Here is a 288,358-nt window from a genome sequence, read left to right as displayed (position 1 = left end):
CCAATCAGAAGTATGTTTGCATAGAGGCAGGTGGTTCATTTACTGTCGGATCATGTTTGGAAAAGTTGGCAGGGTACGTCCTTTAGTGTTACCTGGGGAAATGTGCCATTTGTGCCTTTGCTTTTTATATTGTTATTTTGTCTCCCTGTATTTTAACATTTAACGCTAAGGCACACGAGCTGCACATTTGAGTTTTAAATTCCTCTGATGCAATTTCCCATCACTTCGAGCCTTCAGCTTGTGACAGGACCGACATTAATTATGAAATGACACATTCAGCCAAGTCCGTGTTTCCTCTCCCACAGTAATGTGAAGTAGCAATATCAAATGTCTTAATTAGAGGTGTTTGGCAGAAAGCAGCAGGCTGACCTCACTTCTAAAGAAACACCTGACGCACAGAAAAACAGACTGAATGACAGCAACTGTGAAAGAACAGGAAAGGGGGAGAGTGAGGGAACAGAGAGAGAGAAAGTTCACCGTGGTTTGATAAAGGCAGCAGTCAACTTTTACAGCCCCATCACACTGCATTTGGAGTATTTGATGTCAAAGGTTCAGGACTGGGCCACGTGGTCGGCAACCCGAGAGAGATCGCAGCAGCGGTGTGCGGTGGAGGACTGTGATTACGGGAATAATTCAGTTGGAACCAGAAATTATCTCAGCTCAAGCCAGTGCCGGATCAGTGACAAGATTGTGTGTGCGTTCATGCTCCTTCACATATCATTTAGTGTGAAACAATAGAAATCTGGGTAATTCGTGTCAGTGAAAGTGGAGGAATGTAACTTTACAGCTACAACAACAACAACAAAAAAGATACTGCAGAGGTTAACATAACAGAACTAAAGCAACAATACCTTAAAGGCTGCTTCATACTGGGATTGTAGACTTGATGTGATTTAAATTGAGTATGCCTGCTGTAGCTAGAAACGGGATTGATTATCGGTTAGTGTAATCCGAAACAGGAAATTTGTAGTCTGGAAAATTAAATCAATGATCCAAAAGCTCTACAGACTGAAGGGGAACTGATTTCATATTAAATGTAGCCATTATTATATAAAAAAAGATATTGATTATAGCAGCTTTAACCAAAAATTAAGCAAAAATTAGGCACAATAAATGTTGTGTCTGTTTTAATTACAGCACTCTATTTGGTAAGTGGGCCAAACCACACGCTTTGAAAAATAGCGACAGTTTGCATTCAATAACAGATATTGTACAGAGGCCATCGTGAAAAGGGTTAAATTCTAAATTACAAACCTGTTATTTCTGATCTTACATAACTATTTACCAAAGGTTTTAAGAACCTTTTGAATGAACATGTACATTGTCTAAATAGCACACTCAGAACCCAAAAAAGAACACATAAACTAAAGATAATAGCATGAAGAAAATGTCACTTTGCAAAAAAAACAAAAAAAAGTCAGAAAGGCTGAGTAACATAATATCACCTCAGACTTTTTGCTCTCGGAGAGGAAGAAACCTCAAAAACCGCCCAACCTCAAAGAGCTGGTCATCTTACCATTAAATAACCTTAATATAACATCAATTTAGTAGATGTTTGCATGGAGGGTTTCAGTTCCATGAGAACGGACGTTTTCAGTTTGAGCAGCCGCAGCAGGAATCTCACTATTAAAAGTATTGAGTTAGTTTTTCTCAAGGGAAAATCTGCAGCCAACAGCGCAGAACCGAGCTTTGAGTCAGTATCAGCAGGAAGCACAAGAACTGAACTGATGTGTAACTGTTCCAACAACAAGGAACACATAAACAGTGTTAGACAGTATCGGCACTATGACATGTACAAATTCTCCTGAAAGAGAGAGTTTGTGAAATACACCTTTATGCTCATTTAAAACACTGATACTGTGCTTATATTTGTATTACTAAAGCTGCAGACAGTAGCTGGCTAGTGTAGCCCAGCATAAAAACTAGAAACATTACACTTCGATTTTTTTTTTAACAAATTGGACAAAAGAGATAGTTTCATTTTTTTCTTTTTCAAAGAACTTCACAGAAAGTCCTTTTTTTTTACGTTTCACTGCGCTTTATATTCTTTTTCCTCTTGTGTCTGTATCTTTATTCAGTAAATTCATAAGGCTGCAGAATATAGAATACAGAGAATATCTTCCTTAAGTTGAAATGTTTTCAACTCAAACATACCATTACATGCTCTGGTAAGGAAATGTGTTACCTTGAGAAAGCTAAGATAGCCGCATCTCCTCTTTTCCAGTCGTTACGCTAAGCAGAAGCTAGCACGCTGCTTGCTGTAGCTGCATAATTAACATTTAGACATAAAAGGCCAGTGTTGTACTTTCAGAGTCATCAAATACTGTGTCAGTGCAGCAACTATACTCCAAGTGGCTACAGTGCACATTTGGCAGTAGTTTACATAAATCCAATATGTACATACAAACTACCATGTAGGTATGAAGTGAAATAATCCTGCAAATTCACTCCAGCAGAGTAGAAAAGTGCTACAATAGCAGCAAATGCTGTCCATGGTGTCCACAAGGGAGCGCTCCCAACTAGAGTACTTCCCCCAAATGTGATTTGTGAAAATGTGTAGGTCTCTGAAAAATTTAGCTTGTTTTTGCCCTGCATTTGTAGGTTTTTGTATCTTCATCGTGTTATTGATGTATGATTTATCCATTAGAGTGATGCATCTCTGATACATTTTAATAAAGTTACTGGCATGCATGCAGCATTAACTTTTCATTGTGTGCTACGGTTATTACTGAAGTAAACAGCATCTGTCTGTCTTCTCACTGCTCTCCACTCCTCTGTGGTTCAGAAAGGCACACAGTAGCAGCCACTGTTCATGTGTTATTTTTCTTATTTATATTCTTATTGATACGAACAATCATTAAACAAAGCCAAAAAAAAGTGCCTTATTAAAGTGGTAACAGTCATTTCTGTCCACAAAAAGAAAAGAGAAGAAGTGAGCTACACTGAATGCAATGATATAGTTTGCACAGTGAAGTAGTGCTGATCGTGTAAAGATTTAAATAGAGAATAAGCGCATTTCCAAAGATGTGAAACTATTCCTATAAATTTTCCTTTTGGGGGATTTTGGAGATGCTTTGTGGTCTGCATTGTTAGCCTGTCAGAGATAAGCGAGACTGTGACTGATGTGTTTCCAAGTGCTGAATGAACAATATGTTTTAACTGTGTAACATGTGAAGCGCTATCATTTGCTTTTCTCCCATCACTCCACTGGTTTTCTTTGCATTCCTGCTATCTATCCTCCGAGCTCTGCTGCCTCCTTCTCTCTTTCACTCATCAGCTCTCCGAGACAGGAAGCAATTCACTAACCCCTCTCATCACCACTCCAGTTGTTCCTGTCTCCAGCACTTTGGCAAGCCGTTTTGATAAATACCATGACAATTCATATACAGCGAGTCCGCCATACCATATTAGCCTCAATATGATGGAGTGTGTGAATATGGAGCACAAATCTCGGGCCCCTGACTGGGTACGGTGCAGTATCCTCTTAAACCCCTTCAAAAAGCAAGCATTCCCTCATGGATTCATGAAAAGAGCCCATTTATAGATGTGAAAAAAAGGCCTGTTTCAACAGACTTTAAGTGCAGCAGCCAAGGAAAACAATGTGCCTGGCCAGAAAAACTGAAGTCTGTAATGCAGCGACTTAATTCCATTCTCTCGCATGAAAAGAGAATAAAAAGTTCAGAGCTGGCTGGAGAACTCGCTGTGTCCGAATTGTGTGCGACTGACAGAGGCACTGACATACAAAGTATCACGCTGCACGAAAATCAAGTTGAAGCTAAATCACACCACAGGCTGCCTCAGCAGGGCCAGAGTACGTCACAGTGATATGACAAGTGATTTATGGACAGCGGGGCCAAAACGCTGAAAACAGGATAAGAGAAAACGTGAGCAGAGAGCCATAAGCAAAGTGGGAAAAAAGGAAAGTATACAAAGATAGAGTAATAAAGTGAGGGGGGGAAGGAAGATGGAGAGCACTTGGTGCCAGTCGTCAGTCCATTTGGTCCATTAATGTGGAGTAACGGCCTCACTGACTGAGGGATGATGGGAAAATGGCCCCTTACCGTTGGGCAGTCCTTGAGGTAATGTATAGTAGTGAGGACAGAGCGCAGCACTCCTTCTTCCTCAACTCATCACAGGCATAAACATCAGGGGGTCTTTCTGTAAAGAGAGGGCACTTTCACAATCTGGAGCCAAAGCAAACACAAGTGGAAGAACTGTATTGTTTTGCTCATTTGCTCGGCATCGTCTAGATTGCTGCTGCTTCAGGCTGTTTTCCCAGTAAGGAAATGTGACTGCACTAACAGAGGTTCAATGAGGCTGTTACTTCCACCTCTGTTTATGAAGCTGATGCAGATCTTTATTGCACGTTACAACAACAACCTAAGATATTCCAGTCAGCTGTTTAACCACTTCACTATAAATGCCAATCAAAGACTCCCTTTAATTCTTTGCTAAGTGACGGTATAAGAGTTGAAATAAAGGATGTGCCAATAAAAACAATGTTTACACTTGATCATTTATTATTACTCTTACTTTGTCTGTTAGCAACATTACTCAAAAATGGAATAACGGATTTGGATGAAATTTTCAGAGAAGGTCAGAAATGACACAAGGACCAACTGGTTAGATTTTGGCAGTGATGCGGCTTATAGTCTGGATCCACAGATTTGTTAAAGATTTCTGTATCATTGCGAGATAGCTGCACGGCATCACTGTAACTATGACAACAAGTGAACACTACATCAGCTGCCTGCTGACGATCACATGATTGTGATCCTACTACAAATCGACCACTGCGGACTTATCAGGACTGATCTGTCGGAAATGATACAAGGAACAATTGATTAAATTGTGGGGTGTTTCTGAGTCCCATCAATTCCCGCCGCCTGCTACATATTTAGGTCACATGATTCCGTATCCATAGTTAACACCTGTGCTCAGCAGAAGGTAATTTTGTTTGTGGGTACATCTATATTAAATGGCCACATTCTATGTTGCCGTGATTTCTGATCATCAGTAACTAATAAACAAATGCTGCATTTCTGAAAAACAATGCTGCATTTCTGACAATGCCATATGGGGGAATGAACAGCCTTGGCGGAATACTGTGCTCCCTGAGTGCTTTTCAAGTTTAACATGCTGATTCCATTTTCTAAGATAATATGCATTGCAATTATTATAGATTAACTGCAATCCCTGTTTGTGCCACCTTTTACTGTGTAATATTATAAAGAATGTCGACAAGCAGAGAGCATTATGGGGGTTTATCTTGTAAAGGGGCACAATGACAAAGTCTTTTGGGATGCTTAATGACCTTCGACCAGCACCAACATGTTAAACCAATCAATCTATGTCATATGTCTGTGGCTTAAAATAGCAATATCAGCACAGGAAAAATGTCTAGCCTGCTTAGTTTTCAATACAAATTAATTAATTGTTGATAATGCTGAATATATAATTAAGATTATATTAAAGTGTTCAAATCCTGCATTGAAAGCAGATGGGAACAAAGAACACGTTTAGGCAATTTTTCCCCATTGTATCTTAAAGGTGCTATGTCTTTACCAACACTTGGTCTCCGAAAATTAATTTCAGACATTCCTGAATTTCTAAAACCTCTACAAAGACTTTCTAGCAGCTGAACAATCAGCCATACCAACATGTCAGTGTCCTGCTCAGCACATCATCTTGATCAAATGCAACGCAAACTCCACCTACAGAAAGTATGGCATCTCATCCCCAAGACAGGAATTTCATAAAATTTCCAAATTCGGATAAGATAGGATTTTTTAGTCTTCAGTTTTCCATAATTCTACCAGGAAAACAGAAACAAATCTAAAAGTATATCTACATATCTAAACAATGAAAACTCCTCCCTGTCACTTTCTGGAGACACAATAACATAAGATCAAGTAGTTACATTATATAGAAGCAGCTAAGATTTGATTTAATTGGCTTGAATGTAATTGGGTTTTTTTTTAATTCCTTTGAAACCATGATTTATAACTCTATATACACAAAGGTTTTATTATTGTGTTATTTTCTGTTGTATATAATATGCATCCTCTTGCCTAAATGTCTTTTTTATTATATTTGGATTAATTTAAGAGTGTAGTGAGTTGTTGTGGCTGTCAATCAAATTATTAATCTGACTGGGATGAAGGAATCAAAAGTGTTAAAAGAAACTGGACTTTGTTTTGGTTGTTAAAGATGTTTCCAAAAAGAATTCCAGCTGCCCTTTACTTAAGCACTCAGGATTACCAGGACCTGGATGACAGAATCTACACAGACATTTGGATAAAGTGCAAAACGCCTTCTTTCAGCCCAAACTGGGACAGCATTGGTGCAAATGAGGAAAAATTCTTCTTCTCGGAAACATCAACAAATGTGTAATAATTAGTTGTATATTTAAAATACGAAGACAAAGTTATTGTTGTACAGAAAAACATGTTAAACTATTTGCTTGCATGCTTTGTCAGCTTCAGCATTCTGTCGTCTCACATTCTGAAAAAACAGCATAGTTTGGAGGTGGTTTACAGGGTGATGCCAAGTACGAGTGTGAAATCGACTGGTGCTGCGAAGCAGTCCTACTGGCCAAGAAAGATCTGCAATCATGGCTGGCTTTTAAAATGCAGCTGGTCCAGAAGCCTAAGATGTGAATAATAGGTGCAATTTGAGATCTTTGTCAATTTTTCAAATAACTGACAAACACGTCGTGGAAGATTGTTCTCAGACGGGGGCCTCTGAGGAGGAATTGCCAAACAACTCGCTAAGAGAAAATTGCAGTCCTGACAACACTCGAGGAGCGTGATCATCATTTACTAATGAACGCTCTTCTCCTGGGAGATGTTCAGTCTCATCCGTCACACAGTCACAGACTGTCGCTTGGTTTAGACAGAGTTTGTAAAGGTTTGGGCCTCAGCTATGAAGGCTCTCAATAACATGTTTTCTTATGATTAGTGAGGTTTGAGTCATTCCCTCAAACTCCTCAGTGCAAATCTGCCGTTGGATAGCACACCATGTCATCTTTTAAAAAGTGAGCGTTGGTGTGTCCGCAAGTTTTCACGCCTTTTTGCGCCTGTCTGTCTTTGGTTTTTGAGTTCAGCACCAACCTCCAGATCTGGTTTCTCACTCTCCTTTTGAGCAAAGGGATTTCCCCAACTCTTTATTCCTAACCATAATGAAACCAAATTTCCTCTTTAAAGTCAATCCATCTTCTTGCCTCCAGTGCAGTACATCAACTGTGGGTTGGACAGTAAAAATGAGAACTTAGCTTTGTTAAAGGAAGAAAAAAAAAACAACCCACAAAAGTATTTTCCTAATTGGGCCGCTCGAGGAAAAGCGTGTCAGGGCTGAAATCCATCACGCTGATTGCTGGCCTTGTCTGCGTGGAGCCACATGGGGGTGGTGCTGTGTGGGGTTTGTTGGGGTTCTTGTGGTTTTGGATTCTGCACATGCTAGTTGGATCTCAGGAGGGAAGCCCTCGCGCAGCCGAGAGCAGCTCATTACCTCGGTTAGTCATCAGCCCCATTGTCTGCAGCGGGGATGATAAATGAGTAGGTCCTCATGTGTGGCTCTGACAGCCCCGTGGCACAGGGTCAAGCTGACATCTATCGTGGGGCGAAGGCAGCAAGGAGGCCGAGAAAGAAGCAACCACACTTCAGAGAACCTGTGAGGGCTTTCTGGGAATTGAAACACACCCCTGCTGGCCGAACTGGAGGCCTTTTCTGGCAGCAGTTGTGTGAACAGTTCACATCCATTTGGGAGCTGGCCACTTAGCCACTGGTAGTCTTTGTATCATCAATTTTGTGTTTTCAGAATGCCTGAGCTGGACTATCTGAAGATCTTTACTCATCACATCATCACTACAAACGTCTCTTAACAGGGCCAGATTATATAATTTCTGAAAGTGGTGGCTCATCTGGCAAAATTTCTTGTTTACTACCAGACTTATTGTCTGACCGCTTGATTTTAGCAATGTCATTCGAGATCTCCGCAATATACTATTCTTTCAGAGTATTAAAGGCCAAAAGTAGTAACAGACGTTTTCCTTTAAAGGAAGGCAAAGTTCAATTAGAATGTTGTGTACCTTTAAACTACCATCCATCCTTTTCCCAGGCTAAGAAAGTTCCCACAGACAGAAACAATCTTAACACTGACACTCTAACAGCCCTATTGCAATGCAAGATAAATACAAACACTTGCAAACAGGCAGCTCCAGACAGCAAAAAGAGATGCCATGAGCACAATCAGGAGCGCCCATCTGTCAACAAATTCATTTTATTGACATTTGCAAATCCTAAGGATTTTCTATGGATTTTAGTGAGCAAATGAAGGAGCTGACATGTATAGCCTCAGTGCTACTAGTTATGCAGGTAGCAGGCAAACTGTCGCTCAGTTTTAGAGCACTGTCAAGGGTAAATAGTTGAGCCAGTCCTTCTATTTCTACAGTTTTTTAGATGTTTGAAGTCCCTCTTTTGCCTGTTAATTAGATCTCTAAAACCTCATCTCTGATTCTGAAAAATAATGACACAGAGAACCCCACTGTGCAAGTTGACAGGATTGGTAAAATTAGGTTTGCACATACAAGATTTTCACTGGAGAGGGTCTTTTTTTCATACAGCATCTGTACATGGATAATAGCAGTGGTCATCTGAATTCCTCTGGAAGTGAAAGCTTCAGTGTAGCGATTAGAAAATATAAAATAGGAGATTTTTTTTCAGATTCCTCAAATATACCTGTGTGCTCAGACAGGATGTTCATTCATCCTTAACTGCAAATGTACAAACTTTGTTGTAAGCTATACTGTAAAAAATCCTGCAAAAAAGCAAAAAAACAAGGGTGGCAAAAGAAATGTTAAGAAATCAAATCAATCAAAAATTGTAACACTGTGAAAATAGCATCTTAAAAATATGTTAACTTTTAGCTGATTTAATACTTTAAAACACTAATATACACAAAATCTGTAGATAATGTACAGATTTTTAATGTGGACATTATGAAGAGTTTTGAACTTTGTCTTTATCTTTGTTAAATAACACTACTTTTATGAGACTTTGCAATGTATTATCTGTAATTTAGCAAAACGATGGAAATGTGTAAAATAATAATAGATTGTTCAAAGTTTTTTTTTTGTTTTTTTTTTTGTTTTGTCTTTTTAACAATATTCCTAGCAGCAGATGCCCTGAGTTCGATTGCACGCAGCTTATAGCCTCTGACTGAAATCAGGCGTTCTCCAAAACTCCAGTTCTTTACATTTTTCTGTTGTCTTTATAGAGCAGACTAATAAACCCCCAGGATGCATGCAAATGTCTTAGTTAAGCTGAAACACATTCAGGTTGTGTAAATTCTGGCTGTGTTTACACCCGATTGTGTTTTTCCATTAACTTCCTATGTAATCGTGCCCCTTCTAACGTTTAATTTGATCCGTCAGAACGCACCTTTTATTGGTACATACACTGGTATGTATGTAGAGCGCAACAGTCAAATCTATTTTCACAGTCACCATCACCAGACACACACACTCGCTCTACATCTGTCCATCAAACACACACATGACGGCGATGACTCCTCTGTCAGCGAACTGCCCAGCTGCTGCAGTAATGAATAAACGCCGTCTAATTCTCCTCATATGTCACTTGTTATTTTTTCACCATAAAGTCTAGCAAATTGCAGCGATTTGCAGTCATAAATTTATCATGTGCAAGTTTCCCCCCCTCCACCGGCTCCTGCAGACATTCCTCTTTGGGCTGGCACGGCTGCACAAACTTGCAACACTAATGCATGAGACAACCGGATATCTCCCAGAGAGAGCCAGAGGGGAGAGTGTGTGTGTGTTCGTGTGTGTGTGTGTGTGTGGACCTGTCATTCTTGTTTGAGTGATGTTGATGTGAGCTGAAGAGGCATGACTGTGGCTCTCTATGAGGGAGGTATGGCACAGAATCCAGACTGGACTGTGGCATGGTGAGTGTTTGTATGTGTGTGTGTGTGTGTGTGTGTGTGTGTGTGTGTGTGTGTGTGTGTGTGTGTGTGTACGGCTTGGCAGACGTGCGATGATGGGATGTCATGCCCCTCAGACTCTCACACACTCAAACACAAACATCCATATCCAGCATCAGCGAGCATGAATGGTCATTCAGCTGCAGCCAGCAGTATGAAAACAAGTCAAAGGGAGGAAAAGGAGGAGGATGAAGGATGGGGTCCCGGGCCAAAAGAAACATGGTGGCCTCGTCTGTCCTCATCCCCTGTCCTGATGAGCACCCCAGGCAAATATTCGGTGAATGAGAGCATATTTCGGGGGGCTACACTTCAATTTCACCCTGCAAAGGAGAAGAAGGAGGAGGTGGCGGTGGAGAGGTGACTCACCCATGATGTCATACAAATGAAAAATGGTAAATGAGTCTCAATGTGTAACTGAGGATGTGAATTTTGGCCTGCTTGTTGGCCTGGTAGTTCTATTACTGTGCAATTATTGCTTACTGCGTTACTGAAAATACATCCAGAGAGCCTTATCAGAGTGCAGCTACGGGAACATGAAAACCATTACAGAGATATATGAATGGATAATGGCTAACAGAGTACGCTTATTCACAGTGTTTCTGAGAGGTAGATAAGAAGATAGATGTCCCAAATATGAAGGCAGCTGGTTAGCTTAGCTTAGCATAAGGCTGAAATGAAATGGAAACAGTCGACCCAGCTCTGTCTAAAGCTTCATCCACATCAGTATGTTTTCATTTTAAAATTTTGACGTTTGCATTTTTAAAATGACAACATCCAGACAAGCATTTTAGCACTGTGTCATGAACAATCATATGCATATGAACACACCTGAAAACTCATTTTACACAGATGTCCATGTATGGCTGGCACTTGGCTGCTGCTACACACATGAAGCAAGGTTGCTGAGATGCAAAAAATACTACAGTAGCATAATGGTAATGGTGAAAAGTAAAACTACACAGCATTTGCTAGCATAGGCAATGAGGTCAGCAACACCTGAAATTCCTTGTTCATGTTGAATTAACTACTGGTGGTCAAGGTTGATGTCTTGGTTTTCTTCTGGTAAATGTTCACATGAGAGGAGGGACAAATCAGGGAGTGAACATATCCAAAATGAGCATGGTTATGTAACAGGTGGCTCCAAAAGTGTCATTTTGGGCTTGTCCAGACTAAAATGCAATCCTGGCATTTTCGAGCTAAAATGAGATCAGCAGCTTTTCCAAAAGTCTCCAATTTAGGTGTCCTAAAACTAAAATAGATGCTCGATGTGAATGTAGTCAAACTTGTGCCCTTTAAACTGAAATATTTTAGGTAGCATAAGGAAGGAAGTCATTGCACCAAGCTAAGAAGTAGTCCAGTGTGTCTCCCAAAAAAACTACAATTTGTCATTTGTAGAAAAAAAAAATTGTACAAACTAAGCATAATATAATACATTAATTAGTAAACTTTAAGGTTGCTGGTGGGTGGATTTTGTTGCATTTGGCTAGCTGTCACTTGCTTTTAGTGTTTATGCTAAGCTAAAGCTAAGCTAACCATTGCAGATACCAGCTATGCTGGTCCAGCTTTATCTCCTGAGGGTTCTGTGTTTACAGATTACATGCTGTTGTGCTAACAATATTCACATTAGCCACCAAAGCTAGCTGACGGTACCCGCAGATACCTTGACTTAACTAATATTGGTATGTAGCGTTGCTTGCTAGCTAAACAACCTTAGGATATTGCATTTAGACAGAGCTAGCGTTTGAATGCTGGAGAGACATCTGAGGTTTCCTCTGACAAAACAGAGCCAACTGCTGATTTGTTACAGTTTTGCCTCACTGAACTTCGTTTGTGGGGTTGTGCAGCTTTTTCTAATAAATAATGGAGCAGTCCATGTATCTATGCCTACCACAGAATTAAATACAGAACTTAAAACATAAAAATCCTGTGTCTACAATAAACTTATCAGATTAATACATTTTGTTTACATTATAGATATGTATGAATAGTAACTTACACAATGTACAAACGTGAAATAAATTGATGTAAAGCACGACATTAACAGTTTATTTGGTGTAGATCTCTTTCGCCACACAATCTAAACCAGGGGTCACCAACCTTTTTGAACCTGAGAGCAACTTCAAGGGTACTGAGTAGTACGAAGGGCACCTTGTTTGATACAAACTTCCTCAATAGCAAACTTGTGCCATCATCTTTAAACAATAATAACAATGAAAATAATATTTAAAAAGACTGTCTGATCACATTTATGTTAATTATTCCTTAAAATAATTATTAACAATGATTTCCACAACAATGAAGGTAGGAAACACACACATATATATGGAAATCTGTTCCAATATTTAAAAGTCAGAGGTATCCCATCTCTGAAACTTTGGTAAATATCTTTCTTGGCAGTTTTGTATGAATCAGCATATTTGCAGCATTTTGTTCAAAATCACACCAGTTACATTTCTGTGCAAATTATCACTTCTAACATTTCAAATCATCAAATCATGCTTCATTTGTGCAAACTACCACCTTTGTAACATTTTTGAACAACTCATGAACTCTGTCCCATGTTTGTACAAATTATCAGTTATGTAAGAAAAAAAATCAACTTTCACATTTTGAAATGAATCCTATCACATTAGTACTAATCACCAGCATTTTTCACCAACATTGCAACATTTTTAACAGATCATAACAACAAATCATTACATGTTTCCAACTAATTATTTTTCACATTTTTGTGTAATGGCACGGTGTTTTGAATGACAACATGTTACCTCTTTCTTTGTCTGTAAATGTGTGTTAGTGGGAAGCCTGGCATTGCAGAGCTTATCATGTCTTACCTTTACCTTGCAGCTCACAGTTCAGATGGTTCAGTTTCCCAGTGATGTCCGTTAAAAATGCAAGGGCAAGAATCCACTCAGTGTCCTCAAGCAGCAAGGTGTCTTCCCCTTTGGATTGCATCTACTCTTTGATTTCGGCCAACAGTGACAAAAAACGCTGCAAAACTGTTCCCCTGCTGATCCATGAGGTTTCTGTGTGTAGTAACAGGTCACCATGTTCAGCTGTAAGCTCCTCCAGCAGCACCTTCAATGTCCTGGTTGTTTGGCTCTGGAGCCATTTATGATCTTCACGACACGAGTCATTACATGATCAAATCCGGCCACTTTTGTACATACATATGTCCTGCTGGTGAATGATGCAGTGGTAATGTAGGAATGTTGGGAAGTCTGGATCACCTCTGCATCGTACAATGAAGCCTGCATGGCGACCCGTCATGGAGGAGCCCCATCCGTCTTCACTAAAACAAGCTTTTCTAATGGTACATTTTTCTCCACGAAGAAACTTTTCGTCGCTTAGTAGATGTCAAAGCTGCCTTTAAGTCTCGGGCTACTCCTGTCCATAGTGCGCATCCAGTCTATGTGCTACCAGGTGGCTAGTTAGCATGGAAGCTTTGTAGCGGCTAAAGTAGCATCTCTCCACATTGTGCCGCTTTGCGGACGCAATAGTCGCCCCGCAAATGAGACACATACGTTTGTCTTTCACTGTCGTGAAAAAGAACTCTTCCTCCCTGTCATCGTGAAAACAGTGTTTTCTCTTTCACTTCTCTGTCATGTTTTGGAGGTAAAAACCACGTCTAGCTTCCCACAGTGTCTGCGTCCGGTGTTCCAGTTTACCTGGTGATCAGGTTAACTGGTGATAGTTTCCGTCTCCAGATGTTTCGTCCGCAGATTCGTCACGATCAGACCTGGATTTACGTGAAATAAAGATACCAGATAAAGAAGACCTCACCGAAAAACGTCGGCATCACTACTTAATAAAGTCTATATCCATGTAAATATCATCTACAGACAGTAAAAAGAAACGTGCGGGCCGAAATAAAAAACACGTATTTTTCAAGTACGGTGAGAGGATTCGAAACCACGTAATCCAGCGATAAAATTACGAGACCACCGTTTTACTCATTGTGCTACCGATCAACTCTGCAAGCATTCTGCTTCATCCATATAGATTACTGACATCCTGTCAGGTGTTTAACACCTGGTGATTGTTCAGGAAACACGTTCATGTCAACTGAGGATAATCACAACTTAACACAGACTGCCTGGTTAAGAACGAGTCAGAAAACTATTTATTGTCTCACCAAGAAAACCCACAACACGAAAGCACGTCCACTGCTGTGTTGTGTGTTAGTTTGTGTGTTCAGTGGAACAGATCCAGAGCAGAACTTCAGGTTTAACTCGGGTTTGTTCTCAGAAACACTCAGACCCTCAGCAGCCTCCCATCAGAACAACACGCAGCAGAACATCAGCTGGATCTGATAAAATACATCAGAACAACACGCAGCACAACATCAGCTTGATTTGCTAAAATGCATCGGAACAAACTGAGCCCACGTTGTTTAAACTAGTCAATCAGAAAACAATAAAAACTCGTTCAGTCATCCACGTCCTAACCGTCATTTCAGAGCACTTTAACCACTGACTATATAAAAAATTTTATTTTATTTTATTTTATTTTTTTTAACGAAGTAAAGGGATTCTATCTGGTCAAAACAAACAATGGTTTATTCGTTCTACACAGTGAGCCATGAGCACCTATTGCATGTATTGAAGTAGACTACAGTCACATTTGAATGTTACAGCTACAGATATTCCTGTTGGACTCTGAAGATATTGTGCTGCCATATTTGTATATTTAGCCAACTTGTACAGTTAGGTAAAGTTGGCAAGATATTCACAGATTCGGACTTCCGGCATCAACAACTCATGAGATATACGTTGTAAAAACATAAACAATGCCTCTTTCCCATCGTTGTAAGCTAGACAATGTGCTACAAGGCCAGTTTTATCAAAAGTCGCTGTCTTTCAAGCTGCAGAAATAACATTGATGTCTATGAGCAGCTGGCTGTGCAACGAGTGAACAGGGACCGTCTGCAAATAGCAAAACCGCTGCAACAGCGAAGAGAGACACTACACAAATATTCAATAACTTAACTTTTATACACTGTAGTGTCACCAAATTTACTGCAGCCATCAATTGTCTCCTGCTGGTCATACTACAACTCTTGGTTTGATACTAAATACAGAATCTGAATTTTAAGGAATTTTCATTGTTTAATTATTATTTTATTAGTCATGAAATTCAATAACTTCACTCTTATATACTGTAGTGTCACCAAAATCATTGGAGCCATCAACTGTCTCCTGCTGGTCATACTACAACTCTTGGTTTGACATTAAATAAAAAATCTGAATTTTAAGGAATTTTTATTTTTTTATTAGTCATAAAATTCAATAACTTCACTTTTATACATTGTAGTGTCACCAAAATCACTGGAGCCATCAATTGGCTTCTGCTGGTCATACTACAACTCTTGGTTTGATATTAAGTACAACATTTGAATTTTTAATAATTTTTATTCGTAATACAATAACTTCACTCTTATGTACTGTAGTGTCATCAAATTCACTGGAGCCATCAATTGACTCCTGCTGGTCATACTACAACTCTTGGTTTGATATAAAAACATCTTTTCACAATTTTAATGAATTTTATTATTATTTTATTATTATTTTATTAGTAATACAATTCAATAACTTCACTCTTATGTACTGTAGTGTCATCAAATTCACTGGAGCCATCAGTTGGCTCCTGATTGTCATACTGCAATGCTTGGTTTGATATTAAAGAAAAAATCAGAATTTTCAGGAATTTTTTTCTTATTATTTTATTAGTAATAAAATTCAATAACTTCAAAAGTTAAGTTATTGAATATTTGTGTAGTGTCTCTCTTCGCTGTTGCAGCGGTTTTGCTATTTGCAGACGGTCCCTGTTCACTCGTTGCACAGCCAGCTGCTCATAGACATCAATGTTATTTCTGCAGCTTGAAAGACAGCGACTTTTGATAAAACTGGCCTTGTAGCACATTGTCTAGCTTACAACGATGGGAAAGAGGCATTGTTTATGTTTTTACAACGTATATCTCATGAGTTGTTGATGCCGGAAGTCCGAATCTGTGAATATCTTGCCAACTTTACCTAACTGTACAAGTTGGCTAAATATACAAATATGGCAGCACAATATCTTCAGAGTCCAACAGGAATATCTGTAGCTGTAACATTCAAATGTGACTGTAGTCTACTTCAATACATGCAATAGGTGCTCATGGCTCACTGTGTAGAACGAATAAACCATTGTTTGTTTTGACCAGATAGAATCCCTTTACTTCGTTAAAAAAATATATAAATAAATAAAATAAAATAAAATAATTTTTTTTTTATATAGTCAGTGGTTAAAGTGCTCTGAAATGACGGTTAGGACGTGGATGACTGAACGAGTTTTTATTGTTTTCTGAGTGACTAGTTTAAACAACGTGGTCTCAGTTTGTTCCGATGCATTTTAGCAAATAAAGCTGAAGTTGTGCTGCGTGTTGTTCTGATGGGAGGCTGCTGAGGGTCTGAGTGTTTCTGAGAACAAACCCGAGTTAAACTTGAAGTTCTGCTCTGGATCTGTTCCACTGAACTCAGACTAACACACAACACAGTAGCAGACGTGCTTTCGTGTTGTGGGTTTTCTTGGTGAGAAAATAAATAGTTTTCTGACTCGTTCTTAACCAGGCAGTCTGTGTTAAGTTGTGATTATCCTCAGTTGACATGAACGTGTTTCCTGAACAATCACCAGGTGTTAAACACCTGACAGGATGTCAGTAATCTATATGGATGAAGCAGAATGCTTGCAGAGCTGATTGGTAGCACAACGAGTAAAACGGTGGTCTCGTAATTTTATCGCTGGATTACGTGGTTTCGAATCCTCTCACCGTACTTGAAAAATACGTGTTTTTTATTTCGGCCCGCACGTTTCTTTTTACTGTCTGTAGATGATATTTACATGGATATAGACTTTATTAAGTAGTGATGCCGACGTTTTTCGGTGAGGTCTTCTTTATCTGGTATCTTTATTTCACGTAAATCCAGGTCTGATCGTGACGAATCTGCGGACAAAACATCTGGAGACGGAAGCGATCACCAGCTAACCTGATCACCAGTTAAACTGGAACACCGGACGCTTCAGCAGTGACGTGGTGGTTTGACATGCGCAGTGAACTTTGACTCGGACAAGGTCAAAGTTCATTTACACCGAAGATTTTAGTTTTTTTTTAAAATTATAATAAATATTGTAATTTAAAATCTGCATTAATGTAAGTATTTTTGATTTAAAAAGAACAGCAACTATATTTTTTATAAGGAATTTCATGGTGACTAGCGTTATTTTTAGAACACGTGTCGGGCAAGTCACATGGTCTCTGCAGGCAACCAGGCGCTGCGGGCACCATGTTGGCTACCCCTGATCTAAACTGTACACTTTTTTTAACTGTACATTTTTAAATACACAGCCAATCATGTCATGTGTTAATGCATTCCCCCAGGCAGATCTGGTGCCTTCACTGGCTACTGGCTCTATATTTTACTTTCACTGTGCAGGTACTGGAGTGGTCTCAGTCTTTAAATGCAACTCCCAGCAAGAAGGCCAATAAAGCTATTATTGGTAATGTCAAATTATTCCTCTGCGTAGCAAAAAATCCACCTATAAAAAAAGGAAAACCGAATATTGGTGCTTTATTCCACAGTTTTTATTCAGAAAACCAGTTTAAAAATACTTCCAGTGGAACATAAAGCCTCAAGCCATTTAATATTAATGCTTGAACACCTAATAATGATGGTTTTTCTATGTTCCCTCTCTCGTTCTACACTCCCTACTTTGTTTAGCAGCTTTCCTGGTAACCAGGCTGACGTGTGTGGGACCCTGAGCCCGGACACAGTCCTTTGATCTCTGGCAGCAAATCCACAATAATGAGGTGACTTTATGATCATTGAGAATTTACGCTCATTGGATATAACAGTTTTCAATTCAGTAAATTATGAGCCGTGTCCTTCTAAATGTCCGCTCTGACATTTTCTCTGCTTCTCCTGTGGCAGGCAAGCTGTTAAGTGAGGGGTCTTACAGAGTTTGCTGCGGGTGTGACAAATACTCACAAGGGCTTAAATTACCTTTGAAGTGGCGGCTAATCATTGTGCTTAAGCAGTTCTGGCTCAGTGGCAAGGAGTCACTATGGAGCTGGCTCCTTTTTGGCTGAAAACCAAGTTTCATGGTAGAAAATGTCAAAATATTGATGGCAAATTGTCCTCAGAAGATATAAATAAAGGCCTCTCTCATTTCTGCCAGTGGTCAGCAGTGAATAGAAAGAGGAATACAATGTTAACTTTGTATTCAATGTGAGACGGCATACAACATGACCTCAAAGGCAGCGGATAGAAAAAGATTAGAGTCCGCGATAACATGGATGGAGACTGAACTCATTCAGCTAACTGAACTTTGATGCCGGAGAGTAGTTTTGTCTCTTTGGATTCTAGCACTTGAAGAAACCAACAGGCGGCAAAAATGGAATATTAGTTGTACATTTACATTTGGTGATTTTAACAAAACCTACTGAGGCAATGATTGAGCAGCATGACTGAAACAGCCGATGCTGACTGGCACGGCCAATTTCCAAAATACAGATTTGTGAAAAGTTATGGAAAAAAACTTGAACTCCATGGTAAAATTAAGCAATTAACATCCAAGCATGCTCTGTCACATGTAGAAGAATGCTGAGCCGGCCTAGCTGTCTCAAGACGGTGAGAGGGAAAGATCTAAGTGACTTTGAGAAAGGGTTCATTGATGGGGCACAGATGGCAGGAGCTTCAGTCAAACAAACTGCTCAAGTGGCTACCGTTTCAATAGGAACACCGATCACTTGCAAAACTACAGCAAACAATTATTTCAATGTTGATTAATTGTTTTTGGTCTACAAAGTGTCAGAAAATGGGGAAATATGTGTTTCTCAAAGCCCTGGATTATGTCCCCACATTTCTTGTATTGTCCAAAGAAATTTAAAGAAACCAAAGAATATTAAAATTTGAGAAGCTATAATCAGAGAATTTAGACTCTTTTTCTTAAATTTCTTCAAATCAATTAATTATCAAAATGGTTGGCAATTAATTCAATTTTAGTTAGTAATGTAAAAAAAAAATCGCTATTGGTCTACACTTTAAAGAGCATTCTCGACAAGTGGGCCCATATGCAGGTGGTGTACAACAAGAGAAGTGTACAGGTCTATATTAATGACTATTATTTCGCTGCTATGGTTTGGGTTTATTTGCTCCCTTGGAGGAAAGGATCATTGCAAATGAATACAAAGGTGTCAGATTGAACCTATTTCCCTGCATCCTGATGGGAGTGGTCTCTTCTAGAATGACAACATCTCCATCCATAGGGCACAAGGGGTCACTGGATGCTTTGATGAAAATGACATGAATCATACGCTGTGGTCTTTAGTCACCAGATCTCAACCCAGTTGAACACCTATGGGAGATTTTGTCCCGACATATTAGACAGCGCTCTCCACCACCATCATCAAAACACCAAATGAGGGAATATCTCTTGGAAGAATGTTCCAGAAACTTGAAAAAAAAAAAAAAAAACATTGTCAAGGAGAAATGACGCTGCTCTGTTGGTACATGGTGTCCAACACCTTCCTAGGACACTTTATGTTGTTTGCTCCTTAAATTTTTAACTTTATACATGTAGGAAAAGTTCTCACTGCAGAACAGATAAAGAATTCTAAGTCCTCACATCTAAAAAACTAAATGTGTATTGTGCCATAGCCATGCAAGTTGAACCATAAGAGTGTTTTCTGCTCTGCCAACAGGATTGATTCATTTTAGACAACTAAAACTACCAGGTAAAGGTTAAGAAAAGATTGTGGTCATTTAAAAAAAAAAAAGATGCCAAAGTTCAGCTGTTGGTAATAGATTGGATGTGTTCTGTGCTCTCCAGTATCAGAGTCATGCCCTTTGTGCCCCCATTCATCTTTCCTGACCTCCTGCTTCAGAAGTTTTGTGGCACTATGACAACATCAAGCTACCTTCAGGGCCTCAATTCTCAAGGGGCCGATTGGTAATCCAGCCGTGGCTACTTTCGCCTTTGCTGCTTAAAGAGAAGATTCTTTATTTCCATGATCACAAGATGGTGCTTGTCAGAAAAACTTTGGTCATTTTAAGTGTTTGATAAAAATGATTAAAGCTTCAAGTTCTTTCTTGGTCAGGACGAAAATAGTGAATCTTGGTGTAAAACCAATCTTCCTCAGCTTCCTCAATGTCACACGGATTTACTTAAAAACTGTGCATAACACCATCAAAAGAAAACTCACAAGAGCAATATTAGTTTAGTCTCGCCCCATTACGCCCAATTAGACAACCCCATGCTGAGTGATAACAGCTTTTGATTACTCCCTGGGAGGAGACTGATGTTATCTGGTTATTTTGTTGAAGCAGCACGACCTTTAAACACACATAGTGAAGGGGATCAGAGTCCTTTATCTCTGATGTAGGACACAGCGGTGTCAAAGAGTGCCTTGTGATCCCTCTCTGGACCAGTAGGAGGTATTTTAATGGCTGTCTGACTCATGGTGGCAATGGCCTGCTGCCGTGTCTCCCACAGGGAAACCATTGTGCTGCAGCAGAAAGCTGGAGTTCTTTTTTTGCTGGTGGCTGTTTAAATGAAACCATCAAGCAACACCCATGGCGATGTTTCACCTTGAGGCAGGATTCCCCGTCCAACTGTCAGTCAGTTTCTGTCCTAACACATGTCTGTCATCTTGATGAGCAGTCAGCTAGCCTGAGACTAACCTTCTTCAATACAGCCTCCAGTTTGCAGTGCTATTAAGGGGAAGTTTGTGATTCTAATCCAATTCACTATTTGTCAAATTCAGCACTCCACCTCTAAGTGTTTCTGCACGGAGTTCAACTTTGACAAGTGAATGTACACCTTTGGCAGAAAAGCTGCGGTGTATAATGAACAACAGTCAGTCCAACACAGTTTGACCAGCATGCGCTGAAACACTGTCCAAGCAATTTATTCTCCATAATGAAGTGTTCTCAAATATTCTTAGGCTTTCGAGCTGTTCAGACATTTTTTCCCATTCCACGCACGTGAAGCAGGTTAAGTTATGCCAGAATTCCCTGTTCTGCTTCAACAAGCAAGTCTACACTGGTGACCTTTAAAGAAAGTCCAGAATGAGGAAGCTTTTGTAGCAGGTTCAGTCTGATATAGATCAGTTTTCTAACTTTGTGGTACTCAAAATCCTATACAATGTTTCTCATTTGTACACCAGTAGTGACAGAGCTGCCATGCAAGGTGCTTGCCTGCCATCAGGAGCAACTTAAAGTTGATCACCTGAGCCACAACCATCACAGTGTGTCTAATACATAGACCTGACCTACTGTGCATGTATGGAATGGAATCCTCCATGTGAGCTATCAAGTAGTATAACAACAACTCTGTATCTGTGGTTTTTATAGTTGTCTATGTGCAAAGGACCTATTTCTGAAGCTGAGTCTGTTTTGGAGAACAATCTGACTCCACCTCATTATTAGTCTGTCATGGAGAAAAAAAAATCACAAAGGCTTGTTTATATTTCTTTAAACCACTCACAATTATCTTGGGCAGTGCTCAGCCCAGGATGTAGCAATGGTGCTTCCACGAAACAGCGACAGGTCGAACGATTTTGTTGAAACATTTGCACATAGGAAAATGAGCAATGATTAATTCACCAACAGAAACAAGCAGGGCTGCCTTGTCATATTTAGCACATATGTAGGCTGACGTTGAGTCTCTTGTGTTTGTTCTGTTGTGTGGCTGTCTTGCAAAATGCTGCATCTCATGGAGACTTTAAGAGATGCAGCCTTGCACCATTCATTTCACCAACCATTTATCTAGCCTCCTCTGTTTGGCAAGGGAGAAACGATCTGCAGACAGTTATAAGACAAAAGTCAATCATACAAATAATCAAGCTTACAAGTTTCCTGACACTACACAAAATCAACATCAGATATTAGTATTATCATTCTTATTATCTAATGACAAAGTCAGATGGGCCTAATTTTTTAAAGGAATCTTGTTTTATATTCTGTCCTTACTCATTTTCTATCTTCTCAATCCCAGTGTGCATTGTTAGTGTTCCACTTTTCAGATTTGAAACTTCACATTGCCTTCACATTGACTCTCAGTGATGGAGCAAAAATGATGCTGCGTATATCTGTAGCTGTAAATGTATTTTCAGTAAGAAGTTATTACTGTTTGCTGCCAGTCAATACTCCAGCGTTCACCTAATGGGCTGCAGCCTCTCGTTGGCTGTGCGCTCTGAGGCGTCACCATCTGTCATCCAGCAGCAGCGCCTCATGCATGCGTCCTACCCGGGTCTCCTCCCATTGCAGAAACAGCTGTGGACCGTGAACCGTGGAGTGTGGGTCTGACACGGATTACCTGGATACCGGCTCGAAGCCTGGGTGGGCAACACGCAGGGAGAAATAGAAAGCGAACGTTTCTTTCATTCGTTTTACTCTCCACGTTTCTTTTGATTGGAATCATCCTCCACATCAGCAGCCATGGTGTACCGGCTTTTTCACATCCTGCATTTACTGGTGATTCTGGGGTCCGGCTGGGGTCATCTCGTGTCTGAGGGTCTCGACGGAGCCGTGCGTCACGGTGCCGATGTGCCACCGGCTGTGGAGGAGCGCGTCTTTACGCAGGAAGGCGCCAACCGGGACATGGTCTCCATCAACATGTTCAAAGTGTACGAGAAGTACAGTAAAGAACCGCAGAGCCAGAGGGAAGGAAACACCGTGAGAAGCTTTAAAGCTGTCCCGAGTGAGTGAGCGAGCCTTTATTTCCTCCACTGACCAAGTTACAGAACCAGCGCGTCTAAGTCCAAGTAGTTTGGTAGTCTTGTTTCTCACTGTTGCAGCGTTGCATCAAGATCCCTGATTAATGGTAATATTGTTCAATTAATAATAAGAGGATAGAGTCTAAATTAAAAAAAAAACACATAGCATATAAAAATAGTTTTTTTAAACTTTGAATGTAATTTTGGGAAGCATGCGGCTGTGTTGCTCAAATTAGAATTACTTTACTGATATCCCTGTAGTAATTCCTCTAATATTTCGTGATCAATACAGGGTGGCCATATATATATATATATATATATATATATATATATATATATATATATATATATATATATATATATATATATATATATATATATATATATATATAATAGAGACAGAGAGGCGATTTCTAAAGTAATAAAGTGCGCACAGTTAATTTGTATTTTAAACATTTCACATTTGTTCTTAAATTAAACTTAATAAAATAGTTAGTTGAATAGTTGAATGAAAGAAATGCAATATGAAGTTTTTGCTCTTATGTCTATCTCTTACTGCAAGACTCATATCAACTTTCTCTTTGAAATTTTTGTTGCACATTTCATGCATAGATCAACCCAAAAACAGAGTTAGTGCAGAAAGTACTCATTAAATCAGGTGCCTAAAATAATGCCTTGGTAAAAGAGCTGATTCTAATTATCTCATCATCTTAAACATCCTGAGTGCAGGTGTTTAGTCAATCACACTGCTGCTCCTTCTTCCCTTTAGGCTAAATGTCCTCACCTCTGTGCTCCGTCAGTGTTGTGATTTACGGAACTGAGGGACTTTAACTCTCCAACACAGTTAGTTACCCGGTAGCTGTAACAGCTTAGGTGTTAGACAAGAGCCTATTATCACACCCAGACACCGGCTGCACTGCAAAAAAGCCTCAGAGGAGCTTTCCCTCCTATAAGCATTTCCATATGCCTGCGACAGACCTACTGGACCGACCCAATGTTTGTCTTTCAGGCTGTGGTGGAAGTGCGGGAGACAAGGTTGAACTTCAAGAGTATAGCAATCTAAGATGAGGTTTTTGGTCATGCAAGAGGCAAGCACTTAACCGTGCCACGCTTAATATTTTCCATGCCGCTTATGTCAGTCAAATGTGTTGAGAAACATTTTGCAGATGATATATTGGATGCTGTTATTCATTTCAGTCACACGTGCAGGAGTGAGATGATAAAGGAGGAAAAATGCAGAGAGGGGGAAAGGGGAAAAGGTTCAAGGCAGCAACGTGATCTCTTCACTCCTCTTTATTGTTCATTTCAGAGAGCGGTGCTCCCTCAGGGCGTCAGCATCTGTTTAACAAAATATCTGTATGGTTGAACTAGAAAGCACACCGCTGTGTATGAATCCTTTTTTAACGCTGTTAAACAAATTAGAAAAAAGCACTGAAGACAGGATGAAAAATGTTGTTTCCATAAGTTTGAGCTTGACAAAACTTTCCTTGCCAACTCTTTCATCTGTCTCCTGATTCCTTTTCAAATCTTCTAGGAGTCTCACATGGCAAAGAAGTGTTCCAGTTCAACCTGTCCTCCATCCAAAACTCCGAGCTCATCCTCTTCGCCTCTTTTCATTTTCTCCACAAGCGGCCCCGCCACCAACAGAGGCCGTGGCGTTTCCGAAGGCCTCGCCACCCGTCCACGGGCCTCCAGCAGCCCTATCCTCCCTCCTCACAGCTCCTCTTCTATGGATCATCCTCAAATTCGGCTTTTGCAGTGCCGCTGGGAAACATAACTCTGGCTCCTTTCAAGAAAGGCTCTTGGCAAACAAGGGATGTAACTGCGGTGGTGAAACATGCCAGGGATGTCAAAGAGCTTGTGGTCACGGTGGAGTTTGATATGGGGTTTGGGGCAGCTCGGATCCAGCCGAGGAGTCCTCACGGCCAAGAGCGCCTCTCCCTAGCCAACCTGCCGTATATTTTGGTTTATGCCGATGATGAAGCGATTGATGAACCCAACAGCGTGGCCATGTCACTTCAGAGATATGGCCCTTTTCCAATTGGGGAGGACACATCTGCCTCTGCCTCGGCCTCGGCCTCAGCGTCAAGGATCCGGAGGGAGCTTCATCTCCAGATCCAAACCAACGACATCCCAGAGGTCCAGTTTAACACCTTGAAGAACCACGAGCTGTGGCAGAACACATATTTCCCAGCTAAAGCCAAAGCAGCAGTCAAACCGGGAAGGAAGCAGGGCCAGGTGAGCAACGAGGGCCTGACTAAGCCCCAAGTCCTGAGCTTTGATGAGAGAACAATGAAGAAGGCCAGGAGGAGACAGTGGAGTGAGCCCAGGGTTTGCTCTCGCCGCTATCTCAGGGTGGACTTCGCTGACATCGGCTGGAGTGAGTGGGTGTTGGCACCAAAGTCTTTCGATGCCTACTACTGCGCTGGGACCTGCGGTTTCCCCATTCCTAAAGTAAGCCACAGAAACTTTTCCTTTTTATTGCCAGATTCAGTCACTAAAAGGCAGTTTTACAATCATCTTTTGAGGGGGGAAGGTTTCTTGTGCCCTCTTGTAATCAGAGTTTAAAACAAGTACGTACGAACTTCATTTTTTGACATCTGAGCAAGGTATTCGTGTGATGCAAAAAACACGGTGCGTCTAGAACTCTCACAGTGAAAACAGACTTTTAAGGTAACCAAGCGACATCCTGTGTCCATCCAGCAGTTACATCTTCAAAATGAAAAGTGTTTGCATATCCTTGTATTTTTTCAAATGTAATCTCTCATTCAGTAAAATGTACCAGGACAAAGACGAGCTTCATAGGATAGTCCTTTGTTTTGCAAATGTAATTAAAATTCACAACACACTGATCTAAAAACCTTGAAAAGCAGAGACAGCAGGGATTTACCTTTTAAGAGCTAAACAGTTGTTGTTCATTTAATCTTGTAATAGTTTCCTTTTGTCCGCCCGTTGTTTCCTCAGGTATCGCGTCCCTCCAATCATGCCACAATCCAGAGCATCGTCAGAGCCGTGGGAATCGTCCCCGGAGTCCCTGAACCGTGCTGCGTTCCAGACAAAATGAGCCCCCTCAGTGTTCTTTTCCTCGACCCAAACAGGAACATGGTGCTGAAGGTTTACCCCGGCATGTCTGTGGATACATGCGCCTGCCGGTAGGACTGGGGCCAACCAGACCACTGGAAACTGTGATCAATAAAGATGAGAGACAGTGAGGAAGACGTAAATGTAGACTCAGCATGTAGCAGGAAGAACCAGGTCAGATGGAGGAACACTTGTGAAATACACATTGAGGAAAACTGAGAAAAGCTGAAGAACTTTTTACTGAATTCTTGGACTTGTTTGGACTCTGTCGTGATGGGACTTTGCCTTAAGTTTTTCCTAGTTTTCTAATAATTTTATAAATGTCTATCGTTACTCTGTCCACTTTCATTTAGTTTCTCCACTCCATAAAGAAACATTTAAGGAAGTGCTAATAGAGAAACTTGTGTTTATAATTCTCTATGTTGATTTGCTGGACAGCGACAGGGTTAGTCCAGAGCTCCTGCAGGTAGTTTTTTTTAATCAATCCTTAACAAGCCTTTGTGGTCCTTTTTTGGTCTTGTTTTCCTTTCAGAAAGTGATTTTTGCCTGTTTTGATTTGGAAAAGGACTTGATTTCCTGGTCTCAGCTTGGACTCAACTGGATCTGGTTCTGGAATCTGCTCAGACTCCTCACATATGGCCTGTGTGAGGATCCCATACTGACCTTTTAGGCTCAAGTTTGATGATTTCAGTTGTAGATGATCTGGGTTTCAGTAGCCTCTGAAATCTCTGTAAAGTGTCTGCTGCTTGTCTTAAAGTTTGATTTTAAGGACTGGACTTTGATCAAAGTGATAACCTGCACACTGAAAGAGAATTTCAGACCCAGAGGCTGCATATTAAACATGTTTACTTATTGCCAAGTTAACCAACAATTGCCATGTAAATACTGTAGTTACTAATGCAAACTAAGCGGTACTTACTCCTAAGTAATGTGGCACTCTGAGTGACACATTGAACTGTTAATTATGCATGAGAAGTCATATCTTCCTTAAGCTATATTTCAACAATAATTTGTTCATATCTTGTATATAATGATTATATTTTGTTGTTCGGTGAGTGTTGAAGCATCAATAGAGTTGTGTAGCGCCTCGCTGCTACATCACAGGGTAAAAACAGTGCGCTGCTGCCATCTGCTGTGCATTTCGTCAATCTTGAAGGGACTTTTTTTAAAATAATTTTGCTGTACCTCTGTGGCTCTTCACTAATTTCTTTTAAAACATATTATTACAATATTGTTGTATATGCAATACTGTTTATCCGTAATAACATGTACAGTTTGAAAAATGTACAGTAATGACAGTAGATTTCCATAATAACTAAAAACCAATATCTGTGTATTCGCTTTTAATAAGGATTTGGCTAAAATGTAATTAAATAGTAATATGATGTGTTCTTTAACAGATCGTACAAATAATGTAAGTTTGGTATGGAAATAAACTGAATTGTACATACAGTCAAGATATTGGCTGACTTAGGTTTTATAAAAAAAATTATATATATATAAGTATGTGTAATGTTGAGAAGTTTCTTGGCATAAATTACTGTATTACAGACACATACATTAAAATATATTACACTAGATTGCTTAAATTTTATTTAAAGTTAATATCTTGGTTTACTGATGTAACAAAAATAATCTTGCATTTTTCAAATTAAATAGCTGATTTTGGACCATGATAGTGTTTTGTTTTTGAACAAAGTTTCTCAAATTCAAGTCTGGTTAACCTTTAGTGTAATCTGTTTAGATTATAATTTTTTGCATTTTTTTTTGTTCTTTATATTTAGATGCTAGTGTAATGTAAAACTTAAAGCTGCACTAGTCAAAACTTTTATATCAACAGTGGATCAAGTGATCATTTGTTATGTGAAATGAGTCACTTATACTGACATACCTACACAGAATTATCAGAAACCATTGCAGTTCTATTAATGTCCATGGAGCATTTTAGCAACTTTTTCTAATTATTTTGCTATTATGGCCCACAGCTTTAATGTTTTGATCCGCTCTTGTACTCTCATCAAGCTTGTTGCCATTCGCAGCTGCTTTTATATGAAAAAAAACTATAAGAAACCCAATTCTCACTCTTTTTCCTGCATCAAACAGCTGAGAAACAAAAAATAGCGACTATTCAGTGAATATAGTGGGGAAAAAAGCTGCTAAATAGTTGCTGTATAAAAAGGAAAATGTTTGCCAACGTGTCAATATCATCATACCAACATCAACGTTATGAGGTGATTATATGTGAATATTATGTGTATAATTTGTTTCGCTTTTCTTAAGTAGCCTCAAATAACTCTGGTGCTTTAATGAGCTAACAATATACTAGCTAATGGGAGACATTAAATGTTTTAAGGTTTCTAAATATTATTTCCAAGTGTTTTGGACTCTGATTAAAAAAAAAAAAAAAAGACTAAATCTGGAAGGCTTGGATATCTCTTTATTTCTTGACTTGAAAACTAAAAACTTGGGACAAAATATTGGCACAGTGCTCATATTGCTAATCAGATGCGTAGATGGCCAAAACCTAATGTAGCTTAATAAGTTTTGCCACATATTTCTCAGAACCGTAATCAGATCAGAACCACAGTTTCATAGCAGGCCTTAGCCCTTCCTTCTGTGTTTGTTTCCCTCCTTCATGCCTACATTACTTGCTGTATCCACGCCAGCGTATTTTGTCATTGCCTTTCATTACTGATGGACTCCATAGAGAGGAATGTTTAAAAGCATGAAAAGGCCACAATGACAGCATTTTTATGAAACCCAGCGTGAACCAAGCACTGAGTGACTGCATAAGTGAAAGACAGAAATTCCCAGATAGGGAATATTCAGGTCAACGACCCCAGATACACTGGAACACATGGTCAAGTCCTGTTATCCAAACGTCCATCTTGGAGCATCACATCTTCGTTCCGCCTTCCAGTGGTGTGAAATAATCTGCTCTCAGATTTTCAAGAGTCAAATCTATACCAGTTCTTTAACATTTGTCTATGAGTTTTTCTTACAAACACTCTACACCCGGTTGTTCCTGAAGTGCACAAGAAATTTTCACTTCACTTTGAAGCTACATTAAGTTACAACTGACTGTATTTAGCTGCATGGTGAGATTAAACTAGCATGCTGATGTATAGGTAGGCAGGATTGTTTGCATCTTTCTACTACAGATTCAAAATGCAGAATATCTAAATTTTTAGTGTCAGTCATAGTGCTAACCACTCACATCCACATCATAGCAGAAACACATTTGTTGTTCATTTTCACAGCATTTACTTCTCTGAGAACCCTGGTGCCACTGTATGAAACAACATCTGCTACGATGCCAATGTTACTAGAGATCTCAGATTTCAGAGGACATCTCCGACTAACCTTGTAGCTTCAGCTGCATTTTTAGATTTCACTAAGCCAACGTCTTTTTTGCCTGATTTCGATATGAGGCCACAGTTTCACCCTCAAGCTGGGAAAAGGCATTTTATGGAAATGTCTGCTTGTCAGTAACCTCAGTTTCCAGCGCCTCCCTCATTACCGCCGTCAAGTGTTTACAGTGTCTTCATTAGCAGCCAGCCCTCTAATGATAACAAAGCTTTAAAGAAGGCATAAACGGCAGTGATAAGCATGGCTGAGCTACTATTTTGGTTGACACAAGTCCCCCTGTTTACTCTGGGAGCATGAGAGCGGACATCAGGACTGTGATCCCGGCATTGGGGATCTTCATTTTCAAACTGTGCCACCGCAAAAGTCTGCTTTCAAACAGGGAAGAAGGTAAAGTTTTTGCGAGCTAGTGGGTTCGATAGAAATCTTTAACAAAATGCAGATCTCCAGAACCTTTCTGTTCCGGGTGTGTTTGAGTTTGGTGGTTTCGACCGGCTCCTGCACCTGTAAGCCTCTCACTAACGACATCCAAGGCGAGGACCTGGAGGAATTCTACTCTCAGCTGACAGAGGACATTCTGGAGGAGGAAGATGCAGACTCGAGGATGGAGAACCTCCTGGGAACCATGAAGGAGGGTTTTCTGAGGCAACTCAACCTGTCAGATGTTCCTCAGGAGCACAGCAAGATCTTCCCCCCTCAGTTCATGATGGAGTTGTACAACAAGTACGCCTCGGACAGCTTGGCAGTACCTCAGTCTGATGTCATACGAAGCTTCTCTGTCCAAGGTACAGAAACAGGGTTTAACTAAGGGAAATACATTATGAAATAATCTGTGTTGCTGATGGAGGGGAGACATTCTCAGATAATGAAGATAACGATCTCAGCGGGCAAATTTTCCTTGATGATCCCTTCAGTCATTTGGAACCTAATACATGCCAAATAGAAAGTTCAGTGTATCTCATCTAAATTGTCATCTAAGTTGTCCATATTTGATGTAATAGAGGTTTTGCTTCATGCTAACTGTAGAGAAATGGCTGGAAAGTCAGCACTAGCAGTATTACTAGCAGTAAAACTCTGACCTGACAAACGTCCAAGTGGGATCAAGTCATGGTCAGTCAGTAAATAACAGCCAACCGCCCTTTTGCTTAAAAAATCAGCATCGGCATGTTCTTGTCACCCTTACTTAATCAAAATGTTCAATTAAGGTTGTTGGGAATCTACCATTTTATAAACCTCTAAACCAGCCAAAGGTTTCCCAACTTATACCGTTTCCAAACTCTTAAAAAAAGAAGCCTCCTGACAACCCCTCATTTTGGATCAAAGGCCTGAAGATATAAAATTGTCATGTCTTTTTGTGTAGTAGAATTACGCTCCTGTGGGTTCCTTTCCTGTTAATCACTTTACAGATGCTGGCCACTCTGATCCTGGCTCTTCTTTCATTGACAATGCAGTAATTTATTGTCGCATGATAGCCTAATTGCTACTTACAAATGATGAAAGAGAAAAGAAACCCCTAGTTGGTTGGCTGCCTGTGTGGCCTTTGGAACTCTGGTGATGTTTTGAATTATTCTTAGTATCTGCCCACACAGATACTGAACAGATCTGAGAACCATGAACCACATCCCCTGGGTAAGAGTAATGTCTGGGGCATTATCATAGCAGAAACTTTGATTAAATATAAACCTTTTGGCCCAATACATACACAGCATATGTCGGACTGTGGAAACCTTTGCTAGTGTTTCAGATAAGTAATCCAACCGTTTCTCATCTCTCCCACAGATATCCCTCTCTCTGTGACTGATGGCACAAAGACCAAACACAGGCTGCAGTTCAACGTCAGCATCCCCAGCCATGAAAAGATCACCACTGCTGAGCTACAGCTCCTCTTCTTCCCGGATGCCGGGTCGAAGGTCACCCCCCACAGTTTCAAGGCCATCGTCAAAGTCTATGAAGCTGATTACAACAATTTCACATCACAACTACTCGTCGGCAAAGTGGTGAAAGGCTCGCAGAGCACATGGGAGACATTCGATGTGACCACAGCGATCCAGAGGTGGATCAGGTCGGGACGTGCAGCTACAGTTTTTGATATAGTGGTGGATAAGAAGCACTGCGGGGCTCCTGATAGTGGAGAGGAAGGAACCAGCTGTTTAAATATGAGCGTGTCTGTTGGAGATAATACCTCGGCCGCTTTAATAGTCTTCTCAGATGACCTTGGTAGCAGGAGGAGGGAGATGAAGAAAGAACTAAGAGAGATGATCCTTCATGAAGAGGAAACCATCCTACACTCGGGCGCCGACTGGAGCAGAGGAAATCAACTTCCAAACGAGATCCCGGAGGCTCAGCACCCACGGAGAAAGAAAAGAAAAGCAGAGAGGGAATACTGCCGGAAAACCTCGCTCAAGGTCAACTTTAGAGACATCGGCTGGGACAGCTGGATCGTGGCGCCTCCAGAATATGACGCCTTTGAATGTCGAGGAATGTGTTACCACCCGCTGACGGATGAATCAACCCCGTCGAAGCACGCCCTCATCCAGACACTGATGAACATCAAGGACCCCAGAAAGGCCAACATGGCATGTTGTGTCCCCATCAAACTGGACCCCATCACAGTCATGTATCAGGAGAATGGACGACTCACCATCAGATACCTGTATGAGGAGATGAAGGTGGCAGAATGTGGCTGCAGGTAGTCAGAGAGGGCTGGTCTGTCCTGCTGCTAGCAGAGGTGAACATGAGTCTAAGAAGAGGTGTTGCAATATACCAGCATTGACAATGACCATGGTATTTAATGAAATGTTGACATAATGCTAATATACCAAATGATAATGTAAATAATCAAGCGTCAATTATTATCTGGTTTGCAATCCAACACAGGAACAACATACAGTACGGATGTAGTTACAGACTCTCTCCACCTCCCAACGTTCCTATTTTCAGTGTAATTAATTTGCCAAACAGGAGACAAAACACAATAAACGAAGAGGAACTTGGTGATTTTTTTGTTTGTTTGTGTGTTTGTATTTTATTTTTTTACAGATATTGCAATAGTATTGTTTTTGTGAGTTCTTTTCTGGCCACATTATTTATGATGGTAAAATCTGATTTTCATTTAGTTCAGTCTGACGTTCACAAGTGACGGGTTGCGACCTCCACTGGCCCAAGAAGACACATGGAAATCCATATACAACCATACCTCCATCTCCATTATTTCACATTTATAAGCCACAATCAAACGATTTCCTAAGGCTCATTCTGTGTTCTGAGTGTTTTTTCATTTTTTCCAAATAATTCTAAACTATATTTAAATAAGAAAAGTTTTTCAAGGTTTTTCAGTGTGTTACTTAACAATATGCCTAAGAACACATAGCATCAAATGCTGTTTCCAAATTGGGCAGGCTTAGCGTGGATGTAGCTAATATGCTAACAAAGAAACTAAAGAGCTTGCTGGCATTCACATGGTAAAGTAATCTCATCCACGAAGGTATTCATTATCAGAATTAAAGTTTCATAAATAATAGATGAAAACTGACAGTGGGAATTACTTTATGTTCTGCTTTCAGGGAGTGTGATTGCTTGAATGGTTAAAGTGGTCACTTCATTGGCCACAAAGAACAGAGTAGAATAGAAGATTTGTGATTGCACATAGACTGAACATTAATGAGTCTGAAACTGAAGCCAATGTGGTAGTGTATTTAACCTGCATTCTTACTAACAGCCAGCAGGGGGCGACTCCTCTCGTTCCAAAAATAAGTCTGATTGTATAGAAGTCTCTGAGAAAATGCCCATACGTCTCACTTCATCTCTTAAATCAATAAACATTTTCCTATTGAGCTTATGGTCTCAATCACCAGTTTCAAGTCTCCTTCAATACAGCATGTGTTTATTAAATTATGATCCCATTTAGAATAAAATGGACAGTAAAGCTGTAGGGTGTGGCTACCTTCTGATCTGACAATTAGCTACCGTATCAGTGTGCATGACGTCTTGGAGTTCTCAGTCAGATTCACCCTAGATGACCATGGCCAAACTTTATTCATATATATCATTATCAAGTTATATGATAATAATTTTGGGTTGCACTTTTCATCGGATGGTTAGAGAACCAAATTAACATACATGTGGCGTTGTTGAAGTGTTTTGTTTTTTTGAAGTAAACGAAAGGAAACGGACACATTTTATATTTAATTCTTGTTATTTGTATATAAAAAGCTTTCCATTTAAGTGTCTGGGATTAATGTGTTCAACTATAAGACGAGTAAAATTGCATTTCTATTTTGAAGTAATGTAAAAAAAAAATAGAACACATGCATGTACAAAATAATGTTAAATATATATATATATGATTTTTAAGTACATAAATGGTTTTCGTTTTTTAGTTTAATTAGTAAACTTATTTACTATTACAACAAGTACAAAGACATTTTATTTTTGCAAAAGGTTTAAGAGGATTCATAATGCTAATGTAAATCTGTATACCGCTATTGGAAGTGTATTTTGTTTATATTGACATATATCTAGAAATACTCTGTAAATTACTGCCATACAAACTTGAACTGCTTAGACATGCACACCACATTCTGCCATAAAATAAGTTGTCTCTATATAAGCTATACAGAACGGCAGTAGCAAACACCTACAGACATAAGTCTGTATCTGTATTCATGTTCCTTCTGACAAAAATAATCCAGACAATGATGGAAAATAAAAATTAAAAAAAATCTGTTTAATAAAATGTGTTTTCCTCTGTGCACAGGTTTCTACTGTCCTGTATGTCTCGTGATGTCTACATTTTCTTCCAACCCTGAAATAAATAAAGTTCTTGCAGAAAATCATGTTACAAAATTAAATTTAAAGTCGAATCACTCATCATACATTTACTGCATTTGGTAACTTTTTAGGATATTAAGACACAAGATACAGATATTCAGACAATCCGGCACAGAAAAGGTGGTAACCAGATAGGTGAGTGAGGAGACAGGAAAGATCAGGTGATCCTAAAAGTGGGAAAACAGGGCGGGAGGGAATTCCAGGTGAAATGGAAAAGACACAATACATAACAGAAAGAATGACTGAATAAAACAGAGACAGCTGGATGATTCTGTATTTATATGCGTGATTAAAATTCACATTCTCCTTTCTTACAATCCTGTATGTTTTTTGTGCAGACTCTAATGGACACACCTTCTCATTCAATGCTTTCTATTTATTTGTGTTATTTTCTACATTGTGGATGAATAATAAAGATGAACACTTTTTTGTTTACAACATAATTCCATATGTATTATTTTACAGTTTTGATGTCTACAGTATTAATCTACAATGTAGAAAATAATAAAATAAAAACCATTGAATGAGAAGGTGAGTCCAGACTTTTGACTGTTAAGAGTATATTTCTTTCATAACTGTAGTAATGTTCAAAATGGCAGAATAACAGGCAGTGAGGGATAGATGGAATGCTCACACCTCAGAATAAATGTTTTTCTTTTCACTTTACAATACCTGAACCTGGATTTTACTTTTTTTGACATTAGGAAGAGCTGGTGACACCAGCTTTATACAGTCTGTGGTAAAGAAAGGTTACATTGTTCTAAAGCAGATTAGATTCTGAAAAAGTCAAATATTTTAATATTTGATTTTGTGTAATGTTGAAATGCTTGTGTCTGTCTTAGTCATGTTTAAACATGAGGAGATGAACGATTGTACTTTAGGTAAGACTGTGATGTGATATGTATACAAATATTACTTTATGATTTTTAATAAATAGCGTGCACATCCATGATTCACACACACAGTTTTCACTTAATTAGTTTGACAGCTCTGTAAATATTCTGATGCAACAGCTTTTCACATTGTATAATTCATTTTTTGTTTTAGTTGAGTTATAGAAAATAAATTTCTGTGTAATGTGTGCATGTGTGTGTGGTTTTTTTTTTTTTAAATTCCACACAGTTGAATGATGAAACGGGAAATCAAATTATACATTTAAAATGTCACGTTGGTTAAATCACTCAGAGGCCAATATCACATGAAGGTAAGACATTTTTAAAAAATAATATAATTAAATGATTCCAGTTAAGCAAAGCTCGTTCACACACACTCAGTTTTCCATCGTAGAGTGATGCACACTGTCAGCTATGTAAATATTTGAAGTCAGTGACACAGCCTTATCTGAGCTGAACCCTCGGTGTCAAGAACAGTGAAGGGACAAGTTTGTGGAAGCACATCCTGCATGGTAGCACTAAATTGCTCCTCTCAAAATAGCACCAATATCCAGGCCAGGAATCGCATTTTAATGCCCGCTGAGAACCGACAAACCATTACTGCCACAGGTAGCAGTTTGTGACAATCGCTATTTTAAATGCCTGTTGCAAATGTCTTTTCATTTATTTTGAAATGCTGATGAGAACAGCTTTGGGAGGCAAAAGTGAAATGTATTCATTCATTAACACGCTGTCTACGATGTTGAATTCTCAGCTCCAGCTATCATAATTACTGTGTGGCTGCTCTTCGACTCTCCCAACTGGCATGTTTAAAAAATATTTGTGCAACTTAAATTCTACACTCAGAATGTAGTGACAATTTAAGCATGTTACCACTTCAAGGATTTTATAAGTTGTTAATAATTCTGTTGTTAAATTTCCTCGAATTTGAAGCACAAGGGGGACAAATATGACAGAGCTCATTGTTTCTAAGGGCTTGATTAGCACCCTGGGAATTGTCAGAGAGAGGATTGTATTATGTAAGAGGCAAGGCGGTATTAAAAGTTAAGGCGCTAAGATTAGCTGAACACCGTCTAGCATTTGAAAAGAAGGTGACGTCTGACTTCATTAGCTCTGAGCTGCAAAATGGTCTGGATCAGGGTTTTACTGCACTAAAGTCTGTTTTTATGTCAAGTTCAAGATCGACATACAGATCTCTCCTATCCACCCAAATACAGAGTTTGAATTAAAAGGAAAAGATGTACACTTGTCAACTTGTATTATTCACAGAGACAGTTTATCTGTTAGTTTTGCACTAAGTCATCTTTTCTTTTTACTCAAAGATTTAAAAAAAGAAACAAGCAGCTATGCAACAAATTCAGAATTCAGTGGCCATTGGAATTTTCCACCCAACCTTTTGTTCCTATATATTACTATATATTTATGGTGTCCATGTGCTTTTTTTTTTTTTTTTTTTTTTACCCAATTCTGATCCTGCATGTGTTTTAGAAGGCTTTGCCACGTGTCCATAAACTGTGTAATCATGTCACCAGTGGAGCGACCCAGACATGACCTCTAAAGCCACCAACAGCACCAAAATACACCAGCATAAGCTTTCATAACACACATAGGGGAGAGAGTGAGAGAGAGGGAGGAGTATGACAGTTTCACACCAGTCCATCCACTCCAACACCAAGTTTTGAATGAAAAAATGAGATGGTATATTATAAGAAATGATAAATTTTAACTCATGCAAGCCCACATAAAACTGCACTGGAATGGTAACACTGAACAGTGGCAATTACAGTAAGTCATTATGACACATACAAAGCAACCTTCTATGTAAAATGAAAGTACTAGAGCCCAAACAGTCGTTGTGCAAAATGAAAGAAACTGTACCTCCCATTTACCAATTTCTATTCTGTCTGCTATTGTGCGCTGGCTGAAGCATCACAGATAATGCGATTAAAGGTTTATTGGGGACAAAAGCCTCTTATGTTGATGTTGCTGTCCAAAAAACCTATGACAATGACATGTTCCCTCCCACGAAGAACATCATCTCTGGACACAGACAAAAGAATGAACACAGACCAGTGAAACAGAAGACAGAGCGGCTTGGTTCCTATCAGTCCTGATGAAGACACTAATGATGGCGCAACACACACCATCACTACTTTTGATGCTTCTCCTGTGTACTCTATCTGCTAACGCATCATTTCAGCCAGCTCTGGTATTAGAAATGGCCAAGATTCTTCTGGAAAATTACTGCTTCCCTGAGAACCTGGTTGGGATGCAGGAGGCCATTCAACAAGCCATCCACAGTGGAGAAATTCTGCAGATTTCAGACAAAAAGACCCTAGCAGCTGTGCTCACAGTGGGGGTCCAAGGAGCACTGAATGATCCGCGGTTGACTGTCTCATATGAGCCAAATTTTGTCCCAGTGATGCCACCAGTTCTGCCATCTCTCCCAAAAGATCAGCTGATCCGGCTGGTGAGAAACTCTGTCAAGATGGATGTCCTAGAAAACAATGTTGGCTATCTGCGGATGGATCGGATCATTGGGGAGGAGACAGCAGCTAAGCTTGGCTCTCTGCTGCGGGACAACATCTGGGACAAACTTGCTCGCACATCCTCACTAATCTTTGATCTGAGGTACAGCACAGCTGGAGAACTGTCTGGAGTTCCGTTTATAATCTCCTTTTTTGCAGACCCTGAGCCACTCATTCATATTGACACTGTGTACGACAGGCCCTTGAATAAAACCAGAGAGCTGTGGACTATGCCATCGATAATAGGAGAAAGGTATGGAAAGAAGAAGGATGTGATTATTTTGACCAGCAAGCGCACCATGGGAGCTGCTGAGGCCGTTGCATATACACTAAAAAATCTAAAGAGGGCAATCACAGTAGGAGAAAGGTCTGCTGGTGGATCAGTGAAAGTCCAAAAGATTAGGATTGCTAAATCGGAGTTCTATATAACAGTTCCTGTGGCAAGATCGGTCAGTCCAATCACAGGCCAAAGCTGGGAGGTCAGTGGTGTTTCCCCGACGATCAATACTGTTGCCAAGGAAGCTATCGCGAAGGCCAGATCGCTTCTGGCTATCAGGAGTGCCATTCCCAAGGTTGTGCAAAGTATCTCCGACATAACTGAGAGGTTGTACGCTTTCACTGACAGAGTTCCAGCTCTTATTCAATGTCTGCAATCTACAGATTTATTCTCTGTTGTATCTGAAGAGGATCTAGCAGTCAGACTCAACCATGACCTCCAGATTGTGTCTGAAGATCCAAGACTGATCATCAGATTCATGCAAGACAATGCCGCCATCGCAGAGGAGGACCCTGAGCTTTATGAAGTTCCAGATGATCCCAGATTATTACAGGACTACATTGATCAAATGTTCAAAGTGGAAATTCTCCCTGATAACACTGGTTATCTTCGCTTTGACAAGTTTGTTAAATCATCTGCAGCTAAACTAGAAGAGCTCATGGCTAAAAAGGTATGGGAACCCCTCAAAGATACTGATAATCTAATTATTGATCTACGCCATAACACTGGTGGATCCTCTACATCTCTAGCCCTGATATTATCTTACCTGCAGGACACTTCTCAGAAGCACAACTTTTTCACAATATATGACCGAATTCAGAACACAACAACAGAACATGACTCTCTGCCCAAAATTACAGGCCCGACGTACGGCTCCAAGCGTGAAGTTTATGTGTTAACCAGCTACTACACGGCAAGCGTCGGTGAAGAGTTTGCTTACCTGATGCAGTCCTTACATCGAGGCACAGTCATCGGGGAAATTACATCTGGCACCCTGATGCACTCAAAGACCTTTCAAATACAAGGGACAGATATTGCCATCACTGTTCCTTTCATAAACTTTATAGACAACAATGGGGAATTCTGGCTGGGAGGTGGTGTGGTCCCTGAGGCCATCGTGCTGGCGGAGGAAGCTGTGGACCATGTTCATGAGATTGCACAGTTTCACAGAGGACTCCGGTCCCTCATAGAAGGTGCTGGGGAATTGTTAGAAAAGCACTATGCAGTCCATGAAGTGGCACTACAGGCTAGCAAGGTGCTGTTAACTAAATGGGCTGATGGACTATACCGGTCAGTGGTTGACTTTGAATCTTTGGCATCTCAATTGACAGCAGATCTCCAAGAGACTTCAGGTGATCACCGCCTCCATGTCTTCCATTGCGACGTTGAGCCTGAGTCACTTCATGAGATCCCAAAGATCCCTACAGCAGAAGAAGTTGGATATATGATCGATGCTCTGTTTAAAATTGAGCTTTTGCCAGGTAACGTTGGCTATTTAAGGTTTGACATGATGGTGGACATAGAAGTGGTCAGAGCCATCGGGCCTCAACTCCTAAAACTGGTGTGGAGCAAGATAGTAAACACTGATGCCCTCATTATTGACATGAGGTACAACAGTGGTGGTTATTCAACAGCAATTCCCCTCTTGTGCACATATTTCTTTGATGCTAAACCTTTGATACATCTTTATACTGTTTTCGATCGCACAACAGACACCATGACAGAAGTCATGACGTTCCCTAATGTCAGGGGTCAAAGATATGGATCCTCCAAGGACCTCTTCATCCTCACCAGCCATATGACTGGGTCAGCAGCCGAAGTGTTCACGCGTGCTATGAAGGACCTAAATCGGTCCACAGTTGTCGGAGAGCCAACAATCGGAGGGTCTTTATCAAGTGGAACCTATCAGATCAGGGACAGCGTCCTGTACGCTTCCATCCCTAACCAGGTTGTTCTGAGCGCCATCACTGGAAAAATGTGGAGCTTTTCAGGGGTTGAGCCTCATGTTATTGCTCAGGCAAATGATGCTCTCTCTGTAGCGCAAAGAATCATAGCAGCAAGGCTGTTGAAGAAAGAGCAAGGTAACTAATGTTGTATTCTAATTTCCACCAAAAATGGTTTATTCGTCTTGTGTTTAGCACATCAGTGTCCAAGTTTGTGGCATGTGTGGCCTTGTAGTCAGCTTTTGTCAGCTAATTTAAAGGCAGTGTTTCCCACTAGTTTCAGCCATCACTTTCCTTCTGTGTTGCCATCATCACATCCAGAATTGACTACTGGAAGTCTATTCTTTATGGTACACCATCCAAATTTCGAAATTACCTCCCGTTCAAGCAGAACTGCTGTTTGCCCATTCACCCACTCCCATGACCACATCACCCCAACCCTCCAGAAGCTTCTCTGGCTTACTGTCCCACAGTAAATTCATTTCAGTCCCTCTCATCACTCACAAAGTTCTCCTATAATCAGGCTTGCTCCTTCATCACCGACTTGCTACGTCATCACACTCCTTCCCACAGCCTCCACTGCTCTAATGCCAAACTCCTGTCCACGCTACTCAGAACCATGCACAGGACTTGTGGTGAACATTCTCTTTTTGTTGCCTCCTATTGATGAAACTGGAGACTGCACTGATTTGTCAGTGTTCGAATTACTGCTCAAAAATATTCATAACTGAATTTAATCTTTCATTTATGGCATGTGTTATCATTTAGTTTTGTTGCTTTCCATGATATTTTTTGATTCATGCAAAGCAAGTTTGAGTACCCTGAATGCACAGTGTTTTTTTTGTGTGTGTGTGTGTGTGTGTGTGTGTGTGTGTGTGTGTGTGTGTGTGTGTGTGTGTGTGTGTGTGTGTGTGTGTGTGTGTGTGTTTTAAGTATTATTATGGTGAATATTAATAATAGTTTGCATTACAAAACTGTCATCACATCATCATTTTTCTGTTTTTGGCTTAGCTGTTTAGTGTTTCATGGAAGAAATTGACACTTAAACTGTTGTGATGATACCTTTTTAAAGGAAGACTATAGAGTAAAGATGGTTTAAATACATACGTCATTCAAGAAGGGAACATATTAGCTGTGGATACTGATCTTAAATCTGCTTCTCTGCCCTGGCATCACTATTATTATTGATGACTCTTTTACATTACAATAGCCCCATTTCCTTATGTGCAACAATTATTGTGAATAAAACAACTACTGATTTAAATTAATGCACCAAAAAGACTTTAAACTATCTAACCCTTTCATCTGCACATCTTAGTGACAATAAATTAAGTTTTTTTCTATTGTGTTTCTATTTTCCGCTTGAATTTCCTTTGATCGCATGTAAATGGAATGTTTTAGATGGTTAATATCCTATTGGTCCAGTTATGTGCCATTCCTGATATTGTTTGAGTCACTGTTTGCTTGTTTGCTTTGTCCTTTTGCTCAGTCTTCTGTAATGTTTAAGCTTTTCTGTTTGTTAACCATAGAATTTACCAGCAGAGGGAGCAAGCACCAAACAAACCTAAAGCTGCCCTCCCTGTTCGCTTCACAACTGAGCACAACTACTGCTATCAACCATGTACCATTCTTGAAAAAATAAAGAATTTATTGGTTCTGATTTTTTGAGAGTATTATTACTCTTTTACCATTAAAAATCACTTACTGTGGCACATACAGGCTTCTTTTGATGGAAGATAAATTCTTTAAATTTTCTTTTCTGTTTTCATCTTCAAAACTAGTAGGAAATTGACTTAACACACCAGTGTCTGCCATTTACACACTGGCACAGAGTGAATATTTTCGCCACCTTTAATCCCTTTCCTGATATTTATCAGTTACAAAACTGTCTTATTTGACACAGGTAGCTTTAAATAGTTGTTCAGAATTCCTTGTGTAAATTTAGGACCAGTATCTTTGGCAACATCTTCTTGTTACTACACCCACTTGGCTTGGTTGTTGTTGCCTTACAGAAGCACTTAGGATAATACGATTAGAGGTTTTTTGTGGACTAAATCCTCTTAAGTGTGTGCTAACAGAAACCTTGCAGTCAAAACAGTGCCATTTGACAAAGAACCTCTTTGGAGAAGGAGGTTCAACTCAACAGCTTCTACTTCTCACTACTCACTTTTTTCTGACTAAACTGGCAAACATGGCAAAGTCTCACTTGCTGGTGACATCTCTGCTAGTTTTTGGAAATGTTTTCTTTATTCATGCCGAATTTTCCCCCAGCCTCATCGTGGATATGGCAAAAATTGTCATGGACAATTACTGCTCACCAGAGAAGCTGGCAGGGATGAAGGAGGCAATTGCAGCTGCAAGCAGCAACACAGAGGTTCTCAACATCCCAGACGCCGAATCCTTGGCTAATGTCCTCAGTTTTGGAGTCCAGGGCACAATCAGTGATTCACGCCTGAAAGTCTCCTACGAACCAAACTATGTTCCTGTGGTTCCCCCGAAGATGCCTCCCCTGCCCCCTGAGCAGCTCATCGCCGTCCTCCAGACCTCCATCAAGCTCGACATCCTGGAAGGCAACATTGGCTACCTGAGGATTGACCACATCCTTGGGGAGGAGGTCGCAGAGAAGGTTGGCCCTTTGCTTTTAGATCTTGTCTGGAACAAAATTCTGCCTACTTCAGCTCTGATCTTTGACTTGCGCTACACTGGCAGCGGGGAGATCTCAGGAATCCCCTACATTGTGTCTTACTTCACCGACGCTGAGTCTCCAATTCATATTGACAGCATTTATGATCGTCCCTCAAACACCACCACGAAGCTGTTTTCTATGCAGTCACTGCTGGGACAGAGATACGGCATCACCAAACCACTTGTTATCCTCACCAGCAAAAACACCAAGGGCATTGCAGAAGATGTTGCCTACTGCCTCCAGAACTTGAAAAGAGCCACCATAGTGGGTGAGAAGACCGCCGGGGGTTCAGTGAAACTCGATGAATTCAAAGTGGGTGACACTGACTTCTATGTTACTGTGCCAACTGCGAAGTCCATCAATCCCATCACTGGCTCTACCTGGGAGGTCACAGGGGTGACTCCAGATGTGGACGTCAATGCAGAGGATGCTCTCGCTACCGCTATCAAGATTGTCAACCTGCGTGCCCAAGTTCCAGTCATCATTGAGGAATCAGCGACCCTGATTGCTGACAACTACGCCTTTGAAAATATCGGGGCAATTGTTGCAACAAAATTGAAGGAGAATCTGGCAAATGGCGAGTACAGCATGGTTGTCTCCAAGGACAGTCTGGAGGCAAAGCTATCCAGCGACCTTAGCACCCTTTCTGGGGACAAGAGCCTCAAGACTACCAGCAACACACCAGCCCTACCCCCAGTGGTAAGATCCTTGGGCATAAGAATAGATATTTTTTGGGTTTTGAAAGTAAAAACAGCTTTTTTTCATAAGTTTAAATAACACAGATATTCTAACATTCTTGCTAAGGAAAATGATCTGATGTTTAAAAGTTTTGTTAACACATTGGAGCTGAACAGCTAATGTGTCAGAATGTTTTTTGCACTTTTATATTTTGAGTAACAGATATGGACCTGGCAGTTACACAAATGTTGAGTTGGTGTTTGTTATTTTCGGCAGGATTATTCTCCAGAGATGTACATTGAGCTAATCAAAGTGTCCTTCCACACTGACATATTGGAAAACAACGTCGGCTACCTGCGTTTTGACATGTTCGGAGACTTTGAGGAGGTCAAGGCCATTGCTCAGATTATTGTTGAACACGTGTGGAACAAAGTTGTCAACACTGATGCTATGATTGTCGACCTCAGGTGGGTAATCCTCTTCACAGTGCAAACTGAAGCTTCTATTCAAAACACTTTGTGTCCATTTTGGTGGACAAATCATCCACCAAAGCTGCTAAAGCTAATCAGTCCATGACTAAATATAGAGGACTTAGTCTGCAAAAAGATAGCATTGATTTTAAATATTTCTTAATTTATGTATTGTAAATTGATACATTATTTTAAAAGATAAATTAAGAAAATATCTTATCCTAATCAACCTAACTTTAATGAAGGCCAAATATGGATGACTTTAATCAGTACTGCATGAATCAAAAGTTAACAAACGCTTATTCACTATCATCAAGTATCATCATCATAGTCACCTCTATGATCATCTTTGCAGGAACAACCTTGGTGGCCCAACAACAGCCATTGCAGGCTTCTGCTCCTACTTCTTCGATGCCGACAAGCAGATTGTGTTGGACAAACTATATGACAGATCATCTGGCACCACCACAGAGCTCCTAAGTCTGCCTGAGCTCACTGGTAATATCAATAAATCAGTTGTGTGCAGTAGATTTCTATTAAGATGTTAGCAGCCACCTGGTGAAAATAGTGACGGACCAAAAACAGAGCTAAAAGGAGACGTTCACTGGGTGAACAGAAGCATGACTCAAAATGAAATTGCTCCAAATCTGTGTTTGTTGACAGTGTGTTTCCAAAGTCCTCATGTGACCAAAAATATGCTACTTACAGGTTTGAAAAGAAACAAACAGAGGCATTTCTGTCTTTAAAGAAGCTGTCTGGATGTAAAGTGATTCTTTTTGTGTCGCTATTCAAGGCGCCTTTATTTAGAAACTAAGGTTTATTCCCCATACTTTCAGTTTCTCTTGTTTAGGAATTATACCTCAGCTGTGCTCTCAACTCTTCCCTTACATAATCCAGTGTTGTAGGCATAGCTGTACCTTCATCCATAACTGCATGTCTGTTTTCTGGTCTTCTGCACAAACTCAACCCGTTATCCACAAATCACTACTTTGTTTCATCTGTCTGACATTTTCAACCTTCTTTTTCCCCATCTTCAGGCACAAGGTACGGCTCCAAAAAAAGCCTCATCATTCTGACCAGCAAAGCTACTGCCGGTGCTGCAGAGGAGTTTGTTTATATCATGAAGAAGCTCGGCCGCGCTATGATTGTTGGAGAGACCACCGCCGGGGGATCCCACCCACCCAAGACCTTCTCTGTTGGTGAGACCAACATCTTCCTCAGCATCCCCACCGTCCACTCTGATACTACCGCCGGACCAGCCTGGGAGGGAGCTGGGATCGCTCCTCACATTCCCGTCCCAGCCGATGCTGCCCTCGAGACCGCCAAGGGCATCTTCAACAAGCACTTTGCTGACCAGAAGTAATCCTGAACAAAGTCATGGGGGGGATTCCACAGTCAGTTTTGCTTTGACAGCCAAATGGTTTTCAGATTTTAAATGTAGGCTTGTTTGAGAAGTGAAGACTGTAGGATAAGTACAAAGTGTAATCTGCTATTCATTCTCTCAATACCTAAGCCTTCTTAGTCTGTTGTAATGTAGAGCAAAGGTCCAACAGGATTTTCTGTAGTTTATATTTCTGTCAAATGTTAATCTGACTGTTGAAGGTTTTTAAGAATGAATAACACTGAAACGTCAATGTGATCATTTTGAGAAGTACGATTGTGTCAAAGACAAGCTGCAACATCATGCAACTTACAAAAATTATATTTTTGAGAAGTCACACGCAAAAGAGTAGAAAAAAGCAAACACTTACAAATATGCTTTTGAGCAAAATTTACTCTTCATTTGTTATGTTGGGTATTCGGAATTGGGACCTCTATAAAGTGATCAATTTTTACATGAAATGTGATCTCCTCTTTGAGGATGGAAAATGCTGTATGTCTATTTCGCAGTAAACTTCATACCATTTGGACCTACTTGGGTTGTATCAATTCCAGTGGTGAGATACAATTAAAAAAAACTAAAATACACAAGTAAATGTTTGTTGGTGTCATGTTTTACAGCAACACAGATGGTATCACAAAACATAAATCTGATTTTACCATGACAAAGGTCCTTGTACACTACCGTTCAAAAGTTTGGGGTCACCCAGGCGATTTCATGTTTTCCATGAAAACTCACACTTTTATTCATTCAACATAATTGGACAAGAGTTTTCTAATCATCAATGAGCCTTTCAACACCATTAGCTAACACAATGTAGCATTAGAACACAGGAGTGATGGTTGCTGGAAATGTTCCTCTGTACCTCTATGTAGATATTCCATTAAAAATCAGCCGTTTCCAGCTAGAATAGTCATTTACCACATTAACAATGTCTAGACTGTATTTCTGATTAATTTAATGTTATCTTCATTGAAAAAAGCTGCTATTCTTTCAAAAATAAGGACATTTCTAAGTGACCCAAACTGTGAACAGTAGTGTATGTACGTATTGTGAAAGTGCAGGTAGTTTTTATAGAGCAAAATATACCCTCAAAAAACATTTACATAACCTGTCACTATTGTCCAACAACTTGAAAATGAGAGGAGCATTTTTCTAGATGTGCAGATAAATCAGAGCATTAGTTCCCTGACAAAGGGATAAAAAAATGGACTTCTACATCTGCACAACAAACATCAGCTTGAAGGGATGCTGTGCAGCTTTTCAAATCTTGCTTTTTTTGTCAGTGACAGTGCAATTGTGAAGATTGTACTGTGTTTAGGGGCAATTATGTGAAGGAGTACAGGAGCATGTTGGTCTTGGACGTCTGACAGTCGTAGTGGTTTCAGTGGGTTAGGTTCTGAGTTACAGCACATGGTTCATCAGAGCAGAAAACAGACCGAATAACTTTGTTCACTTTCAGGGACTTGCTACTTAATGTTTAGCACAAACTACTTTGAACGAGGGAAAAATAAACAAATGCATACGAAACCCAATTTTACTGTTATACATGCTTACTGGATGCTAAAGAAAACATTTCAGTATCATCAATTTGGCTTTAAAGTTAGAAATTATTTGGATTTGTGCCTCTCTGTCAATCAGGTAGACTGCATATGAGTGAATAAGTGGATAGAAGGGTACAATTGCATGTGAAGCCGAGATTCTGGGAAGCACTGGACTTTCAGTAGTCAAAAGATCAAAAAGGATCAGTTAAGCCGCGGATAAGTCAGTACGTCAACATGTGTCGAGCCCGGGGCCAAAGGGTTAATGGGAGTAGTGGGTGGTGGGGTTCAATCCTTCTTTACAGGATTATTCATGGGAAGATGTGAGGCTGCTGCTACTTTTCAGGAATCTGTTTGTCTGCCTGCTCAGTGTACAAGTGACAGTATGGCAGATTAGAGGCTCTGGAAACTTAAGGAGGTGGAGATAATGAACTGGGGATTCTGTTTTTCTGGCAGTCATTGCAAAACACTCCAGTGAAAAAAGCAATGAATACAAACAACTTACAGTCATTAAAAAAAAATAAATCTATCCCATTAAAATTATTGATATTTTTTTTTTAACATATTCACACAAGCAAATATTTGCTCATCTTTGAAATGGTGCCTACAGGTGATAAATGACACATAAAATGACCATTTTGTGTAAAATGTAAGTACATTTATCACACCATCAAATCTGTCAAATCAGACTGCCAAAAATCAGAACCTCTTTTGGAAATGATGAGTGTAACCCGTCTTATTAAAAACTCTGATATCAGGGGTCTGCTGTTGTCTTTGTTATTGAAGTGTGAAGATCTATAAGGCCTTCAGATAAAGATTGTGAAACCACTGAAAAGAAAACAACTTGGAGTCAGTTCCAAACAAATACCAAAGTGTAACAAAACAAACAAACAAAAAAAACAAAACAAAGATTAAGTCTTGTTTTGGAGACATGTTTTGATGAATGACTGTGGTAACCTAAGTTAAAGTTAATAGGAATAGTAAGCAGTGGCATTATAGACAATGTTTGATTATCAGAAATGTAAAATGAGTCTGATATGACTGCAGATAAATGAACAGTGAGGCTAATATAAACACTGTAAAACAAAAAAAACCCTCAATGTTTTCAGTATGTTCCTGTTTTATTTTACATTTTTTTCTGCTTTCTTGAAATATACAAAATCATTAATAAAATTACATAAATAAGCAGCAACACTTTACATTTCTAATGTAAAATAACATTTAAAACCTGTAACTATGAATAACCCTAGCATTTCGGTTTAAACAAATAGAAAAGTAAATTGATTTACATAAAATAACATTTTGAAAATATATTTTAAAATACATTTGAAAAATAAATAATTCAACAAATATTTCCTTTTCAGGTAATAATTTAATCTATAGATATTATAGTTGAAACTCATTAATGAAATTCATTTCCAAGCTGTAACGCTGGATTACTTGCTGCAAACCTCTTCTGTGTAGGAAGGCAGTTAGCAGAAAGTAAGCAGAAATAGCAGACTGAGCCACATGGAGTCAAAGTGCTGTAAAGACAGATCACTGCTGAATGTCAATACACTGACTTTTTACTATTGAAAAAATAAATAGTAGCAACAATGGAATTGGATTTCATGAAAAAGAGATCAAGGATATGCCTTTTGCTAGCTCTTGGACCACTTTATTACTCGGGCAAGGAAAGCGGCGGAGTTAGGTGACGATCAGCGTACGTTTGTCCATCTGTCTGTCTGTCTGTTAGCAACATTACTCAACAACGGACAAACATATTTGGATGAAATTTTCAGGGAAGGTCAGAAATGACACAAGGACCAAGTGATTAGATTTTGTTAAAGATTTCCGTATCATTGCGAGATAGGGGCACCGTAACTATGACAACAAGTAAACACTACATCAGCTGCCTTCTGACGATCACATGATTGCGATCCAAATTGACTTAGACCTATCTGGACTTATCTGTCAGAAATTATACAAGGAACAACTGATTAAACTGTGGGGGTGTTTCCGAGTCCCATCAATTCCAGCCACCTGCTAGATATTTAGGTCACGTGATTCAGTATCCGTACATAACATACACATGCATAACACATGCCTGTGCTCAGCGTAAGGTAATTTTTTATTAAAGATTTCATCCGTCGGAAATCATACAACGACTGAGCAGCCTTGGCGGAGTACTGCGCTCTCTGTGTGCTTTTCGTGTTTCATAATGTAATATTGATTTTCTCTTTTCAACTTTTCAAGCACAACAACAAAATGTAATACTGTGACTCTTAAAAACATTTTAAGTTCCCTTCAATTCTGTGTGTCCTACAATGTCAGTGAAATAAAATATCTATCGTGCCATGTGAAAGATGCTCATAGTCTTATCATCATCTTTACAGTTGTAGTTTTTTTTTCTTGTTTTTTCTTTCTATGTATCATTTTATGTGGCTGCTGTAATGTGTAAATTTCACCATGTAAGGGATCAATAAAGTTAATCTTGTCTTAACTGTCACATTTCACCAAGAATATTACCAAAGTATGTACAAAATCGATATAGTCATCAATCACATTTGGTTGATTTTCCAGTCAAAATGGATTTAACCTTAGTCTGTAAAAACAAAGAAAAAGTTAAAATTCTGTAATTTTGTTGTTATAGACTTAACTTTGTTCGTTATGCCCTTCCTAGGCACAGCACTGTACAAAATCACGTCTAAAACATTAAATCATAGCGTCAGTCCATGAAATAATACCTTCATGGTTGTTTTAAGTAATCTGACAGCCAAGCTTGTTCTAAAACATATTTTTATCCAATTTTCCCATCCCAACTGTGTGTGGAGAACAACATTTTCTGAGTTTGCCTTTCAGCATATTGACCACACTCATTACAGTCAGAGGCGAGAATTACAGAGGATGTTGCTGCTCCCAGTGAAAGAAAACAAGTTGTACTGGTGTCAACGTGCTGCAACAGACAAATAAACACCAGCTCCAAGCTGGGTGCAGTGACTGAGTTCATCCAGCTCCTGAGATCATCTCACCAGTGCCGCTGATTCCCTGTAAAACGCTCCAGTCTGCCACGTGAGGGAGGCGCAAAATGGGATGTTGACCCATTTTCGTCTTCTTCTTCCTCTTCTCTCCTCCTCAGGATGAAATATGAGACCTGGCCCATTTCAGTAGAGTCTGTCCCCCGGGCTCCCAGTTCCTCCAGCGCCAAACTCTGCTGCTCTGCACTTCTCTGCTCCATTCCGCTTTTTTTCACCACTAAACCAGCTCAGACATTTTAATAGGGAACTTTTTATTTGACTTTTCTGTCAGGAACCAGCCATCCCATCATTTTTATCCTCCCTCCGGCTGACCCGGCATTGGATTGTTTTTTTTTTTTTTGTTTGTTTGTTTGTTTTTTGCAGTTTCTAAAACTTTTATTTTTTGCTGCCAACTACATGTGGATTCTGAAATTACCTGAACCAAAGTGACTCCTCTGGGTGAAAACCTAAATCACCGGGATGCGGCTGATCTTAAACTGAGCTCAGTCAAAGAAGCATCCTCTCTTTTCTCTTTGTTGCATCTCTGCCTCTACGTTTTTTTTTGACTCTGGGATGTAAAAAACCCACTTCTCTTTATCCACTAAGGAATTACGTTGTGTTTTTCCACCGAGGAGAAATTATGGCGAGATTTTTGTTGAACAAGAGTCTTGTTCTGGTTTTGTTTGGATTATTTTTGCTCTCTCCTCCATCCGCAAGAGCCGAGCCGGAGCTTCAGGACGAAGAGGAGGAGGAGAGTTCCTGTCAGGGCGCTTTTGATCTCTATTTTGTGCTTGATAAGTAAGTGGAAGCAGTTTGACACCATTTTATTTCATTCAACGCAACAGCAGCATCATTTAGTGGCTATGCTAAAGCAGTTTATGCAGCTAAAGAAGTTAGCTAAACTCTAAAATGAAGCTAACGTCTGTATTTATTTTTTGTCACGGTTTTATAAATCTTTCTTTCATGCTCAACACGTGTACAAAGCAGCAGCTTTATGTGTGAGAGACGAGGTTACTAATAAAAAAAAGTTCAACTTGTTGCGTTTTTTTATTTAAAAAGTTGTAAAAGGTGAAGCTAACGGAGTTTAGCCGGTTAGCATTTCTGCAAATGCGCGTGAACGTGCGCGCGCCATGACACCGTGAAGTAGGCTGCTGAGTTTGCTGAATCAGCAGAAAGTTGCAGCGGCGATCTGATGCATCAACGGTGATTCAAACCGCACTGTCATCATTTGTAAAAGAAAGAAAACTTCAAACTCCCAGCAGGCAGTTAGAGAGGCTTCTTCTCTTTTTATTCCCTCCCAGGCTAAAGGCTAAAGGGACTTTTTTTCCCTCTCTGCTCACCGTTCACTCTTTCATTCCCACTTTGTACGCCCACATAGGAAAAATGTTGTGGTCGTGTGACATCTTAGCGCTGGACTTCAGCAGCTGGGGAGAAAATAAAATGTCAGAGAAAAACAGGAGAGGCTTCGGGAGGGCCTGCTCTTTTCCTGCTCATACGACTAAACATCTTATTAGCATTCATACATTTAGATCTAATTACTGTAAGCAAGCAAAGCATCATCATCTCAGGCCACAAGATAAAAAATGTTTGTAGGTTTTTTGGTGTGTGAGCAGTAGAACACTTTGTTACTCTCCTGTTGTGGCTGCTTTTTTCTGGAGATTATGTTACCTGGTTTTAAAGTGAATTGCTGCCTCAGCTCTCACAGAGATGGAGCAATGTCAGAAATGAGGAGGGGAAACAGGAAGGGACAGGAAGCAACAACATTTATGGAAAATGTGGTCTTAATTTGGAGAAGAAAATGTAGCACGCAGCATGTTTTTAGATTTGTGAGAGACAGTGTAGGTTTAATTTGAACAAAGGGGAGGCACAAAAAAAACCCCCAAAATTCAGATACTGTGTGACCATTCAAAATATTAGAGCTGCAAGTAACAATTATTTTCATTGTTGATTATTCTGTATATCATTTTCTTGATTGATTGATTGATTGATTGATTGACAATGAAAAATGCCAGATGGCTTACTCAAATGTCTTGCGGTGTCCAAAATTGTTCAGTTAAGTGCCATTAAGGAGGAAAGAAGCCAGAATACATTAACATTTAGAAAACTAGAATCGATTATCAAAATAGTTGGCGATTAATGTAGCAGTTTACAGCTAATTGATTACTGATTTATAGTTGATAGTTGCTCCTATAGATAGACTTTTGCAATATTATTACCATTTGGTCAACACACATATACACTAGGCAGAATTTACTCTTCTGCCCTCTTTTGTGTCTTTTTTATGAGTAGGTTAGTGCACATTTTACCTATTTATGTTAATGATAAATTAATTTTAGTCAATTTATAATTACAAATATTGATGATAAGCTATCCCTGCATCCCCCCACCCCTGAAATTTACACCTATTGTGAGAGAGATGATACGTTTTCATGCAACATAGTGCATTTCACACTGATGGCCCCCACAGAATGTACTGCCTATGATCTGACAGTGTAGGTGTCTTAATGTACCCACTGAACTTCACAGAACCTTTGATAGCTTTTCCTGGTGTTTCATTCTCAAGAAAAAATAAAACACAAAACATGCGACTGCTCCCCAGATGTGGAGGTCTGCATTTGGCTTGTGCCGTGAGGTAAACACTGACACATGCTTCAAATAAGGAAACATCTCCTTTTTTTTGACCAGTGCCAGATTCTATTGTTAGTACTATTGCGTGCTTTGATGCCTACTCTGGGGGCGACTCACCAGACTTCATTTGTAGACTTCAAACAGGAGGAAGCTCGTTAGAGACCTGTCCTAGCCCTCCTACAGCCGTCTCTCATCCCCATCCCTCAGGCCTGAGCTGGTTTTATGGGACAAAGCCTGAATTCTGTACCCTGGTTTGTCCACATGGAAGATGTAAAGAGCGTTTTGAGGGGATGCAGGCCACTATAGTGCTTACAGACCTTCTTTGAATACACAAAGAAGTACTGCAAAGATTTCTGCATCCTAAAATCTGAAACAACATGAGTCCAGAATTGTGTGCAACCTTGAATAGTTTATTTATTTTAATTTATTGCACTAAAGAATTTTGAACCTTTTGTCAGTTTTTAAAGACCAAACCTAAAGCTTCAAGCCATGCTAGCAGCTCTGTGAGACTTCACTGAAGCACAGGAGTGCCTTGACTTAAATGTCACAGTAACAGTGCAAACATAACAGTATAATCCCCACCATGATTTCTCCCCATGTGTTAGCTTTCTAGTTTTCTAATTAGCACTGAACACAATATACAGCTGTCCTTAGTTTTGCTGAGATACAGTATTTCAGTCTGGATTACAGTGGTGGACAGAACAACCTACTGACAGACACTGAAAACACTGGCTTTGAACCCTCAGAGACATAAGTGAACTGCAGTGAATACAGACAGGTCTGGCAGACAATTTTTAGAACCATGGTTTAAGGGTTGATTGGATTAGGATGGGTCTGCTGGATAGAAAATGAGTGTTGTTGGTGGATAAAAGGGTCACATATTAGTAATGAAGGAAGATACTGCCTTGCTGGGTCATAAAGTTGACTCCAAAAGCATTTATTGCAGACTTGGGAAGATGATGTCATGTCATGGCTCAAACATGCAGGACTGTGCTTGTTCAGACATAAGGGTGACTGCAGTCTGAAGGGCAGAAAGGGTGGCGAATGGCTGTAATGTGGAATTTGGGACCGAGTCTGGAAAATGTGGGCCTTGGTGAGACACATTGTCTTCTAATTCTGTGTGCCCTGCAGAGCTTTATACAATATCCTAAAGAAAAGTAGGGTTGTTACAAGACCCAAAGGGATGAAGGGCAGCAGCACAACATCCTGTCACAGGCCTTAAAGGTAGAAATCAAATAAATGCAACAGCAGCACACAGGTTACCCACAGCAACTTTAGCACACAGGCAGTAATATCTAATAGGATGCAGATGCTGGAGTAAATTGAATACACACACATACTATACATATATGATGCCCAGGTATAGTAAGAGCAAAAACGGGCATAAAATGACTCCATGTATAACACAGAGGGTCTCCAAATGAAACATAATGAATACAGTGGGCTGATTGAAAAAACACGAACAACTCCCTTGGCTAATAAAAGTTTAAAAAAATGATGTTTTAATTCAATAAAATCTGTGAACATACGTCCTGTAGACACACCCCGCCACCCGCAGTTAATAGTGTGACATCATATCCCTTTGTTGTGGTGTATGGTATATGGTTCGCAAGTAGACATACCACCGCAATTAACTGATCTCTGCGCTACTGTAACCTAAATAAAGTCACACAGAAAAAAGACTAAGAGTCTACAGACGTGCTAGCAGCTCTGTGAGGCTGCACGTAGACACACTGGTGCCTAAAATGCTAACATCTGCATGCCACTATGCTCCCAGTGACAGCTAATATTTTATGTTAGCTTGTATGTTTACTGTACCAACCCTCTTAGTTCAGTGTATTAGAATGCTAGCATAAAGCAGCACTAAACACAAGTAATGGGGAAATTAAAAACATGTCCTGGCGATTTCATTAGAGGAAAAGTCAGGGCATCTTCAAAGCAAATCATGCAAGTGTTTGAGATAAACCTTTTAAAAGTCATTAGGCTTGGAACTATGGATGACTGTATAAAGTTTAACAGCAGTCGATGCAATACTTGTCACATTTGGTTTGGACCAAAGCGGTGGACTGACAAAGACACCAGCATTAGGAAAGCAGCACTGCCAGCTTGGCTACAAACATACATACAATAAAACATTTACCATCCAGTGGCTGATGGTCTCCTTCCCAGAACTTCAACAAGATGACTACATAATTTGAGGGCTTTGCCATAATATGCTTGTAATATATTTTAGAATTTGCTAGTTTGTCAATTTAACTGTCAGATCATGAAACCATAAGCCTTTAAGTTCTGCATCATTTGCTGTGTACCTTTAGGTCCTGTGTGTGCATATTAGGCTGTATATTTGCTGATTCAGAGCGGGCGGGCCACAGCTTGCTGTTTTATATGGAATACATTGCCAGAGGAATGGTTTTGGGTGTGTTCATATGGCAGACAAAGAATTTCACCTATAGGCCAAATGCTAATATTCACCCCTTAATGAAATCTGCATTTCATTATCTTTGTTTTTGTTGATTTGGCATGGAGCATATGGCATGGTTGCACATGGTCATTCCACAATCTTGCTATGACGTAAGTTATGGGCAAGTAAAACACTTACCATTGTAGTAGTACTATATAACACAAATGTCACTGGAAGATCAGAAAGTTTTCAAACAGAGGTACAGTATGCTGTCTCACAATCTTGTTTCTTGCCTTTCCAATCTGTCTTTGCTTTCAGCCTTTCTTTTCCACAGCTTCTTTCCATTTATCTCTCTTTCCGTCCCATTACCTCTTCATTATGTCTTCTTGCTAATCTGACACGGTATTAGTGTGTTTTTATTGTTTAAAATTGTGGAAATACATTATTCATACTTCCAACAGTTAACTGATGCTATTAATAATCAGCATTTATCTCTAATCGATTTGATCCAAACCTCAGCCATCTCTGTCTTGTCGTTGTTTTTGCAAACTGTTGTTGTTGATGTAGTCACGAGTTAGCGCTCCGGCTGGGCGTTAGGTCATGCTGCCTGAAACCAGGCAAGTCAGCGGAAAACCCAAACTGCAGCTGGAGTCTGTAAATTCTTCTGATATGTCTGAATACGTTCTAGCTGTGGAATGACACCCGCTCTGTGTTTCGTCCTCTGGTCTCGCACAGCACGGTGCTTTGGTGTTTACAGCAGGAAGAAATGTCTTGTGAAATGATAGCATGCTGTCAGTCTTTGAAGAACTGAGGGACAAAAACAAAAGCTTATCAAAGTAGACAAATGTCATTCTAACGCGAATGCATACCTGCTGAGATTTGATGCACGACTCTGCCTCAGTTCCAGAAAAAGTGCAAAGTACATTTTATCTGGTCAGGTAAAGACTGAAAAAAGACAAATATGTGTTTTTGGACATACATCTGAGATGCTTCTCCACCAGCTAGTTATCTAATAGTTTTTTCCAAACAATTCCTCTCGGTTTTGGAATAGACGTACAGCATTAGCTCAGCAATCACGCAGTAAAGACTTTGACTTCTGCAATGGCTGTAAAAGTAGGTTAGCGGTTTTAAACAAACAAATCCTTGTGCCCACTCAGTTAAATTGGAGCACCATCATTGGCTGCAGGCTGGGGTGGTGTGGCTAGGCCCAGCTGGAATGGAAGACTCCACAGTGGAGTTGGGATTTTTTTTTTTTTTTAAACTTTTCCTTCTTCGACACTTTGAACCGTGAGAACGACGCTGAGCCACTAAGCCTTGAGACTGATGGAGCTTTTTCCCACATGAGGTCAGCTTGTTGCCCTCAGGGAGAAAAGTGCCTGTTGGGTAGTTAACGGGGGACATAGCTGGGAAATTAAAAAAGAAATATAGTTACTCACAAGGTAGTTTAGAAAGGTTTAGTATTAAACATGTTTCAGCTCTTATGTCCTCACAGGACTGCAGACATAGCTGACAATTTTCTGACATCCAAAACTTATTTTAAACATTAACTGGTTCTTCCTTTGGAGACACCTTCAAGTAATTTTAATTAATATGTTGGGTCACTTTAAGGTAGAGGAACAACCAGTAAACACAACAATGACAGATTATGACCTTAAACCGATATCAGCTGTAGCCAGAAGTTGCCTATTTACACCCAGCCTTCACAGCAGCATTCCTCTGGAGTTGTGTTTCCAGCTGATGTATGTGATTCCAATAGTCAATCAACTGTTTCAGCCTGTTTATGTTTCTACCAGCTCCAGAGCTGCTGGATGTTTTATTAGTTCAGCTAGTCACTAAATATTTTTCTGTCGTTTGGTGCTGGAAATGTTCTGTATAGTGGGCTTATCGCTTTTTTCCACTGAAAACAGCTGCCTGCTGCCGCTGGAAACGAGGCTGATGAGAGCAATTAGACTGAACCAGAACATTAAAGTTGCAGACTGTAAAACGTGCTAAAAGATGGTGAAACCCTCAACAGAGCTGATGCAAACTGCAGAGCTGGGTGCTAAGTATATGGGGGTTTCTGACTACAAACAACATCTTTCAGTTGCTTTTAAACATCTGACCCATTTCAGTAAAAAAAAAATATTGATTACAGCAGCTTCAAAGTGGTATTTTTCCTACAATGTGCTTTGAAAGCTACAGTGCTAACCGAATTAATGTTTAAAGGGTCGCAGTGGTGGGTTTGTTTTATCCCACTCATAGCAAACCACTTTCTTACATCGCAGCTAACCATTGTGCTAGCCTCACAGCTGTGTTTTAGAAGTGTGGACACGTATTCTCAGCTCTTCCTGGCATTGATCCCTTAGTTTCCATAGACTAAAACTTTTCAGTCATAGTTCAACAGCTAAGCTATTCTGTAAGAAATAGCAAATGTTAGCAGTCTTACATGTAACACAACATATTACCTGCAGAATATTAACATTGTGATTATGAACATGTTGACATGCTGGTATTTTGTTCAGAGTGCAACTTTACGTCAGTACCAATTCAACCATAATTCAATCACTCAAATACATACGCACCACCACCTACGTATTTATTATACTACTTTTCTAGTCCATGGGAGTCCACTTGGAAAACTGCACTGCGTACATATATAGGAGGTCTTTTCTAAGTTTTCTGCAAATACATACAACCCCAACCTTACAACACAATCTTTTAAAATGGATTCAGCTTCATTGATTTATGTACTTTGGGTCAACATCTGTTGTTTTAAATGTGCTTCTTTGTTTTCTTTTATTCTTCATGCTGCTGTTGCTATTTCTTTACACAGTTTTTTCTTGTTCTGTCTCTGCCACACTCTTTTCTGACTCCCTGTCTGTCAAACCGCTTTCCCTCCTCCAGCTGAACTTTTTACTTAAACACACTAAACACACTCCCACGCACACACACACACACACATTGTATGATTCATTTTTTGCAGATCCAGCCAATTCAATCTCACCCAGTCAGCAGAAAAGGACATTGTTGAAGATATTTTTATCCTTCAGGTCTTCTTGGACCCATGGGGGACATCCAGAGAATCCCTGTCTCCTCTTCACTCGGTCCATTTAGCTTCGCTGAACAGTAATGATGCATAATACCTCCCTCTATGCCCACGGCTATTTGGAAACAGACAGTTGATCCCTCAAATGTTACATGTATATGATGCAGCAACAACGGAGAGAATTAAGCACTCCAAGTCTATATAATTTAAGATACCCAGGTTTAAAAGTAATTGTAACCTCAGACTGTAGAAAACACCAAAATGGTATCTGTGATATCACACATATCCAAAGGTACATTTAAGAACATGAAAAAATAAAATACTAGACTTACTGGGTATAACCAAAGTAAATCAAGCAAGCAGCAACATCAGCGTTGAGTGGCTTGCAATCAAGCATCCTTAAAATATATCCACATAGGTCTTTTATTGTCTTAATAAAGAATATTTTTGCCACTTAAACACATTAGAATACTCCATTTACGCCATTAACTGGGAAACGTAATGTAGACTCCGATGGAAATTTAAGGATTTCACCAAGAGGTCTCACTTGAGGTTGGACAAAGTTTCTACACGGCCCATTTTTCAACTTCCTCGTTTATATTCTATGTTTCTATGGATAGTTATTAGAAAAAAGAGAACTACAGTACAACTCCTACAACCGGAATGTGGCCTTTATTGGATCATACAACCTAAACACTGTGACATGTCAGAGACATTTTTGGCTGAGAAAATCGTATTAAATTTCACAATGCTTTATTAATATCATACATGACTGATCATAAAAGATGTTATGATCTTGCGTAGGAACAGCTATTTTGGCAGGCAGCCCTTTCAGTGGAAGCTTTTCAGACTTGGAACATGACACATATATTACTCAGTAACATTAGTTTTTCCTTTGTATTTCATTATGAATTTGTTTTGAACAAACCCAGAACTGGCAATATGACTAATCTCTGCATATTTTGCTTGTCCTCATCCTGATTTATGTATAGTATATTCATCAGCATGCTGTAATTCTAAATTATGTGTTATGTAATTCATTGCTTTGTCTCCACTATATTTTTCTGTTAATTTTAGATGGAAAGAGTAGACTCTTATTGTCTATAATTCGTCTATTCTTGGAGTGAATCATTGGCTTGGTTATGTTTCTTTTTTCTCCGCTTGCTCTTATTTTAAAAGAACTATAAGTTGTCAATTTTAATGGGCTAATTCAAAATCTAGCAGTTGAACACTACCCATTTGGCAACAATTAACAGTAAAGCTGATCAAGGTCTATGGTCTTTGTACGAATAAGGATACATTAACCAGAGAGTGATTTAATCAGTTGTTTACTTGTTGCTGTGGTTGTCTGGTGGCCATATTTCTGAAACAGACTCAAGCGGGTCAGAGAGAAACTTGGCCCTACAGTTGAAGTTTTCATCGCATGTTTCCTCTGGTATACACGTTCACCACTGAGCCAACAGATTTTTCACATTATCTCACTCCCACAGTTAAATTTACCGTGATCTCTCTGATAAGGCTCTTCATCTTTCCTTTTCTTTTGTTTCTTTTTTTTCTCAGCTCTCAAAAGGCATAAGAGCAGACACATGGTTTTCATCCTGTTCCAATCGAGAAAACACTGTTGCTGGGCTTTGACGATTTGCTATGACATAACTCCACGCTGCTGTTGGACTTGATCACTTTGTCGGCAAATTGTGACGCCCCTCACCTCTCAAAACCTTTATTTTCTAAGTCCAAACCCCAAACCGCTGAACTCCAGGGCTCAACTCAGGTCATTAAAATTAGATCAAGGGATTGTGGGGGGAATAAGGCACCGCATAAAATGGTTTCATCAAGACTCATAGAATAAAATGGCCCACTTCCTCTCCCAACACTGTTTGGACAGGTGAGTGAAACTGCAAGCTAGGCCTCGATCCCACGACTACAGCCACCTCAGACAATCAAACTGTTCCAAGGCAAACAAGAGCCACTGTGGTTCAGAAATAAAGATAAGCAGCTGAAAACCAAAGGTGGGAGTCCTCAGATTCACCCTCATGTTTAAATAAATACTCAAAAATGACCCGCACGCCTCGACATGACTATTAGCTGCAGACTACACCAGATTTTACATTCTTTTTTCCCTCCTCTGTTGCTATAATGGAACAATCTACACAAGAATCTGGCTGCTGCTGTTCCTTTAGGTCAGAGGCTGTGTGTGTGTGTGTGTGTGTGTGTGTGTGTGTGTGTGTGTGTGTGTGTGTGTGTGTGTGTGTCCAATCCTTTTGTGAGTATTTCTGTTAGCGCTGCACATTTTGTTGAACTGAACTCTCTCTTCCTCTACCTCAAGCTTTTTTTTTTTTTTTTTTGATTTTGGGAGAATTTTGTTTAACTTGTAAGGTCTTGTCCTCTTTCTTTGCTCAGTCAGCCTCACAAATGTACGCCTTGATGTGGGGGAACAGGTCATGTCATCAGAACAGTAACAGCACAAAGAAAATGCTTAGACTGGATTTTTAGTAAACCAGTATTTATAACTGTTCACATTAAATGAGTGAAATCACTGAAACTTACATAATATGTATATGTTATGGTGAATGATTTTATTATATTTTGAGTACATGTTTCCAGCATGGGTGGCCCATGGGAACCCAAACCTGATCCTTTGGCAGTGTTAGTGCAGTGGTCTCCTCATTTCTGCAAGATTTTGTCTTCCTTTTTATAGTGGCTCGCCTTTTTCTCAGTAATCAATCTGTTTTCTGTGGATTTTTTGTTGATGAAGTTTGGCTATGAGCTATGTCACAGCTGTTAGTGTTACTATGAAAAATGAAGTCTGTGCACAAGGGGCAAAAACTGCAGTTTTTCAAATGGTCACTTGAGGCTGGTTTCAAAAGTGAGTCAATCCTCTCAGATCCCTATGTTAAAATATCCAACTACATCATGTTTACAACGTGGTACAAATATGGTTTCAGCCTCCATAGTGAATTTTCCCAGACAGACAACTGTTTGCACAGTGAACTTTCATATAACTCACCTGTTTAAATTGTATTCAGGCTTAAAGTTATATACAGTTCAGGGCTCGAGTGACAGCTGGCTGCTGTCATAGGACCGTCCGTGGCTCACTTCAGCTCCACTCTCGCTTCACCTGTTTGCTCATTTTTGGATTAGCTATGCAAACTCAGACACCAAGGTTTGAGCTTCAAAACCGCTGTTCAGGACACCTGTCTGTGACGTCACTGAAGGTTCCTCCATCTTTCTGTACAGTCAGTGGTTATTGAAGCTACTGTTACTCATGCTGATTCTAAGTGAAATGGCCATACTGTAGCTGGACAGCTTGGTAAAACATTTGGAAGTGAGATATCTCAGCATATGCAAAAATAATCAGTGATGAACAACTGTATTAACTTCCTGAATATGTTATATGGGCAGGAAAAAGCTGCCCTACTGCCTCTTAAAAGTAGAACATTGGGGTGTACAAGGATCCAAAACAGCATCTACCAGACAGAGCATTTAGCACAGATCCAGAGTCGGGTTTGGCAGGATAAAGAGCCTTGAATTACTGAGGCATGATGGGGAAACTCCCCTGGTATTCCCTGGCTGTGTGTTTCCCCAAGCCAGGCCAAAAAAATTACTCCTCCAGTTCCAAGCTATGACACAAAAACACCAGGGGGTATAACATCTGTGACACTCAATTGCAGACAAATATCATTAGTCACAATTTATTTCCATTTCAACTTCTGGCCCTGTGACTGGAGCTGTTTTCCAAAGAAACTTGAGAAAGCCTTTGTTTGTTCCTGTGTACTTAAGTATCCACCTAATAGATACACATTGCATGGAAAACAAAGATAAATATTTTCTCATCAGTTCAAAGCAGGAAAAGCCCCCATGCACGAACAGTTCTTTCTGTTTGTTGTGTCTGCAAGTGATTCTCCGACAGATTTTTGGACCTTTAGTGTGCTGGGAACTAATAACAAAAGGTAGAGTGGGATAACAGAGTCAGTGTTTAGTCTAGTTCCCGTTTTCTCTCATCCCACTGACACACCTACCATTTAAAGACATGACATGCCTCTGTGTTTGGCTGATTATTGAATTTGTTCTATTTTGGATTACTCAGCAGACTGCATGTTAAAAAAGTTGAAATCCAGCTAATCCCTGTAGACACAAATTCATGTTGACCTTCTGCCCCATACAGAAAAAAGAGCAACACACCAATTCTGGCGACTTCCAGCTCGTCTAATGCCGTTACATCAGTTAGTCAGCACCTAGAATAACACTGAGTCAGCCTTGTGCTTTATTCTAAGTAAGCTTCATCCTCTAAACAAGCCTCCGGGTTTACCACAGTCAATTAGCTCATTTCCTGAGTGTCATCTCTGCAGTTTGTTCATTAGCTAATGGATGACCTGTTGACTGGTCTTGTTATGGCTGCAGCCCTCGCCCTTAATGCTCACACTTAATAAAATTGCCACAAATACGCACACACAGACACACAGTCTGGCCAGAGGAAATGAAGGTAGCTGCATAGGTAGTTATTTTACAAAAGTCCAGTTTTATGGAGGTTTCCCAGGGGAGAGCAGGGCCTATTTCCTCAGCCTTCAGGGCCTTGTTCAGGATATGGGAGGGTGCTAAATTATCCTCCAGACTCTGCTTTTATCTCACCAGTACACTTACCAGCCCCTAATGTTCAGAGCAGGCTAATTGTTTTAAGTGACTCCCCAAGTAGTGTTTGTGTTACATTAACAGGAAATCCATATTCTTAAAAAAGATGAAGTTTAATATTCTTTCAATCAAGGTTTAGTAACAGATACATGATGTAGTAAGTAATTTTTCAACTGTAGAAAAAAATGGATGCTAGCTATCAATAGCAACTGAGGACTAAAAGTAATATGTTTTGTATTGAACAAAAAACAATGTTTTTGTTGCAAATAAATATGACAGACAGTAAAGTTTATGTAACAAGTGAAACAGTCATGTTTTGCCTAGTGCACATACAGCTTGTTCTTTGTGTTGTGGAGCTAATGATTCGACCCCCTGTCGTTTTTGGCTTGCAAAGCTGTATTTTTCCTGTTGTGAATGCTCTACCATATGGAGGTTTGCGTGTGCCTGATGGATGGCTTAAACCTCGGTATTTTGTTTGAGTTCTTCCTGAACAAATCATTTGTAACTCAAAGGCACATAGAAATTATATTTTATGACTTTTACTCTCATTTATGCTGTATATTGTCCAACCATGCTTGGTAATTACAGCCATGAATTAAGACTACCTGTGCTGCTTTTATAGCAGTGTCATAAAAAAGCTTCCTCCTATTAAAAATGTACATTCTTAATGGCTGTTTTGCAGCATTATCTATAGTGTTTTCAAAGTTAGATGATTTTCTTGATGGTTTTTTTTGGTTCTTTCTCTTTCTGTCTCTTAGATCTGGCAGTGTGAAGGATCACTGGGATGAAATCTACTACTTTGTGGAGAATTTAGCCGAGAAATTCAAAAGGTAAGAGACACGTCATAACCATGTATATAAACAGTAAGTAAAAAAGAGGAGTTGCAAAGGTGAACTGTGACATCTGAACATTTGGAAACTAGATTGTAAGTCTCCAAGCGGCCTTGTCGCCTCGTATTCAACTTCCTGGAGCCACGACATATAGATCACTAAAGAGAAACGCACACTTTACGCAGCAGTTAGCCTGGTAAAGTAAAATATAATCTGTCGGAGCAGCTACAACCGGCCATATGCTAAGTCATTCAGTATCCCTGCTGATGATTCAGTCCTTGCAGTAGCTGGACTGATGTCTGTGGGGTTACCATCACTGACTACAGGCTGGAAGGTCTTTTGTACGTGACCAGCCTGGTTTTATAGCTTCTCTGAAGTGTACGATTCCAGATAGCTTTTTCTCCAAATGTCACTTGATACATTTTTATAATAAGGTTGGGCAATAAAAAGCTCTATTGAGTTCCTGTTTTTAATTCTGCTCATACTTAATAAAAGTAGGAGTGCACTCTGATCACATAACCTGTCACGACCATTGAATTTTAGTTGACAATTAATCGTCACAAAAATAACTACAAAAGCACTAATAGAGCGCAGTACTCCACCAAGGCTGCTCAGTTGACATATCATTTCTGATTTTACTACCTTTTTGTGGCAAATCCAACAAATCTCATCCTCCAAGTTGTTGCATCTTCTTTTCTATTTTGCTTAAAATACAAATGTGCTCACTGCAGTACTGTGGTGTTTGACTTTACAACTAAAACCATGACGTTAATATCAGTAGACAGTCAGAGATTAGAAGTTAAGTCCCATGAAATAAACAAATAAAAATAGCAGCAGAAATGGTGCAAATGATATAAAACACCAAGGAAATTGTGGTCAGAATTTGGCATTTCTTTTATTAAGCTGTTTATATAGAGAAATGGAAACAATTCTCATGATTATGAAAAATAATCATGAATAAATAATCGTGGTCAGCTCAAATAGTTGCAATCAGATGATTATGTCATAACTGTGACAGGACTACCGACTGCTTTTATTTATCAACGTTGTATGATGTCAGATCGGTGATAGTCACCCAGTGTGGCATCTTGCAACTGTCCGCTATCAGAAAAGCTAATTAAGATGCTGTAGATATAACAGAGATATCTGAAACATCTCATTGCCAAAATCTGACCCACATTTTAATGCAGTGCAGCACCAGAAATGTATGTGTGGAATAAAATATGATTTCAACGACTGGTCACACTTGTCCTTCAGCTGGTGGGTGGATTTGTTTTGTCCGTACCGCCTGAAGGCCACAACAACACCTAGAGCTTTGGGGCCCAGCCATAGCAAAGCTGCATCAAAGTGCTACATAGCCATGAGAACGTTTTAAACAGCACAAATCAACCATAGCTTATGGTCTCTCACAAACACGTTTCACTTCAAATAGTAAAGAATGTGTGTATTTCCTCTCTAAATAGAATTCAACAATAAATGAAAATAACAAATGTTTCCACATCTGAGGAATCATTGACGCAGTCCCAACATCAGCGCTTATGTCGCTGTTACGCACAGGGGGTTTAAATCCGGCATACTTTGTCACTCGGTGTTGGGCTGTGCTCGAATCAGCAAATCAGTCGTTCACAGACTGCTGGAGTGACCTCATAAGAAATGAAGCTGTTTTTCTCCAATGAGATATCCGCTGTCTAAATGAAAGGAGTTGTGCTAAAAAGTAAAACGTGATGAAAACAAGGTGCTGTTTGTGTTTTATTACTGTAACTAAGCATTAAGTAAAATGTTTATGAATAATCTCAGATGATGCTGAAATGCTTGTATTACTACATGTTGTGCACAGTGGGGACCCACAAGCCAACAGCCACATGTTGAATTACATCTGACAGTAAATATTAGTCCTTGGCTTTTAACATCATTTATTGGTTACTCTGTGAAATGGGCTGCTAAATATTGCGCATGAGGATGTTTCATTTTCTTTTTACTTGTTCCAGTCCCATGCTGAGGATGTCCTTCATAACGTTCTCCTCCAGATCATCCACCATCATGAAACTGACAGAAAACAGGTGAATTAAGTTGTGTCTTATAGAATGTGTCAAGTAGTGTAATTATTTAACACAACCCTTTAATGTAATTTAGTAACAGCAATTGACCAACATAAGCTGACTTTGTGTTTTATACTGTATAAATGTTTTATTCTAGCATGTACATACACAACAGAAACAATGAGCTGCAAAGTGAACTTAAACCACTGGACCAGAGTGAAAGCAGATGCTCTTTGAACTGACATGAAGCTGAAACTGGGACCATGTCACAATATAACTGTTGTTGGAGAATAACTATCATTGTGTAACAGAGCTATGTTTCCTCTGTTAACCACTTCGGTGCAAACCAGAGGTACCTGTCAGTGGTGGAGAAAGTATTCAGATTTGTTTTACGTATAAAAATTTATGTGAATGTACTCCAACCAGACTGCTTTTGTCCGTAACAAACCAAAAATGTTGGGAGTCACATGTCTGTCGCATATTTTTTTGTAAAATCTGTAATGTGGTAAGTAACTGAACTTCGAAAATAAATGTAGCGGAATACAAAGTACCACATTTGTCTATGAAATGTAACAGAGTAGAAGCAGAATACAATGGAGGTTCTCATCAAAACAACTCTTTACCTTTATCCTGTGTGCAGAGTGAACATCAGAAAAGGTCTGAACGCTCTGAAAAGAGAGATCCCAGGTGGAGACACGTTTATGCACCTTGGATTGCAGAGTGTAAGCCTTTATTTTATTGCGTTATAGTTTTTTAAAATGGCAGATTAATCTATTAAGTCACTCGAAGTTCATTTTATTTCCTGTTTGAATCTAAACTTTACTATTTCCTGACCTCTTGACAATAAACATGTCTTTTTATTTAAAGGCTAATGAACAGATACGCAAGGAGAACTTTGGTAAGCGCCTAATAAATCATTCATTGAGAAAAAAAAAATGTCAGGCTAAGTTGTATGTTGAAGTTAGAGCACAGCCATATCTGTTTTCCAGGCACAGCCAGCGTGATCATTGCACTGACAGATGGAGAGCTGCAGGAGCATCAGCTAGTCAATGCACAGCAACAGGTAACAAATCCACACTGAGGCTGATTTCCCAAATGGCTTCTGTTCAAGCTCAAGTAACATCTGGAGGCAGGAATGCTCTCTTTGTTTGATTGCCAGTTTTCTGGAACTCACTCAGCTTTTTGCTCGTCTTCGAACAGGCAGAGGAAGCCAGATCTCTTGGAGCTATTGTGTACTGTGTTGGTGTCAAAGACTTCAATGAGACACAGGTAAAACTGTGCAGCATATGGCACTTTTTAATGTACATCCCCCAAATGTTAGATATCTGGTTTGATATCGGAACATCATTTTAACGATCTGTGAAACCATTTATCATACGTTAGATGTACTGTACCACATGTGCTCAGTATTTCAGAGATGAGGCTACATCAGAAATGCTGTTACCACTGTGTATTAAGGGACCTGTGTACAATTTGTAAACCAACCCAAGTGATTTTAAACCCTGAGCTGCCTCTCAGGCCAAACCTGTGGCCGACACGAGATTGGAGCAGGAAGACGTCTGTAACTTGAGTAATACTTGGAAATTAGCAACAGCATGTGGTGATTCCTGTGTTTAAAGTGACGAATGTTCTGTAAGCGGACATTTGACTGATTGTAAATAGATCCATTAGCTGATTGTGGATAATATGCGGTAATTGCTGAGAACTGGATTCCCTCATGTACAGCTCTTACCCTCTGTAAAGTTGTTACCATCTAAATGTCTGAAAATGCGTCACGGCAGCACATTTGAGGTCAAATTTACTCTTGTTAAAAAATCTCAAATGTCATCTGTGAAGAGTTCCAGTTATTGAGTCTTCAACACAAGATGAAACCATGGCTGCTTGGTCACTTTTGATTATTCTGAGCATTAATTGTCATGCTCTTCTGTCCTCCCTGCACACCTCTGTCTGTACCTCTCTCCCACTACAGCTGGCCACCATTGCAGACACCATTGAGCACGTGTTTCCTGTGTTGGGAGGCTTCCATGCCCTCCGGGGTGTCATTGATTCGGTAAATAAACTCCTCTCTTTGCAGAGAAACAAACCTGTACAAACAGGAGGTTCAGTCGTCCACATTTACATTTTCGACCTAAATTTGTTCTACATCAGCACAATTACAATTTCCTTATTTTCATTTCTTTAAAGCCAAGAACTGATATTATAAAACACTTAAAAGCACAAAATCACAGAATAGTCACTCAGTAAATGTAAAAAGAATACAATTATCATGTTACTTTCATTTTTGTTGCAGTTAGTCCAATGCTAGAGTTCAGAAGGAGCTCAGACTACTCAAAGTTTCAACTGAGTCTCTGCTCACTATTTTTGCCATGCAGCAGGCAGAACTGTAACTCTTTATGTGTACTTGGCTTCATGAAGCTGTATATTCAGAGTACAGTGCAGGCAGGGCAGCTCGCTTCAACTCATGTCCCCAAAAAAACAGTTTGCTAAAGACTCGATCTCCATGGTTAGTTGATAAATCTGTTGAGCTTTCTGTTATCACACAGCACATACGGGTGGATTTATTGGTCTAAATTCATTGTGTTTTATGTTTTAAACAGTGGATTCTTTATACCAAAGACCGGTAAATAAAAGCAGGCTTCTTATTTCTGTGATAGTAGATTTGACTGATTTTTCCAGCAGAAATGACTTTCATTTGCAGATTTTAGGAGTTGTCTCTAGGTGATTTATTTTCAAACGATATCTTTTCTAAATTCTGTACATACCTAGCGTCGCTCCCAATGCGGAAAAATTCTGTGCTTTACATTCCTGCAGTGCCTACTTACTTTCACTAAGCTATGATTTGAGAGTTCATGAGGAAAGTTTAGCCAGCAGTCAACTTCTATGAATAACTGATGAGCTTTTAAGGGCCAGACACACATGAAGGATTACATTATTCAGTTTTACAGACACACAGAAAGTTAGATGTTTTCGCTCTTGTCTCTTTTTACGCTAATAAAGATTGATGAACCAGGCTGTGACAAACGGCCCAGTATTAATATTGTATATCAACACTACAGAAAAATCACTGCTGCCTTCTCTATTCCAGATCATCAAGAAATCCTGCATTGAAATTTTGGCAGCCGAGCCCTCCAGTGTGTGTGCAGGAGGTGGGGAACTACAAACACACAGTCACTATCACACACTCACACACATTAAACTGGGTGTCTCATGAGTCGTCGGCACAGATGCCAGCACCTCATCACTCCCCAGACTGTGTTAATTTCATTAGTGGGTGTCAGGTGTCCTCGTCTCTGAATTATGACAATCCCAGACTGAGTAACGATATATGGGCATCCAGGTCATTTGCAGGAAATCTACCGGGACAGGGGACCGCAGTGGGAATAGTACTACAGGCCCTCATTAAAAAGATTGACCATGTGAGAGTGGCATTGGTGGGATTGGCTGCAGCTGAAATGTTAAGGAGACGGTATCCTTTAGTGTCCTGCCAAGAGAAAGATTATGACAGTTAAAGCAACACACAACAGATAAAAGTTGCGGTTGATTAAAAGTTTCTGGCACAAGTAGAAGGACTGTGACTGTTTTTCACATCTGCTTTTCCCTTTTATGAAGCAGTGAATTACTTTCACCCTTTAAGAGGGAAATTATTTCACTGGACACCAAATAGTTTTCATTGGCCTTTATTTTATTGGATTCGTTTGTTATTGTATTTTTGTGCCATTTCTGCAGTTAATACACTACGTTTTCACACTGAGGTGTGATCCGTTAGGAGACTAATCATCTTAGTGATGTTATTGTTTTCACATAGACAAATATACAGAATTATTTGAGTCATTCAGAGTTCAAGGACAGCCCATGGAACCACCCGTTGTGAGATGCAACTGTGCCATATTAAACAGGAAAAAGATCTTCATGTACAATAAATTAATAGAGTATCAGATGTGATTTTTCTTGGCAATGACTGTCAGTGTGTCAAAAATGTAAAAATGTCAATGTGTCTTGTATAACCAGAGTCTTTTCAAGTGGTTGTGAGAGGGAATGGATTTCTCCATGCAAGAAACATCAACCAGGTGCTTTGCAGCTTCAAAGTCAATGACACCGTTACAGTCAGTAAGTGGACCTACACTTTGGTTGTCCTTCCCTTTTAATGTACACCAATCAAGTTTGTAACAGAGTTTTTAGTTGTCTGTATTGCAATGGATATTACTGCAATGTTTTTGCAATGAGAAAGTGGGTCCTGACATAAAGAAAACACATCATACATCAAACTTTGTGACAGAGAAGTGGTCAAATTTAAAGATACAACTAAATGTGAGCTTTTTGCATCAGCCCTAAAAACATCTGTATAATATTAGTCTACTGAGGTCTATATTGATAAAACTTTGTTCTACACTTCAGTACCTGCCGATATAGTGTCTATAGTTTACAGTGTGTGCCCAAATTAGTTCAAGCTGATGAATGTGTATTTAACTAAATGTTTCATTTGCTTCCTAGATGTAAAGCCAGCAGATGTACACAACACATTTCTACTGTGTCCAGCTCCTGTCATTGATGAAGTTGGGAAGTAAGTGCCTTTTTTTATGACTTCATGATTTCCTTTATGCTCAAAGATCATCTTTCAAATGCCTTTTAAGGGAAAGTGCTCATATTTCACACAAAGTGGCATCCACGTGCACCTGAGGTCACGTTCTTTGCCTCAAACACAAAGAAACGCATGGGTTCACGTGTGTATGTGCACAGGCTATAAGAAGCCTGTCATACATTAGCTCTTTTTTACGATCCCTATCCGAGGCCACATTCCTCTTTTCTAGATCCCAGTATAGCCTAGCAAAATATAAGAGGCTCTGTGGTCGTGCCAACACATGCAATGGTAAATCCTTCATGCATTTGTCCTACTTCTGTCTTACATTAGAACAAGAAGGGAGAACAACAGTCGTGACTAACACAGAAATTTGTAAGTCAAGACTAAGAACTCACAAATTTAATGGAACTCCCCTGACAACCTGCCAAGTCAGTCAATGACAAATGACAAAGAAGAAAATGTTAATGTTATTTACCCTGACAACAGCAAGCTTTTTTCTGTGAAAGACTCAAAATACACACTGAATGGTGCCTGTAGACAAAGTCAGCAACCAGCTAGCAGTTCACAGCTAATTATTTCCCTCATTAGTCCATGGAAACCAAAACTGGGTGAAAGAGAGTAATTATTGCTGTTGTTTGTCCAGACACATGATTTCAAATGGAAGCTGATGTTAATCTGCTTGGACTATACAGAAAGTAGACTGCATTTTGGCAACAAATGTATAACTTTGTTGGATGATGACATATCAATGATGTGTAACAAGTTTGCAGATGCCAGCACCTTAACATGCTTTCAAAGTATTGCCATCTAGCTTGAGATGGGATTTTAATCATGTGTGTGTCAAGGTTGGTGGATGATTCACATGTATAAAAATGTTAGGGCCACAGTCTCCAGGTAGACCAGTTGATTGGTCGGTTGATATGCTATCATCTGACCATATTCTCCTAGATCAGACGGCTGTTCAAAACTAACTGACATCATGTCAGAGTCATTGGTATGGCTGAGTTTTGCCATCTTGCCTGCAGTATAGTCTTCGCTAGTTCTTGTGCTGTGATCATGAGTTGAGTTCTGCTTTTGAAAATCATATGAATTAGGGCAGGTGCATGCTGATTGGCTCCAAGGCATTTCAGTATAAAGTCACCAGGTTTAAATGATTTCATATGGTGCAAATACTGCTTTTTATGTTTATTTGTAATTCATGTAGGCTAAAAAGGCTTGTAGGTAGATAGCACTGTGGCTGATTTAATTCAGAGATAATGAGTAGATTTCTTTTTTCTTCTGCAGCCAATCAATTGTTTGGACGATCTGTCATAACTCCAGCCATAGTTAATGGCCAGGTAGTGTCAGCCATTTTAAAGCTTGAGATAGGGCTCAGCTGTCCGCCAACCTGCCGTTTTCTTTCACCAACTTCGTCGAGAGTTGTAGTTTCCTGCTGTTCTTAGTTTTATGTGTTTTATTAACTTTAAACACTCACATTAGTGTTGTTTTAGAATTTCATATCTATATTGAAATATATGGGAAAAGATCTTATGAGTGCAATGTATTTGTTTGAAGGATCACTGTTAGTAAGATATGTATTAAAAATAGACTGTTTGTGTCGGTGTTTACGAGGACAGTGATGAGCTTTGAAAGCTATGACCACTGAGGTTAGTGTACTTGAACTTTCACCACACCACGGTCGCACAGATTTTCAGTGTAACCCTCGCAGTGGCCAGAATTGCTCCTCATCAGCTGGCTGCATTTTCTTTTTAGAGCCTGACCATGTTCCAACATCAACAATCCACAAACCTCTCTAACCTAACTCTTTATGGGAAGAAAAGTACACCGGGCCACAGAATATGAGGTTAAGCTGATGGTGGTAAAGACTTTAAACATACACAGAGACAAAAAAGAGAGGAGAGGAGGAGGCCTGTCAGCCCACGTTAGTCTCTCTTCACATGCTTTATTGACCTTTTAGGGGTTATTGTACTCCTCTAATTTTAATACAAATTCCTCAATTTTGTTCTCCCATAGCAGTTATAAATCACATTTGTCGCTAATATTTGCTCTGGCAGTCGTGTGGAAAGAGAGAATTTGATTTTAACTGCAGCGGGGAAAGATTTAAACAACCTGGACTGATGGGTTGGACTCTAAATCGATAGCTTGGCAGAAGGATTGTAAAATCAAAAGTACATGGTGTTCCTGTGCTTCCGTTAAACACCACACTAACTGAGTTCATTTCTAGCTTTTTATGTTTTTCTGCTCTTACCGTAGTCCTTGTGAACTTTCCCTCCCTTTATGATTAACCACTTTACCTCCTGACTCTCCAATCCCCTAATTATTGTTTCTCCATTCTCTCCACCTCTGTCTTTACTCTTGGTGCCACAGTGGCTTCTTTTTACCGCTGTGCCGTTTGTTTTCCTACCCACCACCTCTTCTGCCGGCCCGTCTGTTCACCTCTCTCTCTATATCTGTTTTTTATTTGTCTCTGTTACTCATGAACTCCTTCTTTCATCCCCTGTCAGTCTTACACTCTTTCAGCAACCTCCTTGTCCAGTTTTGGCTGATCAAAGCCGTGTGGCAGCTACCCTGGTCTTTCAAGTGTGTGGCCGTGTGTGTTTGTATGCAGCCTGATTCTCGGCAGGGTGGAAAAACCACTAGGAGAGGCTTTAAAGTATACTGAAAGACAGACTAATGAAGTGAGTTTTTGAGTCATTAGAATGATGAAACTGATTTACTTTTAGTAGCACATATGACGGTTTTGTAATGACTTCACTCAAAATCCTATTTTTTAACATTGCCATGCTGCATTTTGGTCTATTTTCTGGCCATTCACCATTGTTAGAGATCGTGTGTGTGTGTGTGTGTGTGTGTGTGTGTGTGTGTGTGTGTGTGTGTGTGTGTGTGTGTGTGTGTGCGTGTGTGTGTGTTTGCACTGTCAGGCCTGTCTGTTTCATTTCCTTGCTTAGCAGCTGTCTGCCGCTGTGCTCGACAACTAACATTTCCTCCCCACTACTTTGTTTCTCATCCACATCCTCAAATTCACACTGGTCAGTTTTCTCTGGCTCGTCCTTCTCTTCGTGGAATTTTCTTCCTCCTTTTCTGCTCTTCCTCATCTTTTATTCATTGTAAAAATAAGATTAGTCAAGGCCATGGGCATTTTACACCCGAACAAGATTAGTGAGTTTTGTGAGGAGCAAGTTAAACAGGGTGTTTTACATTTTTTCAGTATCATATTTGTCACTCTTCTTTCGGACTATACAAACCACTGGAGCAAGCTTATTGTCCATTATTTGGATTTTGAAGCAGACTTGGCATTATGTTCCTTCTTTACAATGAACATAGTCACTTCGTACACATTTAACAAACAGGCATTGTTTATTTTTCAGTGTCTGCTGCCATAAATACTCACTAGAGGAAGGAGGACACTAAAAACAGTCCTCAACAAATGCATTATTGACTTTTGTTTGAGTAACATTTCCTAAAAAGTTGAGTGCCCATTGGTTTAAGGAAATTACTAAAAACAGAAATAATTAAATCTTCAGTAGTGACACATGTCCTTGAGTGTAACAGATAGTAAAAGAAGAAGTATTGAGAGATGATCTGCCATTTAGAAAAATATCTTGTTCCTTCCCAAACTATTCTAAAGCAATATTTAGGTCAGCTGTGGTGCTTGGAAAAGTTTTACTGGTATTAAGGAATCTAAAACAGTTAGTTTTTTTCAGTGCTGTTGCTACTATTCACAGTCTGCCATTGAGATCAGCTAGGAATGCATGATTGATGCTATTAATACCATAGTGTCTGCTTTTGTCTAAACCTAGGCCCTAACCTAAATCTGGAGGGGGTGCTTTAAAATTCGTCATGCCCAGATGTCTGCTGTCAGCATAGTATGAATGTTATTGATCATGAACTTCACCCACTAACCCAGCTCTCCTCTTTCTACCCTCTTCTTCTAAACCCAGACAGGCCAGTGAGTCAAAGCAAAGACAGGTTTATCGGTCAAACCGTCTGCTTTCCATCTGCCAGACCTCATTCACATCCAAGCATGCCTTTCATCCACCTTTTTAAGAACTGAACAACAGCAGACTCCCATGAGGTCACTGGAGGTCACATGAGATTCTTAGAATTGTTTTTCATTGCTCAGAGGGGGACTTTTGCAGATACAAAAACCTTAGAAAGCTAGGAGATTCAAGGACAACACACAAATAAAGTTTGAACAGAGTAGTAACATAAGCTTGTTGATGAGCGTCAGGATGTTTACTTTTAGTGTAACTTATATTCCATAAAAAATTATTTTGTAGCTCCAAGAAGAGATCAAACGACAAGTTGCACAGATTGTTGTCATTCCTCTGAGTGGAATTAGAATGATGTCTTTCCCTGGAAAAATACACAACCTGCCCAAAACCATAAAAAATGGCAAGTTTTGTTTTGTTTCCATTTCCATTTGTTCAAATTCTTTGTCTCTGCAGTGCTGGGTCACACAGCAACACCTACAGATTGTTTTTTTCCTGTTTTTACTCACTGTGGAAAACTTTGGTATTTGGTTCATTTGGGTTTAGATTGCTCAGTTACAAGTGAAATGGGGCTTGTAAACAAAAGTCACACAACTCACCCAGGAGCTCATTTATTGGATGTAGTTTTCAGTAACATGTCCTCCTGCCAGGTTAGAGAGTTTGGCAGAGAGTCAGAAGTAGTCTGACTCCAGTTTTTGAAGGCTAAGAAGAAATAGCTGAGAGATGTGAGCATCACACTGGATGTCACTCATAATCTCTTGTGTTTTGTGGTTGTTTTGTGTTGGTTTAAATTACATTCTCACTTCTAGCAAACCATGTCACAGTTTGCAGGCGGTTTGGTGGCATTATTTGGTGTGAACTCAAGTTCAAATGACATCACTCTGGTCATACAAACTGAGCTGAAGAAGGAAAATGCTTCAGACTAAATCAACTGATTCAAATGCACGCAGTGTGAACCCAAACACTGAGATATTCACTTGTCCTGTCCTCTTTGTGTGTGTCTTTTGTTTTGTTTCAGGGTGATTTATCTCCAAGTGAGCATGAATGACGGTTTGTCCTTCATCAGCAGCAATGTTCACATCACCACCACAGAGTGTGTAAGTGGAAGTTTCATATGTAGGACTTGTGATTAACAAATGTAGTCTACGCCTTTTAAAAGCAAAAACCACACCTGATTGAAATCTGGCCCATATCACTTTTGAAGCACTGCTGCTGTGCAGTGGTACACCGCTCCCATTGCTCCTGCCACTTTTAAGGTACTCTCTGGAGGTGCACATGTGTTATTTTTAGTGACCCTAAACTTGCACACAGAGCAAATATCGAATTCTGTCAAACAGACCCAACCTTCATGTTGAGGATCATCATTAGTAAATTTTGATCTGCAGCTGCTACACAGAGACCAAACAGTAGGCTTCAGTGGAAAGACCTGCAGTTTCCAAGAGTGAAGAAAGGTCATCAGGTCATCAGCACAATCAAGAGGATGCTCGCTGGTTTCTTCAACATTTACAAGGTTGCACACTGTGAATTTGTTCCCTGAGATTGGACTGTGTTGTCCTCATGTAATGTCTTGAGGCATCTAAGGGAGAACATTCGGTGCAAATGATCCAAACTGTGGTATACGCCATCAGTACAGCATTCACCCACCTGTGTTTTTTGGCCACACCAACACAGTACTTACCAAATTTGGCTCTTTCTGACTTCTTCCTTATGAATAAATGTAATTCAAGCTGAGGGGTTGTTGTTTGGACACCATAGAGGAGATCAAGTGTACATCGCTGAGTTCTGCTCAAGGTTTTTTCCTGTTAAAAGGGAGTTTTTTTCTTGCCACTGTCGCCTTAGGGCTGCTCTGGGGGTTCTGGCATATGGGTTCTGTAAAGCGTCTTGAGACAATATGACATGTAATTGGCGCTATATATATAAAATTGAATCGAATCGAATCGCAGATGGTTGATGCTTGATGAACTTATAGAGCAGGGCTTCCAGAGAGCGTTTAAAATGTGGCAGGAGCACTGGGAGCGGTGAATTGCTGAACAAGGTCACTACTTGAAGGAGATAGAGGGCAAACTTTTGCTTTTTATAGGAACAGTCTGATTTTTTTTAACACACCATGTATAGATACTTCTTATAAGTGTATCTTAAATCAAAGCTTTGTTTTTAAAATGTTTCTCTTAAAGATGCAACAAACCCTAAAGCAAAAATACTGTAGAAACAATAAAAAAGAAAGGTTGTACTTTTGGAGCGGATTGTAAATTTATCTTTAAATGGTTGTCTTTCTGTCAAATAAATGATTTTTTTCATCTGTCAGAGTCAGAAATTTACTCTTAGGATATTGTATATTTTGTATTTTGTATAGTCAAAGAATTTCCCTTTCTTCTTGTTTTGTATGTGTTTTCCAATGCTTCTTCATCTCTGCAACCTCCTTTATTCCGCCTAGAAGTCTGTTGTTTTGTTCTCTGCAGAGAGTTCCTTACTCCTTTATCTTTCTCATCTTCCCTGTCTCAATTTTGTTATTTTCCCTGTTTTTGGGGAGCCAAACCACAGGGGTTGGTAGAAGCGGTCCACCTAATAAAAGACCTTCTGAACCCCCTGGAATAGGGGGAGATGGAAGGTTACAGAAGCAGGTTCATGACCGTGGAGCTCCTTCTTCAATCTCAACATTTTGTAGAAGTGAAAGAGAAGCATACTGTAACAGTCATGACTGGTGGCGCCGCTATTTACACTATTAATCTTTTGTAGGTGTGTGAATGTGTCGAACTGTCAGTGGGAAGCAGGGCGGAGCTCCACTCCCTATAAACCAAGATGCAATTCAAGATAATTTAAAGCAATCTAACAAAATAAAAGATGTATGTTGAAACATATGGAGCAGAGCCACGGCACATTTCCACCTAACCAGAAAGAAATGCGCTCTTTGAAGCTGATCTCTCTCAGTCCGTGTGACGACATATTCACGGAGATATTGTGAATTCAGACTACTGTGTTGTGGGTCATGATATACAGACCTCAGTTAGACATGCGATTGCAATTAGCTGCTTCTCGCCACTAAACTAAACCATATAGACTGAAGTCACACCAGGCTTATGAAGGCATGACAAGTCACCAACTGGAAATGAGAAGCCTGCAAGTTATAGTCTGTGAATCAAGATTGAAAGCAAACCCAGTAACCCCTTGCGACCCCTCCCCAAGTTCTATCAAAGTACCACACTGAGGGGTTTCAGCCTTTGTAGTTAGCCCACAAAATATGGCCAGATTGCATGAGAAAACACTTCACATGTGTAAAAGCAGCAAAATACAGATGTGGTCACTATTGAAATTTTCAGCATTCTCTGCTAAACAATCGCCTCATCAAATTTCCAGACTTGTCAGCTGATTAAGCTGTTGTTAAAGGAATAATAACTTTTTCTGAGAAATAGTTATTTGGTTCCAGTGATGTCCTCTCTGCAGAGCGCCCCAGTGCTGAGTCCAAATTAATCCCCCACATCTTTTCCGCAAGATAGATAGGGGAAAGTCTTCACCACATGTGATCCTCATCTGTGGTCTGTAATGGGAACCATGTTTGGCTCACAGACGAATGCCTCACTTAAGGAGAGCAATGTTAACAGACGGATTCATTCAGGGATCGCACAACTTACATTAACCACTGTCATCAAGAAAAAAAAAACAGGAATATCGAAGTGACAGAGCTGACAAAGAATCAGTCTGAAGGCTTCAATCTTGCTTCAGATGTATCATCCCACTACAGTATGATTGTACGGTTGTCACCGTTACCCCTGTTATTATTGCTGCACATACTGCACTACTTCTTATTGTCACCACTACTCCTTTAATATGACCTACATCTACTGCTGCCGGTACCACTCCTACAGTTGCTCTTATACAAAACATGGTTGCAATTTGCATCAAAAATACTAAAAATGCCAAAAGTGTAAGTAGTAATTCTGAATAATTTGTTTTATATTACTGAAATAATTATTGATTTAATATTGTGTGCTTCACTTCAATGTAGCAACTGGTAAAGGTGATGCTAAATATATTTTTTTGTAACATTGCTAACTTCTCTATGCTTTGTACGTTAAATCCCTATCCAGCTAGGTAAATGTGGATGAATGAAGGGCCATTAGTCTTTCCTGGTTTGGTTCTAGTAGCGTACTAATATCACTTATGTCTCCTCTCCAGTTCGATGGTACCATCCTCCTGATCACCCTGCTGGTGTTATTCCTCCTGCTGGCCCTTCTCTTCATGTGGTGGTTCTGGCCTCTCTGCTGCACCGTGGTAAGAAACACCAACAACGCTCAGGAAGTGGACAATTTTAAAAAAACAACTCTTAACTTACAATTAAGCACCTTCAGAGAGGTTTTGCCTAAACTCCAAAATACCCATAAGCGCCTCGGGGGTCCTTATGCAATGAATAAACCCATAAAAACCTCTGAGATGTGAAGCACAGATGTGATTAATGTGGTTTTGAAATTCATGCCATGTCTTTTATTTGTCCAAAGGTGATCAAAGAGCCACCTCCCCCACCTCCTCCTGAGCCTGTGAGTCAAACACACACACAAATACACACACCTACCACGTAATACCAACAAAAATGTAGTATAGTTGACTGATTTGAGTCGGTGTACTTAAGCAGAAATTGACTAGAAGTTCAAAAATCCAATCAACAAGCAACAAGCAAGCATACTCTATAATATGAAAGAATTAGCATGGAAACGCATACATACATTTCTGTATTTTAATTAAAATCATGCAAACGTTAAAGGTGTATAGGCTAGTTAATGGATCTCTCCATCTTCTACATAAATCTCAGCTTGGTAGATTTATATACTTGTTTTGACAAAACAGTGTGTTTTTAAAAAGTATCTAACAGAGTGAAGAAGTCAGCTTTTGTGTAAATATCTGTGCTTTAGGAGTCAGATGATGAAGACGGCCTGCCCAAGAAGAAGTGGCCCACTGTGGATGCCTCATATTACGGAGGACGAGGAATCGGAGGGATCAAAAGGATGGAGGTGACTAGATGATATGTGTACAGTCTTTACAGAACATTATAATTAAAATCCACTGATGACAAGCTACATTCACTGCTTCTGTACCATCTGCTGTCAATAGGTGCGTTGGGGAGGGAAGGGCTCGACTGAAGAGGGGGCAAAGCTGGAGAAGCCCAAGAACGCTGTGGTGAAAATGCCTGAGCAGGAGTACGAACCCTTCGAGCCCAAACCTAAGAAACCTCAGAACAAGAAGCCGCCTCAGAGCCGGAAGTGGTACACGCCCATCCGGGTAAACACAGCTTCAGTTTCACACAGGATCAGCAGACAATGGGGCACTGTAGGGTTAAAAATACTTAAAGCCGCTGTTATTCTTTATAGATGCCCAAAATGTTTGCAATTAGTTTAGGAATGCCGTCCTGCCGCCTTTGCCGTCCTGACATAAAATATCAGCTTTTTAGGAGCTCAAAAAATCTGCCTTGTTTACAGTTTGACCACTCTGCGTTTTAGAGTTCTTGCCCACCAATTTTTAAATAAGTGAGGGTAGCAGAAATCTCCCAGCCCACAGAGAAGCCTGAAACACTTGAGATGAAGTTGAAACATGAAAAGCACCACAAGTGGAGTAAGTTTTCACAAGACAGCGGGGAGAAATAAAGCTCACTATGGCCGTGTTTATGTATAATTAGTTGCATAAGCACAAATTTCACCAGCTATCAATGGGCACACATAACCAAAGTAATTCAACACAATACTGCAGACAGTGAGACGTTATTGCTGGCAGCACATTTTGTGCGTAAATCTTACATTACAGTGCAGCTCTGTGTGCTGGCACGGGCCTTTTATACAGTAGCTGTACTGTTATCAACACACACTGTTACCTTGAGACTTTAAAGGCTGTATTTTGGATACGAAGCCAAAGAGGTACAGCAGTGATTCATTACACTGTTCACACAAAACAGTCAGTGTAAGAAAAAGATGCTGTAAGTACACTGACTTGTCAATCTGTGTGTGTTGGTCTGTGGTTGGTCTCAGTGGAGCTCTGTATTTCTACACCTGACAATCTGTAAATTTTACTTCGGATTAGGATATAAAACTCCAGCTATGTAGCATCATACCTCACTCTGGAGACTTTTTTGGGGCCAGAAAACCCAGAAAACACAAGATTTCAACATGTAAGGATGGAGAATATCCCTCTTAATCCATTGAATCCATTAGCTTTTAGCTCAGAAAGTTTGTCCTGCAGGTCTGTCAAAAGTTAAATACAGTTCTTATTAAGATGCACCGGATTACTGTTTCAGCTGGGCTCATCAGTCCCTTCCTGTGAATTAGAAGTAAATCCTTATTCAGATGCTAATTTTTTTCGGTTAAAGTTAAATTGCTCATGTTTTAAGTTACATAAGCAATACAACCAGTCATGTTCATGACTAATCAGTGACTAAACAGCTTCAACCAAAGAGGAAGGAACTAATCAGCAGAATCAGCTGCTGTAGTGTTTGTTTGGGATTAAAACCTGCAGACTCTTGGCTTGATTGAGGACCACAGACCAAATGTTCGCTGATACAGAAAAATCACTATTAGCAGGTTTTTATGAAGTTATGCATTGCGGTGGGGAGGGGTTTGGTGTCCAGATGTGTCCAGCTGTTCAACCTCTCCCTGTCCTCCGTCCTCTCAGGGTAAACTGGATGCTATCTGGGCTCTGTTTCGCCGCGGATACGACCAGGTCTCCCTGATGAGACCCCAGCCCGGTGATCATGTAAGTATCTCAGCAGTGTTTCATTTCATCAGAAGCTTTCACCCACACCCACTCTCTCTAGTTCAACCCTCCTGCAGGGTTTTATACTTGTGGTGACCCACAGCTGCATCATTCTCTTCTCATTTTTCCCTCCATCCTCAATCTTATGTCATGTATTTTCTTATTCTTTTCAGATGTGTTTTCTGAGTTCACTGGGTAATTCGGATCAGAAGTAAACTGATTTTTAAAGTGGCCAACAATAAGTCATATAATGTGTTCATTGAGGTTTTTACCTACAAAGCAGTTTGTGACTTAGCATTGAATCCAGGTTTGATAGAGTTGTAAATTTGGTAGTGTTTGTCCCTGTTTGGTACTGTTGCTTTGCCTGTGAGGCATTTCAACTCTTGCTGACAAATCTCAGTTGGAATGGTAGCTGTGGTTGGTAGATTTAATCACCTCTAGTTAGCTACACAACTAAGCTGACAGCGCAGCCCGATGAGTTGGATGAAAATGCTGTGTCCTGCTGACTTTTTAATGTTTCAGACTAACTTGTTTTAACATCAATAAAACATAAAAAGGCCGTAAATATGCACTTTACTGGCTAGACATGGGACATACTAAAAATTCTGATGCTAAATCGGGTGAAAAAACATTATTATAGTATTGCATTGTAGAGCCAGTTAGTCTTAGTTTTATGTACAGTATGCGTTTATACACCTTAAAGTCCCTCTCTGTATATTAGAGTTTAATATAGAAGTTCTCTCCATGAGAAGAATCAAATCCCTTTATAACTTAAATGTCTTAGATGTAGGCTACACTTCTTCCTCGAAAATGCACACAGTCTCTGATATACTCTCCACCCTCGAGCACACCAGCTCACCTATGACTGCTCAAACACTGAAAAACTGTAAAGTTGTACACAATTAGAAACTGTATTATAGTTCACTGACTTTGGATTCACTCATTGCTGGGTTAGTGCACGACTGTAGGTACAGTAGTGGAATAGCTAGACATGGATTAGTTTGTTTTTTTGGTTGTGGAAAGACTAAAAAAAGACTCCACCCTCCAAACTTGTCCCTCTGACTACAGACCCATATACACCAATTCACTGGAGCGAAATCCAAAATGTTCTAATTAGAGTCGCTAAGCTGGAACATTTAGTCAGTTCTCCACAGAAGCTTTAACAAAATGTGTAATGATATGTATGAATTAATGCTGGCGTTCCTACGTTGTGCGATAATGCACTCTGGGGATAGAAAAGCCAACGTTATGTTCCAAAGCGGTGCAGTTTTAAGAGTGTCCTGGTGCGTCTCCAGCCTGAAAATGCTTCAGTCATCTGTACCGATTACTCATCCCGCCCTCCCTCCTTCCATCTGTCTGTCCGTCTCATTCACTCCTGGTGTTCCTGCGCTGGCTAACACCTCCGTTGGCCCATTCCTTCTTGTTGAGCTAGCCGCACTCTCACACCTGCTTCACATTAGACGCCATAAATCGGATAAAAAGCAGAACCACAGCTCACATCCTCGTAGCTCAACGGGTGTGTTTTCTGATGTGTTCGTGCATGTAAGATGGTAAAAATTCTCTCTTCTTCACAGATTAGCCACATGGTTTGGTTTTAATGTTCAGTCTTTGTATCAAAAAGCCCCAGATAGCAGTTTTGGTTGGATGTAGACAGAAGATGGGAGTTCACTGAGTCCACAAAGCTCTCCAGGGATGTTTTAAATCCCTCAGACACGTTCAGCAAAGACAGTTTTAGCATTCAAATGTGTTCTATATAATTTCTAACTGCACCAGTCTTAATGGGCACTTTGGAATTCAGCAGTACTTTATAAATGAGGAGTATAAGCTCTAAACTCTCCATGAGCTGTTTGCTTTTTAGCCATGCTAGCAGTGCATTTAGCACTAATTTGCAAATGTCGCAGTGGCTTATGGGCACATGAAAATAAGATAGTGAACATCGTGAACAAGTAGCAATATAATAATCACATGATTCCTCTTCTTTAACACCAACTTCATCATCTGCTCTTTTCATGTTCTCATTTTTCCCTATTTTCCTGCTCTCCGTCAATCTATTCTCCACCTTTTCTTTTATCATCAGTTATTTACTCCCTTTACTTGTTCTTCCTCCTCTCTACAGCCGACTTTCCCGCTGATCAGGCCCCATCCAAAGCACCAGTTAAAATCCTGCCTTATTAGCAGAAAATTTCCAATGATCCTTTTTAACGGGAATTCCACAGTTTAGAGTGTTTTTTTGGCACCCCAAACAGGTACAGAGAGAGAATTTGCAGCCGCTTTTCTTTGAGACAAATGAGATTAAAAAATAGTCACCACTGGTTTACGATTACATCTTCACCAAAGCAAACCGGCGGTCAGATGAAAGAGATTTGGGATTGGATTTCCTTCGTCAACAAGTTTCTTCTACCCAGAAAGGCTTTTAGGGAAGCGTGAGCTCCACATGACGCAATGCTTATTTTCTTGAAGAAATCTTGTCTCTCTTCCCACTCAAATGATGTCGTCTCCTCAAGTCATTTGTGGTTTGTAACAAAGCAGCAGAAGCATCTCACAGTCCAGCAGGCCGTCTCATTTAGTGTAACGATTTCAAGAAGAGTGGAAAACAGGATGAGGCACCTCAATCTTTAAGTGTTACCTGAAAAGCTATGTGTTGTTAAAATCCTGCCAGAAGTTTGCAGAGGTTTCCACAGTCCCACCCTGAACAGACCTTTTAGAGCAAAGCCTCACGCTCCAAACATGGCAGACTTTCAAATTCATAAGAAAACTCTCCAAATGACTTCAGCATGGATTCTTGATGCCTTTTTTTATGCTGATTGCTACAGCTCGATGTCACCCGTGAGACCAACCCTGGTTGCAGTCCTGTGCAGTGCACACATATGTTTTTTGAAACTCCAAAAATGCATCAATTCTTAGACTGCTTTAAGGTTTTACATGATGATTTGGTAATAAATTACTGTTTTTATTAGCTAATGCAACACTGATGCAGCACATATCTAAGCCATTAAATGTCTCACTTTTCTGTTAAAACCCCTCCCTATGGGTGAGCTCAGCACAAGGAATAATGTACGACCACACAAGAAATGATGCGTTTTACGTTGGTGGTTTTGCGTGGATACTAGTCATGTGAGTTGAACTGAACATGAGGCTCTTGAGTTTGACTTTAACATCAGTAGCATCATTCTAACTTCAGTCATAGTCCTGCCTCAACACAAACACACACACACACTTTTCCATTCCCCCAGCAATGCACCCACTAACCTCTCTTCTCTGCACAGCACCGTGGGGCAGAGCAGCGATTCATGTGTGATGTTGCAGAGTTAAGATCACAGGATCTACATTTGAGAAAGGAGTTAGCCATTATACCATTGTGTGTCACTAAACCACATCCATTACACTGACGTGAGAGTGAAAAGCATGATGTAGAGCTACCCACAGTCTCTCTCTCTCTCTCTCTCCCATTCACATAAACACAAGCCTCTCCAGGGAGGCAGTTAGCTGGCTAGAGGACATGAGGTAATACCTATGGCAGACGACTGGCAGGCCTGTCTCCACCAACCGACTGACCATGTCTCTCACACACACACACACACACACACACACACACACACACACATTTAGCCCAGGCCTAGACAATTTTATGACCTTGGTAAGACTGTCGACAGTGGAGGAGGTCAGTCAGAAAGAACAAGCAAGTGTGGCTTTTCTTAAATCCAGGAAAATGTTCAGAGGTTCAAACCGCAGCTGGGTGCTAACAGAACAATGTACATGAAGCGAAGCTGGGATAAAAAACACAAAACGCATGCACAGAAAATTCTCCATCTACGCATCAAAATAGTTTCAAACCCATTTTGAGGTTTACACCCACTGAAAGGCGCTGTGCATTTAGTTTTAACCCAATGAACTAACAGCATCACCGGGGGTTATTTGCTTACATACTGGAAGCAGAAGTTTGATGTTTAGGGAAATGTTTGCTCCATCACTGAGGGTTTAATGAACAGATAGATACCACTCTCATGTCTGTACATTAAGTATGAAATCACCATCAGCAGATAACCTAACTTACTGCAAAGACTAAGCTATTACATTACATTTTGCTGTTTTTGTAGAATTTAAAGAAATGCAATGGAAAAGACTTTTTAGACTTTTCTCAGATCATAGCAGGAAACCACAGCTGTGCACTACTGTTCAAAAGTTTGGGGTCACTTAGAAATGTCCTTATTTTTGAAAGAAAAGCATTTTTTAAAATGAAGACAACATTAAATTAATCAAAAATACAGTCTAGACATTGTTAATGTGGTAAATGACTATTCTAGCTGGAAACGGCTGATTTCTAATGGAATAACTCCATAGAGGTACAGAGGAACATTTCCAGCAACCATCACTCCTGTGTTCTAATGCTACATTGTGTTAGCTAATGGTGTTGAAAGGCTAATTGATGATTAGAAAACCCTTGTGCAGTTATGTTAACACATGAATAAAAGTGTGAGTTTTCATGGAAAACCTGAAACTGCTGGGGTGACCCCAAACTTTTGAACAGTAGTGTACCTTTTTTCAGGCACCTCGTACTGTGCATGCTGGCTAACTGACACGGTTTAATTAGACTCTTAATGGAACAACATCAGGATTATGAATTCTATTGTTGCTCGTCATCAGTGACATTATAAATAGAGAAACTCTCCATCCATACAATCCTGAAAATAAATGAAAAAATAAATAAAATCATCATGCGTAGTAGAAGTATAATCTGGTTTTTGAACCTTTTGGAGCTAAGTCACCACACTTTTTCAGCAATATCCATCAGATTTGACTAGTGATTCTATGCAGGCTGGTCTTGGTAGCCAAGATGGTTGCTGAGTGGTGAGACTTGCCTGTAAGAACCTGGCTTTCCTGCAATAAAGAGTCAAAATGTCTGCTGTGATAAAAGTCATTTGGGGAGCTCCAGAGGTGCTGGTCATCTCAGTAGCTTTGTTCTGTTTCCATTTTCTGTGCTATGTTGCATTTGCCAGCTTTGTATTTAGCACAGATGACTGACAGTGGAGTGGATCGTATTTAAACTCTAAACATAATTGTGAGTTAGCATATTTCCCATAATGTCACATTTTTTTCCCTTGAAGATTATGTATTGCATAATCGTTACTGTTAACTAAAAATCACTTTAAAAAGAATCATTTGACCACAAAAGGATAAAAACATCTGTAGTTTAAGATTCATTTCCTTTGACGTCATTTTATACGTAAATAAGAATGAGAAGCTGTTCTGTGGAACTACATGAGCATTTTTTTTAACGATTCCTCTGAACTAGTTAAACTCATCAGCTGCAATGTCTGACAGGGAAGAAAATGAGGAAGAAAAAATAATTATTTATTTGTTTCTCACAAAATCCTGATTCAGATGAAGCCATGGTGCAACACCATTTCCAAGAATGTACGTATATTCCCCTCTTAGCAAGAAAACAGCTTTAAAGAATTTAAAGATCATCAGTGTTTTTGGACTGATGTCTAGGAATGCCAGACTGGATAAGTGGCGACAGACCAGAATCTGTTGGTTTCTGCTGGATTCTCTGGAGTGTTTTTATTGATTTTCTGCCAAAGGTTTCCTCCGTGTGATATATGTGTGTTACAGATGGAGGCATTTCTCAATCTACATCTGGTCATTGTGATGTATTTACTCATTTACTCACCTAATTTCTCATCCCACCAGGCTGCAATTCAACACATTGTTACAGAGGAGTCTGCGGTCGATGCAGAGATGTTGGGCTAAATGAAAGAGGACAGGAGTGGTTGGCTGGAGTTAAAGGGCAAAAATTTATAGTGGGATGTTGTCTCAGTTCAATGTGGATTATTATTATCTTATTCACTGTTTCCTCTTCTTCTATGGCTGTTTTGCTCCCTTTTACTCACTCTAAGTCAGTTCTGTGGTGCTTAAACTCAATGAATGTTTCACTATATGAACATTTTAGAGCCAAATCTAATTTTGTCTTAAGTGCTCAAGGTCTTCATTCCACACAGCTTTATGATTGACATCATTTCCCGTTTTCCACGATGTAAAACCGTGGCCCTGTGGCTCAAATCACTGATACTGCTTATTAGCAGATTAACATTACTTCACTCCGCTCTGTCTGCCAACCACAGGCAGCTATGGAGTGGGCAGAGTTTCCATGGTAACAGCGACCTCTGCAAACTTACTGAATCCTGCGGTTACTGTAATATTTTACGAGTAGAAATGCGATTTCTGACAGAATTAATTAGTTAGTTTTACAGTCTGATAAGTCAACCTTAGGCTGTCGAAATGTTGCACCTCAACGACGGCCTTTTACCACCTCACACACACTCAGACACACACTCAGACACACATACACCTCTAACCCCAATCTTTGTTCTCCATATGGTCCCATGGTGAACACAGGAACTTTGGTAAGGGAATCACAGTTCTAGGGACAGAACATCGGCCTAACTGGGATAATTTGGAGTGGGGGCGTACAAGTAGGGATTTAAATGTAATCTGGAACACCAGCTGGCTGTACACACACACACACACACACACACACACACACACATACAATCATACAGAGAGCAGCTGCTGTACCAGGACCTGTGCTCAAATTCCTTCTTAGCCCAGATGTACTTTACATTAGACACCTGTGTGTGGACCCACATTTTTAGCAGACATGTCAATGCTTTTTCAAAATCAATTATATATTAGCAGATATGTATATTGCAAATGTAGATTGCCTACATACCATCCATGCTGCTTTCTCAACATGTATGCTTCAATGTTAACACTGAAACATGACCACTGTTTACTAAGATTGAGACAGCACTATGCAACCAAGTTTATTACCTTCAAGTCAGTTAATGGAGACAAACCTAATTAGCATTTTTCTTTCCTTTTTGTTTGCAACTTTTCTAAAATGAAAATTGTCCGTAGGTGTGAATGTGAGTGTGATTGTCTCTATATGTAGCCCTGTGATAGACTGGTGACCTGTCCAGGGCGTACTCTGCGACCCTAAAGAGGATTAAGCGTGTATAGAAGCGTGCAAGAATTTTAATCTTACGTGTTTCTTTCTTTGTCTTTAGGGTCGATGCATCAACTTCACAAGAGTGAAAGATGAGTCGGCAGCAGCCAAGGCCGCCCCTCGCACTCCGATCCACACTCCTTCACCACCACCTCCACCACCAGACTACCGCCCCGTGACTCGCTCCCCGCCCTCGTCCCCCACCTCCACCAGCCCTCCTGCCAGAGCACCCCCGTCAGGTCAGATGCTCCCAGGACCGCCACCGTCCCGCACGCCCCCGGGGCTCCCCTGTCCACCGCCATCGCGTCCTCCACCCAGCCTTCGGCCCTGAATCACACAGACAAACCCCTCCCACCCTCCCGACGCAGCCCGCTTTGATATCACATTGATATTACCGCCCTGTTGACCAGTTCTTTCAGTTTGAAGGCTGTGGTCGTCGCTGCCAAAGGTACTCCTGCTATAAGCCAAAGATCAGCAGTATGTTGAACCCCAGTCCTTCTGTCTTTTTGTAAGGGATCGAATGTCAAGTAATACTGTAAGCTGGCAGCTTAAATCATTTTATACGTGCTACCACCTGGGATGCTAAATTCTGGAGGAAGAAAATGATTGAATGGCGGGGAAGCTGAATTTTACTGACCTCACTGCTCTGTGAGTCTTTGTGCCAAAATAAAGAGTGAGCTCCTTGTAAAAAATCTGAGAATGTTATTTTCTACAGGCTGGAGTGTTTTCAGTGTTTGCTGATGAGCAACAAAAATGATTTAGACTAGCAGTTTGACTTGACATTCTGTCTCATACAGACTAAATGGGGTGATTTGGGGAAATATTTTACTTAGCGTTTGTGAGATAGGGAGGATTGTTGCTGGACAGCAAAGCATGTAGGAACAGAAGAATACTGCAATGGATGAAATTTCTTTGTTGTCTTTATCAACTACTGAGTTAGGCCATTGTTATTGAGGAATGAGGTGAAAAGAATTTTGTATGTGAAAATCAGTAACTGACTTAAACTTTCAAAAGAACGGATTGGCTTAATTCTCCATTGCTGTGTGACGGATCAAAAGTTTTGTGAACTTTCTTTCAAAGCAGATTGAATTAGTCGTCTTCTTCATGGTGTTAAGAAACAGATTAAAGACATTTGATTATGTTTTTTAAAAGCTTTTTCACCATTTTGTGATGTTTCTTTTATTCAACGACATGCTAAACCAACAAATCCCAACCCTTTAATACAGACTGATACAGTTACATGATGTGTGGTCCAGTTTTTGTATCATTCAGTGACAGGGAAGTGTACAGATGTTCTATGGAAGGTATGTTTTTACAGTATGTTTGAGATGTGTTTTAAATGCCATGTTGGTTGATATCTTTGAGGCTTTGGATTTTATCCTTAACCGCCTTTTCATGTAGTTGAATTTAGATTACAGCTATATATATTTTTTGTTTTGGTATCTGCGCACATAGACTGCTGGGCAACTACAGTATGTATTTTGTTAGCATTTCGACATTCAAACTCATGAAATCGAGCATCCAGAAATCAGGTTCAGGTCTCTCCTCACATTTTTTATACACAATCCTGATACTGTAGTTTGATACCATTATGTGTACTTTATGTCTTCAGTCATATCATCACCGGTCACATTGCAACTGCAGGGCAGTTCAAAGAGCATCTAATTTATTTTACTCCCCGAGAGAAACAGAGGAGAGTACTTGAATATCGACAAGGTGTCCAACCACAGACACTGTGTGCAGAATTTAGAAACACAACCGCTAACCAGTCAAAAGTCATAAAAGGCTTACCAGCATTTCTCACCACCTCAGCTACACAGAAAAACATTTTGTAGAAACTAAAAAGGATTCAGCTGCATTTTATGTTGTTTTGTTAGAGAAAAACTTTGCATGTTAGCAGCGACTGCATGCTGAGTAGAGGACATCACCTGCCAAAAAAATGGACATGAAAGAACAGAACTCCTAGATTTTGACTTCAGGGTGTAGAAAAGAGGCTGAAACTGCTGGTATTCCTCCTGTATCCAGTGCCTTCTGGAACTTTTTTCTTCTTTGATGTATTTTTTTTTTTTTTAATTTCATTTAAATGTACGTCCTTCAGTTATGTCCTGTACCGTTGTGTTACTACATGCATTCGTAATTGGCCACTGAAAAACTCCAGTTAGCTCACTGTAGTTGACACTAATAATGCCAAGGTCATCAGATCATTGGGATGCTTTAGTGTCATTTCCATCAACAAAATGAGACAGCCACCTACTTTGCTAGAAATCTCTGTCATGAGAGAGCATTATGTGAGTTTAGTTGGTAAAGGATCGCTGTGACAGAGACCTCTATGAGGCCTGCTGACTTCAGGCCTGCAACAAGTGTAGATTTAGGAAGGACTAAAATAATACAGTGATCCAGCACCTTAATTAAACATCTGATAGCAAATTTTGTGGCTTTTTACACCTTTTTGTATAAAACAGTGAGAACCAACTGCTTCAAAATGTCCACGATCACAATAAATGGATAATGAAAGTTTCAAACCCATTTTTTCATTTGATTCATGTTGAAGATGCAAACTGAGCAAAGAACTGCAAAGCGTCCATTTGCTCCTCTGTCCTGGGCTGTAACATCGTATCAGTGCTCTTTTGTTTATGCAAATTTTACCACAATGTCAGCATCACTGATTGAAGTTGGAACACGTTGCAGTCATTACTAGAAAGTTTCAAAATTGGGGTTACACGCAGTGCCTGCTTTTTTTTTGTTTTGTTTCGGGGGTTTTTTATGTGGCATCACCAAGAATGTGATTTTTGCCTTAGAAAAGTCAACTGTTTACAGATTCCCAAACCCAGCAGCACCACTATGTTGTGTTTCACCGACAGCTGGTGCAGTATCAAACTGAAGATTTTTTTACATCTTGCTAACTGGGTACAGTGTCACATTCTGCTAGCTGAGGTCAGCCGTATAATACTCAAGAAACGCAGCAAACATCAGTGCTTGACAGGGAACTTCTTCGGTGATGTGATTCACAACATAGATGAGACAAGACACATTATGTTAATCAAGTGTTTTTTACATGTATAAACAGCAGTACTGAAGCAAATATGAAAGACGTATATGATTTCCTATTGTTGGTTGACATGACTTTTTTAACAGTATCAATAAAGGTTGACTCCTAAGCTTCTACTAGACAGTCTCCTTGTGATTTTTGCTTGAACTTGTGTGTGAATGTCCTCCCTTGTGCCATTAATACTTGTCCTGCTACACCAAGTACACACGTGTTTGGGCTACCATCGTGACAAGAACCTATTTAGCTTAATTCATATTAACTTGACACTATACCTGCAACCCAGTCTCCTGACTGCCAAAAGAAGGCCTTTTTCACTGAAGGTATTTTAATAGTAGGAAAAATGCAGGTCTACTAAATACCAATAATGATGCTGCCTTTTATTTAGGTTCCATTAACCCTGACAATGAGTCAGCCGTAACTAGTGCTTGACACGAGATTTGTTTTGAGGTCTCAAAATCAGCCACATTTTTACTCAATCTTGTCTCACACAAAGACAACTTAATTTCCAAAAAGTCAAGAGCACAACTGCAGGAACAACTCTATAAATTTATTTGTTTACATTATAATTAGGATTTTATCTAAAACTTCATGTTTCAAACACAACTGATGAGTTGATTCTGTTCTAATTTGAACTGTTTGTCACAATTACTCTCCTGTCTTGTTAACATCTGGTGTTGATCTCAGTTTAAAAGTCTTAACAACAACAATAGCCGTAACTAACGTGATGAGTCACACCGATACCAATCAAACTGTCTCTGCAAGCTAAGCAGAATAAAAATATGAAGAAAAACGTTGTGTTGTTGCCTGAGTGTAATAAATGACATCTGAGTTTAGAGAACAAGAAAACTAAAAGTGAAAGCAGTACGGTGTTGATGTGGAATTCCCAGTGCGACGGTTTCTGCTCAAAGCGTCCATAAACAACGTTTAGGTCCAACATGTAGCTCAAACAGCAATCTGTGATGTGAAACAGTTTACTGTGACAAACCTGACTTTACAGATTCCATCAGCTCTGCAGAGTCATTTACCGACTTTCATCTTATTTAATTTTACAGCCAACAGGTTCATTGTCACTATGTTTAGTACTCTGCCAAGGAACACGGTGGGGTTATGTCACGATCAGCATACATTTGTCCTTCTGTCTGTCTGTCTGACTGTTAGCAACATTACTCAAAAACGGACTAATGGATTTGGATGAAATTTTCAGGGAAGGTCAGAAATGACACAAGGACCAACTGATTAGATTTTGGCAGTGATGCTGCTTATAGTCTGGATCGACGGATTTGTTAAATATTTCTGTATCTCACAAGATAGCGGCACTACACTATGTCAGCTGCCTGCTGACGATCACATGATTGCAGTCCTAACACAAATCAACCGACGAGGACTTACTAGGATTTACCCTTCGGACATCATACAAGGAACAATTGATTAAATTGGGGTGTTTCCAAGTCCCATCAATTCCCGCTGCCCGCTATATATTTAGGTCACGAGATTCAGTTTCCATGCATAACGTGCACATGCATAACACATGCCTGTCCTTACCACAAGGTAATTTTGTTTGTGGGTATATCTATATTAAATGGCCACATTCTATGTTGCCGTGATTTCTGCCACCAATTTTTTTTTTCAAGATTTAAGCCATTGGAGGGGAGCCCGTATAGCTCAACGGGTTAAGCGGGCGACCCATATACAAGGGCTGGTCCCCGACGCAGCGGCCCGGGTTCGATTCCCGCTCGTGGCCCATTGCTGCATGTCTTCCCCCCACTCTTCTCCTCTATTTCCTGTCTGTCTCTCACTGCGCCTATCAAAAAAAGGCCAAAAAATAATTAAAAAAAAAAAAAAAAAGATGTAAGCCATTGGAAATCATACGACTGAGCAGCCTTGGCGAAGCACTGCAGTCTCTGTGTGCTTTTCTTGTTTGCATTGTCATCCTAGCAAAAAGGTTGCCATATTACCTGCATAGCACTGAATGCCAGGGAGACAAAGTTAGCGATTAGTTCTGAATAAAGTAAAGCTGTAAAAACTGATTATTTCCCTCAGGAGGAGATGAAGACCAAAATTGGAGCGAAAAGAGAGCAAATACTGTATTTACAGACATCAAATTCAGAGAAACATAACATTTAATGAATGCTAATGTTGCTCTCTGCCTGGTTGATGCGTACATAAGCCACAGTTTGGTATCATGGTTGTCATTTGCTCTGTAGGGTAGAAATGTATCAGTTGTGCTGCCCAGATTGGCCACAAAATGCTGGTTTAACTGCTGTACATCTGATTAGCTGTACATGAAGTAACCCACAATATTCTAAGATGTATAACTAAGTAAAATAGCAGAACTCCTAAGCATTAAATGCTACCCATGGGCACAAATGTCCTGCTGTTGATGACTTCCATTCGTTTCCTCTCAGCTATGAAACAGAGTTGACTCGCTTTAAAGGATTTCCCTTCATCCTGCTGAGGCTTCTTGTTCACTGATGGAGGTTACGGTGATTTCCAGTGAATTTCCCCAAATACTTTATTCTGTTGCCACTCTGGCTTAACCCCCTGGTTACCTCCTGGTCACAGCCTGTAAACCTCCACCTCCCAGTGAACTCCATCAGTGTCAGAGCTGAGTTCAGGTGTAGCAGAGCCTCCTGGCAGCGCTGTCAGTCAGCCTGGTGTCACATTCATAACCTGGTGTGTATGAAAACACACACTGTGCTCGGGCAGTATTCAGCATCTGTTTCCCTGGTTGGTAATGAATTTAATACAGCCAGAGTAGCCCTCACGAGCAGTTCCAGCTGGATAATTACTGTGGAGTCTGCGTTTTTCCCCTCTGCATGCAGAGGAGAGAAGGATGTGGGATGTTGAAAGGGGTGGGCTGAATCAGAAAAATGGAGAAAAGAATGGAGAAAATGAGGCAGTCAGTTCCTCAAACAGACATGAGAGAGAGAGCTGAAAGAGGCAGAAAGCAAGAATAACAGCAGCTGGGACTCTCCGTCCATCACCTCCACCGTCGCTACATGCCTCCAGCTACAGCTTCTCTTTGACTCAGTGCAGATTGGATTTTTAGATTATTTCAGGTACAGATTGTATTCTTTACAAAATATCAATGCACAAGAACCCATCAGTGTAAATGCACCAACACTGTGACGTTAAAGGGAGAGTTTGGTTTCTGTGAAGTGGGGTTGTATGTATCAACAGTCGGAGTCGGTGTGTTACCACAGTAGATGGTGGTCGGCATCTCCCCAGTTTGGAGAAGCAGACAAAACGACCAGCAGTGAAGTATCCGAGGTCAGGAGCAAAACGTGCCTTAGCCACCTAAAGAAATCAATATCAGTGGAAAACTAGAACAGGTTTACTTTGCCATTAAGGACAGGAAACTGAGCTTTCTTTAACACTACCAAGAGTTGTCGGTTTGTGCTGCTTTGGTGTTTAACACCTTAGTTCAGATCCAAACTTCTGCGTTCAAGCTTTCACTCAAAAACTCCCATGAGAGAAGTTTGTGTCTGAACAGCAAACAAAAAGTCAAAGGAGAGCTTCAGAGCGACCCCAAAGATGGTGAAGGTGAAAATCTGATCAGTGAGAAAGAAGCTGTAAAAAAGAGCATATTGTGAAAAAAGGACAAATAATTTGTTTTCAGGATGAGATAAGATGAAACAAGATGAGACAAGATGAGAAAAGATGAGACTGACCTAGATGAGATGACATAAAATCAGATGAGATGAAACAAGATCAGATGAGATAAGATGAGATGAGACGAGATGAGACAATATGAGAAGACCAAGATGAGATGAGACAAGATAAAATGAGATAAGATGAGATGATATAAAATCAGACAAGATAAAAAAATGAGATGAGACAAGATAAGACAAGACAAGATGAAATGATATACAATCAGATGAGATGAGATAAAATAAGATGAGAAGAGGAGATGATATAAAATCAGATGAGATGAGATAAAATTATACAAGATGAGATACAATAAGATGAGATGCGATGAGATAAAATCAGATGAGATAAGATGAGATGAGATGATATAAAATCAGAAGAGATAAAATCAGATGAGACAAGATGAGATAATATACAATCAGATAAGACGAGATAAAATTATGCAAGATGAGATACGATAAAATGAGATGCGATGAGATAAAATCAGATAAAATGAGAGGAGATGTGATCAAATCAGATGACATGGGCCTTTATTAATCCCACAGTCGGGAGATTTGCATTGTTACAGCAGCAAAGGGGGGTTGTGCAAACATTTAAGGAATGTCAATACAAATATAAAAAAAAATTAACGAAAATGTACATGAGTACTAGTTCTAGAAATACCACTATTGCACATAACAGCGGTATCGCACAGATTATTTCATGAACAGAAATACTGAGAGAAGTAATAATATTGCACAGATTATTATCTATATTGCACAAGGTATCAATTTGACTTTGATGGAACTTTTTTCTTGTTTCAGTTTTAGTCAAAGCTAATTCTGTATTTTTGAACAGCGTATAAAACAATTGAATTTTTTCAGTTCTGCATCGATAAGGGCCTCCTGATGGCAAAGTAGAATGATATGAATATTGCAAATATAGCGTACAATTAAAGAGACATGGATTCTTAGGTAGGCCGGCTTTTAGTTGGCCAAATTGTTGCAATGTTGCAGTTGGCACATCCACATTTAAATAACCGTCTCTTTATCTGCCCATCAGAAACTCCTTCCAGTGTGACACCACAGTGATCTAACATCATGAGGGGATGGGTGTCCATTACAACGTGTTTCCATGGCTACCAATTGTTGCCAAAAGACAGAGGAATTAGGTGCAACAAGGTACATTTAAAAAAGCACAGAGGTCACTAAAAGATCAAGCTCACCAAACTGTTTGCTCTGACTGTAATCTTACAACAACAGCACAACAAACCTTCCTGTCTTACATCCATGTCAGTGCACTCACTAAACTCTGTGGCCTCGACGAAAAAAAAAAACCTCAACTGTATTTTTTCCCACAGTCTGTTCAAACTGACAGCCAACTTGAATCTCAGGCTGTGATTTTTTTTTTTTTTGAGTTTCCTGCATCCTAATTTATTTGAACAAACAAAAGCCTCGCTGCACAGGGTTATTAACTGGTCCTGCAGCCACACCACAACAATCATCTTTTAAGCTGTTTCTAGTCTGGTCTGCAGATATCCAGACAATATTTGTGGGGAAGTAAATTCCCCAACAACCACCATGGAGCAGACAAGGCTGAAGGCAGATTGGTGCAAAGCCTCCGCTAAACATATTATTATATAAAGTCTACAACAACATACAGATTTATACATACTGTTCTAATAAGAGATGGACCACTTTCTGCTATATGGTTAGGACTGTTTCCTGAAGACCCTGAAGGCAACACCATAGTAGATGACATGTTTACAGCTGTTTGGTTTTCTCTCTATGTATAACTTTCTCTCTTTCTTTTTCTCTTTCTTTCTCTCTCTCCCTCCAGGCAGAAGAAAACCGAGGCCCATAGGAATGTGCTGATGGCTGAGTGTTTCATCTTGGTCTCACATTACCGCCCAGACTGAACCTGACTGACCCAACACACACACACACACACACACACACACACACACACACACACACACACACACACACACACACACACACACACACACACACACACACACACACACACACACACACACACACACACACACACACACACACACACACACACACACACACACACACACAGATGTTGGTATTTGTCACCGTGCCTGTATTTTGATGCCCCCGGTATCCATGGCAACTGGTGCGAGTGCAAACAGCGGACTGGAAAGATAGAAAGCTGTCCTGTAAGCACGCTGGTGGTTTTTTAATACCCTCTGTTTCTGATCCTACATATACTGCCTTCTTACTGTACATTCAGCTGGTAAACAGTCGTCTGACAAAAACGTCTTTTTTCTGACTGAACCGCAAAAATACCAACAGCTCTGTGGTGCTTTAAGTGCTTCATGCTTTGGGTGGTTTTCATACTTTTGAAATATTTCTTGCAAAATGTTGATTGGATATACGACCACGTCCACGATGTGGAATCTTCTCCCTCCTGTCTTTTAGTGTCAGCTGTCGCCACTTATTTTACCAACCACTTGTCTTATTCTAGTATGAGAAAATTTCCAGAACTGTCCAAGTCATAAAAGTGCTCCTGCTTGCATTCTAACCTTTCTCCAGTTGTCTAAGTTGGTTTAATATAAATGTGAATCCAATCTTTCCCCACCTTGAAATCAGTTTTCAAAGTAGTTGTTCAAAGTGATGAGCCCACAGATAATCATTCACCAACTTTTTCGCCTTTACAGCTGTATGAAGCTCTTTTAGCATCTTTCAGCCAGTTGTTTTGGTTTTATGACTCACAACTTTATAGTTTCTTTCGCTCTCATCTCCCATCATTACGAGCTGCGATAAAGCCACAGTATGCTACCTGATGAGAAGGCTCTTCAACAAAACAAAATTAGTGGATTAGCGAGGCACGCTAAGTCTAAAGTCAGAGTTTCCTCTCATTTAACCTGCCATATCACCATGGTAACTGAAGCTGAAAAGCTTACCTGTTCCTGAGGATGTTCTTGTCAGGGCTTAGGATTTAAAGCTTTTCTCTTTCAGTTATTTTCTTGGTGATAGTCTGTAAACGATATAGATTCTCCACTATAATATATCTAGAAAGCTGTTTAGCCGCACATTAGTTAGCCTACTGAATGAAGCCATACAGTTACAGTAGCACAAACTGTAGGTGTTGCATTGCCTTACCTACATGCATTCAGTTGGTGATGCAGAAATGTTTTTTTTTATTCTTGTCTGTTTTACACTACTGGCACTGCTGGTAATAGAACACAGATTAGAAAACTGATGAGTCCAGAGAATCTTCAATCAGTAACACTAATTTCTAAAAAAGCTAAAGTTATTTCCGCGCATCCTTCATTATCTGTTGGACATAAATGCACCTCTTGAGTACCATACTTGGGTGATGAGACGTGTAGGAACTGACAACGTTACTGTAGATGTTCTGTCCTTTAAAGAACAGCTTTGTAAACTGCATGGTGTTGTGGTGAAATGCTGCTGTAGCTCACAGACTCAGTAGATTAAGTGGTAAATGTCAGAAAGATGGAGAAATACAAAATTGATGGCATTTAGAAAACGCAAATATTACAAACTGATGAAATACGCCTGTCGCCGATTGGCCGATGTTCGTGTTTTTGGTCAAAGAGGAGTCCAGATTGCAAAATCTTGTGTTGAAAATAAGCCTCTCTGCAGATAGGCTGAATAAATTCCACCTGGCTGTCAACACTGAACCAAAACATTTGCTGCTCTTCAGTAAATTTCCAACACTGACGATGTTGTGGATTTTGGAAAACCCCGAGTGTCACCGAGGCCAGTCCAATCTTCCACCGAGGCCTGCTGCTGACTCACAGCGCTGCAGACAGTGTGTGTGTGTGTGTGTGTGTGTGTGTGTGTTGGACTGATTTACCATTTTACAGTTCCCAGCAGTTTTTCATTAGCTTCATTTTGAAATTTAACTCGAGTTTTAGTTTTCGTTTTGTTTTTATTATTAGAACGGCTTCGTGAATCAACCGGTTTCAGCTCTATTATGGTGGGCTGGTAAAAATAATACGGGAGCAACTTGGGTGGAAGGAAGCAAAGAGGTTAGAGAAGTGGATTAGTCATTCAATTACTGCTGGTTTGAGGCCAGATACGGGTATCTTATCCTTGGAGACGAGTGTTTTTGAGTGATTCCTGACATAAATAGCCACGATAAATGAAAACATACTAATGAAGCTGAAATTTAGAAGACTAATTTGTTCCAATTCATACACAAGTTAAAGCAGCTTATTCGTTTGAGTGATTTTTAATGACGAGTGCTTCTGTTTGCTTTGCAGCCTCAGAGGCAATCTGTTGTAGCTGATGCTGGAGGTGGGTTATAGTGTGTCCACACAGTTAGGAACGGCACCAGTATCTTCTGTGCTAATTATCCAACTGCTGCCTGTAACTACCACCAGCCTGGAAGGATCCATTTCAAGTATTATATTAAAATTATACAGCTACTGAATAGGGGAAAATATTCAGAATATAACCAAACCAGCATGTGCATTAAATAATAACAAAAATACCATCAGTTAGGAAGTTTGATTGAAGCAAGGATATGGTTATGCTTTCAAAGCAACAGAAATACCGGCAAAAAAACAGGCTAAGCTCACTTAGAATCTGCAGTGATGTTGTGTGAGAAAACACTTGTGAATGTGGTTCTTTCCATTTGCCAGACAGGAAGTGACAGCAGGTAAATATTCATCTTTGGTGAAAATAATCGTGATCCACATTTTTAACTTTTAGTGGATGCTAAAAAATTGGCTAAGGTGGCCCAAGAACACTGCAAAATAAGATGTTTTAACAGTTTCACAGTGCAGTACATACTGATTACTATGTTCAGAAGTAGTATACAGTAGGTAAGGGGTGTCAAACTCATTTTAGTTCTGCGGCCACATTCAGCCCAATGTGATCTCAAGTGGGACAGACCAGTGAAATCATTACATAACAGTCTATAAATAGTAAGTCCAATTTTTTCCCCTTTGTTTTAGTGCAAAAAAGTTCATTCTGAAAATGCTCACATTTAATGAACTACCTTTTTAATTGAAAACTGAAACTGAAAACTGAAATTTCTTCAGAAAAATAAGTGAAATTCCAACAGTATTATGCCTCAGTTTATCATTTACACATTACAGATCACAGAGTGTCTACAAAAGCACAAAACATTTAGTCACAGGTATCTGGAATTGAACTGTACAGTTATTTAACTCTATGGAGAAAACAACTTATCATGCTCTAGAAATAATTTAAAATTTACAGTTTTATAAATTTACAATTTGCAATTAATGTCTTCTGTGTAATTTTTACACTTTGCAAAGTCATCCTGCAGGCCGGTTTAGGCCCACTTGCCATATGTTTGACACCCCTGCAGTAGGAGGTTTGGAATCCAACCCTTGTCTTTGGATGTATCACTGTATTATTACTATAAACACTACCGTTCAAAAGTTTGGGGTCCCTTAGAAATGTCCTTATTTTTGAAAGAAAAGCATTTTTTTCAATGAAGATAACATTAAATGAATCAGAAATACAGTCTAGACATTGTTAATGTGGTAAATGACTATTCTAGCTGGAGATGGCTGATTTTTAATGGAATATCTACATAGAGGTACAGAGGAACATTTCCAGCAACCATCACTCCTGTGTTCTAATGCTACATTGTGTTAGCTAATGGTGCTGAAAGGCTAATTGATGATTAGAAAACCCTTGTGCAGTTATGTTAGCACATGGATAGAAGTGTGAGTTTTCATGGAAAACATGAAATTTTCTGGGTGGCACCAAACTTTTGAACAGTAGTGAATATATTGTTTCAATTTACCTCAAGGCATTTTTAAATAATTTGTTTGTTTGCTTCCTTTTTCACACCCAGTCTCCATGCAAAGACACTTCAGGTGTTATTCAACAAATACTAGTAAAAACAGAGACAATTACCGACATGCTGTCTGCAATGCCCCATTAAACTTGATGTCCTGTAATTCCATCATGTCATCACACAAAGATGCCCAAACATTGTCAGTACCAGGCAGAACTGTTTTTGTTGGTTTTGTGGTTTCATTGTCGAAAACAAAACAAACACATTCTTATTGGCATCTACAACAAGCTGATCTGAGACGTACAGGTTTACTCCAAACTTGCTGATGGAGATGACAATGTCTTGTTGAAACTGTATGCAATATGTAAGGTCAGTTTAAGGAACACTGAGTGGAAGAAGTTTAATGCTTGCTCCTTTGACCGGTATGATTTTTATTTTGCCACTGTCCTCAGACACACAGTACCTCTGCTTTCAGTGTATCATACACCTGATTATTGTCCATAGATCTGTTGCTGCTTGCCCTAAAGCTGGTATCAGAGATGGGGGTGGAGACCAGGGTAGAAAAGAACTGGGAAATACCTGGCATTGTTGGCAGGTTGACTTGGCAGTTTCATGTTTCTCACTCTGCACGTGGGATTCCACTACTGTGATTCTCATCTCGCTGAGTTTGAACACTTCCTGCACAAAATACAATAGGATTCATATACACTGTCTGATAATATGTCTGTGTAGATGCTCAGTCGTTCAGGGTATGATGCTTAAATAGATGTTCTTCTACTTAACATAGCTCCTCTGACGGACACGAAAGACACGGTGGCACTGTTGATATGGTGTCGCTCGGTGGGTGTCAGTGGAGCGGCGAATTGGTAGAAACAGGTTAGAAAAAAGATGTGGAGCGGCCTCAGTGCCAGCTCTGCTCTGCTGAGAGGTGAAAGGAATTATAGTTCTGTGATGCAAACGTGGCACCAGGAGCTGCCTCCCCCTCCACTCAGCACACATCCCCCTCCTCACCCTCCACGCTTCCTCCCTCTTCCTGCCAAGCCAGCGCGACCACTCAGGGCCCCAGGGGCAACTTGTGTGGCACAGTCAGACTCCCCTCCTCCCCCATCGCCACCACAGCCTCACCCTCTGTAACACCAGTCTTATGTATTCTGCTCCTTCCTGACTGTACATGTGCTTATTGACACATGTCCAGTCTCTAACCCTAACTTCACAGCAACATAACAGCTCTGTGAAGATCTACGTGAATATCATATAGGCTCCTAACATTGTTGTACCATTTGTCCTTTGTTGCTGTGGTACCAACTTATTAGTAACTAGACTCCCCTGTGTTTGACTGTCTCCAGTGAGCTTGACTGTACCTTGAAACTTTTATTACCATGCAGCCCCCTGACTGGGAAGTAGGAAGGACAAGAAAGATAAACAGAGATCACAGCTTGTTCCTCCCACACACACAAATGGAGCTGGTTCTCAGGGATTAAGAGAAATAAGGGTGGCCTGGTTTAAAGGCAGACAGCAGGGTTAGTACATGGAGATAAAACTAAGGCGCAATGCAGACCAACAACAGTCATGTTTTATCAAAAGCTGCTTGTTAAAGGCCTTGCATGGTTGGTGGTAGTTCAGTAGCACAGTTGTGAAAGCACCAACTCCACACTTTCAAAATACTAAAGTACAGCAGTAGTATCAGCAAAAATACAGCCAGACGTTCAGAGACACATTATTCTATTTAACACTTTTAAATTGCTACTGATGTAACAATGTGTTACCAACCATTTACAATTGTAGCTGCTTGAGGTGCTAATTTCAGCAGTTTTATTTATCCAGCCCAGGCGTTTGGCATCTCCTAAAGGTCATTAGCATATGTTGTTGAATTCTGTACATTTCCATATTTAAATTCATCATGCCTCACACATTGTCTTTATTGTGCCTTCATTCTATCTTTATTTTTAGCCTTATTGTACTTTTGCAATTCTTGCCCTGCCTCTTCCATGCATCATCTGTATCTAGCTGCTGGAACATGCAAGTTTCCCTGATGAGGGATCAGTAAAGTTTATGTTATGTTGTTTTATGTTAATGCTATGCTACACTATGTTCTGTTTATGCTTGCTACGCTTTGGTACGTTATGTTTATGATATGCTATGTTATGTTACATTATGTTAAGTTTATGCTATGTTTATGCTTTGCTATGTTATGTTATGTTTATGCTATGCTATGCTTTGTTATGCTATGTTTATGCTATGCTACATTATCTTATGCTTATGCTATGCTATGTTATGTTGTGTTACATTATGTGAAGTTTATGTTATGTTTATGCTATGCCATGCCATGCTATGCTATGTTTATGCTATGCTACACTATGTTCTGTTTATGCTTGCTACGCTTTGGTATGTTATGTTTATGATATGCTATGCTATGTTTATGCTATGCTACACTCTGTTATGTTATGTTTATGATATGCTATGTTATGTTACATTATGTTAAGTTTATGCTATGTTTATGCTTTGCTATGTTATGTTTATGCTATGCTACGCTTTGGTATGTTATGTTTATGATATGCTATGTTATGTTATGTTTATGCTATGCTTTGTTATGCTATGTTTATGCTATGCTGTGCTATGTTAGGTTTATGCTATGCTACATTATCTTATGCTATGCTATGTTATGTTGTGTTACATTATGTGAAGTTTATGTTATGTTTATGCTATGCTATGCCATGCCATGCTATGTTTATGCTATGCTACACTGTTATGTTTATGCTATGCTATATTGTGTTGTGTTACATTATGTAAAGTTTATGTTACGTTATGTTTATGCTATGTTATGTTATCTTATGCATCAATATAAACATTTTTTACAGAACATAATGAAGAAAACAATGCTTTAGGTCATTTGGAAAGGGTGTCATCATGTAGTTTGTCAAACAGCACTCCACTGTTGACAATACTCATCACTGTCAGCAGCACATATAGCAGAGCACAAAGGAAATGGAATTTGCAATTGCCAGTATTTCTGGCACCCCGATTTTGGATTCCAAATATTACATTTGTAGTGTGTTTTGTTGCTGTTTTCCTTTAATCTCCCTAGGGAAGGCTAAAATATGTAAATCTGGGTTGGCAAAACAGTTTAAAGGCCCTCCACTGTTTCCCACTGTAAATATGACTACTCTCCCTTCAGGAAACAGGGAAATAAATAAATAAATGCACAACCTTAACCTATCGGGCTTCTCCAATTGTAATAGTCACATCCCAAAGAGATCAACAGTCTCCAGAGTTTTTACATCATTGGAAGGAACTGCAGACGCCTCAAAGTAAAAAGACACACGAGACTCGACCAGAGACTAGGAGGACCTGATGTGACCAAACTCTGGGACTACATACAAATCTCACAGTTACATGCTGTTTACCTCAGCCAACTGAGCAGCCAGGACACCCACAGTCTGCACTTTTTCAGGCCGGACCGGGTTCTCGTGCCATAAATGCGCTCATGTGCAAAGTCACTTTTCCAAATTTTCTAGGTATATTTGCAGGCCTGGTTTGCATTAATGCCCACATCCTATTATCGAGCCTTTTTATTTGTCATAGAAAGTAAATGGGGGAGAACTCTCTGCCTCATGAAATTTCATCTGGCATTTAACTGCTGTAATCCAATGTGGACGTAATGAAGAGATTCAGATTTCAACCATGTTTAAACAACTGTATTTTGGTTGCACCCATCTATTGTGTAGTGGAGAAGAAATGTATTTATTTAGGAGCTGCTGAAACGGTGGTTATACACTCTGTGACTCCAGCAAAGTTATTCATTTGAAGACTTTTTACTGACAAAGCAATGCTAAAAGAGAACCATGCATTGTTTCAAATAGTTTCATTGGAACCAGTCTGAAATTTATACTGAGAAAAAGGAACCAGAGATTGAAGACAAAGTTTAGGTGTGGCATGACTGCATGGAAAATACATCCACACAAACGCAGGCCAAAGGAAACAAAAGCACATTAAAGGCACTAGACATTGACCACAACTTGCATAACATGATTTATCCCAGAGTTTGGAGCTGGAAATGACATCACACCCGAGTTGACAAGTTGACTGCGTTCCAGTCTAAGTCAGAAAACCAGCATAGACCCCCTGAGGAGAACCTATGTTCTCAGGTTAGCAATAAGAGTTGATAATAATGCACTGTGCAGTATTTTAAACACGCAAACATGGTAGTTGCATGTATACAGATTTGGATGGTGCTAATAAACAGCATATTTTTACAGCTTTCACTGATGTTGATGCACCGAACAGTCGTATTTGGATTTTGAGGTTGGATTGGTAAGGTTCTTTTGACTTTCTGAGGTGTTGCGGTTGAAATTTCTGACTAGGAACTCAGAACTTGTGACAGTTCAAACTGAACGCACCTCGACTCCTTGTCCCATTGTGAAAAACGCAGGCAATAAGGGAAGAAAGAATGATCTGCTGTATTGATTTTGACATACACTACCGGTCAAAAGACGTTGGGGTTATATCACACAGAGTGACCTCATTCTCTGCTAAGGATGCCATTACTCTGCTGTATCTTTACATGGCACACAGTTGGTTGCTGGTACATTTATGTTTAAAATCTTTCATATTGCACCTTTAACTAACCACCAATAGCTTACACTGTTAGAGTCATGCTAAGCCAATGGAGTACCCTTTTAAAGCCCACATCCTGTGAAAATAACTTTGATTTACAATTAAGTAAACACAAAGCAAGCATTTACAATATTTAAGTAGACTAGTCCTTTTTGTGGAGGCTGGAGCCAGATAATCAAGTTGTTTAATCTAACAGAGGTAGTTCTGTTAGGTGAAGTGTTGCATAAGAAATAAATAGATAGTTCTGTTCTGTCACTGTGGTTTCCATTTTGTCCTTTAGTGGTCCTTCAGTGAAACACAACTGAATCTGTGTAAAACTTCAGACGATTTTTATCAGGTTTAAGGACTAAGAATAAAACACGTCCCTTCCAGAGTGAGGGCCGGATCAGCCTTCCAGTGCAACGCTCCGTGACTGAGAAACACAAGCACAAATGGTCTCATAAAGCTGCAGTGATAGTCAGATGTCATCACCAACCACAGACTGAAAAAAACACAGCTGTGCAACATGATAGGACATAATCTAGTGACATAAATTGTCATTTTTCCACTATCCTGCCATGTCACGCGGTTTGGCTGCAGTGATATGTAGGCCAGCAGTAATTATGCTATATTGGGGTGTGTGTGCATGTGTTTCCATCAAGAATGCAACTGCCCTTCTTCTGTCACAACCAAGTCATTTATATGGTTTGTCCTGAAGAAAATCACTGCAGTGATGCTGACTGGTTCTCTGACAGGAGGCCAGGAAGACTCTCCTGACATTTTATCCATCATTACACCGCAGTAATAAACTTTATTTATATGGCACAATTACTAAGTCCCTCAAATTGGTAATAAGAGAGCACGGCACAGAATAAAACTAATTTGAGGAAAAAGTAAACGCATAAATCAACATTTGCTTGCTATCTTAGTCATGGCTTGTTTATGTATGTGGACTGGTGTGCCTGGAGATTCTTTAAGCTGCTCATTTTAATTTTATGGCTCAGATGACTTAATTTTTGTTCATTTTGTGTAACAACACATAAAAAGACAGTTTAGCACACAACGTTTGGGTGAAACCTGCAAATTTAGATGCTTATTTCAGGACGATGCAACAAATAAAGGTCGCCAACATCCTAAACAAGAACCTCCATATGGATTTGCATTCACAAGCCACACTACTGTCAGAAAATCAAACCCTGCAGACAAAAACTGACATATAATTTAACTTTGGTGAAAAAAAAAAAAAGATTGCTGTTTGGCAGAAGCCTGTTGCCACTTGCAGCTTCCCCTCATTGCAAAAAATGCTCTATAATGAAATTCTTTTCATGGTTGCATCTGAATCACCATTCAGTTATAATGTAACATTTTCAAAAAGAAAACCAGACATGATTTTTAATGTGACGGATTGCTCTTCTTCAGCATGTTCCTGCCCTCCGCCTGATGTTTCTAGACCACATCGAAATAAGCGGCTTCCTGTAAATTATGTAAAGGGACTCAAAGCTGCTGGTTGGCTAAATGCTAAATAGCCATGTTGAGCCGAATCCAGTCTGAGGTTTTACTGCTACTGTCTTAATTAGTCTGGAACAGCTGTGGTGGCTGAATCTTTAGATAGATGCTGCTGCATGATGAAGGGGGAAATTTACAACTTTTACACCAAAATTTAGCTCGTTGCAGACACACGAGTGGTTTTATCACAGACGTAAAACAGCAAGTGAACATAAAATACACTACCATTCACAAGTTTGGGGTCACTTAGAAATGTCCTTATTTTTGAAAGAAAAGCAGTTTTTTTTCAATGAAGATAACATTATATTAATCAGAAATACAGTCTAGACATTGTTAATGTGGTAAATGACTATTCTAGCTGGAAATGGCTGATTTTTAATGGAATATCTACATAGAGGTACAGAGGAACATTTCTAGCAACCATCACTCCTGTGTTCTAATGCTACATTGTGTTAGCTAATGGTGTTGAAAGGATAATTGATGATTAAAAAAAAAACCTTTGTGCAATGATGTTAGCAAATGAATAAAAGTGTGAGTTTTCAGGGAAAACATGAAAATGTCTGTTTGGCCCCAAACTTTTGAACGGTAGTGTCAATAACTTGATGCCACTAAGTATTTTCCAATCGACCGTTAAAGACGTTCAGAACAGGTTCAAAAGTGACAGTATTTTTTCACTGACGATTTGAAGACGTTGATTGAACATTCACATTTTGACCATATTTCACCAGAATTTGTAAATAATAGTCTATCATAATTCTGTCATCTACCCAACAACAACAACAGATCTAGATAGGTGGAGCAACAAGATAAACAATGGTGCAAGCAGGGAATGCATTTGCAACATTTTTATCCCATAGCGATGCTGTGAGTGCATAATGTGTACAGACTATTCAATGAGCGGATACTGCAACACTGTCCCTCTATTATTGTTAAAGGGGCTAAGCCAATACTTTAAGCCACTGAGAGCCTCCAACCGGGAACCATAAAAACGGAATTGACGCGCTTAATAACCAAACTAACGAATGACAGTCCAACTTGTTTTAAATTGCCTTGAACACAGTGTCTTTATTGGTTTCCCAAAAACTCCAAAGTGCACAAATTCCCATTCACAAGTTGCCGTTCGGCATGCAGCATTCCGCGTTCAGCGGTCATAAACTGATTTGTCCCCTTCCGGCTGGAAAACCCAACCTAGCCACAAAGGTTCCTACCTTATAGAGGTAAAATAGACACAATTAATTACAAGTGAAACCCACTGACACCAATATAATTCACAGAGCATATTTCAAATCTGCTCCTACACACCAGCCCCTAATTGTCATGGCAGGCAGACAAGACAATTCAATATAAGGAAAACAACCATAGGAGCAGGATATAAAACCCAATTAACACATTTAATGTCCCAGTTTAAACTTCTTGAACCAAACAAAGTTTAGTCACTGGTCTCTCAAGAACACTGCTTTTAGTTTGCAGTTTAACAGAACGCACTAAACCTTTTGCATCAGGAAAGATCTCCAACACTTTGCCAAGAGGCCAGGAACCCCGGGGAGCTGAGGAATCCATGATAACAACAATATCCCCGACAGTTAAACTGTTTTCTTTGGTTCCACTTCTGTCTTTCTTGCAACAGTGGCAGGTATTCACGAATCCATCGCTTCCAAAACAAGTCTGAAATGTACTGAATTTTCTCCAACGATGCTTCACAGACATGTCAGAAGATCTGAAGAGTCCAGGTGGTAAGGCTGGTTTTCCCTTCAAAAGGAGGAAGTGGTTTGGAGTAAGAGGTTCCAGGTGATTTAGGTCGTCAGACAACTTAGTGATTGGACGATCATTGAGAATGGCTTCTACCTCACACATAACAGTCTGGAGTCCATCATCATCTAGTCTCTGCTGGTGCAAAACTGAGCTCAGCACAGGTTTTACTGTGCGTATCATACGCTCCCAGGCTCCACCATGATGAGATCCTGCTGGTGTATTGAATCTCCACTCGACTACATCTGAAATCACAGCACCTTGAATGCGCTCATGATTCAATTCAGCAAGAGCCTTTCTCAGTTCTCTTTCAAAACACTGTTCGTATAGCATATGGACCATTTCCACAGCTATTCACCACTTCCCACGGTTCCAATAACCTGGGAGCATTGGTTCCTATCAATAGGTCGACACTGGCATCTATAGAAGGAATGTGAACCTTTGACAAATAAGGCCACCTTTCCAAATCAGCAGCAGTGGGAATGTCTGGAGAAACTGGCATCTCCTTCTGTGTGAAGACTTCAGGAAAGGGATAAAAGCACTTTCCTTCAAGACTTGAAACCTCGATTCCAAACAAGGAATAAGTGGAAACAACCCTTTCCTGTCCCATTGTTTTCAAACAAAAATGGGTTCTTTTGTCAACAATGTTCAATTGCCGCATAAGATGCTCCTGTTCCTCCAGTGCGTGTCGTTCCTTTAAAACAGCCATTTGGGCCAAAAGTGCAACTCTTTCCGCTGCTACTTTTATTTTTACTGAGGAAGCAGTACTTGATCTGTTACTTGTGTAACTTTTGTTTGAATATTTACTCACGTTAGAGACACTGTCATTGGGTTCAATATTATCATGTTCACCACCAACACCATTATTATTTCCAGTTTCAGACACACCTTTTTCATTAGATTTTACCCACTCTCCAACACTGTAAACAAATTAATCGTTAAACATCATTTTAGCCTTCATCCATGTTTCATGTCTTTCTTTTTCTTCTGGTAACAACCCCATTAAAGAATCATGCATACACTTTATTTCACCACATAGTTCAGAAAACTCATTCAGAGATTTTCGTACCTCACCAGTTTTACCACTTTGCATTAAATCTTTTATCGTTTTTCTTAAAGCGGTTGCTTTGTTTAGCTTAGTTTTTCTACCACATCGCAGTCGGTCTATCTTGTCCGCAAGTCCTTTAACAGTGAGTTTAACCACCTGTTTGCCAGTCAGTGTATCACTACAGCCGGCCTCAGAGTCCAGGTTACCGGCTACAGCTGACACACTGACGTCACCCAACGTTAAATCCTCCATTTAACTCCGACAGTTCACTTAATACAGTCAAAATGTTTATCCACTTCAGCAACCAATGCATTGGGATTACACCATAACGTGTACACACTATTTTTAGATGGCCATCATTATAAATGGTAGTGCTACACATACCTATTTCAGAAGACTGATCATTCCGTGAAGCTCCTCCGCGTCCTCACCGGCGTCTCTCCTCTTCTCCCGCAGCTGCGTCCAGGAACGCAGGTAAACAGGTGATGCTCCGCTCAGGTGTCTCCTCCAAGCCTCCGCCACCGCCGTGCCTCCCTTGTCCTCCCGTCCTCACCAGCAAAACGCGACAACAAAGTCCTAGCAGCCGTTGTTGAACTTTTCAAATCAGTTTTTGACTTGTGTTAAAGGGGCTAAGTCAATGCTTTAAGCCACTGAGAGCCTCCAACCGGGAACCATAAAAACGGAATTGACGCGCTTAATAACCGAACTAACGAATGAAAGTCCAACTCGTTTTAACTTTCCTTGAACACAGTGTCTTTATTGGTTTCCCAAAAACTCCAAAGTGCACAAATTCCCATTCACAAGTCGCCGTTCGGCGTACAGCATTCCGCGTTCGGCGTTTAGCGGTCAAAAACTGATTTGTCCCCTTCCGGCTGGAAAACCCTACCTAGCCACAAAGGTTCCTACCTCATATAGGTAAAATAGACAATCAATTAATTACAAGTGAAACCCACTGACACCAATATAATTTACAGAGCATATTTCAAATCTGCTCCTACAATTATTATCAATGAAATAGTTACATCTAAAACAGCCAAGGCCGCTCAGTCGTTGTATAATTTCCAACGGATAAGTCCTGAGGTCCGCGGGATCTAGAATCGTAATCATGAGATTGTCAGCAGGCAGCTGACATAGTGTTCACTTGTTGTCATAGTTACAGTGACACCGTGCCACTATCTCGCAATGATACAGAAATTTTTAACTAATCCATGGATCCAGACTATAAGCTGCGTCACTGCCAAATTTGAATCACTTGGTCCTTGTGTCATTTCTGACTTTCCCTGAAAATTTCATCCAAATCCATTATTTCAGTTTTGAGCAATCTTGCACACAGACAGACAGACAGACACCGATCGTCGCCGATCGTCACATTACTCTGCCGCGTTCCTTGGCAGAGTAATGAAAGCAGTGAGTAAATGTAGCAAAGATATGCACTACAAACATGAAAACAGGCCAGTTTTCTATTTATATTATTTATGCATGGCTCATAAGGTGTTTTACATTTTTTTGAAAATCAAACTGCATCTATACAGGAGCTTTAACTTTGGGGTCTTGATCATCCTATCAGCAAATATTGTGCCAGTAGCAGCTGACGGTTGCTGTAACTTTCTTTTGTAAAGAGTCTACTGTAGTCTGGAGATGTTAATTTACTTCTATTGCACAAACTTTCAATCTCATCTTGTTTTATTGGAACGTTACACCGTATGTGTGCTGCAGTTTTAGACATCTCTTTTTCAACCTTCAAACAATGTAGGTGAAACAAATGATCGAAATGATTCAACTCATTTGTGTTTTGTAATATGCTGATGTCATATTTTATCTGGTTGAAAAGAGGATGAAAAGAAGTTTAAGGTCATACGTCGCCCATTTTTTTTAAACCAGAAATTAAAATCCCAGTTGGTGCTGAGTGGAAACACAGATGTTTTTTCATTTCCCAGCATTCTTCTGAGTTGCTTAAAGACATTAACATTATGATTCACTCAGTAATATCCGTCACATAAGATTATCTATGTAATGTTTGCCAACACGGTTTAGGCAATTCTATATCTATCCATCCATTATCTATACATCGGTTAATCCTCATTAGGGTCAGTGGGGGCTGAAGTCTATCCCAGTTGACTTAGGGTGAAGTCAGGGGACACCTTGGACAGATCACCAGTCTATCACAGGGCTACACATAGAGACAAACAATCACACTCACATTCACACCTACTGACAATTTAGAAACAACAAATAACCTCAACATATTTCTGGACTGTGGGAGGAAGCTGGAGTACTGTGAGAAAACCCACGCATGCACAGGGAGAACATTTCTTTCTTATGAATTCATCTTTTCATTTGTCAGGAAATGTGTATTATGTCTCCTTATAAATGCCTCAGTCTAAGTTCTTCAATTAATACACCAATTTATTTGCATTATGGATGACAGTTTGTTTTGATTTTCCAGGCAGTCTGACTCACACTTGCAAGCTTCCAGTCTAAGGTCTGCTGCTCTGAACTCCAGGTGACCATAGCCTCACTTCTTCCCTTCAGTTTGGGAAATCTGCCTTTGATAAGGTTAATATCAGCATCTAATACCCTATGGGCCTTGGGGAGATTCACCTAAGCTACAGTCTGGTACAGTAAAAGCTCTGAGACAGTCTGCTGATTAGAAAGGAGCCTTCTGATTGGCTGCAGGGCAATGAGGAGATGGTTACTTTGCTTCTGGGGGATGAGTCAGTGTGTCTTGTACCGTAAACCTGAATGTGGGAGGAGTGTGTGTGTGCTTACCTGGCACACTCGGCCAGCTTTGTGGGGTGGGAAGGTGGGTCAGGACTAACGTAACTCTCAGCTGGTGTCTTGGCTCAGAACACAGGTTGCAGTTAATGGGGTTTCTGACTATCAATGTGCAGCTGTCCATGTGTGTGTTTTGTCTTTCTGAAACGTGAACATCCAGCACTAGATCCATCTGCTGCTGTCCCACTTCAACCAGGAACATGATGTATGTCACTGCAGACTCTCCTGTCACAGCTCATTGGCCTCTTTACAATGAAATGTGCACTAGACGCCCTAGCTATGTTTAAAGACTGTGCTCCAGACAGGGTTGTATCAGCTAGTAAATTTCATTAATGTTAGCTGTGAGTAAAGTACACTTTTAGTTCATAGTTTGCACAAACCTTCCCTGAAAAAATTTTCAGGGAAGGTCAGAAATGACACAAGGACCAAGTGATTAGATTTTGGCAGTGATGCGGTTTATAGTCTGAATCCACAGATTTGTTAAAGATTTCTGTATCATTGCAAGATAGGCACAACGTCACTGTAACTATGACAACAAGTGAACACTACGACAGCTGCCTGCTGACGATCACATGATTGTGATCCTACTACAAATTGACTGCTGCAGACTTATTCGGACTTATCTGTTGGAAATGATTCAAGGAACAATTGATTAAATTGTGGGGGGTTTTCCGAGACCCATAAATTCCAGCCACCTGCTACATATTTAGGTCACACGATTCGGTATCCGTACATAACGTACACATGCAGAACACACGCTTGTGCTCAGTGCAAGGTCATTTTGTTTGTGGGTACATCTATATTAAATAGCCACATTCTATAGTGCCGTGATTTCTGCCATGAAGTTTTTCAAGATTTCAGCCGTCGGAAATGATACAACTGAGCAGCTCTGGCAGAGTGCTGTGGTCTCTGAGCGCTTTTCTTGTCTTTCTTAGATTTAGACCTAGACAATTGCCTGCCTGTTTGGTGCATCCAAATCTTTTTTTATTCATAACCCGTTAAACTGTCATCTTCGAAACCTTTTCTAACCTCAGTATCACTCACTATTCTGAAACCAATACTAAAACATGTCCCAAATTTGTTCTTTGATACTGAACACTGTCAGCCTATCAGGCTGGCTTGAACTATGACTCCAACCGTTAACATGTCATGCATGGATGTAGGTTTAGTTTGAACACTTATAGAAGGAAAAACACAAAATTCAGTCACCAGGTAAAAATCATAAATATATAATGGAATATAAAGTATTAACACTGTCAGACATTCTGTGTTGCTTACAAATATTCACTCTCATGTACGTCCACTTTCCTCCTTTAATATTTTCCCTGCCGAGTCAATACACTCGTGTCCATGATTTACTCTTCTGTCCTCTTTTGTGTTTTCTGTTTGGTGAAGTTGTTTGCGGTCAAGAGTTTACATCTGCACACAAGCCATGCCAGTCAAACTCCCAAAATGTTGGTTTGGAGACATTTTGAGAAAAAAATGTCTTCTATCAGAGCTCCGTCTCCTTCCCCCCTCTGGCTCCTCCGTGGTTATCATCCCGGCTGCATGCATTCGGCGCCAGAGGAGAGGAGGAACCCCCGCTGATTGAGATCACAACATTGTATGTGTGTGTGTCTGTGTGGGTGTGGGTGTGTGTGGTGAGGATAATTACATTTGCCACAAAAGATTCCTTGGTTGTAGGGTCTCATAATTCATATTCTGGGAGCAAAAAAAAGATCCAGTGCTGTAGAAAAAAAAATCCTCCTCTGTCGGAGGCATTGCTGGATCTATGAGTGGAGAAGGGTATCGTGTTTTTTTCAAAATAAAAGTCCTCTGCTTCTTTCATGTTTTTAATAGTGGGGTCAGACCCATCTCCAGAATTTACACATCCTACTATTCAGGAACAAAGTGTCTGTTTGTGGACATTTTGCATCTCTTTGAGGTTGTTTTGAGCCTCTGAGCTTGGTTGGCTTCTTTTTGTGTTTCTCTTTGAGAATGTTTTGTGTTGCATGTGTCTGTTTTTGTTTGTATGTTTTTGTTTCTTGTGGTCAATTTGCGTTGTTTAGTCTCTTTTCACATTTGCATCTCTTTGTGGACATTTTCTGTTGTTAGGTTGATTTTTTGTATATTTTTGTGGATGTTTTGTGTTGTTGTCTCATCTTTCTGCAGTTGTGTCTCTGTAGCTGTTCGATTTACTCTTAAACAAGAAATCTTTGTCATTCAAACACAGGCTCTGGATTAGGGCCGTCAGACACATTGGGACCCTGGTCTTGCGCCAGACAGACCTGTCAGTAATCCTCCAAGCTTCCCGCCATGCTAAGCCTTGGAAACCTGCCTTGTCTTCTAACACCTTCCATTGGCTCTGCTCCCACTGGGCACTGTGACGTGATCTGTCAGACCATCGGGTGACCAGGTTCACAGTAGTAGTTTACGGGTATTAGGTGACTAGCACACATACCATAGTATTAGACGAGGTTTAGGTGTGAGCCAGGTGAGCGTTAGGTAAGTGGATGAGGCTCTAGTGAGAGCAGGAATCCAGGGATTAGATTTAAAGCCACCATAGCTAACCCTACAAGCACACGTCTGCACACACACACACACACACACACACCCACACACACACACACACACACACACATACAGGCCAGCCAGCTCTGTGCTGAGAGGATTTAACTTCTTCATCTATTCTGGTTAAAGTCCTCTGTTATTCTGGACAAAAGTCTGCTTTGCATAACAATCCCCTGTATTTATCCCACAGAGAGCACACACACTCCTGTCATAAACATCCTGATGACTCATGAATGACCTCCAGTTCCTGTAAGTCAGAGCAGTAGATTATTGTAGGTTCACCAGCATCAAGTCCACATCACACTGAAAGGGATCAGTGTTTAGAAATAATGGTGGGCTTTGTTGAAAGGCAAGCCAGCATGACACTGATCCAGGAACTGCAGAGGGGAGAATTAATAGGAAAACAAATTTGTGTTCGCAGTCAAAGCACCAGAGATATACTGGAAACAGTTCTGAACTGTTTACTGCAGCTATAAAACAAATCACATTTGGAAATTCCCCCAAATTAAGTTCTTATGCCAGTCGCAAGGTAATCAAGCCAATCAGAGCAGGAAAAACAAAAATTAAAACTAGATTTTAAGTCAAAATATTTTCTTTAAAGAAAAATTGTGATGAGGGGAAAACAGCAAATATCTAAAGCGATGTAAGCTGCACAATAGTCTGTGAAGGAGGGAAAAATGAGTCAGGAAATGAGCAGAAATTAGAGCCATGCTTTGAACTCAAACACGGCAAATAGCAGTGAGAGTGTTTCATAAGGTCATCTAGGGACCGAGAGTCTACCAGTGGAAACACACCAGAGGCCCTAAAAGTGTGGTGTTGGCTTAAAAGGCTGCTTAAGAGTGTTATTGTTGTCTGTCAATTAACAAAAATTTGCTTAATGTCTTTTTTCTTCTGACGTTCTTGTGAAAGAAAGACTTTGGTAAAGTATGGTTCACCTGACATATATAATAGTAGGGAAAGTGCAGGTGATGTTAACACGCTAAACCAGGATCATAAAAATATGTAGAACAGATTGTAATATAATACTCTCCATGTTGTCATCGATTTAAAAAACAACGGCTTGCCTAAACTTGTACAGCCCTTCGAAATGTATAAAAATTAAACATTTTCTTTCCAGTCCTGTTAAAGCTAACGTTTAACAGCACATTAGCTTACAAATGTTAATGTTAAAACAGACCTTACTGCGTGTTACAGTGAAAATGTTAATTACACACTTTCAAAAGGCTAAAAATAATATAAACCATGAACATAAACCCATTAGCTGGTTAGCAGATGAGTGTGAGATCTACAAATGGACTGTTCTCAAACAGTCCATGGAAACAAAGAAAGGAAGACCCCAGATAGATGCTACATTTCGGACATATCTGGTACATAATTATTTTGGCTCCCTCAACCAGTAAAACAAAAAACAATTGCATTAGCTAGCAGCTAATGTTAGCACCGAACCAGTTATGCTGGCGAGACGACCTCAATGGTAGAATTGAGCCCATGTTAAATATATTAGCTTAACCTTGTTTAAGTCTAATACTGAACTGTGTTCTCCCATAATATTAATTTCAAAGGGAAATGCTTTTGTAGACACAACTAACTAAAAGAGACAAGCCACAGTCGATCAATATAGGATGCAACTTCTGTACACTACTGCTGTCTGCAAATAGAACTCATTATATTCTTTTACAACATCTTAAATGGAAAATATCTTAGACCGAAATTCTACCTCGTCAAAATATAATAACAGATATCTCGAATTTGAGATTTGAACAGTCAAAATGTTGCAGGTATACTATACAAAGATACATTATGTTAGGGTTTATTTTTTAAAAGGCACTGCTAGCTTAACACTGAAATTGATATCATATGTAAAGTTTTTACACATACACACACCAAAAAGACAGAGATTTGGCTCTGCTTCACAGTATATTCCTATTTCCTTTTAAGGTAACAATTAATTGCACTAAAAACTGCTAACTCAAGGTTGTTTAAGGGTGGAAACCATAATAATCCTCCCTATGAGACACCTGCGTCCTCCCTATGAGATTCCATCAGTGGCTGCATCACATCACAGCTAACAAGGAGTAAGACTGACGGGTAGAGAACGGGAAGAGGTTTCTAGGAGGGTTCTTTTTACAGGGTGCGGTTCTTGGGGATTGGATGAATTATGTGCCAAGAGATATGGACATATCTGTGCACGAACTAATGGGAAAACTAAGCGTAAACCACGGTTTATCCCCACCTTTAGCCAATCACATTTCATCACACTGTAAAAAATGTTCTGTTCATATAAGACTTTATCCTTTTCTGGGAGGCTGTTCCAAACAGAAAAGGTCCTTGTACAAGATTCTTTTGAAGCACTGATATTAGAAAAAAAAAAACAGCTTAATTGGAGAGAAGTAGTTTGTCATCTATCTCAAAAAAACACGCAATCTCACGATTACTTCCGCTAAACACTGCTCAAATGCTTTGCTGGACTGATAACACAACAAATTTTTATTGTTTAATTATATAGTGGATGAACTTTACAGCTGAGAATTTAAACAGCACAACAAAATGGCCGATTCACAGTATAGTGGAGCATAGAGACGGTGAATAGATGTTCCCATCAGGGCCCTGCTGACCATTGCGCTTCAAAGTTAGCTTTTGCTCTGTAAGCTAATGGTCAGTAGGAAATGGAAGCCACAGAAGTTGTAATTACAGCCTATAAGTTGGGAATTTCCATTTCTAAAGGGAACATAGTGCTTATGTCTGCTGGGGGCGGTATGGTGGAGATTTGCTGGTGAGTCCAACTTTCTCTGGACATTTTTTATTTTACTTCCATTTTTGATTGACCACCTCCTGTGGGGAAGATTTCCCATCGTACGGACAGAAGTTAACTAATTTGTGGGTGCAGCTTTAATAAGTGATTCATTTTGACAAGCAGGGTTTGTTTGAGGAGATTTTTGTACAAAATAAGATTCACTAGCTCATAACAGAGTTCTAATGTTGTCATGTGACTAATGAGTCAGTAATCAGCGCCAAAACCAAGTAATTAAATATAATATACGACGAACAAGAAATTAAAGAGCCTGTATGTCAAATTCAACTCAACATTTCAGTCATGACTTTGGAAAGGATCAGTGTAAAACTTTATGACGTCCACTTCAGTGGTTTTGCTGCACGCAGAAAAAAATATGAGACACTCGCATAACGATGTGGGAGTTGCATAAAACACACGACTGACATCCAAAGTCAAATTAAAATCATAAGTCTGTGTGACAACGTTATGACCCCTCAGACATCAGTCCGTGTCCAACCTCTCAGGAACCCTGTACTGTGGCGTCAGGGTCATCCTGGGTCTGTTGGTGGGGAACAGCTTAGAATAAGGCTGACTGGGCGAGTGACCGCAAACACAGCGCTCCCTGTGAAATTCCACCGTCAATAGGGGCTTTTTCCAGGCCCTGTGCACCACAACCCCACCGAGATCCTTGGTTGGCTGGACTTACAGAGAAACAGTCCAGAGCTGTACTGCTTGAAAAGTCCTGTCTCCATGTAGCTGCTGCAAAAGACGGAATAATGATGGACACAATCTTTACATAACAGTAATAAAAAGCTTCCATCGACTGTTTGCTATGACAGATTATTCACTGAAGCTGAGCACAGCTGATGAGGTTTCTGCTCTTAACACTTAGTCACTGCAGCTTCCTGCCTCCCAGACATGAAGTGACGCATTTTACAGTTTTGGTGAGTTTGTAATAAACAGAAGGAAATTATCATTAGCGCTGCTGCTTGCAATAGTTAAAGAGCAAGAGAGAAGAGTGCCACCTACAGAAACTCAATCTTCATAAAGAGGAATTTCTAGAAACACTGTTCCATTACCTTCCCACCCCATGCTGTTTGATTAACAGGAGGCTGCTGGGAAATGCAGTGCAGAAACAGAATATAGTTAGTGTAAATGTTGCTGGATTGTGTGTAAGAGTACCTTATACTCGCTTCCTGACATTTATGTCCAAACTGTCATCTTTAAATGCAACACTTCGTTTGATGCTGGTTAAAGAGGATCTTGGTTCATCTTGAAGTAAAGCTGTGTAGCAAACATTCAAACTTATGAAAAAATATTTCTTACACTCCATATTTCTGTCCCTGAAGATCTCTAACTGGCCAATGCTGCTTTCAAGGAACATACATGCTGTAAATCATCAGATTCTTGTCTAAAACAAACACGGCTGTGTCTTTTTAGTGCGCTCTTGTTTCTACCTTTGACCAGGACACACAGTTCACTGAACTATTTACACAAGAGCACAGCGCCATCTTGTGGTTCTGATAAATCTGGACTCGTATGTATTGAAACACCTAATTTCTAGTGGAAAACTGAAACACTGCTTTTGTTTTTTAAAAAATAGGTTGATTGTATCCAACAGTTTAAAAGCATGTAAATGAATTTACAAAGTGTGAAATAATCTGTGTCTTTCATTATCAAAACATGTCCAGCCAATGTGTTTAGAAACAGGGTGCTTGTACTGCTTTGCCCATTTTGAGAAAGGAAAATTAATAAACTAAAATATTGTAGAAAACAAAAAATGCCCCTTTTTGAACAAGAAAAGCACTCAGAGAGCACAGTGCTCTGCCAAGGCTGCTCAGTCACTTCCGACGGATGAAGTCTTTAATAAAAAATTACCTTACAGCGAGCACAGGTGTGTGTTATGCATATATACATTATGTACAGATACCAAATCACGTGACCTAAATATGTAGTGGGCAGCGGGAATTGATGGGACTCAGAAACACCCCCACAATTTAATCAATTATTCCTTGTATCATTTCTGACGGATACGTCCCAATAAATCTGCAGCAGTGGATATGTAGTAGGATCACAATCATGTGATCGTCAGCAGGCAGCTGATGTAGCGTTCACTTGTCATACAGGGATGTTGTTCCTCTATCTCGAAATGATACAGAAATCTTCAACAAATCAATGGATCCAGACTATAAGCCGCATCACTGCCAAAAATTAATGAGGTGATCCTTGTTTTATTTCTGACCTTCCCTTAAACTTTCATCCAAATCTGTTCATCCGTTTTTGAATAATGTTGTGCACAGACAGACTCACTGAAGGGCAAACGTATGCTGATCGTCACATAACTCCACCACATTCCTTGGCGGAGTAAAAAGCACCTTTTGTGCTGAAGTGTGAAGGGCACTGGTTTTAGTAGTTGCTACAGCACTATACAACGGGGTTTCTTTTGTTTTTCTATGATCTTAAAGCTCTGTAGTCCTTTTCACATTGTAACATCCTGAGCCCTCTTTAGGTTTAACATGATACATGAATGGTGCCTGCTAAATCTTACCTCTTAAAGCACTGAAAAGAAAAAGAGGACAAACTCAGGACGGACACGGGGATGTGTAGTCAGATGAATGAGGACAAACACCCACTCGTGGCTCACCTCAGCCAGGATGCTGTAACAGGAGCTGCCATCGATAAAGTTGTCAGCAAAGCGTTTCCCACCCCGATGCTCAATGACCTTCACAGCTGATACGAGAACAGCTGAATGCTAAACGGACGCAGCGAAATGAAAGTGTGCCAGCATTTATAATGTTTAGATATTTATTCTGTAAAAGACGATGAGGCCCAATGGTCAAGGCGACAGCTGGGAATACATTTCAAAGTGACAGACATGAACATTTAAAACCACTGACAGAGGCAGCTGATTATCTGACACAGGAATCAGATCATAGCAGGCTTGTACCTGGAGTTTGACATTACTTTAACAATACTTATGGCTGGTGCTTTATGAAATCTGCAGAATCAGACACAAAAATGATATGAGGTCTATGTCTATTGTATTGCACATACAGAGAAAAATGCTCATTCAAGTTTGCATACGATGATTATCAAATATCCCTTTAAGAACCACAGGTAAAGGGAAAGCAGAAAACAAAACGTTCTGGATATAACAAATAGGAAACTGTAATGAGCATCAAGGCTGAAACTGGTTAAAAAAGATAAAACAGAATGAAAACGTTCTTGATGTGGTGAGCTGTGGCTCAGTTCAGTTTTATTCCCCCACTGATGGACAATCGTGTGACAGGAAGGAGCGGCGAATGAAAGCGAAGCCCACCAAGACCCTGAATAATCCCAAGAAACCCAAATCTGTCAGCGCCATGTTAGTGACTGACACACAGAAGCAGAGAGTTTATTTGCTTCTCTAGACAGATTTAAGGTTTTCGAATTTTGAAAAACTTCAAGGTTTCAGAAAAAAGACTATACAAAATTTACACATCAAATATTAAACTATATTCATGTTACTTGTAATTTTAAATACAGTTTCAAAATGTGAATGTAAATTGATTCTATTTATTCAGCTGGATTCAACAAAACCATTTTGCAGTGGTTAAATGTCACAGTTAGGTATTCAGTGGCTTTTAAAGTGAAAACAATTATGGCCTTTTTCCATACATATAGGACAAACGAAGAGGATCAATGACACCTTTGATCCGTTTTTGACAGTCCTGTATTGTTTTATGTGCTAACAGCGAGTCAGACGTATGATAAAATGATTGAAAATGCAAATGTAAAACAGATAAATGTGGATGTTCACAGCACTCGGACACAAATCTGTCACATCACAGACTGAGCTGCAGTGTGGCCTGATGGGAACTTCAGCCCAGAGCTGCCAGCATAAATTCATGGCTTTGTGCTACATTGTACAGGGAAAAAGGCAGTACTCCACTGCTCAGTGTGAAACTGAAAAACACTTTGAATCATAAGCAAGACGTCTTGAGAAAAGACTTTTTGACACCCTAACATAAACTTGCATCTTTTTTTCTTTTTCATTCTAAGTCAACGTACAAGAGAGCAACCACATAAAAGATGTCATGACCTAAATTTGGTTTGTTTGCCAGGAAGGAAAATGTGATGACTGTTACTTTTCCAACATGGTGTCAACTTTTTGCTTTCATGTCAAACCCGTGAACTTTTGATTAAGGGCCATTAAAGAAGCACACCAGCAATTTAGTATTTAAATTCTGAAAGTTGTGGGGCAAATAGATTGAAAAATGGTCAAAATTAAAGCAGCAAATCCTGTGATATCCACACTGTAAACCCTTGTAAGATGTCAAGTTCCAAAAAAACCACCTACATTTCCCACAATGCAACTGGATAGGATGGTAGATTAACTCCCATATATTTAAAACTCCACACCTACAGTTTGCAATGGGAGCTTTTTGCTGTAAATGTCTAATCTCCAAGCCCTTTTTGAAGAGACGACTGTCACATCATTAAGGTTAATTTCTCTTAAGCAGTACCTTCAATTTTTTATCTGAGGAACTTTCTTCAAAGATCTGTGTCCCCACCATGGTATAGAGACCAGCTCAGATTAGGCAAATTATTCCAATTTTGTGTGGAAAACACAACTATACAACAAACTGATCACATCCAGTTGATTAAGCAGCAGTAATGTTGCTAGTTCCCGCAGTGAAAACACAACTATTGTTAAATTTGACACACTGTCCCATAGCAAGTAAATTGACTGCAAAGTGTAAAACACTGTACTTGCAGGTCATGTCATTAACTCATAATATTCCCCTTGAGGCTCACTACTACTGCTGGTTCACCTGAAAAACCCACACACAAATCTACAGCTTTTTGCAGCCTTTAGCTTTTCACTCACCGCTCCATAACAAAGCATCTGTATGCTGGTGAAGAAAATGGACAAATATGTTTCCTCAAAGTAACCAGACCACATCAAGAAGAAAATGCAATTACATTCATCGAGTGGTGAAAAGGACAACTACCTGTAAAGCAACTGAAGTGATTATATAAGGGCTGTGCTGCTCCCTCCTGGTGGTGGTGGTGGGGGGGTCAATAAGCTGGAACGCAGCTGTTAAGACAATACTTGTTGCATGGGAGTTTCTCTTTCCCTTCACAAACAGCAATAATGACTTAATCTATGATTTGTACACCAGTATTATCTTTGTGAGCTACATCAAATTTCAATTTATTATGGGTCGAACATATGTTGGTTTTGCCCTCACACACCCATCATATGTTTTGTCTGCAAGACATGAAATCTTAAAAAAAGGCAGCAGTTATAGCTTAGATTGATCTAAGAGTTCCTGAATTAAAAAAATACAGAAGGCTTAGCCTAGCGGTAAAACTTACGTTTTTCCGGACATTAACCCTTTTTTTGTTTTGTAGAAGGCACACAAACTACCACAAAAGTATAGTAATAATATTTAAATGTGCAAAAAAGCTCAGTTTACAATATTTCCTCAATTAAAGAAGGAAGGAAAATGAGAAGGAAAATGTTCAGCGTCACGCTCTTAGCCTTCCTTTCTTGTTCCTGTGGAGGAGAAAAAGATGGCAGAGCACAGTTCACAGGTGTCGTAGTAGAAATGTGCTTTAGAATCAACACCTCTGCATTTCCTCCGTTGGCACGTAGTGCAGACAAAAAGGCAGAGGCAGAGTTTAGTCATAATGTGCACATTTCATATGTGGCTTTAAAGGCTGTGAGATCTGCTTCAATTCAAGATGGCTCAAAGCAGGTGAAGATCTCCAGACTTAGTGTGACAACTGGAACAACTCGGCAGAGGAACAACTTGAACATAGTACGTGAAAGAAAGCAGCATTTGAGTCACTCTCTTCTGATTTTTTTCTTTTTTTTTTCTTTTTTTTGCCTAAAAGTAGTTTTGTACCTCCACAGTTTAATTTTCATTCAGTAACAGTGTCTGTTGTCAAAAAGAATAAGTTATCCAGCACTGGAGGCACATCTGGTCCTTCAGCATCTTCTACCCTCTGCATAACTCCTCCATGGTTCCTCTTTGTCCTGTTATTCAGAAGCAGGGGAGGAGGCAGTGGTGGTCGGTGACAGCTTGGGGGCTCGGAGGGCCTGCGGGTTGACGATGACCTGGATCACAAAGTCCTTCTGGATCTTAGTGTCTTGTAGCCGCGTCTTGTCTGTGAGCAGCTTCCCGGAGAAGAACCAGCGTTGGTGGGTGGCATCGATGTCTTCCTGGGCCTGCAGCTGCTTCTTCAGCTGCCCGATGGTGTCGGCCATGCTGACGCTGAGACGCAGGTCCTTTCCTGTGGACAGTCGAACCTACAGAGGAACAGGGAGTGGAAGAGTCAACCAAGAGCTGCCTGGAGTGGTGTAGTGTAGTCAAAGTTTATCTTGGTTGCTTAAAATCAAACCCAATAGCCAACCAACTGATTGGTGACAGAGGAAAAATGTGGATGTTATCAGTAGATTAAATAAATTGGTCACAATGCACTCTACCTGTTGGCCTTTTTGGCCTAAATGAGTTACAAAAAAAACAAAAAGCTTTTTCTTCATTCATTTGAACACAATACAGCTCCTCTGATGACTTCATTAACATGGTGTTGATTAGTTTGGAGCTGACTCAGACCTTCAGGAAATGTTAAATAGCGTATAATTAGCAGTTTCCATTGGGTTGTGTGAGATCAAAGTTTTGGAAAAAACAGGTCTTAAAAGGTTAGATTACTTCCACCACCAAATATAATGCATTCATCCTGGAAGGTTGATATTGCACTTTTCTCTCTATGAAAGTAATACTGGTGATTTTCTAACAAATGAGAACATATCTACCAACTTATTGGCTACAGACCTGGTGGACACTGACTCAAAATAGAGGCTGGTTACTCTGCCAGGGAACACGACGGAGTTATGTGACAATCTTAGTTGGTTTGTCTGTCTGTGTGCAACATTACTCAAAAACGGACTCCGGATTTGGATGAAATTTTCAGGGAAGGTCAGAAATGACACAAGGACCACCTCATTAAATTTTGGCAGTGATGCGGCTTATAGTCTGGATTCACGGATTTGTTAAATAATTCTGTATCATTGCGAGATAGCTGCACGGCATCACTGTAACTATGACAACAAGTGAACGCTACGTCTGCTGACAATCACATGACTGTGATCCTACTACAAATCGACTGCTGCAGACTTATCAGGTCTTATTTGTTGGAAATGATAAAAGGAACAATTGATTAAATCATGGGGGTGTTTCTGAGTCCCATCAATTCCCACCACTCGCTGCATATTTAGATCACGCGATTCGGTATCTGTACATAACGTACACACGCTTGTGCTCAGCGCAAGGTCATTTTGTTTGTGGGTACATCTATATTAAATGGCCACAATCTATGGTGCCATGATTTCTGCCCTGAATTTTTTCGACTGAGCAGCCTTGGTGGAGTACTGTGCTCTCTGAGTGCCTTTCTTGTTTTTATATGGTACAGTTGGGTTATAAGTTGCTTATCTGCCAGTGTATCATCCATCCATCCATTATCTATACACCGCTTAATCCTCACTAGGGTCATGGGGGGGCTGGAGTCTATCCCAGCTGACTCAGGTGAAGGCAGGGGACACCCTAGACAGGTCGCCAGTCTGTCGCAGGGCCACATACAAAGACAAACAAGCACTCACACATTCACACCTACGGGCAATTTAGAATAATCAATTAACCTCAGCATATTTTTGGACTGTGGGAGGAAGCCGGAGTACCCGGAGAAAACCCACACATGCACAGGGAGAACATGCAAACTCCATGCAGAAAGATCCCGGGAAAGCCGGGACGCGAACCAGGGACCTTCTTGCTGCAAGGCGAAAGCCAGTGTATCATCTTCCTCAAAATCTATTTCCACTTTTAATGCTGTGTGCTGACTCATAACGACAGGAAGTCAGCATTTGCTGTCGCATTTCAGTCCAAAGTTACATTTCTATTTGCCGCTTCAAACTACTGAAAGACCAAATGGAAAAAGGAGAGGAATTTGCACAGATTGGTCAGTGCATTGTATTGGTTTCAGCTGTGCATTTATGTCTTAGTTACAAATGTTATACAGTCACACTTGTAATTTAGCATGCATGTGTTTATACAGAGATGAAACCCTTCATATAGGTGAAGCGACTCAGTGCAGGTTTTAGGAGTTGTACTCATCAAGGTACCTTGAGCTGGAATTCCTTCTTGGGTGCTACTGGGGGTTCAGGGCTGTCGCTGGGGTCCTCGTCACTACGCTCTGAGATGAGGTTGATGGGTGGCGCCAGGCAGTAGACAGGCAGCTGGTAGCGGTTTCCGAGTTCATCATAACACTCTGTCAGAGTACCTGGGGAGGGATGTCAAAGAAAACGGGACAGGCTGTCACTCAAAACTACTGATACAGAAACATGTTAACCACCTGGGTTGTTCTGGGTATGAACAGCTTGGATAAACCAGTTCTTTCTGAGATTTGTGTATTTCACTGAATTATGAGTATGAAGATGTCCTTTCTATTAATTCAGAAATGGTTAAGAACTGTGTGTTTTGCGGACCGTGTTTCTGTCCTCACCATGTGGCAGTGTGATGCTGGCTCCATCCACTATAGCCTGGGCTAACTCATGGTCGTTACACTCCAGGGCCACGGCAGCGGCTTTCAGGGCATCCCAGATCTCCTTCCTGCCCTCAAAGGCTGGCGCTGTGTCCCAGAATTCATCTCTCTTGCTCCGTAGCTGACCCTCCGTCATTGGATAGTCGCTCTTCCACTTGGGCCGATCTTTTTTAAGAGGCTCGTTACGTCCTGCAATTGATAATAGGTAGACGAGCTAATTTGACTCAGATGTTTTCTACACTGATTGTTATTGACAAAGCCTAAATTTAATGCTTAGTTCAGAACTTAGAAGTTTAAAGACAGAAGCTTCACACTAATAATTCAGAAGTTACTTTACAAACATAAACAGACATGCTGCTATTGCATACAGCATTGGTGACACAATCCTGAAAACACTTAATAACCAGGTTTAGGGTAAAATTAGGGTCAATTTTTAACAGAGAGAATTTTGTGCTGCCACGTTTTAACCAGCACCAAAGGAAACTCACCAGCACAGAATGATAAAAAATGAAAATTTAAGTAAATTTTAAGAATTAAAAAAATCCATTCTTTTAAAAAAGTGTTGTTTTTAAATGAGGTTTCATTTACTTAAGCTCACCATCTGTTTATGATCTATTTATAATTAATTGGCCCCAAAACACTCATCTGGAGCCAGAACAAATCCAGATACTTTATGTATTTCTGTATCTATACAACCTGAAGATACCCTGTACAGTTTCCTTGTTAAAAGGGGAAAAAAAATGCATCTTTACCGTTAGCGTCTCCCAGCAAACGATTGTACACATCCTTAATGTCTAACAGACATGCTGAAGGCACCGGCTCACTTAAAAACAGTGCTCTGTACCACTATAGGATGTCACACAGGGATCCTATGCCAACACTAACCTAGTTTTTTGCAGTTTCTCTGTAATCTAGCAGTGCAATTTCTATCTTCAAACAGAAAGACAGAGGAGCTCTGGAACGCACAGGCAACAGTTTTAAAGCACTTTAGTGACACCACTTTTTGTTGGACCTCATAACAATGTGAGAATGTGCACCACAGAATGCAGAAAATAAGCAGACTGATAAAGAGCAGAATCAAATTCTGCACTTTTATCTGTCAACAGTAATAAGCAGAGCTGGCAGCAAATAGAAACGCTAGCTGTCACCAGAGACAGAGAACATCCCACCCAACATGTCATCCAAATCTAAAATTAGGAGGTCATTCAGAGTTTGCAATATGCATGAAGCATGTGTAGCCTATATCTGTCTATGTAACCTTACCTGTGTTTCCCACCATTCAATATTAACACAACGCACACCTAGACCAGGAGAGCACTTGCTGAAGTGAAGAGAATACACAAGGGTCACACAAACACACAACGCCAGCATCAGACAGCTGACAATCCTGCCAGCTAGGATTTCCTACCAATGAGTCTCTTCATGATTTACTGCACCAGCTCGCTGTCATATCTGGTAGAGTTCCTCTAATATAACAGGCTGCTATTTTGTCAAGTGCAGAAAGAATTAGTGTGTTAAAGAGGTGCCAAATGTCAGCTGGTTCAGGTTGTTTTCAAAAGCCTTTTAAAATTAAGCATTAAACCTACATAAGTCTATATTTACAATTGTTGGTGGGCAGAGATGCCAGAAAGCAAAGTGTAGAGTGATGGAAAATGAAGAAGAGTATAAAGGGAGACAGCACACACCCAAGAGGTTGCCTTTCTTTCAAACTAATTATTTATAGTGCAGGCGGCTCAGGAGGAGTAATTTGGAGGACATGGGCTGGTGTAGGATTAGCATTTGGAGCAGAGTGAATCCCAAGACAGGAGAAGGGGCTTCCTCAACACCACTCAGTTAAAGTACTAATGGACATGTGTCTATAAAAGACACAAATAGGATTTGTGGCTGTCCATATAGTGCAACACAAGACACACATCCAAATGTAGATACATTTATAATACAGAGTGGTGATGTATAAAAGCTAGCACAACAAAATATACTTCTTCTCAAACAACAAGCCCAAGGACCTACCATTTGTAGACTGGATGAGCATTTACCAGTCAATCACTTGTGGTTCAACCTCTTAGAATAAACACATTATTAATACAACTACCACTCAATATGCTCTCTCTGAAAGGTTTCTGACAGATCAAGCTGCTTCCACTTTGTGGCAAAATCATTTTGGCCAAACAGTTAGTGGAAATATTATCAAAAATGCAATGTGAAACATGTACTATTCTTGATAGCGCCACAATATTTCATTATAAATGAAACATTGTGGTGCTACAGAGATGTGCTGGAATGCAAAACACATTGCCCAGATATTAGAGAATATTCTTGTTTGGGACAGACTGCAGAAAAACTAAAAAAAAAAAAAAAATCCCATGACCATTTGTGATATTTGTTGCAATGGGGAAAAAAAGTGAAATATCATGATTGATGCTAACAATCATGACTCGTATCACAATATCTGTTAAAAAATTATCTTTGTCTATATGATTTTTGTTGCATATTGTTCACCCCTAGTAAAAGAGAGCAGAGAAAGTTGACTGAAATGCTGACAGGTGGATTTTGTTACCATCACAAGTGAGGTAAGCCGATTCTCCATGTTTTCAGTCTTTATGGCAAGCTAAGCCAACTGGTTTGAGTAGTGTTTACTTTTAAACTACACTTTTTTCAATAAATGGAATATTTCCCAAAGTAGTAAATTACAAATCTGTCTCATATTTTGTCATTTTTTTTCCTCATTTTTGTCATTTGTTGTCTCATTTTTTAAATATTTTGTCTTTTGGTGGACTTTTTTGTCTTTTTTTGTCTGACTTTGTCGTTTTGATCATAAAGTAAAATACTATGTTGTTCAGTTCCAGATACCTGTGATTAAAATTTGGAGTTGTGGTTATGTATAGGTTATTATGCTTTGATTTTACTGGTCTGGCCCACTTGAGATCAAATTGGGCTGAATGTGGCCCCTGAACTAAAATGAGTTTGACACCCCTGCAGTAGAGTATCATCATCTTCTATTTTAGATATTCTGTGATTCCCCTATTTTCCTTCCTGAGAGTGGCTGACTGAGGACTAAGACTGGTTAACCGACACATTAAGTTCCCATGAAATCTACAGAGGATATTTTATGACAAGTTTCATCACTGTGCAGTAACCATGAGCAGATGTGAGACAGCTAAAGACTTTTGAATTTGATAAAAATCTGAGTTGCAACAATTATTTAATTGGTTTTTAACTAGTATTGAATCAATCACCAACTATTTTGATAATTGATCCATCAGTTTAAGCAACCTTTTAAGTAAACAAAAAAAAAAAAAGGAAACATCCTTTGATTCCAGCTACGTATATGTGAATATTTTTTTTTTTTTTTTGCTCCTGTTCGACAGCAAACTGACCATGTTTGGGCTATGGGTAAAACAACACATTGGAGGATATCATTTTCAGTTTTGTGAAACAATGATCAACATTTCTCACCATTTTCTGACATTTTAAAAGACCAAACAGTGCATCAATTAATTGAGAAATAATTGACAGATTAATCAAGAGTGAAAATAAGCTTCAGCACTAATCATAACAGACCAACAGCATTAGTGGGATCTTTTTCCATCTTGTTTGAATCTTTATTGACTTGTTTTGTGTGTGTGCGCTGTCACTACAGTTTTATTATTGCCTCTTTCGATCTGAATTCCTCGCAAAAAGCTTTAAAAAAGTGAACTAAACTGTGTACAAAAGAAAATACCGACTGGAACCGCATGCTAAAAATGTAAAGGTTATAGGAAAGTACTGCAGAAACTGCCCCATGGTTAGACGGCTCGAGTGGCAGAAATAAAATTCATGGAAATACATGTGGTTTTGCGTGTGCATGTGTGAAAAGCAGGGTGTAACAAAAGGAAGTGATTCAAAGACTGACCTTGTTTAACCAAAACTGAGACATAAAGCAAAGCATTGCAGACACATGAAGCAATATCAGGGTGTTTTCATCCTGCTGGGCTCATAAAAACAGGTGCCACGTGATGAGGCTACAGTGAAGTGTGTTGTATTTATGAATGTTAATGAAATGTGCCATAAACAATGTGCGAGGATACAAAGCTTCTCTGAGCTGGATGCGGGCGCACAAACAAAAACAACACATCCAGCAGCTACAGGTGGCTGGTAAAAGATTACCTGATTCTTGGAACTTAAACATAATGTTGCTTTGGCCTTGTAAAAGACATTTAACAGCCTCCCACATTCTCCCGACATGAGGCAAATAATGAATGTGGGGTGTTATTCTGTGTTTCTCTTTGCAAGCACACATCAGTGAATGTTCACTGAAGCAGATCAACAGTGGTTAGATGGGAAGCGTTCTCTTTAACCCAACACACACCGGATCAATATCCGACTGCTTCTTCAGAACACACACTCTCCCACACGTGCTGTTATCACTGTAGTCGATTATCTTATCGACACAATGGTGCCTTCAGCTTTCTGCAGCTGAAGATAAAGTCAGCCTCCGAACCTTGAAAAACTCCTCCGTAGCATCCATGAAGCTACTTTTGACAATATTCTCAGCAGAATAGGAGCAACTGTAATTTTCTCTGCCACTGTTCACCCCTCACTCTACCTTAGAACTGGGAGAGCTTTTCTTAAGACCTGAAACTACTTGAACAATTTTTTTTAACTGTGCTTTGAGATTATGCACATTTATAAATCCAAAAGAAAAGCACTCAGAGAGCACCGTACTCGGCCAAGGCTGTTCATTCCCTCATATGGCAAATGCAGCAATTTTTTATTTTATTTTTTTTTTTTTTTTAGAAATGCAGCATTTGTTTATTAGTTATTGATGATCAATTCCGGATAAGTCTGCAGCGGTCGATTTGTAGTAGGATCACAATCATGTGTTCGTCAGCAGACATCTGACGTCGTGTTCACTTGTTGTCATAGTTACAGTGATGCTGTGCCGCTATCTTGCAATGATACAGAAATCTTTAACACATCTGTGGATCCAGACTAAAAGCTGCATCACTGCCAGAACCTAAGCACTTGGTCCTTGTGTCATTTCTGACCTTCTCTGAAATTTTCATCCAAATCTGTTAGTCCGTTTTTGAGTCAGGTTGCGCACAGATGGAATAACAGACAGACAAACATACGCCGACTGTCAGATAACTCCGCGTTCCTTGGCGGAGTAAAAATATTGATAAATAAGAAGTCAACTGGTGGTATTTTCTGAACAATATGTAGTTGCATATCAAATTAATACAAAATAAAACGTATAGAATACTTTTGAATACTGGTATGTGGTAGATAACCTGATCCAAATAGAACAGAGCTCTATTGGGCCAAAAAATGTCTGTAGTTTGGATACTAGGCCTAAATGTAGCTATTCTTAGGCACACTAAAGTGAATATGTATTAATGTAGATATGCTAATACTGGATTATTGAGAGGGATATGAATCTTTGCAGCCCTGTGTCCTAAAATTACATTCCTATATGACTTAACTGCACTCTCAAATACCTTCAGAGGAAAACATATTTTCTCTCGGAATATGTCTGCTTGTGATATACGAGAAATGTTGCTGCTTTTCAGCAAAACAGTCCTATGTTAGATGTGGTGAGACTTGTCACCCTGGAACCCAGAAAAAGCAGGAGATGCTTCAAACGTGTTGCGAAAGAGTTGTACTTTAGCCCAAACCATGGTATTTTCTGTACATATTTTTGGTGCCTAAACCTGACCAAGCGAGTGAGAACAAAACTTATTTCTAAGAATAATCATCCCACACTGGACATGAAGCTCTGTCTACTGGGTCAAAGTCCTGTAGTGGATTTTCTGGCTCTCTCACACTGGAAGCTACACCACAGTCTGACCTTTTGGGAGGGGAAAATACACTTTTTTTTCAAAGCATAAATGAGGATGCCGTTTAGTTGTATAGAAACATTTTTGTAAGGCTGTTTTTTTTTTTAGATACACTGGATAACTGTCTAAATTTTAACCCAGTGCCAGAGCTGATTTTTAATACCAACCACCACCACTTCCACAATACAATCTCTTTATTGTGACGAAAGGTACCTGCTTTAAATAAGTACGCTTTTTAAAATAAACTAGACATGTTGTCCGACCTTGTTCTGTCCGAGAGTATTACAGCCTTGAGCTTACAAGTGAGTCTTTTGTGTTCCTCAGACTATGTGATGCAAAAGCTACATGAACAATGCAACATAAATCACCGAGGTATCTCATCCAAAGAAAATAAGGACAAAATCTTCAATGTGTAGCAAGAGCTGGAACCAATTAACCTAAATTGTGAAAAATTGCAGTTGACCTCCTCTTCTCACATGTCTCTCACATGTCTGTCTGTCTGTATGAGGGTGTGTCGAGCTGCATATATTCAGTCCCGTTGGAGAAGCCAGCCAGTGACGCAGCAGGACATGATACGACTTGTTTTTGATCGAAGCTCGGTCTAGTAGGGAGTGTCTGTTGATACCAATCAGGGCGGGACATTACCATGAGCCACCGCCAAAAACTCTGGGAATCTTGGCTGTGACGGCTTCAACTTTTTAAATAGCCATTTCAGCACAAAACAAAGAAAGACTAACTACTTTCAAGGTCGTATTGCCCCCTAAAAATCAATATTAGATGTTAATTTATGGATGCAGCTATACAGTCAGAAGTCCAGAAAGTCTATTTTAATTTCTCCTTTTACCGATGAACAAAGCTGGAATGAATATTAAAAATCTCCTGTTGTTCTGATGTAAACTGGAGACAATTCGTGCTGGAAAGAAGACTGTCTGGAAAACTTTCCGTCAGCAACAAACAACAGGGACAGAACCTGCATCCAAATGAATAACAGGCATTTACATTCCTAAACAGCCACTATAAAGTGAACATCGAGCTCTAACTGTAATTACACTGCATTTACACTTACAACTAAGAATATGTCTACAGCAATCAACAGAAAGCTGAGAAAATCTCAAATGAAATCGCTGCCTTTTCACCATTTCACTTTGGACTAAAACAACCATCTACTAGAGTAACTTATTGTATTTGCTGAACTGACAAACTTTAGCCACCTCAGCAGGAGGCCGATGGTCTTTTCCTGTCCTACTCGAGTCTGTAAAGCCTCTAATCATCCAATAAAAAGTAAGCATTTTCACATGTCATCATAAAAGGTCATGTTAAATATCCTTGTCATTGTTGTTTGAGGTCGAAACTATGCAGAAATTCACAGTGTCTGCCAATTCTGTTGCACGGCGCCTGCGTGTTCAGTTTAGTCTAGTTGCAAATATAACATCTACACTTGTTAAGTGCTGAAGCAACGATCCAGATTCCATCTGTCACGATGGAAGACAAGTGCAAAAGAAGAAAACGTGGCAGTTCACCAGTATTTATCTTCAGAAGAATGTTATCTTCCAGGAAGGTGCATAACTAATAGACATGAACTCAATCCCCTGGTGCGAAAAAAAAAAAAATCAGCATATCACCAACTTCTGAGAATCAGTGTCACCTCTGTTACTTTGTTAGCAGCTACCACAACGTCCTGCTTCATCTCTAACTGCACAGAAATATGGTGATCACAAAACTATCACATTAGCAATTTTAAGAGAGCAATTCATCCTTTAAGTTTGCTGTTGTGAGAATAGGAAGGAGGCTTATACTGACAGGTGAGAAAATTGTGAGCCTTGTTACAGATGCAGTGTCACAGGGCAGCTACACCCCATTGTAAAGATGAACTTCCTGTAAGTAATGACTGGAGAGATGTGGTTTCATGCTCTGCAGATGGAGCAAACGCATGTAAGGTGACACACAAGTGCAATCCGGACAGCACACTGGTGAACTTCAAACTAAGAATGTGTCTCCAGCAGTCTGAGGCAACCTACATCCTATCCAAAATGCCACAGTGCAATATGGCATCAATCCTTCCTCTTTATTTGCAGTTGTGCAATGTATTATACAAAACACTTCAGCTTTTTTAACTGCCCATTACGATCACTTTCTAATCAACCCACATGAGCTTTGTATACACATCCATACAAGCTTTGAAATGTGCAGTTCTAAGTGGGAAATCATGTGAATGGAAATGGCTTCCTGGTCACAGAGAAAGACCACCCAGAGTGATAGCACTATGTTCCTCTGTATAGCAGCAATCAGCTCCACAGCAGAAAACAATGGTCAGCAACGGAACCCAATCACAAGTCGTGACTTGAGATGTATTTAGAGTAACAATCGGAGGAAGGAGTGAAAAATGCCTGGATACAGTGACTCTCTGGCAACCTATACATTTCTCTGCTTACTTAATATGCATACAAAGAAGCAGAACTGGAACAGTTAAAGCACTGATCTGGATACCTGAAAATCAAAACCAGAATGAGATCTTAAATTCTTGAGATTTAATGAAGCACCCTACATACACACACACACCACTAACATATTGTAGTCTTACCTCCTCGTCCACCGTTCCTGGATGAGCCTCGGCTCTGTGTGTCCTCCCAGCCTTCCCAGTATCTCCCCACACATCCCCCCATGGTTAGCGGGCTGCGGATTGTTTCCCCGGGTCTCACTAGCTGAACAGGGGGCCCATAACGGACGAGGCAGATGAACTAGGTCCGATGAGGAGGACGGGTCGTAGGTACAAAAACGATGAAAGCCTGATTTGTCATCCGTAACTGCAAAGAGCGGTTGGAATGAAGACGTTAAAGATCGCCGAGCTGGTCTGAACGTTGGAGGTGTCTTAATGTGCGTCTTCTCCTTTTATGAATAAATGTGTTTGACTAGACCCCACAAGATCCACAGTTCGTGACCCGCACAAGCGTTACAAGTTTGTTTGCCTAACCAGCAACATCTGCCAAACAAGTATTTCGAATTGTTAAGACAAATCAGCAGTTATCGAACTTGCCTGTTCAGTTGGGTTAGTTCTAAATGTTTGAGTCCAAACAACGCGCACCTCTCGCTAACAGGCTAACAGGGCCAACCAGCTAGCTACAACAACATCAGTAAACACAAACTTCCGCGCACTCGGGATAATTTCCCTGCAGGTTGAGTCTCTTTTAAACGCGGGAGGTATTCACAGCTTTCTCCCAGCACTCGGTGCCAAGCGGTGCTTCAGTTCTTTGATGGTGTCTCCAGATTTTTTTCTCTTTAAACCCCCAAAACGTTACTTCCCTCTCTGCTGGCAAAAGGTGACTAGCGGCGGGGAGCTAACGCCGCCGAACTTTTTTACGCCTGCGCGTAGGCACGCAGGCAGGTGTTGATTTCCCTGACGTCAGGACGAAACGCTATTATGAATGGAAGAGTCTGCAAATACATTCGATATCGACAACAGTTTCATATAGCTGTTATGCACAGCTACTTTTTTTACTCAGTATATCCTTTGTAATGATACTGGTTATCATAAATATTGGAAATTTTAACGGTTCAAAAGCATACAGTGCCTCAGTGAAATCGGAGGTAGCATAAATAACGAATAGCAGAGAGCATTAACTTTTTGCTAGTTGTGCCCTACGTAGTATTTTGGAATTCAAACGGTACGTGAAGGCAGCACCAAAAGATAAACGTTGAAGGTTTATTTTAACAATTTAGCAAACGTTTACATTTCAAAAAACATGCACACAAATTAATTGGCTTCGACTTACAACTGCACTGTTGGTTAACGGTCCTATTTTATAAAATCTGATGTAAAATTCGAGACTTTTGCGTTTCACCGTAAACTTTTCGCGCATGCGTGGTGTTGGTGGCGTTAGAGGGGGCACGATGGCTGCGGACAGTACCTTGCTGCTGTCTCTGGTGGAGGAATTTGTCTCCGGACTACAGGACAGCAAGGCCAAGGATGCAGCAAAAGGTAAATTAGTCTTAGTCATGTTTTGCTTGACACATTCTCAGAATAGTTCGGTTGAGGGAAACGCCGCTGAGGCTGCAGAGCTGCGCTTCAAGGATGCGCAACATGATGGTTAACTAGCTAACTTAGCGCCACAACATCCTGTGTGCTGCTACAACCTCACAATGCAAACTACGTATGTTCTGACAGTCGTCTGCTCAATTTATCACCTCGACAGCACACCCTGAATATAAACCTACCGCTGTATTGTACTGTCACTCGATTAGAGGTCTGAATTTAATGCTAGTGTTTATGGTTGCACCGCGTGCTGCTTGCTAGCTGCTGTGTTTGTGTCCGTTTGAAAGTATCCTGTCAATGAACTCTGCAACCTTACCTTTGAACTTGTAAATACGACTAGTTCATATGTAGTTAACTCCAAGAGATTACTTGGTTTTCTGTGTGTGTACGTTTTTTGTTTGATGTTTTAGCAGTTTTTGTTTCCAGTTTGCTAAACTTGGCTTTTTGCTCAGGTGTCAAAGATGGACAGTTTACAGTGCTGCAGCTGGTGGAAGCACTTGGGTAAGCTAACATCACTCTGTCTAACAATCACAACAGTAGCACAAGCAAAACAGAAACGTCAACTTCATATGATTTCACCTACTTCTAATGCTGACTTTAATGCAGGTAAGACTCATAAGGTGGCGAGTTAGATGTTGAGAGAAGCAGGTTTTACTCAAAAGTGATGAGATAATCCCATAACCATATCACCAATTGCACCAAGTTATTTCAGAGTAAAATGAATATAAAATGTGAGAAACGGTGCTCAAGAAAAATTAGAGCCTTTCCACTTTGTTTCTGTGCTCAACCCATATTCCACATGAATATCGCGGTAACTGCAGGCTAATCCAGTGGCTCTTGAAATGTGTGCCCCTCCCCACAGCCCGGCAAGCCGAATATTCGGATATTCGTCATTAATTGGGCCCGAATATCCGGAGCCCAGAAGTTGCTATTCGGACCAGCCCTAGAAAGTATGAGGTCTTTCTCATGAAAGCGTTATCATACTACTTTTGAAATATCTCCATTACAGTTTGGACTTCAGTCACAGGTTCCTTTTAAACTCAGCCTGATTTGTTCTTACATTAATATTTAATAATAATTGATTCTTTCATTTTCTCTGTAGACTCAGTCTGACCAGCTCTCAAGCTCCCACTCGAGCCCGAGGAGTCCAGCTTCTCTCTGAAGTTCTCAAGGAGTGCTATGGAGAGCTCACGGAGAGAGAAGGTACTCCTCTTCTCCCACATTTTGTTAAGATTATGTCTATCTCACTGTTTTGTTTTGTTTTTTTAATTTCAATTTCTCAACACCATAAACAATAGTAACATTGTATGCGAGTACAATTGTCAGAAAGAGAGTCAAATCAAAAATGTATCAGAATAACTGCAGTTTGATTGCTGTGTATATATGTATGTAAACAGCGATTTTATTCTGTTTTCTTTCTCTACAGTGGAAGTTCTTATTGCCTTCTATGAAAACCGTCTTAAGGACCATTATGTCATCACACCGCCTGTGTTACAGGGACTCAGAGCGCTGGTGAGTCTGTCTGTAATAGATTTTCACTGACAACTTCTCGAACATCCTGCAGGAAGTTAAGCTCTCAAGTTTGTGTCCACTTGACATGTTTGCAAAGCAATTTGAGAAGTTCCAGATGTGGTAGCATTGACCAATATTGTATGTGTCTGTGTGTGTTTTTTCAGACTAGATGTACAACGTTACCTCCCGGCTCAGCTGTGTCCATGCTGAGGTCTTTGTTCCAGGATGTTCATGTACAGGTGAAACTCATTTTTTGACAAAGATATTGCAGCAAGCAGATTTTATGTAAAGTTTATCAAGGACTTTGAATCTATGCTCACAAAAATATCCGCAATTTCTTAATTTTAACAACTGATCAACAGAAATATACAGTAAACGAATTAGCCTTCAAGTCAACTGATTGTTGCTGCTTTTGTGAAACCTTTGCATTTTCATGTTAATCTGACTAATTTCATGAATAAAAATGGATAATATGCTTAAGTAAATGAAACTCCAATTAACAAGCCTAGTTTAAAAAATGTATTTTTATTATTTTTTTTAAATTTTCCATTCTTATTATTTTGGTGCTTGTGAGTTTCCGTTGCTGGCTAAAATCTCTTAGGTGTGCAAAATTTCCTCTATGCAGAAAAGTCCTTGATAACAGCAGTGTGTGTTTGACAGAGTGAATGCAGTAAACTGTCTCTTCAGTCATAATACACGGAAACCCACACCCTTGAAATATTTGACCACACTTGTTGTGTGATGATGATTGTCATGTTTCCTAATGTGTTCTGCAAAGCACTTCTTCTTTTAATAAATATGTTTTGTTGGTAAAATTGACTCAGACAGATTGTAAAGTTCCTGAGCAATTTTACGTTGAGAGCTCATTTGATGTGTTTATTTTCCTCCAGTCTCTGATGCTTGCAGAAAGAGCCTGTGTCTACAGCATGCTCATCAACCTCATGGAGACCAGAGAGGCTGGTAAGAGAAAACTGACTGGTTTGGATCTGATTCACAGGAGATCAGTTAATAGAGTTGGGTTGCTCTGGTAGAAGAATCAAAAAGATGTTGAACATACTGGTGATTCAAAACAGTACAGAGGGAGTTTTGTCTGAAATCTCAACAGTTGGCAGAGTCATCGGTGTCGTCATTTCTCATCTGAGGGTGGTAAAACTTTGAATGGAAAATGTTGTTACGCCCTCTTCTGCTTTGTTTGGCAGGTCACTAATGGAGCATGTTTTGCATAGACATACTGTATAGGATGCAGATACAGGTTAGACAGTGAAGTGGTTGTGTGTAGTTATGAAGAAAATGCAAGCAAATGGGATGACATGATAGTGTGACAGAATGTCTGACTCCCCGTTTTATACTTACATATAAATAAAAGTAATAATAATATTCTTCCCTGTATCTGTGGAAATCATGAATTTATAAAGATATATGATAACAAGAAAAGTAATCAGACCTCAGTACTCCGCCAATGCTGCTCAGTCGTATCATTTCCAGAGGATGAAATCTTGAAAAAATTTCTGACAGAAATCACAGCACTATAGAATGTGGCCAGTTAATATAGATGTACCCACAAACAAAATGACCATGCACTGAGCACAGGTGTGTGTTATGCATGTGTACGTTATGTACGGATACCGAATCATGTGACCTAAATATGTAGCGGGCGGCGGGAATTAATGGGACTCGGAAACACCCCCACAATTTAATCAATTGTTTCTTGTGTCATTTTCGACAGATAAGTCCGCAATGGTGGATTTGTAGTAGGATCACAATCATGTGATCGTCAGCAGGCAGCTGACGTAGCGTTCACTTGTTGTCATCGTTACAGTTTTTTTCTTGAAGCTGGCTACTTGTGTTTTATTATTTATTTATTTATATTTCATTTGGGGAACTGAATCCTTTGTGATTTTTGGATTGGTATTAAATTCAGTACTCTCAAACATTGTTGTAATGTAAACCCTACATGAGGGCTTCTCAAAGTCTGTACCAAATAACAAATCGGTCCAGTCATTTTCTATTCAAAAAACAAAAAAATCTGCTGATCCATAAATTGCTGACGTTGAAACCTTTAGCTGGAAATTATTCACAGTGATCCCATCCCCAGATGATTGTGTTTTTGTGTGACTCATTTCCCTATCATTGACATCGTTGTCATGGAGACATTAACTGTTATACAGATCTGTGTGTTGTTGCTGTCGAGTTGCATGTTAATGTTACACCAGAGAATTTGCTGTTGGCTTCTAAATCGCAGATACAGAGCATGTCTTGTTTTTCTCCAGTTTCTACAACTTGTGTTAATGTGAGAATATGTCAGTCAGGAATAAATCGACTGTCTGAGCTGTATCTGCCTCGGACTTATTGTGGTCCAATCACAAGAGATGTGACCTTTGTAGTATAATCATGCATCAGAGTTAAGGAGTCACGTTGATGCAAATGACTGCAGGCAAATAATTCTGTTTCCCTCATTTTGCCTGTTACTTAATAGAGTTTTGCTATCACTAATCGTTCCAGATTTTGACCTTTCGTAAAAAAGAGATGCAGACCTTTGAGTAATAAGTTTGAGATTCTGCTTCCTCCTTCCTTTTGGGGAAGAGCTGTAACTGATTTTGGTTGTGTAACTCCTCTAACATGGTGGAATTTCCCATTTAGGAATTCGTCAGTTCAACCATTATTTAGGGAGCCTATGTTTATCTCAGATGTCTTGTAAAACTTATTTCAAATGGTGTCCTCCTGCTTTACTTTCCCACAGAACTGAAAGGTTTGGGGGCTGACTTTGTGTTTGGTTTTGTCCAATCCATGGACGGGGAGAGAGATCCTCGCAACCTCCTGTTAGCCTTCCAGATTGCCAAAAGCATCATCCACAGAGGATACGATCTAGGTGAGAACACATACAGTGCGATCTTGCTTTTGTTCTCTCTGTATCTCTGTCCCTTTTTCCAGCCCGTTTACTGTGTGAATAGTTATGTAACTATTTTGCCTCCTGTTCATTTCCTGTCTGCTGCCTCAGGTAAATTCACAGAGGAGCTGTTCGAAGTGACGTCCTGCTATTTCCCCATCGACTTCACCCCTGTAAGTCCCTGTTTGCTCAGCTGGTTTGGACTGAGAACTGACGAAAGCAGGAGAGCGTAGCAGACAGACATGTCATCACCGACTTCCTGTGACCTCAGACAAACAATAATACAGTACTTACCTCCCTGCTTGCTCACGCACACTTCACATCTCTAAGCCAGAGAGGATCACAGCTCTCTCTGAAGAAAACAGCACATTGGCACAAAACTGCTCGTGTCGTGTAAACATTCTCTTATTAGATTATAGTAGAACAAGATGTGCAGTTTAGAATGAGAGAAAGCACATTTCACCATGTGTTTGGATAGATGTTCTAATCCAGCAGAAGCCATCCATCTCAGCAGAAAAGGGAACCTTCAAAAAGTGCACCATCACTATTAGTGTAGTTAGCATGGTCTCAGCTGACGCATTAGACAGTATTTACAGAATTAAATGTATTTTCACTTTGGAACCTTTGAAGACCAAAAAAATCCCATATCATCTCCGCAGTGCATAGCTCAAAACAGTCCAAAGGCAGATAAATTGAAAAGTCTATTATTCAGGGTTTTTCCTGCTTCAGAATGAACCTTTGTGGGATGACTACACACACGCTATGTACAGTAAAGACAGTGCACCAATGGTACATTACTACGTGTAGACTTTTCTGTTACTTCTGACGGTTTGATTGACAAAAATGTTTATTATGCTTGAGTAAACAAAAATCCCACTTGACAAAATTGAAATTTTGATGTATTAAATCTCAGTTCTTATCATTTTGGCACCAACAATTATCATTTGTGGGGTGCCAAAAATTTGTCTGCAGGAACAATCTAGTTATTTGCAGTTGTTGGAGCCTGTGAGTTTTTTGTTTTCTTTTTTGCATTTTAGCCTAAAAAATAAATGATTATGGCTGTTTTTAATTGATGTGTTTCAGTTATTTTATAAAATGCAAATGCCACCAGGCTGTAGAGTCATACTGATTGTATCACAGTGACTCACTGACATTTCTGCTTTTGTGTGTTGTGTTTACATCCAGCACGCAAGCTTATTTATGTAGCACTTTATCATACATGGAGCTATTTATGGAGTCTGATGAGCGTCAGCATCGGGCGCCTTAACCCGGCGTTCGGTTCATCCCACAGCACCAGTTCTGCTTACTAAAAGTGGCCCACTAGACAGCTCGTATTCCACACCCGGCTTCTTACCCATCTAAAATTGGAGAATAGGTCGAGATCGTTTTGGCTCCAAGACCTCTAATCATTCGCTTTACCAGATAAACTGCGTGACTCTGAGCGCCAGGGTCAAATAAATAAATAAATAAATATTCAAATAGCTTTACAGGCAATTGTAGAAAAAATAAATAAAATGAAACGAATAAATTAAAATACTCAAACAGTACAGACAAGTTGGACAAAAATGCACATCCAATTTTAGAATAATTTAAGCTCACTGACTAAAACAACTGAAAAAAAGACAAGATATGAAAAATAAAAGCATGTAAGACAACATATACAATTAAAGAAATTTAATGAAAGTGCAGACAAGTTTAACTAAAAACTGGAAAAAAGAACAGTCTTTAGCTTACTCAAAAAAATGGTTATATTTGAGGCAAATCTCATTTCTCAGAGCAGTTTGTTTAAACAGTGAGCAGCGTAGTGACTAAACACCATTTCGCCTCGTCTGATCTGAACTCGGGGCTCCACTAACTAAATAGTCACTGACTTAATATGTTGTGTTAGTGCCGCTGTATATAAAGAGAAAATCACTGCAGTGCCAGTAAATTAACTGACATTTCCAACAACTGTTAACATAGATTAGATCTATATTTTAGCCACAGACTGGTTGTATTACATTACAATCATTTAGCAGATATGACTTGCAGAAAGCGCATTCAGCCTTTATTGACACCTTTCATAACTGCTGGGCCTCTTGGTCATCTACTCATTATATCTGTGACTATATGTTGGCATCTTTGTGTTTTAATAGCTTATCTGTCTCCTCTTACTTTGCCCATAACCCACCCCAGCCTCCCAACGACCCCCACGGCATCACCAAAGAAGAGCTAATTCAGGAGCTGAGGGGCGTCCTCACTGGGACTCCAAAATTTGCCGAGGTAGGACAAAATCTATTTATATTTTAGTTTTTGGAGCGATTGTGCGACCTGTGATGACAATCAGTGTTTAAAAAAGATTTCAGCTCTGATTTTTACTGCACTCTTACAGTTCCTGTTACCTCTCATCATCGAGAAGCTGGACTCAGACGTTCCGAGCGCAAAGCTGGACTCGCTGCAGACTCTGGTGAGAAACTAGAGATGTCCTCTGGTAATAACAGCAGCTTGCAGGGTTTGAGATGTAAACACTTGACTGAAAATTTCCCAGCTTGTATTCGCAGCTGCAAGACGTCCGTGTGGTGAACAAGATACAGATGATGATTCCCTTCAACAACAAAGTCACTCATTTATAACCTCAGAGAAGCCTCATACTGCATGTAACTTGTGAAAGTGAAGCTGTGTGTTTCTGGAAAAGTCATTTTCACAGCTGACCACGTTTCATATTTTTCAGACTGCTTGTGTGTCGCAGTATGAACACAAGGACTTGGCCGAATTCCTCGAGGGACTCTGGGCGTCACTGCGCCGAGAGGTTTGTTTGAGACAAATTTATGTGCAAACAGTGAGACTACATATGTGTGTATTTGGTGACTTAGTTAAGAAACATTCAAAAAATGTCTGTATTTTCTTGTATGGAGATGGAATTGAACTTATTTAATTGCTTTTTTCCCCACTACACCCTGAAAAAGAGGCTTTAAGCATATCAGCTGTCTTCATTTGGAAATGTTGGCTAGGACTATGCAGTGTCTGCTTTATCAGTTTGCATTAAACTCCAAATTATGACTCAAGACATCCAAGAAGGTGACTTTTGACCTTCCCACTATAGTAATAATATATGATTCATTAGTTTTTTTGTGACAACCTGCTCATACAGTGAAATTATATGTGAAAAAGTCAACACACAAAAGCATCATTTTTTCCCCTTCTTTACTACTCTTTAACTATCCAGACTAGAGTGAACAAACAGCTTGTCTAATCTCCACTTAGTGAAGTTAAAGGTTGCTCTTGTTTCATTGCAGGTGTTTCAAACATCCAGTGAGAACGTTGAGTCTGCAGGCCTCGCTGCTCTCACCGCACTCACTTCCTGCCTGTCTCGCTCAGTCCTCAACTCTGACTCAGAAGACTCTCTCAGCTCCTTCCTGGATCTCATTCTCAAAGGTGAAGTGCAGCTTTAGTGTGCATGCATGACCTAACCCCCCCCCCCCAAAAGTAGTGTAAATAAAAACCTGGAAATATGAACGGTTGTGAAAAGTACTGATTCTGTCAAAGCTGTAAATGAGTCAGAGAGAAGCTAAATGTTAGTAAAAAGGACTACGGGGCTGTTTACTCCAGTATAACTCTGCTTAAGTAGCTGGGCAGGAAACCCGTTTTTCTATTTTTATACCACAGTGCCTGTTCCTTTCTTTCATTTTAGCTTTTTTAACTTTAGATGTTTACTGTCACATCAGATGACGGGTTGTTTCTTTACGTTAGAGTAAGTAACTATTAGAAACCTTTATGCACAGTCTGTAATTCTTGAAATATTCTTGACTCTAAGTATAAACTACTGCTGAATGTACAGTGTCAATATTTTAGATGCTCAAGCTTATCACTAGCTGTGTTTACATTTGTCTTATTATTCCTCTAATATTAAGAATAAGAGCCCGGTCAGAATAAAAATGCCTCATGTAACCACCTCAATCGGAACACACTGGCTAAATCAGAAGGAATTTTTAATCACATTAAAAGGGCTTATGTAAACCTTTGGATGATCAGTTCACTAGGAAAATATTAGCTCATAATAACCATGTAACACTTAATCCTATGGTTTGTTTCTAGTCAGATTAAATATATTCTTTCTGCATGTTTGCCCTTCGTTCCACTCTTAAACTCTGTGAGAATAATTCTCCACTCCAGCAGCCTTTGTGTCAGACTTCTGTCCACCGGCTCCTGGTCTTTGGTGGTTAAAAGATTGCAGGAGACGTCTGTGCTGTTGAGGTTGCTGCTTAGAATGATTAGAAAATTAGATTTTCTCGCAATAAAGTCAGAAAAATACTTCTTCTGTTATATTTCCATTAGACTAGATACTTCACAGCAGGCAGAACCCCTTGGCAGAAAGCCCTCTGTACTTATGATGATGTGTTATTTATTTACTGAAACTGTAATGTTGTTCCAGACTGCAAGCATCACCTGTGTGAGCCGGACTTAAAGCTTGTATGGCCCAGTGCCAAGCTGCTCCAAGCCACCTGCTGCGCCTCCAACAGGGCGAGTCACATCGTAACAGCAGCCGTCATGCCGTCTCTCATTGACCAGTACAACAGCAGAACGCAGGTAAGAACGACAACCGATATCCTCATGTTTACTGAGTTTCATATGAGTACATTTTTCTTTTCAATTCTTTCTTTTCAAAGGATAACAAAATACACTTCAAGAACATTCAAACCTAGCTTTTCACAAGCATTCGGCATGTACAGCACAACTTGAATCTCGTTTCTTCTCTTTATCCTTTTTGTTTCTTTTTTTATGATGTAATTTCAAACAAGTCATAAAAAAACTATTTTACAAAGTCAACAAGGGGATGTACATTAACTAAAGAGTTTAGAAACAGAGTGCTTGTATTGCTTTATCCATCATGAGAAAGGAAAATTAATAAACTAGTGGATAATAGAAAACCAAAAATGTCCCTTTTTGAACAAGAAAAGCGCTCAGAGAGAGCAGTGCTCCGTCAACGTTGCTCAGTCTTTGTATCATTACTGACAGATGAAATCTTAAATAAAAACATGACCTTGCGCTGAGCACACGCATGTGTTTTGAATGTATACGTTATGTACGGATACTGAATTGCATGTGACCTAAATATGTAGCTAGTGGTGGGAATTGATGAGACTTGGAAACACCCCCACAATTTAATCAATCGTTCCTTGTTTCATTTCCGACGGATAAGTCCCGATATGTCTGCAGTGGTGGATTTGTAGTAGGATCGCAATCATGCGATCGTCAGCTGGCAGCTGACGTAGCATTCACTTGTTGTCATAGTTACAGTGACGCTGTGCCGCTGTGTTGCAAATTTCACAAATTTGTTCATTTGTGAATGGACTGAGAGAGTCATTTTTTTTCCATTATGTCAATTTCGTTACAATTTCTGTCTATTCCTTTTTGTGAGGTAATCAGGTGCCTGGTTATGCATTTTTTACCAGCAGATATCAGGACACCAAATTGATATTGATCTGTTTCCTGATTGAAAATCAGCATTTGCTAAGATGAGGGTTTTAAATTGGAAAACTATTTTAATAATGAATATTTCTTCCATTGTTCTGTGTATCTCTGTCCAGATTTTTTTTTATAGCTGGACATTCCCAAAACACATACCAGTGGTTGACATCCTGACGCCCACACAGTCTCCAACATTTAGGGTTCATATGAACAAATTTAACGGTATTTCATGCTGATGAGAAAAGAGGTTGTAATTATACAGACCAAAGGATTTAAAAGTGGGCAGTCTCCCTTCCCATAGAGGCTCTAAACTGTTTCAGGAGAGCCTCACTGAATGGAAGTTAAAAACTGTAACATTAGTTATCAAAAATAGAGCACATAGAAGTCAAATTATGTTGTTTAGTTAAAGTGATAGTTCAGAGATACTGTCGTTATGGGGAATTGCCTGTTATTCCCACTTTCCCAGAGTCTGAGACTAATCTCAGTCTGAGGAGCTTTTCTCAAGTATTTTGTGTAGTCTGAAGCTATGGAAAATAAGCAACATGAGGCTTTCTTGGCTGAGTTTTTGAGTGTCTGTGAGATCAGATAATGATCCCACAGGCATCCAGGAATTAAGCAGAACTAAGTGAGTAAACGATAAACGGGTGTGAAGTGTTGCCTTTTTTTTTAAGTTTTGTATGACTTGAGAACCACATCCTTAAGCTTTGGAAATTCCTGATCTAGACCGCTGGTATTTTTTAGGTTAAATCTTGTTTCATAAAATAGAAAGGGTTTTCATGTGGTGTTGATGCCATTAAATTTATAAAAATAATTTTCTCTCTCTGCCAGTGTTCCCAGAGACGGACATTGCTGGAGGTGGTGCAGCGATTCATCCAGTCAGTGAAAAGCAGTCAGTCTTCAGACAGTGGTGAGTTTACTGCTGTCCTGCTTCAGACTGATGCTGATTGAGCTCCTCTGATCACAGCTGCACCTCGTTCCACTTTAACACCAATAAGTGACCAAAAAATTATTCAGATTATGCGCTGATTTATTTTACCCTACATTTGTTTCATATTTAAATCTGCATGTCTCCATTTGATGTAATTATTTTTACAATATAGGTCATTGATGTGTATGAACCTAGTTAAGTTAAAGCATCCCTTTACTATGACGAAGAAATATGAATCTAAAAGGCACTAAAATGTGCAAAAGCTAATGAGTTTTGCTGATGTACAGTCAAGTGTGTTTCTTTTTATACTGTGATAGTCCTAAAGGGTCTTCAGAAAGGGGTTTCTACTCTCTTTAAATACTCTAACAGTGTTTAGGTGCTGCATGTATGTGATCAGTGAGACAAAAGACAGAATTAGTTTCCCTTAAAAAAAAACAGCTTTTTTACAACAAGCTGTAGATTTGAACTCTTCTGTTTCGATTCTTCTCTTTAGATGAGAGTGTGCTGTCAGCCTTCAGAGAGGCTCTGTGCAGCGTTATGTTTTCAGCTCTGTCTGAGAGTGACTCCAGTCTGCAGATCACTGCCACCTCTGCCCTCACCTCACTGGCACAGCTAACAGGTGAGTTGCATGTACAACTTGTAGCTGAAGCCCTCAGAGGCCGGCTAGTGTTACCTCACTCAACTGAGAACTGGGGCTGGACCCGAATATCCAAATATTCGTTTGTTGTGGTCGTATCTGAATACGACCAAATATTTGGATATTCGTCATTAATTGGGCCCGAATATCTGCAGCCCAGAAATTGCTATTTGGACCAACCCTACCGAGGACACAACGGGACTGAGAATTTTACTGTTATGTCACAGCTGAAGATTGATTTGTTTTTTTTCAGTGTTAATGTTCGCGTTTTTTTTCCTTGACTTATTCAGTACGATATTTTGATTCATAATGCCTATATTTTTTATGTTTTTACTGTGCTATCTCCTGCTGCATTGTTGGCTTTACTCTTTGGTATTTCTCTCTGTGTTTTTCTGTTGTAAAACACTTTGTAGCCCAGGTTTTAAAAAGCAGGGTCAAAATTTGTTTTCCAAATAGTAAAAATGTCTCCTCTGTGTCTGTCTCTTAGGTCTGCTGTTAGACTCTGATATTGAATTAGCTATAGATCACCTGACAAGACTGTTGCTGATTGAGGAGGACGGCAGAGTCAGGTCAGCTCACAGTGGACAGACTTTCATCAGTTTTGTTTTTCATCTATTTGACTCCAGTTTCATTTTATTATTTTTTTTTAAGTTCCACTTAATTGTGTCTCCATGTCTTTGTCCTGTTTCTGCCTCCAGTGCTGCAGTGGTGGAGTGTGCTGGAGCCTTAGCAGAGCTACACCCTGCAGCTTTCATCGCTAAACTGATCCCAAGACTAAAGCATGAGATGTTTTGTGGTAATTATGGAGTTAAAAATGGCACATAAGCAAATGCAGAAACATGCGCAAACACTGTATATATGTTAATAATTGTATCACAGTGAATTTTAGTGGATGTATTTAGATTTTTTTGGACACATATCAACAGAAAACATACAAATATGAAATACAACACACACTGCATTTTTCTGAGTTTATAATTTGCATGAATATACCTGACAAACCTTGTCGTCTTTTCTGTTCAGAGCCCATGGCTCAAGACCTCACAGAACCCTCTAAGCAGCATTCCCATCATGCAATGCGTCAGCGGTGTTTGTCTGCTCTGGCCGCAGTGTCTAAACAATCCAGTGTTGTCCAGGACAGCACACCTGTCCTCCTGGAGGTCCTCAGTTCAGCACACACAGGTAATCTGTTGAGTTTCTGGCTTCAGATATTGACTCATCTATTCCTACCTGAATGGTGAAAGCCACCGGGGCTTAAACTGTCCGAAGATAAACAGCAATTTATATTTATGGATGGCACAACATTTGACTCAAAATTCATCTCAGACCATAAAGATGTGTTCTTTGAACTTTCAAAACTAAGTTTCATTGAAGAAGATATGAACTCTCCATTTATGGGTAGAATGATTTGCAACTTTATAAGCTGAAGCATTCATTTGTGTAAAAACGCTGATGGTCAAGCAGAACAGTGATACGGTAACTTTACCCCTCAAATGCTGCATTGTAAGTGTCAGTATTGCTAGCTGACACTTGAGGTCTGTCATCTGCACTGCAGTTGTTGCAAATAAATGCATCAGTCCCAGGAATGATCTCACTTGCACAGATTCTCCAAACAAAGAGACCAAAATCTCTTCAGATGAATAACGTGGTAATTTCCTGTTCACTGCAGGTAGCGTCAGTTTTTCGGTGGATGAGGTGGTGTTGGCGTGTCACAGCCTTCAGAGGATAGCAGAGCAGGTTGAGGACGAGGAGGAGACAGGACGTTGCTTCCATGATGTCATCATTCCTCGCCTGCTGTCTCTGGCGCTGCAGGCAGCACTGCAGGGTGAGCAGCTGACAAATTCAAATGATCATATTCTCCTCTTTTACCCTTCAGCATAAACATGTGCTAATAATAACTCATCCTCTACTTTGACTTCTTCTACTATAACCTCTGATAATTTGCTTCTTTAATTCACACTTTTACTGCAGTCAAACATTTTCTGTCATTACTTGTGTATATTAATTGGTGGCCTTAAGTGGTGTTAGATCTAAAAGCCAAGTCTTTTAAGAGATCAAATATGTCTTATTCTCTCTTTCAAAAAGTTATATCACATTTTTTAATAGAGATTTAAGTTATTGACATTACATTCTTCTCTCTATCCATATTTGTAAAATGTGTAGTGAAATGGTGGATTATTTATGCTGCAATTCCAACATTTTGCACTTTCTGTTCATGTCTTGCAGGTGAAGGGTCTCCTGGTGTTCGTAGTCCTCTGGTGGAGGAGGCGGTTCTGTCTGCTATGGTTCCTGTCATCAGTACTTCTTGCTCCAGGCTGCAGCCCACGTCAGTACAAACATGTTCTTTAAACTTTATTGTGAGCACTTATTAACACATTAGCATACCTTCATAGTAAAACTTTCCTTTTCTCTGAATCAGTCTTAACTCATCCAAATGTAGAAACAAACTAAGCAGTGTCGCACTTTGGCAATCCAAAATACTACTTGTGAGACTGTAGAAGTAGCTTTGACCTGCTTTACATTCCTGTTTATTTTTTCACAGCTGCAGATCTAAATGTGTTATATACTGTTTCCGATCTGTTTTGCACCTTTTGTGTTCCTTTTACATCTCTGATTTGTTTGCTTGATATAATCTGAGAGACTTTTCATGTGGTTTCCTTTTGGGCTGTTTCGTGTCGTCAGGATGGCAGCGCAGACGGCATCGAGGGCTGTGTCTCTCTTCCTGGATGGTGATGTTTCCTTTTTGCCTGACAACTCCTTCCCTTCACACATTCAGCTGCTCAAGGTGTGTTGTTGTATGTGGGCACATGTCGACGTTGCTCGATGTCATAAAATAGTTTTTTGTCACATACTGCGTGTTATCTTTAAATCTTCATAACAACTAATCGATAAATGGTCTGTGGCTCTATATCATGACAATCCAACAATATGCAGACCTACACTATTGTTCAAAAGTTTGGGGTCACCCAGACAATGTCATGTTTTCCATGAAAACTCACACTTTTATTCATGTGTTAATATAATTACAGAAGGGTTTTCTAATCATCAATCAGCCTTTCAACACCATTAGCTAACACAATGTAGCATTAGAACACAGGAGTGGTGGTTGCTGGAAATGTTCCTCTGTACCTCTATGGAGATATTCCATTAAAAATCAGCTGTTTCCTGCTAGAATAGTCATTTACCACATTAACAATGTTGAGGCTGTATTTTTGATTCATTTAATGTTATCTTCACTGACAAAAAAAAGCTTTTCTTTCAAAAATAAGGACATTTCTAAGTGACCCCAAACTTGTGAACAGTAGTGTATATATTATGTACATACTGCATATGTTTCAGGGATTGATTATAAATATGCTCTATGGATTTATACAACTTTATTATGTCACGTTACTTAAAAAATGTGATTCATGAGACATGTACCATTTTCCCAGAAGCAGCAGGGAGACTCCTGGAGCCAGTCTCAGATGGTTTGTCTCCTCATGGGTTGTGTTTGTTCGTTACCTCGCAGTGTGAGTCTCAACTTCAACACCTAATTCAGATTTTTTCTAAAAATCTTGTCTAACCTTCTGAAGCTGTGTTCTGAACGCGTCTTGTGTCGTCCAGGTGGAGGTTCCTCAGATCGACCAGCTGTTGTCAGCGCTGGAGGAGATGAGCTGCACCTGCAGCCATCAGCTGTCATACACGTCTGCTGCAAAGTGCTTCGCTGGTCTGGTCAACAAGAGGCCACCAGGTCAGTTAGTGCTGTTACACTCCTGTCAGAAGGCAATTTTTGTTTCCAACTCAAGAGATGAATCTTGTTCATTAATTGTGATGTTTTTGTTTCATCTTCAGGTGATTCTCTTGACAGCCTGATACAGAGGACAATGAAGAGAGTCTGCAGTGAGTTGGACTCAACGTCCTCCTCTGTGCGCATTCAGGCCTTCACACTTATGATCTGGGTAAATAACTCAGTGTCAGCATCTTTACCTCTGATTCTAAATTGTACCGTAATTTCCGGACTGTTGAGCGCACCTGAATATAAACCGCACCCACTAAATTTAAAAAGAAAAAAAGTTTTGTACATATATAAGCCACACCTGACTATAAGTCGCAGGTGTCCAGGCGTTGTAACATGAGATATTTACACAGAAAGATTTTTTTAAACTTTTAATTAAATAAATGCTTTTTTCCGAACAGTGCCTGTAACACGGCAGTAAAACGCACGAGTCAGTTCTTCATGCTGTCGACTCCAATGTCTCACCATCGATCCATTGATGCCAGGCTAACATGCAGCAGCTCTATTTCCTTCTTTGACAGGCAGATCGATTGCATTTAACTTAGAAGCTGCATCTTATGCATTTCTTTGTGTGTTTTCCATGGTGAGGGTGTGTGCATGAAGCGCAAAATGACTGATTTGAAGAATTTAGTGTGAGTGCGTTTGATTTAATTTGAACAGTTTCATTGGTCCACTGTGACCTGTTTGGTAATTTTATTGGTCTGATGTGACGAGGCTAAATGTATTAAAGGCATGAAGCTTGCCCATAAAAATCTATACATTAGCCACATCGTTGTATAAGCCACAGGGTTCAAAGCGTGAGAAAAAAGTAGCGGCTTATAGTCCGGAAAGTACGGTACTTTCTCCAAATCTGCAAACTTTCTTTGCAAATGATAATACTAGTTTTAGTCAGGGAATTAAATAGCCGAATATTATGCTCTATCCCTTTCCTGTTTTTTTTATATTGCTGCATATTTGTGCTTGTAAAATGTCTACAAACCTATTAAGCCGAAGTCCACACCTCTCCCACAGAAAACACTGCCCCTTCCTTGCCTGAAATGCCCGGTTTGAAGTCGAGACTTTTCTCACATTACTTACTTACATCACCGTGTAACATCTGCCTTACATCTGATTAGCAGCTTGTTTGACCACATCCTCAGACAAAGACTGAGCAACTTCCTCACAGTCTAACATTATTTTCCCACTAGAGCTGCTTCTACCAGAGCTCTGCCTAAACTCAGATCTGGGTTTATGGTACATAAGCACTGTCGCCTCATTTTCAATGGACCAGCTGACCAATCAGAGCAGACAGGGCTTTTTAGGAGAGGGGCCTTAAAGAGACAGGAGCTAAAACACGGCATTTCAGACATGAGGGTGAGAAGAGGTGCAATGTACAGTATGAGAATAGTAATGTACTTTTAATTATTGCATGTAGACATATTCTAGTAGACCCCAAATATCATCTTATGAACCTGTACATGTTAAAACTATGAGCTCTTTAAGACATTTTGTACATTATTCTCATCAAGGGTAACATTTTACTTTCTTATTTATTCACCATGATCTGTAAGTCAGTAACTGCAAGAATTGTTAGCTTTACATATTAGCTTAAGAAACAAATGCACTAAAGTTTCTCTTGCGTCCAGGTGGCCAAGGCTCTGCTTCTGAGATATCACCCTCTGTTCAAAACACTGACTGACAAGGTAAAACCAGTAAACACCACTTACTGTTTCAGACTGTCGTGTACCAATGTAAAGTGGAAATAACTTGTGTATGTTGTCTTCTTTGCAGCTCTTCTCTCTGCTTGATGATACTGATTTGGGTCCGATGGCAGCAGACAGCTTCTCTCTGCTGATGAGCGACTTTACTGATGTCCTGAACCGTAGTTGCCACGCTGACGTGCGCATCATGTACCGCCAGCGCTTCTTCAGCGAGAATTCAGCCAAGTTGGTTCAGGGCTTCAACGCTGCAACACAAGGTAGCAGGCGACAGCATTAAGATGAATCTAATTCAGGATTTACATGAGATTTGAAAGACACTGTAACTATCCAGAAAAGAGCAATTCTCAAGGACTAAGGCTAAGGAGAGACTTAGCTTATGATTTTATGATTTTATGCTTCATCTGTTTGTCTTCTGTAACAGTTTGTATTGCATTTTATGTCAATACTTGTATTGCCTTTGTCTCCACCAGAGAAGAAGTCCAACTATTTGAAGGCTCTGTCCAATATCGTTAACAAGCTGCCCAAGCAGGTTCAAGTCACTGAACTACCAGCGGTGAGTCAAACTTCACTTTTACCAAATGTTTTACATTGATAAGTGTTTATTACTCAGCCCAGGAATGGCAGAGTTATGTGATGATCGGCGTACTTTTGTCTGTCTGTCTGTCTGTCTGTCTGTGCGCAACATTACTGAAAAACGGAATAACGGATTTGGATGAAATTTTCAGGGAAGGTCAGAAATGACACAAGGACCAAGTGGTTAGATTTCGGCAATGATGCGACTTGTAATCTGAATCCACAGATTTGTTAAAGATTTCTATATCACTCTGAGATAGCGTCATGCATCACTGTAACTATGACTACAAGTGAACACTACATCAGCTGCCTGCTGACGATCACATGATCGCGATCCTACTACAAATTCACCACTGTGGACTTATCAGGACTTATCCGTCAGAAATGATAAAACAACCGAGCAGCCTTGACGGAGTACTGTCAGCTTCGTTAAACAGTCGGCGGTAAAATTCAATTTTTCCTCCGTGCACAGCTGCTCTCTCTGCTGCTGGAAGCCTTGACTTGTCCTGATCAGGGCGTCCAGCTGTCCACTCTGTCCTGTCTGGAGCCTGTCCTCATCAACCCACCACCAGCTCTCATTCAGCAGCTGGAGGCTTTAGTCAACAGGCTGCTGGCCCTCCTCTGCAGTCCAGCCATGGTGAGTGAGAGAACATTACCTACACATCCAGTAAAACTACTTTCTGTTCTGTGCTGAGGCAGCCTCAGTCACAGAGTTAAGATTAGATCACAGTGGACAATGTTCTTACTGATATTTAGGCTGTTATACAGCATGATGTCCACTCTGAAAATACAGGCAAAATATAACCTGTATAAGCCAATAAAGGAATTTATTATTTTCACGGTTGGAGTCTATCTTAATTAGTTGGAGCTTCTTATTATCAAGTATGAGCATGAATGCTAACTAAAGGTCCTGACAGTATATTGTGCTTTTTTTTCTTCTGCAGAACGTACGGATTGTGTCATTGCGGTGCATCCATGCTCTTTCCAGCTTCCCTGTACATGAGGTAAAACTCTAAATGATTTGGATGTTTGAGAAGTTTGTCAAGTTGGTACATAATCTCAAAGTCTCTTCTTGAACCCTCAATCAAAATTAGGATTTGAGGATTTTTTCACAGAACATAAACTTTAGACAAGGGTTTGGCCCGCGGGACAAAATCGGACGACTTTGCAAAGTGTAAAAAATACAGAGACGACATTAACTGCAATATAAGTAACTGCTATTTTAAATTTGTCCACTGTACTGCCACAACGTTGTATTTTTTTATGTATACATTTTATGCATTTACAAGGCAGGAGGTCAACTTAGTGTTCTTCCTTAATAGTTCCCACTTTAGTTGGTATCATGTGGTGTGTCTGGATTACTACACAGATGTGGAAATAAATGTAAATGTAAAGAAATTTCTAGATCTTGACAGGTTGTTTTGATCATAAAGTAAAATACTATATTGTTCATTTCCAGACACCCGTGACTAAATGTTGGGCTTTTCTAGATACACTGTGATCTGGAAGTTGTAATGCACATATGATGGACCACCTCAATAGATTTTAGCGGTGATGTGGCTTATAGTCTGGATCCAAGGATTTGTTAAAGACTTCTGTATCATTGTGAGATAACGTCACTGTAACTATGACAACAAGTGAACACTACGTCAGCTGCCACCCACTACATATTTAGGTCGCGTGATTTGGTATCCGTACATAACGTGCACATGCATAACACACACCTGTGCTCACACCAGATCTTCTTTTATAAAGATTTCATCTGTCAGAAATGATACGACGACTGAGCAGCCTTGGTGGAGTACTGTGCTTTCTGAGTGTTTTTCTTGTTCATAATGTTTTGTAAAAAGACAGTCCATTAAATGTGAGCATTTTCAGAATGTACTTGTAGTTTTTGCACTATAACAAAGGGAAAACTTTGGAGTTGTCATTTATTGGATATTCTGCTGTGATTTTACTGGTCCAGCCCACTTGAGATCTAAAAAGTGTGACCCCGGGAACTAAAATGAATTTGACAGCCTTGCTTTAGACAGTTCCTTGCTGTATTTCAAATCGAACTTTCCATCCAATATGTTACCTTCTGAAGCAGTTCTAACACTGATTTCTGACACCATACATGTTTAAGTCTGCCCAAACATTTTACATGCCACAATTAGAGTTTAATTAGTTTGTGTATTTTAAGTTGATGAAATAAAAATCAGCACATTCAATTTTGAGGAAAGGCTGTTTGCTACAGGGGTTTTATTTATCTCTTTTGACTTCAGAACCAAATACCTGGTTTGTCAATGAGTGCTTATGCTTTTGTAAATCTTTTTAACTGTAATATTACACTCAGGTTAGCTGTGAACATATCACTGTAACAGAGATTAACATTTTTCTTCTATTGCTGTGTTTCAGGTCCTACCTTTTCGGGCTCGAGTTCTGCGAGCGTTGGCGAAGCCTCTCGATGACAAGAAGAGGCTGGTGAGGAGCGAAGCTGTCCAGGCAAGAGGAGAGTGGTAAGAATCGGCACCTACTGTTAAAGATGGAGTAAATGTTTAGCTTTTTGCTATGTAACCTACTGACTACAGATAAGTGGCAAAATAAAGGAGAAACCTGAACTTATGGCCCATGCAGACGGACCATTTCCTCCCAGTCGCCCGCACCCCCCTTGACATGCCTCTGCGGCCCCCCAGGGGGACACGCCCCACTATTTGAGAAACACTGCTCTAGTTAATTCTCTCTCATCTACCTCACAGGTTCCTCCTCGGAAGTCCTGGTGGAAGATGATTTTGTACCTCAAATGTAACCAAAATCAAGTGCAAGACCAGAAACCAAGTATTAAAGCTGTGCAACTCACTCAGCAGCTCCCCTCCTCAAGATTAACTCTCCAGTACCCTCCACCTCCGAACCTTCCAGCTTCCCTCAACCCTTCTACTCCTCCATCCTTTCTACCAGGACGACTACCTTCTCATCTTTTTTCACGTTACACTGATATGTTTTTGTTTTGACTGTCTGTATTTTCATGAATGCACAAGGGAGAGGATATGAAGTGGAGCGTATTTAGTCTAAGTTAAAGAATGAAATTAATCGTTTGTTATTGTACAGTAAGCCTCATGTTTGCCGTCCTTCTCTCTACATATCAGAGCAAATGTGTCATGAAACTGAATTGTTGTTAAATGTTAATCACTGAACTTGCAAAACTTGAAAAATATGATTTTCAAGTGCATTTAAAATCACAAGTGAGGTTACAGTGAAAAGAGCCACATTAGTCACAGTAATAACACCAAGGAGTGATTGGAATCAGGGACATGAGGGACACTAACATTGAATAATTCAGCTGATCTTCTTTCAACTAACAAAATAATTAAATAACACACCAAGATTTTTCTTTCTTCCTACATTCAAATATGTCCTGAAATAGTGATATTAAGAACATCAGCACCACAATAAGATACTGTCAGATGAAGACATGCTGCTCCTGTATGAAGAGAGAAGTTAGACTGCAAGCTATCCGTGGAAAAGTGAACATTTTGCGATCTCGGGCTGCTGGAAAAGATCCGATGTGTAGCAGAATGAGAGCAGCAGTGAACCCAGCAGAGCCTTTTATCTCCTCATCTGATGAATGTGTAACTGAGCTGTGTCGTCTCAACAGCAGCTGCTTGGTTTGAGTCGTGTCTCTTGGGAGATTGTGGATGTGCCAACAGTCCTCGCATAAAGAGCACTTCTGTACGTATCCACCGACATGAGTGAAATTTTAGGATACGTTTTACATAATTAAATATCTGTTTCAGTAAATGTACTTTAAGATTGTAAGTTATGTGAACAGTCTGTCAAACATCCGCCTTGTATTTGAACAAATATTGACGCTGTGTCATTGTTAATGTTTAGTCATTTCAGAAAGGTTGGCTGACTTTGGACCTCACATCAACTTATGCCAAGGAAATAAGACAATATATAATATGTCTAACTTAAGATGTCATTAAAAGTTCTCTTTGTAATTTATCCACAGAGCTCCTGATGCATTTTTTAAGACAAGAAAAACACTCGGAGAGCGCAGTACTCTGCCAAGGCTGGTCAGCTGTATCATTTCTGACAGCTGCAATCACAGCACTATGGAATGTGGCCATTTAATATCGATGTACCTACAAACAAAATGACCTTGCACTGAGCACAGCAGTGTGTTATGCATGTGTACGTTATGTACAGATACTGAACTGCCTCAGAAGGTAACTTATCTATTTGAAATTCAGCAAGGAGCCGTCTAAAGCAGGGGTGTCAAACTCATTTTAGTTAAGGGGCCACATGTAGTCTTTTTGGATCTCAAAAACGACGCAGTACTCCGCCAAGGCTGCTCAGTTGTATCATTTCCAATGGATCTAATCTTTAATAAATGATGATCTTGCGGTGAGCACAGGCTGTGTTATATATGTGTATGTTATGTACAGATAACAAATTGCATGACCTAAATATGTTGTGGGTGGTGGGAATTGATGGTACTCGGAAAAAACCCCACAATTTAATGAATTGTTCCTTGTGTCATTTCTGACGGATAAGTCCCGGTAAGTCTGCAACAGCTGATTTGTAGTAGGATCACAATCGTGATCGTCAGCAGGCAGCTGATGTAGTGTTCAATGTCAATGTTCACTTGTCTTAGTTACATTGACGCTGTGCTGCTATCTCGCAATGATAAAGAAATCTTTAATAAATCCGTGGATCCAGATTATAAGCCGCATCACTGCTAAAATCTAATCAGTTGGTCCTTGTGTCATTTCTGACCTTCCTTGAAAATTTCATCCAAATCCGTTACTGTTTTTGAGTAATGGTGTGCACAGATGGACAGATGTTGATCATAACATAACTCCGCCGCTTCTTGGCAGAGTAAAAATGGAAACACGTTAAATAAGAAATTGCAAAAAAATGTTTTATTTCAAAAAGAAAATTCAAACCAGAGCACAGCTCCTGTTGATTACAAATGATGTCATAGGTGGATGTCATGTTTCTATGGCAACTACACATCCAACTCGTCCATAATGAAGTCACTGATATGAACACGTTGCAGTAAAAAATCTTAAAGGGAGTTAAAAAAAATAGGAATTATATTTCACAGTGCCTTATTGACTCATTTAAAGAGGCTCAATTTCAAGGCTGAAGATCCACACAAGGCACACAACTTCTTCACCAGCATCCAAAAATGAAATGTCAAAGATGAGAAACTGGGTGTTATGCAGTTTGTTTGTTTTTTAAAAAGGTGGAGTCTGTGATTCTATTGTTAATATTATTAATACACTTTGTCAGATTCAGTGAGTATCTCATCCAGATAGCTGTCTGTTCAGTGTAGGTAAAAATCTGGTGTTAGTACACAACTCTGGCTCTGTAAATAGAAAACAAACTAAGGGTCTCAAACCGATTCACACAACATTGTTCCACTACTGACTCCACTAGTTCACTCCACCTTTAAACTGTTAAGCAAGCAAAAGATTCAAGTCAGAAACTGAAGAAAAGTGAATCAAACTCTTGGTTTTTCGCTCTTTGGCACCAGAACAAAAGCTCAGACCAGTTTTTCCAATCAATCTCATCATCACATGCTTTCAAAACACAGTTTAACTGTAGGTGTAAACATCAAAACAACATGTTTGAGAATTATTTAAATAATCACAGGACACCTATCAAACAAATCCAAAAATAATATTGAGAATATGTTTTCATCTCATGATTTTAAGACACATAAACAGTTATTATAGACAAACTATACAATGAAAGCTTAAAGACCTTTTGAATAAACAGGCAAGATCTGTCACTGAGTCCGTGATCAGTACAGTAGTTATTGGTGCTGTGTTCTGCACTTTTATCATCAGTGAATCATGAGCACATTCATGCTGGCACATTACAACAGTGTAAACACAGGAGAGCTTCTCTGAAAAGACCGCCAGTCTTTCTTTTATGTCTCTCACCAAGAAGTCACATTTAAAGGGAAATCTGCTGAACTGTTTCACAACATGAATTAAGAACAGAGTGCTGCTCTGATAGTGGAAACGAAGGTTAACGGGATAAATCTGTTTCCAAATGGAAAATACACTTCCTGTCCAAAAAAAATTTGTAGGATTCATGGGGCTCACATTGAGAATGAGTGGATCAGGGAGCATGAGACATCATTTTCATACATGGACTGACCTCCACAGAGTCCAGACTTCAGCAACATTGAGAATCTTTGGGATGAGCTGGAGAAGACTTTGCACAGCAGTCCGACTCTCCCATCATTAATATAAGATCTTGGTAGAAAATGAATGCAACTCTGGACAGAAATAAAAGCTGTGACTTTGCAGAAGCTTATAGAAATGATGTCACGGTGAATGTGTGTCGTTCTCAGAGCTAAAGGCAGTCCAATGAAATATTAGAGTGTGTGACTTTTTTTTTGGACAGGCAGTGTAAAACACCTCTAGGCAAACACAGAAAACTATTCGAATAAAAGAAACAAGCAGTTTCAGGGAAATATAGTCTTAATTTGTTCACATTAACAGCACAGTTGGAGTAAGATGGCAGCTACCAATCATGTTTAAGTTTACAATGTGCTGATTTGATGTTTGAAAAATGCAACACAAACACCTTTAATAAGCTGTGCCTGCACGTCACAGTGCTTCCATCCATCCATCTCGCACACTTGTAAGAAAGAGTCTGTTGTGTTGGTTTTTAGTCCAAGTAATGTACAATTCACAGTTGAGTCTTGACTGATGGTTGGGTTTATGCTGGAGGAGGATGCTGACCAGCAGCACCTGCTAATCCAATCAGTCAGCAGCACTGCAGTCTTAGGTTAGACCTCCTGAACAAGGCTGACAGGTGAAAGAGTGATCTTAAAAAGTTGAATCAGTAGTCCTTTCCGTGTGCTCCTGATTTGTGTAACAACACGCCTTCTTTTCCTCGTCTCATGATTGTAGCAGCAGATGAACCAGATTCTCGCTGCTGCACTCAGAGTTCAGCGACGAGTGACACATCGGCCACGTTGCTTGTAGTGGAAGTGCAGCTTTAAGGTTTTTGATGTGGTAGAGGAATTAAACCCTGCAAGTCAGATGGCCATGGGGTCTCTCCTGGTGAAGGTACAGTCCCACATGATGCCGTCTCCACTGGGAAGATGGCTGGAGGGTAACAGGACCCGAGTGAACCAGTGACTGAAGAGCAGAAGAACAAATGGGCTGAAATGTGGCTGCAAACAATTCATTTTACACAGCTTCATTATGATCATTTTACATGGACAAACCTCACATAAAGACAGATGTTCTAGTCATTGACAGGCATTAAGGAGCATAAACCATCAATAAATACAGTAGACAAACGGTCAGTTGTCTCGTGAATGACAGGTTAGTAAGAAAAGGACAAATGCGGTAACGACTCCAGCTGTGCCATGTCCTTCCCTGAAAGATGGTGACCACCTGATCGCTCTATTTATATCTAGTGTAGAGGGAATTGGCACTCTGGGCAACAGCCATCATCAGTTGTTGATGTTCTTTTAAAAAAAAAGTCTTTATGACCAACGACTGGCAGGGATCTGATCTAAACACTTAACCTGGTTCCATCAGTCAGGCCCAGTAAGAAAAATGAAATATGCCAATTTCCCAGAACTGCTGAACAGTTCCTTTTGAATTGTGTTTTGAAAAAGTCTAAAAACTCTTTATTTTAAAGTCCACGCAAAGACATTTTTTCTCTATCTAAACACATCAGCAAATAACTGTTGAAAACTTGTGAAAAGAATTATGTAGCACTGAACTGTGGAATTAGCCTCTTAAACTATAAGATGTGGGTTTAATTCTTATAGCAGGTAACAGAACAGATGATTACTGCTTTACACGGACATCTAACAAGCTTCACAGATGTTCGACTTTTCTGTTCAGCACATCATCCAGCCTGTTAAATCAGACTCTGTTCTTTTTCCAAATGAAGCTTAAGAATCGTCAAGGTTCTGACTTTTCTTTATCTATCTCGAGGTGGGATAATTCAGGAAGCTCTCAGATCTGAAGCAGTGGCTGAACTCACCTTCTTTTCTCCACACCAAACAGCAACTTCAAGTTGTTCATTTTACCATGATTGTATGGATTCCTGAACACCTGCAATGGAAGAGAAGAAACTAACAGAAATTGTTGCATTGTCTAAATAATTATCTCAAATACTTTACAGCAGGTGAAAGGGACATGACCACACTGACCGATTATAAAATCGTTGAAAACATTTGGGATGATGCAAGTACACAAAACAATAATGTATAAAACACTACTGGGCTGCACAGTGGCTTAGTGGTTAGCCCTTTCACCATGATGCCCGGTTCGTAACCTGCCATCCTGGGATCTTTCTGCATGGAGTTTGCATGTTCTCCCTGTGCATGTGTGGGTTTTCTCTGAATATTTCACCAATTTGGAGCTGCACCCAGCCTGCCTTCAGCAGTTTGTCTTTCTTGGGCATGGTGCAAGAACACTGGTATAACTATTAAGATGGTACTAAAGGCCCAAACAGTAGGTATGCACATACCATGTAGAACGCATACTGCTGTATTTCATCTGATTTTGTACAAGGGTATACTTACTTTGCCCTTCTCCCTCAGTCTTTTGACCTCTTTGCGGTTGATGTGTCGCTCCACGCTGGTCTCTCCTCTGCTGATGAGCATACTGTGCCACAAGGTGAGTCCTCCCAGAGCTACTGCCACCGAGCTGCAGGGACGAGGAGGTGAGGAAATGTTACAACCTGAGCTGTCTGTGTGACGGTATCCACTTTATGAAACAGGGAGATATGAGTGGTGAAGTGTTGCTCACCTGGTCAGCACCCAGAGGAAGATGACGCTCTTATGAGCAGTGGTTTCTCTGAAGGTGAAGTCGGGAGGAGGAGTCTGGTAGTAAGACTAAAGGGGACAGGAAATACATTGTCAGTCTGGTGTCAAATGTTGTAAAAATAAATTCACAGATGTCCCCAGGTGATGTCACAGATCAGGTTTAACCCTCGTGTTGTCCTGCGGGTCAATATTGACCCATTGTAACGTTTGAAAATGTGGAAAAAAATATATATTTACAGTGAAACTTCTGATGTCCACATTTTCAACATTTTTGGGAAATTTTCGAACATTTTTGGGTGAAAAAAAAATGTTAAAAAAATATTTCTTTAAGAACATTCACAAAAAAATCAACCAAAATCCAGCGAATTTTGCTTGAAATTCTTGAAAAATGGTATCAGATTGAGATTCAGTATCAGCATATACTAAATATTAAATGATTTGGATAAAATCGGGGGTAAACAGCTTGATCATGCCATTCCTAAAAATAATAGAAAAAATATATGTAACATTATTTCACTCACAGATGTATCTTACAGATGCTTAAGCTCTTTGCTTTTCCAGCCCATTTTAGCTCAGCATCAAAACATTCCATACAATATAAGTAAGTTACAAGTTTAACAAGCTCGGTCCTGTTCGTACTTGGTCATCTTTGAACACAGACGTCATCCAAACTTTAAACCTAATTGGTATTCAATGCCAAGTGTTGTTTGTTTACCAGCTGGGGCACTTAATCAGAGGTAAATATGAGAGCAGAGGGCGAAGATGGATCGTTTTCAGGTTTCCCGTTTCGTCTGTCATGTGCCACCTGAGCTCAAATTCTGCCTTCTTGCTATGTCTGACAGGTGCTGCAACATTTCATCATAGCTCCTCATCTTAACTGGGCAGAGTGGTATCATTGGCAACACCTAGACGAGCATCATGGAAAGTGTTCATTAATCTGGTTAAATGCATCTAAACTGGCAGTAGCCTAGAGGTTAAGGACAAAAATCTCTCTTTGCAGCCTCACCTCTATGGCATTGTAGGCATCCAGAAACAGGTCCCTGCTGCTGATGCTGCAGTAGATGCAGCCCAGAGTCATGTAGATGCAGAAGGAGTAGAAGTAGCGATGGTTGAAATGGCCCACGCAGTTGTTCAACCAGGCTGGAAACGTGTTCAGTTCAACATGTATGACAAGTGGAACATCACAAAGCACAACACTTAAAAGGCAAAACAAAATTAACATTCATTGTCATTCTCCTCTTGGTTTGTTATTGATTACAAGGATACGACAGTGATGGTCCATCTTCAAAACACACCTGTAACAAAACAAACATCATCACGATGAGTTAAAAGGATGGTAAACTCATTTGATTTGCCAAAAGTTGAATAATCTGATGATCTTACACATTGCAGATGCTACAGTGGTGCGTCCTTGGTGGTTTTGGTGTGATACATTTTTTACAGATGGACACGGAGGGGATGTGAATTTTGTCCTGAAATAAACAAAATGCATCAATAAAGAGAATATATCATAACCTTACTGGAAGAACAGAAGTCAGACTAACCACAAGGCTTCAAAAAGGAAATGGACATAGCCACAAACTGTAGATTTAAAGAGCCCATATTATGCACTGATTGTGATGATCACCGTATGTTTGTGTGCCCGTCTGTTATTCCATCTGTGTGCAACATTACTCAAAAATGGAATAACGGATTTGGATGAAATTTCCAGGGAAGGTCAGAAATGACACAAGGACCACCTTATTAGATTTTGGCAGCAATGTGGCTTATAGTCTAGATCCAGGGATTTGTTAAAGATTTCTGTATCATTGCGAGATAGTGGCATGGCGTCACTGTAACTATGACAACAAGTGAACAATCATGTGATCGTCAGCTGCCTGCTGACGATCACATGATTGTGATCCTACTACAAATTGACTGTTGCGGACTTATCAGGACTTACCCATTCGACATTATACAAGGAACAATTGATTAAATTGTGGGGGTGTTTCCGAGTCCTTCAAATTAGTTTACAACAGAAAATACTGACTTGTTACTTCATGAAATACCCACATTATTGTATCACAACAATGGAAAAAATTGTTTCAAGCTCACACGCCACAGAAGACGTCACACACACAACACCAGTCTTGCTGTGAGGAGTTTGGTACCTTTGGTGGGTGTCCCGGTGAGGTGGTGGTGGCCTTGTAGTAATGGAAGACCACCATGATGAGAAGCCAGTGGCCGCAGCAGAGGTGCCAGACTATCCAGTGCACAGGGTAAGTGCTGAGGATTGTGGGTAGGACAAACAGGTAGACGATGACCACAACTGAGGACGTCAGCAGCGTCACGAGAGAGACAAACACCTGACAGAGAGAGGGAGAGAGAAAAGAGGGGTGAGGGTCAGGAAAGTAGTGAGGAGCGTAGAAATAAAAGAGGACCGAAGAGAACTGACCACTCCAAACCAGCGAGTCACGTTATCCACGATCCAGTAGACGGGTTCGAACGCACAGTCCAGCAGAGTGTCTGAGTTGGTGAGGCTGTTGTAATAAAGCGACTGGAGCAGCAGTTTGCTGTAACTCCACAGCTCCAACAACCTGCCGCTGATCAACGGTTTGCTGCCGCCGCCGCCTCCTCGGCCTCCCCTCTGCAGGCGGCACAACCGGCACCAGCGCATTGCGAGTCGCATGGCCCGGGAGAGCTGCCACCTCCAGTTGCTGCCCATACGCATGAGGCCGCCTCCCCTCCTAAACACTCTGCCTTCCAGACACACACAAACACACAGACACACAGACCAGCAGTTACAAACACAGGCTGCGTAAAACAGAAGCTCCTCGTAGCGCAGCCTGATGCCCGCTGAGGTTTCCATCGTCGCGTCCACCTCCTTCTGGAGAAGTCAGAGTGCTGAGACTAGACGGCTTTGATACGAGAGAAGAGGCAGCACAAGGGACTTCTGCTCTTAGAAAGTGTTCCCTTTCCTCGATAACACTACAGCCATTGAAGTACAGTGACATATGTCCATCAAAGCCAACAAGGACAGGAGCTATCAGGTAATGAGCTACGCCCATCAGCCCCTACAAATACACTTCTCCTGTTAATAATTCACACCAAATCCAGATCTGCAGGCCAAAAACCTCTTCGAAAGCAGCAGGGGAGATGCAGAGTGGTAACCCTATAAGAGGGAAATGCAACGGGATGAATGTCTTAAGAAGGAAATAAAGTGGATACCTGATCCTGAGGCATCATTTCATGAAAGTGAGTATGGGTTACAAAGATAAGACTTGTTCAGGTTCCCCAAAATAGAATGGCATTAATACTGAGAGATGCTAATCAGGGACTTTTAGTAGACAGTAAAAGTAAGGCCATCTTTGTTCACTTTTAGCTACAACTGAGATCTGCTGTAAAATGACGTCTATAATTGCTCATTGTTTTGTTCTGTACTATTGGAAATTTGTGATTGTCTGAAAAGAAATTGTAGCACTTCTATCAAAGCTGAAAAGATGCCTGTTTTTTAATTCTATCTTCATTAAAATGCATAACATTAATAAATTATGATCACATTAATTCAACATTACATTAGTATAATTGCTCTACACACATATGGATGCCCATTTTTGCCAAGAAAAAAACAAGCGAGAACAACATGTTAAAAACGTCAAACTAAAGATCATTTTGGAATTGATTATGACAATGCCTTTGTTGGTTTACCACTTAACCATTTTGTCTACAAAATGTAGAACATGTGTAAAAACGTTCATTCACAATTCCTGAGAGCCCACAGAAACATCTTTCATTGACTTCTTGATTTCTCCAACCAATAATTAAATAAGCAAAGATATTTATTTATGACTCAAAAAATACAAAGAAAATCATCTTCATATTTAAGATGCTCATATCAAAGATTGGTTTTGCTCTTTCTCCACTTTTAAAAAAACAATAAATCAGTTTAGGAAAAGTTGCCAACTAATTTTATGCATCTACTAAGATATATCTGCAGGTGTACAGGGGGTCCTCGATTTACGTCGGAGTTCCGTTCCTACGGCCCGACGTAAGTCGATTTTCGCCCTAAGTCGGAACTCTGGCAAAAATGTAAACAAAGCTGTTATGAGCATCACGATATTGATCAGTTCTTCGGAAAAGTCATGAATACCAATGACTTTCATGCAGTTCCACGGAGATGGCTTTCCTTTTCTTCGAAGCACTGCCATCAGAGTCTGGCTTATGCTTGGGAGCCACAATGAAGGGCTAAAAGTTAGCAAATGTAGCACAATCCAAGGTGGCGTACAACCGGCGAATGCAAACAAAACCAACGTATTCGTCCGCTTCGCTTGTCAGCTAGTTCCATGTAACTAGTTCTGACCTAATGACGAATAAACTGAGGACCCCTGTATTACTACACATTCAAATTACTTTTATTTAAAATTCAAGTTAATTTAATGGTAAGTTTGAAGATGACACTAGAGCAGATTTCACATCAATTTCTCAATAAAAATCAGTGAATTTTGATCTTAAAAAAATTGTAGTTTTCCATGCCATCAATGCAACATCAACAGATATTAGGTGGACTTGTAAAAAAAACCCGGCAAAAACAATGCAATGTAGAATTGGTTTGAATCAACTCCATTCTCACTGGGATAGCTTTGGTCTGTACCTGGTGTGACTACTGAGTTCCCAAAGGAATCAAACCGAGGGAGTAAACAAACCAGAGTCCCTGCTGGTTTGTAAATCCCATCAGTGTCACAATTTTATCTCAGTATCACATAATTCAGTTTATTTTTGTCATTCCAAATATTTCGTATGTTTCCTATTGCAGGCGGAAATGGGCTTCCATACATGTAAGACCTTAAAGCTCAACTCAACAGGCTGCTGACTGACTAAACGAGGTGTTGAAAGTCATTAAATTAATTTCCATGTTCTGTACCTGGCAGACATAAGAAACACAAGAGTGCCCCACAGCATGGCACTGCTGTCTCTATGGCAACTCGCTGTCCTAAATCTGGACTTAGAAGAAAGGCAGATCCCTGAGAGTGTCTCTGTAATAAGCTTTAGTCTGTCCTCTTCCTCTGCAGTGTCTCGGTCCCTTTGGGTCACAGCAGAGGAGGAAGCGGCTGGCAATTTTCACATTTAGACACGGAACAAATCCACTAGACAAGTGAGGGGATATTTATCACTATTTTGTCATCTATTGAAAACTACAGCAAGTATTTGCATGATGCGTCTTCACTCATTTCCTCTTGTATTTATGTAACAGAGTAAATACTTTGGATTTTGGCTGCTACTGAGACTTTAGGGAAGCCGTCTAAAGCCATAAGTCACTCTGGACAGCCAGATTTTGCCATTAAAATCTGTCAGTATTGTACGCTCTATACAGCAGTTGTCAGTTATTTCCCCATTTACAGACATCTGAGGATAATCATTAGCACCAGCTCTCTGTTTAGTCCTTTTGTTTTGAGTCATTTCAGTGACTTTGACGGAGCTGCACAGTTGCTGATTGATCTAACCAGACTGTGAAGCTGTTGGACTGCAGCAGTAAAAGGTTTTTATAATCTCTGTTCCTTCAGCTACAAAGTAATAAACTGCAGCAAACTGTGCATCAGAATCTACATATATTTAGCTTAACGTTAACAGCTATTCTGACCTTTACTACAGCTGCTGTTTTATTGGATTGTCATTCGTGACCATTTATTTCTGTTACTTGACATATTCATGCAGTGTCTGCTCTGAATGTGAGTTCACACTTACTGCATGTTAGGGAGGCTGTGATGAGACATTAACAACAAGGAAAACAGCTCCAACCAATTTTATTACTGCTCAAAAGTGCAAGATGTTAATTAATTTTCCTTTTTATCTCCCAGAAGCATCCGGAGAACAGTGCAGAGCTGAAATAATTAGTAATTTCAACAATTAGTCCATCAACAAATAAAATCTTCAACTACCTTGGTCATTTCCTAGCAATAATGGCAGACACCAACTACTTCCAGCTTCTCGGATTTCTTTGTTTTCTTGGCATTTTTTGGTTTTCACCCGAGTGTATTAAGATTTCAGCTGTTTATCAGAGAGAAAAAAATTCTGAGTTCAATCTGAGCAGGGGCTGGAAAGAGGCCATATCACCGGTCCATCACAGAGCAAACACAGTGAGACGGACAACCATCGATGTTTATGGTCTGCCTAGAATCATGCATGAGTTTAAACTGTGGAAGAAACTCTGAAGAAATCTAGAATGACAACAGACAAACAAAGGGTTCACAGTCTTATTATCATCTTATAACCACTGACTCTCTTTTTTTGCTTGCATTCTATATTTAATATGCATCAAGGAGAGATCATCCCTTTACACTTATTTGATTTAATTTGTGTGTAAATGTAAGTGTTTTTGATTGTGTTAACATTAAAGTTACAACCTGTGTAACCTGATAAAGAGGTTATATTCACAAAAAGATGTTTAAATTCAAATTTAATGTCTTTATTTAAAAAAAAGAGTAAATAATGATGATCAAAATGATCAGTAATTACTGACATTGACTGAAATTTACAATTTTATCAGAATAAACTCTTCACTTATATTGCCCAGCCCTGTCTTTGGATCCAGAGAACATCTGTTTTTTTAAATATCTGTATTTATAATGAGGCACTCCTAAGGCAACTTATTGGCATTTGCTCTGAAAAATCCCTAGAACCCCAAACTATTTAAAATCGTTAATTTTTCCGTCTTACAACACACGTTGCAGTGAAATTGTGTATTTTTTTTTTCAAGCCTACATCCCTAGCTGAGTAAAATGAACACAGGATGCCACCATGTAGTGCTCATGTTGTCATATGCCATTCATTAATCCCAGACCATATCATCCACCCTGCAGTTTGGATTATGTACCATGTGACAGCAACAGAAACACAGCATCCTGGTGTTGTTTCTACTGGTAATACTGAATCAGTAAAGAAGGTATTGATATCTGTCTCTGGTAAATGGCGTTATTAGCTGTACAAACATCAGTCAGAGGATCAAACACCTTTGTCCATATGATGGCAGAACACGTCTACAGACAACTGAGACAAAATAATATATCAGTTGTCCTCGTGGAAATAGCTGAAACTGACTGAATTATACTACCACCTCTTAAAATATCCAATTATGACAACAGCATTAAATAATTCCTCCATTTAGCTACAATATGCTTTAACGCTAGCCGGCTAACGGTTAGCTGCCTCCAAACACCAGTGTTCAGGGCTCATAATTAAAACCAAAACACCGCCTCGGGTCAAACCGGACACCGACAGACTTTACCTGGTCAGGAGAACGGGGCGGAGAGCTGCAGCTGCCCGATCAGGTCATGTTGAGGTCGGGCTCAAGGTTTAACGTCTCCGCTGACTGCTGCAGAAGCAGACCGACGGCACTGAGCGGTTCAATATACAACCTCCCTCACGAAGATCGTTTATTAGACAGATGAGACAATAAACACCACAAATAACACGTCTCTGGCGCAAATTCGGCAGTGAAATATTTTGAGTGAAATTTTAATCACCATGTGGCAGCGGGTGTCAACAACTGCCCCAGCAAGGGTAACTCCATAACCCCTTAAAATAACGGAAACTTCCTGAAAATCCATTCAGTAGTCAAAATATTGATCCAAAGTGGCACCTCTTCTCCTCGCTCTCTTTTCTGCTGTGAAAGTTAAAGCGCGCTAGGTATTCTGGGAAATGAAGTTATATTGTGCAACGTTAGTTCATTAAAATGCCCTTCATGTCACTCTGTCGTTGTCTCAAATGTTAAAACGACACCTTATTATATATTCACTGTGGATTTCTTAATGTGACAACAACAAATATGTAACAAAACGCTAATATGACAACAAAAACGGTGTTTTACCAAAATTCGGGCTAACCAGGAAGTCCGTAAATGTCACATGACGTAGAAAAATGGCTGCGGTGCAGTGGTAAGATGCTATTTTCTTACGATAAAAACACCTCGTTATCAACATAAATCAATTATATCATCAATGTATTGATAATGTGCGGCATTTGAGAACATGGTCACAATGTAAATATGTGTAATGTGCGCTTAAGTGAAACTTAGCGTCCCAAATGAAAGGCCAACTTTTTTTTTTGCAGGTTTTCAACATAACATTACCAACAAAAGCAACTGCAGTTTTATTGAGTCTTTTTATGGCTGTGTCATGTTTGGCTGTAGTTTGGTTGTAGCCTTTGGAGGGGGTGTCAACGTTGCTACACAGGTTAAATAGCACTCTCACATACTGGTAGTTTCCATTTTACACTATAAATTATCTCTGGATACACTCCCAAATACAGGGTAAAATGCACTGCTAGTCCAAGGTTTTAGCATTTGTACATTTCTTTATATCTGTATTCAAAATCACTTTTGATAAACGTCTACTGTTGTAAAATAAAGTTATTTGACTTCTAAATACCCTGGAATAAATATGTTAGCAAGAAATAGATATAAGTGCAGATAGAAACTTGATAGCTTTTTTGCTAGATAATACCTCTATTTATAAGATAATGATTAGCATCTATGTGCAGATGTTAACATACAGAATTAAGTAGATCCTGACTGATTCTGTTGATATTTGCCTGTCACGTGTATTGATATTAGCATTAGAGAAAAAGATGCTTGTGGTAATTTAGGAATTAGGCCTTCAAATAGTTTGTCCTGCACAGCGACTCCCACTCCATTATTTACAATATTCTAAGCACTATCTGCAGCACATGTAGCAGAGTATGTGTCACAGCTGAGCAAATGGTGATGCCATCAGCATCAGCCTCTAAAATCAAGCAACGGTAGGGCTCCAGAAATAACACATATGTACTTTCCATTCAAGTAATAGTAGTGATGTATTTTTCAATAAATGACAGGTTCAGAGTTGTTCTAGTTTCAAGATGCTATTTGCAAAACACTCAAAAATTGTTGGCAGTCATTAATTCAGTTTTTCACTGTGAAACACTTTGGTCACCCTTTGGGCTGTTGTAAAGGGCTATAGAAATAAACTTTGATTGATTGATTAAATTCCTTAAAGTCGTAGTTATGTGTAAGATCTTTTTGCCTATGGGTGTAGTTTTAGTTTGAATATTTTGGGTTGCCATGAGTTCACATTTGTCTTTCATGATGACACCTGCTGCCACACACCTTCATCTTTGTGTTTAAGTAAAGTTCTCATTTACTAATAGGACATAAGAAGCACTTGCAAACAAGGAGTGCATCAGAGTGAATCTTCAATAACCTGGTTTGCTCTGCTGTCTGTCTGTTGTGTGACCAGGCGTTCCCGTGGACGCAATTATGATGCAGAGCTGCAGAAGTATCGCCCTGAGGTCGCTCTGGTTGAATTTGGAGACTACCATCCCCTCAAACCCATCATGGTATCAGTGTTCTGCTCTTGTTCAGCTGTATCACTATCATCTCTACAAATGCAATCAGATACCCCCAAAAAACACCTCATAACCCGTCATTTGGCTCCTTCCTTGCATAATCTGTTTTATTTAACACACACCTTTATAGCAAACTAAATAAATGAACACATGTATGATATAATTTTAAAAAGTCCAGCAAGTCTGGATGAAAAATGTAAAAAAAAAAAAGAAAAAGAAAAAAAAGTAATAAATGACCTAAAACATGAGAGAAATAACATTGGTATAATCATTTAAAGCTGACACAACTTTGACCCTGTCCTCTCCATTCAGGTGACAGATACAAAGACTCGTCGTGGAGCCCGTAAAGGCAGCACCTCCTCCTCTTCATCCTCTTCTTCCTCAGCACCCGTGGACCCCCTCAGCTCCATGCTGGACGGTACCGACCCTCTGTCCATGTTTGCTGCCGCCTCGGCCAGCGAGACTCCTGCAATGTCACACAGCAGCTCCACAGGGGTCAGTTCATACTGCAGACAGAGAAGCTTAAAAACAAACCTGCAGGGAAACACTCACATTAGAACCATTAGATATCACCATTATTAATGTTCAAATGCTGTCCAACATTCACAGCAATGGAGACAGATAACAAATTTGATTGTTGTGCTTCCAGGACCTGGGGAGGAAGAGGAGGGAGAAGGAGGAAGAGGTAGTGGGACCAGATTTTGAGCATTGGTTATCAAAGCGAGGTGAAATCCTGGCCAGGTTCACCACCACCGAGAAACTGTCAATTGTAAGTTACAGCAGCAGTGATGAAGTTGTTCTGTGATCGACGGGGCTCGTGTAGGTCATTTGACAGACTGTAAGAGCTTTTTAATGGGACATAGATTGCAGCTGTGAGTTCATTTGTGACAGTCTACTAGAGGCAGAAGACAGAAAACAAACAACGTGGCCCGCAATTATTCACTCTCCATTTATTCTATTATAATTATATTTCATTTTGTCAGTAGATTATCAGCTGGATTTAGCAGTAGATTTTAGTGATATAGTCAGTCAGAGTCCCAACCTGGACCTCTGGGCTTTAGTTTTTGTATGAAATGACTATTAAAACATTTTTTAAGTGACAGAGGTCAGTTAAAACGCTGCAAATGCAAAAAAAAAAAAAAAAACCTATTCAACAAAGCCTCAAAATAACCACAGAGAGATAGTCTGGCGATTTAGAGGGCTGAGGGATGAGAAATGGGATGTACTACTATTGATGATATATGATAGTTTAAAAATTTACCTCATGCTGTTATGCTATTTATATGATAATATAATATTAACAATAATTATAATCATATATAGTTTTTCATTTTCTATAAAGGTTGCAATAATATCATTAGTGTGATCCTTTTGGCCATAGCAATTTTGTAGTTAAAATCTGATATTGTGGCAGTTCTAGCATGGGCACGGATAACTGGCAGAAAACTAATGGAGGTTTAAAAAAAAATAGTGGTTAAAAAATGCATTTGCGTTGGTGATGAAGTTTTTGCTAAACGCCACATTTGCTAGTAGCTGTGTCCTGACAATCCTGCTGGATGTCTACAGCAAGCAAGAAAAAACGTTCACAATGTTTGTAGATGAAATTTTAGACCTTTTTAATATCTTTTAATACTTGGTTTCTATACACAGTCATGGTTTATAACACTAAAACCTAATTAAAATGTCTTTGTTGTCACAGAATCTCTTCATGGGCTCTGACAGAGGTAAGACCTGAGTTTGTGTTGAACATAATCATTTTTTTTTTAACACTTCACATCATTACCACTTTAGAAGCCTATAAAATGCCTGATGATATTTTACATGTGTCGTATTGTCAGTAAATCCTTTGATAAAATGGAAATGTACTGATCCAGCTCTTCAAAACCTGATGCGTGTTATTCCTCGGTGGCATAAACCTTAATCATAGTTGAGAAACGTTTGAATGAGCCACACTCCCACACTGTTCCTTCACATTAGTTTTGTTTGACTCAGCCTCATGTCCTGCTGCTAATGCACCAAATACACAGCTGACAGCGGCTCACAACAAATACGCTGTACACTTCTGTTTGAGTATGTAAATGCTAAAGTTAATAAACAGTGCACATTACAAATATACATAAAATGGACTGTTTGGGCTTTTAGCAGGCTTACTCCAATCCAATACCCTGTTTCTAGGCTGTTCCTGAAATGTGTCTGCACGATGTAGATTTGAATTGTATTCATTTTTTACATACTACTCTATTTCAAGAAAGCCATTAAAGCAGTGTTTTTTCGCTTCTGTCTCAGGAAAAGCTCTTAGTCCAGGATCATCAGCTGTTTCAGAGAAAGTTCGCACTCGTCTGGAGGAGCTGGATGATCTGGAGGAGGTGAGCTGATTAGACGTTTTATAAGCACTGAATGTCTGCTTACAGATGCAGATACAGATTTGACGTTTGCTTTGTCATAAACTTTAATGAAAGCGGTCAACTAGTGCAGCCTCAGTTTCCTCTTCTCAGGTTTTAGTATAATTTCAACTAAGCACAAGCTATTTTAGATCAGGGATATGGTTTGGACCTACTTATTTGTGCGTTCAGGGATCCCAGAGAGAGCTGCTGAACCTCTCCCAGCAGGATTACGCCAACCGCATCGAGGAGCTGAACCAGTCCCTGAAGGAGGCCTGGGCCTCCGACCAGAAGGTCAAAGCTCTGAAGATTGTCATCCAGGTAGTCCAGTGTTTGGAAACATTGACACCTAGAATAAAAGTCCAATATATACAGCCTTCAAGATAGTGCTTGTTCATTCATTGATAGACTGGTTGTTTGAATAAAATGCGGCAACATTAGCTGGTGTTTACTTTAGGATTATCAGCACTGATTTGTGATGTGTGTTCCAGTGCTCCAAGCTTCTGTCCGACACCTCTGTGATCCAGTTCTACCCCAGCAAGTTTGTTCTCATCACTGACATCCTCGACACTTTCGGTGTGTGAAGTGGCCTCATTTACTTCAGTTCAGTCATTAATAATTTGCAAGTTTTCTGACTGTGTTCTTCTTGTTTGGAGGCCGACTGGTGTACGACAGAATCTGGACCATGTGTTCAGACCCACGACCCTTACCAGGTACCAATTTATAGAATAACTTAACTGTTATTTATGCCTGTGAATGTGCTTAAGTTTATAGCATTTTGACTTTCTTGTCAGCTTTTTAGTTGACATTGCATTGATTGATTTATTGTTTGCATGTCATTTGATTTTGTTCCACCTCAGACGGTTTCACAGTTGAAGATGTGAACGACACGGCCAAGGAGACATGTCTCAACTGGTTCTTTAAGATCGCCTCCATCAGAGAACTTCTGCCCAGACTGTATCCTTCATCATCATCACGCAATGTAGAACTGCCTTTGGGAAATCTTCTCAAAGCATCAGGATGTGAAATTTATTTATCTCCCATTTGAGCCCCTTTTGTTTTGACTTAACATTTTACATTTACCAAAAAAAATTCTTTTAATGTAGCAGTTTTTGCCTATAAATATTGGAAGTGTCTCTTCTGTGAAAGTTTCAGTGGCAGATACTACAATTATCTACAATACATTCTATGATGTCCTTCATCCTCTACCTTTGTAATCATAATTATTGACACAGAGTGGTCTACAAAATAGTTAATCAGCTTTTACATTAGAAGGACATTTTGAGAAGGATTTATTTTCACCTTTACCTGGACTGAAATCAGACCTGGTTTTGAATTTAATGAACACTTGATTTTGGTTGTGAAAAGAATATATTATGTACAAAAGTGTCTCTTTAACCTTAAAGCACAGATATGTTGAAGCTGCCATCCTAAAGTGCAACCGCTTTCTCAACAAATCGTGAGTCTTTGTAGTTTCTCTTTAGGGTACAGGACGATGTAGCTTTAATATTTTTCAAAAACTGTGTTAAATAGCCTTTAGACATTACAGTGAAGCAATATAAGACTTATAGTACAACATACAGGTTTGTAATATGGAGTCAAATATTTGGATTGTTCCCAAAAAATTGATTAGAGTTGGTTTGCTGACCAATTCTGTCCATCCATTATCTATACACCCCTTAATCCTCATTAGGGTCACAGGGGGCTGGAGTCTGTCCCAGCTGACTTCAGGTGAAGGCAGGGGACACCTGGACAGGTCACCAGTGTATTACAGGGCTACATATAGAGACAAACAATCACACTCACATTCACACCTACAGACAATTTAGAATCACCAATTAACCTCAGCATGTTTTTGGACTGTGGGAAGAAGCCGGAAAACCCAGAGAAAACCCACGCATGAACAGGCAGAACATGCAAACTCCATGCAGAAAGATCCCAGGCCCAGTACAGGACACGAACCGGGGAGGTGACAGTGCTAACTACCCATCTACTGTGCAGCCCACCAATTCTAATACATTTGTTATAGTAAACTAATTCCTGACCAATGATGGATTTTTTAGGGTTGATACAGATTGCTATTTATCCCTAAAATTGTTAATAATTTTTACATTATCAATATATTAGCTAATATTCGTCCTCTAAATATGCATATATATGCTAGAATTATACTGAAAAATAAGCAGCTAGAAAACAACCTGACATACCACTTGACTCCGCACCACTGTCTGCTCAGCTGTGGTACATGCTCTGCTACATGTGCTACAGACAGTGCTGAGAGTATATAAACAATAGTAAACCGCAAGCATCATTTTCCGCATTATTTTTGTAAAAAGAGTTTTTTGTGTTTGACACATATCAGGGAACATGTACCCCAAAGCTGATGCATCTGTAGTAGGCCACTATCACTCAATAATATCAGACAATGAATATATCAGTTAGGCTGGACATTGAACATAGCAAATTGTCCATCCTGCTGAAGTATTTTTGCTTTCTACCTCCATTTTTTCCTCCGCATTCCACAGTGGCATTCAGGAGACCCTCCCTCGGTTGACGGCAATGATCAGAGGTATCGGAGACCCTTTGGTGGCTGCGTATGCCAGAGCTTACCTCTGCAGGGTGAGATGCGATCAATCAATTCATTAAATCATTTATTCATCCCACGTATTAAGTCCCTCCTGTTCCCAGCTGAGCCTTTCTCTTTCAGCTAAATCAAAATGTCATTTTTAAATCTAGGTGGGCATGGAGGTAGCTCCCCACCTCAAGGACAGCCTGAACCGCAACTTCTTCGACCTGCTCAGCACCTTCAAGCAGATCAGTGCAGAGAGCGTCCAGAACCAACTGGTCCTGCAGAGGGTGGAGGTTCCTGAGTACCTGACTCTCTACTCTCCTGCCATCAACTGGATCCTGCAGTGTATCGCCTACAGAGCTCCAGAGGTATTTACCAGGACTTGTTCACATTCAAACAGAAAGAGGAGGGATATTGGCAAAAAAAGTCCACTTTAGTAGTTTAATTGCATATGTTGAGCCTGAGCAAACATTTATGGAGCCACAAACTTACTAGAATTTCTGCTCTTAATGATGTTTGTGTTTTCACTTTAGCCTCTGCTAACGGAAATGATGGAGAGATGCAAGACGCTAGGAAATAAGTGAGTTTTTTAGCAACAAAATAATAATGAAAATGTGAATTTAATGTGTTTGCTTTCTTCGTATCAGTGAAAAGATTATGTTGTACAAGAGGTATATATGTTATTTTTCCTCTGGATAGTTTTCAGCGTCATTTCAGAACCCTGGTCTGTAAGATGTTTGTCAACAGTTTATTACTCTGCCAAGGAATGCAGCAGAGTTATGTGACCATTGGCATACATTTGTCCTTCCATCTGTTAATCTGTCTGTGTGCAACAGTATTAAAAAACGGAATGACAGATTTGGATGAAATTTCCAGGGAAGGTCAGAAATGACACAAGGACCAAGCGATTAGATTTTGGCAGTGATGCAGCTTGTAGTCTGGATCCACATATTTGTTAAAGATTTCTGTATCATTACGAGATAGACACGGCGTCACTGTAACTATGACAACAAGTGAACACTACATCAGCTGCCTGCTGACGATCATATGATTGTGATTCTGTTACAAATCAACCACTGCTGAGTTGTCAGGACTTATCCATTGGAAATGATACAAGGAACAATTGATTAAAGTGTAGACGTGTTTCAAAGTCCTATCAATTCCCGCCACCCGCTACATTTTTAGGTCACATGATTCGATATCTGTACATAATGTACACATGCATAACACACGCCTGTGCTCAGTGCATGGTCATTTTGTTTGTGGGTATGTCCATATTAAAAGGCCATATTCTATAGCGCTGTGATTTTGACCACAAATTTTTTCAAGATTTCATTCGTCGGAAATGATACAACGACTGAGCAGCCTTGGCGTAGTACTGCACTCTCCGAGTGCTTTTCATATTATATTATGTAATGCCGTGGGGCTGAAAGATCAGTTATGGCGCTTATGCCAGTTAGAGTCAAAAAGTTCCAAGACTGTACCTATAAAAACTGTAAATGTCTTCAATTTAGCCACCCCATGAAGTAGTCTTGTACAGCGATGCACAGCTCCCAGTGCTCCTACTACATTTAGAACACTCTGGAGCTGGTGATATACAGACAATGTCCTTTTTAACCAGAGAGCCATCGTGTTCCTTTTTCCCACAGTGCTTTGCTTCTGAATTCAGTTATGAGGGCCTTCAGGCCAGAGTTTGTCGCAGTCAGAGCCACCGACTTCATCAGTATGATCAAAGAGTGTGACGAGTCCGGCTTCCCAAAGGTCAGAGCAACTCTAATATGCTTCACCAGACAATATCATGACTTTCATTTTAAATTTTTACTTCTGACCCAGACAGTATGTGAATTGTTTACTGAAAATTGTTAATGTAAAAGTTGAGAATGGTGTAGAAGTTTGCAAACTTGTTAGGAATACAGGAGCATGTTCTGCTGTTGAGATCACTGGTTGAGATATGAATGAACGTTGAATTGTCGCCTCCTCCTCAGCATCTGTTGTTCGGATCTCTGGGTCGCAGTCTGGCCTGTGCAGATCCGCCAGAATCTGAGAGGCTCACAATCCTAAATGAAGCCTGGAAGGTCATCACCAAAGTCCGCAGTCCTCAGGTAACACCGAATCTAGTGTTCATTAAGACTGTTGTTTCAATCAAAATACTCAAAATTTAATTATGGTTTACAGGATTATGTCAACTGCGCTGAAATCTGGGTGGAGTTCACCTGCCGACACTTTACAGTGAGCACAGCACAGTGAAAACGCTCAGTCATTTAAAATTGCGTCGCTTTTCTTAACTCCGTTTCTCTTTTTTATTCTCAGAAACGTGAAGTCAACACAGTTCTGGCTGACATCATCAAACACATGACGCCTGACCGAGCATTCGAGGACGCCTATCCTCAGGTTGGCAGAACGGTTTATGTTGTTGCCTTGAATCTAAAATCCTCATCCTCTCTTCATCTGCTCTGTACTGACTCTGCTTTGTTTTTATTCTACATACAGCTGCAGTCAGTGATCAGGAAGATCCTCACCTACTTCCATGACTTCTCCCTCCTCTTCTCCATGGTGAGTTTTGTCAGTTTGTACTTCATAAAACTCTAAACAAGCTGAAAACGTCCTGTAATTTCCCCACATCGAGCCACACTTCCACAGTTTTCCAATTTTCTGTTCCTCAGGAGCGTTTCCTGCCGTTCCTCGACATGTTCCAGAAGGACAGCGTGAGGGTGGAGGTCTGCAAATCCATCATGGAGGTCTTCATCAAGTAAGAGTTTGTTGAGATCACAAGACGTGTTGAGTTGCCAACAGAAAAAATGATATCCCTCCTTGAAAAGTTCTACTTTCATTTTGTCTCCATCTGTTGTTTTACTCCCTGCAGACACCAGGTGGAGCTCACCAGAGACCCAGTCATCCTCAACGCCATGCTGCACATCTGCAAAACCATGCACGACTCTGTCAAGTGTGTTATATACCTTTAATTACTTGGAATGTTGCTGTTTTATTAAGCATTGGGGACTTTTTTGTCTTGTTCTTGCACAGTTATAGTTTGAATTTAAGTTTGAGTAAAAATCAGTAGTTTTGACTGCCTAGTTTTCTTCACAGTTTCAATTCTGTTAACATCGTAATCCATATTTCGTCTTGTGGCTGGTCTTCTGAGCAGCATGGTGACTGTTTTCAGCCAGTAACTCTTCTCCTTTTTGTCGTGCAGCGCTCTCACTCTTGAGGATGAGAAAAGATCTTTGGCTCTGCTGATCATCGGCTTCATCCGGATGGTGAGACTTCTCTTCTGTTGGTGTAATAGATTTCTTTATGGTCAACACATCCCATAAAACACTCAACTATTTCTCCTCCTTAACGCAGTACTTTATGATTTCATTAAGCTGTCAGTGTCTCTTCACATCAAAGCCACTGGTTTCTGCTGAAGACATGCATTTTTAAAATGTCTCTAGATAGATAGATAGATAGATAGATAGATAGATAGACACTTTATTAACCCTGAGGGAAATTCAAGTATTCAGCAGCTTACTTTCAACAAAAAAAAAACAAAAAGACAAAACAGGCAGGTTAGTAACCAGATTGACAATAACTATATAGTTTTATTTTGCAACTAAATTATTTCCTAAATAACACAGGCACTGTAGTTGTTAGCAAATGTAACTCAATCAGAAGTAAATCAGGTAGTTGTTAGGGACCATTTTCCACTGAGGATTCGTACATATTTGATGGCCTTGTGCACCGAGTGTTTATAGCAGCAGGACGGTTGATGTGGAATTCTCTCAGTATGTGTTTGTGTTAATGAAGAACATTTCACCCACTATTGCCTAAATATGTGCTTTTAATTGATTTTGGTCATCAACTAAGAACAATGACAATGAGGAATATGGTATAGTCAGCTCCACAAGAGTTTGGACGTTGACAGAATTTTCAGGCCTCCGTACGCCACGATGGATTTGAAATGAAGCAATCAAGATGTTATTGAGGGTGGACTTTCATCTTGAATCTGAGTGGTTTGATTGCAATAATGCATTACCCGTTGGCTTGAAGGGAATTGGACAACTAACTGCTTCACAGATATGTGTTGATGGGATCAATTTATCTTTGGGATTTGGAGATGTAAAACAATAAAAACATGGAAAATTTTACAAAAGCAGTATTATGTACTAGCATACTTTCCCTTCTAAAGCTTTTCAACCTCGGTGTTTGACAAGCTTCAAACATGAAATCTTTATTTTTGCTGATTAAAATTTCTTTGGGGCTCCGGTGTTTGGAAACGGATGTGATTTTGAAGTTATTTCTAAACTTTATTATCTTTATTTAACCCATAAACCAGCAGAGTGACACACAAGCTACTGATAAAATTTCAAATTTTAAGCAAATAAATTTTGTGAAACAAGAAATGTTTCCTCACTTTTTGCTCTGTGTCTCTGTTCAGGTTTCGTTTGGTCGTGACTTTGAGCAGCAGCTGAGTTTCTGCGTGGAGGCCAGAGCCACCTTCTGTAACCTGGAGCCAGTTCTGGTGCAGCTCATCCACGTCAGTATAAGTCTGTATGTTTTGTTTTAATACTGACGCACACAAACCGTCTTCTTTATGTAACCTTGTGATTTCCAGACGGTGAACCAGCTGGCCATGGAGACCCTGAGAGTGGTGAGAGGGAGTCACTCCCGAAAAACTGCTGCTTTCGTCAGAGTGAGTCAAACACACACAGCTTCTAATCACCGCAGACCTTCGTACATTCCTGCAGGAAGAGATTTCTGCGGTCTGAGAGAAACAAGAGCTTCTTAGAAAACAGTTAATCACTGTTGGTTAATGGATTTGTTTCTCTGCTTCTCCTGCAGGCGTGTGCTGCCTACAGTTTCATCACCATCCCGTCTCTCAGCAGCATCTTCAGTCGTCTCAGCCTCTACCTGCTGTCTGGACAGGTTGCTTTGGCCAACCAGTGTCTCTCCCAGTGTAAGCAGCTGCTGCGTTTCAGATTTTAAACTCAAAGTAAAACTCAGGACTTATTGTTTAAAGCTGTGGCCTTTTGTCTGAAGCTGTTTCAACAGTATCCTACTCTTTATGGATTCACTTCTTCCTTCTTTTTTCATTCTCCCTTCCTGTATCCTTTGTCTTTGTTTGTTCTCCTTTGTCACCTGTCTTTTCCTCCTGTATTTCCCAACTTCTCCCATCTCTCCTCCATCCTATCTTCCTTACGATCCTCCTTTTCTTCCTCCATTAATCTTTCTGTCTGTCTCTCCTCTCCTCCAGCGGATGCTTTCCTTCAGGCAGCAGTCAGTATTCTTCCAGAGGTTCCTCGCTCCATCAGCATAGAGGGCAAACTTCGTTCTTCTGAGAGCTTCCTCCTGGATTTCATCAACAACTTCTTGGCAACGCTGCTGGTTGTCCCGGTAACGCTGCATTCCTTCTCATCAGCCTCCCAGTACACATGTTTTATGAGGCCTTGTTGGATTCTGTTTGTTCATCATTTGTTCATGTTTTTTGGAAATGCAGTTTGGCCGTTAGGGGTTTTAACCATTTGCATCATACTACTTTACACATTTAATATGAACAGTTTTGGGCTACATTTATCACTGTGAATGTTACCACTGCTTATTTAGAACTTAAACCATCTGCCTTTTATAGATCTGTTCCAAAAATGTTGGGAGTAAATGTATTTTTACAAGATAGATAATGTGCAGGAGTCTGTTATTCTCTTTCCTTTCTGACACACCTGTCTCAAGAAATAAATGTGAGAAAAGTTTGTTTGTTTTTACAGGAGATGTACCACATTTATAATCTCCCCATTATTCCCTGGATAGTTTGACAAATGTGTGTGTGTTTACAGGACCATCCGGAGCATGGGGTGCTGTACTTAGTCCGTGGTCTGCTCAACATGGTCCAGGATTACACCTGGGAGGACAACAGTGATGCAAAGGTGCGGGTTTACATCAGCGCTTTGCCTCTGCTGGCTGCCATGAGCCAAGAAACATATCTCTACTCCATCCCCAAAGGTAACAACACACACACACAGTGGATATTCTTATATTTCACATAGCAGAATTACCAAATCATTCTTTATAGATCAGCCCTGGTTAATTTTTGTATACATTTAGATTAGCAAGTTGCGAATGTAGTTCATCTTCTACTCAATCACTTTTTTTTTTTGGTCAGTTATTGCAAGGTATGGAGGATTGTTTTTATGTTATGGCAAACCTGTTCATCAAAAGCCTTAATCACAACTAAATGTAGTTTTTCTCTCTGTGTCCTGGTCTCAGTGGACTCCAATGAGACACTATATGGAGGAGATCCCAAGTTTCTATCAGAGATCAACAAGCTGTGTGAGACTCTGATCGGACAGATCCTGGACCACCTGAAAGCGCTCGGTCGGGACGAGGTGAGGACAGAGACAACTCACTGTGACCAGCATGGCTCAGTTTTTTTGTCATGGTGCTTTCATATTTGTAATATTGTGGAAAAAAGCTGTGAAGCTTTCGCTGTAAAGAATTTTTACTCCGCCAAGGAACGCAGACGAGTTATGGGACACTCCGTTGGTTTGTCCTGTCTGTCTGTCTGTCTGTCTCTCTGTCTCTCTGTCTGTCTGTCTGTCTGTTAGCAACTTTACTCAAAAACAGACTAATGGATTTGGATGAAATTTTCAAGGAAGATCAGAAATGATACAAGGACCAAATGATTAGATTTTGAGAGTGATGCAGCTTATAGTTTGGATCCACAGATTTGTAAAAGATTTCTGTATCATTGCAAGATAGCAACATGGTGTCACTGTAACTATGACAACAAGTGAACACTACGTCAGCTGCCTGCTGATGATTGCGATCCTACTACTAATCGACCGCTGTGGACTATATGGGACTAATCTGTCGGAAATGATACAAGGAACATTAAATTGTGGGGGTGTTTCCGAGTCCCATCAATTCCCACCGCCCGCAACATATTTAGGTCACGCAATTCGGTATCTGTACATGACGTACACATGCATAACACACGCCTGTGCTCAGCGCAAGGTCATTTTGTTTGTGGTTACATCTATAATAAATGGCCACATTCTATGTTGCCATGATTTCTGATCATCAATAACTAATGAACAAATGCTGCAGTTCTAAAAAGAATGCTGCATTTCTGACAATGCCATAAGGGGGAATGAACAGCCTTGGCAGAGTACTGTGATCTCTGAGTGCTTTTCTATTTTGTTACAATGTGATCACCGTTTTGATGATGATCCAGATTTGAGGTTTCCAAAACCAAAGTTATGATGCTGCCTTTCTGAAAAACATTGCACTGACACCTTTTGTCTCGCTGTCTTGCAGCAGAGTCCCCGTCGTCAAGGTGCTCTAGCTTTCTCCCTGTTTGGTGTCCTGTTGGCTCACGGTGATCTGAGGAACAACAAGCTGAGCCAGCTGTCTGTCAACCTGTGGAACCTCAGCCACAAACACGGATACTGTGAGACTCGGATCTCTGTGAGTTGAAGTTTTACAGATTCTACTCTGTATTAGTTTTTGCCTGTCCTTGGTTCAGATTACGGTCTCATTAATCTGTAGGGCGGACTACATTTTTAGCCATCTTTTCCATTTAAATTGTGTCAGGCAGGAGTTGCTTAGTGCATACCTATCGTTTCAATATTTGAAGCGAACATTAGTTTGGCAGACTATACTGTTGAACCATAGAGTCTGAAGGGAGATAATGCAGTCTGGTGGATTTGCAAATAATGGCTTAAACTTGTAAAAATTACTTGTTTGGACTCTTTTGTTTGTCAGCACTGGCCTTTCAAGGTTCAGAATGATTTTCAAGAAAAGGTGGCCCATTGAGCCATTTCCAGCCCTTGAAATGTTAATTTTTACAAATTTGGAAAGAAATCTTAACATCAGCATTGATGCATTTTATCACAGTCAAGTCACTTAGTTTACAACTCACCATGTTTTTAGGTCTGCAGCCCTTCTTTGAACAACAGCCCAAATCACTCTTTTTGTGAATGATGCCTGACTTCTCGTCTCGGTCTGCTGCAGGTTCGGACTCTGGAGTACATCAAACATCAGGCTCAGCAGCCCGACATGGTTCATCTGTCAGATACAGTCCAGAGACTCGCACTGCAGTCCCGCACCTGAACAACATCCTCAGTAATGTTGGTAAAATAGTTTAAGTATCCCAGTTAATTTTTTGTAAACAAAACTAAAAAGAAGCACAAAGTAGTTTAAAAATGCCTTTGTGTTTTGTTTTGTTTGTGAATGCAATGCAATGATGTGAATGCATGAAGCGCTATTTGTGGCATATTCACACTACTTATCTCAGATTGCAGTAACTCTCTTGTGTTTTATAACTCCTCGACTCCAAACTGATTTATCAGTGTGTGGACTGTCCAATAATGTGTCTTCCCACCGTCTTAAAACCACAAGAGAGTCAAACTGACTTTCCCAGCAGCCTGAAACATTATTTGTTGGGGCAGAGCAGAGACTCCACACATCTTGTTATCAGAAGCTAAACATCTGTCCTCTGATTGAACATAAAAGATAAGTTAGTTTAACCCAAATACCCACTCTGTAGCATTGATATTGGCTGTCCATTTCTCTACCAATGTTTGAAATACATTGCATGATGCAATTAAAAAATGGCGAGGAAGCTGTTGGACATTCTCAAACTCTTCTCAGTTGTAGTTTATTTACTGAATTAGTGAACTGTTGAAAAGGCAAACACTCCGCTTTAGTTCTCAAAGGACAAAAATCATCAAAAACAAACAGCTGTGATGATGTTCACTGACACAGTAGGCCTTTGGTCACACACTTTATCCAGGTAATAACAGGACAATTCTGACTGAAGTGGCTTTCGGATTAAAAAAAAACAAAACATCTCATTGGGTTTCATTCCTTCCTCCTTTCACATTTCAGTTCCAGCTTCACATAAAGGACACTGTAACACTTAACACTGAATAAAAAAATTTAAGTGCGATTATGGGCACCAGAACACATTCTCTGATGTCATCCTCCCAGATGACCTCTTCAGAAAATGTGCTGTTACCAAGGAACCTAAAAGCCATTAAGAGTCTGAATTTCCCTTCAGGTGGTCGACTTCAGTGGTGCAGCAGAGAAGCCTGCAGGATGAGCCGGGCACCAGAGAGAAGCCTTGGAATTTTAACAATCATTTATTTACGTGTTTGCAGGTTTTTGCATTAGAATTTTAGATTTTAAATTTCTAATAATCACTGCGGTTAAGTCTTCAGTGCCTCATCACTGGTCTCTTTCCGACATTGTCAGCATCAACATTAGACAGATGCTACCACAGCAGAGCATATACACTGACAAACCAACACTACTCTATCTGTCCTTCTGTGACATTACACCAGCCAGTCCTGTATGGAACGCCAAAAAGGTCAATATTAAATACATGAAATATTAGAAATTATGAACCATGTGTGAAACATTTAAATGAACCAAAATTATGTGATGTAATGCAATTAATAAAAACAGCTAATTATTTTTATTCTCCTCTTAGACGTCATTTTAATACATTTATAATAGTTACCCCAAAATTAATTGCATTTTAACTATTGTATTGAATTATTTTATGAATTGGTTCATATTTATATTTCATTCTATTGGTTCATTTGTCATTTATATATATCGTATTTACTTTATGATGTCTATTAATATTGGCCATTTGGGACTTCCATAACCCAGCACAGATAATCACAAAAAGTACAGGAACATTAATTTAAATTGGAAGACCTCTGGATATTCCTAGTTTCCTGGTATTTAACAATATTTTTGACATTGCAGGGGAGACTGAAACCCTTTTTAAGATATTGAATCGTCGCTGGGGCTTTAAAAGAAACTGCAGACTGTCAAGAGCTGGGCTGATCGAATGTCACTACAAGGACAAAAAGAAGTTGAGGACAGATTGAGGTGAGCAAAGAAAGAAAACTGTTCTCAGACAGCCGATAAATTTAACACTGATCAACAGCAGCGACTGGATGAATTGAGCTTCTTAGTGTGCACCGACTGAGCTTCTGTTACATTATTGATCATTTCGAGGAGGATTTGTCTGACAGAAATAAAGTAGATGAGTAAGCAGCAGATTTAAATATCATTTGATAGCATGCAGCACATTGTTCCAGCATCTACCGGTAATTTTGCTTCTCTCATAAAAATCACTTTGCAGGCTCTTACGTGCTTCGAATAAGTCATGGCCAGAATTTGAGTTCTTAAAACTGTAACAAAAAGCCAAAACCTGGATTTTTTTCCTCACAGACAAATCCACGTGAAGATGTAAAGGAGCTCAGCAGCAGTTGAACAAGTGCACAATAAAAAGTTTGGCTGCTACAAAGGAGCTATTTGTATACAGACAACTGTATGTTCGCAGTCATTTGAACAAAAAAAAGACACTACAACCTACACTACAAAAGGAATTGTTTGTTTGGTTGATATTCAAAGTGCAACATGACCTCTGATAATAGCATACACAGACTGTGATGTTTTTTTAAGTCCATAAAACTAGAGATGCAATGCTGAAATGTAGCCTTGGCTAAAAGTACAATTTAATTTACTACCAAAAGAAGAGACTTTTAACGGAATAAGTTGTTGAAAAATGCAGCAACATCAACGCTCTGATGGAGCTGTGTGTGGCTGCATGACAAACAATACATGTCGAGAATTGTAGTGAACTGACTAAACCCTCTTAAAATGATGGAAACAACATTATGAAGAGGGGTTACGCTTGTGAGGCTGTTTTCCCCAGTTGGAGACTCCAACCACGCCCATCTCCTGGGAGCAGGTTTTCACAGGGAGAAGACAGTTCAATATCTCTTGTTTAAAAAGCAAACACCCCGAAACAGACAGCAAGAGTCCCAAACTAACAAAAATGATGGTTAAAATAAAACAATATAGTCTTACAAGAATTCAGCACAGGAAGAGTTTTGCAGTTTGGCGCAGTCAGTCCAGGCAGTGCTGTCAGAGATGTTTTGGCGGCATGATACTTGTTCTGATTTTGGACTGGATGATTGGGAGAATGGAGGGAGTCTTTTTTGTGAAACAGCACGCCTCTGAAAACACGGACCAGTGCCTCGCCTTGACCCCGATGTGGAGGTGAAGGAGGGAGGCGGGGTGGTCGTCCTCTTTTTTTTTGTGGTCGTTTGTTCGTTGACCTTGTCCCAGGCTGCAGGCTCAGTCTAGTTCTATGGGGCTGCTGTCCTCCTGGGCTTCTTCAGCACCGTCATCATCCTCACCCGAACCCATCAGGCTGTTCAGCAGATTTCCTGTTGGATGCAACATAGTGAGCGTCACTCTTTTAAGAAAATGAATCAAAATGAAGTGCATATAAATCGTAATCATTTACAAAATTACAATGTACTGAGATTAAACCTCTGAAGAAAAAAAGACAGTATTAAGACATTTATCAGAGCCAGAAACTTTAAAAACAGAGAGGATCCACACATTTTGAACGGTCCTTGAACTACTCATTTGTGGTGTAACACTCCATCATGAAACCTAACCAAATACAAGCCTATAATTGCGATATGTCATCAACATCTCATTTGAAAAGTGGCAAAAAAACTCAACTGTTTACTCTAACCAGATGTTGTAAAAATAAATAAATAAAAATCTGCACACCTTAGCGCAACCAAGAAGCAATTACTGACACCACTGTGACCAATAGTCGTGACAAAAAATGTCAAACTTCTGGCTAAACTGGGCCGACCTGCAGTCTGTGTTTAAACAGAGTCTATAGGAGACAAGTATGGAAACAAATGCATCGTCCAGTTTTTTTCCAGTTTTGGTCATTTTGGCCAGTGGGCACTGGCAAAAACGTTGTACGTGCTGATTCTAGGTTGTTTTTTTTTTGTAAAAGAAACAATCCCAATTTCAACTTTGTGTTTTTATGACAGTATAACTGTTATACTGCTAGGAAGACATTTCTGAGTTTTTCTACCTCTAGCCATGGTGGTGTGGTTTCCATGTTGTGTGCAGGACTTTATACTGCAGTAAAAACTGAAGCTACAGTGACAAAAAAACCCACCTGGAAACTGCTTGGGATTCAAAAGGTTAAATGTTGTATGTTACATATTGAATGAATAGTTTTTGTGTTCAGAAAATGTCCTGCAGAGATGCCACGTAGTTTAGCACAAAGATCAGACACAGCTTGGCTTGTACTGGAGGAGATTAAAAAATATGACGTAATGCTGTTTGTTCCAAATCAGCCGATTAAAGCTCACATGAAGTTTACAATCTCATGAAGTTTACAATCTTTGTAATATCACCTACATTTGGCACCCAGGCACATTTGAATTTAACCTCAACCCAACCAGATTTTTAGAGGAACCAGTATCTAAGTGGTTCATCTTAAAGGTTCCGTTTCCCACTCAGCATTGATGTGGAATTGGTTAAATTCTATTTCCTCAAATTAGCACTGCAGTTACTAGTATAGGAGCAGACTAAACATCGCCCCCATGCAGCATTATAATAATCCTCCAGCCATGTCAAACTGAAAAAGAGCCTTTTCTTTTGATAACTCTTCTGTTTGAAATCACATACCAATAATTTCAGTGGTATTTCTACTGACAAGGACTGGAAAAGACAAAAGTGTCTAAAATACTCAACTCTATAATCTATAAAGTCAGATTACATATATCCAGTGTTAGGAATAACCATCTATCCAGGTATTCTTTTGTTTGTATTGCCATGTTTTTCTTGTAAATATTAGCTACATCAATTGGTATTTAGACCTGTTATTTAACATTAGTAGCTTTCCATTTGAAGTTTTGCTTCATATGTTTGTTCTCATTTGAGGAAACTTGTAAGGAAAGGTTTGACCTTCATGTAGACTTAATTTATATCCTGAATTAAAAAACGAGTGATTTAATTAGTTAAAGCAGGTTACAGTCCAGGTCTGTGAAAGTCACAACTGCATCTTTCGCATTGAGACGTCCTGCATTTGATTTCTTTCATTAAGATTCTTGGCATTTATTTTTAACATCTTCATTAACTGCTCATTCAAGCAGCTCTATAAATAATGTGAAGAAGGTAAGACTGAAGAGACTTTTCTTAGCCCCCATTTAGGAGTCAAATATCCTGAAAAGTTGCCATTTATCTTAACAGCTGGTGAGCAGTATATGCCACCCAACAACCTCACAATTGAAGTATAAATTCTATGACTAAGTCAAAAGCCGTCTCTGTAGTAATTCTTAACATCCGCTCAAATGAAAAGTCTTGGTCAACTCACCTAGGAGGCCACCGTATGATGGAGACTGTTTGGGTGGAACACCAAAGAAAAGCTGTCCTATTCTGTCGAGATACTGTTGAGCCAGTAAAATGGAAAAAGGCGAAGGAAAAAAACAGAGAATTAGAGCACAAAACAGAAACTATGTATACTTGAAATAATAGCATTAAATAAATAAGACAATATTTTAAATAATACATGTTTTTTTGTTGTTTTTTTTTTTTAAACTCAAATAAGTTTAGAGTCAGAGTAAGCAGGCACATTAAACATGGTACACAGTGCCCACATTATTGAAAATCATTTACTACATGAGCCTGGGTGAAGAAAATACTAAGTATCAAGCAGAATAATAACACTCACCTCATTGTACATGGGGTCCCTCTTCAGAGAAGGCTGATACTGCTCACATAACACTGTGAAAACTGTTAATTTACCCCTAAAGAAAAAACAGAAAAGCTTTAAATACTGTATGTCATTATGTTAGAGGTAGTTGAGGTTTTAAGAGTTAAATACAATATTTTTCTCACCCATCCACTGCCAGCAGCAGAAACCAGATAAAGTTTAGTAGAGGCTGGACAAAGGGAGGGCCCTTCTCTATGGACGGGTGTTTCTCTGTGTATGTGCTGAACACCACGGAAGCGCTGTTTTTGTTCTTTAAGCAGAGGAACCTGGAGGGTTTGTAAGAGAGAGAGAGAAAGAGAGGACAGAAATAGAGATGGGACAGAGAATAAAGACATAAGGAGAAGTGAAAGAAAACAGAGTAAGTGTGACAGAACAGAATCATAGAAAGCTCAAAGTCTCTAAATAAATAGCTGACAGCTAGAAAATGGATATGACTGCAATGCTTGAGAAGGAAGCATCAATAACACATTCGCCTCTGCACACAGTTTCTTAATATTACAGGTTAACATAATTCTTGGATTGCTTGTACTGAGACTCATCCTGCCTTCATTTCCAGGTTGAAAGGCAGAAATTTCCAGTTTGGAAACATTTCTTAAATGAACAGTAATGCTGCTTTGGAAATTTTATTGTGTGATGATATAATCTGGTAATATTAGTGTTTCTAAGTGTGAGTAACAGTTCACTTACTGTAGGACGGCCTGCGCCACAAACATGTCGACCTCACTGCGGAAGCCTCGTGATGCTGAATACTCCACCAGCATCTGTGCACAGCCCTCCCCGTCAGACGAATGCAGGAAGTGATAGCGAGACTCACTGTAGTTTTGCTCTGAACAGTCAAAAAACTTACATTTTAATTGTTAACATTCCAATATCCACTCTGGGACATTCATTATCTATACACAGCTTAATCCTCTGTAGCATGCACACAAAAAGCAATATTAGCAGCACACCAGCTAGGGTGTCATTTGACACCTTTAGCACACTCAGGACATTCCACAGAGACATAATTAACCAACGACTGGTAGAAGGAACTGGCAGCAATGGGGAACAAATGTGATAAAAATTTTATTTATTTTTTTGGAACACTAACACATTTCATGACTGGGTAGTAAGAATGTAGTAAATTTTCTTCCTTTTTTTTCATAAAGTGTGTAATTTCAAAAAAACGCAGAAAGGACATTTTGATTTCACTGTGTTTATGTTATGCTGGAAAACAGCTACAATAATTAAGAGAAAAAACACAATTCTAGGGATCAATAAATACTTTCAGTTAACTAGCAAATGAAACAGGCAGTCATCGGTATTGGCCAATGAAAGAGTTAATGTTGACAAAGGCCCAAAATGAACACTGACAGATGATGCCTGTCAGACACAAAGCTTACAGTTTTGCTTTGAAATGTTGCATAAAAATAAATATGGCACATTTTACATTCACGGGCTGCACAGTGGTTTGGTGGTTAGCACTTTTGCCTTGCACCTAGAAGATCCCCGCTTCATGTCCTGGTATTCCCGGGATCTTTCTGCATGGAGTTTGCATGTTCTCCCTGTGCATACATGGGTTTTCTCCGGGTTCTCCGCCTTCCTCCCACAGTCCAAAAATATGCTCAGGTTAATTGGTGATTCTAAATTGTCCGTAGGTGTGAATGTGAGTGTGATTGTTTGTCTCTATAAGTAGCCCTGTGATAGACTGGCAACCTGTCCAGGGTGTCTTCTGCCTTCACCTTAAGGCTCATAGACTCCAGCCCCCCATGACCCTAATGAGGATTAAGTGGTGTATAGACAATATATGGATAGATGGATGGATATTTTACATTCATCTAAAGCATTTTATAGTCTTAATGTGCCCAGTGAATGTGTGCATCTACAAATCATCATATTTTATGTCTGCACCTGCCAATAGGACAATAAGAGTAGGCATCATAGTTTGTTAATCATACTACAGGGCAGGCTTGATGGTCTTCGTAAATCAGCCAGGGGAAAATTTGGGCAAGTGTCAGCATTGAGAAAAATGAACTTGAAAGTATCTGCATATCAGCATAAATCCAACATTGTGCATGCCTATTAATCACATTTATTATTACCAATTACCACAAAAATGATTAACTGATTACCTTTCCACAAGGTGACAGCCAGCAGCTGGTGTAGTTTTGGGTGGCCCAACTTGCCAGACCCTCCTGTGGACCATTTCAAGGCTCTGGACACAAATGCTACTCTCTCTGGAGAGTTCTGGTCCATCTGACCGAACAGCTTAGCAAGGCTTTCTGCTCCACAAACATACACAACCAACACCATAACATCAGAGAAGGTGACTTGAAAGTTGAAATGTTCTATTACTGTTCTTTTGGAGGGAAGAGTTCTTTGAATGCCACAATGATTTACTTGCTACAGTATTTGTCAGTGGTTATACAAATCAATATCGCAAACAGATCAAGCAGATTAACATCAAGCCAAATTATCAGTAGATCTGCAACAACTATGTATTATATAAAACACAATCAAGCACCCATAAATATTTAGCAATGCCAGTTATATCTCACTGCAATAAAGCAATCCATCTTGCTGATCAGTGCATAAATAATGTATAGATTATGACTTGTATTAACATTCTAAGATATAATATTCTTTCCTGTTTAAAGCAGTATTTATTTCATTAAAAAATCAGAAATTTACTGGTACATACTATACTCCTTAATCAAAAGTACCTTTCAGTGAAAATGGAATCCACTTTAGAAGTTGACATTTAACGACTCCTTATTCATAGATTCACTTTATGAAAATCTTTGGTGTACATGGAGGGCAGTAACAACAATAAAATCCCATCACAGCTGATGTCAACGTGACTTTCTCAATCACAATAAGAAAACACATGCAAAATGCACAACATACTGTATAGCCAACATCTAATACAAAATGCATAACTTATTACACAATATGCTGGAGATGAACTGGATTCTTTTCAAAAGGAACTTTAAAAGTTTTCCACCCACCCAATATGTCATCTTCCACTTTTGTCTCAGATTTCTCCAAAACCTCCAGCACCAGCATGGACAGATCTGCTGCACTGTTTTGCTGTAAAGCAAAACACAACCAACTTACTTTTTTAACTATATACTGTTATAAAAAAAAGTATTGTGAGATAGATCTCATCAATGTAAAATCCATGAATTCAACTGATGCAGAATCGTGTGCACTCTTAGGCTAAATCATAATCGTAATAAATAAGTGCAACAACCTTCAAACCCCAGTTTATATGCTGTTTGCTTGGTATGTGTTGTTATTATCAGTCCTCTGTACTTACATTAATCCTAATCAAAAGTTTTCCTTCTTGCAGGCAGACCTTCACTGTTATTCTTGTATTATATTTACACAAAGTGAGATGATGAATACGACCAAACTGGACTACTATCTAACATGATATGGTTTTTGAGAAAACAAACTAGAGCAGCATATACCTGGTTATAGCTGAAGAAGAGCAGAGCACCGTTGTACATCAGCTCCCTGGCCTCAGCATGTTTTGCCTGTGACATGTACCTATAGAAAAACAAGCATATCAGCATGACACGGGATGATACTATCAGCTTATCATAAAAGACACGCTCTTTGCTGGCCTCAATCAAGCTTATTCCTGCTTTCTCTGCACACCAGCTGAGATACAACACAAAGTATGAACGTGAACATGGCTTTATATTAACAGTCTTGCACACCACAGGTCAGCGACAGTAACCTTACACTGGCTATCTGTCATTTTCAGACGTCAAAATTACAACTGAGTGTTTGTCAAAAGGAAGAGCAGGCCAATGCCAAATAAGTAGGACAATACCAAATTAACCCTGTGACATGCTTCAATTACAGCTAAACAACACAGTTTGTTAAACTGTACTAGAGGCAGATAGTCAATCAATATGACAGCAGAACTAATGTGTTCATAACCCCATATGTTGATGCTGGAGTAGGGAGTTATGACTGTACACCATTCAGTGTGTAACCTTTCCTTAAAGAAATAAAAAACACTAGGTACATCTTCTTCTAGGCTTAGTCCAGTCTCAGAAAAGTTTGCAAGGTAAGTCTAAGTAGCTGTAAATCAAGATATTTATTTATACTAATCAAACCCATGTCTGGGAATCATAGCCCAGACTGCGGCGGAGCAGAATGTGGCTACCTGGCTATATGCTAACACAGCTGGACAGCCTCAACTAACATGTTTCGGCGGCGACAGACTTTAACAAAACACTTATCCGTTACATTGGGGTGATTTATAGGTTACGCATCTTTTCCAATAACACACAAAAATAGTCTGTCTAACTGTCTTTCATTGGCACTCTTGCTAACTCGAATTCGGCTATCATTAGCTTGCCATTAGTGCTGCTGCTAAACAGCTAACTAGCCATAGTAGTTAGCCGTCCCGTTTTGGAAGATTGAAGCTACGACTATCCAAGCAAACATAGGGACCGACGGGAGTGGGCGGGTCCGGTATGAAATTCAACCAATCAGAAACAGGCAGGTATAGAAGCAAGGTTGACAGCCGAATGATCTGGAACAGGCAGGCCTCGAAGCCGAATGACAATTACAACTGAAGCTAGAAGCTTTACACGAAGTCTTACCTAAAAAATAAAGTCCTGTACATCTGGTGTGCTTCATAGTAGTCCCCCTTTTCCACACTGGCTCGCAGTTTTCCTTCCACCCTCTGTACGCCTCCACGGTTCCTGGCACTGGAGCACCTCAGAGACTCCTGCTCCGACATCGTCGTTCCTCCGCAACAGCAGCAGCACTCTGTGCGACTGTTGACACAGCGAACCCGGAAAGCTTTAAGCTCTACAGACCCTCGTGGCTTGCCGTAGCCGGTGTGTTGTGGCGAATTGGTAGGAGACTGTGGGAACATGGGCAGATTTATGAAACCTTGTGATCACCAAAGCACCTTGAAGGCAAGCACGGTTGGGATAAAGTTAAGATTAAGGAGAATATAACTACATGGTGAAAGTGACGGTCATGGCCGCGTGGCTTCCTAAGGCTTGTCTGAGTACTTTCTCTCTCTGGGAAAGAATTGATATTATGTATTTATTGTGTGCGAAATCGCTGGTAAAAGAGTTCAATGTGCAGGTTTATGTCCTCAAAGACTTATTAAAAATAATACATGTACTTTCAGTGTGTAGGAAATTGTGCGTCTCTAGAGAAACATAAAATTTCAAATAAAAATCACACAGTCCAACAATCACACAGTATGGTATTGTAGGACCTCAACCTTAATTTTTAAATAGATTTTCTAATATTTATGATAGTATATATATATATATATATATATATATATATATATATATATATATATATATATATATATATATATATATATATATATATATATATGAGGTAAATATTGTATAATTTGTATAATATATAGTTGTGTAGGACCTTACCCTTATTTAAGTTAGTCAGGAAATTTGTATGTATATGTAATATAGTAGGGCTTTTACCTTTGTATTAAAATTGCACTAATCCATAAAACTGTATGGTCTTAACAATAATATTCAAAATAATCTGATAAATTTGTACAATATATAGTATTATAGACCCTTGACTTAATATTTAAATTAGTTAGATTTGTATAATATTGTGGCGTCTTAACCTTAATATTTAAATGATTTGGCTAAATTTGTTTGATATAAAATACTGTAAGGTTTTTACCGTAATTTTAATTAGTTAAGGATTTTTGTATAATACATAATACTGTTAAGCCTTTACCTCATTATTTAAATTAATCATGTAAATAAATTACATACGTAATATTTTTCTAATAATTAGGCCAGTTTGTATATTGTGTAATACTGTAGGGCCTTAACCTTAATATTCAAATTACAAAAGCTAATTTGTATTAGCTTTTCGATTATACAAATTTGTTTCTGCCACTATCTCACTACTTCAGGGTTAAGACACATCAACTACTGAAGATTCTTCACCACTATCTTCACTTCCTAGAGCTGTGCAGAGAACTCAGTCCTTTCTGTCAGATAGATGTTATCAGTACACTAAGAAAGGGAGCAAACTATTTATTCTGAACTGGAAAAAATTTTGGTTGACATTTAAGCTCAAAATGCCTGAACGAATGTGAGGACAGTGAAGCTTCTTAGATGCTCCAAAATGGGTCCAAATATCTGTTGCTTTTGAGGCAACAATACATTTATTGTATAAGTTAGTTGAATATAAATTAATAATGGATTTGCAGTGTGGCAGACACATTTTTAAAAGACTGCTTAAAATCATGTGGTCATTTTGTGAGCATACAATATTTAGCCTACCTGTAAACACTTCATATAAAGTTTTGACTTTCTTCATTCAATAATATAAAGTATGTGTTAATTTGATTAACAAATCATTTAACAATTCATGGATCTTATTGTCTTCTGCAAAACACACTAGTCAACTACTTTTAAGACATTTCCTTAAAACTTTAAAGGGCTCCGGAAATCCTGGTCAAAAAATCCAAACCACCGGACTCTGTGACCATTTCTTTCTCAGGGCTGCTCATACACTGAAATACAGCAAGTACTGAAAAAAATATTTATGCCTGTGCAATAATTTTCATTCAAACCTGTGCACTAATTGTATTTATTTGTAGTGTAAAAATAATAGTGTAACAATGAACATTCATACTGATGCAACAGCTACCTCTAGTGTTAGATTTTACCATTATTTAATTTACATTTTGGTGATTTACAAAGTTTCAATTTATATGTCTGTCTACATCCTCTATCTTGCACAATATGCAATGTTCAGTTCTATTTTGTTTCTGATTTTTATATTTGCTGGTGAAAAGCCTTCAACCTTGTCTCTTCACTTTTTAGCTTTGCTGATTTTTTGAGAATTAATCTTTCATGAGAGACAAATGATGAATACAGATAGTTACATCATTTGTGCATCAATTACAAAGATAAAAGTACAAGTTTAAACGTCAGTCAAGTGTTACAAATGAGTGGAAACTTGACAAATTTCCATTCTTCATTTCTGCAGTGAGTTGATTCAGGTACAGATTACACTCACATTTACTTTTGTATTCACATTTTTAACATCTTCTGTTGCTAAATATGAAACAACATGGACATTTAAAAAAAAGGTTCTCGACTGTGGAGGCTAAAATATTTAATCTTCTCCCCTCAGGGACATTCATCACTAAGTCCTGTTGAACATTAGTGTTTCTTGGGAGACTGTGGACATTTATTTATCTCCCTATCCCACCGCATCTCCATCACTCATGTGACACTCGGTCACATCAGTAAATGACAGTCTTTCTGTCCATGTAAGTCACATTATCCTGACAACTTCCTACAAACTTCTGTTATTCTGATTCCCACAGTCCACAGTTCACAGTGACCCGTTCAGCTGATCCCCTTTGTCTTTTCATTTTCAGGGAGTGAAAATCAGGACGGATGAAGGCACCTTTTAAGGAACACTGATGTATGATCAGGACGGTACAGCGTTCCAGACCATTGAACTGAACATACATATAATCAAAGTGAGACTTTTTTTTCTTTATTCATGTGTGTTGTTTAATTTTTTAGCATTCTCAAGTTTTGCATCAAAAATCAACGGAAAATATCTGCACTGGACAAAAAGCGTCTAAAAAACTGCAAATACCATAGACTCAAATATGTGAAGGTGCAGATTGTGATCAACTGGAGAAACATTCACCACACCTGCCTCTGCAGCTTTAGGGTACACCGTGAACTCCCCAGTAATCAGCACTATTTAAAAAAACAAAACATTTCATATCTGTAAGTATTTCCAATGTAAATATAATAAAGACCTTACCAGTCGAGGCAGGCTGCATCCTCTCTTGGCCTGGTTCTGTCAGAGGTTTCTTCCTGTTAAAAAGGGAGTTTTTTTCCTCCCCATTGTCAGCAAAGGCTGCTCGGAAGGTTTCTTTCGATAATAGTTGAACTGAAGACAAATCAGCCTTAAGCCACTTACATTTAGTTAAATTTGTTCTTTAAAAACTGTATTTTGGAAACATATTAAGATAAAACATATATAACCTCATGATATAATATACAACAACAATGATAATGGTAAGAAGAATAAAATATCATAGTTCTCATAATACATTAGATACATAATAGAATATATATTTACATATATTTAACATTTTAATGACTACAAATTAGTTAAAAACTAATTTAATAAAATAAATAAAAACTATACTACAATAAATGTATATTTTGTCTATGATATGTAGAATATAGTTCATATTATATAAAAATAAATCTATAACATTTTAACTACTTTCTCTATGTTTTGTTTATAAATCAGTGTAACCATCCATCTTGTAAAAGCACATACTGGTCTTACAACAGATCCAACAACTACTTCTACTTTATAGAATTATGTGTGTATACAGGCTGTCTGTGTTTTATGATGGTGTTAATCCATAGCATGACCCAAGTTTGCTTTTTTGATTGTATACTGACAGTGACAGTTGAAGTATTCATCCCTCTTGGAAACACAGTTAACATTATATGTAAACTGAGCCAAAATAGCCATTGTTGCTAGTACGATGCTTGACTCTACTAATTTGTTGAACTGGATCCCCTCCTGGAAACAAATGTACATTTTTTGCATGTTGTTGGCTGCGAACTGACTGTGTCATGTGCTTCATGTAACTATCACTATTTTATCAAAACTATTTTACCAGTTTGCATACAATGTTTGCTGTGATTAAAAGGATAAGGATAAGGATAAACTTTACTGATCCCACAGTGGAGAAAATTCACCACAGTAACATGTTTTTTGTTGAAATGCCTTTTAAATGATATTACAGTTTCAGAATATTGTCTTTAGGCTGATTTAAAGTAAATGTCTTTAATTTTACAAACATAAATAAAGACACGCCGTGTGTATTATCTACAGGCACACACTTCAGATATTGATAGTTAAAGTTTATGTGGCGCTTCAACAAGTATTTATTTCACTGCTGTATTCACACTTTCTTAGATGAAAATGTGTCACTGAAACATTGCAAACAAAACAAAGAAATTAGATAATCTGGAATGAAATAAATGGCATTAATAAGGATATACAGACAGATGATGGGTTGAATCTGTAGTTCAGAAACTTGTAGCTTCCTCTGGCTTCCTGAAATTCACAGAGTTGGACACTAGAGGGAGCCAGAGACCGAGCAGCGAGCTGTATATCTACTTAGAAGAACTATAAAGCTCCATTTCCACCTTTATCTGTCTCTTCAGGTAAATATTACACATGCTACACCGAGGGTAGTGTTGCTGTGTGGCACATGACAGATTCTTATCACGGGGAGCGGTAGTAAACCTGCGGGAGCAACGCTGTGGAGGAGGGGGAGGGTCTGTGCGTCCCACGGAGAGGAGGGTTTTCCGGATAAAGTTTCCTTTGTGATTCGGAAGTGGCGGTGTGATGCCAAAGCCGTTTATCCGTACAGACACAACACACATGTGGCGAACATGATAAGTAAGCGTAAATATATGAATTAAATAGATATCTTGTGAGCAATAGTGTCCTTCTCCAGCGGGAGAGAGCCGCAGCGTGACAGACGCTGAACATGTAGCTAGCGGTTAGCGGTAATGCCTGGCTGTTATGCTAACGGTAGCTAGCTAAGTTGGAGTGTCTGTGTGCAGTCAGCAGGAAGGTTTCACATGTAGCCGGTGTTAGCATTAACTACGGTATTGTAGTGGTTGATAGCTTTTCACGTTGGTTATGTCGTCTGTATGTGCTTTTCAACAGTAGCCTGAGTTTGGTTCGCTTTGAGAATGTTAACTCCCACCCAGACGAGCTAACAATAGCTTAGCACGTCTGTGTGTTTTGGACAGTGACAGCTGTAGGCTGCGGCCCCATGACATCTGTGCAGAGGCCTCCTGAAATTCATCTGTCCCTCACTATCAGTTGCCATCAGTCTTGTTTTAAACCTATTTTACAGTACAAAGTACAGAGGCTTTTTTTGCACATGCCAACACATAGTAGTGCTCAGCATCATAATGTGTAGAATGTTTCTGTGTAGATTCTCAGGCATCCAGATCATGGTAATCCTAAGAGCTTCAGTAAAAAGCGACTGCATTTCTCGTTTTGGTGCTTGAAGACGTCTTCAAGACGAGAAATGCAGTTGCTTTTCCTGAAGCTTTTAGGGATGCTGAGAATATTAGAGCAGCAGAGAAAGATGGGTTGGGCAGCTAAAGGGATACCAGATCTCCCCTTCTGAAGCTTTTCTCTTATTTTCTTCAACAGAACCGTTCACAGCTCTGCCCTGCTGAAATGGGAAGGCAGCCCTTCAAGACTTTGTAATAGAGGTAAGCAACAAGCCAAGTTTGAAATTCGCTTTATGTCAGGGCAGGTACGAACCACATCCTTTACCTGTCTGCTTTGACCTAAAAAGCTGCTGAAATTGTTGGTTGTGGTTTTCCTGCATCTGAGTGCTGTCAGGATGCATGTACCTGTGTAATTGTGATACATATCTGAAAGGCTAGTGTGGGCGTGTGTAGTGAGGAATGCTCTAGTATCTTTCTGCAGTGCATTGCACCAGAACAGTACACTGTGCATGTTAGAACAGCTGCCATCTGTTGGGAGTGTTACGATGAAGCAACTGATGTTGCAGTAAGCATCTCTGGGTTTTCATTTGAAATTTACCAGTTTAATTAAATGTGTAACATCTGATATCCAGGTCACTGTCTAAACCTGACTTTGATTGTGCTAGATTATAGCCTCAATATCAACTTCAGAGATGTAAAGCCACACATACTTTCTCACATCTTGTTGACAGGAGATATGCATCTCAGAGTGATGTACCGCACTGAGACGGAGATCACATGTTGTGCTGAAGAAGCTACTAAGTACATTGTCTCACCATCTTTTCACAGTTGCTTTCACAGTTACTCAGCATACACTTTGGTGTATCCAGCGTTTGTTGAAGTACTGAATGATTTCTTTATAGAGATATTTTGTCTCAATTCTTGATTGTTATTCATTTTAGCACCACTGAATTTCACCGTCAGGTTGTTTTCTCATTTTTTGAAACTAATTTCCTGCTTTTTTTTTTCTCAGACTGTGTAGAGAGGCACCTACATAGCATAACTACATTTGGCTTTTGCCCTGTGTATAAGGTGATTTCACGTCTCTTATACGATGAGGTGAAAATCAGCATGCAGAGCTCACTTATGTCTCCTTGTGCTGCTGAGTCAGAGCTCTTCTTGGCAGCAGGTATGATAGATTAGCAGATACTCCGGGGAAGCGACAATCTGATGCTGTCATGACACTGTAGTTGCAGTCTTTCGCTGTAGGATATCAGTCAGTTTGACATGTAAACAGGATGGTGACAGAATACTAATGGAGTTTCTTTTCATGTTTGAAACTTATACCAGTGTGCCACAACATTAAAACCACTGACAGATGAGGTAAATAATGCCGATCCCATGACACTGCAGGGTTTTGCTGGCAAACTTTGGGTCCTGGCATTCATGTTGATGTTCCTTTGACATGTACCACCTAAACACTGTTGCTAGGCACACCCTCCCATAGCAACAGCAATCCCTCATGGCGGCGGCCTCCCTCAGGAAGACACTGCACCCCGCCACATGAAAAATACTGTTCAGGAATGGCTTGAGAAGCACAACAAAGAGCCCAAGACTTTGACCAAGCCTCAGAGCTGCCCAGAACTCAATCAGCTCAAGCATCCGCAAGATGCACCGGAACAAGCTTGATCCATAGTGGTTCACCCCACAAACCCACGTCACCCAAAGGATCCAGTGCCAAACACTGAAGGACATCTCCAGAAGGGCTATATACTTGCCCTGATCAGTCACAGCTGTTTTGCTGGCATGAAAGCAACCTGTACAATATTTGGCGAGTGATATTAATGTTTGAGCTGATCAATGTATATACTAATTTAGAGTTATTATGTCTTCATCTCTATATAATCTGTTAAGATCCTCTTCCTCATAAACAATCACACTGTGCCTAGTCATTACGACACAATGACAACCCTCTCATTGCACTCTCATCTCATTTTTAGAAAAAATATGGGACGTAAGGAGGCATATGTGTAATTATAGAACTTTTAATAATTGAAAACCATTGCTCTTTTATTACATGAAGTATTTGTTGTTCTATATCCCTCAAAGTAATGTAGAAAACAAAGTAGGTATTGTATTTGCACTAATATCAAAATGTTCAAATAGTACTCACCCCTACAGGACAGAAAAGATTCACAAACCTTTCTTATGTATTCTGTTTTTGTTTTATACTTTTATCCACTTTTAGAAAACTAATATTCTAAATATTTTCCATAGGGAGTAAGCCTGTTCACTGGTATCCTGATAGGTCTGCAAATATTTTTGACACATCTGTTTAGATTTACCCGATAAAGGTAGTTGTTATATTCATCAAAGAGTGCATAGTGTCTAAACATTTAAAATCTGACATGATACACATTCAGACATCCATAAGGCCAGCAGCATCAAACAAAAAATGTCGTGTCATGTGGTCAGTGTGCTGTTACTCATACAAGTGCGCCAGCGTTTGATTGTGAGAGAGAGAGTGACATCTCAGACAACACTGCCTCATTGTTTTCAGGCCTGCTGTGCAGTAATGACAGAATCCCCACCAGAACCCCACAGTGAGAAAACACATATTTGCAGCGAGAGCAAGCGAGAGATCAACACACAGCACAGCAGCACGTCCTGCCTTTGTAAACGGCCATTAGTGACTAGCTGCCCGAGTAACCAGCCTGCTCAGTCTAGAGGAGCCTTTCATAAAGTGAGATAACCAGTTACACCAGACTTGCTCCAGTAAATCAGGAAAATCTTCCATAAAGTGGGTTTAAAAGGCAAGGCTCTAATCATAGACAGGCTTCAGGCTTAGCTTCATCTAAAGCTTTACAAGATTATAATAGAAATGTACCAGCCAGCCTGAAATACAATGGGGTTTTTTTTTCACTCATTGTTACTGTACTGTGGACATAATTGTGAGTCATACTGAGTACATGTCAGACTTTTTGACACAACTTTGCACACTGGCTCACTATCACACTGTCGTGGCCTACTGGAACACTTTTTTTGGCACCTCTGTTTTTCTCACAGTGATGTTTGCTGTGCAATGGGCGTGAGCAAGCTGCACTGACCTAGTAAAGTCCATTACAGTGGAGGAGAAAACACCAATGATTTTACGTAAAATTGTCATCTAGTAATATGAGAAGAAATGAATGTGGTGAAAAGCAATTATTCAGTGCAACTTCATTTACATTGCACTTATCAAACAAATCAAATGCAGTTCAAATTGTTTTACAAGCGACTGATAAAACACAGGATGTCACAAATAGATGTAGAGTAGCGGTCGACCAAAATGCTTTTTTCAGGGCTGACACAGACTATTAGTAAAGAAGGAAACCATTAACCAATATTCAGAACTGATTGTACATTTGCACTAATAATAAAAAATACTGGTGTGAAAATTTAAAAGAACACAAACAGCAACACAAACCTTTTTTGAAATGACTTTATGTTTTACATATGTAATTAAAAGAGGACTGTTCAGCGTTTACTCTTTAGTGTTAATAGACTGTTACAGTGTGGTGACTGTCGATAAAGAGAGCAGGCTGCCTCAGTCATACAGTGCATTTTCCAGTCATTTTATTTTGATCAAGCATGAGTTAAAAACAAAAAATCCTGTGATACCATAAACCGTAAAAAATACGAATGTGGGATCTGATTATGGTCTGGTCTGAGAATCAGTCGACCCCACACCAAGACATGGAGTGTATTTAGACACTGTATGGGGTCTCAGTCACACAATGCGAGTTATGTTGCTAAAAAATTGTTTAGCTCGATGATGTATTTTTTTGCTTCTTCAGGCTTTATATTTTTAATTTTCAGTCAGGATACTCAGAAAAAAATCACATTGTTTCAGCTTACAAAGAGAGGGTTGCAGCAAACAGGGTGTCTTCCTGTTACATGCATAAAATGTTCTTGAACTTTCTCTCTTGACTCTTGATTTAGTCTGTATTGACAATATGGAACCATTTAAGTCAAGCGTTTTGCAGAAATCCCCATTTCAACTTTCAACTCAACTTTCAACTTCAATTTAATTGTCCCTAAGGGGGAGATTGTCTTGCAGCCAGATGCAACAGAGAACACATCCAAACAGGCACATTTCATAGCTTCCTTTATGAAATGCCTCCAGCTTTGATGGTGAATGGTTCGATTAGTCAAATGTATGAAATCACGCTGAGGTTGTTAAGAAGTTAAAGAGGGAAAAAAAACTACTTTTTAAGCCCTCTTTAAACTAGCGTCCACAGCAACAGCTGTAAAAGCTCAAACATGTAAATTCTTCCGTGATGGCTGATTTAATCCCTAGCCTACAGCCCTGCATTCTTCCTCTTTCCCCAATTGTTTGTGTGTGTGTGTGTGTGTGTGTGTGTGTGTGTGTGTGTGTGTGTGTGTGTGTGTGTGTGTGTGTGTGTGTGTGTGTGTGTGTGTGTGTGTGTGTGTGTGTGTGTGTGTGTGTGTGTGTGTGTGTGTGTGTGTGTGTGTGTGTGTGTGTGTGTGTGTGTGTGTGTGTGTGTGTGTGTGTGTGTGTGTGTGTGTGAGCAAAACAGAGAGAGTAAAGTAGTCAGTTCCCTTGGACGGACTCTTTTTACTTGTTAAAGCCTGTCAAAATTCACTGGGTGCTATTTGTTTTTAAAGCATGACTTTATTAGACCTCAACTCCGATTGGCCAATAAAGACAAGCTGATGTCTTAGATTTTTTTCAAATACAGATAAACCGTTTGTTTATGCTTCTGACTGATTAAGTAATGAAACAAACCTTTTATATTAATATTTTTTTTGATGTAAGGACTTGTTGTCTACAGGTTTCAACATTTTGCACTGGAAAGTACAGTATATAGCTCAGTGAAACAAACTGGCAGTAAAAGATGTGGCTCACTTTCATAGTTCCATTTATTGATTTAATTTCGGTTAAATGGCTGTTTAGACACTTTATAAAGGGGACTTTATTCTCACTGTCACAAAGTTACATGGTCAGAAGGAATCCTATGGAATCTTGTGATTTGTTGGATTTCTCTGATTAAAATTTGTGAAATGCTTTGAGATCCTATATGTAGTGAATTGGCGCAATATAAATAATATTGAATTTAATTTAATTTCAAATAGAAAAAGCATCTAGTTAAATTGAAGTGGTTATTTCCTTTAGTCTCTGTACTCTAATCTTTTGATGAGGCATTAAATGTTTAATGTCATATTTTAATACAGGTCTCTCTGTCACCCTGGCAACAGTAGACTCACACAAAGGGGAGGAGGCAGGTCCCAGCAATATGGAGGTTGCTGGGGCGCCAGGCTCGGCCCCGAGCCCACAGAGCGAGGCAGTGACCAACGAGCTCCAGGAGCTGTCCCTTCAGCCTGCTCCCACTCTGCTGCCTCTGCAGGAGCGCAAGAATGGTGAGACCATGCATGCAAACTCTTTGTTTTTCAGTCACCAGTACTTAAGTAACACATTTTGGTGTTAGGTGTAAATGGGTGTCCAAGAGGTTGCAACAGATGTCAGTCAATTGGCATTGACTCATTATTGTAGACACACAGTCCAGCCTCATGGGACATAAACAATGATGCCAATGAACTATTTCAAGCACATTGTAAGTAAAATATTTAAGGAGGGAGAAATGATTTCTGACTTGGCAACTTCCCAGAGTTGTAGAAAAGGCTATACATTAATTATAAAAACCTCTTTGCAAAGCTATTTCTGACTTGAATGTTGTCTCAAGCAGATGAATATGAACAAATAAATACAGCAAGGCCACATTTGTGTTTTCAGGTTGTTTTCGAAAATTTTGATAGTGGTACTGTGCCCTGCAATCCTCCACTGCTCAAGAACAGGAGAGACATTGCCTGGCTTTTCCACTTATGAGTATTTCAAACCTTTGATTTAGCAAATAAGGTTTGATTCAGTCGTAGTCTCTCGCTGCAGAACATCCCACACAGCATTACTCAGCTGCACCATTCCAGTGCGACTTTTCATGTGTGTATGTTCTGCTCAAAGAATTTCTAATCTGGTGGCACAGTGTACTTTTGTAGACATGTGGGGCACATTGTGCATCTGTTGGCATGTTGGGCTTTACTTTACTTTGATGCCTGATTTTTTTTGACTCTCACCAAATATTTTAACTGACTTTGTAAAGCTGTCTTACCAGATGCTCCATTTTTCACGACACTCGTCTTGCAGATTCACACTGTTCTCTTCAGAAATTAGAAATGTCTGAAAGGCATGCAAGGCCAGCCCTTTGTCCATTTGATGATTACGTTTTAATATATTAAATATAATATATATTATTTCTCAATAATGTGGATCGAGAGTGAATCAAGGTTGTATTTACAAATTTCCTTTCTTATTTAAAGGTTAGTTTTTTTTATTTGAGTAGCTATTAGAATGCACAGAAAACATTTTACAAATCTTACAGACCAACACTCTTGCTTCTACCTCAAGCGAATATTTTTGGCTTAGTGCAACTCATCCTTCACAGAAGTGAACATAAATTCCATCAAGCTAAAAAAGTGTGCTAGGAGAATATGTTACATAAGTTGAGGGTAAGTGGAAAGTGGAAAAAACACTTATCTGACAGGCAGAAGTTAAATGTCAAATGTGGCTGTATGTCTTGTTCATTTTTCAGTAGAGAGATTACCTCACCACAGACGGCATCTAAAGGCAAGAGAGACATAGAAACTTGAGTGCTGAGGTGAAGGTCTCTGTGTGTGTGTGTGTGTGTGTGTGTGTGTGTGTGTGTGTGTGTGTAGAAAACTGTGTGCATTGAAGTCCTCATAAAGAAGGGAGTGAAGAACCTTCTGCACCTAATTGGCTTGCTCCTCTGCGCCGAACTCCTGCTACACTAGATTAGAGTGTGCTGCATGTTTGCTCTGTGGACTCAACACTCTGTTGGCCTTTTTTGTGTCTGGAGTTAGCTTAGAGAACTTGAAGTTCTTGGCTTGCTGTGCAGAGAGACATGCTTTCTTTGGTTTGAATCGTGTTGGAAAAGTGACAGTTCCTGGATTTATCTATGTCATTTGTTTAAATTTGCACTGCCAAATTACAAGCGAGTCAGAGCAGGAGAGTGAAGTCACAAGAACTTAAAAATAACTTGTTTGGACAGCGTTTTTGTTGATATGTCTAATTTTCCTTTTTGATTTTTGGTTTTTGATTTGTGTATGGAAGTTATCATAGTATTATTCTGTTTCAAGGATGAATTGGGTGAATATAGACATATAAAGCTAAACAAATTAATTGCAATTTTTTTATGGATGATTGGTTGTTAAAGTCATGTGAAACAAAAATACCAAACAGTTGTGACTTCAGACTTTTCACAGATATGGATTTGCTCCTTGTCTTTGTCTTGATGCAGCTATTCTGTGCCACCTTAGACCAAATGGCATCATGTTCATCTGTGGTGGGAATACAGCCCTCAGTTTTACTAAATTAAAGCCAAAAATAATGCTCGTCAAAAGAGTAGTTGCACTTTGGGATGTGAAACTTAATGTCTTTAGCATAACAAAGCTTCAAAACACTTCTGCCACCAAGACACAATCAGACAGTGTAAATTGGTTAAGCAGAGATATCAGAGGGTTGGCAGGACCTGGGATAAAGTAACTGCTAATAAAACACTAACAAACACTTCTTGCCATATCAGAAGACTGGGCCATATTGGTTATTGTTCCCATCTGGGTGTTGCCTGCCTGTTTTGGACGCACAGTTGCTTGACATGCTGTTGATTCGTGAGGAGATTAAGTTTAGACAAGGTTGGACCAGTAAATGATTTACTGCATGTAGTGCGGTAAATCCACAGTGGCAGGGAATAATCCACAATAAGACATAGAATAAAAATCAATGTTAGAAAATGAAGCTGAGGCATAGAACAGCTAACTTTAAGACTGCAGTGGAAGTAATAAAATGACAAGAAACACTGTTTATGCTATGTGAGCAGTATTTCAAGTGATGTTTACATCATTTATGAAATGTTTAAGAATGGTCCTGTGACTACTTGTCATAGGACCATGTTTAGCTCACAGAAACACACAAAGACACATACTCTCTGTCATAGCCACAGGCCACCACTCCCAAATTTAAACAACCCCTGCTCTTGTTGGCCTTTTCCCTACACTTCATTCTCCTAGCTAGAAGCAGACATGTTGCTGCAGGCACTCCAGCAGACAGTCTAGCATGAAGATGCTTTTACACCACTGCGGAAATGCAGTGTTGTGAGTGCATGTGCTTTTCTGTATGCATGTGTATAAAACGCGATAAAGTGCCCGCATAGTAAAGCTTATCGTAACTTTATCTCTGACACCAGGTTATGCAATGTGTTTACTGCACGAGGTTCCTTCCTCTGTGATGGATGAGTGCTGGGAGATTCATTGTTTAACACACACGTGTGTGTATATATAGAGAGAGGTGACTTGTTTTTCAGGAAGACGGGAAGACAGATGTTTAGGTTCATGTGCATTAGTGTGTTAGAGATGGAAGGAGAGAGTCAGCTTCGATTCAAGACAAGAACAATGATACAGAGTGGCCTTGAAAGCAATTTACGTTTCCTGTCTTCCCAGCTACAAACCTGCTTCTAAAGTGTTCTGTAGCAAACAAAACCAGTCACACTATGAGGATGTGATTGAGATCGTTCAAAAGTTTGATGTTGAGAAGCTAGTTTGAGTGTGGGAGTGTGTGCTGTAGCAGCGGCGGCAGCAGAAAAACGAGGATGGGGAAGTGGAGAGGAGGGGGAGGTCATGTCTGTAATGGCAGTATTGCATAACCACTCAGAGAGGGAACAGAAGGAAAGCGAGGGAAAATGGAAAGCAAGAAAAGACGGGGGTGTGTTTCTTGTACTTGAGGAGGTGAGGCTTGGCACCAGCATGTTTTTGTTCTTTTTCATTTTTTATGTGTAGAGGAGAGACTTAAAGTTTACTTCATTTTTTAAGAAGAGCTTTAAAAAAGTACATGGGAGCAGGAGAGAACAAAGGTGTAACCACGGCAAGACTGGAACCAAGGGGTGGACCTTGTTGTTATCCAAGGAGCAATAAGGCAGAGAGACAGACCTACTCACGCCCTCTCTGTTGGGGCGTGCACACACTTGTAGACAGACAGTCCACAGAAAGGGAATGTGAGGTGCACTGCTACCTGTGGAGTACTAGCTGCCGGTGAGAAGAAAACGTGTTTAATGTGGCTTTTCTGTTGCTGGACTTTTCTTCAGCCTTCTGCCGCTGTTATGTTTTCTTACGCGTCTGCTGTGCTTGTGTTGGGAGTATGAATCGCTAATCTTTCCTGGAAGGTGAAGCTTCTCTTCAGCATGGTTCTGAGGGATATTACTATCCAGTCAGGTAAAACCCATTTCTGTGCACTGTGTTCTTCCTTCATGTCTTTCGTTGTCTTTAAAATATAAATGAAACAACTGAAACTTAACTGTGGAGTCTACTTTAAGCTGACCTTTGCAATGTACAGATGTGTGAGTGCTTGCATGTGCCAGTAAATGTTTGTGCAGATTCTGCAGACTAGTCCTGCTGTACTTTTCTGGATGAGAATGATGACTTTGTTCATAGCTGTAAAAGTTTGATGCAACATTCTTTTTCTTGAGCACATACCATCAATATGAACTAAACCTGTTGTTATTGTTGTTATAGTTTTATCACAGTTCATTGAAGTCTTCCGTAATGGTCTATCACTGTAGATTTTAACTGAAAACTTCTACTCAAGGAAAGAGTAAACTCTGAAGTGTTAGCCATAAGTTGCTGTAAAAGCAGACTGCATCCTGTTCTTTTATGAGTCAGAGTTAATGGAAATTGTACTATATAGTAAAAAAGTGTGTAAATGGAATCCAGAGGGTCCCTAGTACAAAGAGAACAGGCGGAGCTCTGAGGCCGGGTCTGCAGATTTGAGCAGTTGAGGGTGTTGGGATGGTTGAAAGTTAGGAAGGAAAAGATGAATTGGGTTTTTTTCAGCAGTCCACCCTTCACCCACAGCAGCTGTCCAGCCAATGCACCACTTCTCCTTGAGGACTGACTGCAGGCAACAAGCCAGCATCCAGACAGAGTTAGAGAGCTGGAGGTTAGCTGAGGGAGGAAAAATAGAGGCATAACCCAGGCTCAGTGACAGACACTGAAGAAGCTGGGGGGAAAGTAGGTTAGAGGCGTCACAGACTCAGCTCCAGATTTAAGTAGTAATGACCCACTCATTTCAGTCAGAACAGATTGTTCCAGATCACAACACAGAGACCAGAGACTAGAAAGTAGTTATTAGGTGATAAATGCAATGAGACAGTGTGCCAGTACTGTCTGCAGAGAGCATGAGCAGTGATTTGTAGTCATGTTTGGATGTTTTTGTTGAGTTGTTGAGGTCACCAACAGTACACACTTCAGAGTTTGATTTGAATTTAAAACCTTCAGTTTCTCATGTTACAGGCACACGGGGAAAGTTCAAATTGTCAGGTTCAGAAAGTGACACGGATGCAGGAGCTTTGTGTACTGTTATACTTCCTAGTCACAATGAAAAACTATTTTGACTGTTGGGGCCAAAAAAGAGTTACCACCTAGACACTACAGCTACGGTGGAGGTGGCATATGCCACTCAGACTAAAAGTAGTTGACTCTTAGAAAGTGGTAAAGCAAACAATTTTGGGGGTGCACTGAGCTGGTAAACTGCTGCAGAAATTCCATCAGTGAGGTTTTGAATTCGCCCCACCACATCATTTGGACTTGTAAACAAAAACAGATAAAGATCACATGTGTCTTCGTCCCCACCCTTGCATAATGACAACGATGGGATATAGCTGACACAGTGATGTTGAGTCATTTGTGCTGGGGTCTAGCTAGCAGGAGGCAGAGAGACCAGTTTGCTTTGAGGAATTAAAAATTCTAATGTAATCCAAACCCACACAGCCAGTTGCTTTTGGCTAGTATTTAAGATGTAATAGCTAGATATGTAGCTTGGCTGAGGCTAGCTTAGCCCAGCAGTGATTCAGGGAGGCTGACGGTGCTGTTATATAACAGACTGGGAGGCTGCCAGCAGCAGAGGCCCAAGAGCGCTCTGTCAGGCTGAGAGTAGGAGGGGACAGGAGAGAGAAGAATGAGATAGATAGACTGATAGATGGCAAGAAAGAGGAGGAATAAGCATGACGAGAAAGAAAGAAAATTAAGACATGTAGAGATAATTGAAAAATTAAAAAGAAAATACATAAAACTGCTGTAAGAATTGACGTGAGGAAGGAAAGAAGGAGGAGTTGTGTATTAATCCTGTCCAAGCAAACAGCTGCAACAGACACAGTCCAGCTGTATCAGATAACCTCCGTATTCCCAAGAAGTTCAGTGAAAATACATTGACACAGAAAACAAATTAGGTTTATATTAGCATAAAAATGTAATGACAACAACATGATTTTGACCTGAATCTGGTTTGAGTATGTATGTTTTATGCCATCTGCATGCATTTGATGATTGATGGATCTCTGTATGCCAGTACGTATGAAACTGCAGCACAAATATCAGCTTCCCGGCAACACTACAAAACACACTGAATACAAACATCAGGAGACCAAATGTCGTAGTTTTTGGTGAATGTAAACAGCTTTTGGTCTAATAAACATACAGGCAGAAACATATTTATGCAACTCAGGCAAGTTTTGCAAGAAACTTAAATCTTAAATGTTTCCAGCACACCACGCACACACCCACAGACTACACATGACTCACCAGTGCGCATGCACATGCGCACACACACACACACACACACATACACACTTCCCAACCATGTCACTGTCAGGACCTGGACATGCACTTACAGGATTTGGTAGCCTTCCATTTTCACAGTGTGTCCTGACAGCACGGTATTTCAACAGGCACTAACACACTTGCATCTTTGATTTGTGATCCAGTAAATTCCTGTTAGATAATGAGAAGTGAGAGAGCATAGCCAAGCAACCTCGCTCAGATCTGTTGCCTAAAGCCAAAGAAAAAGCGCTTTATCAGCTTCGCAGGTCTGCTCGTAGCAACAGGAACATGATGCCTGCACACCCACAGGTACAGGCCCACTCATGTAGCACAGCTTTCCTCTTTAAATACACACACACGAGCTCACACATGGAATGCACCTTACCACATGCACTTCAATCTTAAAGAATAGTCTAAGAGCAGGCAGAGCTAGGCACATTAGCATGGACATATTTTCCTCTTTAAATATCTAATTTGCTCACCACTTCCGAGGAACACAAACACTCTGCAGAGCTGTCATGTCACATACAGAATTAGGTCTGTAAGCGTGTCAACACTCATTTTGACAAATACACCTTAGCTGTGGTGTGTGTGTGGTTCGATCACAGCTGCAGCACACATTTACATTTATTATTAGTGTTGTGGGTTGCAAAGCCAAAAATTAATACACCATTTCGCTAAGGCAATATGTTCTGATCAATGTGTGCTTAGTATTAATGCGATTGGTGCACAGTTGTCAAATCACAGCAGTGGTCTTGCATTGTATTTTATGTAAGCACAAGTTGTTGTGATGCAGCATGTTTTGGAAAGGGAACATACTCGACAGCTAAACTAAACAGACCAAACCCAACATTATCCAATTCAAACCCTGTATTTTTAAAATATGTGAATGAGGGTTTCAGTGGTGTCGTCATGCACACACGTAGTTTTAGGTTCCTGCTGTCACAGGTGCAAGCCTGCTGCTGCGGGAACACACAACCATACAAACAGAAGACATGTATCCTCTGCTTGGTTTAATTTGCCTCGTCTCCCACTCAACCTGCTCTGGTGTATCTGAATAATAGATCATCCATTAGCCTGTGACTCACCTGTCAGCAGCAAATGTGGCGAACTTAACGTTAGCAAATGAATGTAGCAGAGTTCACCGTGAACTGACGACACCCTTGTTTTGTTCAGGTGACTCAAACACAAGTCAAGTTGATGACAGCAATGGTAAAAAATGAAGGCTCTTGGCTAGGGATTTCAACGAATACATTATTTAGGATATATGTGAAACATACTTACGTAAATGTGAGAACACGCATGACAAATGTTTGGCCTCCCTAACAAGCCACCTGTAGGTTATTGAAAGACCTTGACAGTAATCGAAATATGGTTCTATTTGAAAACAAGTAAATATGAAAATAAAGCTGTCATGTTCGTACACAAACAGGAAACTTTGTTGATAACAGTAGATAGTGTCAACAATAAAAGCAAACTCCAGAGATTACTGGGAAAACACGTCTCATCAGCTTCAGACTGTCCTGCTTTTAACACGTGGCCACCAGTGTGTGCCTGCTGTCAGGGCAGACTAAAGAACACAGCTGTTTGTGCTTGCAATGAAATGCTTATTATGCCATCATAGACTCATCATGATCATTTGAGACTTGTGCATTCTCATGTTTGCATGCTCTTTGAATGGTTTTCTCTTTGTTTTTATCTTTACTAATGTTGTGGCCTTGTGCAGACAGCCAGACTTTCAAGTTTTTTTTTGTGCATTCATGTAGTTACTTTAAGTACAGTCTGTCCATAAAACAGGACATGTTATCAGAAAGATGCATCAGAAAGTTAAGGAAAGACATTTTGTCAGCAATAACCTGACAGCTTCACATGAAAGCTGAGCTGATTTTTGTGAATAGAAAGAAGCAATAGCCGTAAAAGAGGAGAAAGAATGTGTCAGAACATCATACTCTCTTATTATTTTTGTTTCTGTGAAATTTCTCCCCATGTTCACTTCATTTTGCACCTGCATTACACTTAAACACTTGTAAAAAAAAAAAATAGAAACCTGTGTCCCCATTAAAGGTCTGTGTCTAATAAAAACCCTGACACTCAAGCAAATTAACAGCCAGGCTTTTATTAGATGTTATATACAGTAACAGAAAGAAGAGAGGAGAGAGGGAAGAAGGAAGAGGCCTATAAAACTCCAAAGAGCAACATGAAGGAAAATAAGAACTCACACAGAGCCAGTATCAAAAAGACTTTTTTCATATCCACACCAAAAAAAATTCCCACTAAATGCTGTTATGCTGTAACACAGGCTCCTTCTCACTGAAATCGGTTTCTTTATATATGTCCAGGTCCAGCTGTCTTTCTTTGCTGCCTGTGTGTCCAGGAGTGTGTTATTGCAGGTCTGAAGGAGGAACTAGTTTTAGCGGAAAAAAATAAATTTGTGTTTCCCCTGTAAGTAGGGCAGGAGGTTAGGGGGTTCGGTATAATAAAAATTATTTTCAGATGTTGAAGTTATGTAACAGTCTGTTAGAAAGCGTCATCGCTGCTCAGGGAACACCCCACTCCGGTTCTGGTACTCTGTTTTTCCCTGTCTTGTAGCCTCTGTTCCTCCCTGAAATTCTCATTTGCTGAACATGACTTCAGCTCCCCTCCTCCATCAGCCCTCTCTGTTTCATGGTTCCAGATGCTAACGGCTGCCGGTTGGCCTGTGTTTTTCATTCATCACTTGTGCCCTTATAGATGCTTCTTTCCTTCAACAGTATACAATTAGACCTCAGTAGGACTGTTTTTTTATTGACATGATGTGGCACAGTGAGTAGTGCTGTTGGAGGCTGGTCAACAAAGAACCTTTGACTGTGTTTAAACAGAGACTTTCAGAGAGCACTTAATTACTTCAACGTTGAACAGCGATTAATTCATTTCTCTGTTAATTGTTTGTTCAACAATCATGTCAGAAAATAGTTAAATAATATACACTACCAGTCAAAAGTTTGGACACACCTTATAATTCAATGATTTTTATTTAATTATTTTATACATTGTAGATTAATACTGAAGACATCAAAGCTATGAAAGAATACATATGGAATTATTTTGTAAACAAAAAAGTGTTAATATTCAGTATTAATCTGCAATGTAGAAAATAATACAAATAAATAAAAAGCGTCGAATGAGAAGGTGTGTCCAAACTTTTGACTGATAGTGTACATAAAAGTACAATAGTAACTGTTGAGATCTCATCCAGTATTACTACGAATAAGACATGAACAGGGCCAATAATTCGTAACCCAGGAGACCGAGAAATATATTTAGAACTGACATACATTAACATTAAAAATTGTAATTCTTTTAATATCGTAAACTCCTACACAAAACTTTGTTAAAATAATTTATGTTTTACACAGTTTTAATTAACAATTTCAGTATTTATTATTTAGTATGGATGGGTTATTACTCATGACATATAACCAGTCAAATGGGCGAGACATTGCTCAAGACACCAGAGTGACCACAGATAGAGTTGCATCAGAGCCAAAGTAGTGCATTTTTAAGTTCATGTTTTTTTCCCCGAGAATGGATTCAGAACAAAAGGAGACCATCTACCCATCCATCCATTATGTATACACTGCTTAATCCTCATTAGGGTCATAGTGGGTGCTGGAGCCTATCCCAGCTGACTTGGGGCGAAGGTAGGGGACACTCTGGACAAGTCGCCAGTCTGTGGAAGAAGCCAGTAATCTAAAAAAAAAAAAAAAAAGCAAGTGGAATGAGATCCCCTAAACTCAGGACTCAGGAAACAAAAGTGAAAATTAAAAATGTAAACGAGACCGTCTGTTGTAAATATCCATCACAATTTACAGACCAACTTTGACTTATACTCGCCCCAGTTGCACTTTCCTCTGCGTTTCTTTGGTATTGAGGGATTTTCAGTAGCATTGCCGGTAAGGTAAATTATTTACTCTTTTCAAATGTTTCTGCTTATTTTTCAGTTGTCTTATCATGGTTATTGCTGCACTGGACCTATTTGTGTTCCCTGCATTCAGAGATGTTACCAGTTACTTTGATTTTATCATAATTGACAGAATTTGTAATCCAAGCTCTGAAAATAGGACCCAAGCTGTAATAAACTGCAGTTTTTCTTGGACATCTTAGAATGAAGTGAGTTGTTTGTCAGTTTAAGACCATCAATATTAATTTAATTTCTGCCTTGTAGAAGATATTACAATAGTTTAAAAAGAAAAACAACGTCTAAGTTACTAAATAAAACTCTATCTTTGAAGCATCTACTAACATTTTGTGCCTACAACATCTGAAAAAAGAATAAAACATGATTCCTCTAGGGTACGACGCTAAAGTTCAGCGTGAGGTCAACGACAGCATAGAAGAGTTGGCTCGCAAGCCTCTGGCAGTGAGTTTACCCCTTTAAAGGCCAACAGTGAGTTCAGTAAGTGATTAAGTGCAGCCTTGCTATAGCATCGTTTACATTAGGGTTTGTGCCAGATTCCACATCCTTTCCTCATGATTACGTACATGGCTGCCATGGAGCTACGTCTTCACAGTGAGATCATTTTGGATCTCATGTCATTAGCAACATTCCTCGGAGTGCATCTCTCTAAAGTTCAGAAATGTCAGTGGATCGACATTAAGAAACCCTTGGCCTGATGTCACTGTTGGGTCTCAGTCAAATGCAAACAGTGTGGGTAAATTCCACAGCAGAGTGGATGTTGGTGGTTGGAGGGGGGAAACCAGGAAGTAAAGGCAAAAAAACACCTTCTGTTTTCCCTGCTGGAATGTTAATGGCTGGTGTGACCTGTGGTAGACTGACGCTTGCCCTGGTTGGTTTCTTGGCAGACCAGGTTTTATTTAGTTCGTCTGTTTGGTGCATTCTTTATCCGTCTGTCATGCTGGAAAAGGTGCTTGTGACTAGAAAGGCAGGATTTCAAAACCCAAGACAGCAGGTAAAATGCAAGTCAGACATATTGCTGAACATAGTACAAAAATGTTACCCAAGTTTCAACATAGACTAAAAACACCGTGCTTTTTGACACCCTTTTTTGGTCAGTTAACATTTTTAACCCTTTTTTTAATTGAACAAAATATCTAACCGCACAGTGCCACAGTGTTAAGTGCAGAATGTTACAAAACAAAATACAAAGTCTAAAGTTTAACCCTATTTCCATCACATTAGGGAAAATCTGGTCACAAGCATGTAAACATGCCAAAAATTCCACCCAATTATTTCTTACCAATTTTGGATGCTTCACGCTAGTAGGACCTTTGTCATGGGCCATTTGCATGTCGTGAAAAAAGTACTTCTTTTCCATATACAGTATGTATTCACTCAGTAAAAAAAGAGACATTGCTTGGTAAATTTAGTAACTTAGATCAGGTTTTGACCATGAGACACAAATTTAATGACCAGTAATGTAATATACTAAACAAACTGTGACCTAAATGCATAATGTGCATAAATACACAAAGAAGACCATTGATGAAGATCTTGCCTCTAGACTTTGAAGTGTTTTAGGAGGGTGGTGATCTAAAATGAGGATAAATGCTGTAGAATTGGTGAGAGATGATGACACAGAAGTCATAGACGAGGAAGTTTCAAGCCAGTAACATTTTTGTCAGCTGGAGTTCAAGATAGATCAAGATATTGTTGAATTCCAGCACCAATTGTTATCTCTTTAATTCATGAGAATTTTCCTCAAAGGTCCCTCTTGTGCAGTTCACCTCAACCAGGCTTGTCTGATCTTGTTTGTCAGAGGTGGTTTGGGGAAGTTTGTGTAAATGACTAATTGTTGTAGGAAGGTCTGAAGGACATGCGTTCTGTGCCAAGAAGGTCAGGTTGTTCCACAATCAGGGTAGCAACTTAAAAATAATAGAAGTGCTGTTATTGGTTGCATCTGCTGTTTACAGATAGAAGTGGGACAGACTGACACACTGGTGTGACTGGACTGATGACCTTCCTCAGGTGCCTAGCAACACACCCATCAAGTCTGAAATGGATCAGATGTACATTTCTTGAAAATATTTCACACACACATATTCCTTTACATTATACTTACAGAGAGATAGATGGTCTATATAGTAAATCTGAAAACTTGGCTATGGAAAAAGTGTGAAGAACATTCTTAATTTTTTTTCCCCTGTTTTTTTCTACACGTTTATAGCAACGAGACAAACATAGAACAAGCATGGGTTTTGGGGAAGGGGGAGAGAGGATTAAATTTCAAATTTGTTGTGGCCATATTATGCCAATTTACATAGTAAGAAGACTTTATGACACGATATTATAGAGAGAAACCCCAAAAAATCCAGCGATTTTCTTTCAGCAAGTGCTTGGCAACGGTGGGAAGAGTAAGAAACCAGCTGCAGAACCTCGTTCAAAGAGGGCACCACCTGCCTCAACCATTTTGGGTGAAGGGAGAGAGAAAAGGAACACTGCAAAATGAAGGGGTGCAAAGTGTTAGAAGTCGGTGGAAGTGAGTTTGATGGGATTGAGGTCAGAGGTCAGAGGTCAGATCAAGGTGCGGTACCTGGAATACTTTTAAAGTGCAGGAAGAATCTTCATCTTAAAGGTTTTTTCTTAGTTTTTACCTTCATGTCATCCATCTGTTGATCTAAGTTCCTGAATCTGTTCATCATCCCACATGTGGATTTCCCCTTCTCCTCAAGGGCCTCCTTCAGGGTGCTTTAGGAGGCAGGATTTATCCTGGTGCCACTGACATCTTTTGCTCTCGAGATGTCCCTGTGACTGGATAACCACTTTTATACTCAATGTTGTTTCTAGCTTCTCGGCCAGGAGACAGTACCTGACCCTATCCCACAAATGTCTTTGATGTCTTTGGTCTTCTTGCTGTCTTTGAACCTTGTCAAGTTTAACAGTAACTTTAGAATGTCCTCCACCCTTTGCACTTGGCAGATCTTGGCCTTTCTAATGCTTAGAGCGTCCTCCAGTGAATGAATACTGTCACTTTCAAGCACCTCAATGTAAAGGAACTGCCATCCCTTATTTGGCTGTACTCTATCTGATTCATCAAAGCAGCCTTTTTCTTAGTCTAGTGCGGTTGTCTTCTCCTTCATATTGCTCAAGATCTGGTTCATAGATGTGAAGTATTACATGTTCCACTGTAGCCTGCAGGTCATTAAATTAGCTTGGCACCCAGCAGTTTGAGGATTGGATGTGCTTCTACTGCTGTAGGAAGCGGTTTAGGTGTGGTGGCAGCCTGTAGTTGGGGCCTAGAGGCAAACAGTTTGGGCACCATGTCGGGCACTTTGGGCATCATGGCAAGCTGCAGTTTGGTCACTCTAACAGGCAATTTGGGCACAGTAGCAGCCTGCACTTTGAACGTTATAGTTGGAAGTTTGTGCACTTTGGCAGACCTTGAGGATTGTTGCAGGGTCTTGGTGACTGGACTGATGAGAGCACTGGATGTACAGCGTTGACTCATAAGTTCAGACTCAACACTGCGCTTCCTTGGTTCTTCAGCAGTGCACCTGCCAAGTATAGAGCAGATGAGATAAACTGTTGTTGAGGAAAGCAAATAACAGGCACACAGGCTTGCAAACAGATTGCTTTATGTATTAGTGACATCAAGTTAAACCGAAAGTTCATCCCCCCAATTTCAGTTATTTTTGAAGCACCCTAAAGTACTTTTTCATTTTAGTGTTAATATTTGGAGTGAGATGCGAGTAGTGGACAATAAATTTAAATGTACTGCTCTGCTTATAAAGTAAACCAATGCTGTTACCCTGTATTTATACTCCCAAACTTTTGTGCTTTTAACATGTTCATTTGTTGATTTAAGTATGGTTTTCTGCATTACATTTGTATTTCCACAGTTCCCTTCTAAACAGGATGGGATTTGAAAGGATTTCTTCCTAAAAGTAAACATTCTGATTATTTTATTTACATTCCATTGTACCAAAAAAGCAGTCTGTGCCCTTGGTGGTCGAGGTTGTAATGACTGCCTGGGATCAGGGGCGTGTCCGTTCATTTACACATCCACAGTAAGTCTTTAAGTCACTGTTCCAACAAGACCTTCAGACAGTAAATATATTTTTTCTTTTTGTACAAAATGTTGTTGTTTTTTTTTTTTTAATTCCCAGATATTTTTTTCAGTGACGGATAAAGAGAGATCCAGATAAGGGTATCCAAGGCCAAATATGTTTGGTGGAATGTTCCTAAAGTCAGAACTATGGCATGTACTTCTGTGTTACTACGACATTTTACTTGCTCAAGGTTAAAATCACCACTCATTTCAAGGGTTGGGACTGCATTACTGTACATACAGTATATACTGCTGCTGGTGTACTATTTAAACAGTAGTGTTCGTGTCAGTAGTGTTCTCCTTGCCATCGTAGCAGTCATTCATAGTCTTCATACATGTAGTAAAAGCAACAGCAGCAGATCAGTGTTTTTATTTATCCTAAGAAATATCTCATCTTCTGAATAGATTGCTGCAACATCTTGTACAATCTGGGTTTACTAGGTGATGAATCTCAAATGACTTTAGTAACTTCCTGGCTTTAACTCAAGTGCCAACATGAGGTTATCATTTGTAGTTGAGAGTTAACTGTCTCTGGGGCAATAGGATGAATTACTTCGGATTAATTGTAATCTTTTTGGTGATTATTTGGCATTTCATCCACCATCATCAGTCCAATTTGTTACTTTGTCAAATACTTTACATTAAACTATTGAGATTCCCATTAGCCTCACGTGTCTTTGTTTTAAGTACTAAATTTGTAAATTTATCAATAATAATCAGCACGTCAGTATTATCATTGTGAGCATTTTGCCATGATCCAACTTTCACAGCCATTTAACACCATAATTGGCCAGAGACGTCTCTTGCTGGGTTTCTTTTTTTCCTGTTTGTGGCACTTTTTCTTGCATACAACTCAGTGCAACACTGATAATGTGTACCACTAGTCCCATTTTCAAAGAATGTTTTGTGTTCTTCTTAGTCCACTGTCAAAGCCAATCCTTCACTCTACCGGTTAACCTAAGTTTATAACATAGCTACCAATTCATCGGGAGTTAAGTCACGTCAAACAATAAACTGTACTTCCCTTATTCCCTTATGGCCATAAGAACTCCCCTTCATAGTGCAGCATTACTCCCTCAGCCAAGGTAGCAATGATAATTATCAAACAACACAGAATTTATACGTTACTGCTAAGCTGTAAATTGTTGTCCTTGCGTGGCGTCTGTATTACTAAGAGAACTACAGCCCCATGTGTTTAGTTATGTGGAATACACAAGTGGACAGAATGAGAGTTCGGAAAAAATAAAGTTGTGACATTATTATAGAATAGCCAGTGGTTTTAGAAAAGCAGTTTTATATGTGTTATGGGATTCATAATTTTGAGCTATGAGGATGAAAATAAACAGACATGTCTGGCATGCAGTGTGTCAGTTTATGTCCTGTGTGTGTGTGTTGTTGAGATTGGGTCAACCCACACAGCGACATCCTAATCCCAGCGTGTGTTGTCATCTCTGTGCTTCCTGCCCAGACTGTGAATCATTGCAGCAGGTGGACTTTAATCTCACACTCACAACAGACAGTAATTGTAGCCACCAGACACCGTTTGTTCAAGGTGTCGTCTGTGTTTTCAGGTGCACTGTGGTCGTGTTTGTCACCTGCATGATAAAGCTGCACTGTACTGGTCGGCTCTGAAGCCTCATGGTGTGCTAAGATTTCATATTTGATATTTATGCTCTACTGTTTTATTAATAGGTCGACGCCTCTCTGGGCCATATATACGGTCAAATGAAAGGTATGAAAGCCATGCGCCTTCTTTGTGTCATGTCTCATAGAACATTGATTTAGTCCAAGGAAATGGGGCTTAACATTTTCTTGTGTGTGTTTTTCCAGGCTGGGATGTGTGTGCCTCAAAGTAACTTTACCCTGCGAGTGCACAGGTGATACCAAGCTGAATATAGCACCCTTATAGCCAGCTGGCCTTGCTATTTAAAACAGAGTGGGGATAGGGGGAGGAGGGCTGCGACCACGGACGGCGTTTACCATCAGCATTCTTCAGGAGCCACAGACAGTTCGGTGGTTGGCCTGGACTGCAAAGGAATCTTAAAATTTACAGACATGATTAGGGTGCATCGAATTTTATCCGCTGGTTGAACTAGTCTAATCAGATTCCTTTTCTAAAATGTAATCCATTCATGAGTGAGCTTCTTTTTCTCAAGGGCAGACTGCTGAAAAACATTTCAGAATTTTCGCAGTGATTGGGTATCAATCAATCACTCTAAAAGTCAGCCTGTGTGATTCATCCAGTATCAGATTTACCCAAGCATCTTTCACAAAGGTCAGTTATGTTGGATGAGGTCATCACTGAAAACTCTTCCTGTCATTTCCTCTTGTCCAGTAAAAACTGTTAATAGGCTGCCTGAGTCAGCATTTTTGAGTTTGTGTAGCCTGAGAAAGTGTTTAGAAACTAAGTAGTGTTGCTTTGATTTTAGTGTGTAAGCGCTGTTTGTGTGTCTGTGAGGAGCTTTGCATGTGGCAGCCCCCCTGAGCTTGTAACTGTGAATGAATGGCAACAGCTGAGCAGGAGAACTTTATCGGCAACACTCACCGCTTGTGTGTGTCTGTGTGTGTGTCTCTGTGTGTGTGTGGTGTGTGTGTGTGTCTCTGTGTGTGTGTGTCTGTGTGTGTGTGTGTGTGTGTGTGTGTGTGTGTGTGTGTGAGAGAGCGAGAGAGAGAGAGAGGGATTCAGGAGGAGCTGCAACCAGAGCAGTCTCACTGGGGACTCTCTCTGCCGAGCTCACTGCTGTCCTCTCTTCCTCAGCCGCTGGCCTCTTTTCAGTTTCCTCCCCTCGGCTCTCTTGTTCTTTTAGTCCACGACTCACCCTGTGGATTTGTTATTCCCTGGCTCTCTGGGAAACCGCAGAACAGCGCTGTCGTGACTTGCCAGCTGACACTGCAAGGGAAGGAGAGAGCAGAAGAGAAGGAGAGAGAAAGTGAGACAGACCAATCGATTACTCTGATACAAAGGAGAGGCTCTGGGAGAGGAGAGCAGAGGCAGTTGCAGTGTTTTTCTAGCTCTTCTGGTTTTCAAGGAGATATTCTTTGACATTTCTGGGAGTCTTCTGAATCAGTTGATTCACATCCATCCTTTGAAAAGCAAAGACTTCTAATTGTCAGGACGGTTTTGACACATCAAGGACCTGCCCTTCCTTCCTCATCATCATTTAGGACTTTGGAGGAGGACCTCTTTTGAAGTTCAATGTTTACTAAGTAATTTATCTCCATTCTCAATGATAATGCTGGACACTAACCATTGCCTGTCCATTGAACCCTCCCCCCCGGGATCTCCTCCAATGGCAGACGACATGGAGAAGGCAGCACTGAAGATGGATCATGACAGACTTGTCTATCACAGCCTGAAAGAAGGTGGGCGATCTGGAGTTAGACACAGACTGTAGAGACACAAGATATCTATGTTTTGTGTTTGTGTGCCTCAGTTCACATCTTTTCATCAGCACTTTATGGTTTCATATAAATAATTAATAGGGGTTTTCCAAAGATAAGCAAGTTCGTTTACTGGCTTGAGTAAGATGGAAGGAAGTCGACGTGGTTACGTGTTCTTTCTGATAAACCTTTTCAATAGAAGTTGACCTGAGTAATAAATTAAGGAAGGAAGTGTGGGCAGCTGCAGGTTTGAATGACTCAACCTGAGATGTTAAACTTCCCAGTAAGGTTTTCTGATTATCAAATTAATGTTTACATTTAGTGTTTTCTCCCAAACGCTTTGTGCATATCCTGATGTGTAAGAAATGTGTTGTGAATTTCGTTCTGAAGAAAACATTTGCAAAAGCAGTTTTTTTTTTTGTTATATTTTAAAAGCTGGATTCTTTGCATCTTAATTTACTTTCTCACATCTTCTCCAGTGTTTTTCTGAGAAATTTGCTGCATTCCTTGGTACATCACCAACAGCTATAGATCAGTGGAATACAGTGAAAACTGTTGGTAGGTGTACCACATCAGTCATGTACACGTGTACGTCATAAGAAGGAAAACAGCAATCTACTAATAAAAACATTGCTCTATGGCGCTACTAGTGGACACAATCTCCAGAGGATATCTTTTCCTCATAGAGCTACTGACAAATATTTAATACTAATAAGATTTCGTCTTCAGCCAGATTGGAACATTCTGTTTTTATCCTTATCTCTTTATAGTCATGTCTGTCTCAAGTATTTTAGGCTGTACTCTGTTTGCTGGTGTGACATTTGGTGCCACAGTACATTTTTTGAATATGGTTGTGATTTGCACAGAGCTTACAAAAACATGACGTTCCAAAAAAACACAGCAGCCAACAGTGACATAAGATCAAAAACTGGGGATCCAGCCTAATTTGGTAAGGTTACTGCAACAGTAAAGTAAGCTTCAGTTTGTTTATAACCAACTTTACAAGCACGAGCCAGAGTCACAGATGACTGGCTGTAGATGAAACAAAACATTCCTGTGAGGTTAGAATGACGGAAGATGGAGCAGGTCCAGAGAAGTGCAAGAGGAAACAAATTTATTTAGAGAAAGGGAGAAGAGTTTCTTCTGTACCATAATAACAGCTGACATGTTGCACTGTCATTGCGCATATCTGAACCACAGCTGTCAGTGACAGATTATTACTCCAGGTCTGCTTTTTGCTCACTGTGAACCTTTTCTAAATTCTTCAAAGGACTTCACATGTGGGAAAAGTGTGAGCGACAAGGACTGCATAAAATCATTGGCTTGAACTTTAAGATGATTAGTATTCACTACACCTCTTCTCGTTATCTAGCTTCTCGGCACAGTGCGGCAGTGCAAAGGCAGTGGGAGTGATTCCAAGATGTGAATGGCCTTAACCTTGCATTGTTCCTGCCCTCTAGCTTCTTTCCATTCTCACTCGTGTGAAACATTTGCTGTGGTCAGGCGCTGCGTTCATCTCTCTGTTGCAAACTGTGTTGCCGTTCAAATGATGATGAGAACATCTCTCCTAGTAGAACATTTCCAGTGCCGTTGCCAGGTGTAATGGCGATTTAAAGCGGCTGCAAGACTTGTGTTGGACTGGCAGTGTGATCATGTACGTTTCCATCCTTGTGTGCCCACTTCCTCACCCGCTGTGGGTATGGAGCTTTAGCCCTCATGCGTGTTGCTATGGTTGGTGTTTGTAGGCTTAGTTGTGCCAAGCCTGGGGTCTTTGGGGACAGTGACAAACTCAGACATGATTAATCAGATCTTCTGACACAGGAGCGCAGCAGGATTAGCCCAGTTGGCCACCAACATCCAGGCTCTACCTCTCCGGCCTCCTCCTTTTTCCCCTCGAGTGCTTTTCTAACATTGCACTTTAATCCTTGGATCCTCCTTTGCTCGCTTAATATGCTTTTTTCAAAGGTTTTCTGTTGAAATTGGCAGCAAGTCCTGCTGTTTGTAGCTTTTGCGATGGTTCTGTTCAAATAGCGAGCTTGTCTGCAATTATCTTCAGTTGAGAAACCAAAGCTTTAAAAGTTAGAGTAGATTTGATCATTAGTTTTATTTATCAAAACATTTATTAGCTGTTTAAATATGAGATTAATAAACAATTAAAGAAAGTTTAAGATGTCAACTTGTACCACCTACACCTTCAAATCTTTAAAATAAAATATTAAGTGATGAAGAAAGGATATCGTTTTGCAAGTAAAGGCGGTAAGAACCTATTGTTTTCATGTCATGCTCTTTAACTTTATATTTTCTGTGACTTTCACCATGACTCTTTGGCTTGCAAGTTCACATAGTTATGAAACAACGCCCGGTTGAAACCAAGAGATCTATATCTGGGTTCGACTGACTGAGCACAGGGTCCTTGAGAAAGCCACCCGACTGTTGATTTATCTGTTTAAACTAAAATCGGTAAATGATGCCATCTCAGCTGTCATCCTGTCTCGCTCGCTCTAGCTTTTATGACTGCAGAGGAAAGCTTTGGCTGTGGCCTAGTATCCCAATAAAATTGCCCTGCCTTTTCATCCTTTTCTTAAATTAACCAAAATGGCCTTCAAACCTGATTTAAGTCCCAGAGTGTGTCCTGGTCTCCACAAGACAAAGGCATATTCCTCATATGCTCTGACACGAATTCACTAACTCTGTTAGCATAAATACTGACTATTGTTTCTCATGAAACTATGACTCTTGCAACTGTTTCTGTCTTGCCTTGTGGTTATCTGTCCTTAGTCATGTTAATGTCTGTATGCTGACTGTGGGCTTGTCTGATTGTGAGTGTTTCATGTTGTCTGGTCCCTTTTAGAAAAACAGCATCTCAATGAGACGATGTGACTAAATAAACACAAGACTAACATATATACTGTTTAAGAAATCAGATTACTGTTGAAAACCACATCCAAGTTACTGAGGTGCATGTAAACACACAGTTATGTGTATTTCTGACCCTCATGTTTCTTCATGGTCATGATTTTAGTACAAACAGTTCACAGCTTCCACATTTGTTTTGGCTCTGGTTTTTATTCCTGTACTTGTTATTATGCTATTTGTTTTTAATTGAAGAAAAGTTGTTATTGCTGCACTGTTTTATGATTTGCTCTCCCCACATGAACCTCCAATTTCAACACTACTGCAGGTTTTCACGCTTACTGTTACTCGAATGTAGGAGGTGTCACTGTGAGACTTCTGCAATTTATTCTTCAGACCAATGAAGAAGTGGGTTTATTGATAGCTGACACTTTATCATTATAGTCATCCATTACAAGCCGATATTGCCGTTGGACTACACAACCAGTGCTTGGGCTTGCAGTTCACTCACTGTCAGATATAAGGAATAAACAGAGGGAAGAGAAGGAGAGTGCAGGAGTGAATAAATAAGTTAAATTGAGAGTCTTGGGTTTGTGACAGAAGATGAGTAGGGGCACAGAGATGTGAGGCTAGGATAGAAGGAAAGTGTAAGATTCTCTTTCCCAGAATAAACCTTTTCCCTGGAAGTGCCAAGTGCTGTGGCATCTTATCCTGCATGGCATGGTCGGTGTGTGTCTGTGTGTGCATGCTCTTGTATTTTGTATGTGAGAACGAGTCTATGCAGCACGTGAGTGTTTCCCTGTGTGTTTGGCAGTGAGGGAAAATTAATCTCCTCGCTGCTGCATGAGTGGAACTTAAACATGAACTTGCCTGGCTGTGTTTAGGTCTCTGTGTTTACGCCGCTGAATGTGAACTGACATGTTATTGCTTCCAGAGGGGAGTCTCTCGTGTTAGACTAATACTTTACAATGTAGAGCATACACACTTGTATCAATAACAGAGGGGAGCTGGGATCGCCACGAGGATTCAGAGCCAAACAATGACATTTAGTAGCACTGACTGTGGCATTAATTTATTGGACTTGCAGGGTTGCTGTCCAGGCCTGAATTGTTTGTCATAACAGAAGGCCAACACAGCAGCGGCTAACCAGTTAGCTAGCACCAATGATGTCACTTTGTTAGTGCGAAGGAACAGGTGCTGCTTGTCCTCAAAGTAGCAGACATAACCCTGGCCAGAAATGCTTGGGAATCTTTAGTGGTGTGTTTCACTTTGCCGTCTCTCTCTCTCTCTCTCTCTCTCTCTCTCTTTCTCTCTCTCTCTCTCTCTCTCTCTCTCTCTCTCTCTCTCTCTCTCTCACAGGCACAGGCACACGCACAGGCACAGGCACACACACACACACACACACACACACACACACACACACACACCTTCAACAGCGACAGCTGGTACATATAGAACAAGACCGTCATCTGAATGGACCTGAATTGATTGTTTATGTCTCTAAAAATAGTATTTGTTGTAACACCGGACTAATTCTTCATCTGATTTTTATTAACTTCAATTACCTAAAAACCAAGATAACAATATGTCACATCCTCAGTTTTAAAATGAAAATAGAAACATAATGGAAGTATACTGCGGTATCAGTTACATAACAAGCTCAAAAATACCTCAAGGTTCTGCAGTGACGACCCTGTAGACTTTGTACATTTCAGTCAGATTACTTCCCTATATCACTGTGTTGCAATGAAACTGATACTGCAGCCAGTGATGAAATACAGTGCACTTGCACGATCTTGCAGCTCTTCATATTTATATTGTTACTCTGTAAAATTCTTGCCTTGGTCTAACTACTTTTAATTCATTGTTTGAGGCTAATAAGCTTTCAGGGTTGCCTCGTGAGATTGGTTTGACTTTAAAAGTTACCAAGATGAGAATGAGTGGGCTGCACAGTGTGCAAAAAAGGTCAAAAATGGTCCAGCTCCTTTAGTCCAGCGCTGTGTTCCTTAAAACTCTCTCTCCCAGCCTCTGCGTTATGTAACAAGCACTTCCTGTTTTCAAATGACGGCGCAATCAGCCCATATGCACTATTTTTTCTTGTCTTTTCTTGTCTCTGTCATCATTTTTCCACCTCACATCTTTTTAGCTGCGTTTGTTGTACCTTTTTCACTGACTCTGATGAACGATTACTGTTTTTTCACACACAGCTGTGAACACTATTCATACAGAAAAAAAACCCAACAAAAGCTCAGAAACAGGAAGTGTGTTGTAGTCTGCGCACACCCTCCTTGTACCCGCCTTCTTGGTAACTTCAAAAAAAAGAACGAAAGAAGGGGAAATGGAAGGATGAACAGGGTGCCAAAGAGTGCTGGTCCTCTTCGCGTCAGTCTAAACATAACCGTGTTCCTTGGTGTGCTTATTTACCTGAATGTGGCGACTGGACTGCTGATCACGAGGCTTTAAGAGCTAAGAGCTCCATCGCTGCAGTTTCTGATTCTCACCGGCCTTCACTGACTCTCTCTTCTCTTCTTTCTCCTCCTCACCTCCGCTGTCTCCATGCAGTCCTCCAGCTCAAGCTTCAACAGAGACGCACACGAGAAGAGCTGGTCAGTCAAGGGATCATGCCACGTAAGTCTGCTTTAAACTTCTAAAGCTCAGATGATATTTTTCTGGTTTCAACATACTGTACTGTGTTTTCATTTTAACATGCATATACATGTGGTACACGCTTGCATCTACTGTCAGGCATGCAGATATTACATGTTACAGAAAACCCCAACCTGACTCATCTGACTCAATAATTTTTATTTAGTGTGTGGAACATCTTAGTATTATGATCATTTATAGAAGCCCATGCAGACAACAAGGGCAATGTGTCTGTGCTTTTGTGCTGTAGTCAAAGTGTTAACCCTTCTCTCCTCCAGCATCAGACAGCACATCTGACCCATTCATAGACTGAGTTGTTAAATAATACGAACACTGAGCTATATATGTATGGTTATTTGATTCTCATGGTAAATGTCCTCTATGCCCTTGGATATCTGAATATCTACAACTCGTGTTTGTAAATCGTACCTTTCTCCTCTGTTTGGTGTTTTATTGTATCATAGTTTATAGTATTGTGACTGCCTGTCTGCCTTTTTTATGCTAAAAATGTCAGCTCTTATCTGCAATATCAGTATGAGTGTGGTTCTGCATGTGTCATTTTTAGTTGAGTCTTTGCACCATTTCATATTATCAAATAGGACAGCTTCCTCTTCTTCTCTATCCACTTCCTGATTCAGAGTTCCTCACATCACAAGAAGAAGAGATACACTGTTTTTTTTGTTTTGTTTTTTCTTTAAACGTTTTCCTCTGTTTCAGTGTAGAATGTAGTTATGGGCAGCAAGTGCCAGACTTCGTTTCAACAACACCAAAAAAAGAAAGTGTAGCAGCCATTGTTCAGCCTCATGTCATATATACAGTTGCGCTCAAAATTATTCAACCACCAAATCAGGCTTATTGGCAAAATGTACAAACTTTCAGCTGTTTTTGATAAACACCTAAAACAAGAACAATTTAAAAAGTTCACCGATACTACAGGTGGTTTCTCCCAATTCAAGACAAAGTGCAACTTTTAATGACTACTGCTGTCTCAAAATTATTCAACGTCTTCAACAAGAGCACTCATTTGCAAATCGGGATTTGTCTCAAGCACACCTGACATTGCTAATCAAGAACTTTATTAGTGGCATTAGATGTGCCTGAGATAGAACACAAATAACCAGACTGGCTTGGGGTTTGTTCATAGTGACGTTTGATTGCATGTTAGAAATATGGTGAAGTCCAGAGAATTGTCCCAAAAATTTAGAGAGGAGATCATTGCCTTGCACAAACAAGGGAAAGGATACAAAAAGATAGCAAAGGCACTAAATGTTCCTAGACATACTTTTGGAAGCATAGTTCTCAAGTTCAAAGTTAAAGGAACAGTGGCTAAGCTACCTGGACATAGCAGAAAGAGGAAGTTATCAACAGCTACCACCAGATACCTGAGGAGGCAGGTGGCCCTTGAGGGGCTGCAAAAGACCCGCAGCAAGACGTGGTGGCAACAGACACTGAGGTTTCAGTGTCTACGTTAAGGCGCAGGTGCACTTAACACTGAAGGTCTCCATCCCCAAACTCCAAGACGTACACCACTAGTGACCCAATAGCACAAGAAAAGTTGCCTCTAATACACTCAACCATATAAATAAGCCACAGAAGTTCTGGGATTCTGTTCTCTGGAGCAGTGAAACAGAAGTGGAACTTTTTGGGCCTATGGATCAGCAGTATGTCTGTAGGAGGAAAAATGAGGCATTCACTGAAAAGAACATCCTGCCTACAGTGAAGCATGATGGTGACTTGGTGATGATCTGAGGCTGCTTTGCATCTTCTGGCAGTGGAAACCTGCAAAGTTTGGAAGGCAAGATGGATGCAGTCCAGTATCAGCACATCCTATCAGAAAATGTCATGCCGTCTGCGAGGAAGCTGAAGCTTGGGGGTCATTGGACTTTTCAACTTGACAATGATCCCAACTATACGTCAAAGTCCTGGAAGATACTAAAGTGGCCATCAGAGTCGCCTGACTTGGATCCCAATCCTAAGATTCCTCAGGAATGCTGTCAGAACCTGGTCTCTGGTTATGCAGCAGGTTTGCAGCAGTTCATAACAGCAAAAGGGTGCTCTACTAATTACTGAAGATGCTTGTTAAGAAGGGGTTGAACAATTTTGAGACAGCATTTAAAGTGGCATTTTGTCTCCAATTTGGAGAAAACACCTGCAATTCTGGTTTTGTTGAACTATTTAAATTGTTCTTGTTTGAGCTGTTTATCAAAAACAGCTGTAAGTTTGTAAAGAAATCAGATTTGCGATGGGGGTTAAATAATTTTGAATGCAACTGTATGTCATAGTTAATCTTGACTTGAAGTGACTGTAGAGTAGAAAATGATCTCCACAGTGAGGCAGAATACCTGAGAAGGTGACTGGTAGGCCGGTTAGTCAGAGAAACGTACATACACAGAAGATATCAGGTGCATCCCAAGAAGGACAAACGAGTAGGTGTGAATGCATCTTTTTCCCAGATAGCAGAACAACCTGCAACATGCTATTCATGCTCAACTGTTTCTGACAAAAGCAGCATCCTAGTGACTATGTTTTTTGTTTGTTTGTTTTTTTTTACCTTGCACTTTGCTGTGTACCTTCCCTGCTGTATGCAAGGGAATTAGTTGGCAAATCAGTCCACTAAAATACCCCTAATGTCACTAAACTGGTTCACTTTGCGTATAAATTATGTGTTAGGTATAAAAGAATACGGTGGAGCGGACACTCCCTCGTTGAAGTGCCGGGCTTGTTTTAGCGGGCAACATGGAGTCACACATTCAACCATTTAGTAGTTACAGTAAATCTCTCTGTGTCCTCCTTCTGCAACAGGCTTCATGCCAGACCGCTGCTGTATTGGGATCAGCATGTTCTGGTGGAGTATTTCACTCTCGAGCTACTGCTCTGTGGAGATCCAAAGAGAAAAAACACATGGGTTTAAAAGAGATTCTTAAACGATTGCTCCCAAGGTGATGGCTCGGTCAACTGCAGGATTTTACTAAAAGCTTTTATTTTGACTGTTGCCTTGAGACACAGCAAGGCAGCGCAAAGGATGTTTAGACATCAAGGCAACTGTTGAACTATAGGACAGTAAAGATCAGGACTCCAGTCTTCACTTTATCTTTGTTCCATTTTCAGGGAAATTGTGTCATTTATATAAACTGCATCAATTTGCATTAATCAACACGTTTAAAACAATTCTTAACTGTTATTCACTACTAATGTTAACACTTAGTATGATTGACTGAAGCATGTGTTTTACATGTAGTTAGTAGACTGTTAATCCAAAAGCTGGAAGATATTCATTCAATATTAAGACAATCAGCATCTTACCACATTTGAGGAGCTAAAACTATGACAATGGTATTTTAAATTGTAAGTGACTTAAATAATTAGTTTTTGTGTCCCCTGTCACTTTCTTTGAATTGCTGTTTTCTGTCGTGTCAGAATTTATTTTCAACCATGTTGCCCAGCAGAGGAGACAGTTGGGACTGATGGAGGGTCAGTTCCTTCTGTGGCATCAAATCCTCACACTGGTTTTGCAGCTGTAGGTGGTGTGAAAGAGCAACTTTCCACCCTCCTGCCTTCCCTCAGTTAACATTGTCTAGATGTTATGAGCAAGGCACTTGGCCTGCAGCCAGCTGTGATGAGGCCGTGAAATTGCTGTTGTTGCACAGCGATAACATTAGCTGTCTAGTGTTAGTGGTTCTGAGCATCAAAATATTAAAAACTAGATAACAAAGCCACAATTTCTTCATCTTCATTGAGATATTCTGTAGTGTTCATAAGGTCATTGTCAGGGTGGTGGCGTTTTTGCAAGGGTCAAAGGTCAGTATTAGATTGTGTGCCCAATAATTATAACAGATTTGAAAATGCTGTGTAGGTGCCGAATGTTTACAGTTCCTCTTTGCATGCTCCGATAATTTTGGGGGGTTTTTGTTCTTCGTCTTGGTTTAGTTTATTTTAGACTGTCAGACAATGTTATTGTTATAACACAATGTTATTGTGCATTCGGAGAAACATCTTGCAAGGAGTATTGCTAATTTGATACATCACTTTGCCTTATAGTCTGTTAAACAGTGCAGGTGTTGTTTAAATTATTTATACTTAATGCACATGTAATGAATGCAAAATTTTAGGACACAAGTGTAGTGTCCTAAAATTGTCAGTGACTACAATATGAGATGGACTGCAGTAACAAATAAACCAAGGAATGACAGATTCTTAGGGAACTGAAGGTGGTGTCAAGCTAACAATTAAACATCAGATAGTGTGCATCTGTAGTTTAACAAAAAAACTTATTTTTTACTAGCTTACAGTTGCTTCTTTTTTTCATGGTTCCTCAAGTCAAATGAACAATTTTCTGTTTTCAGTATAAGCAGAAACTGTAGGGTTCATTGCTGCCCAAGATAATACTTTTTTTTTTAAAGTCGCAAAACATAATCGGTAAACATTAAAAAAAAATGGATGTGGTATCATTGCATCTTCTTTCCTAAATTTCAATGGTCAAGGTCACTGTCTGATATTTATTCCCAAAGAAAGGCTAGTTTGAATGTAAACTGATACCAGCCCAAACCTCTTTCCTCCATGTGTAAGAAATACTACATTCACTCAGTGCAAAGTTCTAATAGTTGATCCCAGTTGTTTCAGGGGTTTATGGGGACAGGATCAAATTTTCTTTGTGCTGTTTGTTGTGATCTTGACCGCTGGTTATGTCACAACTGGTATGTAGGTCTTCTTTGAACGTCAGGGGTTGTGACATGAGGAATGCCTCCGACCCCCACCCAGTCATCTGTGGCACACATGCAGTCGACGCCCTGCTGTAGCCAGAATGTCCCCACTCACACACTCTTGGCAGGGATTTCACCAGCTCTTGACCAATAAATTGACTGCTTTCTTACATCATTGTAACTGCCACTGTCCTCCCAATATCCTTCCCCAAATATAGAGAAGACATCTGTGTTTGTCAGTTTAGCTTTTCTAACACTCATCTTTACATTTGTAGTGAAGGAGTTAAATGTTAAATTTCAAAACTGTTAAAGACTCTTTATCTGTGGATTCAAGAAATAATGATACGTTTTGTAATCCCCCACTTGTGAACTGGCTTTTCCCACACTGATCATTTATACAAACTGAAATGTAAAATAAAATTAAGTGTGATATTTGAAGTTTGTTTTTCAATTTAAACAGATGTTTTTTTTTCGCTCTTTCTCCTCAACAGTAATACGCTCTTTTTCTCCTGAGACAAGTCCAGCCAGATACAGGCTCTAGGCTGCAACTGACTTTCTCAAATTGTATAAATACATACTCTCGCACACACACCACAGAAACATTCACACCCTCACTCATAGACTAGGTACATCACAGACGGTCATGGCTGAGTGCAGTGATGAATGTAGACCCTTTTTGTGTGAGCAGCAGTCTATCCATCAGTCCACACTCACCTCTGTCCTCTCGCTCCTTTTTAAAGATCCACTCCAGCCTACTGTTCATCAAGAATTGATGTCCCTCAGTCTCCCAGCCACAGTCCATCTATCAGACTTAATGCAAAGAGTTGGCATCTGAAATTGTTTTAACCTTTTTAGTTTTTTGTTGGCTATGTACAAATCTCTGAATACACCAGATTGTCAGCACACATCGGTTGCATTCATCTATTTTAAATAACAAAATAGCTATCCAGAAGCAAGGTTGTTGTGATGATTTATAAAAGCATGTAAATGTTTAATCGGAATATTTGCTTAATGTTTCATGCAAACATGGTTGACTGCATTGAACAGGTTATCTTTGTTGAAGGTTTAGTGCCTCTTTTCATTCTCAGCACAGAGAAATTCATCCAAAAATGTCCAAAAATGTAAGTTGATATCATCTTCTAACTTCAGTTCTGGATAAGCAAAAGAATATATGGAAAAACTGAGCTGAATATCATGCGCTAACAGTATGGAGTGAAGTTACATGTATTTTAATGGAACTTCTGTTTGAAAAGTTTATGGTCATGGTTACAGCTGTACACCGTGGCTACACCGAACAGGAAATGTATGCAGACCGTTTGCTACTTTTGCTGCAGCATCACTATATTTCCTTAAAAATAAAATACTAAAAAAATGGCTACATTAAGTGTGGAAGCAAATGTAGAAGGGACCAGTCTTCTATTTCTATTATTTACAGGTTTGCACAACCATTTAACACAGAAATAAGTCATAGTGTGTTTACTCTACTTTGTATCCAAATGGCAACACACTTGGGGGTCTCGAACACCTTGTTGGAGGCTTATTTTGTCAGTATCAGCCAATGATTGCTTATCAACTTTACCCTGTAAATGTTAACTTATCCATATTACACAAACTTGGTGAAAAACTTTGTGTTGTGCTGAATCCAAAAGCTGAAGACATAACGATCCCAAAATTAAAGCTCACTGACTTGTTTTGCTACACCCCTGTGCTGTATGTGCATCCTGTACAAAGATAAACGCTGCTACACATTAGCTAGGTGGACAGTCTTTATACATTTTGTGTTCAGTGCAGCCTAACAAACATGGTTCCATTGTGATGTGTCTCAAATTGTCTCTCTTAAACCAAACTTATCTAAGTTAACTCCCTGTAAGTGACTATAACTTGATACTTCCTGTAGCTTCTTCAGTGTAAATGCCCCAATTAACATAATCATAATGTGGCTGTGATGTGAATAGTGTAGTAACAAGCTTAAGAAGACATTTGCAATAAAACATTTTCTTAGTGATACCTAAGGTGGCCTCCACTGCAGAAAATTTACTTAATTCCTTCACACATAGCAGAGGCACATCAGCCTACTAAGCTGACATTAGAGTGTGTGGTTTAGAATAGCCCTCCTGACCTTCTCTCGCAGCAGCCACTTCTGCTTTGAGTCTGTCTTCCACTGTGGCTGTATGTGTTCTCACATTGTCACTTGCTGAAAGGAGCATCACGATTCCCGTCAGGGTCAGCCTGAGCTGCATTCATCTCTCTTCTTTTTGTTTCTCCCTCCATCCCCCCTGTCTGTGCAGCACTGAAGAGCCCTGCAGCCTTTCACGAACAGCGGAGGAGTCTGGAGCGAGCAAGGGTGAGTGTCATAAGTGCAGCGAGTGTCAGAGGATTCTCTTTTGTAGGGAAAAATGTTTATGTAAAAACCACACTGGTGTAAACACATAATAAATTGAAACCTTGGCTGCCACGGAGATGGTGCAGTATGAAGCTTTGCATAGCAGTTTAGTTGTTCGGTATTATGTTCATATTTAGATTTACCTCTTTCTGTAAGTAGAAGCTGCCAACATGCTAGATTTAAATGAATCATCTGCATCTGGTGTGGTACATTCTAGTAATGTTCTGTATTGTGCAATGGTACGCATAACCAAATCCGGGTTTGTAGAGGCTCATGCAAAGTTGGCATGAAAAAAAAGGGCAAAAGTGCTTCTGCAAAAATGTGCCCCCAGGAAGTAATGAAAATGAACAAGAGTGAATTTACAGTGCTGGACACACAACAGGAGATCTCTATAGTGAGTGTGGTGTGGAGATGGGAACAACAAAAAATATTGTATTGTTTTGTAGACAAGTGTTAGAACTTCGTTGTTTACTCTCTCCGTCAGTCTTTCTGCTTTTTCTGCTTTGTGTTTTCTTTGTATTTTCTTTCATTTTGTGCTCCTTTGTCATGTGTGTCTCCCTTCTTTCCTCTGCAGACCGAGGACTACCTGAAGAGGAAGATCCGGAGTCGTCCTGAGCGCTCTGAGCTGGTTAGGATGCACATTCTGGAGGGTGAGTTTTACCAACAGGTGAAACTGTATTTAAAGTTTCAAGATTTGCATTTTCTTATTGTCATTAACACTTTATTTTTTAAATCAAGTACAACACGACACCTCGTTGAAAGGGAAGCATACTGTAAATGAAACTGAACCAATTCCTCGTGATATAGCTTACTTGGTACACTAGTCATTTTAAGTCTCATGTGTTATCAGTGCGATCAGCTGCTTTGCTTTTGGTTTAATTTTTAAACTGAACTTGAATTCAAATCGAGGAAGTGCTTAAAAAAGGACCCAAAACTCAGTATCTGTGATCTTCAGAGAGCCAACTTCCTATCAAAATATTTTGAGCAGATCCTCAGAGATGAGGGGATTACGTGTCAGTTCACTTCCCATATGTTATGAACCCACTTAACTGCTTGTATCTTGTTGTTGCTGTAGATCAAAATGAATCTCTCGATAAATAAATTTGCGTGTATGCATGATGTCCTGCTGTGCCCTCCACAGAGACGTCGGCAGAGCCGTCTCTGCAGGCCAAGCAGCTGCAGCTGAAGAGAGCGCGACTGGCCGACGACCTCAACGACAAGATATCTCACAGACCAGGTCCCATCGAACTGGTGCACAAGAACATCCTGTCTGTCAGCTGCCCTCTGCAGCACTCACTGCTGGGTAACTACACAAGTGCACTCAGAGACAGACACACAGTCAGCACAGACTTCCCACTGTGTTAGTGTTTATAGTCAGAGTAAAAATGTCATCGTGTACAGCAACAAAGTTTAGATGCTGCGGTGAGGTTCCTCAAAACTTAAGCACATTCGGTCATTATATGACATACAGACACTAAAAATACAACCATCAAAGTCAAATGTGTACAAACACCTACATTTTAACATAATACAATTTCTCCAATTGAACTGGTTAGAGAGACGGTAAGACATACAGTAGATTAAATCACGCATAGATAAACCAAAGAAACACATTCCTGTACATTTGTGACATTAAAACAAGCATGCTGGTGAAGGGATACATACACACACACAAACATATTTGCACAAGTTTCGGCAACACTCGAGCACAACTGCAGTATTCATCAGGACTTTTAAACACGAAGCACTGGATGGCTACAGGTGTTGTGATCAAGTTAAAACACGTTCATCTCCACCACTGAGTTCCTGCTTTACCAATGACAGTTGCACCACCTTTAAGGTTAGATTTCTGTTCAGTCGGAACACACGTCAGCTGAGTAATTACAACATCCAGGTAACTCCAAACAGGTTAGTGTATCAACACGCACAGTAATTAGTAATAGCTGTAGGATTTATACCTGCAGTAGATGCAGTACTATTAAAACCAAACCACACTGCCGCGTTACAGAAATGACACAGCAAGAATGTGTGGACATAGCTCTGTTTTGAAACATGAGATAGAGAACATACAGTGTTGTATAACTTCTCTAAAAGTAGTCATTGCTGATTGCTAAACAGTAGTGACTTTGTGTGACTGTTTCGCATTGTGGGGAAGCCAAGAATTGACCTGCTGTATCCTGTGGCCCCATTGTATTAGCTGGGGAAATTCCTGATTTCAGCAGCCATTTTCACTCCTCTACTGACCACAGAAGTTTATTACAGACCACAGAATGATGCCACAACGGATTTACTGTTTACTGAATCTGCAAATATTTCTGCTCTGCCACAGATTCTCCGAAGGGAGCCGGGGGAGAGAGCTCGTCTTTAGATGAAGACAGCAGTGATGCTCTGTCACCAGACCAGCTAACCAATCACGACTCTCCCCTGAGTGCCGTCCCTCAGCTGTCGCCCTCTGATGTCCTCACCCCGAATGGGGACATTTCTCCCACACAGGTATCACAGCAGCATGCAGTTATAATCAAACTAGGAGAATGCAAAAAGGATTGAAACCAAATACAAAGATTTTATATTTATAAAAGAAAGCAAGTGATTATAAAGATGATCAAAGAATTCATAAATATCTTCACAGTTTCTTACGCAGCCCCCTCCTCCGCCGCCTCCCCCCCGGGTGAATGGGTCCGACTCCTCCCCTCTCCCAAAAATAACAAATGGGACAATGGTGACCTCTGCATCCTCTCGCCCCTCCAGCGGACAGGTCAAGGTACAGAGAAACTGCTCTCTCCTTTGAATACTGGCTTGTTTTGAGTTGAACATCCTGCAGATTTCATGACTTATGAATAATTGTGGCCTTAATCTCTATTTGTGGAGCAGCTATAACTGGCTAACCCTTCCTTATCTCTTCATTTCCTTACCTCTCCCTCCCCAACCCCATTTCTCATGGTTCTCTGCAGTCTCAGGCTAAGTCAAGTTCAGACCGTCCTCCACAGAGACCTAAGAAACCAAAGGACAGCAAGCCCAAGGTCAGCACAGTCGTTGTTTGATTTTCCTTTTAGCAGACACTGACACAAGGTTTACACAGATGATAAACTATAGATGAGTGACCAGATAAGGGTGGTTGTTTGAATATCCTCTTTAGACTACCTTTTAATGCAGTTTAGCTTTTAAGATTTAAATGGTGTTTGATTTATTTCACAACTCGTCCATCAACCTGCTGCCAAAACAGTGTGTGAAGTACTGAAACTGAGTTCCCAGAAGGCCAAGCTAGTTAAAAGGATCCAAGTGGTTCTGGTGTTTGTCCCTTTAGAATCATAGAGTGGGGAAATTGGTCTTTCTGAGAAGAGGAAGAGATACCGTTTTTTTTTTGCAACCACGGTATTCTCAGAACATCACACTTTCTTAACTGAAAGTGCTTGCTCTTTTTCTATAGTTATGTTATTGTTAAGGATTTTTCCACCTACCTGTATTCAATACACATATGCTTCCCCAAGCAATTTCTGGAAGTCTTCTTTGCTTCTGTCATGTTTTCTGTCACTGTGGGCTAATTTTTCACAGCATTATACATTCCTGCACCTTTGTGGAAAGAGCACAAGCATGGTTTTAATTAGAGAAAACTCAGAAAGGTCTTCAGTGCTGCATGAAACAGTTAGAACACCACAAATAATAAATAAGGAACAAAGTAAAAGTTGAATTTCTTCAATTATTTCTTTTCCAAAGCTGAAAAATTCTGGAATTGACATGTCAAACATTTTATACGTGTCCACTGGTGTTACCAACACTGAAATAAATTTTGGCTTTACATATATAGATATGTTACTACTTATATTTTTACAGCCTCATTTTATTTTTTTTCCACTCTTGTCTCCTATCTTCTCTGCAGTTAAGTTTAATTTAAATGAAAAGTCCAGGAATTTTTGTCATGTGACTGGCTTTCACCGCTGAGCCACTAATTACTTGATGTTTTTGTGTATGTTTTTTTTTTTTTTTTTTTTTTTACAGAATTGGGTTAGTGCCAACATCAAATATTTAAATGGCACGTGCAATAATGTTTTCATGGTCAGATAATATGATATTAAGTTGAGATTTTGTTCAGTTTTTTGGTCAGAATGCCACGTCACAGATTAGAAACTTACAGACACATCACAAATCTGATGTTTATTTCTGTTTTCACTGATTCTGATACTGATAAATATTGTAATTTTTGTGATTTACGTGTCACTGTTTTGCATTTCAGAAGGGGAAAGCATTCAAAATATACATAATGTATTTGAATATCTTTTATTATTGTCTGTAGAAAACAGCACCAATGGAAAACTTTGATGGACATTGTAAAAATATTCAAAGGTTTAGATCATCTCTTAACCGTTGCTCCTTCTGTGTGAAGGTGAAGAAGCTGAAGTACCATCAGTACATCCCTCCAGACCAGAAGGCCGACAAGGAGCGTCCGCCTCAGATGGATTCGTCCTACGCGAAGCTCCTCCACCAGCAGCAGCTCTTCCTGCAGCTGCAGATTCTCAGTCAGCAGCAGCAGCACTACAACTACCACACCATCCTGCCCGCCCCACCCAAGTGAGTGTCAAGCATGGCAGTCGGTGCGTCTGTGTGATGTGGAAGTGAGAATGACTAAATGCAGTGGTTTTCTTTGTGAAGAGTCAACAATTTGGACACCCTTCTTTGTATTAAGCCTGTAGTTACTGCAGGAGAAGTACATTTCTGCAGGCAGTTTTTAATATGACTTCCTGTCTCCTCCAGACCTTTTGTGCTGTGGCTTCTTCTTTACACTTTAGTGGGTTTGGGGTGAGTCTGTAGAGCCTGGTGCTCAAAGCGAAAGTCAGGCCTAAAAATGTCAGTCAGTCCCTGCTCAGTGTGGCTCAACGGCAAGCCACTGTGACTTCTGGTGTAACTAAACATAAAATGTTTAGTTTACATAAAATGAAGTGATGAAAGCTGTATTTTATTGATATTGTGATTAATATTTACAAAATAATTGTAACAACAGACAGTATTAGATTAGCATTAATCAGCAATCTGGAATCAATGGTGCCTGCTTATTCCGCTAGAGACGAGAGATGTATACAAATGTGTCTTTAATACATCAAGGTCAAGGTGTCTTCATTAGTGTCACTTTGGAGAAATTTGTCTTGTCTGCTGCACAAACACATGCCACTTATACAACAATAAAATAACAAACATCCAGAATGAAAAAACGAGTCTACCACTTTCAGTGACAGGTGGAAGTAATAGTGCAAATGCATAATCAAACTGGATAAAAACAAAAGTGCAATGTGCAAATTCAGCATTACATATGTAAATAGTACAGAACACACCCCTTTGGCTTCCTGTCTTTCTGTTCATCTTGGGTAATCTGCTCATAAATGAGCTTCACATGATTTCTTTCTCCCCTCAGGCCACAAACTGAGCAGCCTCCCACAACCAACTCTGGCCCTTCTCCTTCCCGTAGCGTTCATACGACGACCACCGCAGCCTCCACAGGTCAGACCATGACTGTCCGTCAGAGCCAAGCTGCAGTGGGAGGAGCCAAACCAGCCACTCTGCCAGCCAACCTGGATGAGTTCAAAGTAATTGAAACAGACAACTTTACCAAATGCTAGAAATCAAGCCTTCCTATATTATGGAAAAAATTGAAAAATGTAGCTATATAAGATAATATTTATTTCATTGAAGGAGTGTTAGCTGTTGATTGTTGGTTAATTTAAACTGAGGGTCCAACTTTTTTGTACACGTACCTGGAAGACAGTCCCAAACTAGATGGCTATAGTTTATTTACCCCATTACAAGAGAATTCTGATCCAATTTTTTTCTAAAAGGTGACTCTTTGAATGTCATTGTCAAAAAGACGGCAGTAGTCTGAAGCTTGATATGTTAGTAGTTTTGACATCTGCTCTCTTTTCTGTGTTCCAAGTCCAGCATGATCCACTTTCTTTTAGTCAGATTTAGTATACTAAGAAACTCAACCACTAACTTGTGTTTTTGCAGTGTAATTGCAGAGTATAAATGCTCACAATGGCACCGGCTACTTGTGGAGGCTATAGCATAAGTTTTACACAGATTCAATCCAGGACTATAAAGCAAGATTTAGTCCGTGATTCCTAACCATAGCAAGACAAATCTGGAGGGTCACCTGGTTGCCAATAGACAAATAACATTTGTGCACAACATAATATCTACAAGCATTATTTAATCTTTTCTATTCAAGTTATAAATACCAAAATAATTTTGCCCTTACAAGCCTTTACAACAGACAAAGAACAAGTTACGCTTGTTGTCCTGATCGTTACCTGATCATGTGGTCCCACTGAGTTCCAAATTGACAGCCAAAAAGTTTGGAAAACCATCTAACCATGTTGTTGATATTTTCTGTTTGATATGTAGCCATTACTAAATACATGTTCACAGGTTTTCGGATCTTAAAATGGTTTACACAGAGAGTCATTGGGGCTTTGTGCTTTAAATTATATTGTCAGGTTTGAGAGTGGACTTGACTTGTTAATTGGTTGTAATGAACTGAATCTGGTACTGTGTGTTCATTTACAGCTTTGTTGCAGACTAATAAAAAGCGATTAACTCAGTGCAGCAGGGCTTAAAAGTGTTTTAATGGCTAAGTTTGACAACCGACCATTATGAATTTATTCACCAAGCACATTTGCAGCAGTAATGTCAGCATCCAGATGCCCTTTAACAGTCCAGCTAAATGAAATTCCACTGAACTGCATGTTTTTTGTTTTTGTCTATTCTCACTTTGAGCAGATACCTGCTATATGATTACTGCTCTGGTTTCTCATCCTCCAGGTTGCTGAGTTGAAACAAGAACTGAAATTGCGTGGTTTGACCGTCTCAGGCACCAAGAATGATCTCATTGAGAGGCTCCGCAACTACCAAGAGCAAAATGGCGGCACAGCAGCAGTTTTGAAAAATGGCATATCTCAATCCAGCCTCCAGGGCACACCATCAGCTGTAAGCACCACCGCATCCTCTCCCACCACGACCCCTGATCACCAATCGGTGGAGGGTGGGTTTAAGTTAGCTTTGTCCTCATTGGCTCAGGCAGTTCCAGGGCGGGTCATGCGATTTGGCAGCACCAGCTCGAGCCCTCCTGTATCACCTACTCCATCTGAGAGGTCACTGGCCGGCATGAGTCCAGATGAAACAAGCTGCAATGGAGACATGTTTGGAGAAATGGTGAGATCTACATTGTACTGACTTTGTTAGATGTCTTCTCTCTGATCTTCTTTTTCTCCCAGACTTTTCTCTAACATCCTCTCTTTGTTTTGTTGTCCTTAAGGTGAGCTCTCCCCTGACCCAGCTCACCCTCCACCCCTCTCCTCAGCACCCATCAAACATCTCTCCACTCTCACAGCCTCTCTCTGTGGTCAAAGAGGAGATCCACAGCTCATGCAGCCTGTCCAGGTCTTCACCTGCATCTGCCCAGCCTGCAGAGCCCCTACCTGGAGTAGCAATGGACACATCATCTATGGACAAAGACCAGATGCTGCAGGAGAAGGACAAACAGATTGAGGAGCTTACAAGGATGCTGAGGCAGAAGCAGAGGCTGGTGGAGACCCTGAGGTCCCAGCTGGAGCAGGGCAAGATGGCAGGTGGGACAGTGGTGAAGAAGGAAGGAAATGAGAAGAGCAAAACTTCCCCAGAGGTTAAATTCCAAACTCTAATAAAAGCCTCAGCCATCCAGCCCCCCACGCTTCCTAATGGTATCGTGTTGAAGGTGAAGAAGGAGCTGGAGCCAGAGGAAGGAATGGAGGGAGTAACGGAGGAGGCCCAAGCGAAGAAGCCGGCCCAGCCGATGCAGTGCTCTCAGGAGACTCTGCTCAGGCTGCAGCAGATTCAACGGCTGCAGGTCCAGCAAACTGAACAACAGAAACAGCAGCCACAACCAAAGCAGCAGCAGAGTCAGGTACAACTGCAGAAAGTGACGGAGGCTAAGCTCAGCCCTCAAAAACAACAGCAGCAGCAGAAGAAAGATGCTCAAATCCTGCTCCATCAGCAGCAGCAACTGCAGCAGCTTATCATACAGCAAACCCAACACAAGCAGCTCCTGGCCCAGCAGAAGTTGGCGCAGCAGAAACTGGCCCAGCAGAAACTCGCACAACAGAAGATAGTGCAGCAAAACCAGCTAAAGCAAACACAGGGGCACATCCAAGCTCAGCAGAAGAACCAGGTTCAGCTGAAACAGGTTCAGGTGCAGATCCAAAACCAGGCAGGGACAAATCAGAAGCCTGCAGGGAGCCAAATGCAGCAAAGGAAGCAGCTGAAGGCTCAGCAGAGGCAACAGCAGAAACAGCAGACGGCAGCTGCTACCACACAACAGGTGAGGCAGTTGGAGGTCCTACATATCTGAGATAAAAAGTTAAAAATAGTATATTGTCTTTAAATACTGAGAGTACACATACTGCACATTCCTAAGCTCTTTCAGTATACAATAAGTGGAAGTTTTCTTGAATTGAAAATGAAAAAATCCTAAATACCATGGGAAATGGAGAAACCAACTGTTTGGTTTCTGTTTCCAGGTGACTCCAGTCATCATCAACCAACAGAACGGCACTCCTCTCCAGACTCAAGCCTTTTCATTAGACCTCCTCAAGGCCAACGGCACGCCCACGCTGGTCACCGACAGCAACGGCAACCACTATCTGATAGCTCTTACCAGTCACACCACGGACGGACAGAACGGAGTGACCTCACTGGCCAAAACCAATGGGCGGATCACACTGCAGGTACAAGGACTGTGGCACTTTCAGGGTTTTTCTGGTTCACAATGGGGCTTTGGGTGGTAACTACACATAAAAATAAGTGTACCAAAAATGGATCTATGTGGAAAAAAAACCCCAATTCAGATAATTAGCTAGGATGTAACTTGATTAATCCCAAAGGGAATTCTTGAATCCTTGAAATATTTATCTAGGTATTTATCAAACAAAACATGAGATGTCTAACTTTGTCCACTTCTAATTTTTCAGAGATTGCAGTCGACTCCAAGTAAACTCCCGAGCGCTGACAGCCAATCAAAAGAGCAGCCAGAGGTCGGGCCTGCAAGTCAACCAAACAAGAAGGTACACCAAAGACTCTCTATCTATGAGAATTGCTTTTTTATTTGTACATTTGTATGTAGGCATGCTTGCAAGTTTTGTTTGTTTTTTAAAAAGGCTCAAAGACCTTTCTTTTTAATTAAACGTGTCCCTGAAATTTTTATTTCTGTTTTACCTGCCTGTTATGTTTTTATCCTTTTATATCTTTAATTTAACGCTTTGAGAATTTGCTTAAAAGAAAAGTGCGTTACAAATAAAATGTATTATCATTATTAAGTTACCCACTTGACTTTTTTGTTGCTTAGTTTCTCATTTTAGATTGCAGTTGCTGTAGATGCTAAATATATCATGTAATTCAGTTGTGAAAACTATCACTATATATATAGTATAAACACATCTGCCATCTGTCGCTGTCCTGCTTTAGAACTGTCTGCACCATCGAAGCAGTACAATCGTCCTGCCACAAGGTGTCGCCACTGACACAGTTTAAAATCATCATTGTCACAATATGGGCTGATGAAATATTAAGAAGAAAGCTGTTTTCGTCTGTTTTAATGTGGTCTGAATGTGTCTCTGTTGCCCCTCAGGGACAGAAGGCAGGACTCCACTTGGACACCAATGGTGCTCCACAGCCCAGCCAGTCAGCCACTGCTCCGCCCAACCTGCAGCCTTTCTTCAACGACATGTCGGACAGCGAAAGCCAAAGCAACTTAATGTCATCTCTCAAGGTAGCAGCGCCGCCCACTCCACTCCTCAGAGCTCCCACGAGCATGTCACCTCTGTGGCTCAGTCTCCCTCTTCACATTTATGTTGTAAACCTCATTTAATTTTTCTCTTTGTTCTTCTCTTCCTTCATTTCATCCCTTCATCACACCATCCTGACAGAGAGAGGAGGTGTGTCCGCCTTACGACCGGCACACACTGTTCACCCCTCCCTCTCCCAACCCCAACACCTCCCTTCCTCCTCAGCGTTCCAAAGTATGTCCTCCAGCATGTCTTTTCTTTCCACCCCTTTTGCAGTATTGATCTCTTTTCTGTCTGTGCCTCCATTTTCCATCCTCTCACATGGAACTGTGTGCTCCTGTTACTGAACTTAGAGGACAGTTTTGTGCTCTGCTGTGGTGTTGGTTTGGATTTACTGGCTTATCAGCATCACATCATCTTTTACTGTCATCAGTCAGAAATGTGAAGGAGGTTCAGTTACCTCTTTGTTTTCTGTTTTTGGCTTTGCCCATTTTTCTCAGTCTGTCTGATTTACTTCTTTGAATTTAAATATTGTCTGTTATGTAAATGCGTTGCATTTAGATGTGAAATATCTGCAGGGAGGAAATAGTAGCTCACTGGTCAGTCAGGTGTTTCCAGCCATGACAAAGTCAGAACTGAACTTGTGTCCCCAACCACAGTGCTTTACATTCTGGTCTTGCTCGTCTAGTTTTAGACTGAAGTGACTCATGCAAAGATCTGTTTTTGCTTCACTTATTTGCATAAAGCCTATTTAAGAGCACAAAGCCAGACAACTTGAAAACAGATGGACTGTAATCTTTGAGATCAGTTTCCAGATTCAGAGATGAATTTATATTCATTCTACTTATAATTCACCACCCACACTGAGAACTAGTGTGCAGGGCTTTTACATTTAACTGAACACCCCAAAGGAGTTTGCACAGGGCAGATTAAGACAGCAGCAGGTGAATATTTCTGTGTTTTGCTGAATACCGGAGTTTTAAATCTGGTTTCTGTGGCAAAATTCCCGCCTTGGCACACTGGTTACGTTCACTAGCAGGGACTAAAGAAGGAAGCTACAGTAGTGACGAGGACAGAGCAGGCTACAGCAACTAGGGGTGTAGTGGAAAAACCTAGAATGTGTCTAATGCTCCAGATTGTAAAAAAGGAACGTAGTGTTCATAGGAGAGAGTACAGTGTAAAAAATGAAGCGATCAACAGCTAAATGTCTCCTTCAGAATGACTGGAATTAGTTAAATATGAACAAAATCAAGTCAACGGTTATTATTTTAAGGTTTGTGGCAAAATCATATAATCCTACGCCTATTTTTTTCACTGAAATAAGAAACATACTGACCAAAAGAAAGAAAAGGCCAAATAAATGCAGAGTTTGTTGCTGTTTTTAAGATGTAGTTTGCGTTTCAGTCGTGTTTGCATGTGTGACTGGTGGCTGATGGGTAATGTGTTCCTCTCTGTCAGCAGGAGAACGGCGTGAACAGCCAGCAGATGGACGACCTGTTTGACATCCTGCTGAAAAGTGGAGGTAAAAACTGCTGCTGCTCTCACTGACAGAAAGGCATCATCAGTCTGTATTGATACCACTTGTCTGTGTCCTCTTTCAGAAATCCCCGGCTTCAAGGCCAACCCGGACCCTTCGCTCGCCCCTCTCCACTCTGACCCACCCTCCCCATCTGCTGCCCCGTCCCCCCTCCACCTCTCCCCTCCCACCCCGACAGAGCCCCTCATCTCTCCTCAGCCCTCTGTGGGAGAGCCCTGCTCAGGCAGCGGGCGGCTGGAAGACTTTCTGGAGAGCACCACGGGGGCCCCGCTGCTGGGCATGGAGTCGGACGGCGGCCTGACGCTGATCGACGACCTCCACAGCCAGATGCTGAGCACTCCCAGCATCCTGGACCACCCTCCCTCCCCCATGGACACGTCCGACCTGGGCTTCTCCCCTCACTCTGCGGGGCTGGACTTCGGCGACCCCACGCTGGACAGCATGGACTGGCTGGACATCTCCATGGTGGAGAGCGCAAGTGGAGGAAGCGAGGACAATGGAGGAAGGAGAGTAGGAGGAGGCGGAGCCGGCGAAGGCGACGGGGGGACGAGTTTAGCCCCTCTGGCACCGCACACGCCGCCAAGCGTCTTCTCGGCCGATTTTCTGGACAGCACAGACCTGCAGCTGCACTGGGAGTCATGTCTGTAGCTCAGACACACACAGATGGACATGCGGTCGCTCACACTGTGTACAGACTCCGTCTTTATTTCATGCACATACAGATACCTTCTCTATGCTGTCTCTACCACTGCGGGGGTCGCTGGCACATGCAAACACACACATTTACACAGTTTGCCCTGTCTTTCACTGGCTGTTACTGTATGCAAAGTGAGGTCAAATAAGCAAAAAACACAGACGTTAAATTCATAGACAGGACTTGAACTTGGTGAAGTGGACTTTTTTTGAATTTTTATTCTATGGGGATCCGTCATCAGACTCGTTACAGGCAGGCTGATAAAATCCCATTTCCTGTGTCCTGACCTGCATAATTACTAGAAAACCGGAAGCTGCAGGTCACTTCAATCCATTTCAACCCTCGGTAAACAGTTTGACAGAGATGAGGAGGGAGTGTTGGTGACGTTTACTCGGGCTCCTTGAGATAGCAGTGCGTGTCAGTGCCTCCTAAACTTTGCACTTATGCTGAATCTGATTGGTAGAACGGGGGTGTTCAGGTCAACGGCCGGATCTTAGCTCTGTTTGGCGAAGCTGGATAAAAGTCAGCACGTGTTCTGTTGATCAGCTGAGCCGTTGATGATGTGTAAAGAAAGGCAGCTGACACGGCAACCTGAACTCCACCCACACTAGTCAAAGTTACAACCGTCATTGGTTGACAGTTGCTGTTGAAATGAACCATATCAGTGGCAACAGTTTGAATTGAAGCCTCATTGGAGGTTGCGTATTATTGGTAACATTATGGTAGACCACTATGTATTGCTGTATATGGGGTGTATATTATCAATTGTCCATATGACTATTTTTCTTTGCTGGTTGCTTTAGAGTCGAGCTCGCCGGCTGGGGAACATAGGGTGAGGGCGGGGCTTCCAAAATACTTGGACCTTGTCATTTTTTAAAGAAAAAAAGTTAAAAAAAATAAACATATTATAAAAACTCAAATGATGTCTATTTTTTTGCATTTTCACATCACATGAACACACAGAATCTCCCACATACACACTACAGTTCAAAAGTTTGGGGTCACTCAGACATTTTCATATTTTCCATGAAAACTCACACTTTTATTCATGTGCTAACATAACTGCACAAGGGTTTTCTAATCATCAATTAGCCTTTCAACACCATTAGCTAACACAATGTAGCATTAGAACACAGGAGTGATGGTTGCTGGAAATGTTCCTCTGTACCTCTATGGAGATATTCCATTAAAAATCAGCTGTTTCCAGCTAGAATAGTCATTTACCACATTAACAATGTCTAGACTGTATTTCTGATTCATTAAATGTTATCTTCATTGAAAAAAATGCTTTTCTTTAAAAAATAAGGACATTTCTAAGTGACCCTAAACTTTTGAACGGTAGTGTATGTCAGAGATGCCTCATTTTGTGATAAAATATTTTTCTGATTTCTAATTTTTCTTGAACATCTCCTTTCGATGATCATTAATTACTATCAATACTTTGCTTTGTAGTTGCAGTAATCATGGTAATACAGTGAAACGCCACAAGAGGGCACCATTGTAAAGAAACCCAGATGCTTCCAATGCAACTGCTGAAGTCTTCTGGATTCCAACAAGTGGATCATTCCAAAGTTTAGGTACACTGTTTAGTTTCTGCAGTATCAAATGGGACATGTACAGAAAACTCTACAGCTACCTTTTTTTTTTTTTTTTTTTTTACCACAGTCAGACAACCAAAGTTGCTTGCAATTTCATTCTATTTACTCCATGCAGCATTTTTTGTCTAAACATATGCATGAGGTATTTTTTAAGTTAGTGTGAGCCCTGTTTACCTGTCTGTTTTCTAAAACTTCACACTCCAACTTGATTTTTTTTTTTTTTTTTATCTCTGTAATTAGAAATTTCAGGTTTGATCCCCTCAGCTGCGTCATGCTCAAAACACACCTGCTCTCATACTGTAAATACCTCAGAGAAGGAGCTTCACTCAAATACCTGAAATGTTTAATTGCAGCCTTCTCAGATGTTTTATTTGGAAGACACACCATCCCTTCTAACCAGCTGCACCTGATGCAGACGCTGGCACACTTCTCTTTATTGTTTACATCTTTAAACTTACTTCAACTTAACTTTTAGGATGAAATACAGACTTGAATAGAGAATGTAGTGGAATTTACAAAGTATATGAGCATGTAAAACATACGATAAAAACATGGTGCAGATCCAGCCATCATCATCCAAAACAAAGCATCAATCTTTAAGCAACATCATATGGAACTAATGTTTAAAACTGGGCCAAAAAAAAATAAAAAATTTAAAAGTGAAAATTTAGTTCTTTAGATGTCAGAATTCCATCACACACAATCACTTCATTTCTGTGTCTATATGGATTTAGGAAGCAAGACACGCCCTGTTAATTAGCAAACTTTATTGATGCTGGTTGGTATGTTTTTATGCTGAGCATGACTCAGGCTCCTTCCCCCTCCTGCCAGTATTTACACTAAGCTAAGCTGATCACCTCCTGGCTCTGTAACTTCATACTAACGCACAAACATGAGATTGACGTGGATCTTCTTATCTGACTCTTGGCAAGAAAGCAATTAAGCATATTTACCGAGATGCAGCTCCTTTAAAGCAAGCAGCCTGGAAGAAAATAACTGAGTCAGAGCTGCGCTAAAGGTTAAAATCCATCAATGGAAATAAATCCGGAGCTCATCTGACACCCACTGCACGATTTCATACAACGAAGATGGAGGTTTTCTTTTCCAGCAAAATTATATTTTATTTCAATTTTCCAACATTTGAAAGGTTCTCTGTGATTAAAAATCATGCATGAGTGCTGACTGTGGGTTGGCAGGCTCCTGTCAGTGGGATGTTGAATACAGAGGAGATCTTTAGACCTCGTGGTGCTGCAGCCCTTTGGAGCTCACTATAGTTAATTAGTGGCATGGCCTCGGGACTTTTATCTGCTTTGTGTATAGCAGAGAGGGAGGGATGGGAGTGACGCTGCACTAGGGAGCTGCTGTGACCTGTGTGTGTGTGTGTGTGTGTGTGTGAAGGGAATATATAAGAGCGCACTGAGCTGGTTGCATGTTTGCGTGATGTGTATTCAATATCTGCATGTGTTGCAGTCTGTTAGTGTGCATGTGTGTGTGTCTGAGAGCTACCGAGGGCTCATCAGGAGCTTTGAGAGCCGCTGAGTGACGCTTGAAAGGCTCAGAGGAGGAAGCGAGCGAGTCAAACTGGGCATTAGAGCTCGATTCAGTCCGGTGTCACGATGAAAAGAAAGAGGAGGAGGAGATGATGAAGAGGTCACTTCACCCTCACAACAAGAGCTCTCTAATTACCAGTCATTTAAATGACTTCTTCCCTTAATTCTGCTCTTTTGAGAGTTCTGCAGGCGCAGAAATTAGCCTCTTTTCAGGGAGGATTTTCTCCCTTTAGTACTGCGCCAGAGCAATATGGTGGTTTAAAGTCACCCTTGTTGTTTGATTCCAACTGTGCTATTTAACTGTGATGATTTGAATATTGTAAACCTTATGCCACTGAACAGAATTAACAAAGCATGAGGACATGGATATTTTCTGACCAGGTATCTGAAAAAAATGACATAAAATACATACCAAGATGCCACTGTTATGCCTGGTGTTTCCCTGCACATCATCAGCATCTGTTTGAATGTTAAATGTCAAAATGAGCCGTTTCCAGCTAGAATAGTCATTTACCACATTTACAATGTCTAGACTGTGTTTCTGATTAATTTAATGTTATCTTCTTTGAAAAAAATGGTTTTCTCTCAAAAATAAGGACATTTCTATGCGACCCCAAACTTTTGAACGGTACTGTATGTGGATGTGTATAATGATGCTGGATAGCAGCTATATATTACTATATAGTGGTTTGTTTATGTAAGCTAGTTTTGGGATCATCATTTCACAAAGATTTGTTAAATACTTCAATAAATTAATGTTAATATACAATAGAAATTAAATGTGATATAATGTAATAAATACAGTTTACAGTCAGATGTATTCAGACTGTCTGACTAATAAACCTCACCATCAACCACACGACATGTATCCTGTAACAGAATACATTTTCAAAATTCCACAAATCACATCTCCAAATGAACTGAAAGTATCTCTCAAGCATCAGAATGTTGAGTCAACACCTAAACCAATTACACATTAGAGGAGGTAAGACCCACATGTTTACCCATCATCCCCTGAGGCCACACAGTTCCTAGAGAGCAGAGGCAGCACTTGACTCCAAAACCTGAAGCTGCTTTGATCTGGTAAGATTATCGCTGCCTACATTTTCATGACGTCAGCGCGGGTCGGGATTTATTCAGACAGAAATGTAATGCGTTGTGAGCGCAACAGTAATTGAGTCTGCATAGGTCTGACTCATCTTGAATGAGCCTTTTGTCAGACTCTACCCAGCTGATAAATGCCCGCGGCCATTTAAACTAATGGATCAAAAGATTTTCATAGTCAACAGCCCCAACTATGACATTACTCTGACGTGTCCAGGGGCATTTTATTTAGACTTTACAGACATCATAGAGCGGCTGTATGGTGTCCTTTGTAATCTGGTTACTGGATTATTTTCAAAGGCAGCATTCAATTGAACAAATGAAGTGTTATGTTTATGTTCTACAGTGATTTTGCAGGGAGGTGGTTGGGGTAGATGGTGGGCGTACAAAACACAGGACTTGGACAGCAGAGTCTCTGGATCACATCCTGGCTGCAGGCTGCAGGTAGGTTATTGCAACAGATGCACTTATATCAAGGTTAGGGAAAAAATTGGTTATTGATTGCAGTCTTTCGTTAACCTTAATTTTCAGTGTCTAAACATGATCATATAAAGTTTTGTGACTAAAAGAAGTAGAGATTTTACTGCAAGATTGGGTATTTAAGCACAAAAAATACATTGTAAGTGAACATGTAACACGCAAGAAAAGCACTCAGAGAGCGCAGTACTCCGCCAAGGCTGTTGTAGTTGTAATTTCCACTATAAGGTAGCAAAATCTGTTGTGTCTGTTGAGTCACAATGAGTTGATTTTGTCGTCCCCGTTTTCGCTGTCAGTACACTTCGGTGGTGTAACCATGATGTTAGTGATGACGATGACTTGGTGCTACAAAATATGAAGACGATGGAGGATGAAGCTGTCTTGTGCACATCTTGGGCTTTAGTGCAGAATTTACGCAGCAAAAAAGTTAGAGAAATCCAAACCCCAGGCAGGCACGTTTAGGCATGTTTGTTCAGCCGAACAGTTCTGTGTTTCAGGGAGAGCAAATGTTTGTCATCGTGCCTCCGTCTCCCTTCTGTATAGAGCTGCATGATGTGAAAGGAGCAGTCAGGTTTGGGTGGATCCTGCTGCGACTGCGGAGCCTTTGATAGCAGAAGATGTGAAGTCTGACATTTGCACGGGCAGAGGGGGGAGACGGGGAGGGGAGTGGGAGGCAGGAAGGAAGGGAGGGAGGCACTGAGAGAATAGCTGGAGTGTTTTGTTCTACACCTGCTTGTTTGACAGAAACAGACTACGTGGGCAAAAAAGACAAAAGAGTGAGACAGCAGCACAGAAAGACGTGCAGACAAAACGCAGTTGCTTTGATTTTGAAAGCTAAATGCGGAATCATCGGATTCACGGTGTTACCTAATTACTGGCTCTACTAACCGCCTGGCAATAAACAACTTAAACAGAAACACAAAATGCAATTTCTGCTGTCAGAGGTCTCGCAATATAAACAATAAAAGCAGATGTTGTTTGATGAGTTTGTGAAGTAGCACTGGATTATGGGACTTGTCCTTTCCTCCATTACCCATGAAAATCAATCTAATGTGAATCAAATCAAATCAAATTCATTGGTTACATATACAGTTGAAGATTTGCAGTAAAACTGTTTTGTGTAGCTGATCTAGCTTGTACACACAACACAAAGCAGCAGCGGAAAAGAGACGTGGCCTGAAAAAACAAGACAGAGTACAGAAGTACCACCAGAGCAGGTACCAGCGCAATTTTGAAGCAACTTCAATATCTTGATTCATCATTTATGGATGAGGTAATGTGGTGAAGTTTCTGAGCAAGTAATGCAACTTAACTTGCTGATTTACCATAATTTAAGTCCACTACCCATACAGCTACTGTAGCTAATGCTACATGGTGAATTCAATTGTAGGGCAGCCCTATGCTGTTATCTGTGATCAAAACATTCCCACTAAAACAACTGTGATCCATTTGGAGTGTATCCTCAATCAGGATGACGGCCTTACATGATGGATTTGAATCTTATTTTATTATATGATCTGCTATTCAAAGGAATTGTACATATCTTGCCCTTAAATGAATAAATAACTGTGCAGTCCAAACTTTACCACTCCATCAGAACTAAGCAGAATTGGGAACGGCTGTGGCACAATTATGACAATGTTGAACACACTGCAAAGCTTGGAGGTGTAACTTATTTTATTAGCAGAAGACAGCACGGCAGATGAAGATTAACATCCTGAAAGAAGCATCAAAGCCACAAACCACACTCTCAGTCAGAACTGGGTTAGTTTGGCTTTGATCCTGAAGTTCAGGTGACAAGTTTGTATCCAGGCAGCCACATGCACAACTAATGTCTTGTCTAATTGTGATTCAGATTCAGATTCTACCAGATTGTCCACCACTAAGCTCACCTACTTTTTCTTCTTTTCACGTTCTCTGGCATGCCAGCTGGTGTCTAACGTGTTTCCCTGATAAAGGGGATATGAGGGCAGCAAAGTTACATGGAATAAAATTATGGTTTTCTCTGGGTTTAAGATTGGGCTTTGAGTAACGTTGCAAACAGACAGACAGAAAAACGTACGCCGAAATCATCCAGCGACATATTAAACTGCAGCAATTTATGATGTCATTCAGAAGATGGAGGGTTTCCATCACAGCCTATCCGCTGTTTGCCTCTCATATAGAAGTTGGTGCATGTTGTGCCTCTGTGTGTTGGTTTGCTGCACAGGAGCAAATGATTGAATGAAGTCAGACAGACTGAAAGCATGAACGATGGAAAGGTCACTCATTGTTAAATGTGTTTGTAAACAACACTTTAAATTCCAATCAATTTATTAATTCTTAATGAAACGGAACAACAAAAAGCACAAACTGGGTGGGATCTAACGAAGGGGCCGCTGCACTCATGGTTCACTAGTGGTTGTGTAATCGAGTCCGGTGTCTTTTAACGTAACCTTGGGACAACTAAACTGTGAGAGGGAGTTATGCAATGTGCCCCTGCTGACCTGGTTTAGAGGTTTTTGTTTTGAACTCTACACTTGTTGTTTGACCGGCTTAGAAAAAGAAAGCGCAGTGATCTAGTTTAGGTGAGTCGTGAGATGAAGATGAAGATAAAGATTGAGTATAAAAATGTTGTGTTTACTATGAACAAAGAAGCTTGAATAGGAAGTTAGGCACAGTTGCCCACTGTGTTAATTCCACCCAATGTCAATGGATCAATGGATCAATTGTTCTTAATTAGCATACAGGAGGTGTCAGACTGTTTAACACGGTTTTTCTATTGAGATTTGATCAGATTTGTCCTGAGAAGCACAGAAACGCCACACCTGCAGAAGTAAAGATGCAAGAACTCTACTTATAGCAGTATTTTTTTGAAGTTCATATTTGATTTCCATATGGTTTCTGTAAGTGCTCTGATAGGGGATCAGTGTATAATGCTGAACGGACATGACGAGAGGACAATATGAAAGTAGGTCTATCACAGTGGAAGCATCAATGAATTGACTGGTTCATCCCAAACAGCCCTGAGCTCTCAGTCTAATAGGAGGGAAGCGTCAGTTCAGACACCAGAGCGACAGTACAGAGAGGTAATCAGACCGATTGTACTGGGAGTCAGTTACACTAATTAACACGGTGATATTAGAGAGATACTGGCTACAGAAGAGAATATCTCCAACAGATAGCCTACTTATGCGGATTATATTACTGCGAAAGTCCAGAGAGAGTAATTTAATGAACCAAACAGTCAGTCAAACCACTGATTCTGGGATGAAGTTCAAGTTTTTGTTGGTACGTTGCTGCACACCAATAACACAAACACAACAACAGTGGACTCGTCTACGAAGTTTAGGCTACACTTGCTAATACAGCTGATGGAATATGTAGTTCAACATTTAGCTAATATTCTTCATATTTAGTGGTAAAATCTGGCCATCAGACCCTTCAGTTCAGCAAACTAGTAGATAAGAATATTAAAGTTTCAAGCAACATCTGCTCAGCTGTAGAGGATTTTTAATCTTTATCATTTGTAGAGTGAATTAAATTTGTGTTGTTTTCAATCAATCAATCAATCTTTATTGGTCATTGCACACTTTCATATACAACGAAATTTCATTTGAGCTGCCCTGCCAATGACAGCTCCGGCTGCTGCGCAGTGCTGCGCGCACCTTTCTTGAAGAAAAAAAGAAAAAGGACACGTTGGGATCTGGGTAGGGATTGCAGAGGGTAAATGAAAAAAAAAAAAAAAAAAAGGCTTGTTGTACCAAATGAAACCTCCAATGTTGGGAAATTCAATTTGAGAAGGAACCTAAAAAAAAAACAAAAAACAAACCCGCAAACAGGCAAAGCATGACATAACACAAGGATAGTTGGGATAAGGATATTCTTACACCATTAAAATATCACATTTTGAAACAAACTACTCCAGTTCCAAATTTAAAATTAGTTCATTACCAACAATTTTGTAGTTAAATTAATAAATGAAAAAGCCAAAAGCCAAAAAATCAAGTTAACTGTAAACATTTTGCAATCTTAAAAGTTTCAAATTGATGTTATTAAGTAGGTAGCATGCAAAAAATCCTTCTAAATAATGTGAAAAAAGTGAATGTAGTTTGTTGATTGAACATAATTTCATTAGAAGCTGTCTGAAATCCAAACGACGGATGCAAACTGGTGCACTAATTATTTTTTGGAGTGCAGTTTGCATCTATCTGTTATTAGTAACAAAAAATATATTTATATATAATTACGTTTTTTTCAGAGATATCTGTATTTGCTAAATGACACTCTGAGAAGATGGCTGTAATACAATTTTGTATCATCCACCTCCAGAGCTGATGAGTGATCAGTTACTCTGGATGAGGAGAAAAGACTGAAGAGTGAATGATATTTCAAGTTTAGGTGACCAGGATTTACTGCTGAACCCCACTTCTCCTATAGATTGTCAGGTAACTCGTTTCCAATGGATGCAACACAACAGGTGATGTCAACATGGGGAAGTCCAGGTCAAGAAACCTTCACATTAGCAGAGTCGAGGCGCCATGACTCAGAAGTATGATAATATTAACAGTAATTCCTCCACAATAAAGTAACAAAATCACCAACATCACTATAATGAAGTCCAGCAAATAAAGAAACACTGGCAGTAAAATGATCACACCGGTTTGAAACAAAAATCTCAGGTGAGTCACAATTTGTTGGATGAGAAAACAAAAGTAAACTGAAAAATTATCACACAAACTGTTCTTCTTTAAACATCAAAAAGGAGTTCCAAAGCTTTAATCCGGCCACCGTTGCCGTAGTGATGCTGTGAATTGAGGTACTCTTGGTACTTTATTTTGAAAAGCTAATACTTTTAGGCTTTTACTTAAATAAAAATTTGAACCTTTACAGTATTTCTACACAATAATACTGTTCCTTAAGTACAAGATCTGAGCCAAAGCTGGATGATTTTGCCATCTTGTTAACAGTCTGACAGTAATATTCTTTTCCCATGTTCCTTTACTGTAGCAACGTCACACATGATATTGTTCAAGATAGAAATTATTGGAAAAATGAATGGAAAAAACAATGCTCTAACGTAAAATATTTACTAAATGACTTGGGGTTAAAATCCTTTGCAACAATAAAGAGTTCAGCCATGACATTTGTAACTTTTGACAAGTATTTTCATTAAAAACACACGTGGAGTGTGAAGCTGCATCGCTGGTCTGGGAGCGATGATGTATTAGAGGTAATATGAACATGCAGACAGTATAATGACACTGAACCTCAACATCCCACGGAGACTGCGAGTGATTAACTGAGAGAAAAGGCAGACAGTAGTGAGAGATGTAAATGAGACGAGGGGAAGGAGGTGCAGGTGTAGATATAAATAAAAACAAGGAGCAGCTGTGAGACTGAGCAGAAGAAGAAGAACAAGAAGAAGAAGAGAGTGAAGCCAAAAAAACAAAACAGGGAGAGCCAGTGCAGACCCCAGAGAGGAGAGAGGAGCTGCAGAGATGTTGTTCGGCGTGATTAGCTCCAGAGAAAGAAGCCGGCTGGAGGACTTACCGAAATAGCTGCTCCCCATTAAATCAACTACTCCGACTGCCACTCACCTGGCTGCTACTTAGCATTGCAAATGTACATGATAAGATGGTACATCAGAGCCTCTATAGGAAGCCTGATCCACAGTCAGGAGGAGTTTGCTCTTGTTCCAGTGACACGGCGAATGCAAAGGTGAACACGTAAAGGTGTTACGTTTAGAATATTAACAGTTTATCTTGAGTCTTTAGTGTATATATCCTGTCTGAGAAAAATGTACTGGTCTGATTTACAGCCCTGTTCTCCCAGAGCAGAGTCCCTGGTGATCACAGGTAGTCTAAAGAGTGAATGCAAAACATTCTACCTTTAACTTTAAACTCTTGTCTCACAGAGATCTGCAGAAAACAGATGAGTTTAAAGCAGTGCCGCTCACTCAGAAACCCTTATTTCTAAGAACCGATCATTGATAGCAAACGGTTATGAATTTAGGGGAAAAGATGGGAACTGAGCATCATCAAAGACTCTCCTGTGAGAACTGATGCTGCCTTGAGGAGGAACTTAACACCAGGCTAAAAAGCAGGGTTTCGCCAGTCGCTTTCCAGGCAAGAGGTGCTTTGTTGCACCTGTAACCACACCCAGCTGTGTCCTGGAATACATCTGTACATCACTGCAGCAAAGGGAGAAGTTCTCAGGAAGTTATTTTTAAATCGGCATACATGAACGTCACCCCTGCATTCCAAATCACATACTTTTTCTTTTTGCTTAGCTGTCCTCTCAAAGTACGCACTATTACATGCAGTATTCAGGCAATTAGGACATATTACTTTTACTGTCTTGCACATATATCCATCGCTGTCTGTAGTGTAAAATGTTGTGGGACAGAATGTACAGAATAGCCGGGTGGTCTACTGCAAAATGTGACCAGATGAAGTAGGACATTCCAGTATTTTCTGACATACTATGTATTGGGACATACTAAGATTTTTGTGGCGTCCTTAATAGTATGATATTATGGGTATTGGAGGGGACCCCACATCTTAGAATGATAAGTATACAAAAGTACAACACATAATAATGGTTGTGCCGTATATCTGCATGGTTCTAATTGGACGTTACTGGTGATTTGGTATCTACATAATGAGCAGATAAATGAACGAGACACTGATGGCGAAGCATGAATTAAGCAACTGATGCAAAGTTCAAGTCTACTTCAGTTAGCGCTAGCAATCTATAAATCAACTGTGGTGTCGTTACCATTTACTCTGAAGTTTGTTGAAGGGACATTGCTTTTTCATTTCCAGCATCATATTTTTATTCTGGGTTTTAACTAGCATAACTTTTCCTGAGTCACATAGAGTTCATAAAACCTTATTTATCTGATACTGCTTTGAGACTGCCTCAAAACACACAATTATAGGTTCAGTCGCCTTCTAAAAAGCCCATATTCATCTGAGTTGCCAACTTCCAGAGACCTGCCTACCTTCGACTGTATATAAAAGATGGACATAGCCACTACAACATCTGTCAACATCTGACAACTGTCATTCTGAAACCTCTGACTTTGGCATTTGGTTGTTTCCATCTTGTTTTTTTTAAACTGGATGTGACGAACAAGTGGTGGATCAGACTGACAACTTGACGATATTACACACTCCCATATGTTCGTTAATCCCAAGGTAGTTATTCCCTAAAACATACCTCGTTTATCTTCTAGTTTCCTCAATAATTCACTAAATTAACACCATGTTGTGTTGAAGGAGATTTGCATCTAGCGATTGAGACCATAAACTCATCAGGAGGTAGCAAATCAACTGAGAGATAGAATCATTTTCTCATAGACTTCTATACAACTGGATCTCATTTTTACAAATGGCTACTGGAAGAGAATGCAGGTTTAGGGCACTTGCGCATTGGCTTCACTTTTTAGATGCAAATCCATCTTTCCTGTACAATCTATGTTGCCAAGGGGCAAGTAATCAGTACTTGTGAGTATGACCTCCTATGTAAAGCTACAAAGCAACTTAAAGTCTTGTTTTTGATTGGGAACAGCAATCCCTCTTTACACAATCGAGCCCAAATCTGGTTTAGAATATGAGAGTAGACAGTACAAACAACTACAACAATAATTGGATAAAAATTATGCTCATTATCTGCTTATTGTGTGATGTAACGCACAAGCTGTACATACAAATTATTCTATATACACTATCGTTCAAAAGTAGAAAAACTTAGAAATGTCCTTATTTTTTGAAAGAAAAGCAGTTTTTTTTCAATGAAGATAAAATTTAATGAATCACAAATCCAGTCTAGTTACTGTGGTAAATGACTATTCTAGCTGAAAACAGCAGCTTTTTAATGGAATATCTACATAGGGATACAGAGGAACATTTCAAGCAACCATCACTCCTGTGTTCTAATGCTACATTGTGTTAGCTAATCGTTATGAAAGGCTGATTGATGACTAGAAAACCCTTGTGCAATTATGTTAGCTCATGAATAAAAGTGTGAGTTTTCACGAAAAACTTTTGGACGGTAGTGTATATATCCCCGTTGATAGGTGCGCATAGAAATACCAAAAAAAAAACTTTAGAAACCAAGTGTTCAGAGCCATCTGAGGCATGAGTTTTTGGTTTACATGGATTAATTTTACACATTTAATTAAAACTCAACATTCTAACATTAGATTGTCCATCCATTATCTATACACCACCTAATTTTCATTAGGGTTGTTGGGGGCTGGAGTCTATCCCAGCTGACCTAGGGTTGAGGCAGGAGACACTCTGGACAGGTCACCAATCTATCCAAAACTACCAATCTATCCAAACCCAGAGAAACCCCATGCATGCACAGGGAGACCATGGAAACTCTATGCAGAAAGATCCCAGGCCCAGGCCGGGACACAAACCAAGGATCTTCTAGCTGCAAGACACCGGTGCTAACCACCAAGTCACTGTGCAGCCCCACATTAGACTGTAAATATGACAATAAGGAACAGCTTAATACTCCTATGTACCCTTTAAGACCCACCATTGTGCAAGACCGCCAGGACATATTTTTACATTTTTACATGCTGTAGTGCCATTTTTTGGAGTATTTTTATGTGCTTTACATCAAAATAACCCTGATATCCCAAATTTTAATAATATTTATTGACTTATGTCTTAACTACTACAAAAAATTGCTTAAAAGTGCAATAAACCTTAAAAAAATGAAAATCGCTTTTGTTTTTTTCACATATATTTCAATATACATAAATTGCATAGCTGTATCCCTCAAATTTGTAAATGTAAAAAAGTTGCACAATATCCTTTGGAACCACAGGAAATTTATTTGGAGTCTGTACATAATTTGCTTTTTGAGATATGGTCAATTTTGTAACCTGTAAAAAAACCGAAAATAAACAAAACTGCAAAATTTGCAAAGAGACAGCATCAACATTGGTTATTTGATTTTCGTTTTAAAATACAAAAATTAAAATTGAAATACAAGGCGTTTTTCCTTTTCATGATCAAAAAGGGATATACAGTTGTTTTTTTTTTTTTTTTTAATGCTTCAATTTTCGTTTTATATTTAGAATAACAAGAAAGTAAAATCAGTAAGAGACAGAAACGAAAAAGGTCCGTTTTTTCATTTTCTGAGACCGGAAGTGGTCATCAGCAAGTGTGGAGCCAAACGACAACAAGATTCTCAGAGGGCGGAGCCAGAGAGCAGTGACTGGTCAGACCATAGATAATATAGAAGACAGCACGCTAACGGATCTAGTCTGTGTTTATCTATGGTCGGCACGTCTGGTAGCATCTGTGGCTGCTGTTGATCTTGTTTTTGGAGTAAAACACGGTAAGAAGATAAATACTTCTAACAAGTAGCGTTGTCTTGTTGTACGTTAAGTCAGCGACTTGTGAAGAGTTGTGTTTTGTCGTGTTTGAGCAGTTGGTCCGGACGCGTTAGCTAGCTAAGCGGCTAAGTTAGCTAGCGGGCTAATCAACACAGGTGGCTAACTTACCGCTGAACACCTGTGTTAGTTGCTGCCTGTCCATCATGATTAGAACGAACTTCTCAACCTGTATTTCTCTGCTGTGTATTTTAGCTTTTTAAAAAGTTATTTTACTTTAAGGTTAACTGAAACCCGTTCAGCTGCACTGAAGTTTAACATTCAGCTGGTTTGAAATAAACCGCCCTTAACATTGCGCAACATTCCCTCTCTGAATCTCCATAATTTCATTAAATTCCTTCTCTCTTCCACTGCTCAAGTTCAATCCAGTATATAAAATGACATTAATAGTGAATAAACTAACAACCAGCCATTGTGTTTATTTATTACTGTATGTATTTGTAGTAAAACATGAGTTGAAACATCCTACTTTTGGATCTAGAACTGCACAAGCCGTTCATTTTCAGTCACCTGACGAGTTAAACTCCCCTTTTTATGTGAGGTTGAAGCAGAAAGTCTGAGTTAACAAAGAAAATTCTTTATAATTTGCGATACCTGTTATCTCTGACTGAGGCTTTAGTTTTTGTTGAGCTGATTTATACGTAGAAACTTTGTTCAGGAAGATTTCTCAGTAGCTCAGAGGACAGGCTGCTTTTTACACAACCTTGTAAGAGAATGTCTGTCAATGCTTTCAGCAGAATTTAGAAACAACACTTCCTAAACAGATATTTTGAGGCTGTGAGGTTGAACGTTTGAGAGGATATCAGTATGTTTGTTTGTGGTCTTTCTGTTTCTAGGTGGAAGCTGAATTAGTGAGGATGACTCCTGCTCCTGTCATCTCTAAGCTCCTCCCACATCTTTACCTGCACATGAGGAAAATCACTCCTGTAGAATGCAGGTATGTTTGTCATTATTATAAAAAGATGTTGCCTGGTGACCTGTCAGAAACCCATTATACAGAGTCAGCCAAAATAATGTTTACACACATCAGGAAAAGAAAAACTTGCATAAATATTTCAATACCAAATTTATTCAGACATCACGAGATTAATAAAAGTTATCTTTGGCCTCTACAATTACAAGAGGTGCTCAAAGTGGTGGCCACTGTGTCAGAGAGGAGCGCTCTTAGGCGGCTCACTCTCCAACCAGGAACCGCTCGCTGTGATGAACGACACGGAGGCTTCTCTGTACTTGCAGCAAGGGTAACCCACTCTGTGCAACGAGACACTTCTCGTGTAAGTTACAAAGAGGTGGTCCCTGTCATTCTTTATTTATACAGGTGGGTTACAGGATAATGATATGCAAATAGACCAAAAATGGGAGTGAGTAAAATGAATGTGGGTGTGGAGAAAAGTAGTCTCACAATCACAGTCAACAAATATTATCTGAAAGTTGGGTTATTCTTGTTTATCAGCACAATACAAAAAGATTCATGTTAGAAATATTCCAGTTAAGACCCTAGAATATCATGATTTATGTAAATTTACCTCAATAATATGAATGTTCAGGTTAAGATTGTATAGTGAAATTTGTTATGCAAGTTTAGCCGATTAAAGTTTATGACTGCACTAAAATATTCTTTGAATTGACATCATTATTATAATATTTAGGGTCAGACCCTACAGTATTGAGATTAAGAAATCAAATATTCTCTAAAATGTAAATACACTGAACTCATTTGGATATATTTTAGTGAGACGCTACAATATTATTTGACACAAATCTATCTAAATTAAAATTTTAATACTTTTCACGCCAAACATTTACTGGACTGATTTAAATATTAAAATCACTCCTTTCTAATCCTCTGCTGTACGTTCAAACCTGAGGCCTTAAATAGAAACACACAAGTATCTGATTGAAGGAACTTCTGCAGAGTCCTGGTTCCAGAACATGATGATAGAATTATAGACAAACTTTAACAAAAGCTGACTGAGAGTTTACAGGTTTTTATGTTGGATTTCTTCAGTAATTTAATGAGCGTTATCAGCAAAAATCAAGTGTTCATTTGATGAACTTGATTTCCTAAAACATCCAGAATTGGAGCTCATATCTTTGGCTGCTGTAAAGTTTCTGCTCCTTCAAAGTTCACAACACAATGAAGTAATTCCTAAAACACTCTCAGTGCTGGAGAACGTTTGTGATGCTGAAGCAGTGAGCGGTTTTTCTGTTTCTTCTCTGGAGATGCACAATGAGGGACATCTGCAGAGACTGAGAAAGAGTCTCACCACATCCTGACATGAGGAAAAAGACTTTATTGAAGACTACAATGAGAAAAACTATCAGACAGCAGACGGCTGCATTCAAGGTGAGCTCTGAACATTTGATCTGGAACAGGAATTCAATAACGGCAGCATGAGCTTCATTTCAGTCTGTAGCTGCTGAATTCATGGATGAATCATCTGGCACTAGATGAAGAAGACCATCAAACATCCATGTCAGCTGATGGAGGTCCAAGAGTCTCACCCAACAAACAACCTACAGAGTGAAGACCTCAAATCTGATTGGACGGCCTCCTATTCAGCCACATGTGTGAACAAATGCCTCTAAGCTGATTTGTTTTCTAAAATAAATCTAGTTTGAGTCCTAATCTATGCCTGTGTTTGCTTCTTTACACTGCTGTTAACAGTTTAGGCTGTTAGATTGTTCCAGATAAGACAAGTACAAGATTCTTCAGAGCCGTTCTACCACGAGCCTGACAGGAAGAACTCCAACAGCTACTGAATGTTCCTGTGGTCCCCTCAAGGCTACAGGAGGAGCCCTACGAGGACGAGCCGGTCCACCTGATGGCGGCCAGTCGCTGTGGTTCAAAGCCAACACCGACTACATGGACTTCTACTGGACCACACGGAGGCCTTCAAACCGGACCAACAAGTTCACCGACTCCCCGACTCGTGGGTCTGAGGATGCCGCCGAGCCTCGGTCCAGCCGGCCTCCTGTCTGTGGGTGTTTGAGTGCTGAGAGGTTTGTGGATGTATGTGAACATGTCTGTGTTGAAACAGCAGCTTTTAACTCAGTAACGCCAGGAAAAACCAAGAGCTCCTTTATTTGTGACTTCCACTAAAAAACTGATGAAAATAAGTTTGCCAGAGTTCTGACTGATAACAGATTATTAAATAATGAAAATAATCATTTAAATATTCCTTTAAACAATCCTTTTAGGTCTACATTTCCTTTACACTGACTTCTTGGTATATGTACATGTGTTTTGGGTGGAATATACCATTAAGCCTAATGTTCAAGGGTTTTTCTGGGAATATACCATTAAACCAACCTTTTAGGTAAATGTTCCAGGATGTTGGGTAGAATATACCATCAGATCAACCTTTTAGGTCTACATTGGAAGATTTTAGAGTAGAATATTACTCCAAACCATCCTTTAGGTCTACATTTAAGGTGGAATACTCCTTTACACCAAGATTATTTGGTCTCGGATTTTGGATGGAATACTTGGTTAAACCAACCTTTTAGGTCAACATTCAAAGATTTAAGGTGGAATATTCCTTTAAACCAACCTAAATTTCATGATTTGATCATTATCAAGTGAGAAACCTCAATCCAGACTCCTCATAATGATGTTTGAGATTCATGCTGCTGTTATTTGTTTAGTCCAGACTAAATGACAGAAATCCACAACTGTAATTTTATTTCAGGACTCGGTTATTAAATGTCAAAACAATCCATGTGACTCTAAAAACTCAACAGCTGTACAAACTCTAAGATTAAACTCTCTACACGGATCCAAAATAAGTTGGACTTCTACATGAGAGCTTTAATTATTCTTCATCTACTTCCTGAAAGGTTTGGTCAATAAAAAAGAAAAAAACTAGTATTTTCAGCTGAACTAAAGACAGACTTTGTGATTTTTCTGCTCACATGTTGTGTTGTTGTAAACTTACTCTTTCAAATAAATATCCTCCTAACCCCCTGGAAACCAGCGTTTGTCCTGTTTTTGTGTTGCTCCTCGGCGAACCTAGACAGCCGGGTCCTAATGTTTTTTGAGCAACACACCATACTATGATGTTTTTACAATGATGGTTCTACTATGGAACCAGTTTGACATGTTCAGGTGTTCTTTGTGTGAAAACTCAGAGATTTCAGGGATCAGAAGGTGGTTTTCAACTTTCTTTGTTAAGTTTCTGCCTCAACTTTAAACTAAATTTACTTGACTAACCCAACCCTCTGGACTTCCAGTAAGCTGTGTTCCTATTGGCTGTCCAGGTGGCTGCTTGGTGTTATCAGGAACACCTGAGCAGCTCAGTGTCTTCCTGCTTTATTTAGCTGCAGACAAACATTTCCTCTGCTTCTGTTCACCACTGAACTGGGTTTGGCTCCATTGCTTTAGTTTGCTCTTTAGGCATTGGCTTGCAGCTTCCAGCAGTAAAATCATCTTTAATGTGTTTCTTGGTGTGTTTTAGGGCTTTGTACTGGATAGTTGTCTTGGTAAATGTGGTTCTTTAGCCACAGTTAGCACATGGTGCAATGTGTGCAGTGATTAGTGGATTTGGTGCAGCTGAGTTGTTCCTTTATCTTGGCTGTAGTGAGTCTTTAGAGGTTTTTGGTCAGACACATTCTGTATTCTTGTTTGAGAACCAACGCTGGTTGTCCAGAAGGTAAGAGTTCCTGTCCTGATTCTCTGTTCTCAGAGGTTCTCTGGTAGGCTGCAGGAGACTTTAGCATTTGGGTTGTGCTAGTTTGGATTTTGTACGGTTTCATTTGGACGACTATCTTGAGGCCCCTCCATGTGGTTTAGTGAGGTTTTCTGGAACAGTTCTACAAAGCAACCTGCAGCAGAAGAGACTTTGAGAGTTTTTAGGAAGTTCTGGAGACCAGACTTTAGAGCAGCAGAAACATTTGTCAGCAGTTTGAGAAGGTGAGCTTCAGAGTAGAAATGAGAAGGAAACCTTCTTGACCCGTGTGGTGAGGTCCTGTACCAAGAGTTTGAGCAGGTTGTGAAGAGTCTGTAGTTCTTTGGTCTGAAAGCACAAGAAGAGTCGACTCATTAAAGAAGAAAACAGGAGATATTGTTGGTTCTTCTGTCACTCTGCAGTTTCCTTAGACTGAATATCAAGTTTATATTTTAAATGATTTCCCATGTGAGCCCAAGAAGACTTCAATAAACTCCCTCCATCCCCTGGACACAACATATTTTATTACCATGTTAAATGGTTTTTTTTAAATGTTTTTGAGTTTTAATCATAGTTTTAGCATAGTTTTTTTCTCTTTGCTTGTTTAGTTTTGTCATCTGTGTAAAAGGTGCTAAACAAATAAAGTTGAATTGATAAAGTGAATAATTGACTAACTCATGATTGTGACAACAGACGTATTTTCATTGTGATTTGAGGGTTTATTTCATTTTTAAGGTTGGGGTTAAAATCTTGACAGAAAAAGAAGATTTAAGAAATAAACTACATAACAAAAAGCAATTAAATCAAAGGGAAAAAATTAATACAATAAAACTTTTTAAAAGTTTTATTAAAAAGTATGTTTTAAATGTTTAATTATCGAAAATATTTTATCTGTAATTTTTAATATTTGTATTTTAAAAATTTTGTTTAATTTCATAATGACATGTATTGTAGCTTGTTTAATTATCTATTTCAATATTTTGTCTGTTTAATATCATTTAATTGTATTTAATGTTTAATATAGTTAAACATTAAAAAAAATACAAAACATTTAATTTGATTATTAAACCTTTAAAAAGACAAAACATTTAATTAAAAAATTAAATGTTTAATTCAAAAATTAAATCTTAAAGACAATAAAACTTTAAATAGGAATTAAACAGAAAATACAATGAAGCATTTAAAAAGAAAATGAAACATTAAAAGGTGGTAAAACACTTAAAAAGAAAAACCTTAAAGATTTAATCAAAAAATTAAACATTGAGAAAGAAAAGGAAATTTTTCAAACAAGCCAATAAAACATTTGAAAAAACAACAATTAAACATTAAAAAGAAAACATTTCAAACTCAAATCAGACATTAGAAAAGAATAAAAGGTGAGAAAAGAGCAAAACTAAACATTTAAGAAGAATCAAACTAAAGACAAAACATTTGAAAAGACACCAGTTAATCTTTAGAAGATCAAATTAAACAGAAGAGACAATAAAAGGATGAAAAAGAGCAAAAACAGATAAAAGTCTTAAGGTGTTTTCTAGTCTGAAATGAAAACATCAAGTTGTTTCTTCAAACATTTCCTCTTTCTATGGTTTGATTGTGGACAGATTTATTAAGAACTCATTTAAGAAAACTGCTTTCCAGATAAAGTCTACTAGTAGTTGAAGGCATTGATCAAACTAATGTTACCTTCTGATCTACACAAACTTTACTGTTTAGTGAAGAGAATCAAAGTTTGTTGAGGATTTCTAAAAAACCCACAGGTGAAGGTCTGAGAAGAACTCAGATAGATGGTCTAAATGTGAAATCAAGACTCATGGTCACAAGTTTTAAGGCTTCTGTTAACCAGAAAGTTCAAACTAACAGAGAAGTACTGAGAAACTTTTAAAACTTCAGTCCTCAGAGTGTCTGACGGTTCAAACTAACAGAGAAGTACTGAGAAACTTTTAAAATTTCAGTCCTCAGACTGTCTGAAGGTTCAATCTAACAGAGAACTACTCAGGAACTTAGAGGATTTCAGTCCTTGGACTGTCTGAAGGTTCAAACTAACAGAGAACTACTCAGGAACTTAGAAAATTTCAGTCCTCAGACTGTCTGAAGGTTCAAACTAACAGAGAACTACTGTGGAACTTCGAGGATTTCAGTCCTTGGACTGTCTGAAGGTTCAAACTAACAGAGAACTACTGTGGAACTTAGAAAATTTCAGCCCTCAGACTGTGTGAAAGCTCAGGTCCTGAGGACTTGGGAGGTGTGGGGGCTTTGGAAAGTCTTGGAACTGAGGGTTCCACCCTCCAGCACAAAGGCTGAAGTCCAACCTCCTGAGAAAAACGGTCGAGTCGAGACTTGAGTTAAAAAAAAAACTCAAAAACGACAAAAAATAGATGATAAATGCGCAAAAAAAAGAAGAATTTGTATCTGAGCGAATAGCTCAGGGGGATAAGAGGAGAGCCTACAGAGCGGAGGGTCGTAGGTTCAAGACCCACCACCGGCACTTTTCTTTGTTTGTCTTTGTCAGGATTTTGAGAAAACTTAAGAAGTGTCTGGTTTTGAACCAGCGACCTGCAGCTCCATAGGCAAATCCTTAACTCACTGAGCTACAGATCAGATGAAAAGAAATGATTTCGTCGTCCCTTTGGCATCGTAGTTCCTCAAGTGACCACATGGGTGGAGCCAAGGCGGAGTCTGGGTGGAGTCAGGGCGGAGAGTAGGCGGGGAGGTGGGGGGAGTAGAGGGGGGGGAGGCCGCCACCCACCTCCCCGCCTACTCTCCACCCTGACTCCACCCAGACTCCCCCACCGCCCACCACACCTTCCCCCGCCCGACGAGTTCTTCGAGTCTCCACGAGTTCTTCGAGTCTCCACGAGTTCTTCGAGTCGCGACAGGTTTTCCCGAGTTTCTGGAGTTTCCACCAGGTCGGAGGCAGAACAAGTTGTCATGAAGAGGTGTTGAAGTCGGCCAGGATGGAGTGACTTTTTACAGCGACTAGAAGGACGACGACTAGAAGAGCAGGTCTTTAACCACCATCCATAAAATCCATGGAGTCGCTCCACAGAAATAAAGGGACGTCAACTTTTATCAACCTCCATCCACATGTTCAACTTGATATCTTTACTTTGACATTTTTAGCACCACAAACCTTTAGTAGCACACTTTATTATCATTTATTAGGACTTTAATGGAATCCACCAGCAGATTTACTTTTTGTTGACAAACTTTATTCTTGTCATTGTGGGACTGCAGTATTTAAAACTGCTCCTTCTATTTGACCTCATGTTTATTAGTTTTAGTGGAGAAAGTCATTTTAGTTGTCCATTAGTCTCTTAAAAACCAAATAATAAATTGGATTAGTCAAGAGGTTAAAATTTCTTACTTTGTCATATTTTAAATATGACAAAAAATATAAAAATAAAGTGTCTTGAGACAATTTGACCTGTAATTTGTCGTTATATAAATAAAATTGAATTCAAATCGTATGTATCTTGTAATGGAGTAATTCAGCCATATATGTTGGAAAACACATTTTCTTTGTCCATTAATCTGTTGATTGTTTTCTCCACTAATTCATTTCTTGTTTTGGTTTATAAAATGTCAAACCCAAATATATTAAGTTTACTGTCATAAAAAACAAAAAGATTTACATTCATGATGCAGGAATCAGGCAGTTTTTCACTTTTTTTATCTTAGTTTAGTCAGAAAGATAGTTGATAATGTGTGAATTGTTGCAGCTTGTGAGCCGTAAAAGGTTTTAATCTTTGGGGCCGAGTGTCAGAAAACATTTAGAAACCAACATCAACAAAACACTCAACAAAGATTTGAACATCATTTGCATGACAATGTCAAATTAAAGGACATTTATTTCCAGCGTAAAAGTGTGATATTCATCCTCTGGAGCTTTCTCTTCACATCGTCTTCCACCTGGACTATTTGGTCGGGAGCATGTGCAACAAACATTTGAAAAACTGCACTTTAACATCAATGAATGACACTGAAGTTTAATCTCTACAAAAATGAGACTGAGTCTGGATGTGCTGCTCTGTCATTAACTCCTAAGTTTAGGGAAAGTTAAAACAAAAGAAGACAGTTCAGATAAGACGTGAGAATGAGCTTATTTTGAACAAACATCTCAGACTTTCTGAGCTTCAGCAAATCTAGCAAGATATTTTAACAACAAGCAACTCAAGAGATCCGAGGTTGGAGAGAGTTAGCTTTAGCTGAGCCAAAGAACATGTGGGACGCTAACCTAGCAAACATTTCAGACTTTTCTCTGTGAATTCTGAGAAATAATTTACTATTTAATGACAGAGCTACACATCTTAATTCAGTCTCATTAAAACAGACTCTAATTCAGTGTCATCCATCCATATTAAAGTGCAGTTACCCAAAATGTTTGTTGCATGAGCTCCAACAAAACCTGTCCAGGTAGAAGGCCACTTTGACAAACAGGAAGTGGAAGATTCCAAGCAGATTTATAGAAGGGGGAACCGGACTGTACTAAGTGTGGTCGAGTATAGAGGGGTGTTTTGTGGGTTTTTAAGGCTGATAATGATTATTAGTCAGACATTTGGAGTAGATATTCATTTGCAGTAAATGAAAATATGAATCATCTTGGAGTTAAACTTACAAGAACACAAACTTTAACAGAAAACTTTGTTGATACGTTTTTGTTTTGTTTACAGATGTTAAGTTAAAGGAGTTTTATTTGTGACGTATAACCAATCAAATCACTCCAGAAGACAGAGCGACCACAGGTAGATAAACGTTCAGAGCCAAAGTAGCGCCATTTTTAAATTGATTTATTACCATAAATTGTTAAACAAAAAAATACTGATAATCAGTAAATCAGTCAGCCCAGAATGACTACAATTCTACAATGTATGTCTCTTTCCTTTGACTTGTTATATGTACAATATACGATGTATATGATGGCGTTTTTTTCATACCAAAGGCTATACTATGATGTTTTCTAAGAGACATATGATGCTACTGTGTTTGTTCTGGCCCTGGGCTGCTGCACTCCTCCTCTGTTGTTTTCTGGATTGTACTCAGCTTCATGCCTTCGTCCATCTGGCCTCCGTTGACTCGTCCCGCCTGCCGTCTCTAGAGCTGAAGCTGGATTGGAACAGACCAAAGTACAGTCCAATCACGATGCCAGCTGCCTCTCAAAAGGCTCCTTCATCTGGTGGAACTTCTTCTGAAGGGAAGCTGAGCTGGCCCGGCAGAACTTTGGAGATGTGTTCCAGTGGTTGGTGCATGTGTGGGGAGATAGAGAGGGACCTTTGAATTGTTCAGAAAGGAAAACAGGGAACCCATTGGTAGTTTTAGTTTAGGATGCTACTGCGGTGTGTTTTTGGGTTTTAAGAGGTGAACAGGAAGAGTTTTTTTTGTATTGATTATCTTTTACTTTGTTCCCGGTTGGAATGCCCATCAGTGTCAACGTGAAGTTCACTTTTAGTTCTGTTTATTTATTTTTATTTTACTAACACCCATTTGTTTTTAACCCCCTCACATATTGTGTTGTTTAAACTTACTCTTTCAAATAAATACTCATCTAACCCTCTGGAAAGCAGCGTTTGGACTGTTTTTGTGATGCTCCTCACTTACTTCAGACAGCCAGGACAAAACAACGCTTTGTGGAATAAAGGCTATACTATGACCTTTTTAGAGCGACATGCAATACTATGACGTTTCAAGAGCGACATGCTATACAATGACGTTTGTTGAGCGACATGCTACACTATGACGTCTTTTGAGCCACATGCTATACTATGACATTTTTTGGGCGATATGCTATACTATGACGTTTTTTGGGCGACATGCTATACTATGACGTTTTTTGGGCGACATGCTATACTGTGACGTTTCAAGAGCTACATGCTATACTATGACGTTTTTTGGACCAAAGGCTATACTATGACGTTTTTAAGAGCGACATGCTATAGTATGACGTTTCTAGAGCGACATGCTATGCTATGATGTTTTTAGAGGGACATGCTATACTGTGACGTTTTTAGAGCGACATGCTATCCTCTGTTCTCTCAGCAGCAGCCTGTGAGCAGTGGAACAGATGTGATCAGAAAGAAGTCATTTTCTTTTTTCTTTTCTTTATGGTTGACTTGATGCTGTCAGATGCAGATGTTGGAGCTGATTCTGATCTTTCAGGATAAAAAGCTGCTTTTCCTTCACAGACTTTTCAGGAAATTATTCTCTCAGGTTTTCTCTGCTATTTATATTTTTATTATCTGTGATTATTTCATTATTTCTTTATTGTGAAATAAAGTTTGAGGCATAAAGACTCATTTAGTTATTTTATTCCTGAAATCTTTGATGTAGCAGAAATAAACTTCCATTTTCCTTCTTGTACTTCTGATACTAGAACTAAACGTATCTTCAGCATGGATCATCTGATTTTAATGAATCAGCAGCAACATCACAACAATAAATGAGATAATTTTCAACAAATTAATGAAACTGATGTCATTTAAAACTATCAGTCTGTTTTAGTGTCAAATTAAAGCTGATTACTGACAACTAGAACTTTAACGTTACTGTTTTAATCACATTTAAGTTTCCTGAACGTTACATTAATGTCAACCAGCCACAGTTTTATGAACTTAATGAACCACATTACATGAACACAGCACACTTCAGCTGTTTACATGAAACTCAACACATTAGCTTGATGCTACGTTAGCTTTAATCAGGCTACCACTGAGCAGCTAGCTCGGTTAGCATAACTAACATTAAAGCTAATATTTACTATGCCAACTTTCTTCTCTGGTCAACACACACTGAAACAAACTCCACCAACATCTGGAGTGCATGGCACACATTACACCTGACACTAAAGCTGCATATAAAGCGCATTAAAAGCGGCACCGATACGAAAGTAAACATTTACTTACCGAACTATCAGAGTCCTTTCAGTGTCTGCTGGTAGAATCAGCCGAAGGTAGAAAACTGGTTAAAACAAGCCAACGGGCAGGAAAACTGTCTGTGGAAAATGTTCTGCTGCTCCACCGATAAATAAACCAACAGTTATTATATCAGAATTAATCCAAACGAGGAGAACAGAGTCTCTGCTGTCTCCTCCATAGGACCTGTCAATCATTCTAGGCCGGACTGTCAATCAAGTAGTCCCGCCCCCTGGCTTCACAAAACTTTAACGTTCTATAAAAAAAATCAATATTGATTTATTTTAAGATCGGCCGCCTGATCTCTCATTTTGACCATGAAAACTCACGAAAAAAATGTATGTACAGTCTATGCACCGTACTCTGTTTGGCTCCACACTTGCTGATGACCACTTCCGGATTCAGAAAACGAAAAACCGGACTTTTTTTCGTTTCTGTCTCTTACTGATTTTACCTTCTTGTTATTCTAAATATAAAACGAAAATCAAAGCATTTAAAAAAAATTGTATATCCCCTTTTGATCATGAAAAGGAAAAACGCCTTGTATTTCAATTTTAATTTTTGAATTTTAAAACGAAAATCAAATAACCACTCGTTTTTTGTTTTTCAATACCCGTTTCAGAACGGAAAATCCAATTACCAGATCCGTACACGGACCGTGGTGGATGTCTGGTGTGTGTGTGTGGGCTGTGTGTCTGAATGTTTTTGTTAAAAAAAAAAAAAAAAAAAAAAAAAAAGTGGGACTGAAACGAGTGAGGGCTCGTATCTGTGCAGGCTCCAGCCGAAAACTACAGTTGTAGTTTTCGGCTGAAAAACTACAACTCCCGGCAACAAAGTCCCTTCCTGTTGATGGGGAGAGCCTCTCGGGTATGGACACATAAGGATCATGTGACAGGTCATTGCCACAACGTGATCACGCTTATTTCAAGTCCTCCAAATACCGGTGGTCTGGTTTATAAGGAGTTTTGTTGTGTGCGCTTTATTGTGTATTTTTACAAACCCATCACTGAAACGAAAAAGCACCCTGAGACCTGGTGAATGTGTGAAATGTTAGTGGAACTCCCCAGATTTTATATCCAAAAAGAATTATCGATCTATCTTATCTGGTTTAAAATCATACAGCCAATCAAAATCAATATGCAAAACGTAGCGCCGGCGCTACGCTGGGTTCTAAAGGGTTAATGTTATGTTGCACCTCTACTCTTGAGCTTGTTACGTGTAAAGTTTGGCAGAAACAATTTAGTTAGTTTGATTCTGTGGGAATTTTATTGCTTCTTCCAGTAGCAGTTTAATAAATGACTTAAATTCATACCAATTCTTTCTGCTCATTTTCTGCCAACCAGTCTCACAGTGAGTTAAACATCCTCTGATCATTCCAACATAATTAACTCAGTGAGGCTCTGATTCTGTCACACACAACACACACAGCAGGAGAATATTTTTGCACTGGTTTTGTTTCCGAGTTTTACACAGAAGCAACAAATCTGTGCTGGAGTATCTGCAGGTTTTAAGGTTTTCCTGCTTCTTCACTTTTTCCTTCCTCGTCACAATGCGCTCTGTCACAGATATCAAAGCTTTGCACTCATCCACTAAGCCATCCTGCATTCTGCTGCTATATTTTCTCCCATACACTGATTTTGTCATCCTCCTCCCACAAGTCTCATTCAGTCATTCCCGAGTGTGTTTCTGTTCCTTCCACTTCTATTCTTGTGAGAGCCAGATCTCATTTAAGGAGGACATTTTTGCAGTGTTTGGTGGTGTGGATAAGACAAGTAGTGATGCAGATTAATTCCTGACATTCCCATTAATGTTTCTCTACTGAAACATCTGTACACATGCAGCAGTTTTACAAGCAATATCTGCTCCAGTTGCAGCTTTACCATAGCCAGGTGGAAAACTGCATCACCTCCAACTGACAAACACATTCTTCACCCAAAAAAAAGAGAAAAGTTTAAAAAGCAGCTCTGTCATTGGCTGAGGTAATGAGAGGCGATGACACCTTGACCTTTTCCAGCTACAGGTCACAGAAGTCTAAGTCTGAGTAGAAATCAATGGCTTGACTTCATCAATGGATTTTATGTCTCATGTGTTGAACTTTGTCCTCCCTGACATTTAAAATTAAACTTCTCTTGATCCATGTGGAAAAAGTCGGTTGATTAAGGAGTGTTTATGTCAGACAGAAAGACAGTAATGCACATAAAAAGTTAAAACTACAGAGATTACATGAGCGGAGTACACACTAGCAGCATGCACTGTCATGTTTTGGTACTTTTGAACATATGTAAATGAGTTAGGGTTCCTGTGTGAGCTGAGAAAATGTAGAAACAAAAACTTATGTGATGTCCTTTCTAGTTTTCTATTCATCCACTGATCTATTCATTTTGTACTTCTTTCGATCAATCTATAGTCAGGTCCATAAATATTTGGACCTTGATACAATTTTCAGCATTTCGGCTCTTCGGCCTTTCACAAATCAGGCGAAGGGTCGATCAATCACATTGTCCACTAATGTCAGGGTTGGCAGTTCAATCAACCTCTTAAGTCTCCTTGGAAAAGACGCTGAACCTCAAGTAGCTCCTGATGGCAGGCGAGCGCCTCGTGTAGCAGCTCCACTATAATATTCAATATTTTAAAAAAGCCCTTTTAAGGAATTTCTCCTGTTTGTTTTACAGATGTTTACTGTATTTTGGAAAAAATACAAAGGATATCATTGTAACTACACAAATAGACCGCTAATTATTTTTAATTATGTAAATTTTTACAGTTTTTGATAATTACATATATATATATATATATATATATATATATATATATATATATATATATATATATATATATATATATTACATTTTAGATGATTTTTTTAAATGTAAAAATTCCTCTTTGAGCATGTGTAGCATATATAGTAAGACAACTACATAGATACAAGAATAAGAAATGTTTATTTGGGTTGGAAAGTCTGAAGTGAACATAGAAACAAAAAACTAAGATGTGTGTGAAAGCCGAATGAGAGGAGGGAGAAGCAGGGCAGGGAGACACAAAGACTTTGGGGAGATGAGATTCATTACAATCCTCTGTAGGAATGATGGCAGTAATGGACGAGGCAGAGTCACGGCTGATTTGTATCTGTTGGGCAGAGTCGGGGCCCGAGGCCCTTCAAATTGCTAATCAAAGCTGGCCATGAAGACTGACAGCTATTCTCACTGGGAGTCTGCACACAGCTCACTCACTGCAAGTTGCTGTGTGTGGAGTTGTAATGGGCCCAAATGAAGCTGGATATTTGCATCTCCTTTGATTTGGTAAAGGTCACCGCTGACAGGAAGGTCCACGGGGGACGGAGCAGAGCGACACACTGGAGCCTGATTGGAAACAAAAGTGTTACACTCTGTGTTGTCCTGCTTTGTGTCTAAATCATCCAACCTGAGACACTTCAGTTCTTTTTTTATCCGCTTTGTACTTTTCAGCTTCCAAACAGCCTATAGTGTCTTTAAATAGCACACACATATCCATATATTATTCCTTATTCAGACTTTATCACCCTGGAGTCTTTGACATCTCATTCTGTATGACTCCCATCTCTACATATTCCTAAACACACAATAGTCTGGAACACCAAAACCTTCCTGCAAAGTCTTAAAGGTCTTAAAATGCAATAATAATTCTGCAGGAAACAAATCCTGGCTGTTGTCTTTAAACCTTCTGACAGAAATTAATGACGTTTGTGTGTTGTCGGGGGATGTTGTGGGTGGTAACCGTACGCTCTGATTCAGGCCCTCTGGGCTCTTCTGCCCTCTTTGTCTTTGCTTTTCTAATTGGCCGAGTCAGTGCAGTCAAACAGTCAGAGAAGCATCACTAATCATTCACCTAACCGACTCTAATAACTCTGCTGTCCCTCCCTGTCTCTGTCCCACATTCGACACCTTTCACTGTCTGATCTGTCTTTCAGGGAACACCATGTTTCTCATGGTGGAAAACTAGATTATATACAGTACATGTTCTGTCTAACGCAGACTGTGCATCTCTGGAGGTGTTTTTGTTGAAAAAGATCTTTCAAAATTGCTGCTTTTTGACTGTGTACAAACAAGTGGTCTGTATGTGATTTGACTGATTTAAAGTACAAGTGTTTCCACTGTATCCATGAGTTTCTAACTGAATATTGTGTTTAAGTTGGAAGAAACTGTGTTTGTGACAAGATTTCAACTCTTCTGTCCACAGAGGAGCATCAAAAAGTCTAACTGCAGTTTTAACCCTTTTCATTTCAATAATAACCATTTTTATATAATATACAATAGCAATAATAGTTGTATATAATAACAGTACTACACTCCAACCTAATAATGATTTTCATGGACCAATATTGACTCACAGATTGCTATCGATCTGTGCCTTACCATATGAATTCACATACGAAATGTCAGTGAGAACAATGTATTATACAGAAGTCTTTTTCCATAGTGTTTAGAATCTATTCTATTACTAGTTGTGTTATTGCCTGGAAAAGAAAGCCATGCTGTGCAGAGATATATTAAGGTGGCTGTCACGATTTAACATACATATAGAGATTTGAGGAGACATTAACCCTGTAATCTGCAGTCTACATCCAGAGAGTCAGACTAGTTGCAGCCTATTGAAATTAGTCATCCAAAATCAACCAAATAGAAATGAGGCCATATCTAAGCAACAGTTTTATGTGTTGCCACTAAATGTTGGTGGATGTACTCAAGATGATTTCTTCAGGATGTGCAAAAAATATTCTGTCACTTGAGCACTGGGGTGCTGCAGTAACAAATGTTGAGTTACTTCAGTTACCAAAGGAACTATTTTGATTGCTTGTGGAGATACCTAACTTATCTGTGATTCTTTTGGCCTGTAGACCCTGAACTCCGTCTATCATCATCCATCATCTTATCCAAAGTAGGCAAATGAGCATAACAGGCCATGGCCACATACATTACTTTCACCATCCTTTTGGTCTTTGCCATCAGTGCATACAGCACCACTTCATCCATTAGCTGTAGCCCCAGGGGGTTGGAGCCTATCTCAGCTGACTTTGGGTGGGAGGCAGGGGACAACCATGTTCACACACACGGCCAGTTTAGAATCATCAATTCACCTACATGCATGTCTGTGTACCGTGGGAGGAAACCCACACAGGGAGAACATGCAAATTCCACACAGAAAGGCCTCATCCAGCCAGCAGGTTCAAACCCAGAACGTTCTAGCTGTGAGGCGACACTGCTAACCGCTGCACCATTTGCCCCTAAGGTGAAATCAATCCAGCATTTTTAATGGGACTTATAACTGCCCTGTGGTATCCACTAACTGTGTCTCCACCTGGCTCAATAAACACCTCTGCACATTGTTTTATATTCCACTTATAGCTCAAGTAAATATTATTTATACAACTAAAACCCACATGTTCTAGGTATTCTTTTCAGTTTTCTGATATGATACATGGCCATTCTTTGTAAACTGGATACAGTTTTATATTTTTTCAACATCAGGGTAAATGCGATGAGGAAAAATAACCAGTGTCACTATTTTATAGATTGTGTGCAGCCATTCAGCTTGTTAAATTATTCACTGATGGTTGGTCAGCTGGTCGAGTGATACATACAGGCCAGTGAGGGATCAATATGGAGCTGGGTAACCCTGAAGCTAAAGTTTGTTTTGAACCGTCGTCTCAAATCTGATATTATCGCACTAAACCTGCATGTGAGATAATTATATCAATAAAATACCAACCACTGAATTAATGCTGCACTTTGGCTCCATTACCAAGAAGAATGAAAAATGACAAGTTATTGCGTTTTAAGTTGCTTCACTCAAGAATGACTTTCACTTACTGTTGCTTTTCTTGGATGTTTGAGAAGAATGATGTATGTAGAGAACAGGTTTCTGCAATGTTCAGAGTCCTGAACAGGAAACTTGCACAAGCTCAAAAGCCTCCACTTGATGACAATGGACTTATGAATGAATAGTAAAGTAGGAGGGGTCTGGTGTCCAGCAGTTAAACTCTTCTAAACTTTTCAATGACAATGAAGGAGTTAATGTAATTTAAAGGATTTTCATCAAGGTAATTAAACATTTAAGTTGGAATAACATATTTAACATCAAACACTATTAACACTGTTATTCAAAAATAGATAATGCTTCTGTCTTAAAGCGGCCCACAATGAAAACTGTCAGTAAGTGCGTTATCATCCATTTTGATCATTTACCGTAATTTCCGGACTATTGAGCGCACCGGAATATAAGCCTCACCCACTAAATTTAAAAAGAAAAAAGGTTTTGTACATATACAAGCCGCACCTGACTATAAGCCGCAGGTGTCCACGTTGTAACATGAGATATTTACACAGAAAGATTTATTTTTAACTTTTAATTAAAGTATGCTTTTTCCGAGCAGTGCCTGTAACATCGCAGTAAAACGTATTGAGTCAGTTCACGCGGCCGACTCCAACGTCTCACCATTGATTCATTGATATCAAGCTTACGCTCTATTTCCTTCTTCGACAGGCAGATCGGTTGCCTTTAACTTAAAAACTGTGTTTCCGACCCGATTCTGCCGGCCGCCGAACCGCGGTTGGGCAGCCTCGGGTAGCGCTAGCCCGCTTAGCTTAGCGGTTGGGCAGCCTCGGGTAGCGCTAGCCCGCTTAGCTTAGCGGTTGGGCAGCCTCGGGTAGCGCTAGCCCGCTTAGCTTAGCGGTTGGGCAGCCTCGGGTAGCGCTAGCCCGCTTAGCTTAGCGGTTGGGCAACCTCGGGTTGCGCTAGCCCGCTTAGCTTAGCGGTTGGGCAGCCTCGGGTAGCGCTAGCCCGCTTAGCTTAGCGGGGCTCGTTAATGGTAACCGCCAGATATAAGTCCGGACAAACTTTGCAGGGGGAGAATGAGGCACTTTATTGAACCAGCAGCAACTGTCCACGTGCACTGGCTTCCCACTCTTGTCCTGTATAACTGGCTGTATCATCATGGTGCATCTCACTATGCCTCCGCTTCCACACTCATCTCTGCAACACACACACCTGCAGCGCTTCTCCTCACGTCACACTCACACACACATACACACACATCGCAACCTGCCGAGGGTAAAGGAGAGCAGACTCGGCCTGCAACAGCTGCATCATATGCATTTCTTTCCGTGTTTTCCATGATGAGGGTGTGTGCATGAAGCGCAAAATGACTGATTTGAAGAATTTAGTGTGAGTGTGTTTGATTTAATTCGAACAGTTTCATTGGTCCACTGTGACCTGTTCGGTAATTTTATTGGTCTGATGCGACGAGGCTAAATGTATTGATGGCATGAAGCTTGCACGTAAAAATCAACATTAATTAAACATTAACATTAAACATTAGCCGCATCGTTGTATAAGCCGCAGGGTTCAAAGCGTGAGAAAAAAGTAGCGGCTTATAGTCCGGAAATTACGGTATAAACAAAAGTAACCCTGATATCATTGGCTACCTGCTGTGGTTGTGTGACTAAATGCATGTAAACATTCCAATGGAGATTTCTCGTGCACTGAACAATATGAAGCAAACAATTGTCCCTTGTATCACTTCCGACAGATAAGTCCAGATAAGTCTGCAACGGTGGATTTGTAGTAGAATCACAATCATGGGATCATCAGCAGGCAGCTGACGTAGTGTTCACTTGTAGTCTTACAGTGACGCTGTGCTGCTATCTTGAAATGATACAGAAATCTTTAACAAATCCATGGATCCAGACTATAAGCCACATCACTGCCAAAATCTGATCACTTAGTCCTCGTGTCTCTTCTAACCTTCCCTGAATTTTTCATCCAAATCAATTAGTCAGTTTTTGAGTAATGTTGCTAACAGACAGATAGACATACGCCGATCGTCACATAACTCTGCCACGTTCCTTTGTGGAGTAATTATGGCTCAAATAATACTTCCAGTCCAAATACAGACATTTTTCTCTTTGTTAGTGCTATATCACGGCTACAACCATTAAATGGGGTCACGATGGAACTCCACTATATCAGGTGATAACGGCCGACTGAGTCTGTTACAAGGTGGACGAGTTCTCTACCTACCTGATAAGATCTACTGAATGGAATGAGAATATCTAAATTGGGTGAATTAGAAGAAGCATCATGAGATTGAGATTGATTGATGAGTGAAATAAGCAGTTAACACCAGGGCTGAGTATTTCACCTCTTCAGCTGTAGTGCACGGATGGCAGTGTTGAAAACACAGATTCAGACAGGGGCTCAGGGTCTCATAGGTAACAAACCTCAGGAACCAGAACTGTCGACATGCAGGGTGAAGCTTTCCATTTGCCTTCATATTTACTTTAACACCCCCTTATTAGCTGTTTGATTAAATAGTCAAGCCGACGTCTGGACTGCTATTACTTAATAAAGAGAAACAGACAAAATTCATTAACATTCCAATTCCTCAACTTGTAGAGGACACTGTATAAGTTTGTTTTCTTCCACAGAATCTGTCTCCATCCTCAGCATGTATCACCCGATTACTCCAATATTACAACTTGTGTGGCACAGAGTAGTTTTACAGGGTTTGAGCAGAGTTGTAGGTGAGCTGGTGTGCTTGATCTGCAGGCGAGTGGTGGTGTGGTTTGTGGAGATGGAGAGGGGGACCAATTTGTATGTTCAGTGGAAGAAGCAAAGGTGTAGCAAAAATGTCTGATTCTGATGAACATAGATGAGTTTTTTGGAGTAGAAATTGCCTGGTAAATTGTGTTTGACTGATCTCTGGACATTTTAAAAGGTACTTCTTATTTATAATTAGGATTTGTAATGTTATATTTCTGTCTGCTGCACACTGTGCCCTCACTACAAGCATTTTCTATTTCTCTAAACCCTTAAAAAAGTCTAACAAAGTGAAGTTTCTGCTCCGGGCAAACAAGATGGAGTCAGAGCAAATATTTCCTCACATCACTTCTCATATAAACAAATCAAAGCCCACCACCCCAAGGAGAGCAGTCAGCAGCGTTTACTGTGGTCAGAGCAAACATCTGTGACTCTTGACATTGTGTCAGTCTGTCAGATTCTCTGCTGTGTAGCCGTGTGGATGTGGAGCCAAACGGGTTCAGTCCTGCAGCATCATAAACATCAGACTTACACACACACACACACGTATATGCAAATGCAGACTGTATAAGCAGATAGGAGCGGAGGGATTGACAGCTGACGCCTCAAAATCGAGCATTTATGCCAAAGTTGGAGAGATAAGAGAATAAACCCCACATTATTGTAAAGCAGCATCTCCACAGCAGTGCAAAGGATTCTACTTAATTTCCAACTGAATTCGTTTCTGAGTGGAAGTTTGCACATGAATGCAGAAGTGCATATCTTTACGCAAGACACCCCCCCCCCCCACACACACACACACACACACACACACACACACACTCTGAACCCTCATCTACTGCCCTCACAAGGTGAATTTAATTTGTAATTACCTTTTCCAGCTCCCTGGAGTATGAACTCTTTATACTAGACTGAGACCTGAACAAATGAGAACACACACAGAGCACACTAAGAAAACACACGCGGCCATAGAAATGCAGATAAACCATTGCCTGAATTAACAGATGTAATTGGTATTCATTAAAAGGCCTCTGCATGAGCGAAGGATTTATTTATCAAATTGAGTTCGTTAGAATACAAAAACAATGATCTGAGTCCTTTGATGTTTGGTTCTTTTTTGATTGTTTTATATAAGTTGTCATATTTCACATGAAATTTTCAAACAAATGTGTTTAAATCCATCCATATGACCATCAGGCTGTCAGTGTCTGTGTTGTTATTTATGTTTAATTATTTTCCAGGGCTGGGCAAGTTAGCACACTATTATTGCCGGCAATTATTTTATCGTGCGTTAACGCAGTTTTATTTAAAATTGTTATTATTGTGGAAGTCCGTTGCTCTGAATACACAGACAGACTAATCATGGGTCACAGGAGGGCTGGATGTTGATCAGGACTTGGGATGGGCGTCTTCACGTCTCACCCAGACTAACAGTGGAGGGAGGCTTCAGCAGACTGATAGGATGCAGCATGTGGGAGAAATAGAGATACACTAAAACAAGACAAGCTAAGAAATGCCACAGAGAAGTAGTTAGCTATAGACTGCATTCCAGTGAGTATTGTGGAAGATGTTAGTCTGAAGAATGTTCTTAGGATCGCTATGAATAACGGCACGTATGAGGCTCAACCTGCATCACTGGAAGGTTTTTGTGTGACGATATAAATAGGGATTATAGTCCCTGACACAGTGGTCATGGGTTTGAGTCTGACCCACGGCCATTTGCTCTTCTCCCCACGTTTCCTGTCACTCTCCACTGTCCTATATATTACAGCCTAAAAAGGTCAAAAAAAGAAGTACAAACATGGACTTCACAGACTAAAAAGTCTTCTGCAGTCAGTCCCAGCTGTGGACGTTTCACCTCCCTCTAACAGGGACAGCTGCTTCTGAACAGAGACTGTTTCTGATGCTCCCTGAAAAAAGAAAAATGTTTCTGCTGGTACCTGTTCAGAAAAAATAAGAATACAGATGTAGGAATGTTAGCTTTCTGTTGCTGGGAAAGTTCTTGTTATAATCTTTTGATCGTGGCTCTGGACTTGTTTTTCTAAAACAAACCAGATAAAACATTAATGCTCTTGCTGTGGCAAATAGCTTTGGTTTTGTTTGATTTGATTTGATGACATTGTTTAGGTTGAGATTTACAAGAAGTGTTTTAACTATTACTGTGTAAACGGCTGTTAAAAAGCACATTATTTGTTTAAAGTGTTTGCAAACCAAATGCTACAGTATTTTTGTTTATATAGCAGTACTTTAAAAATAAAAATACAGAATTCACAACTTTTAAATTCATTATTTAATTTTACGCATAAGATTGGGATTAACCACGACTAAATGCAGAAAATCATGCTATAGAAAGAAAGAGTGAAAGAAATGTCACCTCCAACACCATTATTCATCAGGATTTATGGGAAAAGTAGTCTTAACAAGTGCCATCAATACAACAACTACATACAGCACCTGTAAATGTCGGTACGTACAATCATCTCTCTTATGATGAAATGAAAATGAAATCACCCACCTGAGATGGTCACAGAGAGTCACACACACTTTAGACTGACCTGTAACCTGCAACAGAACTAGACAACAGAAGCACTGGGAGGCTTTGATGTGTTCACACAGAAACGACACTGACTGATATGAGGCTGCAGCTGGACACTACTGCCAACATATGAGTGATCACACTGTATTAATAGTATATTGACAAACAATGAAGTTATGATACGAGGACCACTCTCTCTGGAATCCCTGACCTACTCTTTATTTACTGGTCATTTACTTAGATAAGTTAAAAGGATCGCAAACGTAAAATCAATCCAACCCATCCAGCACAAAGTACAGCTGAGGCAGAAGGGAGCAGCGTACGCTGTGTTTATTCAGTCATTTATAGAAGTACTGGACATCGACTTTCACTATTACAACTGGTCCTCGGGGGCATAAATGTTTGTACAAAATTTTATAGCAGTCCATTCAGATGTTTTTTTAGCCTGACCCAAAGTGGTGTTGGACCAACCAGCTAAATGCTGCTACTGTCCCCAGACCTACGCTGCTGGTGTGGCTAAAAACAAGTAGAACATTTAAGTGACACAAGGTAGCTATTCTGTATTGTACTGTAAAAAAAAAAAAAAAAAAAAAAAAAAAGATAAAGTGAAAATCTGGCAGGAACGGTGCCAAAAACAACTCCCCTATAAATCCTTCAAATAGCAAGTACCAAATATCTGTAAAATAGTGATATATTTCCGGCTAATTTAAATATGTGTGACCAAAATATTACAATTTTTGAAATACATATTTTTGATGTTAACATTATTTACAGTTTTGGCCAATTTTTAAAATATAAATTAATCTTTTTTTCTGTAATTTTACTACATATTATCTGTAACATAACAAAACAGGGAACAGTTGAAACAGTCACTTATAATGCTACTAATCTTTAATTTTTATTCCAAATAACCGGAAGTATCTATAAAACAATTACATTTTGCTAAATTAAATATACAGCCCAAACAAAATGTCAATTTGTTGTCACACTTTGTAAAAGAATGAATTATCATTTGTAAAAATCCTGATTTTTGATGTTTTTGTTTTACGGTTGTCTCATAAATTGTTAGTTTTTCTGTGATTTTACAAGTTGTTATTTGTAATTTAACAATAAAAGGAAAAAAATATAAAAATAACAGTATATTGTTAAAAAAAATACAGGTAAAATTTGCTAAAAAATATGAATTTTAACTGTTTATTTAAGCCCTTGATTGTAAAATGGTACCATGAGAATAATTTATTTAAAACACAAAATAAATGAATGCCTGTATAATTTTCAGGAGGCTCTTCAAATGAATTTTGCAGTAATATTCAACCAAATGGGATTTTACAAACATATTCTCAAAAGGTAACATGTTGACTTTCAGTGTTGTAGCTCTGCAGTGAGAGTTTATCTACAGGCTGTAAAAGTTTAAAGGTCATTCTGCCATCCCACCTCCTCACTTCTTTTTTTCTAAGATCCCCTGAGCAGAGCAGCATCAAAGCTTCGCCCGGTTCGCCTCATTAAGGGGCTTCCCTCTGATCACATCACTGCAACCCTCCTCAGCTCCTGCTGGATGCTCAGTCTGTTTCATGTACGCAGCCTCCAAACATTTACCTACACAGACATCTGCATAAGCAGATACAACCTTTAACATTCAACAGCAGCAATTTAGAATCATCAAGTTCTTGCAAAAGTAGCACATGCTGTCTGCAAAGGCCTTTTAATGTAACAAAGACTTTGCTCTACATCTGCTCAGCTCTCACATTCGGTAGGTGTGTAAATTGTTGCAAATATCTGCATCATCTCCGCCAGATAAGAAAAAGGCACGAGTTTGTGCCTGTGATATTTTGAAAATCATTTCAAGAGAGTGAAAGCTTATCTGATTTTTGGGACTCAGCCTCTCGTAGTGGGATATACAGTATATTGTTGATCTATACAGAAAAATTCATTCAAGCTTTTATTTAAGTGATGATTATGAAAGTTGTATTCTTGACCTTGAAAACAGCCATTTAACGAAAAATACAAAATCTACAATACAAGGCCGCACTCATAAATCCCAACTAATCAAACTTTGTCTGGTGAGGATAACCATGAGATTGGAAAAATAATCTAATAAAAATAATCCCGGCCTGGACCCGGGATCCTTCTGTATGGAGTTTGCATGTTCTCCTCGTACATGTGTGGGTTTTCTCTGGATTCTCTGGCTTCTTCCCACAGTCCAAAAACATGCTGAGGTTAATTGATGATTCTAATTGTCTGTAAGTGTGAATATGATTGTTTGTCTCTCAGTGTAGCTCTGTGATAGACTGGTGACCTGTCCAGGGTGTCCCCTGCCTTCACCCTAAGTCAGCTGGAAAAGACTCCAGCCCCCCTGCGACCCTAATGAGGATTAAGCAGTGCATAGAAAATGGATAGAGGGACTTACAATCAATGGTCTGATCACTTAATCAGATCTACCCTTATATTTTCTGCCTCTTCAGGTGTGGACGCTGGTCTTCGTGCCTCCCTGGTTTTCTCTGTGTCTGACTGATGTAGACTGGCAGCTCTACAAAGAGGCCCTTTGATTTTCAGAGAATGACAGCAGCACCTGATGCTCACTGTTGACGTGTCAGATCACTGGAACTTCTTTGTATCTGCTGAAAACATCCGGACACCATCACTGTTTGTCCACATGAAGAAGAAACGTTCACCAGAGATGGACTCAAACAACAAAGCACAGCAGCAGCAGCAGATGTGTTTTGGGATGAACATTTTCCCCTTAACACTTATCAGTGGGTGCACACAAAGCTAAAATAACATGAATATTCATAGATGCTATGAAATCATCAAATGAAATATTCAGTGCATTTGGGATATAATAGGAGTGTCTCCTAATGAAGGGGGCAATGTTGCCTGAGTAAAAGACCTGCAGCTACTTTGTGAATCTAGTTCAAAATGAACATTAATTCAGCAGAATTAGTTTGAATTCATGTGGTGACAACAGTACCTCTGTGTTTAAACAGACATTCACACAAACCATCTTCATTTTTCTATTTCTATTCAGCACGACACAGAGGCGCACAATGCTCCCATTTATGCACACTGACCTCTATTCTCCTGAAGGTGCCATGCTGGTGAAAACAGAAATTGGAGGCAAGTTGTGGTTTTTGCACCTTTGCACTCATTTAGGGCAAAAAATAGACTTGGGCTTGTAAACTATGAACATTTCCAGAATGGCAATTTTCTGAAACTGTCCAAGTTGGACAGATGTTGGAGAGTCCAATGTCACATTTTTAGATAACAAATGATTAAATGTGCAATGAAAGATAAAGTCCAGAAGCAAAAAGGATCCTTTCTTCATTCAGAGACAGTTGTGCAAAATCAAAACGTATTCCACGATGAGGATATAACATCAGCATTACTCAGCTGTCTTTCACCATTTAATACTTAAAAAGAACTTCTCCTCACCTCCTGTCTCCTCAGAAACCTGGGTAGACATTCACATCTCAACACTCAAATCTACCTCCTTGCATGACAGATGAGGTTTAAAGACAGTCAAGAGGGAATAGCAGCAGTAATGTGAAGTAATACTCCATTTTAAAATTAGCTGTAGGAGCTGTATCAATTAGATTTTATGCAAGAATGTACACAACTTTAAAACGGGTCAAAATTGACCCGTTTTAAAGTTTGAAAATGTCGAAAAAATATATATTTTCACAGTGAAACTTCTGATGTCCACATTTTCAGCATTTTTGGGAAATCTTTGAACATTTTTTGGTGGAAAAAAGAAATGTTAAAAATGTTTCTTTAAGAACATTCACAAAAAAAATCAACCAAAATCCAGCGAATTTCACTGGATTTTGGTTGATTTTTTTGTGAATATTCTTAAAGAAAATATTAGAAATTTTACTGCTATATGTGGAATCACTTTAGATATTTTTAGGATTTTTTTGTAAGATTTTTATTTATTTTTTGAAAATGTTTACAAGAATTTTCTTGCCAAATTTGGGGAATTTTTTATTTATTTATTTATTTATTTTTTTAAATAAAAATTTTAAGGGAAACTTTTAAGGAATTATTGGAATTTTCTTCCTGAAGGTTTTGCAAATTTTCTGAAATTTGGGGGCTTTTTTTGCTGAATTTTTGGATTTTTTTCAGACAAGGAAACAATATTTTTTGGTGCCCGTAAATGAGGACAACAGGAGGGTTAAAATATGATAGCAGATCAATTGAGGTTTCATTCAGTTCTCATTTGAATCATTTTACAAGAAGATAACAGAATATTGTAACGGACTGATATTGTTGTTGATGCTGAGGTTTCAATGTTTATTGTTCAGTTCCAGATTTACCTAATATCTGTGAACGTGCCGTGTTTAGTTAGCTCACTTCTGATTGGTTGAGAGTTAGCAGTAGTGTGTGTGTGTTGAGCGAAAGAGAGCTGGGAACGGCGGCTAATTCTGGAGCTAAGTTATCAGATTTTTTGTAGTTATT

General features: G+C 39.8%; 10 protein-coding genes and 1 long non-coding RNA gene across 30 annotated transcripts; 8 read left to right on the top strand and 3 right to left on the bottom strand.

The window, feature by feature from the left end:
* Positions 1-22,261: 22,261 nt before the first annotated feature.
* Positions 22,262-27,668, top strand: gdf10b (growth differentiation factor 10b). Its single transcript, XM_023262115.3, has 3 exons — positions 22,262-22,740; positions 24,291-25,210; positions 25,721-27,668. The coding sequence occupies exons 1-3, from the start codon at positions 22,479-22,481 to the stop codon at positions 25,910-25,912; spliced, it is 1,374 nt and encodes a 457-aa protein (XP_023117883.1). The 5' UTR covers positions 22,262-22,478; the 3' UTR covers positions 25,913-27,668.
* A 1,740-nt stretch (positions 27,669-29,408) lies between these two features.
* gdf2 (growth differentiation factor 2) lies at positions 29,409-34,186 on the top strand. The gene is made up of 2 exons (XM_023262120.3): positions 29,409-29,988; positions 30,983-34,186. The coding sequence occupies exons 1-2, from the start codon at positions 29,640-29,642 to the stop codon at positions 31,894-31,896; spliced, it is 1,263 nt and encodes a 420-aa protein (XP_023117888.1). The 5' UTR covers positions 29,409-29,639; the 3' UTR covers positions 31,897-34,186.
* Positions 34,187-37,039: 2,853 nt separating this feature from the next.
* rbp3 (retinol binding protein 3) lies at positions 37,040-45,484 on the top strand. The gene is made up of 6 exons (XM_035944371.2): positions 37,040-39,812; positions 41,204-41,295; positions 41,620-43,059; positions 43,315-43,505; positions 43,864-44,006; positions 44,546-45,484. The coding sequence occupies exons 1-6, from the start codon at positions 37,040-37,042 to the stop codon at positions 44,869-44,871; spliced, it is 4,965 nt and encodes a 1,654-aa protein (XP_035800264.1). The 3' UTR covers positions 44,872-45,484.
* Positions 45,485-49,571: 4,087 nt separating this feature from the next.
* antxr1c (ANTXR cell adhesion molecule 1c) lies at positions 49,572-90,452 on the top strand. The gene is made up of 18 exons (XM_023262110.3): positions 49,572-50,224; positions 62,868-62,939; positions 64,928-64,999; positions 65,619-65,700; positions 65,846-65,876; positions 65,968-66,041; positions 66,179-66,247; positions 66,948-67,028; positions 68,064-68,124; positions 68,987-69,085; positions 69,470-69,539; positions 74,568-74,646; positions 77,723-77,818; positions 78,043-78,081; positions 78,454-78,552; positions 78,653-78,820; positions 80,201-80,281; positions 87,349-90,452. The coding sequence occupies exons 1-18, from the start codon at positions 50,067-50,069 to the stop codon at positions 87,616-87,618; spliced, it is 1,701 nt and encodes a 566-aa protein (XP_023117878.2). The 5' UTR covers positions 49,572-50,066; the 3' UTR covers positions 87,619-90,452.
* A 29,067-nt stretch (positions 90,453-119,519) lies between these two features.
* On the bottom strand, positions 119,520-134,472 carry ubtd1b (ubiquitin domain containing 1b). The gene is made up of 4 exons (XM_023262114.3): positions 133,716-134,472; positions 125,280-125,507; positions 124,900-125,057; positions 119,520-123,030 (listed from the first exon to the last, which is right to left on the bottom strand). The coding sequence occupies exons 1-4, from the start codon at positions 133,795-133,797 to the stop codon at positions 122,761-122,763; spliced, it is 738 nt and encodes a 245-aa protein (XP_023117882.1). The 5' UTR covers positions 133,798-134,472; the 3' UTR covers positions 119,520-122,760.
* A 491-nt stretch (positions 134,473-134,963) lies between these two features.
* Positions 134,964-156,611, top strand: mms19 (MMS19 homolog, cytosolic iron-sulfur assembly component). 2 transcript variants are annotated; one of them, XM_055004357.1, is made up of 31 exons: positions 134,964-135,110; positions 135,617-135,665; positions 136,267-136,367; positions 136,591-136,676; positions 136,841-136,915; positions 137,567-137,636; positions 139,417-139,545; positions 139,675-139,736; positions 141,739-141,825; positions 141,935-142,009; positions 142,274-142,351; positions 142,839-142,977; positions 143,975-144,129; positions 145,840-145,918; positions 146,433-146,558; positions 147,064-147,145; positions 147,275-147,372; positions 147,600-147,758; positions 148,246-148,401; positions 148,803-148,902; positions 149,259-149,361; positions 150,014-150,088; positions 150,183-150,309; positions 150,411-150,517; positions 151,980-152,036; positions 152,125-152,311; positions 152,525-152,607; positions 153,100-153,264; positions 153,572-153,631; positions 155,025-155,125; positions 155,366-156,611. In XM_055004357.1, the coding sequence occupies exons 1-31, from the start codon at positions 134,990-134,992 to the stop codon at positions 155,394-155,396; spliced, it is 3,123 nt and encodes a 1,040-aa protein (XP_054860332.1). In that variant the 5' UTR covers positions 134,964-134,989; the 3' UTR covers positions 155,397-156,611. The 2 variants fall into 2 exon arrangements, with proteins under 2 accessions (XP_054860332.1, XP_023117868.2); XM_023262100.3 differs by having other exon boundaries at positions 150,011-150,088.
* Positions 156,612-157,509: 898 nt separating this feature from the next.
* On the bottom strand, positions 157,510-168,834 carry zdhhc16b (zinc finger DHHC-type palmitoyltransferase 16b). 3 transcript variants are annotated; one of them, XM_023262101.3, is made up of 10 exons: positions 168,683-168,834; positions 163,856-164,160; positions 163,572-163,766; positions 162,805-162,893; positions 162,688-162,716; positions 162,428-162,561; positions 161,405-161,490; positions 161,179-161,302; positions 160,635-160,705; positions 157,510-159,772 (listed from the first exon to the last, which is right to left on the bottom strand). In XM_023262101.3, exons 2-10 carry the CDS (start codon positions 164,129-164,131, stop codon positions 159,670-159,672), a joined length of 1,107 nt encoding a protein of 368 aa, XP_023117869.1. In that variant the 5' UTR covers positions 164,132-164,160; positions 168,683-168,834; the 3' UTR covers positions 157,510-159,669. The 3 variants fall into 3 exon arrangements, with proteins under 3 accessions (XP_023117869.1, XP_035800268.1, XP_054860333.1); XM_035944375.2 differs by having other exon boundaries at positions 163,856-164,156; positions 168,683-168,827; XM_055004358.1 differs by lacking the exon at positions 168,683-168,834 and having other exon boundaries at positions 163,856-168,635.
* A 451-nt stretch (positions 168,835-169,285) lies between these two features.
* Positions 169,286-184,556, top strand: vps35l (VPS35 endosomal protein sorting factor like). Its single transcript, XM_023262085.3, has 30 exons — positions 169,286-169,331; positions 170,670-170,769; positions 171,091-171,273; positions 171,428-171,547; positions 172,478-172,502; positions 173,065-173,144; positions 173,352-173,480; positions 173,651-173,735; positions 173,816-173,872; positions 174,020-174,116; positions 174,571-174,618; positions 175,685-175,778; positions 175,896-176,096; positions 176,262-176,308; positions 177,378-177,489; positions 177,714-177,830; positions 177,904-177,957; positions 178,039-178,119; positions 178,219-178,281; positions 178,392-178,477; positions 178,592-178,672; positions 178,922-178,985; positions 180,146-180,244; positions 180,323-180,400; positions 180,550-180,664; positions 180,962-181,101; positions 181,539-181,704; positions 181,969-182,087; positions 183,019-183,168; positions 183,715-184,556. The coding sequence occupies exons 1-30, from the start codon at positions 169,315-169,317 to the stop codon at positions 183,811-183,813; spliced, it is 2,907 nt and encodes a 968-aa protein (XP_023117853.1). The 5' UTR covers positions 169,286-169,314; the 3' UTR covers positions 183,814-184,556.
* On the bottom strand, positions 184,329-194,105 carry get4 (guided entry of tail-anchored proteins factor 4). Its single transcript, XM_023262087.3, has 9 exons — positions 193,918-194,105; positions 192,769-192,847; positions 192,304-192,385; positions 191,428-191,577; positions 190,004-190,142; positions 189,442-189,582; positions 189,275-189,350; positions 188,918-188,990; positions 184,329-186,953 (listed from the first exon to the last, which is right to left on the bottom strand). Exons 1-9 carry the CDS (start codon positions 194,055-194,057, stop codon positions 186,862-186,864), a joined length of 972 nt encoding a protein of 323 aa, XP_023117855.1. The 5' UTR covers positions 194,058-194,105; the 3' UTR covers positions 184,329-186,861.
* Positions 194,106-198,686: 4,581 nt separating this feature from the next.
* mrtfab (myocardin related transcription factor Ab) lies at positions 198,687-248,018 on the top strand. 13 transcript variants are annotated; one of them, XM_035944363.2, is made up of 20 exons: positions 198,687-198,784; positions 199,556-199,617; positions 204,595-204,756; positions 227,898-227,963; positions 234,970-235,025; positions 235,639-235,714; positions 236,194-236,367; positions 237,394-237,557; positions 237,694-237,825; positions 238,016-238,084; positions 239,446-239,630; positions 240,469-240,640; positions 241,872-242,261; positions 242,365-243,405; positions 243,605-243,811; positions 244,055-244,147; positions 244,711-244,851; positions 245,009-245,101; positions 246,326-246,389; positions 246,469-248,018. In XM_035944363.2, the coding sequence occupies exons 3-20, from the start codon at positions 204,633-204,635 to the stop codon at positions 247,050-247,052; spliced, it is 3,831 nt and encodes a 1,276-aa protein (XP_035800256.2). In that variant the 5' UTR covers positions 198,687-198,784; positions 199,556-199,617; positions 204,595-204,632; the 3' UTR covers positions 247,053-248,018. The 13 variants fall into 13 exon arrangements, with proteins under 13 accessions (XP_035800256.2, XP_035800257.2, XP_023117867.2 ...); XM_035944364.2 differs by having other exon boundaries at positions 198,690-198,784; positions 204,598-204,756; XM_023262099.3 differs by having other exon boundaries at positions 198,690-198,784; positions 204,571-204,756; positions 236,206-236,367; positions 246,329-246,389.
* A 12,924-nt stretch (positions 248,019-260,942) lies between these two features.
* Positions 260,943-266,575, top strand: LOC129347365 (uncharacterized). 5 transcript variants are annotated; one of them, XR_008599437.1, is made up of 4 exons: positions 260,963-261,169; positions 262,061-262,161; positions 263,448-263,571; positions 263,676-263,853. It is a non-coding gene; the product is annotated as an uncharacterized LOC129347365 (long non-coding RNA). The 5 variants fall into 5 exon arrangements; XR_008599441.1 differs by adding an exon at positions 263,893-266,575 and having other exon boundaries at positions 260,943-261,169; positions 262,061-263,793; XR_008599438.1 differs by having other exon boundaries at positions 260,943-261,169; positions 262,061-263,571; positions 263,635-263,853.
* The last annotated feature ends 21,783 nt before the right edge of the window (positions 266,576-288,358 follow it).

The sequence above is a fragment of the Amphiprion ocellaris genome, chromosome 18 (assembly GCF_022539595.1).
Source record: "Amphiprion ocellaris isolate individual 3 ecotype Okinawa chromosome 18, ASM2253959v1, whole genome shotgun sequence".
In the NCBI taxonomy this organism is placed as follows: Eukaryota; Metazoa; Chordata; class Actinopteri; family Pomacentridae; genus Amphiprion; species Amphiprion ocellaris.
The sequence above is the reverse complement of the archived record's forward strand: the minus strand, read 5'-3'. Positions and strand labels throughout refer to the sequence as shown.

Bases quoted from the DNA above. Each gene is read 5' to 3' on its own strand.
- mrtfab (XM_035944360.2), top strand. From the start codon at position 222,329: ATGATAATGCTGGACACTAACCATTGCCTGTCCATTGAACCCTCCCCC. The intron at 236,368-237,393 runs GTAACTACACAA...GCTCTGCCACAG, and splicing joins TCTGCAGCACTCACTGCTGG to ATTCTCCGAAGGGAGCCGGG. The intron at 240,641-241,871 runs GTAATTGAAACA...CTCATCCTCCAG, and splicing joins CCAACCTGGATGAGTTCAAA to GTTGCTGAGTTGAAACAAGA.
- rbp3 (XM_035944371.2), top strand. From the start codon at position 37,040: ATGAAGACACTAATGATGGCGCAACACACACCATCACTACTTTTGATG. The intron at 39,813-41,203 runs GTAACTAATGTT...TGTTAACCATAG, and splicing joins GCTGTTGAAGAAAGAGCAAG to AATTTACCAGCAGAGGGAGC. The intron at 44,007-44,545 runs GTAATATCAATA...CCCCATCTTCAG, and splicing joins AAGTCTGCCTGAGCTCACTG to GCACAAGGTACGGCTCCAAA.
- gdf2 (XM_023262120.3), top strand. From the start codon at position 29,640: ATGCAGATCTCCAGAACCTTTCTGTTCCGGGTGTGTTTGAGTTTGGTG. The intron at 29,989-30,982 runs GTACAGAAACAG...TCTCTCCCACAG, and splicing joins ACGAAGCTTCTCTGTCCAAG to ATATCCCTCTCTCTGTGACT.
- zdhhc16b (XM_055004358.1), bottom strand. From the start codon at position 164,269: ATGGAAACCTCAGCGGGCATCAGGCTGCGCTACGAGGAGCTTCTGTTT. The intron at 163,767-163,855 runs GTCAGTTCTCTT...TCTCTCTGTCAG, and splicing joins TGACTCGCTGGTTTGGAGTG to GTGTTTGTCTCTCTCGTGAC. The intron at 162,717-162,804 runs GTAAGATCATCA...GTTTTGTTACAG, and splicing joins CACTGTAGCATCTGCAATGT to GTGTGTTTTGAAGATGGACC.
- gdf10b (XM_023262115.3), top strand. From the start codon at position 22,479: ATGGTGTACCGGCTTTTTCACATCCTGCATTTACTGGTGATTCTGGGG. The intron at 22,741-24,290 runs GTGAGTGAGCGA...CAAATCTTCTAG, and splicing joins AAGCTTTAAAGCTGTCCCGA to GAGTCTCACATGGCAAAGAA. The intron at 25,211-25,720 runs GTAAGCCACAGA...TTGTTTCCTCAG, and splicing joins GCGGTTTCCCCATTCCTAAA to GTATCGCGTCCCTCCAATCA.
- ubtd1b (XM_023262114.3), bottom strand. From the start codon at position 133,797: ATGGGGGGATGTGTGGGGAGATACTGGGAAGGCTGGGAGGACACACAG. The intron at 125,058-125,279 runs GTGAGGACAGAA...ATCCCTCCCCAG, and splicing joins CAGCATCACACTGCCACATG to GTACTCTGACAGAGTGTTAT. The intron at 123,031-124,899 runs GTACCTTGATGA...GTTCCTCTGTAG, and splicing joins AGAAGGAATTCCAGCTCAAG to GTTCGACTGTCCACAGGAAA.
- mms19 (XM_023262100.3), top strand. From the start codon at position 134,990: ATGCGTGGTGTTGGTGGCGTTAGAGGGGGCACGATGGCTGCGGACAGT. The intron at 153,265-153,571 runs GTGAGTGAGAGA...TTTCTTCTGCAG, and splicing joins TCCTCTGCAGTCCAGCCATG to AACGTACGGATTGTGTCATT. The intron at 155,126-155,365 runs GTAAGAATCGGC...TCTACCTCACAG, and splicing joins GTCCAGGCAAGAGGAGAGTG to GTTCCTCCTCGGAAGTCCTG.
- get4 (XM_023262087.3), bottom strand. From the start codon at position 194,057: ATGTCGGAGCAGGAGTCTCTGAGGTGCTCCAGTGCCAGGAACCGTGGA. The intron at 192,386-192,768 runs GTATATGCTGCT...TTTGCTTTACAG, and splicing joins TCTTCTTCAGCTATAACCAG to CAAAACAGTGCAGCAGATCT. The intron at 189,351-189,441 runs GTGAGAAAAATA...TTTTTTCTTTAG, and splicing joins CTGCTGCTGGCAGTGGATGG to GGGTAAATTAACAGTTTTCA.
- vps35l (XM_023262085.3), top strand. The intron at 172,503-173,064 runs GTAAGACCTGAG...CTTCTGTCTCAG, and splicing joins CTTCATGGGCTCTGACAGAG to GAAAAGCTCTTAGTCCAGGA. The intron at 181,705-181,968 runs GTAACAACACAC...TCCTGGTCTCAG, and splicing joins TCTCTACTCCATCCCCAAAG to TGGACTCCAATGAGACACTA.
- antxr1c (XM_023262110.3), top strand. From the start codon at position 50,067: ATGGCGAGATTTTTGTTGAACAAGAGTCTTGTTCTGGTTTTGTTTGGA. The intron at 65,701-65,845 runs GTAAGCCTTTAT...TTTTATTTAAAG, and splicing joins TGCACCTTGGATTGCAGAGT to GCTAATGAACAGATACGCAA. The intron at 66,042-66,178 runs GTAACAAATCCA...GTCTTCGAACAG, and splicing joins TAGTCAATGCACAGCAACAG to GCAGAGGAAGCCAGATCTCT.